Genomic DNA, 208,563 nt, shown 5'->3' with positions numbered 1-208,563 from the left:
ACCCTGTAACTCTGTTGAATTTATTAGCTCTAGTACTTATTTCTGTGGAATCTTTGAGACTTTCTATATATGTAGGAGCTGAACATCTGTGACTAGATATGGTTTTACTCCTCTCTTTCCAGTTGAGATGCCTTCTGTTTCTTTTCCTTGCCTGATTAGTCTGGCTGCAACCCCTAGTGCAGTGTCAAATGCGTGTGTGTGTACTCGGTTATGTCCAATTCATTGCCAACCCGGTGGACAGTAGCCTGCCACACTCCTCTGTTCATGGAATTTTCCAGGCAAGAATACGGAATTGGGTTTCCATTTCCCTCCTCCAGGGGATCTTCCGGACCCAGGGTTCAAACAAACCTGCATCTCCTATATCTCCTGAACTGGCAGGCAGATTTTTTACCACTGTGCCAATAGGGATGCCCCACAATATTGAACAGCAATGGTAAAAGTGGTGAAAAATCATAGCTTCAACTAAATGGACCTTTGTTGGCAAAGTGCTGTCTCTACTTTTTAATATGCTCTCTAGATTTGTCATAAATTTCCTTCCAAGGAGCAAGCATCTTTGAATTTCATTTGCAGTGATTTTAAAGCCCAAGAAAATAAAATCTGTCACTGTGTCGTGTCCACTTTTTCCCCTTCTGACTGCAATGAAATGATGGGACCCAATGCCGTGATCTTCATTTTTAGAATGTTGAGTTTTAAGTCAGCTTTTCAAAAAATTAATTAATTTATTCTAATTGGAGGGTAATTACTTAACCATATTGTAGTGGTTCTTGCCATACGTTGACATGAATCAGCCATGGGTGTACATGTTTCCCCCATCCTGACGCCCATCCCATCGCTCAGGGTTTTCCCATTGTGCCGGCTTTGAGTGCCCTGTTTCATGCATCGGACTTGGACTGGTGATCTGTTTCACATCTCTTTCTCCCTCATTGAAAGGATTCTTTAGTTCCTCTTCAGTTTCTGCCATTAGAATGGTGTCATCTGCATATCTGAGGTTGTTGATATTTCTCCTGGCAATCTTGATTGGAGCTTGTGATTCATCCAACCTGGCATTTCACATGATGTACTCTGCACATAAATAAGTAGGGTGACAAATAACAGCCTTGTTGTACTCCTTTCCCATAATTTGAACCAGTCCATTGTTCCAAGTCCAGTTCTAACTGTTCTTTCTTGGTCCAAATACAGGTTTCTCAGGAGACAGGTAAGGTGGTCTGGTACTCCTGTCTCTTTAAGAATTTTCCACAGTTTGTTGTGATCCACACAGTCAAAGGCTTTAGTGTAGTCAGTGAAACAGAAGTAAATATTTTTCTGGAACTCCCTTGCTTTCTCCATGATCCAGTGAATGTTGGCAGTTTGAGCTCTGGTTCTTCTACCTCTTCAAAACCCAGCTTGTACATCTGGAAGTTCTTGGTTCACGTACTGCTGAAACCTAGCTTGAAGGATTTTGAGCATAATCTTGCTAATGTGTGAAATGAGCACGATTGTATAGTAATTTGAACATTCTTTGGCATTGCCCTTTGGGATTGGAATGAAAACTAACCTTTTCAGTCCTGTGGCCACTCTTGAGTTTTCCAAATTTGCTGACATATAGAGTGCAGCACTTTAACAGCATCATCTTTAGGATTTTTAAATAGCTCATCTGAAATTCTGTTACCTTCACTAGCTTTGTTTGTAGTAATGCTTCCTAAGGCTCCTTTTTCACAGTCCAGGATGTAGTGAGTGAGCTCTTAGATGAGTGAGCACACCATCATGGTTATCTGGGTCATTAAGACCTTTTTTTGTATAGTTCTTCTGTGTATTCTTGCCTCTTCTTAGTCTCTTCTGCTTCTGTTAGGTCCTTACCATTTCTGTCCTTTATCCTGCCCATCTTTGCATGAAATGTCCCCTTGGTATCTCTAATTTTCTTAAAGAGATCTCTAATCTTTTCCATTCTGTTGTTTTCCTCTATTTCTTTGCATTGTTCATTTGAGAAGGCCTTCTTATCTCTCCTTGCTGTTCTTTGGAGCTCTGCATTCAGTTGAGTATATCTTTCCCTTTCTCTCTTGTCTTTCGCTTCTCTTTTTTCCTTGGCTATTTGTAAAGCCTCCTTAGACAGTCACTTTGCCTTCTTGCATTTGTTTTTCTTTGGAATGATTTTGGTCACGACCCCTGTACAGTGTTACTAACTTCCGTCCATAGTTCTTCAGGCACTCTGTCTACCAGATCTAATCCCTTGAATCTATTTGTCATCCTTACTGTATAATCATAAGGGATTTGATTTAGGTCATACCTGAATGGAAGGAAAGTTATGACCAACCTAGACAGCATACTAAAAAGCAGAGACATTACTTTGCCAACAAAGTTCCGTCTAGTCAAGGCTATGGTTTTTCCAGTAGTCATGTATGGATGTGAGAGTTGGGCTACAAAGAAAGCTGAGCACCGAAGAATTGATGTTTTTGAACTGTGGTGTTGGAGAAGACTCTTGAGAGCTCCTTGGACTGCAAGAGATCCAACCAGTCCATCCTAAAGGAGATCAGTCCTGGGTGTTCATTGGAAGGACTGATGTTGAAGCTGAAACTCTGATACTTTGGCCACCTGATGTGAAGAACTGACTCAACTGAAAAGACCCTGATGCTGGGAAAGATTGCAGGCGGGAGGAGAAAGGAATGACAGAGGATGAGATGGTTGGATGGTATCAATGGACTCAATGGACATGAGTTTGGGTGAACTCTGGGAATTGGGGGTGAACTCCGGGAGTTGGTGATGAACAGGGAGCCCTGGCGTGCTATGGTTCATGGGGTCGCAAAGAGTCAGACACGACTGAGTGACTGAACTGCATTGAACTGAATGACCAAAAAGTAGTGGTTTTCCCTACTTTCTTCAATTTAAGCCTGAAATTTGCAATAAGGAGTTCATCATATGAGCCACAGTCAGCTCCTCGTCTTGTTTTTGCTAATTGTATGGAGTTTCTCCATCTTCAGCTGCAAAAAATATAATCAGTCATTTCAGTACTATCTGGTGATATCCGTGTGTAGAGTCGTCTATTGTGTTGTTGGCAAAGGGTGTTTGCTATGACCAGCATGTTCTCTTGACAAAACTCTTTGTTAGCCTTTGCCCTGCTTCTTTGTCTAGTAAGTCCAGTGTCTGTGCCTCTTCAGGGGTAGTTTGTGTTAATTTCTTCTCGGAATGAATAATATTTCTTGTCCCTTTACATGCTTCATCATTTTTGTTGCAGTCTGGACATTTTGAATATTACAAAATATTCTGGAAGTCAGAGTTTTCCCTCACCTCAGGTTAATTTTTCTTGCTTGTTTTCAGCTGTACCTGTTTATTCAGTGACTTTTCTAAACTATATTTATAAAGTCAGTATTCTTTGTCATGTATAGTCCCTGGTGTGAGTTCAGCTCGTATTTTAATAAAGATTTCCTTTAGTTATCCCCTTCCCTGGTGAAGGATGGGGAAAGTTTGAAAAAGAGTGAAGAGAGAAAAAAAAATTTTTAAACACAAATATTTCCCAATCTTTGCAAATTACTTTGTGTTGGAGCACTCCGTTAATGTCTAGGCTATTTATAACACTTCTTTAGCCGTCACTGCCTCTTTAGTCAGCCTGGAGTTCAGCCAGAGGAGAAAGCCGAAGGTCTTCTTAGGTGTTGTCTGTGCATGTATTCTGCCTTGGGCATGCTTGTGGCATTCTAAATTTTTCCTCTTTGAATTCCCGGATTTCCCAAAGCTCTCTCCCCAGCTTTTCTACCTAAGCTTTGGGCCCTTTATGCTTGTGTCGTAATCTTTTGCCCCAAGTAGCTGCAGATGATTTTCCTTGCAATATTTTCAAGGACTGTCCACCACTTTTCTACCGTGAGTGAGTTCCAGGTTAGGCAAAAAACACAAACAGAACATCTGCATCAGTCCTTAACGTTACTCCTAGACAGGTTAGGGTAGAGAAACAATTCTTGCAAATAAGGGTTGTTTTGCTCCTTTCGGAACCAGAGTCCTACCTTGGGAACATGGACCACGGTCTTCAAGACCATTGATATGGTCTTGAAGGGGTTGGTGGGACAAGGGCACATAAAAACACCATAAAGCTTTTCTACCATGTTTAGGCTGCTTTTTCCTTGATATAGGGTTCACTCACCTGATGTTTTCCAGAGCTGACAAAGTTGGTTCTAAAAATTTTTGCTTAATTTTTTTGCTGTTGCTGTGGTGAGATGGGTCCTTGGAGCACTACCATTTTCACTGATATCTGGCAGATACAGTGTTGCCAGTCACTTTATTTGTAATCTCTATCATTAAAATTGTTTTTGGTTCATCCCTCAACACAGCATTTGGCTATGCAGCGCAACATGTGGTATCTTAGTTCCCTGACCGGGGATGGAGCCCACGCTCCCTGCAATGGGAGTATGTGACCACTGAATCACCACGAAAGTCCTGCATTGCTTTTAATAGATCATTTAAGCTCATTTACATGCTTTTTGTAAAAGAGATGTTTGTCTCAGTTCTTTTGCATTTTATGTTCAGTATTTGTGTGTGCGTGCATTTCGTCCTGTGATTGGCTTTCTTTGTTCATTTTTGTTGTTGCAGCCTTCTTTGTGTTAAGGAAGGCTTCCATTTTTTTATTTTTTATTTTTTGTTTTAGTGGTTTGCTTCTACTTGTTAATCTTTGTATAATTAATATTCTTAGTTCCTTCTTTCTTTAAACTACCTGTTGGTTGTTTAAACCTCTTGGTTCCCTGCCATGAATAACAATTCCATTAACTTAACGTAACTTGTTACTGTGGCTTTGTGTCTTCCTTTGCCTACTGCCCCTCTCTTCTGCAACATTCAATTTTAATCAATAAGAACTTTCTTTGTTTTCCCTTTGTATGCTAAAAGCACTTAAGCTAGCTTATATTACACCATAAATGATATCCTTCGATTGTCAGCTATTTCACAAGAGATTATCATTATTCCAGTTTTCTCTCCCAATTTTGTTAGTTTTATTATTTCATCATTGTTAGAACACATATTAACCACCTATTCCCACCTTTGTCTTAGTTACTATAGTTTTAGTAATTCTTAGTATCTAGTAATTTAAAGATGCTATTTTCTAACTAACTTTGGTTATTCTTGCAACTTTTCTTTCCATATGATTTTCAAAATATTTTATTTTATATTGGAGTATAGTTGATTAACAATGTTGTGTTAGTTTCAGGAGTACAGCAGAGTGATTCAGTTATAGATGTACCTATTCTCTTTCAAATTCTTTTTCCGTTTATTATAGAGTATTGAGCAGAGTTCCCTGTGCAATACAGTAGGTCCTTGGTTGGTTATCTGTTTTAAATATAGCAGTGTATACATGTCAATCCCAAACTCCCTAACTATCCTTCTCCCCCATCCTTCCCCATGGTAAACATGTTTGTTTTCTAGGTCAGTGAGGCAGTGTTTTATAAATAAGTTCATTTGTATCATTGTTTTTATATTCCACAGATAAGAGATATCATCCATATGAATTTTAGAATTAATTTCCTAGATTCTAAGAAAAACTATATAGGCAGTTTGCTTGGATCAGTATTGAATGGAATTTGCCCACAGTTTTGCATATTTGTTGTTAGCCTTACCCCAGGCATAGTTTTTGTTGCTCTTGTAAATTACCTGAAAAACCATGATTTCTTCATGAATCTATTGCTTGTCTTTTCCATAACACCAATGGATACCCTGACCTTTACTCCCTCCCCTTGCTCATGCATATACCTCCAAGGGGCTGCCTATCCCCTGCTCCTCCAGTGCACCTCAGTTTTGCTAATGGCGACAGACATCATCCATCTCATCACACTGACCACCTGTCCTTCAGTGCTGGCCAGTGGGCACAGTAACCAGTCTGTCGTCAGGGCCAAGGTTGTTATACGTTTCAGTCTTCTCCAATTCTTGCGTCTTAATCAACTCTACTCTTTAACAAGGAGGCTGTGGTTTTAATCTAGGAACCCCGAGCTGGCAGTGGGAGATGGAATCAAGACATGAGACCATATGGAATTAGGACTTCCAGGACTGGTAACATGTGGCAGTGACAAGGTGGTGACATGTGGCAAACAAGGAAGAAACAGGGTCTGTGACCCTCCTTCTCTTTCAGACTCTCAGGGTTGTGCGCCAGGGGCCTTTTACTTTCCACGCATACGCTCGAGGAAGGAAGACACAAACTCAGAAGTGAGTGCCCTCTCCCCCGATTCCTGTCCTTCCCACCGTTCTCCATTCTCTTCTTCATTCTGTGTCTACCATCCTGACACCCTTGGGCTCTCTGACTGTTGCTGCCTTCTGACAGCGAAGTCCTGCGCTTGATACATTGCCGACGCCCCATGAATCTATGTGAATAAATGAGGGGGAGCTATTGCCTAGGCTGTTGCCTTTGTAACCTGTGGGGCTGGTCAGGAAGGTAGAATCATGCCCAAAACGTACTTGACGCTAGTGAGACTAACAAATCCACATATCAGAGATCCATGTGTTGAATCCATGGCGGGCCAGGCGCGTTCTTGCCTCTGGGGCTCTGTGTACTCAAGCCCCTCAGCTAGAAATACTGTCTTCTACCCATACCCTCGTCTTGGGTTGCTGACATTTGCATTTCCACCAGGAAGCCTTCTCTTCTACGGAGGCAGATTCTCTTTACTTCTCTTTTACAACGCTTGCCCGTGAATTCATTTCATGGTGATCTCATCTGTCTCTAAGCTATTTAAGGGCAGGGGGGACCTCAGGTGCCTTCTGCAGCAGCACTTGGCACATATTAGGCACCAGAATATTACCCATTGGACTGAACCGAATTGGGTTGCTTGTACCATTGGGAACGAGAAGGTCGTTCTGTTTTTCAGGATAGTCCCTCTTCTGGAGTACATAGCACATTCTCTTTCCCATCTTAAGAAAACTCCCCCAGTTCACCAGAGGATGTGACTCAGGATTTCAGGTGATGTTCGCATGGAGGCTGGTGCTCCTCACTCTGCTGAACAAAGTGTGTGTGTACACAGATGGCCACCGACTGGGGTACCTCAGCCCCTGGACTTCTGCCAGGCCCCCCTTCCATGCATGCCCCCATCCCTGCCCTAGCCAGGCTGCCGGTGTTCCCGGTAGTGAGCCTCTGTCCTTGGCACAGGAGCCCTGGCCCCTTACCCCTCATCCCCATTAGCCGAGATGTGTTCCTGCAACTGACATAGGGCCAGGGCTCTTGGATCCAGCGCCAAGAAACCTTTTGTACTAATTTATAACCACAGTGCCCAAAAGTCTAACCTTGAGGGTATCTCTGAGTCACACACACTTCCTAGGGCTGGCAGCCTCACAGGAACATGCGGCCAGAGGGCTGCCCGGGAGCGGGCACTCAGCACAGTGAAATCCTTGCCTGTCTTCCACGTGCTTCTTTGCTGTCCCTTGTCTCTGCCACACCAGACTGTCCAGGGAACAGTGTCCGGGGCAGGAAAGATGAGCCGAGGGTCTTGGGTGGGCATTGACCCTCATTGGTCTACAGCTTCTGGGAAATGTGGCAGATTGCTTCTGGGCCTCATGGCTGTTACTGGGGTGCAGGAAATAAGGTAGATTTCTCTCTTGTTCACTCAAGAAATTGCTTGAATGTAAATTTTTTTCATCTATGTTAACATATACCTACCTACCTCACCACTCTTTCTCAGATGCCGTGGAGCATATGCCAACCTGCAGTAGGATGCATGTCTCCCTCCAAGAAGAGGAAGCACCGCCTCTCAGGGCATCCCGCTTTTGACTCAGGTTTTACGATTTTACTTCCAACCACGGGTAAGTATATAGGCCATCACTGTCCAGTAAAAACACGATGCAAGCCACCTCTGTACTTTTATTTATTTGGCTGCACCTGGTCTTAGCTGTGGCACACAGGATCTTCAGTCTTTGTTTAGGCATACAGGATCCTTATTTGTGGCATGTAAATTTAAATTACATTAAAAATGTGAAAGACAGGTGGAATGAATTTTAATAGTATATTTTATTCAAACCAATATATCCCAAATGTTAGCGTGTCAATATGTAGTCAATATAAAAATGATTAATGAGTTGTTTTGACACGATCTGTTTAATGAAGGCTGTTGTTATACTTTGTTGTTGCTGTTGAGTTGAGTCTTCCTTGCTGCCTGTCACCCATTCCTCTTTGATGTTCAGTTGCTGCGTCATGTCTGACTCTTTGCGACCTCATGGACTGCAGCATGCCAGGCTTCCCGGTCCTTCAGTGTCTCCCAGACTTTGTTCAACCTTGTGTCCATTGAGTCGATATTGCCATCCAACAATCTCATCCGCTGTCTCTCTCTCCTCCTACTGCCTTCAGTCTTTCCCAGCATCAGGGTTTTTTCCAGTGAGTCGGCTCCTCACATCAGGTAGCCAAAGTATTGGAAGTTCAGCTTCAGCATCAGTCCTTCCAATGATTATTCAGGGTTGTTTCCCTTTAGGACTGAGTGCTTTAATCTCATTGCTCTCCAAGGGACTCACAGGAGTCTTCTCCAGCACCACAGTTTGAAAGCATCAATTCTTTGGGGCTCAGCTCTCTTTATAGTCCAACTCTCACATCCATATATGACCACTGGAAAAACCATAGCTTTGACTGTACGGACCTTTGTCTGCAGAGTGATGTCTCTGCTTTCTAATATGCTGTCTAGGTTTGTCATAGCTTTTCTTCTAAGGAGCAAGCATCTTTTAAATTCATGGCTGCAGTCACCATCCACAGTGATTTTGAAACCCAAGAAAATAAAATCTTCCACTATTTCCATTTTTTCTCCCATCTATTTGCCACGAAGTAATGGGACTAGATGCCATGATCTTAGTTTTTTGAATGTTGAGTTTGAGAAACCGCAATAAAGACTCTTGCCCATGTTTTCTCCCTGTTCCCTCTGCCTCCTGACCCAACCCAGTGCTTGTGAATCGCCTCCCTGCATGCTGTAGCCTGGCTTCTCTTTCTAGGAAACTATGAGTTTAATAAACCTTCTTTCATGACTTTCAGCTCAGCTGTCTATGTGTCTTATTTCAAGCACCCTCAAACCACCCTCTTCTCAGGCTTATCTTCCTTTTCATCCACCACCTCCTCCTCCCCAGTCCTGGCATCCTCCTTCTTATCTCTTTGTCCTGAGCGTGATGCTCCTTTTTGGTGAAGCTCCTCTTTCCTGAGCAGTCCCACCATGTACAGTTGTGCAGGCTGTGTACAGCAACCAGTCAGGGCTGACAACCCAGCCTGTGCTTGGTCGGCCTGAGCAGGCTCCTCTTTCTGTGGGCTGGTGAGTCTATTCCTGGAAACCTCCTTCTACCCTCCTACCTCCCTAAATGCTACCCATCGTGGAGCCCTTCCAGCTTTTTGCAGACCTTGTGCTCCTGAAATAGAAGACGGGATCCTTCTCATGTAGCTGTTCTGTTACCGCACGGGAATGTAGCTTCCTCCCACAGGAAGTTCTGCAGGAAAGTGACCGAGCTGCCTGTGGAACCTCACTGCAAGGTCAGGAAAGATGCTCTTTTGCCTCCTCAGCTGCTCTGCTTTTGCTGCTTGGTGGAGTTCTCCTCATCACCCACCCCCCTTCCTCCCCACTTACACCTGGGAGAAAACGACTGAAAACAGCTTGAGACGGGGCCATCGCCCCTTGCCTCCTGCCTATAATTCAGTAGGGCTCAAGTTTTCCATGATTAGCTCTTGAGGGTCTAGACTAGATCAGTGCATCTCAAACTTCAAGGTGCCTCAGACTCACTGGAGGGCTCCTTAAGACACAGATGACTGGTCCTCACCCCCAGATTTTCAGACTCTAGGATAGACCCTGAATCTGCATCTCTACCATGACCCACATAGGCTGGTGCCCTTGGCCCTGGGGTCACACTTGGAAAACCACAGCTCCAGATGTGGTGTTCAGGCATCAGCCCTCATCTTTACTCCGCACACTCAGATCTCCTTGTTTTGTGAAACACAGTGCCTGAGCTTTCTGGGAAAAGAGTCTGTTCTAACATGGATCATTTGTTTCCCTTCAGCATGTCTTGCATATCCTCTCTGAAAGCTTATTGGCCAGAAACAAATACCTAATATTGTTCTGCAGACTCTGTGTTTGACACGTAGTGATGATGGGAAAGCTCCACATAAGTATTACATGGAACTCATCCACTCCCTTACCCTCAACTGAGTGACATCAGGGATCTGATTCCAGAACAAGAAAGGATTTTTTGGACTCATTAGTATGGGCTGTGAACATAACAGGGAGAAAAATCAAGAAAAGTCTTATTCTCAAGAAACTTCTCCCTCCCTGCCTTGCTCTCTTTTGCCATTTCATAAAAATGTTGGCTTTTCAGGAACCCCAGCTCAGCCTCTGAAAGCCACAGGCAGCATCAGATCAGTGGAATACTGAAAAGAAGAGTCCCCCCACCCACTTGGTACCCACTTTCCTTGGAGAGCGAGTGAGGAAGCCTCACTAAATGACAGCAAATTGAAAACTGTCGGCAAGAGAGGCATTGTGCGTGCAACACTGAAACCACTCTGCAGCCATCACTTCCAAGCTGTGACGGCCTGTCTGCAAGGACACCTTGGATGCCTCCCCAGACTGCCGCAGCCTCCAAAATTGGACCTGGTTTTATAAGCTGACGTCTGGATATGCTGTCTCCTGGGGAGGTGGGGGTGGAAGGGAGAGCAGGTTTTAAAGAGCTCCTTAAATTAAAACCCAAATTATCTCCAGTCTGCACAGTGAGAACTGCCTCCACCAGGCACGCGCTTTCTTCGCATAGTTAGTAAATCACACACAGAGATGGCCCCTGGGAAGCCTGTCACTTAACTCTTTCTGCTATGGTGGGCAAGGCAATCTCTTAAGAGCCAAACTCAGCAGCAGTGAGAAGCGCAGAGCTCATTTAAAATCAGAGGTTCTGAATGTTAGCATCACTTGGGGATTTTTTTTTTTAAATACCCATGCCTGAGCTCTTCCTCAGACCAATTAAATCAGAACTTCTGTGGTTGGAGCCTGGGCATCAGTAGTTTTCACCCCATCTCCACCCAGGAAACTGGAATGTGCAGCCAGCATTGAACAGTGTTGCTTTTGAACCTGTAGGCCACTTCCTGGCTGGGTGATACTGGAAGGCTTTTCAACTTTGGTTTCCCCAGTGATTCAATATGGTGGATGTGATTTGCCTCCCAGAATTATAGTGAGAAGCAGTGGATTAAATGGGCTTGGTACAGTGGAGGGACCACAGTAAGTGCTCGATAAATGATATCTTCTATTTTAAGCTGAGCAATTGAAGGCTATCAACTGTTCTAAGATCCTGGAGTGTGGAGATGGAATGAGAAATAAAATTCAAAACAAAATCCAAGGAAATGAAATGGCAAGCCATGAAATACTGTAAATGTTTTATCCTGATTTTATTTGATGAAGGACTAGTGCCAGGATATAAAAAGAATCTCTGCAGAGTAGTGATTTTAAAAAAAAACAACCCACTAACAAAGGATCAAAAGACTTCTGAAAGCCACAGGCAGACACCTCACAAAAAGAAGATGTAAGATTAGTCAATAAGTGCATGAAAACGTGTTCAGTGTCATCAGTCATTTTAGGGAAAATGCAGATTAAAATCACAAGAGATCACTTCATACCCACTGCAACAGCTGGAATTCAAAAGATTAATAATACCAAATGTTGGTAAGGATGTGAAGCAATTAGAATGCTCATATTGTGGATAGAAGTGTACTGCGATTTTATCACTTCACAAGTCTATTTAGTAGTTTCTCATAAAGTTAAGCATATATTTACAATACAACTCCAATCCTAGCCAAGGAGATTTAAAAACATACGTCTACGGAAAGACTTGTACAAGAACGTTTACAGTTGCTTCATTTACAGGCAAATATGACCAACCTAGATGACATATTCAAAAGCAGAGACATTACTTTGCTGACTAAGGTCCGTCTAGTCAAGGCTATGGTTTTTCCAGTGGTCATGTATGGATGTCAGAGTTGGACTGTGAAGAAAGCTGAGCACCAAAGAATTGATGCTTTTGAACTGTGGTGTTGGAAAAAACTCTTGAGAGTCCCTTGGACTGCAAGGAGATCCAACCAGTCCATTCTAAAGGAGATCAGCCCTGGGATTTCTTTGGAAGGACTGATGCTAAAGCTGAAAGTCCAATACTTTGGCCACCTCATGCGAAGAGTTGACTCATTGGAAAAGACTCTGATGGTGGGAGGGATTGGGGGCCAGAGGAGAAGGGGACGACAGAGGATGAGATGGCTGGATGGCATCACGGACTCGATGGGTGTGAGTCTGAGTGAACTCTGGGAGTTGGTGATGGACAGGGAGGCCTGGCATGCTGCGATTCATGGGGTCTCAAAGAGTTGGACACGACTGAGCGACTGAACTGAACTGAACTGAACTAGAAACAACCCCAAAGTCCATCAGTTGGTGAATGGACTGACAAATTAATTGGAGCATGCTACTAAGCATTGAAAATTAAAAACAGCACATGTGAATCCCAAAGCGTTATGTTATTGTGAGAAAGAAATGAAACACTGAAGCGTTTGTTCTGTATGATTCCCTTCATGTGAAGTCTAAAACAAGCAAACCTAATCTTCAGTGACAGAGAACAAATCAGTTCTCTGAGGTATATCTGAGTGGCTGGATGGGATTGACTAGAGAGAGGCATGAAAAACGTTTTGGGGGATGGAAATGTTCTATTTCTTGTTGGAAGTGACAGGTGCATGAAATTTCCATTGTAAACCCATCAACTTGTAAAAATTAAACCTGTACATTTTATTTTATGAAAATTATATGTTAATTAGAAAGAGTTTGTGGAGGCAATAAAATCTCATACCAGAGACTCTAAGTGTTTGGGTGCAAAGGATGAAAACTGGAAGACAGATGAATGTGTGGCTGCCAAGTTCACCACCAACTGTTTTGGGCCAAATAAGAGGGAGTACCTGCGCCTAAAAGGAGGTATAAATCCTATTTACATGTAATATTAATCAAGGATATATACCCTCCATGAAGAAGTATGATATGCTCTCTACTCACATAGTCCTCTTGTCCAGTTGAGAAGATTTCCATTCTCCAAGATTTGTACAAATGAAATCTTTTGACAGGACAAAATCATACCATGTGGATTTTCAACTTCAGTATTCAACAGACTGGTTCCAAATAGGAAAAGGAGTACGTCAAGGCTGTATATTGTCACCCTGCTTATTTAACTTACATGCAGAGTACATCATGAGAAATGCTTGGCTGGAAGAAGCACAAGTTGAAATCAAGATTGCCAGGAGAAATATCAGTAACCTCAGATATGCAGATGACACCACCCTTATGGCAGAAAGTGAAGAAGAACTAAAAAGCCTCCTGATGAAAGTGAAAGAGGAGAGTAAAAAAGTTGGCTTAAAGCTCCACATTCAGAACACGAAGATCATGGCATCTGGTCCCATCACTTCATGGAAAATAGATGGGGAAACAATGGAAACAGTGTCAGACTTTATTTTGGGGGGCTCCAAAATCACTGCAGATGGTGATTGCAGCCATGAAATTAAAAGACGCTTGCTCCTTGGAAGGGAAGTTAGGACCAACCTAGATAGCATGTTGAAAAGCAGAGACATTACTTTGCCAACAAAGGTCCGTCTAGTCAAGGCTATGGTTTTTCCAGTGGTCATGGATGGATGTCAGAGTTGGACTATGAAGAAGGCTGAGCATTAAAGAATTGATGCTTTTGAACTGTGGTGTTGGAGAAGACTCTTGAGAGTCCCTTGGACTGCAAGGAGATCCAACCAGTCCATCCTAAAGGAGATCAGTCCTTGAAGGACTGATGCTAAAGCTGAAAGTCCAATACTTTGGCCGCCTCATGAGAAGAGTTGACTCATTGGAAAAGACCCTGATGCTGGGAGGGATTGGGGGCAGGAGGAGAAGGGGACGACAGAGGATGAGATGGCTGGATGGCATCACAGACTCGATGGGTGTGAGTTTGAGTGAACTTGGGCATTGGTGATGGACAGGGAGGCCTGGCTGCAATTCATGGGGCCTCAAAGAGTCGGACACAACTGAGCGACTGAACTGAACTGAACCTCAAAATATTATGTTGTGATAGCTTGTCTTAACCCAGCCAATACTCTGGAGCAAACTTGAAGAAGTTCCAACTAGCCAAAGGTGGACAATGCGAACATCACTGAGGACGATGACTACAGTGGATCAAAGAATATCACATGTGTGGAAATGCATGAGTATATAATAGTATTAATATCAACAACCTCAGATATGCAGATGATACCACTCTAATGGCAGAAACCAGAGAGGAACTAAAGAGCCTTTTGATGAGGTGAAAGAGAGTGAAAAGCTGGCTTGAAAGTCAACATCCAAAAAAGTAAGTTCATGGCATCTGGTCCCATCACTTCATGTCAAATAGAAGGGGAAAAAGTGGAAGCAGTGACAGATTTTATTTTCTTGGTCTTCAGAATCAGTGTAGATGGTGACTGTAGCCATGAAATTAAAAGACCCTTGCTCCTTGGAAGGAAAGCCATGACAAGCCTAGACTGTGTATTAAAAAGCAGAGATATCATTTTGCCAACAAAGGTCCATCTAGTCAAAGGTCCATCTAGACTACTGGTTTTTCCAGTAGTCCTGTATGGATGTGAGAGTTGGACCAAAGAGAAGTCTAAGCACTGAAGAAGTGATGCTTTGGGATTGTGGTGCTGGAGAAGACTCTTGAGAGTCCCTTGGACTGCTAGGAGGTCAAACCCATGAATGCTAAAGGAAATCAACCCTGAATATTCATCTGAAGGACTGATGCTGAAGCTGAGGTTCCAATACTTTGGCTACCTGTTGTGAAGAGCCAACTCACTGGAAAAGAACCTAATACTGGGAAAGATGGAAGGCAGAAAGAGAAGGGGAAGACAGAGGATGAGATGGTTAGACAGCATCACTGACTCAATGGACATACATTTGAACAAATTCCAGGAGACAGTGGAGGGCAGAGGAGCCTGGCATACTGCAATCCATGGGGTCGCAGAGTCAAACACGACTTAACGACTGAACAACAAGCAACATAATAGTATTAAACCAGCAAGGACAACAAAGGTAAATCTAACTGGTCACTATTGGAGGATGCTAGGGAACCAAGCTTTCTTGTGAAAACAGTAAATAAAAGGAAAGAACTAAGTATTTGTTAATATCTTGACTTCTTTTTACTAACTGTGCAGGTAGAGCAATGGTACATAAGGTGGCGTTTATTTTAATGAAAGTATTCCTAATAAATAGTAGGTTTTGAATATCATAATTTTGGATCTTGGAGTGTTACCAGCTGTTAACATCCTGCAAAACAGCGACACATTGTGTGCCTCCTGATGGAAGCACACACCACCATCCAGCAAGTATTCTTATCAAAAGAACCCAGCGTGAATCTGTTCAAGCCTGTATCTGACTACCAGTGCAGAGAACAGAGGACTTGTTCAACACCCCATGAGATGCAGTCAGCAAAATCCCAAGTCGGGAAACTGTAGGATAAACTATCTTTTTTTCCCCCATCAAATTAATTGTAAGACAAGGAAAAAAAAAGGAATGGAAACCTATTTAAAAAAAAGGAATGAAAACCTATTGAGTAAAGAAAATGCAAACACATTTCAACCAATTACCATGTGTGGACTTCATTTGATTCCAATTCAAACAAGGTGTTAAAAAGAGAGAGAGAAAAGAAAGGAACAGTGAATGACATTTATGAAACAGAATTCTGGATACTTACTAGATAATTGATATTATTGGTTGATTTTCAGGTGTTATATTGTTATCATAGTTACATATTAAAAATGAGTCCTTATATTCTTTTGAGACATATTTAAAAATTTACAGGTGAAGTAATATGATATCTGGGATATGCTTCAAAATCGTATGGGAGGAGCAAGTGGATGAGATACAGATGAAATGAAATTCACCCTGAATTAGAACATAGTCCTCATGTTGAAGCTGCTGAGAGGTATAGAGGAATTCATTGCATTCTTTGGTCTGTTCTTTCCTGTATTTGAAATCATCCGTAGTGGATACTTTTAAAAAGCAGAACTGGGGTGAAATTTTGGTAATAGCATTACACTGTTTGAGTGTGGATATTGTGGATGCTGATTAATTTTCAACAATGACAGAAGATATATGCTTAAAAATCTTTTGTCAAAATGTAAATGTAACATCAGATAAATAGAAATAGAATACATAATTTTCAAATAACTAAGGCAGGGAAAATATATAAGATCCTTGAAAGTGAAAGTCAGAGGGAAATGAACAACAGAGTGCTGAGTGAATTCCCCAGTGATTCCATTAGTGTAAAGAAGACCCTCTGTGTTTCTAAATGCAAGCAAATGGGAATAAAGGCAGACTTTCATCTTATTTTATTTACTTGATATTATTCGAATTTTTAATATAAGTGTATGCATTTAGAGAACATCACTGAAAGCTCAAAAGGTGATGACAAGTTTCTGCCACACATAGGACCGGTTGGCCTTGAATTTCTGACTCAGTTTTCTGGGGCAGGGCCCGGACACCACCTGCTTGCCTCCACTCCAGGTGATTCTGTGGCGCAGGCCACCCTCTGATGTTTTTCCATGGTGAAAAACACAATTACTATTTTATTTTAAATAAATAAATTTATATTAAAAAAACCCCACAATTACTGTTCAGAATTACTGTTATGCATGGTGGGCCTGCCACACTCACCCCAATAAAAGCAATTCAAACCTTAAAAAACAAAAAGGAATTTACTGTTATAGTGTATCAGACATGCAGTACCCAGTGTTTATCGGTTCATTTATTTCATTATAATGAACTATTTTATAATAATTTTAGATTTACAGAAAACATGAGACAATACAGAGAGTTCCTGGATCCCCTATCATTGATACCTCATGTTACTATGGTAAGTTCCTCACAATAAGGGAGCCAATGTTGATACATGATTATTAACTAAAGTCAATAATTTATTCAGATTGTCTTGGTTTTTACCTAACGTTCCTTTTCTGTTTTCAGGATCCCACCCACGATACTGCTCTGTCATGGGTGGGGTCCTTGCGTACCCTCAGAGTCCTCTTGGCTATGACAGTTCCTCAGAGTTGTTTTATTTTTGTTGACCCCGACAGTTTTGAGAAGTATTAACCAAGAACTTTGTGATATGTCCCTCAATGTGAGACTGTTTGATTTTTTTTTCATGGTTAGTTTGGGCTGATGTTTTTGAGAGGCAGACCCCAGAGGTGAAGTTCCATTCCTACCCCGTCTTATTAGGGTGTCAGCCATCACCACGACTTATCAATGATGATGTCAAACTTTGTCTTCAGAGCAGTCTCATACCATAGGAAATAATTGTCCAGAATAAAGTTCTGGAAGAGATTCTTCAATGTGTTTACTAGTAGGGTATAATGTCTTAAAAAAAAAAAAGATAAAGTATATAACAAATATTCCATTATGCCTGGTAGTTACAAAGATTTGTGGGAGCGAGTGAGGCATGGGGTGCTCTGCGGTTTGTATGGGCATAGTATTCTTTTCTCACTTCTTCACAGCATCAGCATGCCAGTGTCTGACGGTGGTGTCCTCTGAGATCATTTATGTCCAACAGGGGAGCACCTGGCCTGGCTGTGAGAATCAGAAGAGCTTCTAAGAACACCGAGAACAGCCCTGAGCCTCAGACCAGATCTCAGGTATCAGGGGCCCCTCTCTTTCTAGATCACTCAGAGGCTGTTTTGTTTTTCTCTCTTCTAACAACTTTACATAAATTTTCTCTTTTAGTATTTACAGCCACCTCACAAGGAAGGCATTTGTCCTGGGGGTGCTCCCTGCATGCAGAGCCTGAGACCAGGATGTGTCTGAGCTTGTCTAGGGGAAAGTGATCCCAGGAGGCAGGAGGGAGGGAGAAGGGAGAGAGGGGTGGAGACAGGGAGACTCACTCCAGAGGATGTGAAGGAAGTCACTGCTGTGGCTGGACTCCCCAGGATATCTAAGGAGCACACAGAATGCCCCCAGATCTTCTGTCTCAAGCAGGTTAACTTGCCCCCTTGCTAGGCCACTGGCCCACTGGCTCCATTCTGCTTTCGGTTGAGAATCACGCTATGGGTGTGTCTGCTCAGTCGTGTCTGACTCTCTGTGACCTCAAGGATTATAGCCTGCCAGGCTCCTCTGTCCACGGAATTTTCCAGGCAAGAATACTGGAGTGGGTTGCCATTACCTACTCCAGTGAGAGTTTCTAATGGAGGCTTAAACTTCCCTGCATTTCCAAAGCAAGGCCAGCAGGCTGAGAAAGACCAGGTAGGCTCCTCAACAGCAAACCTCTGAGCGGGAGAGGGAATCCCACAGAATCCGCCCCCACCGCCCCCGCCCCAGCTACACCTGAACCCAGAGCTGCGGCTGGGACCAGACAGTGAGCGCCTGCATAGACTTCAGCATCATCCCGAACTTACCCGTGAGGAAACTGACAATGAGAGAGGTGGATTAACACATCCAAGGTCACACAGCTAGTAAGTTACAGAGCCGCGATTGTCACTCAGGTTCTAGGGAATTCATCTCACATCTTTTAACCGTTAAGCTTCTCTGTCCACTGTTTTGACTGTACTTAAAGCAGTGCTGTGTCTTGTGCGTGGATCGCATTCAATATCCTCATCTTGATGCCTTTCTTCCAGTCCTCACCCACCGTTTCTTACCTGGCTAGCCCCTCTGGGTTCCTGGGTTCCTGGGTTTCCCTTTCCCTCCTTCCTCTATGCCTCCTCATGGCAGGACCATGGGCCCAAGGCTCCTTTTCCACCATTCTCCTCAGCCAGTCCTGTCTCCTATCTAATGAGCAATTTCCGATAGTCTCACCTGAGCTCTGAGGTTTGCCTGGACTTGGGGAGGGGTGGTGGCGGGGGCTTATTGAGTCTGTGTTCAAGAGGAGCTCTCGACTTTCCTTCAGCTGAGCCAGGCTGCACGCAGAGCTCACAGGGCCTGACTTGTTGCTGGCCCAGAGACTGGCTCTCATGGTCCCTGCCCCCTCCCCAACACTTGCCGACCTGTCTGTGGTATCAGTCTTCCTCACTTGGCTTTGGTCTGATGGTTTTTATCCAACTCACCTTTATTCATCTTTCTGTGTTGGTGCTAAATTCCTAGAGGTCAATGGACCATCTCTGTGCATCTGTCCTGAGTCACGGGAAAGAGCCTTGCTGACTGCTCCTGTCACCAAGTCAGGTTTCCCAGGTCGGGTCAGAACTGTATGGACAGAGGCGCAGGTGAGGGGGCTGCGGCATCAGTGTGCACCCTGGCTGTGCCTTGTTTGGGTTTCCAAGGTGTGTCCACTTCATCAGTTCCTCAAGCCGAATGACCAGGTATCTGTTCTTTCCTTTCTGTCCCCTGAGGTATGACTGCCACTAGGAGGTGAGTCCGCATGGATCCGGGATGTGCGGCAGCCTCCTGTGTCCCAGTCACTGGCCAGAAAGGTGAACAGGGATGGGTTCTACCCACCACTGGGCTTGGACTCAGGCAGGTAGTTGGTAACCTGAACAATAAGGAGCTGCTGTCAGAAAGGCCAGAAGCTTAGAGAATGATGTAGAAGCTCTGTAGATCTCAGGACCTGAGTCCAGAATCTCAGATCAGGAAGGAGGCAACAGAAAATACCAAGGGTTGGAGCCGAAAGCTGGATTCAGAATCCAGGAGTGGTCTAGGGACCGCCAGCACAAGCAGCATGAAGGAATGGGGCTGGGTGCACAGGCAAGGCCCCTCACTAGGCTCCATCCTCTGCAGGGGTGGGGTCAGGCTGGCCAGCATGGGTCTGTGACCGGGGGATGTTCCTGACTCAGGCAGAGTGGAGGCTGGGCTGGGTCTGAGGCGCTGCAGGCCTTTTGGTCCTCTTGGCTTCTTTATCTCTTTGGTCACCTTGGTCTGACCTTCCCTCTGCAGTCGAAAGGAGCTCCCTGGATGCCCATGCCACTGTTGTCCAGAGGTGGGTAGAGTTCAAAAGGAAGCAGTAGGTAAGTGCAAGTGGCCAGTGGAAGCAGAGCCTGGGGGTCAGGAGATGGAAAGAACTGGGCACAGATGCCTGGCTGTGGCCAAAAAGAGAGTTTTTGCTGATCCTTTAGGGCTCAGATGTGCAATGTCCATTAGCGCTCAAAGCCAAAAACACATTGGCAGTTGCAGCAGGAATAATGGTATTGAAGAGGAAATGGGGTCAATGCAAGAAAGTAAAGTGCTGGCACACTTACCAGCACTCCAGTTAAAGAATTTGGAAAAGCCCAGGAGTTGCTGAAGCAGCATAAGACTTCGCAATAAATATTAAAGGAGGTGAGTGGGAGAGGGAAGCCTGGCACGGCTGCCCCAGGCAAGTGTGCAGGTCTTGTCTGCAGCTTACCCCTTCTCGCTGGGGCCTCACTCATTGTGCAGATCTCTCCCTCCCACTGCTGTCAGTGACGTCAGCAGCTGCGAACTGTGTGCACACTGTGTGCGCAACATATAGGCAGGCCCTGAAGACGCAAAGGAAGAAGTGAGCACGTCCAGGGGCTCACGCCGGGGCTGGGGAAGCATCTCTGCGGCTCTTCCAAGGGCGGTGGACCCTGGGAGACTGCAGCTGCCTGTCTGTTGTTCTCTGTGACGGATGGGACAGTGTTTTTTCTTGAATTTTAGTGTCATTCTTGACTGACAGCTCCGATGACGTGACTGCCTTTTCTGGCCTCAGCAGCACATGGGCCAGAATCCGTAGTATGGTCCACATTGTTTTTAGAGACATCGAATTAGGAATACTGGGCACTTTACTAGTCCTCTCTTACCTCCAGTTTCCTCATCTGTAAAGTGAGGCAGCTGGACTTTGGAGTGGACACTTGTCGAAGTCTTTTAAAAACTAGATAGAGCAGTGCCTCGTATATTCTAAATGCATTTGACTTCCTGGTGGATCTTGTTAAAATGCAGGTTCTGCATTCAACACATCTGAGTGAAGCCTGAGAGTCTGCATTTTGAACAAACCCTGAGGTGATGCTGATGCTGCCGGGCCATGGACTACACCTTGTGTATCAAGAGAAAAGATCACATCATATGATATGATCCAAGACTTTCCACCAAATAGCCCTGGGTTTGAAGTCCAGTGCTGCTACTGTGTGATCTTGAACAGGTTCCTTAATTTCTCTGAGCCTCAGTTTCCTCATCTGTAGATTGGGGCAATACCAGTAGTAATAACCGCCTCTTTCATTTATGATTTTAGTACTTTGAGCCTTCCCTTTGTTTTTCTTGGTCAGTCTAGGTAAAGGTTCACCAATTTTATCTTTTTGAAGAATCAACTATTTGTTGATTACATTGATTCTACTTTTCTGTTCTCAATTTTTAAAAAATCTCTATTCTAATCCTTATTACTTCTATCCTTCTGCCAAATTGAAGTTTAATTTCTCTCTGTCTCTCTTTTTTTACCCACTGTCTCAAGTTGGAATATTAGGTTATCAGTAGACTCCAGAACTTCAAAATTGCTTTATTGGGCAATTTCTGCTAGATAGTCATTCTCCAGGTGGGGGGACAGGTTTTTGGAGCTTCCTACTCTGCCATGACAGAGTTTTTTTTTTAGGCAAGACTAGTTTTTTAAGGCAATCTTTGAGGTTTGTTTAGACCCCCAGTTGGGCTATTTCTATCAGCGTCTTTCCATAGTTCTGTCTGGTGAACTAGTTAGGCTATGTTTAAGCTTATTGTTCTTAATTAAAAGGACCCATTATTTTCTATAGGGGGCTTCCCTGGTAGCTCAACTGGTTAAGAATCCACCTGCAGCACAGGAGACCCCGGTTTGATTCCTGAGTCGAGGAATCAAACTCCTGGAGAAGAGATAGGCTACCCATTCTAGTATTCTTGGGCTTCCCTGGTGGCTCAGCTGATAAAGAATCTGCCTGCAAGGAGACACCAGTTCGATCCTTGGATTGGGGAGATCCCTGGAGAAGGGAAAGGCTACCCACTCCAGTATTCTGGCCTGGAGAATTCCATGGACTGTATAGGGTTGCAAAGAGCTGGACATGACTGAGCAACTTTCACTTTCAATGTTTTCTACAGCACTCTTAAGCTTGAACTACTGCACACTCTGTTTTAAATAAAGTTAGTTCTTTGGTGAGAGCTTTGAAAGAAAGAAAGTGAAGTCGCTGACTCTGCTACCCCATGGACTATAGCCCACCAGGCTCCTCCATCCCTGGAATTTTCCAGGTGAGAGTCCTGGAATGGGTTGCCATTTCCTTCTCCAGGGGATCTTCCTGACCCAGGGCTGGAACCTGGGTCTCCTGCATTGCAAGCAGACGCTTTACCATCTGAGCCCCAGGGAAGCCCTGATGAGAGCTTTGGAGCTCTCTTTTCTTATGGACTGCCTTTCCCTTGGGTGAACTCCTGAGCCACAGCTCTGAGCAATGGCTGGTATGGTAGTCCCTAGTCTTCTTGGCTTGCTGCTACCCTACAAGTGAGCACTGGGATGGCGGTGAGTGAGGCCCCAATGTTCTTGGTTTGTCAAGCCTGAGATAGAACCTCCATACTAAGTGTTAAAGCTGGATGGTAGGAAAGCTTTCAAGAATCCAGCAGCTGTACCTGGAGTTGAATGGAATGAGAAATGTGGGAGAGTGGCTTGCCTCTCTCAGTGAAATACAATAGCCATTGATTGGGAGATGAGGGAAGAGGAAGTCCTGTCTTCTTGATCACACCTCTTTGGAGCAGAGCTTCCATCAAGCTGAGATGGGATAAAGAGAGCGAGGGCATATGTCGTGGCTCATGCCTTGGACATATGGAGTTTAATATGTTTTCTTGAATAAATGTTTATCCTATTGTTCTTATCAAGGTTCATATATTTTCTTGAATAAATGTTTCTTCATTTGTTGTATGCCCTTAGGACAATTTCCAAAGATTTCAAATGATTGTTTTAGAAATGATTTTCATGAGCTTTGCTTGTTTTACTAGGGACTAGATCTGCTAGCTCCTCGTGATACCATCCTGGAAGTGATATGCCCACCAACTGGTTTTATATCCCATTGATAAAGTATTTTCTTTGGGGCACTTTGATCGATATCATTACTTTGTTTAGAAACTTTCAGAATTCCTGTGCCAGAGACCACTAGTTGGCCTCTGATTTACTAGCCATTTTCTCCTTCCTCAAGCACATAATTCCAATGTTATTTTCAGCAGCAATGTACCCAGATAAAAGACTATATGGCAGTTAGGTGTGGCCAAGTGAGTTCTGATCTCTGAGTTGTAAGTAGGTGTATTGCCTGTGTCTTGAAGAAAACTGCTTAAAGGGAGTTGTTCAGTCAGGTTGTGAGCCTTCATCTTTCTTGTTGACTAGAATATGGTCTTGATGGCTGGAGTGCTAGCTGTCATCTTGGACAATGAGGCAGTTCTAGGGGTGGAGGTCACACAGTGAGGATGGCAGAGTAGAAACATAGGAAACATTTCACTTTCATTACTGAGTCCTTTGTCATTTCCCAGAGCCGCCATATCAGTCCTAGGTTGCTTTCTTACAGTAAGTATGAATCCTTGTGTGTTGAAGCCACTGTTTTCAAATATCTCTCAAATGTCACCTCCTCTAAGAAATTATACTTGATCCCTCCACATCTAGAAATGGTCTCTCTTTCCTTTAAATTCTCATTAACACTTACCTCTAACTCCCTGAGCCCTGATACCTAATATAAATTCCTCCTTGGATCAATACTACTTAGTTTTAGACTGAAAGGAATTAGATGGCTAGCCTAATAAAATCTAGTCCAGATCATCTAAGGCCAACTATAGGGGATGAACCAAGTGAGGGGGGCTAACTTGACCTTGAAGCCCGCATCCCCTCTCTGAGATCCACTTCTCTCCTGCAGGATTCTCACTGTTACCTATGGGCTGACTTCGGGGACCACTGCTTTACTTTTGAGGGTTCAACCCAAGTATGAGGTCATACAGCATGCAACCATTCCCTTAATTCCATCTGGCACAGCTGAGAACAGGCTAGAAGATATTCTTTGAAGATAATTGAAAGCTGAGAATAACAAAGGAGAAATAAACAAAGACAGTAAAATAACACTGCTGCTGCTGCTGCTGCTGCTGCTGCTAAGTGTCCAACTCTGTGCGACCCCGTAGAAGGCAGCCTACCAGGCTCCGCCGTCCCTGGGATTCTCCAGGCACTAGGTAATCTCGTTTACTCATCTTCAGCTTGGAGGCCCTGCTGCATACTTTGTGGCCTCCGGGTAGCAGATAACCTTGGTTCCTCGTCATCTTGATGTTCCAGTGGCCAAACTATCCAGATGCAGCCATTACAGTATCTTAAAACCTTTGGAATGTGAAGGTAATGGACGTCTGTATCTGGCATGCCCAAGCTGAGGCCTGGATCCTAATAGTTTTTGGAACTTGATAATGAAGAGGATGAAAAACAAACAACTTTTGTCATTTAAAATCTCCCTTGTAGAGGTAATGATTTTGGACCTAGAATTACATTCAAATGGAAATTTTATAAATGCAAATATACAGCAAAGATCCTCTTCTAAATGAAGGTGTTTGAGACTAGTTCCCAGGAGCTAAACTTAGAACTGAATATAGTAAAATGTCATCCTTGCTGGCTGCTGAGTGGTATCTATCACTGCAAATTTGGTCGCTTTGGGAGAAAATACCCTTAACTAAAAAGGGGCCAATAATGATAGGAGAGCTAGCACGGTGCCTGAGTCTTGGACTTGCACTGAACCCCTGTTTTAATCAAGAGATGGAGGTTAGGAGATCACAGGACTGTTTTCAAGGAAGGATTTGTGAGACTCAGGGCTGAAGGCAAAATTTCAGGGCAGGTGACAGCTGGCTAAGAGCTAATAATAAAAAATAAAAATAACAGCAAACACTTCTATACAGCTTATTCAGCCACACATTGCTCTAACACATAATACTTGATGTGCATTATTTTATTACTCCTCATAGTAACCTTTGAGGTAGTATGATTATCATCCCCATTTTATGGATGAGTAAATTGAGGCACAGGAGGTTCACTGTGTGATAAAGTGGAGTTGGAATTTAAACCCATGCAGTGCAGCTCCAGAGCTTGAGTCCTTCTCTATTGTTTACATAAGGCAAGTATCTATTTCTTTCCACCTTTACATGAAACCCTGAGCTCTTGTTCATGGCATTTCATCTTCCTTATGAAGCTAAATATTCCTGATGGACAGAAAAAAATGAGTGATTTCATCCACTTATTCTTCATCTGACCACTTTATTGAACTTGCATATTTGGTCTATTAGCTTTGTAGCTAACTCATTATTTGAAGGTGGTATTGGTAGTAATCACTTTTCCTGCAATTGTATATAACTTTGCTTTCCCTTTTTCTATAGTTGTGCCTCTCATTTTTGTATGTTGCCTTATGTATGTGTAATTTATGGAATAGTAAAAATGGAATTAATTTTAGAGTGGCTATTGGACAGATAAATGTGAGATCAGAGTATATGGTACAGGGTAAGTAGTTAAGCTCCTGCAGTAATTTAGGTGTGATGTCAAGAGAGCTTAGTCTAGGATAATTGCTAGGCACGTATAAGGAGGGACATACAGGAACAGTATTTAATTATTTATTGCTTCTATGCTTCATTTTATTTTTTTAGCTTTTTATTTTATATTGGGGTATGGTGAACGGTGAAGGGACATAGCCATATATTTACATTTTCTTCCCCAAATTCCCTTCCCATCCAGGCTGGCACACAACATTGAGCAGAGTTCTCTGTCCTATATAGTTGGACCTTGTTGGTTATCCATTTTAAATACAGCAATGTGTATATCTCCATCCCAAACTCCCTAACTATCCCTTCCTACCACCCTTTCCCCTGGCAACCATAAGATTGTCAGGAACGATATTTTGCACAAAGAATGTACTGGGCTTAGCGATGTGGGTGAACAATTAAAAACATCCTACCTGAAATCTGAAATCTAGTACTCTCCCTGATGGCGATGATTTGTAACAAATGCTAATATCAATTGAAAACATGTATGTCTGGTCATCTAAAAGGGGGTAAGAGGAAAAGAATGAATCCCAATTTTCAGCTTATGACAGCATTAGAGTTATAATAAATTCTATTAGATAGATTACAGATCAATATTCAGATATATTTATATACAGATAGATTCTGTCTCTTCTATCTTTATCCACCCACCCATTTATCCATGGATCTATCCACTTAACAATCTATCTAGTTGAATCTTCATGGTTCAGTCTTTGATCCCTGAACTATCCAGCCTCATTGCTTATCTACCTGCTCCAGAACCACAAGCTTCTCTTTTTAACTCAAAACTACAGGCATCCTTTCCCCTGTCACATCTACCTCAAATTCTATCCCCATCCTTCATCCCATCCTAGTTTAAATGGCACTTGCTCCAGCCAACACCCCCACGCACTCTGCACTTTTCTTTCCAAAGTATTGATACTTGCCACAATTGCAGTTCAATAGGTATTTGTGTAACTGTGGTGTCCATTGCCCTTACTAGACCATAAGCTCCATGAGACCATATTTGTTTTTGCTGAATCCCTAATGCCCACCACAGTGCCTGGAATGTAATTCCTAATCCACAGTCCTTCTTGCATGGATTTATGACTATCAAAACCAAATCTTAAATTATTAGCCCCTGGGCATAGCTCTTCTAGTTTCTAGAGTAACATTTTGTCTGTTGTGTGCCATCTGGTCTTCACATCAAACCTGTGAGATTTGGGACATGTAGCTGGCATCCTACAGGTGACTGTGTTTTCTCCTGCATCATCTCATTCCATGCTCACTGACGGCCTCATCAGTCACACGCCAGCACTATGCTCTGAACACAGCGTACTCACAGGTCCCTCTCTCTGCTGAGCATGTGCCTCCGTTGTGGATGCCCTGGTGCCCCACACATGCCCCCTTACCAGCTTGTGCTCCCCTCCCCTGGCGCTGGGAGCTCTCTAGAGCTCGTCTGTAGAGAGTTGGCCTGCTCGTAACCTGAGCGAGGACTCCACACATCCAGTGACTGACCAATACCCGGATACAAACGACTACCCCCTTCCTCATGGGGGTGTAATTATATGTCAGAGTCTCCTGTTGGGACCATTCCAGAGCCAGTCTCCTGTGGCCTCACCACACCTCACTCATCTGTTCCTTCACTCTTGAAGAAACCCCTGCCATGGGATGGCCCACCCTGGGCTCTGCTTCTGGGGAACTCTTCATCCTACCAAGCTTTTCCACCAGAGACAACCTTCTGCCTGGAGGTGGTAAGACTGGTGCGCAGGCAGCCTGGTCCTCGGAGAAGTGGCACCCAACGGTTGGGTGGTCCCTGCTGGCAGGTGTGGTGAGGTCTTTACAGAATTGGCATTTCTAGATGATGACAGAAGAGGTTGCTCCTTATCTCTCAGATCTGCCAGAGATACCACCTGTCACAGTTTTCTGTTAACCCTCATCACTCCCCACTTTTTAATTATGCCACTACTGGGGACTCTTCTCAGCGTCTGTTTCTGACTCTGATTCTTCCCCCATTTCAGTCTCCAACCCCCAATCATATCTCCATCTAGAAGCATCATTTTTGCTCCCAATATGCTATAGAGGTATTGGGAGGAAGCAGCCAGGAGTGACTTTCCCTGGGTGACTAAGGCACCTCCCTCCCTTCCTTGGTGAGCTGAACCCCCCTCCCCCAGAGGAAGAGAAGCAATACTCGCGCCTCGGCCTCCATTCTCTCACTCGTGACACGTGAACATGGAAGAAGGGGAGCTGTGGTTACACGCAGGAGTTTGCATTCATGCAGCCTGGCTATCTCAAGTCCCAGCACTACTGGCCCCCCTTGATGTCCAGGATTCCAAACAGGCAGCCCCGAGAGAAGCTGGAGACTTCTCCTACCTGCCTGAGGCCTGCTACCTCTTCCGGGGTCTGGCAGTGGGGACCCCACCTCTCTTCCACAAGGGCACGGCCTTGCTCTGTGCCCATGACAGGTCGACTCCTCTGAAACCCCAGATTCAGTTATGTTCCAGGTCTCTGTTTCTCCCCTAGACGGTAAACTCTAGGGGAGCAGGCGCCACGCCTTGCTTATCTTAGTGGCTGCTGTGGTAGCAAGAATATACATGTTATTTTTGAGTTGAAAGTTCTTAAAGCTGTGCGGTACAGTTTCCTATGGTGGAGTCTTACAATCAGTATAAATATTTTCCTTTGATTTGGATCTTCCAATAATTCACCCAGAATTATATTAAAGTAGAATTTCCCTGATGGCCCAGTGATTAAGATTCCTCGCTTCCACTGCAGGGGGTGTGGGCTTCCCTGGTAGGGAAAGTTCCACATGCATTGGTGGTGTGGCCAAAAAAAATATATATATATATATATATATATATATATATATATATATATATATGTAGATTTGTTCATCAGAGCCATTTTTTAATATTTATATTTTAGGGCAGGGAGGCCTATAGGTATCCTCAAACTTTTTTAAAATAGGAAGACACCTTTTGCTTTTTAAGACTCCTCAGGCTTACCTGACATTTAGAAGACAGGCAGAGAGTGGGCTGTGATGAGAGGCCTCCAGGCAGAACAGGAACCTTTCACGCAATTTGTTTTGTCCCACGCATGGAAAATTCCCAAACCATTTCTGTGTCTTTTTGAAATACATCGAGTCAGTCTCAAGACCCTTTTTGCTCCCTGATCCTGATCATCTTCACCTTCTGACCGCATTCTGCTCACAGATGGAGACTGCAGATGGGCGCAGGGCACACGACCCACTTTCAGATGAAAGAGGATGGAGTGTATTCATTTTTTCAACTTTACACATGCTTTTAATTGGTGTACAGTTGCTTTACAATGTTGGGTTAGTTTCTGCTCTACAGCAAAGTGACTCAGCTGTGCACATATATTTCCTCTTATTTTGGATCTCCTTCCCATTTAGGTCACCACAGAGAATTGAGTAGAGCTCCCTGTGATATACAGTAGGTTCTCATTCGTTATCAGTTTCATGCATGGTAGTGTGTATATGTCAGTCCCAAACACCTAATTCATACCACCCCTGCCTACACATATTTAAAAGTAAGCATCCCTCCCTCCTCCCCTCCCTTCCTCCCTGCTTCCTGTTTCCTTCCACCCTCCTCATGCTAGTAAACGGCCTCTGTGTGTCCACGCCATAGTCGACTTGGGCTGCCATAACCAAATGCCATAGGCTGGGGGGTTTAAACAACAGAAAATTATTTCCTCACAGTTCTGGAGGTGGAGTCTAAGATCAAGGTTCCGTCAGGGTCAGGTTGTGATGAGAGCTCTCTGGCTACAGAGGGTCACCTTCTCACTGTGCCTTCGCATGGTAGAGAGAGAGGAGGGTATTTCTCTCTTCCTCTTCTTTTTTTTTCACTTTCAGTTTTGTATTGGAGTACTTCTGATTAACAATGTTGTGATAGTTTCAGGTGGACAGCAAAGGGACCCAGCCACACATATACATGTACTCATTCTCCCCCACACTCCTCTCCCATCCAGGCTGCCACATAACATTGAGCAGAGTTCCATATGCTCTACAGTAGGTCCTTGTTGGTTATCCATTTTAAAGAGACCAGTGTCTACATGTCCATCCCAAACTCCCTAACTGTCTCTTCCTCCCATCCCCTCTTCCAACAACTATAAGTTTTCCAAGTCTGTGAGTCTCTTTCTGCTTTGTAAATAAGTTCATTTATATAATTTCTTTTTAGATTCCACATATAAGAGATGTCATACAATATTTCTTCTTCTCTGTCTGACATACTTCACTCAGTATGACAATCTCTAGGTCCTTCCATGTTGCTGCAAATGGCATTATTTCATTCTTTTTCATGGCTGAGTAATATTCTGTTGTATATATGTACTGTATCTTCTTTATCCGTTCCTCTGTCTATGGACATTTAGGTTGCTGGTAGAACTCATGAATGAATTTGGTAAAGTTGCAGGTTACAAAATTAATACACAGAAATCTGTTGCATTTCTATATACTAACAATGAAAGATCACAAAGAGAAATTCAAGAAACAATTCCATTTACAATTACATCTTCCTCTTCTTCTGAGGCCACAGTCTATCAGATTAAGACCTTACTCTTATGACCTTGTTTAACCTTAGTTACCTTTCCAAAGACTCCATCTCCAGAGATGGTCACATTAGGATTTCAACATATGAATTTGAGGGGGACACAATTCAATTCATATTTACAGCCTTGCACGGGGATTTTGCAGTTCTCTCTCACTCTGTCTTGGCCAATGTTAGCAAGTATGAGGCTAGTAGAGGCTTGAAAAGTACATGCTCATTTGTACCTAATCTTTTACATAGTTGGGCTTGCTCACTCTGCCTCACTGTGAGAACGTGCCTCGGCTTGTTTCCTGGGGTGGTGGAGAGACGTGGAGAGGAGACTGGACCGTCTTAGACTAACTGACAGCCAGCTGATCCCCTGAAATGTAAGAGAGTCCAGCCAGGTCAGCAGAACTGTGCAGTGAGTCATAGGCTGGCAAGAAATAATACACAGCTGTTGTTTCAGGCCACTGTGAGTGAGACCAAAAGGCTGAAGCCATCCATCTGACCCCCATTCCGTAGGAAGGGCTGTCTCTTCGGCTCTGCTGTACAGTGAAGCAAAAGCGGATCCATGGGATGAGAGAGTGATGAGTCTCTCCAGTTCTTTCCCTGGATTTGTATCTCATTGGTGTTGCTAACTGGACTTAGACCTCTTTTCTCACCTGGTCACTCCTCTCCTTAAAAACCTCCAGTGATTTCCCACTGTCAGCTGAATGCCACCCAGACATCACCACCTGTGGCCCAAGGCTCTCAGTAATTTGGCATAAATGCACTTTTCCAATTTTAATTCTCAGATGTCTCCTTTCAAGTTTGCACTTCTTGTTCCCTGAAGGTACAAATGCTTGCTTGCCTGGTATTTCTGTCACTTTCAGTAGGAAGTCTGCATCTGTACACATTTCAGGGTTTGATTTATGTTGCCCTCCCAGAAGAACTGTACATATCTCCCCTCCTATCAGTAGGGTGAGAGAAAGTTGCCTTCTTTGCGTTACAACATTGGCTGTTGCTACTCTTCATAATCTTTGCTGATTTAAAAGGCATTCCTTTTGTTAGTAATATGGCTGAATAGTTTTTCATGCATATAATTCTTTTGTTTACTGAGTGTTTATGCTCTGGCTATTTTTTTTCTGTTGTACATTACAACTGTCATGTTGATTAGCAAGCATCCTTTATTAATGATATCGACTGTTTGTCCTATGTGTTGCAATGCCTTCCTTAGCTGCTCATTTACTTGTTTGTTTGTTCATTTGTTTCTGGCTGTGCTGGGTCTTCACTGCCCTGTGTGTCCTTCGGTTGCGGTGCGTGGACTTCTCATTGCAATGGCCTCTCTTGTTGCAGGGCATGGACTCTAGAGTGCAGGCTCACTAGTTGTGGTGAAGTTGCCCCAAGGCAGGTGGGATCTAGTTCCCTGACCAAGGATTGAACCTGTGTACCCTGTATTGGCAGGTGGGTTCTTAACCACTGGACCACCAGGAAAGTCCCTGTGTATGATTTTTGATATATAGGATTTTATATTTTTATGAAGTTTAGTATATTTATTCCTTTGATAGGAGCCGTCTTAAGTTTTTTGTTGTTTAGAATGGCTGTTTCTCTTTTAATCTCTGTATATCTTGTCTCACGATTAGATTGAAGCTCTTTGAGTGAAAGGTCTGTTTCCAAAGTTGTACTTCTTAGGTCTACTTTCTGCCCTATTTCAATGCAAATGGGAGTGCACTAGACCTAGTGGTTTACATCTAATCAGGGAAGTACGGAAACATGATTGGATGAGATTAAGCTATGAAAGACTATGATTTTGGTCTTGTTTTCTCTCTCTCACTTGCTCTGATGATATCTACAGCTTTTGAGAGGCTCACTGGACAAAGAACAAAGGGTAGCCTCTGGCCAGCAACCAGAGAGGAATGGAATCCTGCCCCAAACCACAAGAATGAGCAGGGAATGGATCCTTCCCCAGTTTGAGCCTAGAGATGGTTGCCGCCATGGCTGCATGAAAGATGAAACCTGGGCCACAGCACTCAGCTAAGGGATGCCCAATTACTGACCCACTGTGAATGCCGTTTTAAGCCGCTAGCTGTTGGGGTAATTTGTTATGCAGCAGTAGGTAACTAATACCAGTGTTGAAGAAAAGGCTTCTCATCTTTGGGTACTTTCTCTGACCTCTGTTGAAGAAAACTATCTCATTTACTGTTTCAAAAAGTAAAGGAGAACCTCCATAGGGAACCACATCCATCTTGGAATTCTTGGTCTTTAACATATTTACAATGAGTTGATTTGCTGAGGGTGCTTCTATGTTTCTCCATTGTTGGTGATAGGAGATATGTTTATATTTATTCTTCTTTCTGATGGTGTCTGAGGAGGATGGGGCTGCTGACTAGAGAAGCCCCATGTATTTACTGAGCACACTGATGAGTCAGAGGCTGCAAGGCTGGAATGGAGCTGGAACACCACGGACTAGCTCTGCATCAGGGAAGAACGATGCAGGAAAAGTTGGGACCGGGAGAGAGGAGTCGGTCGCATGGGTGCTGGGATGAAAAGAGACCCTCCCTGGTGCACGATGGAGATGGAACTTTGGAGACATGAGTCTGATTTTTAAATAGTTCTCTGTGGCGTGTGCAATAGAAATCCCTAATCTGTGATTCCTGTTACATTTTCAGTAAAATTGAATTACTTCTAATGCTTTCCTGAGAGTGGATTTTTAGAGGAGCTAGCACTGTTGAACTCTGTCTCCAAGTAGGGACTGAAAGAAGTTAGATACAGTTGCTAAAAAATGAGGAAATTGCTGACATTCAGGTCACACTAGGATTGTGCTACCAGCCCGGAGAAGGGCAGGGGCACCATGCCCCTCACCTCCTGCATCTTGACTCCTAACTAGGCCTGGTGCCTGGTAGCCAGTATGCTGCACAGGTGGGTCCCTATCTCCACCCCCTAGGACATAAAAGAGTTTGGCTTTTCTCTCTCCTCTTCCTCTTTAGAGTCAATAGTTATCCATCTTATTCATCCAGTGCCCTGGATTTTTTTCTTTCTTTCTTTTTTTTTTTCTGCAGGAATTAATAGTAAAGGTTTAATCTAGTAAAATAAATCTCAGTTGATATGTCAACTCCTCTACAAGGAAACAGGCAAGAAAACGTGCTTTCTCTTTCAGATCAGCTAAAGTCATGATAAAAGGAAGTGAGTCTTTGCTTCTTCTCTGCAGAGCTGGGTTATCTGGACATCTTGAGGTGCTATAGTTTAAAAGATATCCTGATTTCCCATTCTGTGGAAATAACTTATTTTTTGTGCAAGTTTTAAAGGGATTTTAAACACTAAAAAACATCTCCACCTGTTCATTTGGTTTTTAATCTTCACTGGGGCCAGATATTTTTTGTACTTACAGGAATGGAGCCGGGCCCAGGCCATCAGAAATGATTAAACCCACATCAGAACCTGCAGACCCCAGGGTTTAAGTTAAATGACAATCCCAGTGACTGCCTAAGATGGGGAGCTGATGTGAAAATTGAAGCAATTACCTAGATCACTCAGGCAGAAGGATTTCTGAGGCTTTTTTTTTTCCTTGAACAATCCAGATAATTGCTTCAATTTGCACTTCTCACTGGCAGTGGAGACTGGGATAGAAACTGTTATCTAGGACTGAGCTGAATAGAGAAGCATAGTGTTCAGAAAATGACTCTGATCACTCCAGAGACAAGGGGGATTTGGGGGGGGGGGTGGGATTCACATGCCTTGATTTCTATCAGGCTAAAGTCACTCAAAGGGAGACTGTTCACTTTTTCCTAAATGATTCAGATAATTCCTTATTTATTTTCTGTCTCATCTCAACACTGAAGTTTTAAGGTCAAGCAGGTGTTACTGGTGGAGGTGTTGGAAGCAATAGTGGCTGGGGAACTTGGAATCTGTTTGAGGCCCTTTCCTTGTGCCTTTACCCTAATTCCTCAGTTCATTAACTGCCCTCAAAGGGCCTTTACATTCCAGCTTCAAGAAGGCTTTGCTGGGCCAGGAAGGATAGCAGTGGAGCAGGTGCTGTCCTGAAAGAGTATTGCACCTCTTAGCTATTTTTTTGGCTGCACCGGGTCTTAGTTGAGGCACTGTAATCTTCAATCTTCAAACTGCAGCATGCGAACTCTTAGTTGAGGCATGTGGGATCTAGTTCCCCTACTAGTGACTGAACCCAGGCCCCCAGCACTGGGAAGGCAGACTCTTAGCTACTAGACTACCAGGGAAGTCCTCATACCTCTTCACACAACCATGAGCAAAATTTAGGACAGCAAGACTTGACCCAGCCCTGAAGCAGATGATGCCTTTACTAGGACCCTCTAGGGATTCATTGCTGCCATGGGAAATTCACATTTGTTGAATAAATGCGTAAATAATGCATGAATGCATGAAAGGCATTTATTGAGTTGCCATTTTGAGTCTATTCTTATGCTGGGTGGGCCTTGGAATAATTCCCTTTGTATTAATACATACTTTTCCTTCTTCTTCTCATGTTTTCTTAGAGGCAGTGATTCTCCCAATCTCTTCACAACTTCTCCTGGACTTTATTTCCAAGCATTTGGGCACATACTTCTCTTTCAATTCTCACTTATCCAGAAGAGATGATATTTTCAGCACCATTTCAACAGATGGTATAAAAAAATCATTCAGTGAAGCTGAATATCTTTCCCAAAGTCACAGAACTCGTTAGCAGCAGAATGAATGAAAAATGCAGGTCCAAGAGCTTACCTGGTATCCAGTGGTAGGACTCTGTGTGTTCAGTGCAGGGGACTTGGGTTCAATCTCTGGTTGGGTAACAGATCCCACATGTTGTGGGGCCTGGCCAAAATAAATGCACAAAAGAAAGAAAAGAAGAGAAAATGAGCTTCAAAATTCTCTTTAAAAAATGTAGGTCCTAAGCCCAAGGCTCCACCTACAAGGCAAGATCATTATTTCCAGGTTCATGTATTCATTCGTTTGTCCTTGCCATTATTGTGATCACGTTGGGCATGGACTGATGATCCAGAAAATGTTCTTATAAAGCACATAAATACTGCATGATCTCCACAACATAGATAAGGGAGCAAGACATATTTAGCAGAAAGAAAAATACTATGTAGACAAAGGAACTAGAGGACAGAACCAGACCACAGAAGGAATATCACTGCAAGATAGTAGAGCTCAGGTACAAAATCAAAGGGACTGATAGCCTGAGAGAGCAGAGACTTCTGTGGGCTAGAGTGGTTCAAGAAGTTTTTCTAAAAATCAGTTTCTTTTTCCTTCACTGTTAAAATAGTTTTTAAAATTGAGATATAATTGACATATAGCATTATATTCATATATGCATGTATTGTGAAACCATAAGTTTATTTAACATCCATCTCCATACATAGTTAGAAATTTTTTTCATGATGAGAATTTTAAGATTTACTCTTAGCAACCTTCAAATATGCAATGCGGTATTGTTAACTATAGTCACCATGCTGTACATTATATCTCTAGGACTCATTTATCTTAAAAACATTTTTTAATTGGAGTATAGTTGCTTTACAATGTTGTATTAGTTTCTGCTGCACAGCAAAGTGAATCAGGTATTCATGAACGTATATCCCCTGTTTCTTAGATATCCTTCCGACTTAGGTCACTGCTAGTGGTAAAGATCCAACCAATCCATTCTGAAGGAGATCAGCCCTGGGATTTCTTTGGAGGGAATGATGCTAAAGCTGAAACTCCAGTACTTTGGCCACCTCATGCGAAGAGTTGACTCATTGGAAAAGACTCTGATGCTGGGAGGGATTGGGGGCAGGAGGAGAAGGGGATGACAGAGGATGAGATGGCTGGATGGCATCACTGACTCGATGGACCTGAGTCTGAGTGAACTCCGGGAGTTGGTGATGGACAGGGAGGCCTGGCGTGCTGCGATTCATGGGGTCGCAAAGAGTCGGACACGACTGAGCGACTGAACTGACTGACTGAGTGGTAAAGAACTTGCCTCCCAGTGCAGGAGACATAAGAAACACAGGTTTGATCCCTGGATTAAGAAGATTCCCTGGAGGAGGAAATGGCAACCCACTTCGGTATTCTTGCCTGGAAAATCTCATTGGCAGAGGAGCTTGGTGGGCCAGGGTCCGTAGGGTTACCGAGTCAGATACAACTGAAATGACTTAGCGTGCAGCACGGTTCGCGTGCAGTGCATAGGCACAGAGCATTGAGTAGAGTTCCCTGTGCTGAACAGTAGGTTCTCATAGTGATCTATTTTATACATAGTATCGAGAGTGTATATATATAGCTCATCCCAGCCTCCCAATTCATCCCACCTTTCCCTCCCTCTTTGGTATACCCATCAATTTTTTTCTAGAATTTATTTATCTTATAGCTAGAAGTTTGCACCTTTTAAAAAATACATTTATTTACTTATTTGACTATACTGGGTCATAGTTGTGTCATGTGGGATCTTTAGTTATCACAAGTGGGATCTAGTTCCCTGACCAGGGATCAAACCCCAGCCCCCTGCAGTGGGAGCTTGGAGTCTTAGCCACTGGACCACCAGGGAAGTCCCAGAAGTTTGTACCTTTTGACTTCCTTCACCCATTTCATCCCCCACTTTGGCAACCTACCAATCTGGTTTCGGTATCTATATGTTTGGTTTGTTTTTCTTAGATTCCACATATAAGTGAGAGCATGCAGTATTCCTTTCTCTGGCTTGTTTCACTTAGCCTCTTGACGTCACTGCTCATGAATTTCACTCTGGTCACATGGGGTTTTTCACTGTCTGGAGCATGTAAATTTAATCTGACCTTCAGACTGCCCTTGCTCACCTCTTCCCTGCATATCTTCCGGTATCAGATAATACCCTTTTGCTGCGAGTCACAGAAAGCTGACTTGAACAGGCAAATTTACTGGCTCAAGAAAGAACTCTAGAGAAGGGTGTGGTTTGGGTTGTTCAGTCTCAGTGGCTTGATCGTATAATCAAAGACCCAGGCGTTCTGATCAATTGGCTCTGTTGTCCAGAGCTTGGCTTCATCCTAAGCTTTGTTCTCCACACCGTCACAAAATGTTTCAGTAGCAATTGAATGTGGAATGTTATCCTCCAGACAGGGAGAGAAGTTTTAGGAAATAGAATGTCTTTCCAAAAATGTGGCAAACTTTTCTTCTATCTTCTTGGCTTCATCCTGCCCATCCCGGAGTATGGGATTTTAATGAGACTAACCAAAGCCATACGTGAACCGTGAACTTCCTGATGTTCAAGCTGGTTTTAGAAAAGGCAGAGGAACCAGAGATCAAATTGCCAACATCAGCTGGATCATGGAAAAAGCAAGACAGTTCCAGAAAAACATCTATTTCTGCTTTATTGACTATGCCAAAGCCTTTGACTGTGTGGATCACAATAAACTGTGGAAAATTCTGAAAGAGATGGGAATACCAGACCACCTGACCTGCCTGCTGAGAAATCTGTATGCAGGCCAGGAAGCAACAGTTAGAACTGGACATGGAACAACAGACTGGTTCCAAATAGGAAAAGGAGTACGTCAAGGTTGTATATTGTCACCCTGCTTATTTAACTTCTATGCAGAGTACATCATGAGAAACTCTGGGCTGGAAGAAACACAAGCTGGAATCAAGATTGCCAGGAGAAATATCAGTAACCTTAGATATGCAGATGACACCACCCTTATGGCAGAAAGTGAAGAGGAACTAAAAGCCTCTTGATGAAAGTAAAAGAAGAGAGTGAAAAAGTTAGCTTAAAGCTCAACATTCAGAAAATGAAGATCATGGCATCCGGTCCCATCACTCCATGGGAAATAGAAGGGGAAAGAGTGGAAACAGTGTCAGACTTTATTTTTCTCGGCTCCAAAATCACTGCAGATGGTGATTGCAGCCATGAAATTGAAAGACGGTTACTCTTTGGAAGAAAAGTTATGACCAACCTAGATCAGTTCAGTTCGGTTCAGTTCAGTCGCTTAGTTGTGTCCGACTCTTTGCAACCCCATGAATCGCAGCACGCCAGGCCTCCCTGTCCATCACCAACTCCCGGAGTTCACTCAGACTCACGTCCATTGAGTCCATGATGCCATCCAGCCATCTCATCTTCTGTTGTCCCTTCTCCTCCTGCCCCTATCCCTCCCAGCATCAGAGTCTTTTCCAATGAGTCAACTCTTCTCATGAGGTGGCCAAAGTACTGGAGTTTCAGCTTTAGCGTCATTCCTTCCAAAGAAATCCCAGGGCTGATCTCCTTCAGAATGGACTGGTTGGATCTCCTTGCAGTCCAAGGGACTCTCTAGAGTCTTCTCCAACACCACAGTTCAAAAGCATCAATTCTTCGGCGCTCAGCCTTCTTCACAGTCCAACTCTCACATCCATACATGACCACAGGAAAAACCATAGCCTTGACTAGACGGACCTTAGTTGGCAAAGTAATATCCCTGCTTTTGAATATGCTATCTAGGTTGGTCATAATTTCCTTCCAAGGAGTAAGCGTCTCTTAATTTCATGGCTGCAATCACCATCTGCAGTGATTTTGGAGCCCCCAAAAATAAAGTCTGACACTGTTTCCACTGTTAAGCAGAGACATTACTTTGCCCCCTAAGGTCCGTCTAGTCAAGGCTGTGGTTTTCCTGTGGTCATGTATGGATGTGAGAGTTGGACTGTGAAGAAGGCTGAGCGCCGAAGAATTGATGCTTTTGAACCGTGGTGTTGGAGAAGACTCTTGAGAGTCCCTTGGACTGCAAGGAGATCCAACCAGTCCATTCTGAAGGAGATCAGCCCTGGGATTTCTTTGGAAGGAATGATGCTAAAGCTGAAACTTCAATACTTTGGCCACCTCATGCGAAGAGCTGACTCATTGGAAAAGACTTTGATGCTGGGAGGGATTGGGGGCAGGAGGAGAAGGGGACGACCGAGGATGAGATGGCTGGATGGCATCACTGACTCGATGGATGTGAGTCTGAGTGAACTCCGGGAGTTGGTGATGGACAGGGCGGCCTGGCATGCTGCGGTTCATGGGGTCACAAAGAGTCGGACACGACTGAGCGACTGAACTGAAGTGAACACAAGCCATGCGCAGAGTTGGGGACATTTGTCCACAGTGTGTTCTAGCTTCTCAGTAGGGATGCGTGGGATGGATGTCAGGGAATTTACCAGTGACCTCAGTGCCTCCCCCTACCTTTTACTACTTCCCCTGGGGAAATCTATTACTAATTTGTTTCTCCAGCTTTACTGCAACATAATTGACTTATAATGTTGTGTAAGTTTAGCATATCTGCTGCTGTTGCTTAGTCATTTCAGTCATGTCCAACTCTGTGCCACCCTATGGACTATAGCCCCTCCAGGCTCCTCTGTCCATGGAATTCTCCAGGCAAGACTACTGGAGTGGGTTGCCATTCCCTTCTCAAGGGGAAATTCCCAACCCAGGACTTGAACACAGATCTCCTGCACTGTAGGCAGATTCTTTACCACTGAGCCACCAGGGAAGCTCGAGTTTAAGGTATATAGCCTATTAATTTGATACATTTATAATTTTCAAGAGGATTATCACTATAGTGATCTAAAACCTACATTGTCTGTGTGTGTTCAGTTGCTAAGTCTTTTCCGACTCTTTTCGACCCCAAGGACATAGCCTACCAAGCTCCTCTGTCCATGGTATTCTCCAGGCAAGAACATTAGAGTGGGTTTCCATGCCCTTCTCCAGGGGATCTTCCTGACCCAGGGATGGAATGCATGCCCTCTGCAGTGGAAACACTGAATCTTAACCACTGGACCAGGGAAGTCCCAAGTTCTCCTTTAGACTTAGTGGCTCTGGGTGGATTTCTATCACCTTCCATGGCAAGAGCCCTGCTGTACATACTTACTAATGGGCATGAATGCTTGACTTCCAGAGAGTCAATGCTTAAACAAAGTACAAGAAGCAAGCAGAGCAAGAGGTAAATTTAAATAGAAGAAGCCACAAGTAGCTTGGTGTTTATCAGAGTGTAAATGTCAAGACAAGAAGCAGTAAGAGATGAGGCTAATAAGTAGACAGAAATCTGATCGCGGGACCTGGATGTAGTTTGCAAAGAACTTTGGACTTGATAATATATCTGTTCATTCTACAGGATTATAAACAGGTGTTAGGGAGAGGGTCTGTAAGCTATACAACGTTTGTGTTAATTGCTTAGTTGTGTCCGACTCTTTGCCAGCCCATGAACTGGAGCCTGCCAAGCTCCTCTGTCCATGGGATTCTGCAGGCAAGAGTACTGGAGTGGGTTGCCATTTCCTGCTCCAAAACTATACAATAAATACTAGTAATTAAGAATTTCTTAACCTGGGTGTTAAAGGCAGGGTTCGATTGTCCCTGCTGCTGCGTCACTTCAGTCGTGTCCGACTCTGTGCGACCCCATAGATGGCAGCCCACCAGGCTCCCCCGTCCCTGGGATTCTCCAGGCAAGAACACTGGAGTGGGTTGCCATTTCCTTCTCCAACGCATGAAAGTGAAAAGTGAAAGTGAAGAAGCTCAGTCGTATCCAACTCTTAGCGACCCCATGGATTGCAGCCTACCAGGCTCCTCCATTTATGGGATTTTCCAAGCAAGAGTGACCCTCTGAAATAGCGTGAAAAAAATCTGTGGGTGTGTACGGGTTTATTTGTCTTTGTTTCCGTTATGGGAAAGGTCCCTAACTTTCATCACATATTAACGGAGTTCCTGACCCAAAAAATGTATGAACAAGCTTTTTCAGGAATTACTGGCTTCAAATATCCATGCAAATCTCATTTCCCTTCTAATTTCCTCACAACGCTTAATAACTGTTGAGCACAAAGAAAATGCTCCATAACTGTTTAGTTGGACACGGTCTTAAGAGGGGACTTTCCTGTGGGATCATGAAAAGATGTAAGGAGATAATATAGACCTTGTTAGTTATAGAGATTTTAACCGGGAATATTGGATGCGACATCCGTCGTTTTATTGACTTGGGCAGCCACCCAAGATCTGCAGGTTGTCGGATGCGTCACCCTAGGCACCGCCGCTATTCCCGAAAGCCAACTCCAAGCATCCAAGTCTTTTCACCCGCAGGTGCAGCGACTACAAGTCCCAGGATGCTTCGCTCTCGGAGCCTGAGCGAGGGCGGGGCGGATCCCCGCAGTGACGTAACCGACCAGGGCTGTGCCGAGGCAGGGCGGGGCGAAGGGGCGGGTCGGGGAGGCGACCGAGCGCGCTGGTGCTGATGCAGGATGGCTGAGCTCGCAGGAGCCCGGGAGGTCTGAGTAGGGAGAGGCTGGCTCCCTGCGCATCGCCTCGTCCGCCCGCCGCGTGGTCGTGGGCAGGTGGGCCTGGGGCGCAGCGCAGGGCCAGGAAAGGCAGGTCTGCAGCCGGCTGGGCCAAAGGTTAATAGGCTGCCCACCTACAAGGTGTCGGAGCGGCCGGAGCTGCCCAGCCAGCCGAGTTCGCGATGACCTGCTGAGAAGCGTCGTCTAGGCTGAGGGAGGCGGCCTTGTTGCGGGCGGTGCGGTTCTCAACCACTTTCCCTCGTTGTGCCGAACCGCGGCCCCCCACCCATCCTTGCGCCCCCTCCCTGCCGCCGGCCGAGATGGCGGATCCAGCCGAATGCAGCATCAAAGTGATGTGCCGGTTCCGGCCACTAAACGAAGCAGAGATCCTCCGCGGGGACAAATTCATCCCCAAATTTAAAGGCGAGGAGACCGTGGTGATCGGGGTAAGTGGCTGGGAAGTCTGGCCTCCCTGATGCTTCGCGCCCCAGCCCGGCGCCCCAATGCCCCAGGCCGGGCAGAGATGCTTTGGCAGCCCATTTGGACATCCCTTGGGGGCTGCCCTCTAGGGTGGACTTGACGAGAATCCCCCACCCTGCAGTTCCCTCCTGGGCGAGTTGAGGGTCGACTGGAGGCCTCGGGGCGGCCCCAGGTGGCGGGGGTGGGGGTAGGGGGCGAGCAAGGGTTCGGCGCCGCCATTGTTATTGGGGTGGGGGCCCGGGTGGGTCTATTGTTCCCCGCCCTGGCCACGTCGCGTGGGTAGTGTGTTCGCGTTATCCTCAAGCTCAGACTCCTCTTAAAGTATGAGCTCTGTAGCCCACAAATGATACCAGGGATCGTTTCGATTTATCGAGCACTTTGCCTCTTCTCACAGTTTTGGTAAAAGAAGGAAAAAAGCTACTGGAAAAATCCTAGCTTCTGCACCGAGCTCCAACAGCCGTGTCGAATTGGCTCCCCGCGGCGTTTCACCTTGCTCTGCACGCGGAAGGCGGGGGCTGGGGGAACACTGGTGGCCTCTCCCGGAGGCTTCGTATGTCTCCTCTTGCTTCCTCTCAACCCAGGCTGTCCTGACTTGGACCTCGAGTCTAACTCTTCCCGGTGGGGCGACCCCCACCTGGTGTCCGCAGACCCTCGGGTGTGTTTCATGCTGGACGGTGAGGAGGCTGTGCACCCGCCCGCATCTGTAGGACCAGGGGTCCCAAACGGAGCCAAATAGCCTCTGTACCCAAAGAACAAGTTACTTTGTGTGGCTGGGGCCCCCTCGCTTTTGATCTCCCTTCCCAAGTTTCCCCTCCCCAGACTTGGCTCCATTTCTGCAGCGCGGCTGCTGGTGCTGGGAGGGAATACCGTTGGGTTTTAGTTCTTAAAGGAATATGTCAAATGAAATAAGCCAGCTTTCCCTGCCCCCACCCCCACCCTTCCCCCTCCTCTGTCCCCAGCGTGTGTAGCTAACGGTACCCTCTTTGTATGCGAGTCGCGTGGGGAGGGACCGAGTTAATGGGAGCCTCCCGATCCCCGCTGACACGTTCCTGGCAGCCTGCTCGCGGCTGCTGATGCAGCCTTCCCGGCCTCAGCATTGATTAAATGATGTCATCCCGATTACTGAGCATGCTCAGACTACCTCCTCCCTCCTATTTTCCCCCAGTGGCTGGGGTATTTAGGTCAAGTGATTGACAGGTGACAATTTACTTAGGGTCTCTGCTGGAGTCAGGTCGACCCTTCTTAAGCACCAGAGGCAGACATTTGCCTGCCCAAGCAGTCCCAGCATCTTTGCCAAGGTTGTGCCGCAGTACCTGTGAAGGGCCCCAGGGACTAGCAGGTGCTGGTGGAAGCGGAAGGCAGGCTTTCTCCGCGGGAGACCAGAGGCAAGGCTCTGGCATTGCCAAAGGGCTTCATCGTGTACCTTCCTTAGAAAGGCATCTCCTCTTGAAGACCTCCTCTCCTCCTCATTTTCACAGTCATCAGAAAACCGTGACCCCCAAATGCTATGGGGGTGGTCGTTCATCCTGAGAGCTGGCCTGTGAGGCCAGGAAGGAGGGGTTTTCTATCTGCTTAGTGTTAAATTGAAGGAAGGATGTATGCTACAATTATTGATGAGGAAGAAAATTCTATACTTGATGGCTGACATTGGATAGTGATGTATCTATGGCCAGGACATGGGACGGATAGTAGCTTGTGGGTTACACATCTAAGCTGGGGTCACCCTACAGGCTGATTTGCTGTTTCCTGAGCCTGCTTGTGGTTTGGATAGAGTGGGAGTTACTGGGGACATCTAGCCCTGCCCCTTGTCTGGTGACAGTTTTTAACCAATAATTGTTCAGTCCTAGAACATGTTCTGGTGACCCTATTTTTTCAGAGGTTTTAAAGAGAGGCTCAAGCTGTTTCTTTTCTTTCTCCTCCTTCTCTCCCTCCTACTCCACCTTCTTCCTTTCCACGCTCTTCTTTCTCCATCTTCTAAGGGTGACATACCAGAACTAGTGAAGTGGAGTAATCGATTTTCCCTTTGATCTGTATGCAAGGCAGAGATCTTGAATTTTATGGTTATCCTTCCTTAATTTTATGACACTACTAAATTATATTAAACAAATGGTTGTGGATGTGAATACACATGTAGTTCTTCAACTGTAAATCTGGGGTAAATTGAAAATTTTTCGTCTTACTATAATCCTTTAATGAAACACTTTTCAGTTTTCTTTAAGATAAATTTTTCTTTGAAATAAAGCATTCATATAGAAAAGTGTTTTCATAAGTGTATATAGCTTTTCTTTTTTTATATAAACACTCCTATAACCACCTCTTAGGCTAGGAACCAGACATTTTCAGGACCCCAGAAGTCCCTCCCAGTCACTAAGTCCCTCTGCCTCAGAATAACTGCTATTCTGACTTTTAGGTTTTTTTTTTTAAGCTTTAGCTCCATAAAACCACACAGTATGTTCACCTCTTTGTGTGAGTTCTTATGTTCAACATTATGATTGTCAAATTGGTCCACACTGTGATGTGTGGCTGCAGTTGGTTCATCCTCATTGTTCTGTAGTATCTTATTATATGAATATGCCACAAATTATTTATCCAGTAACTGTTGGTAGTAACAGTTTGGGTAGTTTCCACTTTGAGGCTAATATAGGTGGAGCGGCTATGAACATTCTTTTATGCATCTGTCAGTGAGTTTGGTACAGAACAGAAGACTGCCAGATGCTGAAGGGTGTTGGGACTTGAGTTGGCATGTGCTAGGACCCTTCTCATTCCTACTTAGTAATGTGTAACTAAAGGAAGTGACCGTTCTCGAAGCCTGTATCACCCTTTGTCGACTGAGTAGAAGGCTCCCAGGTCAGTTCGGCTGGAACCAGCCCACCTGGCTCGGGTGCAGGTGGAGGCTCTCTTAGATGGGCTCTCCCCTCCTTCTTGCAGGGGCATAGATTGTGGGGAGGACCAAAGAAGCGCAGAGCCCAACAGAGATGAATGAAGAATGAATTTCTGCGCAGGTAACTGTGAGTCCAAATTCAGAATCTCAGAAATTCTTGTTTGTTTTTGAAACTGGAGTGATTGTTTTTCCTTTAAAGTCTTGTTCATTTCTTGTGGAGATGTATGCTGAGAGAAGATTTTGCAGGTGGGCTTCCTAGATTTCTCTTTTTTTAAGAAATGTCATCTTGAAGTGCGTGCTTAGTCACTCAGTCGTGTCTGACTCTTTGCGACACCATGGGTTGTAGCCCACCAGGCTCCTGTGTCCGTGGGATTCTCCAGGCAAGAGAACTGGAGTGGGTTGCCATACCCTTCTCCAGGGGATCTTCCTGACTCAGAGCTGGAACCCAGGTCTCCTACATTGCAGGCTGATGTTTAACCGCCTGAGCCACCAGGGGTAAAGCTTGAAGAGATTATCTCTATCATTCTTGCTTTTTTTCCCCCCTGCTCCTTTCTTTCCCTGACTGCCCCAGCCACAGTTTCTTCCCTTGTGAACTCTTGCAGATTCAGTCTGTATGTGATCTCGTACTTTTTTGCCTTAGATTATCATTTTTTAATTTTTAAGATTCTCATTTATTTTACAGATTTTTGTTTATTTTCGGCTGTGCTGGGTCTTTGTTGCTGTGTGTGGGTTTCCTCCGGTTGCAGAGAGTGGTAGCTTCTCTTGTTGCGTACAAGCTCTAGCACAGGAGCTCAGTAGTTGCGGTATATGGGCTTAGTTGCTCTGAGCATGTGGAACCTTCCCTGACCAGGGATTGAACACTTGTCCCCTGCATTGGCAGGCAGATCCTTATCCACTGTGCCTCTAGAGAAGTCCCTTAGATTATTATTAATTTTGATCCTGTGTCTAATGACATTGTAAAGCAGGTGTAGAGCCAAGACCCGTTCATGTTTTGCTTCTTGTACTTCTCAGGGTGTTACCCACAGAAGGCACTTAATAAATATTTATTGACCTCTTTGTTGAATCTAGAAATCTTTACCTTGGTGTATTTTAATGACTTTATGGACTTTTCATCGACTGTAAGCTGTGGGGAGTAGTTAAAAATAATTTTAAAGAGATGTGCTATGTGCTATCTTTTAAATGCCTTGGTAAAGAACTGTATTCAACCTTGTTAAAAATTAGGTCTGCTAATGACACTTGTGATGAGCTAGAAGTGGAGGGTGGGGGTGAGGGGCACCACATTAATTCTTTCAGAGAAAAATACTGGATTTAGAGCATTTCTCAGAACACGTCTTCATTAACTGCTAAAAATCCTGGCGAGTCCTCCATTACTTTGAGCTCTGCCTGTTGGTTTTGGTGTATCTACATTGATGGAACTCTGTCTTGAGAGAGTTCTCAGTAGGTTTCTTTGAAATGGACTTTCACATGTCAGTTTTCGGCTTTCCTCTTGTTTGCACTCCTGGGAAAGCAGGTCTTTTTAACCAAGGGTGCCTCCCCTGAGGCAGTGTAAGTTTTGACTTGTTTGAAAGCCAAAGCGAAATATTAGCCACAAACCCTGAGCTGGCCTGTGGCATGGAAAGTGGCCTTAGGCTCTAGGAGGTTAGATTAGTTCTGGTCAGTGGATGGGCAGGGAAGTCAGGGGTGGGGACAGAAACCAAATTCCAAGCCTGAGTTACTGTTGTGGAGATTATGGGCTGAAGATGTCAAGAAATATGGCTAGAACTTTTCTTTTTGTCCATAGTCATGATTCTTAAAAGCAAGAATATTTTAAAATTTATACAGAGTAAAATCACTATTTTTGGTTTATAGTTCTATTGTAGGGGATGTGAGAAATACATAGAATTGTGTAGCTCTGCTGTATTCATTTTCTGTTGCTGCTATAACAAATTATCACAAATTTGAAGGCTTAAAATGATACAAATTTATTATCACACAGTTTCCATACGTCATGTGGACAAAGAATGTCGCCTGCAGTTGGTGGTGCACCCTGAGGGGAATTCAGGACAGAGAGAAAAGGATACTGGTTCTAGATAGTTAAGATGCATATCAAAGGAATGTTTTCAATTAGTCCAGACTCTTTCATCTTCCCATACACAGAAAAGCACTAAAACCATTAACTTGAGATGCCTGTTTTTCGTGATTAGCAGTGATCTTTGATGTTCCATTACTTCCTTTCTTTTTTCTTTAACCTCCTTCAAAGTCTCCTGTATATCCTGGCTCCTTTCTTGCTCTTTAGAACAGTCCCTCAGAGCTATCTGACAGGCTGCCATCTCCTGCTCTAATCCTCAGTAAATGACTTATATAAAACATAATTCTCAACTTTTAGGTTGTGCTTTTTTTTTTTCAGTCGACGGAAGTCCATCAACTCAGCTGGTTTCTCTGCTTAGAGTCTTACAAGGTCAAGACCAAGGTGTTGACAGGGCCATGTTCTTTTCTGGAGGATCTGGAAGAAAATCCATTTCTTTGCTCATTCAGGTTTTGGCAGAATTTGGTCCTTGTGGTTGTAGGACTGAGGTCCCATCCCCTTGCTGGCTGTCAGCCTGGGGCTGTTCCTAGCTGCTAGAGGCCACTCTTAGGTCCTGGCCATATGGCCCCCTTCCTGTACCTTAAGAGCCAAGGGTGGGTTGATTCCCTCTCATGCTTCAAATCTCTTCTGCCTCTTCTTCCATGGCATATCTTTTTCACTGACTCCTCTGCCTCCCTATTCCACTTTTCAGGGCCCATCTGGTTACAGTGAGCCCCGCCAGATAATATGGGATGATGTCCCTATTATAAGGTCATCTGATCAGCAGTCAGTTCAATTTGCAAATTTCCTTTCATCCTGTAACTTTCATATATTCACAAGTTTAGTGTAGACATCTTTTGGACCATTATTGTACCTACCATATACAACCATACTCAAGATACAAAACAGTTTCATCACTCAAAAGAATAAAACCAAACCCCCAAAATCTCTCATGCCATCCCTCTGTAATCAAACCTTCTCCCCTCTCTTAACCTCTGGCAACCAGATTGTCATAAAAATGGAATCATAAATTTAAGTATCTTTTTGAGATTGAGTCCATTGAGGTTTAGGTTGTTGTTCCATGTATCAATAGTTTATTCCTTGAAAATAAAGTTCATTACTTTTTATTGCTTAGTAGTATTCCTTTATACAAGTATATCACGATTTGTTTATCCATTCACCTGTTGAAGGACATTTGGGTTGTTTCCAGTCTGAGATGATTATGAATAAAGCTGCTATAAACCTTTACATATGGGTTCTTGTGTGAGTATAAATTTTTATTTCTCTTGGGTAATCAGCCAGGAGTAGGATTACTAGATCGTACCATAACTGTATGTTTAACTCTAAGAAATGGCCAGTTTTCCAATGTGGCTTAAACTAAAAAGTGGTAATATTTTATGCCAGACTTTTTAAAGAGTATATTCATCACTGTGTCTAAGTGAATATTAACAGTAGTGTTTAATAGTGTGGAGATATGTTCTTCCTAAGTTCAGAAATGTTTACATCACCTGAAAATGAATTTGTGGTTTCCTCTAAACCTGCCCTCTGAAATCCTGGAATGAGTGAACACAAGAGAGTAATTATAATCTGGCCTGTGTCACTGGAGGCTACTCTTGTTTATGGTGAGCACGCGGTTGGTGCTACAATAAAGGATTGGGGTTGGTAGAGGCATTGGGGAGAGTCAGACAGAACTGCTTATGAATTCACTAGCTCACTGTGGGGCCTTTTTCAGGTTGCTTAACTTTCCTGGGGCTCAGTTTGGTCATATTTCAATTGGAGACAATTACTTAACTCACAGGATTGTTGGAATGAAATGAAATGAAGTGGTCAAAACAGGGTCTGGCACAGAGAAAATGCTCAGCATATGCTAATTATCTCTCACGTTTCCTCTTCCTCTGTAGGTTTCCTCATTTTCAGAATTAGCCTTGCCCCCGAAAATTACCACCCTTAATTCTGGCTAGCCGCTGAAAACGCTCCTTGCATCCTTGTTTCCTAGCCACTGGTTCACGCCATTCTTGTCCGTGGAATCCCTCGCCTTCGGAAGGCAGAGCTCGGTTTCCATCTCCTTGCTATGGCAGCTGTTCCTCTTGTCTGCCGTGATCACATATTGGGGTGTGCACGTGCACGTGTGCTTGCGTGAATATCCTCTTCATGTAAATGACCAGCTTCTTAGAAGCAGGAGCTGTTTTTTTTTTTTTTTTAACATCTTTTTGCCTTTTACTGTCGTAGTCAAGTTGCTTAGTAAGTGTATCTTGATTGACAGTTCTGTCTTCCCCTGTTTCCTTGCCTAGAATCAAGTCTCGCTAAATGCCAATTTCTGCATTTCCTTGAATAACTTGGGCATCACTGGGGATTTCCCTCTGCCTCCACCTGTGCTTCCCTGGCCTGACTCCCTGGTTTAATGACAGGGTTTTGCCTCCTTGACTTCTCTCCTCCCTTTAGAATAGGAAACTTCCCCCACCTTTGGGTTCCCTTTGGTACCTGTCTCAGATTTCTCACCTGTGTCTCCTTATTAAACAAGCGAAAACAAAACCACCTACTCCCTAATGGTTTCTCTTGAGTTAAAAAAGAATAGCTCCTTGACAGATCCAATTTCACCTGATTTCTCTCAGGTTTTCCATAAAGTCCTATCTTTGTGGCTGAGAAAGCTCCTCCTTTAACCTACTTGCTGCATATCCACCAAGGTCCTTTTATGAGGAAGAAAGCTGTTGAGTGTGTGGTTATTTGAAAATACTACAGAACTTGAGAGAAAATAGGGTTGTAAATTCATTCTACCATCCCCAACACCAAACTTGGATGCAAGGCAGACAGCCCAGGACCAACGCCCAGCTCTGTGACTTCTTTGCTTTATGTACTTGGACCCATGGCTGCACCACACTAAGTTCCAGTTTCCTGGCCTGTGAAATATGGATGATAACACTCTCCACCTTGTAGGATCCTTGTGATGGTTACATGAGCTGATGTGTATAGGTTGCCGTGTATGGTGCCAGGTTCAGAAAATGTACGCTGTGAGAAGACCCACAGTGGGTATTTCTCTGCACGCTTGTCAGGTTAACTAGGCTTTAGAAAGCTTAAGACCCTTCATAGGTTCCCTGGTATCTTTTGGTTGTGCTAAAGAAAAAATTATTCTCACATTTGTAAACACAGTAAGGAAGACTATTATAGTACAGGTTGGTACTGTTACAGTCGGGGAGAGAAATCAGGGTCAATTTCAAGTACAAGGGGAGCAGGTTGATGGGGCACATAGGTGGAAGGACAGTCACTAAGAGAGATGTGAAAAGTATGGGGGATTCTTGGTACAGGCAGGCCAGATATAAAGCTTTTAAGATACAAGCATTGAAGTATCTATGGTGAGTGGGGGGGATTCTCTCTAAACTGCTTTAGGAGGAGTCTTGCTCAAACTGGACTCTGCAAGGACAGACATGGAAGTCCAAGTTCAAGGCCCAGTTGAGAAGAGGGCTCAGAGGAGCCTGATTAAAATATGGTCAAGGAGAGAGTCTTGGTCGTTTGGAACCCAGATTCTTCAGAGGTGCATTCGAGACCTTCCATACTCTGGTCCCACGTACCTTCCTAGCCTCATCCTTTATCTTGTGTTCATCTGTGCTTCTATTCCCCTAGGTTTCTCAATGCCTGCCCTTCTCCACCAGAGCTGACCACACCTGGGATAACCATCCCTAAATTGTACCTGCGCGGCATTAGACTAAACCCCTTGCAGGGCAGGAAGACTTATTGCCATCAGTTCCTGAGCTGGCACTTGGGACAGAGTAGTTGCTTAGTATAAGATGTCTTTTGAACGAAGTGAAAGAATGCTGACCCTCCTAGGCTGTCAGATGTCCAGGCCTGGGTTTTCTTCTTGGATTTTTATCTTTGACCTCTGTCCAGTTCTGGTGACTTTTTCCCTACTTTGATCATCATCATGTTGTTGTTATTGTCTTGAAAGAATAGTTTTCTCTGGGGCTCATTGAAAAAAACCTCAGACCATACAGAAAAATATGAAGGATAAGGTAAAAAGCACTTTTAATTTTATGAACTAGAAAACATCATTTTTAACACCTTATTGTTTATTCCAGCTCTTTTCTACTTTATAGAAAACACACTTTGTTTTAAAATGAAGATACAGTTTTATAAAGTCTGCTTTGAAAGCCACCATTTTACTCAATGGTATACCTCAGACATCAGCATTTATAAAAGATTATATATAATTTCATTGTGTGTCTAAAGTGAAAGTGAAAGTCTCTCAGTCGTGTCCGACTCTTTGCAGTCCCATGGACTGTAGCCTGCCAGGCTCTTCTGTCCATAAAATTCTCCAGGTAAGAATACTGGAGTGGGTTGCCATGCCTTCCTCCAGGAGATATTCCCAACCCAGGAATTGAACCCAGGTCTCCTAAGTAATACTTTATTTTCCACTGATACTCATTTGATTTTCTGTTTTCTTTTTCTATTATAACCAAAGGTGTGATAAACATCGGTTTATCAGTACACATCTCTTTGTGTCCTTGCCCAGTTTTTTGTTAGAATACGTTCCTAGGATTGAGATTTCTGGCTAAAAGGATATAGCTGATTTTAAGGTATCCACAGTTTTTCAGAGGGAGCAACTTAGAGATGGTGAATTGTCTTCTATTTTATATCCTCACTTCTTTGCCCACCCTATGGAGTTGGTGCCAGTTTGTTTCATAAGGCATCCCTTCATACCGGAGCTAAATTAAATTCTCACCAAGAGCGTGTACTTTGTCATGCACTGTTAACCCACAGATCCAGGACATGGCAATGCCTTCAGACTTCTAATGTAAACCATAGGTTTTTGTAGGCTGTCTCTTGTCAGGTTCAATATCCTAAAGGATGTTGTTTCTTGGAGGTGATCAAAAGCTAACTCTCTCTTGAGACAGAGAGAGATAGAGGTCAAGATTGTAGTCTTAAAGAAAACTAGGATGGATGTGTGCTTTCTTCTCGGAGCTAACAGTGAATGGCCTGTGATACCTTCAGGCAACGGTAAGTTGAGAAGGGATATAATAGCCCCCAAAAAGCCCTGGAAAGAGCTTTTTACCCCCTTCTCCTTTGATTACTAGGTACTCAGAAAAAATATAAAATTTCAAGCATACACCAGAGTGGAAAGAATATAAAAATGTACCCCCATGAATCTATCAACCAGTTTCAGCTATCATCAACAAATGAGCTAATCTTATTTTGCTATACACCTCTAACCTTTTCTCCCCAAATTGCTCAATTATTTTAAAGTGAAATCTCACGTCATTATTTTATCGCTCAACTTTAGTATGTGTGCTGCCTAAGCGAGTACTATTTTATCCCTAAACTTTTGATACCTCTGAAAGATCAGGACTCTTAAAACTACAGTAACGTCATCTCAACTAAAATGTGCACAATTCTATAATGTCAAATACCCAGACAGATTCTCCCCATTGCCTCTTAAGTTTCTTCTACAGTTGTGTTTGCTCAAATCAGAATACTAGGTACCGTTGACTACAAGTGTGGAGAAAAAGAAATGCTTGTACATACTGACCCTGAAAGAAGAGGGAGGGAGGCTTCTGCTCTAGAATCATGTGTGGCGGTAGAGACACACACTGAGCATCAAGGCTAATCAAGATTTCCCGCCTGTCTTCCTTAACAGTGGTCACATCCTAGTTAGGCTTTTTAACAAACCAACTCCAGCATCGCAGTGTCACCCAGAAAAGCTGTTTCAAGAGCTGCATGCCTTTTAGCTCTCCCTCACCCCTGAGTCTTCCATTGCTTTTGTTGACTTGTATAAATGTCAGGAAAGCAGGCAGACGTGTTACTCGTTTGTCTTCCAAGCTCAGTACGCACCCTTATAAGATTGGGATGTGTGTGTGTGTGTTCAGTTCTGACTGACTCTTTGCGACCCCATGGACTGTAGCCTGCTAGGCTTCTCTGTCCATGGGATTCTCCAGGCAAGAGTACTGGAGTGAGTTGCCATTTCCTCCTCCAGGGGATCTTCCCGACCCAGGCATCAAACTTGAGACTCTTGTATCTCTTGCACTGGCAGGTGGATTCTTTACCAGTTAGCCACCTGGGAAACCCCATAAAATTGTGGCCAAGTACATTTAGAGCAGTTCTTTTAGGTGTGTCTTGGTATGTTACTATTTACTATCTTGTCAGTCAATGAACACTCATCCTTTATGTGAATTGGATACAGGAACATAAATCCAGAGAGGTGAAGGGAAAATGTGTAAAATTCAGTGCAACAGAGTACTTTAAGGGAAAAGGTTTGAAGTTCTCTTTTTATGTTTTTTTAAAAATTCCTTTTATTCCTTTATCCCCCTTTTCTTATTAAAGAAAATGGAGTTGGGTTGGAGAAAAAGTGCAAATAAAAACCAAATCCAATGATTGATACTTTAACTTCTCTGACTACAGAGTATGGTCATGAGAGCTGCTGATCAGTAATGTTATTTTAGATGCATTTTGTTTAAAGAGCTTGGTTACGCAATTCTCTGTTGGCAAATCTCAGGGACTCTCCAAGGCTCTCTGACAAGAGCCGTCTCTCCCACTTCTAGGTCTCATTTTGCCTCAAGGGGAAATGAAGAACAGCACGCTTCAGTCCTCTGAGGAGGTTACATCATAGTTTTTTTACTGAACGACCTGTCTGGTACCTCACTCCACTGAGGTTATTGACTTTCATCTGGGAACCTGGGTAAATAACAACCCCATATGACGTCAGAAACTTGGGGGAGTCTTGGGGAAAGGGACTTCTGTTCTCCTTTCATAGCACCCCCTGCTCCATAGAGAGGAACACATGCCCATTTGATTGGTCAGTGTCCAAACCTCTGTTGGTCCTGGTTACTGGTGGCAACATCCCGTGGGTAGCGTTCAGTTCCATCCTGTGTCTGCTTCTGGTAAGCTGACCCCTGCAGGGTCTGGCTTCCTGGGCTGGCTCCCAGGGACCGGCTGTTTTTCCATCTCAGCATCACCCACTGCTGAATGGATAAGTGGTCTGGACCCACAGATTCAGGCCCATGTGGGCTGGTCTCAAGGTTCAGAACAGGCTGGGCTGTGGGAGGCTGGGGTGATGGGGTGAGGAAAGTAGGAAGACCACATACGCCTTCTTGCTGGAGACTGGCCAGGTTTGACATTGGGTTGATGCATCCTACTACCCATCAGGTGGTACTTGGATACCTGCTCTGTTCCTGTTCCTGCGTGGAGCAAACTCACCCGCCCAGAAGGGAGAAGACTCCTAGGCAGAAGACTCTTAGGTGAGGCTTTTGGCATTCCAGGACCCCTGCTGTTAATGTCATCACGATAGCATTGAAACTATCTTCTAACTACTCAAATAGTTTGTTTATATAATATTTGTGAAAGTAGGCTTTAGAAGGGAAGTGCTTAGCTCTTTAGTAATAATTACTAAACAACACAGCCTACTAATTATCTGCTCAGACAAGTTGGGAAAAAAACACCGAAGTACTATATCCTAGAGCAACGCTTGCTCCTGTGTGTTGTTAAATTTTCCTTAATGAATATGGCTCTTGGAAAAGACTGGCTTGAGGATGTATTTTTTTTTCCATTGGCGTATAGTTGATTTACAATGTTATATTAATTTCTACTACACCAAAGTGATGTATATATTATCTGTATGCTCACCCTCTGTGATGGCCCACACTCTGTGGAGTGTGCTTCTCTCTGAATCTGAATAATCCACTTCTTACCTATCACTTTGTCTCTCACTGATTTCTTTCTGCGATGAGACATCAAGAACCTGAGCTTCATTAGGTCCTTAAACTAGATACCATGGGTTTTAGCTGGGCTTGAGTCCCACCCACGTGGGTTCAAGTCCCAAGCAGGGTTTTGGCTGGGTTTGAGTCCCAGCCACATGGGTTCGAATCCCAAACAAGGTTTTGGCTGGGTTCGAGTCCCAGCCACATGGGTTTGAGTCCCAAACTGGGTTTTGGCTGGGTTTGAGTCCCAGCACATGGGTTCAAGTCCCAATCTGAGGTAAATGGTTTCACTTTTAAAATGTTCTCTTTGTCTTTGTTTTCTCTAGATTACTGTGAAGAATTTAGATTTGGGGGAAGAGGGCTGTTTTATGGATATTCTTCGGTCTGTGGCTTCATTTTGGAATATTCTGAGATTTAGAATACTTCTATGTGAAGTATTTCTTCAAATACTGAATCTGTCTATTCTTCTCCCTCTCCTCTGGCACTACAATTACGTGTACGTTGGGATTTTAACTATGTCCTATATGTCTCACACATTTCCTACCCTTTTAGGGGGCACGTGAGGACTTCTCAGGTGGCGCTAGTGGTAAAGAATCTGCCTGCCAATGCAGGAGACGCTAGTTCAGTCCCTGCGTTGGGAAGATACTCTGTAGTAGGAAATGGCAACCTGCTCCAGTATCCTTAACCTGCAAAATTCCATACTCTGTACTGAGTTCACACTCACTGGAGAAGGAAATGGCAACCCGCTCCAGTATTCTTGCCTGGAAAATCCCATGGACAGAGGAACCTGGCAGGCTACAGTCCATGGGGTTGCAGAGAGTCAGACACGACGGAGCACACAGGATACACACACACACACACACACACACACACACACACACACACACATTCTTTTTTATATTCTTTTCCATATGGTTTATCACAGGATATTGAATATAGTTCCCTGTGGAGGATATATTTTAAACAATATTTTCTGATTTACACCATTATCCAAACAAGTTTGTAAAGGGGAAAATGTACATCTATCTTGCTTTCTTAGTTCTATTAAAAACAAATATAAAGAGGTAACATACAGGTTAATGTAAAACGTTAAATGAATTCTTTATTAGCATACTTCTCTTTATAAAGAGGCGTTTTTCTGCACTGTGGACTTTTTGGAGCTTCACTGCAATACTGTGCTGTCCATAATGGTAGCCACCAGGCTCATGTGACTATGAAGCCCTTGAGTGTGGGTTGTCCAAATTGGGGGGTGCAAGAGATGTAAAATATTTGTAAACTGGCTTTCAAAGTCTCTGTACAAAAAACGTAAAATATTAATTTACTCTTTTTTTTTTTGGTATTCATTACATGTTGAAGTAGTAACATTTTGGATGTATTGGGTTAAATAACATTAATGAAATAAATGTCCCCTATTCTTTTTACTTTTTAAAATGTGACTGCTAGAAAATTTAAAGGTGCATGTGTGGCTTGCATTTTTGGCTGGTGTTATCTTTCTATTGGTAATATATTTCTAGATCAGACGGCTGCGCTAACATTTAGATGCCAGCATCTTGATTGTCTTTTGTGTTTAGGAATTTTGGTTCCAGTCTGGCATATTGAGGGATTATTGTGTGCTAAGGTCAGTTGTGCTAAGCATTGTGAACTTGCTGTGATAAGTGAGAGGAGATCCCTGCCCCCACCCCACCCCCACCCCCGGGCCGCCAAAAAATTACTGTGCTGAGTGTCCAAAGAGAAGAGGAAACAGCGTTATTGGAGTTAGAAAAAGAAAGGACATCCCACCTCAAGCAGGGGATCCTTTGATCCTTACCTTGAGACTGGGTGGGAGTCTGCTCCGCAAATGTAACATTTGTTTCTTCATCTTCAGTTACTTTACAATTATGTGTAGACGCTTTACAGATTTCTGTTTTAAATATTGAGAAAAGACCTGAGTAGGAACCTGTGCTATAGCCAGGCCTCTCTCCTCTCTCCCCTCATGAGTACTGTGCCGCGGCTGCTCCCGGGACAACAGCCCACCCTGAACTCTGGAATTAAGTACCAGCCATTTACAGCTCGTGTGTGATGTGGATTTGTATGCGTATGTCGTGGGTGACGTGAGAACAACAAACGGTGAGAGGGTGCGGCGTCCTGGGAGAAAAATCGCCACCGTGCCCTCCTGCCGCCTGGCTCCCGCCGCAGGGCAGCCGCCCGGGGCGCGGGGAGCCCAGCCTCCGGCCTCGCCCTGCCCTCTGTGTGTTTTTAATTTCCGGCATGATGATCAATCTGCCGCGTACCCTGTCTCCATTCTGCCGCTAATGCTGGGAATGATGAAACCTCTTGTCCTGGAAGTGCGTTCCCCTTCAGCACAGGCACCCTCTGATGCGGTCCCTCCCCCCAGCTAAACAAAAGCGCCCGTGCCCATTAGGATGTCAGGGTGGGCAGCGCTGCGGAGGGAAGAAGGCGGGGGAACGCTGCCTTTGTCGCTCAAGGTGCGCCTCTTCTTTGTCCTGGTATCTGAGGGAGAGGTCGCCTTGCAGGAAGGCCACACAGCTCTTTGCAGAAGGAGCTGGAAACTCTTTTACACCCATTTATGTCCTTGTTCGTATGGGTTGGGACAGAACTGATTTTTCCTCCTTTGTCAGTGGCAGAACTGCCCTTCCACATGACGGTAACATGGAAGCAAGCACAGCAAAACCAGCCATGGTCTTAGCACCCTACATCATCCATGTTAATTTTCTAATATCCTCCTTTTCCTGCTCTTGGTTGATACTTAAACATTTTGGAAAATTAATGTATTTCCAACCATAGATATACAATTCTTCCTTTTAAAAAAAAAAAGAAAAGAAAAGAAGAACCAGAGCCTACTCCATAAGTGCTTTTCCGTGTTATCTTTATGGTTATAATGTTCAGTGGTGATGTAAGTGATAGATCACAGCTCGGTCATTCAGATCTCCTTTCCCCTTGCTCTGGGTGCTGGTGTAGTGATCGAATGCGTGATTTCTTTGGCCGAGTTATTTCTAGAGGATACCTTCTCCAGAAGTCAGTTTACTGGACGCAGTGCTGTGAACATGTGAATTGATGCTGTCCAGTATTATCCTGTTGCTTCTGTAAGGGTCTACCATCCCTATGGCCTCTGGGGATTTATGAGCTTCCCGTTTGGCAGGGAATTAATTTTTCAGGTAAAGGAGATAATCATTTGAGAGGGGGCTTACAACAGTACAGTGGTCTGGGATTCGTGTGTCTTGGGTTTTGTTCTGGTGTTTGCTCTGATTTATATGAATTTCAAACTAATATTGTAACTATTCAGTGGTCTGTTTTTTTTTTTTAAATTTTAAAATCTTTAATTCTTACATGTTTTAATGTGGAATATTGCTGTCAGTGGGCACTTCTGGGGTCAGGCTGGCGATTGAGGAGTCTCCTGGTCCTTATAGATGAAGGCAGGACTTGGAAGGGTAGCAGTACTCTACCTCCCAACATTCATCAGAAGAATTGTTTGGAGGTGGTGATTTATACTCATGTTTAACTCAGGGTACTTCTCACGTGCTCACAAATATAATTATTCAAATATGCTATAGCAGTGAATGAACCACAGACCTTCTCTAACCTAACGGCAGCACATGTAGGGATACATTTTGCTGGATGACTCGGGACATCTTGTAGGCATCCATCCTTCCAGGAGGTGTGGTGACACCTCACAGAAAGCATGACTTTATGCTTTGATGGTTCTGTATATCCAGGCACTGGCATGCTCTTCAGGTCTGTGGTAGCCCTCTAACCAGGCTCACCATCCTGTGGGCATCACTGACAAACCCAGCACTGGAACGTGAGAACCTAGGCAGGGTAAACGAAAAAGACCTTGATTGCTTCTTCCTTGCATTGTAATCCTCTTGGAAAACAATCTGTTTGTTCCTCACTCTATGCAGTCTTTTGAACACTTTAGCTAAAATCTTCGAGAAGTTCCGTTCAGCGTATGTCAGTCCTCTGCTCAAAACATTTAAGGACTCTCCTTTGCTAAAATAAATATGAATTCATCAACTTGTTCCTGAAATTTGGCAGAACTCTTCACAATACGTTCCTCCAGCCTTTCTCAACCCTAACTATGCTATATGTATCCCGAACTCAGTCTGAGCTTTCACTCTTTCAGGCATTTGTTGGTGAGGTTCCCATCTCGTGGAGTCCCGTTCTGATTTTTTTGTTCTCCTGAACTGCTTTCTCACCTTAGAAATTCACCAGGAGGCATTTCCTTGTCTCTAATCTTGGAATTACCACATTTAGATGTGAGCTCCTTTCCAGGTTGAGGTCTATTTGATTAATTTTCTTTCTTTTTTTAAAAACAGTTTTATTGAGGCATGATTGCTATACATTGCTTAATTTATTTTCATACTCTCAGCATATGATTCATAATGGGTGCGTAGTGTATGATGCTGTGTATGAATGACACTGAAAGAGTATTTCTTGTGGACTTATTGTTCATTTTTATGATTGTTTTTATTTCATTGTGCCCCTCTTCCTTTCTCTGTCAATCTGACCTGAGGACTAAATATGCCCACATGTTTCTTTTGTGAAAGTTTACCATAATTGGACCAAACAGTGAACAGGCATTCCTTTGGTACACGGTCCATTTGTCCAACCTCAACCAACTCACTGTCTAGTAGGAGATAAACAGAGACACACACAAATAATGGCAATGTGGCTAATAAGTGATTGAAGAGTGAGTGAGTGAGTGGAGTCACTCATTTGTGACCGACTCTTTGCGACCCCATAGACTGTAGCCTGCCAGGCTCCTCTGTCCATGGGATTTTCTAGGCAATGGTACTGGAGTGGATTGCCATTTCCTTCTCCAGGGGATCTTCCCAACCCAGAGCTTGAACCTGGGTCTCCCACATTGTAGACAGACGCTTTACCATCTGAGCCACCAGGGAAGTCATCAAGGTTTATTGAATATGAAACACCTTTAAGGTTGGGGCAAATTTTGCAAAGTGTTTCCATTTTCCAAAGGAAGAGATTGTTTTGTATCGAATATCCAAACTATTATGTTCTATTCAGCTAGTCAACTGTCAGAAGCAAAAAGGAAAGAAATTAGAGACTCATTAAGTACAGAAAATGATTGCTTTCAAACAATTTTCTCTTCTTCTAAAATGTAGAAACCACATGTAAAACACTCTTTTCTTGATTTGCAACTTACTAGTCTTACAAAGTTATTTTAATATGAACTGAAACCTGGTATCATAAAAGGGTCCAAGAAATTATAAATTGAAGACATTAACATAAATGAGCCATACTAAGAATTCTATTGATAGTCTTCAACCCTAGAAGGGAAGTATCTGTAATTTACCTAGATTGCCTGAAAGGAAAAGAAATAAGAGACTTCCTTCCTTAGATGCCTGTTTCCTGGCATTTTCCTAGTAACCAGGTTATGGAGTGATTGAATTATTATTATAATCCCATAGCTGTTATTTTCATTTCAAAAGAGTAGGGTTAATTCCAGCTGAAGCTTACCTTTCAAATAAGTTTATCCATAATACATTTAATAAATCAATACTGAGCCATATGGTCTGTGGCCCCTACATTGGGAGTACAGAGTCTTAGCCACTGTATCACTAGGGAAGTCCCTAAAATTGCTATTTTTAACTTAGGGTAACTCTGTGATGTGAATGTCTGACTTTGTTGTCCCATAAAACGAAGATCATGGCATCTGTCCCATCACTTCATGGAAAATAGATGGGGAAACAGTGGAAAACAGTGTCAGACTTTATTTTTTTGGGCTCCAAAATCACTGCAGATGGTGACTGCAGCCATGAAATTAAAAGACGCTTACTCCTTGGAAGAAAAGTTATGACCAACCTAGATAGCATATTGAAAAGCAGAGACATTACTTTGCCAACAAAGGTCTGTCTAGTCAAGGCTATGGTTTTTCCTGTGGTCACGTATAGATGTGAGAGTTGGACTGTGAAGAGAGCTGAGCACTGAAGAATTGATGCTTTTGAACTGTGGAGTTGGAGAAGACTCTTGAGAGTCCCTTGGACTGCAAGGAGATCCAACCAGTCCATTCTGAAGGAGATCAGCCCTGGGATTTCTTTGGAAGGAATGATGCTAAAGCTGAAATGCCAGTGCTTTGGCCACCTCATGAGAAGAGTTGACTCATTGGAAAAGCCTCTGATGCTGGGAGGGATTGGGGGCAGGAGGAGAAGGGGACAACAAAGGATGAGATGGCTGGATGAGATGGCATCACGGACTTGATGGACGTGAGTCTGAGTGAACTCCAGGAGTTGGTGATGGACAGGGAGGCCTGGCGTGCTGTGGTTCATGGGGTCGCAAAGAATTGGAGACTGAGCGACTGAACTGAACTGAACTGAAGTCACCCTGGGGCTGTGTGCTCTAGGGAGAGGTGTGACTGGTGGGGAAAGCCTAGGGTGTGGGTCAGTAGAGATGAATCAGGCCTTGACTTTATTGCTCTGAGGGCGTCATTTTGGGCAAATTGACCAATTTAACATGTCCACAGTGAAACAGAGATGCTGAGAAACCTGGTGGATGGGAGTGAAGGGAGAAACCTGGTGGATGGGAGTGAAGGTGAAATGATACCATATGTGAGAGGATTTTGCACTCTGTACCTGCGGCCCCCACTCCTAGCCCCCTCTGCATGTGGTCCATGGTGCGAAGCCCTACCTCTTTCCTAGACCTCTCTCCTACCAGACATCCTGTCCAGTCTGCACAGGAACAGAGACCTTCAGGGATCTACTTGATGAAAAGTCCTAGACTGAGCAGCTTTTTCCAGTCTGAAAAAGCCAGAGTTTGTTAATTCCCCTGCAGCTGAGTAGGCTGGTCCAGCTTCTATGTCCTTGTAACTTCAGTTTGTGTCATTAAGATCACCACCGCACCATTTATTAGATACACAAGGTCCCAGGACCCTGTGGAATGAGTATCTCCTGAGACAATCCCCATCCTCTCTGTGGAAGGCAGAATAGTAACCCCCAAGGATGTCCATTTCCTAATCCCTGGAGCCTATGTGTTATGTTATATATAACAAAGGAGAATAAGGTTGCAAATGGAACTGAGGGGGTTACTTAGTTGACCTTAAAATAAGGAGATTGTTCTGGATTTTCCCTATGAGCCCAGTGTAAACAAAGGTCCTTAAATGGGGAAGAAAGATACAGAAGAGTCAGAACCAGACAGATCACATCTTGAGAGAGACTGGAGTGGACTCAGCTGGTCGTGGCTGCTTTGAAGGTGAAAGGAGAGCATGAGCCAAAGTGTGCAGGAGGCCTCTGAGACCCGGAAAAGGCAAGAACACGGAGCCTTCAGGAAAGAAGTGCAGCAGTAACCTTGCCATTTGCCCAGAGAGCCCCCTGCAGACTTCTGACCCAGAGAGCTGTAAGATGATAAAGCTGTGTTGTTTTAAGCCACTAACTTTGTGGTAATTGGTACATCCCCAATAGGAAATGAATACAGCATCCCATTTTTAAGTTTTTTACAAACAAAATGCACATGTATTTGCCAGAAGTGAATGTAAGAAAAACAGTAATATTTGAAGGGCATATTTTCATATTGACAGTAAAATATTCAACATTCAGAAGGAAATTTTACCTGAAAGGGACTTGTGTACAATCCTTCTAAAGTAAAAGAATTATACTAGGTGCTTGCTGTATAGAATATTAATTAAATAGTATATTTTTCAGAATTCACAATTATTGACCTATATAATTCTTTTGACAGGGAAGCATTTTTAAAATTTTTTGAAAAAGGTTCAGTGGCAAAGCATATTCAGCTATAGCCTACCGTTTCCCTTTATTTATGTTTCAAGACTTGTTGCTGCTTTTATTGTTAAAAACTCTTGGCAGTTTCAGCTTGTGGATAATTAAAAATGGAAACCAGGTGAAGTAAAGCAAATTAAAAGGCATTTATTTTATTCTCTTGAATGAGAACATCGTGGACATGCATGTGCTTTGCATTGAAATGTTCGATAATTAATAGCCACTTACGTACAGGCTCCTTAAAAACTAGTTCAGTGTATTTCCTCAGCCAGGTCATGGGAATCTCTTCCTCCTGAATTCTTTGAGGTTGGGTCTCCCTATCTCCCCTGTAGCCTCATGTGTAGCTCCTGCTTTCATGGCTCAGTGTAGGATGCCCCCGGGGCACCGAGGCAGGAGGATGATCTCGTGGAAGAACAAGTGAGCTTTACAGCCACTTCATCCTGCCCTACTTCACGCTTGGCTCAAACCAACACAGAAACAATTAAGGTTGGTAGCTGCCCTAGAATCTGGCTGCACAGTCAGCTTTATTGAACCATTTTTCTACTCTTCAGGTACCTTGTTTGATTATTCCTTGGAAAGCTATTCTGCTGATTTTGTGGTTTTTCCCTTTTGCCTTCTCTGCAGCTCAATTTCCAGTATTCCCCAAAGATCTCTCTATTTTGACAACACCTACTTCTCAGACCTCAAAGCAGATGGTTTTCCTGATGATTTATCTCCCCTCATTCTTAAACCCACATCATTGTGGACACTCTTTGTCCGATACCCTGCCTAGATTCTCCGTTCTCCATTTAAAGTTTACAGTCCAGTGATCTAGTGATGCAGAGAGTGCCTTATCTGGAATGTTTCATGCTCATCCTGAGGAAAACCTCTGATTTGTTTTCAAAACCTTGGAAACCAATTTTGAAAATGTCCCTCATTTTTTCTTTCTTCAGCAAAGCAGGCAGCTGACACAGTGGCCCCTCCCTGTCTGCCAGCAGAATCCTGTGAGTGGCCCTTCCCCATCACAGGGCTGACCCACCTCTGCCTCTTTACAAGCTTCCTGCCTCCTCTCTGACAGTTACTTTAATTGTGAAGTTTGCATTCAGTCATTTCCATAGCAACAGTGATCAGGGAATTGATAGTTTTACTTTGTAATTACAACCTGCCTTGGGGAAAGGGTTGAACAGATATCTAGTTGGTGCTTTCTCAGTAGACACTGGCGAGACATTGGTGATAAAGAAGGGAGCTCATGCTTACAGACCAGGGGAGAAAGATCATTTCAGAGGCTGTGATGGTGCAGGGTTGGAGGGCAGGTACAGGTGTGGGAGCACAGAAGAATGAACTTAGCTCTTGAAATTCATCTCTTGTCTCGTAAGAGGAACACGGTATCTTATGATTGTTATGACATGAATGCAAAAACATTGTATCACAGTTACAGAAATCAAAACTGGTGGTTATGAGGTAGGGTTAACTAGAAAGGAACACAGTGCAGGTGACCTATTATTTTGTTTTAAGTGGTGGTTACACGAGGGTACATGATTGTCAGAATCAATTGGTGGAATGTTGGAATATTTCAGATCTATGCATTTATTATATGTGAATTAAGTTTGTTATAAGGCAGTGCTCTACGTACTAATATATGGAAAGATCTTCAAGATGTATTAGGTGAAAAAAGCAAGGTGGTCCCACTGTATTTCATGACACCTGGAGGGTATAAACATGCCCCAAATTAAAAAACAAAAGTGAGGTGGATACAGGTTTAGATCACACACCACCTTTTAAGGCATAAAGAGGGAAAACTGAGAATCCATGTTTGTCTGCTGCTTGATGAACAAGAACTCAGGAAGCCAGGTGGGGAGCTGGTAGCAGTGGCTGACTGAGAGGTGAGGAGGTGGAGAGCAGCTAGCATCTGGGGGGTGAAAGGCAGGGTCGTGAGGAAGATTTCTCACTGTACCATATACCCTTTTGTGCTTTTTGTTGTTGGAACCATGTAAACATTTTCCTTATTCAAAAAATTAAAAAGAAAATGCATTGAAACAGGACTGAGAAGGTTTTAAACTGAGAGATAAATGGTTTCATTGTTCTTTATAGCAGGTTATTTACCAACTGAATGTTTTTAAGCAACTTTCAGTGCTGCTTTGGCAGCTAGCCCGGGCATATGTCCCGCCCCCCTGCCAGGAGCCCTGTAGCAGGCCCCTTTCTGCATATTGCCCCATCCTAACTCCAGTCCTGAGAACCTCTCTCCATCATTCTCTTTGGCACCGAAGAGAAAACATTATTTGCCATCTGGATAATGACTTATGTGAGACATGGCCTCAGTTAGTCTTTTTTTTTAAAAAAAAAAAAAAACACACATTTACAAAGCCAGTATCTTCTACCGTATTGTATTTCTACTTGGAACAAATACAAGCTTTGCAGTCCCATGGACTGTAAGCCCGCCAGTCTCCTTTGCCTATGGAATTCTCCAGGCAAGAATACTGGAGTGGGTTGCCATGCCCTCCCTCCTCCAGGGGGTCTTCCCAACCCAGGGGTCAAACCCAGGTCTCCTGCATTGCAGGTAAATTCTTTACTGTCTGAGCCACCAGGGAAGCCCCCAGTTATAAACAAGGTATTCTTTTTAAACAAGATTTCTGGCTTGAATTAGGTAGGGTCTTCTTGCCTCTCCTGTGGGTGGGCTGGGCATGGAGGTGGCCTCTTTACTGAGCTCATTCTTTCTAACAGTCAGAATTGGGCCCGGACAAACAAATCCTGGCCCTCTTACATTTCAATGCCCCTGTCTTATATGAGGAGCCTGAGCAATACCTTCTCTGGTTGATAGGCCAGTGGGAGCGCCATTCACAGGCCTGGATTCCACCTCGGCTGGTTTGTTTCATTTCTTCTGGTTCTGAGTTTTCCTCCCAGTGGTCCTACAGGGGGCAAGACCGAGATAACTGCTAACTGCCAGAGTATCTTAATAAGAGCCTTGCGGTCTTTGTTCCTGTACATTTCTTACCTTTCAAATGAAGATGCTGTGAGTTTTTCTTCTGGAAGCCTGAAGGGAATGGAGATATTTTTGGAGTGCTTATGTATTCTGACGAAAGACCTTATGAGAAAGAACATCTCACATGGCTTCTATCTATCATTGTTTGGATGTTCTGAACCTTCTCCCCACAGATGAAATCTGTGTACTTAGCTGTTTAGATATAAATGTCTTATCAAAAGAACCTAAGTAAAAATAGTTGTTGGCCCCTGCTGAGTTTTAGTTCCATGCATCAGGCTTGGGTTTCCTGCTTATACTGTCATCGGCAAAAAGGCAACGCCTGTGGACTGGCAGTGGAGCGCTGGTTTGAGAATTGTGCTTGAGCTGTATTGAGCTCTGAGGGCAAGCATGCTGTGATTGATTAGTGATGTCTGTCATGGGAAAGAGATGGGACGTAGTTCAAGGGACAGGCATAGCTTGTTATTTGTGTTTTGCAATAAACCACTTCACATCGTTGCATTTTTTTTTGCAAATTGAAGGTCTGTGACAAACCTGTGTCAAGCAGGTCTATCAGTGCCATTTTTCCAATTTTCTCTGTCATGTTTTGGTAATTCTCCCAACATTTCAACCTTTTTCATCGTATTGTAATGTTTATGGTGACCTGTGATCAGTGATCTTTGATGTTACTATTGCAAAGAGATTATGGCTTACTCAAGGCTCAGATGATGGTTAGCATATTTTAGCAATATTTTAAAATTAAGGTATATACATTGTTTTTGTTTAGATCAATGTTATTGTACAGTTGGAAGACTTCGCTGTAGTATAAACATAACTTACAGGCACTGAGAGACCAAAACATTTGTGTGACTCAACTTAATTGTGATATTGCGGTTGCAGTAATTGTGACATTGCTTTTTTGCAGTGGTATGGAAATCCTATGGATCCTGTAGAATCCAACCCACAGTATCTCTGAGTATGCCTATATTTGCCAAGCTTGCCTTTGTTGGCCCTGCCCTAGTTTTTTTTTGTATCTTATATAGTGCCTAGTGCTTTTTACTAAGTGTGTGTTTGTGTTAGTTGCTCAGTCATGTCCTACTCTTTATGACTTTATGGACTATAGCCCGCCAGGCTCCTCTGTCCATGGGATTCTCCAGGTAAGAATACTGGAGTATTCATTCTGTTCCCCAAGGGGTCTTCCCAAACTAGGGATTGAACCTGGTCTCCTGCCTTGCAGGAAAATTCTTTACTGTCTGAGCCACTTAATGGGCCAGTTTACTAAGTATATATTCAATAAATATTTGCTCATGTTACTTTTTTCTTTTTGAGTTTGCTTTTCTAGAAATATGATTATCCAAATAAACAAGTGTATGCATGAGATCAGGGCGACTGACACTGATACTTACAGTGTTTAAGTAGCACAGTGCAAGGAACAAAGGTCTGGTTCTGTTCCCTTCTCCCTCCTTAAATGAACCTTGGCTAAACTCCTTTGGTTCATAGTTTGAGCTCTGTGTGGTAGATGTTGGCCATCTCCTCTAACAGCTCCTCAGCACATAATACATACTTATTACAGTTAGAACTGGACTTCGAACAACAGACTGGTTCCAAATAGGAAAAGGAGTACGTCAAGGCTGTATATTGTCACCCTGATTATTTAACTTCTATGCAGAGTACATCATGAGAAATGCTGGACTGGAAGAAACACAAGCTGGAATCAAGATTGCCGGGAGAAATATCAATAACCTCAGATATGCAGATGACACCACCCTTATGGCAGAAAGTGAAGAGGAGCTAAAAAGCCTCTTGATGAAAGTGAAAAGGAGAGTGAAAAAGTTGGCTTAAAGCTCAACATTCAGAAAATGAAGATCATGGCTTCCGGTCCCATCACTTCATGGGAAATAGACGGGAAACAGTGGAAACAGTGTCAGACTTTATTTTTTTGGGCTCCAAAATCACCGCAGATGGTGACTGCAGCCATGAAATTAAAAGATGCTTACTCCTTGGAAGAAAAGTTATGACCAACCTAGATAGAATATTCAAAAGCAGGGACATTACTTTGCCGACTAAGGTCCGACTAGTCAAGGCTATGGTTTTTCCAGTGGTCATGTATGGATGTGAGAGTTGGACTGTGAAGAAGGCTGAGCGCTGAAGAATTGATGCTTTTGAACTGTGGTGTTGGAGAAGACTCTTGAGAGTCCCTTGGACTGTAAGGAGATCCAACCAGTCCATTCTGAAGGAGATCAACCCTGGGATTTCTTTGGAGGGAATGATGCTGAAGCTGAAACTCCAGTACTTTGGCCACCTCATGTGAAGAGTTGACTCATTGCAAAAGACTCTGATGCTGGGAGGGATTGGGGGCAGTAGGAGAAAGGGACGACCGAGGATGAGATGGCTGGATGGCATCACGGACTCAGTGGACATGAGTCTGAGTGAACTCAGGAGATGGTGATGGACAGGGAGGCCTGGTGTGCTGCGATTCATGGGGTCGCAAAGAGTCGGACACGACTGAGCGACTGAATTGAACTGAACTGTTCATAGCATCCCCAATGAGTACTTTAAAATATTTCCAAGGCTTGTCAACCACATGTAGCTTGCTATTTAAAGTAGTAGTATAAATGGCTAAATGTGTTGACCAGATGTCATGTACCCAAGTAGCATTTCAAGCATTTCATGTATTAGCTCATTAAAAAAAAAAACAACACTTATCATTTTATATTGGAGTATAGCAGATTAACAGTGTTGTGATAATTTCCGGTGGACAGCAAATGGACTCAACCATATATATACATGTATCCGTTCTCTCCCAAGCTCCCTTCCCATCCGGTCTGCCATGTAACATTGAGCAGAATTCCCTGTGCTGTACAGTAGGTCCTTGTTGGTTATTCCTTTTAAATATAGCAGTGTGTACACTGCGGATCCCAAAATGCCTAACTATCCTTTCCTCTCATCCTTCCCCGCCGGCAACTATTAAATTTATTCTGTAAGTCTGTGAGTTAGTTTCTATTTGGTAAATAAGTTCATTTGTATCGTTCCTTTTTAGAATCTATAGGTAAGGGGTGGCATACAATATTTCTCCTTCTCTGACTTACTTCATTAAGTATGACAATCTCTAGGTCCATCATTGTTGCTGCAGATGGCATTATTTCCATATATTAGCTCACTTAATCCTCACAAAATCCTATGAAATAGTTATTCTTATCTTTCCAACTTGAACTCAGAGAAGTTAACTAGCTTGCCCAAGGTCCCACAACTGCTGAGTAGTATAGCCAGGTTTTCAGCTTTAGGCAGTCTGATATAAACCTGTCTAAACAGGGAGGTGTGCTGAGCACTTGAGCAGGAGGCAGAGACCTGCATGTTCTTGGGAAATTTCTTCTTTGGGCCCTGACTTCCCCATGTATAAAATGCCGGGTTGGATGGGGTGGCTAAGATCCCTCCACGCTCTACCTTATTTGATTCTGAGTTACATACCAGATATTGTTGAGCCATGCTGGTGCATGCATCTGTGCTCAGTTGGGTCCAACTCTTTGCGACCCCATGGACTGTAGCCCAGCAGGCTCCTCTGTTTATGGGATTTCCCAGGCAAGAATACTGGAGAGGCTTGCCATTTCCTTCTCCAGGGGATCTTCCCAACCCAGGGATCAAACCCACATCTCCTGCACATTCTTTACTGCTCAGCCATCTAGGAAGCCTCAAGCCACCCTAGTCAGTTCAGTCAGTCACTCAGTCGTGTCCGACTCTTTGCGACCCCATGAATCGCAGCACGCCAGGCCTCCCTGTCCATCACCATCTCCCGGAGTTCACTCAGACTCACGTCCATCGAGTTGGTGATGCCATCCAGCCATCTCATCCTCTGTTGTCCCCTTCTCCTCCTGCCCCAATCCCTCCCAGCATCAGAGTCTTTTCCAATGACTCAACTCTTCGCGTGAGGTGGTCAAAGTATTGGAGTTTCAGCTTCAGCATCAGTCGTTCGTGCTGATCTCCTTCAGAATGGACTGGTTGGACCTCCTTGCAGCCAAGGGACTCTCAAGAGTCTTCTCCAACACCACAGTTCAAAAGCATCAATTCTTTAGCGCTCAGCCTTCTTCATAGTCCAACTCTCACATCCATACATGACCACTGGAAAAACCATAGCCTTGACTAGATAGACATTTGTTGGCAAAGTAATGTCCCTGCTTTTGAATATGCTGTCTAGGTTGGTCATGACTTTCCTTCCAAGGAGTAAGTGTCTTTTAATTTCATGGCTGCAGTGATTTTGAAACCCCCAAAAATAAAGTCTGACACTGTTTCCACTGTTTCCCCATCTATTTCCCATGAAGTGATGGGACCAGATGCCATGATCTTCATTTTCTGAATGTTGAGCTTTAAGCCACCTTTTTCACTCTCCTCTTTCACTTTCATCAAGAGGCTCTTTAGTTCCTCTTCACTTTCTGCCATAAGGGTGGTGTCATCTGCATATCTAAGGTTATTGATATTTCTCCTGGCAATCTTCATTCCAGCTTGTGCTTCTTCCAGTCCAGTGTTTCTCATGATGTACTCTGCATAGAAGTTAAATAATCAGGGTGACAATATACAGCCTTGACGTACTCCTTTTCCTATTTGGAACCAGTCTGTTGTTCCATGTCCAGTTCTAACTGTTGCTTCCTGACCTGCATACAGGTTTCTCAAGAGGCAGGTCAGGTGGTCTGGTATTCCCATCTCTTTCAGAAGTTTCCACAGTTTGTTGTGATCCACACAGTCAAAGGCTTTGACATAGTCAATAAAGCAGAAATAGATGTTTATCTGGAACTCTCTTGCTTTTTCCATGATCCAGCGGATGTTGGCAATTTGATCTCTGGTTCCTCTATCTTTTCCAAAACTAGCTTGAACATCAGGAAGTTCACGGTTCACGTACTGCTGAAGCCTGGCTTGGAGAATTTTGAGCATTACTTTACTAGCGTGTGAGATGAGTGCAATTGTGTGGTAGTTTGAGCATTCTTTGGCATTGCCTTTCTTTGGGATTGGAATGAAAACTGACCTTTTCCAGTCCTGTGCCACTGCTGAATTTTCCAAATTTGCTGGCATATTGAGTGCAGCACTTTCACAGCACCATCTTTCAGGATTTGAAATAGCTCAACTGGAATTCCATCACCTCCACTAGCTTTGTTCAGAGTGATGCTTTCTAAGGCCCACTTGACTTCACATTCCAGGATGTCTGGCTCTAGGTGAGTGATCACACCATCGTGATTATCTGGGTCATGAAAATCTTCTTTGTAGAGTTCTTCTGTGTATTCTTGCCACCTCTTCTTAATATCTTCTGCTTCTGTTAGGTCCAGACCATTTCTGTCCTTTATCGAGCCCATCTTTTCATGAAATGTTCCCTTGATATCTCTAATTTTCTTGAAGAGATCTCTAGTCTTTCCCATTCTGTTGTTTTCCTCTATTTCTTTGCATTGATCGCTGAAGAAGGCTTTCTTATCTCTCCTTGCTATTCTTTGCAACTCTGCATTCAGATGCTTATATCTTTCCTTTTCTCCTTTGCTTTTTGCTTCTCTTCTTTTCACAGCTATTTGTAAGGCCTCCCTAGACGGCCATTGTGCTTTTTTGCATTTCTTTTCCATGGCTACTCACCCTGAAATCTGACCACTGTTCTCTGCTTGTGTTGGAGATTCACAGACTGAAGTGAAGACTCGAACATTCTCCCCGCACACACCAGAATTATAGCTTGTCAAGTGTGAGAGACTTATTTTCCCAAACAATTAGAGGACACCAGCAATTATGTTTAATTCTATACTGAACAGTTTTCCTGTTGTGTCAGCCCATTGTCTTAATTGTGCTTAAGAGCAGCAGGCTGTTATTTTGAGGTTTGTGAAGTTTAAAAATGGCCTTGTGTCTGAGCATCAGGGAAGCAGAAGAGTTAAGAGCTTGGGCTGTGGAGTCAGACACACTTGGTACAAAAGCTGGATCTGCCCCTTATTGGAAATCTTTAGCAAATTTCTTAACTTCTTTAAATGTTGGTTTCCTCACATTGGGGATAATAGTGGCATCAAACTCATAGGGGTGTTGTGAAGATCACAGAGCATATATATGAGGTGCGTGGTGTGGCATTTGGCATGTAAATTTTTCAGATGTTGGCTGTTGTAGGATTTCTTCTTGATTGATTAGATGCTGATGATGGGCAATCTCTGGACACATTCCAGCCTCCAACCCTGATGGATAGCCCCATCTGGGGTAGATCTGGGCTCCAGCCAGGATAGATTGCTGGTGTTCTGCACTAACTCTGACCTTTGAGGTGTTTGTTGCCTATCTTGTGTCAATTTTTTGTCTATAATTTCATTCTCTAAGGACAAGTAGAATGGAGCTAAGAAATATGGTCAACTATTGGAGAAGTCACAATTGTAAGTCCCTTGAAGAGAACCATGGGGGAGAAAGAGCTAATCCTAGCTTTGAGTAGGGGTGTTATCTCGGTAGCTGATAATTTTAAGCTGTACGCAGACATGACCTTAGAAGATATTGAATTACATAGTGAGAAAAGTTATTTCCTTTTCATTCCTCTTTCAATCCATCTGATTCTATCAAAGAGAAAGCCTCAGTGTTGTACTATCCTTTAATCTCGAATACTTTGGAGTTTCGCTTGTAGTGAAAGGAAAAAGCAGGTCTCAGGTTTGGAGCCCCTGGTGGGCAGTTGTATCTGGCTAGAATTCATTAATATGGCTTTACTTCCATTGTTTTTTTTTTTTTTTTTTACTGCTTTTTACTTATAGCACTTAATACTACTGTTTCACTTATAATAGTAGTATGAAAGTTTCATTGAAAGTGTATTTAAGGAAGGATGAATTGATTTAAAGAAAAATGCTAAATTAAAAGTGAATGGGAAATTCCCTGGCTGTCCAGTGGTTTAAGACTTCACGTGTTGGTGCAGGTTTGATCCCTGATCAGGGAGCTAAGATCCCATATGCCTCACAGCCAGAAAACGGAAACATAAAACAGAAGCAGTATTATAACAAATTCAATAAAGACTTTAAAAATGGTCCACATCAAAAAAAAAACTTAAAAAAAAAAGAGTGGATAGTACATGACTGCAGCAAAAATTGTGATGTGTGGATGCTCAGTCATTTTCAGCACTTTTTGACCCCATGAACTGCAGCCCCACCAGGCTCCTCTGTCCATGGAATTTTCCAGGCTAGAGTGGATTACCATTTCCTCCTGCAAAATATTGTGATGATGGCACTCAAAGCTCTGAGTTGGGGAATGATGCTTTAGAGAGGGAAGGGGGACAGAAACTTTATCCTAGGGCAGGCCAGCGTTTTGAAAGAAGTGAGAGGAACACCGAGAGAATGCAGAATTGCAGGGGAAATCCTGCGGGAAGCAGGAGGCGGACGCACGGGCAGACATTGCAGAGGGCGCTCAGCAGTGATGACAGAAGCAGTGTAGCTGGGTTTGCCTATGGCACAGTGGAGAGGCCTCTGCTGGTACCCGTTTAGCACAGGGATCAGCATTGCCCGAGGAATGAGTCAGAGGCAGGAAACAGGAAGTGTTTTCGGCTTTCTTCTAAGAAGCTTGGTATTTTGAGGTAGAGATAAAGGTGGATAGGAGTATTTGCTTTAGAATAGTAAGACATGGGCATGTTCTTAATGAATGGAAGAGGAGCTGGCAGAGACGCATGTGGGAGGGGATAGATGGAGCCAGGGCCAGGGATGCAGGAGGGTGGGTTTCCCTAGGATGGAGGGAGGCAGAGCAAGACTTCCCCTGGGCGGGAGGGAAGGGGAGAGACAGAGGAGAGAGGCGGGAAGTTGCTTCTCCTTTCAGTAAATTCTGCAAGTAAATGCTAGCCAAGTCTTGATGTTGAAACTATTCAGCAGGAGAGGAGGGAAGAGAGCAAACAAGAGTGCCTAGGGGCAAGCAGGTGGCTGTGGAAATGAAGACTGGGGAGATCTAGGCAAATACCCGCTCATTGATCTTTGGGAAGCACAGGGAGGAAGGGACTTTCCTGCAGGGAGTCTTGGTGCTTAGGGCATGATGTTGTTAGAAAACCGAGGGCAAAGCAAGTAGCAGCTGCTTTCCAGACCCGTCAAAGAGAGATTAATCCAAAAGCCAGCCCTTTGTGGCCCTCTGGTGCTGTCTTGTGAGGCTTCTTGAGTTGAGGAAGACCAGTAGAGAGGCCTGGGGTGTACATCCAACTGTAGCCTCTCAGCCCAACTGGGCCCTCTCCTCGAGCTCTTTTAGAGAAAAAGCAGTGATTTCCTGTCACTTGAGGGCATCTGGAGATCCAGCCTGTAGTCTCCAGGCCGGAAGTCCCCTGCCATGTCTCGGATCTTTCCAACCTACTCAAATGCTACTGCTTACCATTCACACTGAAAGTTTTGGTTGGCCTGGCTTTCCTTTTATTACAGCATTGCCCACGGTCCCAGGAATGGAATCGATGTGGTAAAGTCATTCTTGATTACCAGCATGAAGAGTAAAGCTTTCCAGGCAGCTCAGATGGTGACTTTGAGAATCACTATCCATTTGCGTTTTCCAGAGAAGTGCGTCAGAGACAGAGGAGATGGGGTAAGGCCTGGCTGCTTCCCTCCAGAGAGTTGCCTTTCAGTTGGAAGAGAAAACACACATTCTCAAAAGGGGAAGAAAATAAACAGAGAAAAATACTTCTCAGCAGGTGGGATATGAAATGGTCCTTGAAGAAAGAGTAGGATTAAGAGGAAGCATTTGCGGTTTGACAGACAATTAAAGGGACACCAGAGCTTGCCAGGGTCTATTGAGACCCCACTGTCTGGACATTTTTTATCTACTTCACCTATCAGGCTGAGGGTGAAAGTCTCTTCTTCTCCCCTCAAGGGAGACGGAGAGCAGCTGTCTCAATTTATTTGAAAAATATCCTAAATAAGCTATCATGAATCACTCTCTAGGATTTCTCTCCTCCAGACAAAATAAGGCTTGGTCCATCAATCCCTACTTTTATATTTCGAATCCCTTAGTCACTGTAGAGTCCCACCCTGGCCTTAACAGAATAGGAGATGGGTTAAGAGTATGGTCCTGGTTCCGTTCCACACTTACTCACTGGGCAGCCTTGCGCAGGTCATCTCCACTGTAAGCCTCGCTTTCTCTAGCTGTGAATCAGGCATTCGAATATTCTGGGGCCGTCCTGGGATTCACGGAGATGATTTCTGCCCGCCATGGTGCTGTGGTTCCAACAGCTGACAAGCGTCCTGTCTTTCTGCCCTTCCCAGCAGTGCTCTTAGGATCAGTCCCAACCGTCTGGAGAGGTGCTGCTCGCCCTGCAACCTTTTGAAGGCTGATTAAAATAGAAAGGGACTACTTTGTCTGAGACTTCACATTTTTTAAGCTGACACGTTTTTTTTTTTTTATTAGAACTCCTACAGAATAATAAAATGGAATGAATCTGTGAAGCTATCTACGTAATGAGGCCAGTATGACACCAAGTCCCTGAAAATATCAGCCAGATCTCTAGTATCACTTTAACTTTAGCATTCATGGAGTTTAAAGGACCTCAGAGAGGAAAACCACTTTACTTGCCAGCTGTTTTGCCTCCCCAGTCAGACGCTGGACTCTTGGTTCTTACAGACTGTGTCTGTCACTGTTGGGCTGCTAAGATTTGGCAGGTTGCTTGACACAAGAGAGCACCAACAGTGGTATGTTAAATAAATAAACAAAAGTATTTTTAAATTAGAAAATTTTGGAAAAAAGTGGAGGAAATAGAAGTCAAGGAGTAGAACCCAGAGTAGTTTCAGGAGTGAGTGTTACTAACTCACAGTCACTCCAGATGCTCTGAAGTTCATTCTCCCCACAGTGAAGTCTCTGGATTCTGTACCCAGAGAAGCATGGGCAGTGGGGTCAGGCAGCCCTGGGCCTGATTATGGATCTGCCATGTCTCAGTTGAGTGATGTTAGGGAATCTGCTGCCCCTGTCATGTGGGGCTCTGTGTGATAGCATTTCTTCCGTGGGATTGTTGTGGGCATGAGAGATGTTGACTTGAGGTACTTGGTACCTCGGGCTTTATTCTCACCTTGATTTCTGGACTGTTTGGATGATGACTTCAGTTAGCATGCTTGAACTTTGAGGCTGAAGGAGGAGAGGCAATGTCTGAAGGGTGTTCTGAGAATAAGGATGAATAAGGCCTTGCTGGCCTGGGCAGCCTTGATGTTGGGTTGACTTTAAGTGGCCTGAGGTCTCTGACTCTCGTGCCGAGATTATTGTATCCGACTCTTGGACATTTGCAAGAATCCATCCAGTTGGTCTTTGTCATCCATGCTTACAACATGCATTTCGCCCTTGCCCCCGGCCCACCTTCTTTCTTTCTCCATTGCCCACTCCACCAAGCTGTCCTCTTTCTTTGTGGACTTCTAAAAGACCTCTTAAGTGGTCTTCATGTTTCCTTTCCTTCTCGTTGCCTCCACAAACACCAAGTCCCTACAGAGCATACAAAGTCATATTTTTAAAGGAAAATGAAAGTGTTAGTTGCTCAGTTGTGTCTGACTCTTTGTGACCCCATGGTCTATAACCGTCCAGGCCCCTCTGTCCATGGAATTATCCAGGCAGGAATACTGGAGTGAGTTGTCATTCCCTTCTTCAATGATTCTTCCCGACCCAGGGATTGAACCCGAGTCTCACACATTGCCAGCAGATTGTTCACCATCTGAGCCATAAAAGCAGAAGTCAAATTAGGCCATTCCTTTGCTTAAGGGTGCATTAAAAGGTATGGTCATCCTTAGGTGCATCCATGTAATTACAAATGGCATGCTTTTGCTCTTTCTTTGTGGCTAAGTAGTATTCCAGTGTATATATATACCACATTTATGTTGCTTCATATCTTAGCTGTTGTGAATAGTGCTGCTATGAACATAGGAGTGCATGTACCTGTTTTGAATTAAACCATAATGGAAAAGAACATGAGCAGAGAATGTATATAGCTGAGTCACTTTGCTGTGTAGCAGAAATTAGCACAACATTGCAAATCAGCTATGTATGTGTGCTCAGTCATGTCTGACTTTTTAGGACCCCCTGGACTGTAGCCCCCAGGCTCCTCTGCCCATGGAATTTCCCAGGCAAGAATGCTGGAGTAGGTTGCCATTTCCTACTCCAGGGATCTTCCCATTGCAGGGATTGATCCCATGTCTCTTGCATCTCCTGCATTGGCAGATGGATTCTTTACCACTGCACCACCTGAGGAGTCCTTAACTGTATAGCAATTAAAAAAAAGAGTACATCACAAGGATGCATGACTGGACTTTCTAGCACCGACCCTCTTCATGGTCGGTGAAGACCATCACCTCATACCACCCTGCTCTTTGCTCTCCAAATACATCAGCCCACTTTCCAATAAGCCCAGTGCTTCCTAACTCAAGGCTGCACTGTCTTGGTTGCCTCTGCCTGGAGTACCCTGCCTGTTGCCCTTCCTATGGCTGGCAAGCCTTCAAGCCCCCATTCTCTGTCACATGCTCCATGCCACTGTCCTGACCCTCTGTATTTCCGTCGCATCAGAATACCAGCAGAATTGGTCTCTGTTATGATTTCACTGCTTATTGACTATTTCTTACCACTCTGTTTGAATAAAAGCTTCCCTGGTGGCTCACACGGTAAAGAATCTGCCAGCAGTGCAGGAGACCCGGGTTCAATCCCTGGGTCAGGAAGATCCCCTGGAGAAGGGAATGACTATCCACTCCAGTATTCTTGCCTGGAGAATTCCAGAGGAGTTCCAGAGGAGCCTGGCAGGCAACAGTTCATGGGGTTGCAAAGAGCTGGACATGACTGAGTAACTAACACTTTCAGAGGCAGGGAACCCATATCTCATCACCATTGAATTCCCAGTGTCTAGAACAGTGCCTGGCACATGAAGGAGTCTATTAATATTTGTTGAATAAAGTGGTGAGAAGAGAATCTAAGTTGGTGATACTATACAAAATGTATCCAGCTGTGTGATGCTATTGAGGGGAATCTGAGAGGGGAGTCTCAGTGCTTGTGGGTATTAGAGAAAATAATATTTCCATCCTCATAAGAGACAGGAACCATCTCTGATGCAGAAACACTGTTGGACTGTGATGGTGTGTAGGTGAATTAGGTGGATCTTTGTGGTCCTGAGTCTGGAATGGGGGAAAATCATGAGCTCTGAAATCCAACCCCCCTCCTTCTGCTCCTTACTAGCTGTGTGATTGTTCCCGATTATCTCTGGACTCTGATTTTCCCATCTATAACATGGGACAGTAATACCAACCTCCCTCCATTGCTGTGGAGATTAGACATGGTCTATGTCTGGCACATGCAGCTGCTCAATAAATGGCAGCTTTTATTTTGGGGGGAAATTTCAAAATTCTAGTAATTCAAGACATGACATCTGAAATCCAATTTAAATAGCTATTAAACACTTAATAATTATCATAAAAACTGCAGGGAATCCAAAAATGGGTAAGACAGAAAAATTGTCTTTTAATAACTAAAAAATATGTGAAAGGGTAATATTAGTCATTATGCTGATAACAAGTATGTGTACAATACTTTGCAATTGATAAAGTGGTTTTGTCTGCTTTTTATTAATTGCTTCTCACTGACACTATGTGAAGCAAATATAATACAGGCTTTGTGACCCTGTGCAAGGCAGGGACCTCTCTGAATCTGACCTTGTCACTTATAAAATTCAAAGAGTGATAGTTACTTTAGAGAGTAATTGTGCAAAATCTGTGATGACCCAGGCAAAACATAGGGTCTGGCAGGTGAGAATCACTCAAATAAATTTTCTCACCCTAATCTCTGACCTGGATCCTGTTTTCTTATAACATAGTGCTTCCAGGTGACTGATATGAAGGAGCTTGTGATCAGAGATCAGAGTCCTCCTGGAAACATATCAAAGTGTCATAGAAGTTCAAAGAAGGAATGAATGAGAGAGAGGGAGAGAGATGAAATAAGAGAGAGCAAGCATCTATTTGAGAGGCTCAAGAAAAGGCTTTATGTTGGGAGAGATTGCATTGGTATGAGGCTGAGAGAACAGGTTGTGCTTTGACAGATAAAAGGTGAAGGGTGTCAAGTTCCCCGTTAGAGGGAACAGTTACAGCAGTGAGGCATATGCAGGCAAGTTGCTGTGAGCGCATTGCTGGTGTGTGTGGAGTAGGGAAGGACCCACTGTGAGGTGGTTCTGCGTCGTAGACGGCATTAAACTAAGGGGCTCATGTACAGTAGGGCATCCTAGCAAGTGACTGTCAATTTTTTTAGGAGCAGGGCCAAAGGCTCATGCATTTGGCAAAGAACAGAGGAGGCAAGATAAGTGGACCACTGAGAAGGCTCTTGCACAAGGGTAGGCAAAAAGAAATGATGCTTGAGGTGCAAAGCAAGAGAGAACAAAGAAATGAATCAGCACTCTGTGGCAACTGACAGCGGCAGTGGTGAGGGAGAGCTGCGAGCGAGAAAGCTCTGAGTTTTCAGTTCAGATGCCTGGGGGCTGTGACTGCAAGGGGGAGGCAGCGGAGGAAGACCAGGAAGGAAACAATGTGTTCCCTTGTCAACATGCTTTGTCTAGGGTATTTGGAGCCAAGCAGCTGGAAGTTTTAATCAAACGGTGACATGGATTGTGGACTTGGGGTTAAGAATGGTCTCATATGAGTGTTGCACATAACTTACGGCTGAAACTATGAGAGTGAGCTCTTTCATGAGGGAGAGGACAGAGGAAGAGGATGCAAAAAAGAAGAGGTCCAATGGAAGAGCTGGGGACATTCTTTATGTGGAGGCAACAGCAGGGAGAACTAGCGATGGGAAGACAGGAAGGGGTACGAATGACCGAGTGCAGGGTCCAGGGAGACAGTGGATCGACTTCTACCGCAGCAGGGCTGGCGCACAGTTCTAAACGCTTTGTAAACTTTGAGGACACTGCAGGCTGACAGAAGGCTTAGGTATAATGACTAGGAGGCCACGGAGCCCTTTAAGAAAGCAGTTGAATGAGGACAAAAATTTGATGGCGGGATGTGAGGGGAAAGAATGAGGAAGTACTAGGAGCCAAATACCAACCTTTCTTCTAAATAGTTTGACTGAGAAAGAGGCCCAAGATGGGGCAATGGTTTGAGGGAGAACAAAGGAAAAAATTAATAAAAGAATAAAACATTGGCTCCTTCTTTTTCTTGAAGCATGCTAATGAAGAAGACGCTATATAAAGGGAACATGAGATGAGAATGGATGGACAAAGGGTCCATTCTCAAAGGAGAAGGCACCCACAAGCAGCCCTTCAGGTAACTGGGTAGCTATTAACAATTATAGCCCTAAACACAGTAGTTGAGCAAAAGCAGCTTGAAATAATAGGTTTAAGCTGTTTTCTTGCTGACCCATCCTAGGGTCGGTCGTGAAGAAGATGCACCGGCCTTCCCTGCCTTCTTCCTGTAGTCCTGTCTTTCCCTGTTTGGCCAGGAAACTCCTCTCCTCTCCTCTCCAACTATCTACTCAGAATAAATAGTTGATTTATCTTGGCTCTATAAAGTAATGATTCTGATAAGCTAATTGCTGCTCCTGGCAGAAGACTAGAAAGCTATTTCTGATTACAGCCTTCTGGAACCATGCTGGTTTCTCTTGTCTAATCCATTAATGGATCACATGGTAGAGCTTCAAGTCAGGAGGAGGGGCGTGGGCAGGCAGAATAAAGTGTTGGGAGACTTTGCTGTTTAAATCCTGCCTTGTTTGTGGCCAGCTAGCCCTTCCAGTGCCTTCAGTTCAGTTCAGTCGCTCAGTCGCTCTTTGCGACCCCATGAATCGCAGCACACCAGGCCTCCCTGTCCATCACCAACTCCTGGAGTTCACTCAGACTCGCGTCCATCGAGTCAGTGATGCCATCCAGCCATCTCATCCTCTGTCGTCCCCTTTTCCTCTTGCCCTCAATCCCTCCCAGCATCAGAGTCTTTTCCAGTGAGTCAACTCTTCACATGAGGTGGCCAAAGTACTGGAGTTTCAGCTTCAGCATCATTCCTTCCAAAGAAATCCCAGGGCTGATCTCCTTCAGAATGGACTGGTTGGATCTCCTTGCAGTCCAAGGGACTCTCAAGAGTCTTCTCCAACACCACAGTTCAAAAGCATCAATTCTTCGGCGCTCAGCCTTCTTCACAGTCCAACTCTCACATCCATACATGACCATTGGATAAACCGTAGCCTTGACTAGACGGACCTTAGTCGGCAAAGTAATGTCTCTGCTTTTGAATCAGCACTGACAAATATGGTGTCCTATCCTCCAAGCAAAATTTTAAAATCTTTTGAAAGATGCAAGGCTTCTGTGTCCTTTGCACTTAAAACAACTTCTCTTAGATTTACTGATTACAAAATCGTGGCTGAATTCAGCAACACTAAATCTTGAAAACAAGTACATTTTGGGGGCATGTCCCAAGAACCCCACTGGCTAACTGTCAGACTCCCCTTATCCTGGATGATGAGGATATGTTCTCATTGGACTGAGATGCATGAGCCTCATGCAGCCTGAGTTGTAGCCCATCTGTTCTAGACTTTGCTGGCTGTGGAAGAGCTATTAAAGTCTGCACAGAGCAGCTCACCTTTATAGTGATAGTGCTCAAATCACATGGGGCTGGCACCCTAGACTCAAACCGTGACATAGTTACCCTGAACTTAACAACTATTGCTGGTTTGAGTTAATGTGATTGTTCTATTTTCTGCCACATTTTTTTTCTCCTGTAATGTATGCGAGTCATTTTTTTCAGTACTATGTAAAAGAAGCCATTGCTTTTACATGTTGGGTTATACTGTGTCATGTCCTAAACCCAAATGTGTGGAATTCTTAGAAAATCTATAGTTGAAGGTTAAATATGTTCTTGGAGGATCAATGTCAGGATGCAATATGGTGTTATGGGTGGAAGGCTTGGCTGGGAACCAGACATTCTGGATCCTAGTCTCGGCTCAAACTGTTGCTTTGCACATGATCTTGGGAAGTTATTCTCCAGAAAGGGAAGCTAAGATTCCCATTCAGCCTCCAAAATCATGAGGAACAAATAGAGACAAGGGACCCGAACATACCATAAGAGCAAAATTGCCATCTAATACGTGGGAGAATCATAATTATATAAGCTGTTTCTGAAGAGTGAAAAATTAGTAGAATGCTAGTTAATTTCTAGTAAATATTTGCAGTGCCTATTTGTCAGAAGCCTCTGTATGCACTTTTAACCAAGGGAAGGTTTGGGGAAAAGTTTTGTTTCATTTTTTAGGAAAAAGGAAGAGAACATACGTGTGTTACCGTGTGGCTTCCATGTTGTTGGAGGTGTCACCTGGAGTCCTGGCCTCCCTGGGGGAGGGCTGCAGAGGGGCAGTTTGCCTGAATTGCCCAATGCTTTGCCCAGTAGGCTGCTCCCAGGGCAACATGCCCCAGTAAGAAGGCTCGCAGTCATCTTTACTCTCTTCCATTTGGCAAAATAATACCTTCAGTGGAATAGCTTTTCACCTCTTCTCCAGTGAGAAAGGCTTGGTTTTTCTTTTTTTTTTTTTTTCAGAATTGGCTTGTCAGAAAACCACATCTCCTAAAATAACCATAGCAACAGCTTTATTCATTTCTCCAAGTATGTAGAATGTTGAACTCAACTCCCAGTTTAAAGATTATGTTCTCTCATGCTGTATGTATCAAGACAGAAGCCACCCTTATGGGGGAAAATTCCAGAACCTCTGTGATCTTCATTATTATTACAATGTGTTAGAGGTGGAATGGGCCAGTCTTTTACTTTACAGAGAGGAGGAGACCCGGAAAATAGAGGCAGATTGTTTAAGGTGACAGAGTATGTTGGTGTGAGGTCTGCGAGTAAAACAAGTTCCTCTGACTCTCTCCTAAACTCTCTGTGTTGGTAGATGAGGGCACAGAACAGTTAATGAGTGGAGACTGAGGGGAGTTCATTGTATTTCGATATGAAATAAAAATCACATACAAATAAGCATCTTACTTTTGAAACACAGACTTCATTAATTTCTCTAACAAAAGTAACACTTCTGTCTTCATTTTTTTCCTTTAGCCAGACAATAATTCTGAATTTCTTCATTATCACTTGGGCAGTTTGCCTTCCCAGAGTGTGTTGTTTATTTTTTTCATAGCCGTCTGAAATCTTGACAGGGCTTGTGTGTCCACCCAGCAGGACTTTGGGTTGAAAGGAAATAACTAAGGCTGGTTTCCTGCAGGAGAAAGGCTTACAAGATTCATGCTTGTGTGTTGCCTTTGTTTGTTCTCAAGACTTGCAGAGGTTGGCATTGCCTTGGCAGCTCTGGTGGAAGCCGATTGCTGCTTGGTGGCTGCCAGTTTTATGGCAGCCTCTCCTGGGAACGGCCCTGGCTTTGGCCAGAACTGGCACCAGCCACCTTCCTTGGGGCACAGAGCCAGTGTGGGGCAGGAGACGAGAGTGTCTGGGCCCAGCTCGGGTTGAGCGTTTTACATTTGTTTTTTTTTTTTTTTAGTTTTTTTTTTTTTTTAATTTTAAAATCTTTAATTCTTACATGCGTTCCCATTTTAGACTCAGTCATGGAGCCCTCCCAGCACAGATAGGGCAGGCGATGGAGTGGTGGGGAGAAGATGCAGCTGGAGGGTTCAGCTGATAGGAGAAGTCCAACTGACTGGCTTCAGGGTCTCCCTGTGAGGCTACATTTACAGGTTAGTGGATCCAACTAATTTAACGGTGGTTATATAGGATTTATCGGTGATGGGAGAGAGCTGGTCACTGCTGGGTATGGTATGCTTCTGTGCGGTGGGGTTTCTTTCTGTTTTGGGAATTTGCTAGTTCCAGAGACTTAGGAAGGTCGGTGATGGGGTAAAGAGGAGTAAAGGGATGCTGAAAGAGGGTAACTCCATGACTGCTAAAACCGTGGCGGTCAGGGATGAGAAACGTTAGTAACAAGTAACATTTCTGATATGCTGGAGAGAGATTGGGTTGGCCAGGAAGTTTGAGTTTTTCTGTAAGACAGTGCAGGGAAAAAACCTGAACAAACTTTTTGGCATACCCAATACAATGAGTATAGATTGCCTCCCTCCCTCCAGCCCCCCAGCACCACAGGACATTTCACGATGTCCTGGCACCGTGGGTGCTCGCCTGCAGGTATTAATCATTGTCATCAGCAGCAGACTTTTACTGAGCGCCTACTTTATACCATTATGTGCAAGGCGCTCTGCTAGGTCAGGGCCTTTGGGAGCTTGGAGCCCTCCTTTGTGTAAGTGAGAAATTGGTAATCCTCCGGGCATCCTATGGGCCCAAGGTTTGGCAAGTGACCAGCACCCTTTGATGAAAAAGACTTTTTCTAGGATAGTGTCCCAAGCCCACGGCTTGTTAAATTTTGATAAGCATTTCAGTTTCCACTCACCCTCCTGTCTGGACATGAGCCGAATGTGATGGCTCCATATTTAACAGTGACTCAACAAACCCAGAATCTCTTAGGACACACTTAACTGAATGAAAGAGCAGAACGTCTGGGATTTCGCCTTACCTTCGGCCTTCCCAGAAGCAAACACAGAGAAGGGATTCGAGTGCACATTTCTATGGGAGGTGGCTCCTGGACACAGCGAAGAATGGAGAAGTAAGGCAAGGAAGAGAAAGAAACCAACAGAGAGCATGTCATCACGCAAGTTACACCATGGACGACGCGAGTTCCATCCCAGTGGGGACTCTGGGAGCCAGTTTGGAATACTTGCCTCAGAGTCACCCCACCTCCACTGGTACCTCTGGGTGAGGGAGCTGAGTCCCAACTCCTGTCAGTCAGTCATTGACTGAGGGCTGCTGGGCTGCTGCTGGGGAATCCTCTGGCCTGCCGCAGGTGACGGAGAGGGCCCTGAGCCAGAAAAGTCCTCAGGCAGAGACACAGGTGCTGGAGGCTGGGCCAGCGTGCGTGGAGATGATGAAGACTATGAGGATGCCGTCAGGACCCTGGATGCATCTGCTTTAGGTTTGCAGTTGGTAAAATCACAGACGTTTCCTGGAGGCTCCAGAGCTATGATCGCCAAGCTGGTATCTCCAAGTGCCTGCACCAGACACAGCTCCTCCCCTTCCCTGAACAGGCTCTGTAGCTGAACATGGAAATTCTATTTATTTTTAAAGAGTGTAGAGGGTGGCTTTAGAACAGAGTAATATTTTTGAGGGATATCCCCACCCTGGAAATTAAGGGGCCCCAGAGTTCTGCGGGTGCAGAGCTCATGAGTGGCAGACCTGGGGGATTGGGTGCCCAAGCTGTCATTTGGCACTTGGCTGGTAAGGGCACCAGCACGCCAAGTCTTGGAGTTGCTACATTGTGAGTGACTGTCACATATTGCCATCCCTCCCTTTAAAGGGTCATTGCTCAGTAATTTTGCAATGCAAGTGCCCAGTGTAAATTGACTCAGGTTTTTTTATTACGGGATAGCACTGCCCATGTCTTGAGCATCTGCTATAACAGCAGGCACAGCACTGGGTCCTTTCCTGCACGAGCATATCTAATCCTCACAGGAGGCCTGAATTGCGGATATTATTGGCTTTGTTTTACAGATGAGGAAACTGAGCTTCAGAGAAATGGGAGCTGCATTGAAGAGTATTTGGGTTCATGTCCACCTTTTGGCAGTCTGCTTTCTTTGGGCAACACTCAGCATAGGCTTCTGGAGTGAGAAGCAGAGAACCGCTATTCTAAATCCTTTTATAAAGCCCCTCCTCCTGGTCCACTGTTCCCTTTCTTAAAGCATGTGGATGTGTACAACTTATAGGTTTCATAAAATGATTCTTTCATCCTGGGTCATTGTATAAATGCTAAGATACCAGCAAAACAATGTGTTATAATGCCTGGGAACACCTCTGTATCCATAATACATATTGAAATCAATTTTGCGATGTGTCAATTTAAAAACTTCTCCTCGTGTTACTAAGAAACACCACTGCATGCCCGCTAGAATGGCTATAATAAAGAAAACAGATAATTACAAGTGTTGGCATGGCTGTGGAGAAATTGGAACCCTGATATGCTGCTGGTATGAATGTAAAATGATAAACAGTTTGGAAAAGAATTTGTCAGTTCTTCAAAAAGTTAAGCGTAGAGTTATTGTATCACTCAGAAATTCTACTCCTAGTTATATACCCAGGAGAAATCAAAATAAATGTACACATAAAAACCTCCCATGAATGTTTATAGTAGGACTCATAATAACCAAAAACTAGAAACAACTCAGTGTCCATCAATAGGTGAATGGATTCATAAAATGCATTCATAAAATGCATACAATGGAATTTTATTCAGTCTTGAAAGGGAATGAAGCGATTCATGTGACACATAGATGAACCTTGAAAACACTGTATTTGAAAGAAACTTGTCACAAAAAGCTACATATTATATAATTCCAGAACAGGCAAATCTGTAAGGACAGAAATAGGTTAGTGGTTGCTTAGCTGCTGTTGGTCAGTCCCTCACTGGTGTCCAACTCTTTGGAGCACGCCATGCTTCCCAGTCCATCACCATCTCTTGGAGCTTGCTCAAACTCATATACATTGAGTCGGTGATGCCATCCAATGATCTCATCCTCTGTCGTCTCCTTCTCCTCCCACCTTCAATCTTTCCTAGCATCAGGGTCTTTTCAAATGAGTTGGTTAGTATTGGAGCTTCAGCTTCAGCATCAGTCCTTTCAGTGAATATTCAGGACTGATTTCCTTTAGGATTGACTGGTTTGATCTCCTTGCAGTCCAAGGGACTCTCAAGAGTCTTCTCTAACACCACAGTTCAAAAGCAGCAGTTCTTCAGTGCTTAGCCTTCTTTATGATCCAACACTCACATCCATACATGACTAATGGAAAAACCATAGATTTGACTATACAGACCTTTGTCAGCAAAGTGATGTCTGTGTTTTAATATGCTGTCTAGGTTTGTCATAGGTTTTCTTCCAGGGAGCAAGCATCTTTTAATTTCATGACTGCAGTCACCATCTGCAGTGATTTTGGAGTCCAAGAAAATAAAATCTGTCGTCACTGTTTCCACTGTTTCCCCATCTATTTGCCATGAAGTGATGGGACTGGATGCCATGATCTTAGTGTTTTGAATGTTGAGTTTTAAGCCAGCTTTTCCACTCTTTTATTTTCAACCCTCATCAAGAGGCTCTTTAGTTCCTCTTCCCTTTCTGCCATAAGGGTGGTGTCATCTGCATATCTGAGGTTATTGATATTTTTCCCGGCAGTCTTCATTTCAGCTTGTGCTTCATCCAGCCCAGCATTTCACATGATGTACTCTGCATATAAGTTAAATAAACAGAGTGACAATATACAGACTTGACATACTCCTTTCCCAATTTTGAACCAGTCCATTGTTCCATGCCTGGTTCTAACTGTTGCTTTTTGACCTGCATACAGGTTTTGTCAGAGACAGGTAAGGTGGTCTGGTATTCCCATCTCTTTAAGAATTTTCCACAGTTTGTTGTGAGCCACATAGTCAAAAGCTTTAGCACAGTCATGAAGTGGAATTCTCTTGCTTTTTCTATGATCCAACGGATGTTGGCAATTTGCTCTTTGGTTCCTCCGCCTTTTCTAAATCCAGCTTGAACATTTGGAGATTCTCGGTTCATGTACTGTTGAAGCCTGGCTTGGAGAATTTTGAGCATTGCTTTGCTAGCCTGTGAAATGAGTGCAGTTGTGCATAGTTTGAACATTCTTTGGCACTGCCTGTCTTTGGGATTGGAATGAAATCTTAGCTTTTCCAGTCCTGTGGCCACTGCTGAGTTTTTCAAATTTGCTGGCATATTGAATGCAGCACTTTCACAGCATCATCTTTTAGGATTTGAAACAGCTCAGCTGGAATTACATCACTTCCATAGGCTTTGTTTCTAGAGATGCTTCCTAAGGCCCACTTGACTTCACACTCCAATATGGTGGCTTAGGGTTGGGGCAATTGAGAGGCTGTGGAGTGACTGCTGATGGGTACAGAGCTCCTTTTGGGGATGATGAAGATGCTCTGAAATTAGACAGTGGTGATAAGAGCACAACCTTGTGAATGTTCTGACAACCACTGATATGTACCTTCTTATTAAGGGGTGCATTTCATGGGATATGAATTGTATTTCAGTAAGCAACACAGAACTTCTTCTCCCAGAATACTTGTGTTGATTAAAAAAATAAATATCACCATTAACCCAAAGACTTCCTGCTTTTTAGCTAATGTTTTGGAAACATTCTTTCAGATTGTTTGCCTAGTCCTGGACAGTTTGGAAGTTTATGTTATTTGATTTATTCTTGTGCAAGCTAATATAATGTTTTACTGATGTCTTAACTTTGGATATCTTTGGAGTCCTTCAAGCAAGACAAATCCATACCCCTTTCATGAAGGGGGCGCATATGTCTTTCTCCAGAGAAAAAAATTTGGACTTTGAACACTCAGCTCCCAAAGTGAAACACAGCTACCGTGGTGTAGAAGGAGGCAGGTCTCTCAGCCTTAGTCTGTCTTGTTCTGATGCTTGGAGGATAGTGTCACAGCTAATGCTTCAGAGAGGCAGATTTTAAATCAACCCAAGGGGCTTCTCTGCTGGCACAGTGGATAAGAATCCACCTGTGCTCCACAAGAGAAGCCTCCACAATGAGAAGGCCTCGCACCACAACAGAGTAGCCCTGCTCCCTGCAACTAGAGAAAGCCTATGCCAAAAGCAGCAAAGAGCCAGCATAGCCAAAAATAATAAATAAAAAAATGTAAATAAATCGATACAAGAACAAACTTTGTAACAGTTAGAGCCAGCTGAGTTTCAAGCCGGTTCCCTGTTGCCTCTTAGACTGTGGAGATGAGTTGTGCTTAAGGGGATGGGACAGACTGACTCTCAAGTTCATGCTGACTCTGAGAGGTGGTGATTCTGTCGATGTTCCCTTGCTGTGCTGCTCCGGGTGTCGCAGCACGGACTCTTTATTTGGTGAACTAATCAGTTGTATATTTGGAAATAGTATAGAAATGATGGAAAGGAAAGCAGGGGAAGAAAGTTCCAGAGTCTCATGCTTGTTGTTTCTTTGATGTTCAGAGAGAATAATTGATTCTAAAGCCAGAACTCAGAACACAAGACAGGGAGCCAGGAGGTCTGTCCTCTAGACGGACCTGCCACCTACCCAATTAACTAGGTAACTTTCACAGATCGTCTACGCTCTCCCAATCCTGTTTATTTGTAAAAGACAGTGTTGGGTTTGGATGACCTGGAAGGACTGGCTCTGAAAAATTCTAAAAATTTTCTGAGTAAGTCCTTCTTATCATAACAAGTCTTAACATCTGCCTTTTCCTTGCCTCTGGTTGGCTTTTGTCTGTTTTTAATTCCTTCTTTTGCAGAGAAGGCTTACTGTGTGCTTGCCCAGCACCTTCTTGCCAGTCTTGACGTTCTTCCCCGGTCTTAGCCCTTCTCTATTCACTGGATTCCCGTCAGTCCCGTCTTAATGGTGAACACTGTCTTGACTGCTGCTGTGGTTTGGCTGTCTTTTGTTACCTCGTTAATCGCTTTGCTTCAGTCTTTCATGTCAGTCCTAACATCTTTTGTTTCGTGTGTCTCCTACTTTTCCAGTAACTAATCAGCAATTTAGGAGAGTGGCATAATATAAAGGAAGAATTCCTGAAACCAGAGACTTGAAGTTATTTCTCCAGACTGACAGAGCTGATGGTGGGCCTTGGCCTTAGTTTTCCAGTTTATAGAAGGCAGCTAATAATATCTAAGAAAGCCTTCCTCAGTGAGCAGTGCAAAGAAATAGAGGAAAACAATAGAATGGGAAAGACTAGAGAGCTCTTCAAGAAAATTAGAGATACCAAGGAAACATTTCATGCAAAGATCGGCATAATAAAGAACAGAAATGGTATGGACCTAACAGAAGCAGAAGATATTAAGAAGAGGTGGCAAGAATACACAGTTGAACTGTACAAAAAAGATCCTCACAACCCAGATAATCACAATGGTGTGATCACTCACCTAGAACCAGACATCCTGGAATGTGAAGTCAAGTGGGCCTCAGGAAGCATCACTATGAACAAAGCTAAGGGAGGTGTTGGAATTCCAGCTGAGCTGTTTCAAATCCTGAAAGATGATGCTGTGAAAGTGCTGCACTCAGTATGCCAGCAAATTTGGGAAACTCAACCATGGCCACAGGACTGGAGAAGGTCAGTTTTCATTCCAAACCCAAAGAAAGGAAATGCCAAAGAATGCACAAAGTGAAAGTGAAGTCGCTCAGTCGTGTCCGACTCTTTGTGACCCGTGGACTGTAGCCCACCCAGCTCCTCCGTCCATGGGATTCTCCCGGCAAGACTACTGGAGTGGGTTGCCATTTCCTTCTCCAGGAGATCTTCCCGACCCAGGGATCGAACCCAGGTCTCCCACATTGCAGGCAGACGCTTTAACCTCTGCACCACCAGGGAAGCCCTTAAATACAAGAATCCAAGTACTAACATCAAAGATTTCAAGGGAGGAAAGGAAGCCAGGTTGAAAGAAGAAGAGGGAGGAGGCGGGAGGGGGGTGCAAATGGGGTGGCCTTACAGACATCTCCTGCCACCTACAGATACCCAGGCATTATGGGACTTTTCCCTGGGCCTCCAGAGAAGTGAGGACTGGAACTCGGCCCTACCAGAAATCAGACCAGACCAGAACCAGAATTTGAGTTCTCTGCCAAGAGGAGGTGATCAGTCTCTAATCCTCAGCTCAGGCTGAGGGCCCTTCGACCAGATTCCTGCATCCAGGACCGGGGGACTAGAAAAACTAAAAAAAAGAATGCTCAAACTACCACACAATTGTACTCATCTCACTAGCAAAGTAATGGTCAAAATTCTCCAAGCCAGGCTTCAACAGTATGTGAACTGTGAACTTCAGATGTTCAAGCTGGATTTAGAAAAGCCAGAAGAACCAAAGATCAAATTGCTAACATCCGTTAGATAATCAAAAAAACAGCAAGAGAGTTCCAGAAAAACATCTATTTCTGCTTTATTGACTATGCCAAAGCCTTTGACTATGTGGATCACCACAAACTGTGGAGAATTCTGGAAGAGATGGGAATACCAGACCACCTGGCCTGCCTCTTGAGAAATCTGTATGCAGGTCAGGAAGCAACAGTTAGACCTGGACGTGGAACAACAGACTGGTTCCAAATAGGAAAAGGAGTACGTCAAGGCTGTATATTGTCACCCTGCTTATTCAACTTATATGCAGAGTACATCATGAGAAATGCTGGGCTGGAGGAAGCACAGGCTGGAATCAAGATTGCTGGGAGAAATATCAATAACCTCAGATATGCAGATGACACCACCCTTATGGCAGAAAGGGAAGAAGAACCAAAGAGCTTCTTGATGAAAGTGAAAGAGTGAAAAAGTTGGCTTAAAGCTCAGCATTCAAAAAACTAAGATCATGGCATCCAGTCCCATCACTTCATCGCAAATAGATGGGGAAACACTGGGAACAGTGAGAGACTATTTTTGGAGGGCTCTAAAATCACTGCATATGGTGACTGCAGCTATGAAATTAAAAGACACTCCTTGGAAGAAAAGTTATGACCAACCTAGACAGCATATTAAAAAGCAGAGACATTAGTTTGCCAACAAAGTTTCCTCTAGTCAAGGCTATGATTTTCCCAGTAGTCATGTATGGATGTGATAGTTGGACTATAAAGAAAGCTGAGCACCAAAGATTTGGTGCTTTTGAACTGTGATGTTGGAGAAGACTCTTGAGAGTCCCTTGGACTGCAAGAAGGTCCAACCAGTCCATCCTAAAGGAAATCAGTCCTGAATATTCATTGGAAAAACTGATGTTAAAGCTGAAACTCCAATACTTTGGCCACCTGATGCAAAGAACTGACTCATTTGAAAAGACTGATGCTGGAAATGATTGAAAGCGGGAGGAGAAGGGGACAACAGAGGATGAGATGGTTGGATGACATGACTGACTTAATGGACATGAGTTTGAGTAAACTCTGGGACTTGGTGATGGACAGGGAGGCCTGGCATGCTGCCGTCCATGGGGTTGCAGAGTTGGACATGACTGAGTGACTGAACTGAACTGAATAATACGTATCTCATGGAGTTGGTGTGAGAATTAAATGAGATAAAATATAAAAGCATTTGGATCCTAGTGTTTGGTGGTGGTGTTGGTGGACATTAATGAGAAGGTGGTCAGTGAAGGGAAAACTTCTCATCTTCTGTACTTTCAGGAATGAAGTTACACAAACACCTGAGACAGAGAGGGAGTGATTATTCTCTCTCTCTCTCTCTTTTTATAAATAGTTATTTGTTTGGCTGCATTGGGTCTTCATTGCATCATGTGGGATCTTTTAATGTGGTCCGTGGATTCTCTAGTCGTGGCATGTGGGCTTTTAATTCCCTGACCAGGAATTGAACCCACGTCCCTGACATTGCAAGGTGGATTCTTAACCACTAGGCCACCAGGAAGTCCCAGTGATTATTCTTAGTAATCACTTCCTCTACTCAGTGTCTGAAGATAATTCCACAGAGTGAGTTTTAATCTTGCTGGGGAAATTTTTTTTTCTTCCTTTTTCTTTCTTTCTTAAAGATAGAAGAAAAATCATGTAAGTCATTGCCACTGCCCCCCGCCCCCCAACTTTGGTCACTACTCTTGGTCTCAGAAAGACCAATAATCTTGTTATTAGATAATATGCTAATAAAAATGTTAATAATCTTGTTAGATTATCTCTTTTAAAAAATTAATTTCTTTGAAGTAAAGTAGAATTACAGTGTTTTGTCAATTACTGCTATATAGCAAAGTGACTCAGTTTTATGTATATATATATATACTTTTTTTCATATTCTTTTCCATTATGGCTCATCACAGGATATTGAATATAGTTCCTTGTGCTATATAGTAGGACCTTGCTGTTTAGCCATTCTGTATATACCAGTTTGCATCTGCTAATCCCAAACTCCCAGTCCTCCGCTCTCCTGCCCTCCTCCCTGCTGGCAGCTGCCAATCTATTCTCTATGTCCTTGGTTTTCTTTGTTTCATAGGCAGGTTCATTTGTGTCATCTTTTAGATTCTACATATATCATATGGTATTTGTCTTTCTGACTTACTACACGTAGTACAATAATCTCTAATTGTATCCATGTCACTGCAAATGGCATTATTTCATTCTTCTTAAATGACTGGGGAGTATGCCATTGTATGTATGTACTACGCATGCACGCACGCTAAGTCGCTGTAGTCATGTCTGACTCTGCGACACTATGGACTGTAGCTCTCCAGGCTGCTCTGTCTATGGGATTCTCCGGGCAAGAGTACTGGAGTGGATCGCCATATCCTTCTCCAGGGGATCTTCCTGACCCAGGGATGGAACTCACGTTTCTTACATCTCCTGCACTGGTAGACGGGTTCTTCACCACTAGCGCCACCTGGAAAGCCCAACGTATGTACCATATCTTCTTTATCCATTCTTCGTCCATGGGCATTAAGGTTGTTTCGATGTCAGTGAATAGTGCTGCTGTGAACACAGGAGTGCATGTATCTTTTTAAAAAATACCTGTTTATTTATTTAGGCTCTGCTGGGTCTCGGATTGCAGCACGCACAGTCTTCGATCTTCGTTGCAGCATTCGAGATCTTTGGTTGTGGCATGTGGGACCCGCCATGCTCCTCTGCGTTGGAAGCTCCGTCTTAGCCACTGGACCACCAGGGAGTCCCTCGTGTATCTTGTTGAATTATGGTTTTGTCTGGTTATATGCCCAGAACTGAAATTGCTGGATCTATTTTTAGTTTTCTGAGGAACCTCCAGACTGTTCTCCAGAGTAGCTGTACCAGCTTACATTCCCACCAGTAGTACAGGAGGGTTCCCTTTCCTCCACACCTTCTCCAGCATTGATTGTTTATAGCCCTTTTGATGATGGCCATTCTGAACAGTGTGAGGTGGCACCTCACTGTAGTTTTGATTTGCATTTCTCTAATAAGCAGCAACGCGGAACATCCTTTTATGTGCCTGTTTTCCATCTGTATTTCTTCTTTGGAGGAATGTCTCTTAGGTCTTCTGCCTATTTTTTAATTGGGTTGTTTGTTTGTTGTTGTTGTTGTCAAGGATTACCTCTTGATTATCTCTTCTTGGGGATAATTAATTTCAGTTTCCTTCACCTTCCTTCTGGTGCTGATTTTCTAAATCTTTAAAGGGGTCTTTGCTTTCCTCTGTCTCCAGTAGTAATATTCCTTCCAGGTTGGGGTATTAATAGACAGGCCATATGGTTCATAGACACTTTGCTCCCAACAACTTGATAGGAATTCTGGTGGCTTGATTTTTTTTTTTTAATTTCAACTATAAAAGTGTAAGAACCATCTGCTGTTATTTTTTTGTGTGTGATCTTGGTAAGTTATTTAGCTACACTGCTTCCATGCAGTTAGCACTGCTCCGCGAAAGGCTTTCATGGCAAAGCTGGGTTACTTCATTTTCAGTTGTAATGTATGTGGAGTATGAGTCCCACCCAGATTCCTTTCATATATTGCAGCAGCTTTGCATATCCTGCACTTAGGTTTTGGCATTTGTGTGGCTTCTGTGTTAGCTGGTTAGATGGTTTAATAGTAGGGGTCCATTTGATTGGTTGAAAATGGGTCACATAGTAATTGCTGTGGAGCAAACCAAATAGAGTAATGTGATAGAAACCGATGTCGGGGTCGGGTACAGTCGCTTTTGTTAGGGCCATGGAAGCCTTCAAAGGAGAATTTGGAGGTGACGTCTGGAAGGTGGTAAAGACAGTCAAATGAAGACCTGTGGTGAGCGCAGTGAAGATCTGCAGTGAGAGAATTCCAGGAAAAAGGAAGCGTTAAGAGCAAAGGCTCTGAGCTGAGGAATAAACAAGGTACAGAAGGAAGTCCAGCGGGCTACACTGTAGTAAGATGGAGGAGAGTGCAGGGAGCTAAGGGTCTAGTCTAATAGGAGCCACTGGGGAGTTTTAAGGGAGATGGGGTCATTTGGTTTATCGATTTCAAAAGCTCACTCTGACTGCTAAGTGAACATTGGATTGTTTGGAGCAAGAATGGAGGCAGGGAGACTGGTCAGGAGACTAAAGCTGTGGTCTTGATGAGAATGATAATGGCATGGCCTGGGGTTGTGCGGTCCAGATGGTGAGAAGTGATAGAATTTGGGTTGTATTTTGGATATGGAATCTGTGGGACATAATAAATGATTTTGACCTGAGTACTGGGTGATTAGTGGTGCAATTCTTATTCAGATATAGAGGGCTTGATGGTCCTTTTTTGGCCAGTTAAGCTTGAGATGGCTAATGGACATCAAATGGAAATGTCCAGCAGGCGACTGAGTGTATGAATCTGGAGCTTGGGCGAGATTTGAAGGCTGACATGTTCATTTGAATTATAGAGAGAAGGCTGAGGTCTGGGGCCAGACACACTGTCACTTAGAAGTCTAGAAGAGATGTCAGCAAAGGACACGGACAGAGTAGCCAGAGAAGTCTCAGAGGACCATGCGGTAAATAGATGCCTGGAAAGGAGTGTCTCTGGAAGGAGTAAATGGCAACCTAGTCATTCAGGCTCAAATGTTAGCACCCAGACCCATATTAAAATGTAAATGCAAAAATTTATTCTGCAGCTGCAAACAGTGACGGCTGAAGCAGGCTGGGCCCACTGCCTGCCCACTGAAACCCTCAGCTATTGTGGGAGACTCTGAAACAGGGAGACTCCCCCAGAAACAGGGAGACTCTGGTTTCCTAGGGGTCTTTGCTGCAGTCTCAACCAGGAATTGTGAGATTTTCATTCCTCTACTAAAATAACAATGATGAGTTAGTTGTTATTGTTGCTTAAATGTATACAGCTGGTACACTATGCCATAAATCAGTTCTTGAAAATAATCAGTAACTAAATTCTAATCCAGATTCTAGTTCCTCGACTTTAAGGTTCACCTAAAATAAAAGGCTATGACCGACTCAGTGTATGAAAAAGCACATAGAAGTGCTTACAATTTTAACTAATTTATGCTCTGATCCTGACAAGATAAGTTTCATAACAAATCATTTTCTAAATTTTATCTGTTCTCAAAGGCAGTTTCTATTTGGGAATTAACTTTTGCTTATGGAAAATCATTGTATTATATGTTTGTCACTTGATAAATGTGATATTATTGAAATGAGGAGTTAGAGATTTCTAACCACTTCAGTATTCTTGCCTTGAGAACCCCATGAACCATATGAAAAGGCAAAATGATAGGATACTGAAAGAGGAATTCCCCAGGTGAGTAGGTGCCCAATATGCTACTGGAGATCAGTGGAGAAATAACTCCAGAAAGAATGAAGGGATGGAGCCAAAGCAAAAACAATACCCAGCTGTGGATGTGACTGGTGATAGAAGTAAGGTCCAATGCTGTAAAGAGCAATATTGCATAGGAACCTGAAATGTCAGATCCATGAATCAAGGCAAATAGGAAGTGGTCAAACGAGATGGCAAGAGTGAACGTTGACATTCTGGGAATCAGCGAACTAAATTGGACTGGAATGGGTGAATTTAACTCAGATGACCATTATGTCTACTACTACGGGGAGGACTCCCTCAGAAGAAGTGGAGTAGCCATCATGGTCAACAAAAGAGTCCGAAATGCAGTACTTGGATGCAATCTCAAAAACGACAGAATGATCTCTGTTTGTTTCCAAGGCAAACCATTCAATATAACAATAATCCAAATCTGTGCCCCAACCAGTAACACTGAAGAAGCTGAAGTTGAATGGTTCTATGAAGACCTACAAGACCTTTTAGAACTAACACCCAAAAAAGATGTCCTTTTCATTATAGGGGACTGGAATGCAAAAGTAGGAAGTCAAGAAACACCTAGAGTAACAGGCAAATTTGGCTTTGGAATATGGAATGAAGGAGGTCAAAGGCTAATAGAGTTTTGCCAAGAAAATGCACTGGTCATAGTAAACACTCTCTTCCAACAACACAAGAGAGAACTCTACACATGGACATCACCAGATGGTCAACACCAAAATCAGATTGATTATGTTATTTGCAGCCAAAGATGGAGAAGCTTTGTACAGTCAGTAAAAACAAGACCGGGAGCTGACTGTGGCTCAGATCATGAGCTCCTTATTGCCAAATTCAGACTGAAATTGAAGAAAGTAGGGAAGACCACTAGACCATTCAGGTATGACCTAAATCAAATCCCTTATGATTATACAGTGGAAGTGAGAAATAGATTTAAGGGGCTAGATCTGATAGAGTGCCTGATGAACTATGGACGGAGGTTCGTGACATTGTACAGGAGACAGGGATCAAGACCATCCCCAAGAAAAAGAAATGCAAATAAGCAAAATGGGTGTCTGAGGAGGCCTTACAAACAGCTGTGAAAAGAGGAGAAGCAAAAAGCAAAGGAGAAAAGGAAAGATATACCCATTTGAATGCAGAGTTCCAAAAGAATAGCAAGGAGAGATAAGAAAGCCTTCTTCAGTGATCAATGCAAAGAAATAGAGGAAAACAACAGAATGGGAAAGACTAGAGATATCTTCAAGAAAATGAGAGATACCAAGGGAACATTTCATGAAAAGATGGGCTCGATAAAGGACAGAAATGGTCTGGACCTAACAGAAGCAGAAGATATTAAGAAGAGGTGGCAAGAATACACAGAAGAACTGTACAAAAAAGATCTTCATGGCCAAGATAGTCACAATGGTGTGATCACTCACCTAGAGCCAGACATCCTGGAATGTGAAGTCAAGTGGGCCTTAGAAAGCATCACTCTGAACAAAGCTAGTGGAGGTGATGGAATTCCAGTGGAGCTGTTTCAAATCCTGAAAGTGATGCTGTGAAAGTGCTGCACTCAATATGCCAGCAAATTTGGAAAACTCAGCAGTGGCCACAGGACTGGAAAAGGTTAGTTTTCATTCCAAACCCAAAGAAAGGCAATGCCAAAGAATGCTCAAACTGCCGCACAATTGCACTCATCTCTCATGCTACTAAAGTAATGCTCAGAATTCTCCAAGCCAGGCTTCAGGATTACGTGAACTGTGAACTTCCAGATATTCAAGCTGGTTTTGGAAAAGGCAGAGGAACCAGAGATCAAATTGCCAACGTCTGCTGGATCATGGAAAAAGCAAGAGAGTTCCAGATAAACATCTATTTCTGCTTTATTGACTATGCCAAAGCCTTTGACTGTGTGGATCACAATAAACTGTGGAAAATTCTGAAAGAGATGGGCATACAGACCACCTGACCTGCCTCTTGAGAAACCTCTATGCAGGTCAGGAAGCAACAGTTAGCACTGGACGTGGAACAACAGACTGGTTCCAAATAGGAAAATGAGTACGTCAAGGCTGTATATTGTCACCCTGCTTATTTAACTTATATGCAGAGTACATCATGAGAAATGCTGGGCTGGAGGAAGCACAGGCTGGAATCAAGATTGCTGGTAGAAATATCAATAACCTCAGATATGCAGATGACACCACCCTTATGGCAGAGAGTGAAGAGGAACTAAAAAGTCTGTTGATGAAAGTGAAAGAGGAGAGTTAAAAAGTTGGCTTACAGCTCAACATTCAGAAAACGAAGATCATGGCATCTGGTCCCATCACTTCATGGGGAATAGAAGGGGGAACAGTGGAAACAGTGTCAGACTTTATATTTTTGTGCTCCAAAATCACTGCAGATGGTGATTGCAGCCATGAAATTAAAAGACGCTTACTCCTTGGAAGGAAAGTTAGGACCAACCTAGATAGCATATTCAAAAGCAGAGACATTACTTTGCCAACAAAGGTCCATCTAGTCAAGGCTATGTTTTTTCCATTGGTCATGTACGGATGTGAGAGTTGGACTATGAAGAAAGCTGAGCGCTGAAAAATTGATGCTTTTGAACTGTGGTGTTGGAGAAGACTCTTGAGAGTCCCTTGGACTGCAAGGAGATCCAACCAGTCCATTCTGAAGGAGATCAACCCTGGTATTTCTTTGGAAGGACTGATGCTAAAGCTGAAACTCCAGTACTTTGGCCACCTCATGCGAAGAGTTGAGTCATTGGAAAAGACTCTGATGCTGGGAGGGATTGGGGGCAGTAGGAGAAGGGGACGACAGAGGATGAGATGGCTGGATGGCATCACTGACTCGATGGGTGTGAGTTTGAGTGAACTCTGGGAGTTGGTGATGGATAGGGCGGCCTGGCGTGCTGTGGTTCATGGGATCGCAAAGAGGTGGACACGACTGAGCGACTGAACTGAACCTCTCTTAAAGCGAATGCGCAATGTACGCAACCAGCATTTTAAAGGGCACACTTGGTGAGTCCTATTTTTGCACCATATACTATGATAGGTCCTTTTCCTTGCTGTGTCCAGTGCATTTTCTGTAAAACCTAAAACCGAATCATGCTGTAAAGAAGACAGTTTATTTTGGCTACTTTCATTAAGTTTGGAGGAATAATGGATTTGTTTTAGATTAAGCAGAGCTGCGTTTTCTTTCCAGGTTTAGTGGATGACACATACTTAGGCAAACTCTGTAAATGTTTATGCAAACATTCACCCTACTGACATTTAGTTGAATTTTACAAATAGGTAAATCTGTTAAGAATGTGGTAGGCTGATCACTGGCAATAGATTGTGGTGAGGAATATTCTCTTGATTATTAAGCCAAATACTTGGTTCACTGATCAAATGAGACTCACTGGGAACAAAGCATCAGGAAATAATCCCTTTGCATAATTTTAACAGAATGGCTGGCTCTGCTCTTTGTGAAGTGCAACCTTTGATGGTACCTCAAAATTCTCCATTTTCTTTTTCCCAAGACTAGGCTGGAAGTAGCTTGTCTACCTGGTTGGCACTGTCTTGTTGGCTGAAGCGCAAGCACGGCCGTAACACATAGGGCCTCACTGGTGTGTGGCTTCCCCAGTCATAAAGGAGTGAGAGAAAGGTTAAGCCAGTCTGACGCTTGCATGCCTCCTTTTGTGTGAAGGTTATAGGATATCACAAGCCTTGTCCTCGGATCCCTCATGAGCAGTTATCTTTTTGAGGTGTCAGACTGGCTTTGGGTGGTTCCTGGCATCCAGAGCCACGTGTGGAGATGCGGGGTGAGAGTGCAGGAGGCTCTGGGCTCTCTCCTTCTCTCCCTTCGCTGCTCCTGTCCTTGCTGCCGCACGTACTTGGGGAAAATGAAGGTGAAGGGCTGCCTGGGTGGAGCGGGCTGTGGGAAGGGAGGTATTGTTGGGTAAAGTGCTATGATGGGGGCTATCTGGGGAAAAGGTCCTGTCTGTCCTCCTCCCGCCTTCCCAGAGTGCAGTGCCTGGCACAGAAACTTCCAGTAGTTGCCTGCGGAATGCTGAGAGGCAGAGAATCGGGGCTTGGGGCTTACGTAGCAGCACCGCAGAACCTCTTCCCTTCCCTCTGACCCTTCTCAGTTGCACACAGCCCAGCACCGTGGGGCCAAATCCCAGAGCCCACAGCTGGGGAACGCACGTGACTCTCTTTATAGTGTATGTATCAGTAGCACTCTTCATGTCCAGCTCTTTGTGACCCCATGGACTGTGGCCCTCCAGATTCCTCTGTCCATGGCGTTCTCCAGGCAAGAATACTGGAGTGGGGTGCCATTTCCTTCTCTGAGGGGATCTTCCCAATCCAGGGATCAAACGTGGGTCTCCTGTGTTGGCAGGTGGATTTTTTACTATCTGAGCCACTATTGAAGCCCTTACTTTATAGATGCCCCCCTTTTCTCCAAAGCATCTGCACAGTTAAGGTACCACCTGTGCATGTGAAAAAAACACTAGAATAATCTGGGACAGAGAACAATAATATCTGGCTATTAAGAGCAGCTTCTTAAATCTGATCATGGCATCTTTCTAGTGAATAAAATCCAAGTGTGTTACAACCCTGGCTAGCTATCTGGCATGCACTGGCTCCCCGTTGCCTTTCCATCTCCTCTTGTCCACCCTTTAGGTCATGGGACCCCAACCTCTGGGATCTAATGCCTGATGATCTGAAGTGGAGCTGATGTAATAATAATAGAAATAGAATGCACGATAAATGTAATACATTTGAATCATCCCCAAACCATCCCCCACCCCCCTCCATGGTCCATGGAAAAACTGTCTTACACAAAACCAGTCCCTGGTGCCAAAAAAGTTGGAGACCCCTGTGCTAGTTCCTTGAGCACTCCAGGCCCTTGCTGTCTGCTCCACCCTTTGCCTCTGTTATTCCTCCCATGCCTCAGCCTTCCTGAGCCTTTCAAGATCCGCTTAAGCGGTGCTGCTTCACAGAGGCCTTCATGTCCCGTCTGTCCCATTAATTTATACCCAGGCATTTTGCATTTTCCTGTGTGTTTGTTTCCTTGCTTATTAGCTATCTGTCATGCTTAATTGATGCTCTCCAGGAAGGGCTGTTTTCTGATTTGGTTAGCATCTAGTCTATGCCTGGCTCAGAAGAAGCTCTCCGTAACTAAATATTTATTTAAATAATGAATGAATGTGTCAACCAGTCTTTCATCGGAAAAAGTGCTTCAAGTGAAAAAAAAAACAAAAAACATTTTCCTTTCTCCTCTCTGATCTCAGCATACAGTATACACACACACAATGAAGGTGTCGTTCATGCTATGAAATTTTCTCATCTTGGTAAGGAGTTGCCTTGACAAGTAGCATTGGTGATTTAGTGCCTATGGTCTAACTAATATTAGTGCTTTTTATTCATGAATGTCTAATGTGTTTTTTTCCACCTCTCTCTTTCTTTTGTCTTTCTTTTTTAGCAAGGAAAGCCGTATGTCTTCGACAGAGTGTTGCCTCCCAGCACGACTCAAGAGCAAGTTTACAATGCTTGTGCAAAGCAAATTGTCAAAGGTAAGTGCTATTTCTTTATTTTCTCCTGGGCCTTTCAAAATAATTGAAAATGTTAAGTGGTATTTGCAGCCTAGAAATCAATGTACCTTGACCGTAAGCAGAGGCCTGCTAATTGGAAACACTGAATTATAGCAAGCTCTGGCCCTGATTTGCTATGATGTCAGGATTTAACTCCTCGACACCTCCTTTCCAAGGAGATTTCTTTATTTCTTTTGCCACCTTTTGGGCAGAGTTATTCTGTCACTTAGAAGCTTAAAAGCAGGGTAATATATAGTCACACTATTTTTTGTAATGGCTTTAAAATATTGGTGAAGCTATAGTGCCTCAGGAGAAAAACATCTATTCTGATGCTCCAGTTGTATATTTTTTGGTTGATCTATTTTGTGCATCTGTCTCTTTAGAAAGAAGATTTTTTATTTTTGTTTTTAATTTTATTGGAGTATAATCGATTTGCAATACTGTGTTAGTTTCCGGTGTACAGTAAAGTGAATCTATTATATGTACGCATATTTCCATTCTTTTTAAGCTTCTTTTCCCATCTAGGCCATTGCAGAGTTTGGAGTAGAGTTCCCTGTGCTATACAATAGGTCTTGATTAGTTTTTTTCTATATAGTAGTGTGTATGTGACAGTAGAAAGGATTTCTGAAAGTATAGTCTTCAGAAAGAAGCTTTGAATGTGGAAAATTCTTGGGCATCAAGGAATTTTCTGCAGCCTCCTAAGATCGCACATTACCTTGCTGGTTAGTGAGTTGTTCTTACCACTCAGCATTCCTTAATAATACTTTCATCTAACCCACTTTCTATCGTCCCACCCAGACCCTGACATTTGTTCTTCCACATAGGTAGCCTAAAGCCTGAATTTGTGTCTTAGAGATCAATTCTTTTTTTCTGGGACTGGCCTTGGCCCTGAAGGATTTGTGTCAAAATAACAGCAGGGAGCCAAGCAATTAACACGTTTCTCTGCCTTGCCCTTTCAAATCAGGGGCAGGACAGAGCTTGCCCTTGGGGAGCTCACCATCTGGACAGAGCCGACAGAGCTGAAGGGGCACCTCCTGCTCCTCTGCTTTTCATCCTTGAGTCCTTGGTTTCAGATCTGAGTGCTGCAGTAAATGTGCTTTCAGATGTCTTGATGCTGCCGCTTTCATAGGTAGCGCTAGATTTAAAGAGTGAAAAATGGAAAAACAAAACCCCAAACTCCTTGTCCTATTAGATCCGCTTGTTTTTAGAAGCTGGGTTGACTAACCTAACTATTTGAAAGGCATGAAAATCAGCCCTGGTTACTTCTGTTAGATTCATTCTGACCTGGGACACCTGCGTGGGAGACGCCTGTCACTATGTACCATTTCTTGCTGAGGTGTATGGTTATTTATGTTCTTGTTGCAGACATCAATTCAGTTAGAAAGTCTTTACAGTAAGATTATTACAGAAAATTGAAGAGAAAAAAATATGCCAGCATGTGAGATTTTTTTGAATTAATAGTTTGGGCTTGTATCTGTGGTAATTTTTGTCTTCTTTCTACTTCTACTCTTTTGCTTCTCTGTCTAAACATATTTGCTCTTTCTGGAGTATATAGTTCTTGTTTGCTCCTAGTCAGCCCTCCTTCCCCTCTATTATCAGTCTCTTTTATATTTTTATTAAAGTAATCACATGCAAGCCAGAATTCCTTCTTTTTCTCTCCTCCTTCATTATCAGAACCAAACAGTGTTTACTGCTTGCTGTGCTAAGCACGAGGGCTATTTAAACACACACCCACCCTCTCTAAGTTGACATAGTAATTAGAGATGGATGCACTCCATTCTTAAAAAGTCCTGTGATTGACAAATAGTACTAATAACCCTTGAGTTTTTATTTACTAGATAAGTTTGGGCTGCTCTCAGTGTTTGGATTTTTTTATAATATGAAATGTCAGAAATGGACAGTCCCCAGGTCGGGGGGGTTCTTGTAGACTTTCTAACTGTGGATAACTTGAGTCTCCAATAGACAGTGAGTCACAAAGAAAACCATCTAAAATAAAATCAGGCTCTGACATGATATAGTAAACAGACATTGCTTGGGTACCATAAATATAGCATCAACATATGCATTTTGTAGCAATAGAGAGTATCTTATTCTCCCTTAAAAGGAAATTATTAGGGGCATAATGGAGACCAAATTTAACTTTTTTTTTAATATCCACTGAAGCTGCCATGAGGGGAAGTGGCTGTGTATTTCTGTATCAGCAAGATAAAATGTAGGTATATAAGAAAGAACTGATTGGCACAGATTACTCAGGTACAGCTGAGGTTTCTCTGGCCATGGTAAGCCTTGTTTACATCAGGAATGGAAGGTGGTGCAATGGGAATCTTTTTTTTCTAGAGGCCAAGATTTGAATCAAATGACTTCTAAAAGTCCCTGAAGTCTCTGCAATTCATGGTAATATAGTAGATTGGTGAGCTTTCCTTTCAAGTCTGTCTAAACCCTTAAATGTTTTTGAGATCAGAGAGACTCCTTTTAACTGCACCGCTTTATTCTCTCTTGGTCCTTGCATTCCCTTCAACTTCACTGGGTTTAAAAAAATATTTCGAACATTTGATTGTAGCATCCTGGCATCTCCTATGCTCTCATCTTTGCCTGGTATGTGTTTTTCAAAATGTCATCTGAAAGAGTGTAGAATTCTCTCCATTTCTTCTAGAAGAGGTGATAGGGTTTGTGGGTGCCAGCATGGTAAATAGGAAGGTTCCTATGGATGCCCTAGGATTTAAAAACTGTGGTCAGTGGGCACTATGACTCAGAGAAACTGTTTCCCTGTGCACAGAAGCCACCCCTGGCATTTGCCTTCCAGATTAACTGGATGTAGATCATCCAGTGCTACAGAAGATAGTTTCTTGTTTTCCAGTTCTAATTTCTTTAAATTGCATTCATTTGATTGTTTCTTTCATTTGTATTTCGATGTGAGTATACTAGGTATTTGGCATATGGTTAAGTATTGCTAGGGACTGAAGTCACTAAGACACCGAAGACTCTGCAGAAATCTTTGACTATAGAGAAGGAGCAGATGCTTGCATAGTTATTATTCATGTGGAGATTATGTGCTTTAAGATGGGTGTGAGCAAAATGCTATGGGAGCACAGAAGAAAGTCACTTGATACTGTTAATTTTGGTGAGTGGGGAGGAAGATTGGAGAATTAAGGAAGGCTTCTTGGAAAGGTTGGGATCTGAGGAGCATAGAATATGCAGGGCTGTACAAGCAGAAGGAACAGCAAAAAACCAAAGCCTAAAGCTTAGCGTGCAGAGTGATAAGCTCTAAAATGTTAGGCTGGGGACCTCCGTGGTGATTTAGTGGCTAAGACTCCACTCTCCCAGTGTAGGGGGTCTGGGTTTGATCCCTGGACAGGGAACTAGGTCCCACATGCCACAACTAAGAGTTCACATGCTGCAGATAAAAATCCTAAGTGCTCCAATGAAGACCCAAATAAACAATTAATAAATAGAAATAAATAGTAAAAAGTCAGGCAGGACCAGAGTTGGATAGAAATTGATGGACTTTATCCTGTAGGCGATGTGGACCCACTGAAGAGTTGTGGAATTTTTTTTTTTTTTTTGGCCTTGTTACACAGCATGCGGGACTTTATGAGGTGTGTGAGTATTATTATTTCCATTGTACTAAAGAGGAAATTGAGGTGAAGTAGCTTGACCAGGTAGTTTAGGGACTAGTGAGGCCGTGCGTTGAACCTGAGTTTGTCTGACTTGAATTTTTCTGTACTATCCTGCCCCCACGTTTCTTGTGGGCCCGTAATGAGCATTTGGTAATTATTTTATGAGTTATTCCTTTTCCGCCAGGCCATATGGACTACCTTGCAGAAAGGCAGGGGTAGGAATGGGAGTAGAGAAGGGAAAAAGGGAAAAAACAGAGACTGGGTTCCCGGGGCTGCTGGGTGACCCTGGCTGCTGCCGGTGAGGAGGCACGCTTCCATTCTGAAGACGCAGCATGCCCTTGCCTGGGCACAGTGGCGTGGGTGCCCCCAGGTTGGCGGGCCCAGCATTCAGGCTGGCCACTGGAGTTTGGCAGGATGGCCTCTGCAATCTCTGGGCACAGCCTGCTTGAGTAGTGTGGTCGGCTGGCAAGAGCCTTAGGAGTCCAAGCCAGGGGTGGCTTGTTAGCCACTATTGCCAGAGGCTCTGGTGCTACTTGTGTTTCCCTGGTAGCTTAGACAGGAAAGAACCTGCTTGCCAGTGCAGGAGACTTAAGAGACATGGGTTCTATCCCTGGGTTGGGAAGATCCCCTGGAGGGAGGGCATGGCAACCCACTCCAGTATTCTTGCCTGGAGAATTCCATGGATAGAGGAGCCTGGAGGGCTGCAGTCCATGGGGTTGCAAAAGAATTGGATACAACTGGGCAACTAAACAACAGCAATGACTGGAGCCACTGTTGGGCCACTGCTCCACCTGGAGAGATGACAGGAGGCCACGGCAGCCTCCTCAGGCACCCGACGTGTAGCTCTGATTCTGTCCTCCCCGAATTCTTACCTGCCAGTCAATGGAACTAACTCTTCTGCTTCAGCAAGACCTAGACTCAGAACTGGTAAAGCCTAGGGAGGGCAGCTTGACTCTGAGGCCGCACCAGGAGGCACAGAGTATTTTCAAGGACCCCACTCCCCTCCGGCTTCCTCCCGGGAGATGACAGGACTCTTCCCGTGCGCTATGGGCTCTCTTCTGGGTTTGCTTGGCTGCTGGATGGACCTGTGCTGTGTGGGGCCCGGCTGGCCCTGTGGTGTGAGCTGAGGTCACATCACGCCAGTCCCTGTCACAAAGAAAGGTTCTGTCCAGCTGGGCTGGTCTCTGGCTTTGTGGCTGGTGTACAGAAACAGTCATCTTGTTATGACAGAGACCCTGAAACAAATGCTTTCCTCGGGCCCAGGACCTGGCCTTCAGCATGATGAAAGTGCCTCTCTGTGGGCTCTTTCTGCAGAGGCGGGCGGGTGGTGATGTGGCTCAGTGGTGGCAAGCACAGGCCTGTTCCCCTCATCTTTCCGACCTTGGCGGCTGTCCTCCGTCTCCTCGCATTTGTGGTCCAGCCTCACGTGCATTTTGGTGCTGTGCCCCTCTCTCCGTCTGTCTTCTCCCCTCATAAGCAAATGTAGATGCAACAACAAGCAATGCCCCCCACCCCCAAACCCAGAGTTTGGAAGGAAATAGAGGACACCGGGTTAGAAGAGCTTGTTTTCTTTTTAAATCACCTTCTGATTCAGAACCCAGTTGATAGAGGGTGACATCAGCCCTCTTCAACCTTGAAGGTCGAGATAGGTTCTCCAACAATGAATTAATTGTTACATGATTCTGAACACTTTAAAGGCTAAGTGGAGTTTGTCCTAATGGGGTTTTATGTATTCTCCTTTTCTTTAAAAGAAAAAATAAAATAAAAAGCAATTGCCCACAGTGTTGCCATAGCAGCAACAAAGAATCAGGGATTCTCCAAGAGTCTCACGTGCCCTTAGCTCCCTACCCTAAACAAGCGACGCTGTCCACGAGCATTGTGTGTTTGCATGTGTGTGTCCCAGTCCTTAGCCTGAGGGAGTCTGGTGAACAGTGTGACTCACTAGTGTTTAGTGGGGGTGGATTAGATGGGGGGACTGGAAATGTCTGTGGGGCAGAATTCCGAAGCCCTCGTCCTGTCATTTCCTGGAAGAAGCAAGCACTGGCTTTTCTGCTGTCAGCAGAGCTGGACTCTGAGCTAAGGTTTCTTTAGGGGGGCAGCTGCCTGTGGGCAGCTGCTCAGGGCCACCTCTGGGTGCAGGTGGGCGTGTGGGGTGGCCAGCAGCTCTGAGGAGGAGCAGAGGGACTGGACCTTGGCCTTGGGTCCCTTCCTCCTGTCCTAATGCCTGAGCTAATGGGTCCCAGGGTGCTTCCTCCATAGGGACTTAAAATAAGGAAGCCCTTTCAGGGTGGGGGAGAGGTTTAATTTCTAATCAGTTAGGAGCTTAGGTGCTGTGATTGTGGCTGGCATTGAAATTGTCTGGAGGTGTTTGTGCCATGAACACAGAAAATTTTCAAACAACATCCAAGGATGGAGACCTCTTTCTCCAAGTCCCTGAAAATATGTCACATTTGTGGTTGTGTAGAAGCTCCCATTCTGACTACTGTTTTTGACCGGAGAAACCTTTTCTCTGAGCAGGTTGGCATTTTCAAGAAGACTGAAGCTTGAACCTCCAGCCCTTACATTGTAATCTTCAAGCTTTTGCTTCCCCTGTTACCAGGGAAACCATTACCAGAAGTCAGATACGTGTGAACATTTTTCCTCTCTCAATATAGCTTGACACAAACTCTTGAGAGCTGCTATGATTAAAAAAAAAAAAAAAATCCTGCTATTTAATTTTTCTTTTTTTTAGCTTCTCGAGGGAAAATCCTACTCTCTTTTCTGATCCCAGTTTACACTCCAAAGTCTCAGAGCAGTAAAACATGTATTAAACAATTTTTTTTAGGAGACTCAACAAAACAACAAAAACTAACCACCATCATGAAACTGAGAGAGACTGAAAGAGCAAACCAACCAACCTAATCAGGGCTTGAAATAGATGGAGCTGAATACCTGCCTTGATTTTTTTTTTCTTTGTACATGGCCTTGGAGAGGACACCCTCTTATAGGGCTCCTCTCCCCACCCCTCTGTGCTTTTAGGAATGAGGACTTCCTCCCTTATGTAAAGGTAGGGGGTCAGGGATATTAATCATGCATCATCCCGCTGTCAGTGCTGTTCATGTGGGGGAAGCAGATCGAGGGAAGTGAGCACTAAATATATTTTAATCACCTCTGCTGCTTTGAAAGAATTCCCACAGATAATCGCCAGCTCATAGCTATGTCTGTCTGCCTGTCCACACGCAACCCTCCCGCCACCTCCTCCCCCACAGTCATCTCTGTGTGAGACGGAAGCAGCCTACAGCGCGTGGGGTCAGCACAGTCTGCTCCTCCTGTTGCTGCTGTTGTTTGAGTCACTAAGTCATGTCTGACTCTTGTGACCCCATGCCCTGTAGCCCGCCAGGCTCCTCTGTCCATGGGATTCTCCAGGCAAGCATACTGGAGTGGTTGTCATTTCCTCCTCCAGGGGATCTTCCCGACCCAGGGATCAAACCCATGTCTTAGCATTGGCAGATGGATTCTTGACAGAGGAGGCACCAGGGAAGCCCCTGCACCTTGTGTAGTTAAAAGAAATTCCCAGTGCTCTTGGGCCGGGGCCATCTTCCTAGCACAATCACTGGAAAAAAGAGGCATTAAATCTGAGTCAGGACCCAGCTGGTTTCCAGGCTCACTGGATTGTCACTGTGTGTCTCAGTATATGGAGTGGGGCCCCGCCCAGCTCTGGACAAGCTCTGTTCCGAATGGGCTCCAGGCAGCTTCTCAAGAAACCTCCCCAAGGAACCCGCTGGGGCCAGGTTTAGCCCAATCCAAATCAGATCTTCAGGAGAGAAATTCTATGTGCATCTCGCTGCAGAGACTCAGGGCATGATAATATTTCCCCCCTCGACAGATCTCAAGAGATCAACATGGAGAAGAAAATTCAAATACCTTTCTACTAAAAATAAAATATAGTGCTCGATGTCTATTTTCATTTTGGTATAACCGGGAGAAAGGGTGTTCGCCTCTCCCTTTATTAATATATTCCATAGGCGTGTGAGTCCATTTATTTTTATTTTGTGGAGCTGTGGAGGCCCTCATTCCCGCTTTTATCTCACAATTCTACTTAAAATGCAAATGGAATTGAATACATCATTTGTGTGAAAAATGAGATGGGCCATTTGGAAAATGTAATTTTAAAACAGGCAACCGGCACTGGCATGCAATCAAAGTAATGAGTTACTTTTAATTTTTTTTCTTGCTTGCAGATGTCCTTGAGGGTTACAATGGGACGATTTTTGCGTATGGACAGACCTCGTCAGGAAAAACACACACCATGGAGGTAAGGCTTCAGTGTGCTGTTATGTGAGTCTCTGAAATGACTGAATGGAAGTGATGCTTCCTGCAAAATGTTAGGGGCATGTGACTTTTTGACTGAGCAATAGAGATGGTTAAGGGGATGTTATGTTTGTGGCACAATTTTTGTGTATCTTTGAGGTTTTTTAAAAATAGTGGTGAGTAATAAAGTCTCAGGAGTTCAGTATTAAAAAATCCTCTTTTGAAAGCTCTGTGAAAATATTAATAATAAATTCTGTTTACAACAAGCTAACCAGTGGCGTGAGTATCCCTATGGAGTGTCACCCCAATCTTGCTGAGAAAGTCTGTTGTAAAAATCATTTACTCTCTAAAGAGTTTCTGGGGAGGCGAGTCTCTTCTGAATAAATAAAAATTTGTAGGTCAGAGGTTGAAAAAAGCTGCCTTTTGGACCAAATTCAGCCCACAGACACATTTCTGTATGACCTGCAATGTTCTGTGGTTTTTTGGTTTTTATTTGTTTGCTTTTTTACAAATTGCAGGCAGTGTTTAAAATGGGAAAATTTCAAACAATCCTAAGTTGAAAATTCTTAGATTCTTGTACATTTTGGTTGAAAATTCTGATGATCTAGCAACTCTGGGTGCAATTTCACCATGATACGAATGTAAGTTTCACTGGAGCAAAGCTGTTCGTTGTCTCGTTCACCTCTTTACTCACATTGCTAGTGTGTGGGACCATGGCTGTCCCATAGGAGGGCTTCGATAGAATATTTGTGAAAATGGTACCCTTGTGGTGGTCCTGGCTGACCCATGAGTGTCGGGCCAGCCCTTGTGGTCCCCTGGTCCCCTGCATGCACATTGTGAGTGAATGTTTAGCATCCTTCCCCAGAAACATACACTTCTGGTCCCCCTGTGCCCTTGAGGCTGTGCCCCCAGCGCTAATTGTTGGACCTGGATTTCTGTGGCTCCAGGCAGTTTTCCAGACAGGGCATGCCTGCAGAAAAAATTGGCCCCTTTTACCTCTTCTTTTCCTGCTTTTTGCCATGGATTTGACTCCTAAACAACCTTTAGGGCTGGATAATTGTTCTAAAGACTGGGCCCACCTGACAGGTGAGGAGAGGTGAAGAGTGGTTATTATAAGCAACTACACAGAGGAGGTTTGGGGAATTCATCTTACAAGCAGCAGGGTAAGATGAATCCTTAATCCTTCAAGCTTAGGTTTTTCATTTACGGTCCCCTCTTGGGACTGTCACTGAGTTGGCTGCTGCAGACTCGGTTTAGCTTATGAATCATTCCTACTGAAGAAGAGATTTCAAAGGCACAAGGCTAATATCCTCAGGGCTCTGGTGTTCTGCTCACACCAACTTCCAAGTGTGGGGCATGACTCTGGGGAACCTCATTCCTGTTGTGTTGACTCACTTCCCTCTGTTCCGCTGAGACAGAGGGGTTCAGAGACTGCACGGATTCAAGGAAGCCCCAGGTTTATCTGCCACCTTGTCCAAGTGGAGCAGGAATGTGCTTGGATACCCGAGCCTTTTGGTCTCTCTTCCCTGCATCTTACGTCCTGTGGCAGTGCATCTCACATCCTTGGAAATGGGGTACAGGCATGGGTGTACCCCACGCTTCTGCTTTGGCCCCTCTCCTGCCTCTCTACCGGGGCCCAGACACTTAACCTGCTAGTCACTAGAAAAACTGCAGTGATCCATTGTCTGAGTTTCACCCACTCCAGTAGCCATGGGTAGAAACTCCTTCATAACACCTGAGAGAGAGAGAATAGGAGATGGCTTCTTATGAGGGAATCATTCCTTAGTTTTTTGGAAACTTGCCCAACCGTATACAATGCAAAAAAAAATGCAATATTTAAACCTTCCCCCCAAATCTTACAAAATGCTTACACTAGTGACCTTTTAAGCTTTGGGATTAATTAATCTTTGAGAAATAAATACAATGTATTTGCTAAATGGCAAAAATTTAAATTGTAAACCACCAGAGACCTGTCCCCAGAGTAGAATCTTTGTTTGTGTTGCGTGTGGGTGGCCAAGGATAGAGGTGGATGTGAGGAGATAGCAAAGAGGTGTGCCAGCCGCTTCACACTAAAATTGGAGGTGTTGCATTAAACGAGAGCCTCTCCAACTCTCTGTGACTCACTGCGTAAACCCCGCACCCTGGGAGTGGTACCTTAGGTCTGGAGGGACTCACGGGACCTAAAAGGAACAGGATGCTGTTCGGGGGGCTCTCACAGTTGCCTGAATTCTGTTGCTGTTCCTTCTTTGTCCGTTTCAAAAGGTTGCTGGGAATGAGCTGCTTTCCTTTACTGTGGCTCTGGAGGACCACATGCTTATATCTGCAGGAGGAAGGAGTGGGGTGGATGGGGGTCCTACCCTAGTGCCTTCCCACCCCCTCCATACTCTGCATCTGGCTCATTCTGAAGGGGGATGGTAGTTGGAGAAAAGGTAGGAAATATTTTAAACAGAGGAAAGGGGAAGCCCCACGCTGAAGTCTAGACATTGCAGGAGACCAGGAAACCCAGGGCCCTGAAATTAAAAAAAATAAAAACAAAAAAAACCCAACAAAACCCTGCAGGGCTCTCACCTTCTACAAGAAGGATTTTGTATATTCCGCATTACACATTGTGATCTTTTAAAAGCTCTGGGAAGGGACTGTTAATTCCGTGAATGGACAGAGCTGTCACATTTAAAAGCTGTTTTTCATTTTAATCCCCCCACCACCACCCCAGTTTGGGGTCTGGCATCCAGTGGTGATTCCATTACCTTCTATTGAGGGGAGCAAACAGATAAGCCCACATAAAATTGGAAAGATTAGCTTCTGAAGATGGTGCATTTCAGGCGGATTTTCAGCATAAATGGGAAACACTTGGCAGTGTTGGTGCTAAGCTGAGGGGACCCTTGGTGTGCTGGGACCTGGCTAGGCTCTGGTGGGCAGTGTTCAGGGGCTGATCGGAAGAGGGGTCCTGGGGTGCTGGCTGCACGAAAAGAGGGCTGGACCTTTGTTCAGAGCAGGAGGCTGGGGAGGGCTTCTCTCGCCCCGTGCCTTGCTTTTTGGCCTGCTTCTGCACACTGATTCAGATGGATGCAGACGCGCTGTGTTTTTCCTTCTGCCCAAAGGGACACCTGGAGGCCCTGCGAGGGCGCAGGCTGTCCTGCTGCGAGGAGCTGCCGAGTGGATTTTCATGAGCCTGTCTGCGTGCATTGGTGCTTGTGTGCTGACGGGCCCCCACTCTCCCTTCTTAAGTGTTTCAGGAAGCTCTGTCCTGCTTGGGAGGCTGAGGAGGCCACTGGGGCTGGAACAAAGGGAGTCTTGTTCCCTGGCCAATGGCCTGGGTCTGGTTTCTGCTTTCACACGTGCTCCAAGAAGGCCACCTTCAGAAGTGGGGAAATTATACAGGATTTGAGGAAGATTATACAGGACGCAAGAATTAAATTGTCTCTTTTGCTTTCTGGGAGAAACAAGATGATGGAGTGGTAATGTCCACTCGAGTTCATCCCTGATCCTCCAGCCGACTAAACTCGTCACGCTCTCCAAACAGCAGCGTGCTCTCTCAGTCTCTCCCCCGTTCTCTTTCTCCTGTTTCCTCTGCCCACAGTCTCACGTCTCCTCAATCTTACTCATCCCTCAAGATCTGGCGTCTTTCAAGGAAGCCATCCCATGTCACCCCAGCTGCAAGGGATGTTTCTGTTCTCTGAGTTTCTAGAGCTCATTGCCTCTTTATTACCTTTTTTGCCTGAGGTGACTATTTATTGTTTGTGTACATATACCTTTCATTTGCAACAGAGACGCAGTGAAGACCTCTGTGGAACGCCTGTCTCCTACACACACCACACAAATCCACCATCACTGCCCCCCACACACACCACACATGCCTCCACACCACACTCACCTCCATACCACACATGCCTCCATACCACACTCACCACACACACCACACACACCACACACACCACACACACCTCCACACCACACTCACCTCCACACCACACACACCTCCACACCACACACAACACACACACCACACACACCTCCACACCATACTCACCTCCACACCACACACGCCTCCATACCACACACACCACACACACCACACTCGCCTCCACACCACACTCGCCTCCACACCACACATGCCTCCACACCACACAAATCCATCATCACTGCCCCACCCACACACGCCTCCACACCACACCTGCCTCCACACCACACACACCATACCCACCTCCACACCACACACACCCCCGCACTACACACATCACACACGCCTCCACACCACACACACCACACCCGCCTCCACCCCACACACACCACACATGCCTCCAAACCACACACACCTCCGCACTACACACACCACACATATCCTCCACACCACACACACCTCCACACCAGACACCACACACACCTCCACACCACACACACCACACGTGCCTCCACACCACACATATCCTCCATACCACACACGCCTCCACACCACACACACCTCCACACCACACACACCACACGTGCCTCCACACCACACATATCCTCCATACCACACACGCCTCCACACCACACACACCTCCACACCACACACGCCTCCACACCACACATATCCTCCATACCACATACCTCCACACCACACACGCCCCCACACCATACACGTCTCCACACCACACACACCTCCACACCACATACCCACACATACCCCACACATACCCCACGTAGCTCCACACACCCCACACATACCCCACGTAGCTCCACACCACACACAAACACAGCTCCACACCATATACACCACACACTTTCATTCTCACCACACCACACATACCTCCACACTACACACATATCCCACACACCACACACACTACACACATTCATCCTCATCACACCTCACATTGATAGCCTTCCCCACACATCCTCATGCCTCTCACACCCACACACTGTGTACCCCACACACAACACAAATATACACACTACACAAACACACATCATACCTCACACACAACACACACTACACACCGTGTACATTGACACCACACATACCCACACACACACACAACCCTCCACACACAGATTATTTTGGCATCCTCAGTTTACTGAACATAAAGGCTCTCACCTCTTTTGGGCTTATGAGCTAGAAGAAGGCATCCTAGCCTTTAAACCTCTGGTAGCTTTGGGTATCACTGCGTCACTATGGGAATGGGGGGTATTACTAGGCCTTCTCCAAATGAACATGTGCTCCTTCTTGTATGATTTTTGGGTTGAGTCTTCAGGGAGACAAAATAGGGAGTGTCGAGACTCATCCTGATTCTGCCTTGGTTCACACCCTGACGAAGGCAAAAACGGGATGTCAAAACTTGTATGCACCCAGAATTAATTGGAAGATTAGTCTGTTGAAAGCAAAGGCATCTAGGGAAACAGACTTGAGTCAATTATAAATGATTTCTGGATTATCAATCATTCTCCTTTTGCTGTGGGCCACTGAGGAGAAGCTGAAGTGTTGTGATGGATTATTCAAGAGCTCCAGGTTGGGGATGGTGGAGGAGGATACTTTTCGGACTTTCTGAGTCAGATTGGCCCATTGGTGATATCTCTATTTGATAGAATAGAGATCTGTGTTTTCAGTGTAGGTACCATTTCTGCCAGCAGAGTCCACAGTCCAAAGCAGGTGGGGTCCAGTATTTTGATTTGTTACATGTTTATGACGGCCAATGAGAAGTGACGGCTCAGTAATTTGGCTTTGTTTTCATTAGATATATCTGGGGTAGTAACATGTTTTAAGACTCTTCAGGTCAAATAAACCCTAGAAACTGCTTAATGAGAATGTTATTATGAGCTGAATAATAACATTGATTGTCACTAAGCCCATTATATATACTTTTCAATTTAGATTCTATAGTAATTCTATGCAGTAGATATTGTACTGAGTCTCATAAGCCCTGGAAAGAAATACTAACTGGCCATCCTGCCAGTTAGTAACAAGAGAAATACATCAAATGATTTAGGATTCTTGGCAGATGAGGCATTCCATGAGAATACCTATTTTCCTGTTAAGAGAGCTTTGCCAGAGGCCAGAAGTGTCTGAATTCAGCTGTTCCCTTGCTTTGGACAGAGCGGACGGTCAGGAATCAGGTGCCTGAAGGACGGCTCAAAATGGAAAGCGTTCTGTGGCCTGTAGTTAGTGCCAGGGTTTGTGTGACTTCTTGCTTTTCATAACTCAAACATTGGCTTGAAAGTCATCTGAAAGAAAAAGAGGACTTGACTGAGGAAAGCAAAGCAGATCTTTCAGGTATTGGGCAGATTTGGAACAAAGATATGTGCGTCAAATTCATAAAGACTGTTGGGCATTCCTGGAAAACGAGAGAGCAAGTTGGCTTTTCTGCCAGCTCCATTTCTTCCTAGAAGTTTAGAACTTCTGAAACCCAGAGTGGTCTGGGTATGCTGTTACTGACAATTGCTTTGACATGCAATCCCTGTGTTTGTGAGCTGAAAGGTTGTTTAATGTGGAACTTAAGTGTTCCTTTGGTGTGTGTAGAGAAGGCTCTCTGGAAGTTGTATGCTGAGGTCCTTTGTAAGTCTGTTGCTTTAAACACTTCTAGAACTCCTCTTGAATTAGTTTCAGGTACTATGCTGTATCTTTTTGAAAGTCTTTGAAACAGCAAATTCTGGATTTTGAAAATGGATTTAGTGATAATTGAGATAACAGAAACATTCATCTATCCATCCATATATTAGGTAAAATGAATACAAGTGGGAAAAAGGGGAAAAAAAGGTGTATAAGCAGATCTGTATATTAGAAACAGTCAAAATACTTGAAACAATAAAACCTTGGACATATAGATTTTAAAAGAAATTGATAAAATGGGTTTTTTTGATTGGTTTTTAAAGTGCTACTGCAGATATTTGCAGAATCAGGTTCTTAGAAATGTTTAAGCAGTGATGATGTGAATGAAACTATGTCTATCAGCTCTTGATGTGATTTCATTAAGACAGATTAACTTGGATTTGTAGGTTCTGGTCAGTGTGTAAACATTCCAAACCAAAGCCCACAGTTAGTATGTTACAGTCACACATATAACCTCATTCATTCTCCGGCTACCTTTCTCTTCCTTCTACCCACAAGCTCACCTGCACACACACTGATCTGCTGCCCCCAGTGGCAGCAGGAGGGGATATTGTGGGCCTTCAGAGCCTGACAAAATGTGCTGTCCCGTGTGGGCTTGAGTTATCCTGCTAACTGTTGGTCTGTTGGCTTGTGGGGTGGATCTCCAGGGGAGCAGGCACCCTCTGTGTTCTGTTTAAGTGTCTCCCTGCTCCTGTTTAAGAAGCCCGAGTATGGTCCTTTCTCTCTCACACACGGTGCTCAGGTACCCAGCACCCTTTAGATACCTGTGTTGTGTTTTTTACTCACTAGGGGAAGCTACACGACCCTCAGCTCATGGGCATCATTCCAAGGATTGCGCATGACATCTTTGACCATATCTATTCCATGGATGAGAACCTGGAGTTCCACATCAAGGTAAGTGCAATTGATTGAGTCCCGAGAGAAGAAACCGAGCCCCAGATTGTGTTTCTTTGCTTTCCTCTTTTTTACATGCACATAGATGATTTTATTGATTTTAAGTGACATTTCTGTGGTCAGCAGAGCCACATTTATTATTTAATGGCTTAGGCCAATACCAAGGAAGTATTGAGATAAAGGCAAAGCCCCTTTTAGGATGGAATCATCCTGATTGTGGTCTGAGTTCTCCCCTTTACCCTGTGGATTTCTATAGATATGACTGGCGTGTGTCCGTAATTGGGCAAGGATAGCATTTCCCAAAGTGTGTCTGGGGAACCCAGTCCCTCATATCATTACTCAGTGGGCTGCCATGGAAAAGGCTTATGTGGCCAGATTAGCTGGGAAAATGCTCTTGTTGAACAATTTAAATTTACCCCATGCTTCAGCATGCCTTTGGTTAATGCACTTGTGCACAGTGGACGTGTGGTGTATCACATTTCCCAGCTTCTTTGACTGTGGACCTACTTTTCCCTCCTTGGAGGGCGACAGGCTAGCATCTGGAGGAGCGGGTTCTGAGAAGTGCTAAGAAAGGGGACTCTTTTCCTTCTTGTTTTTCATACCTATGTTCTGGCTTAAATTTGAACTGAAAAAGGGAGATTTCTACTCTCTTAACTATAGCTGTTAATTCTTAACATTTGGTATGAGGGGTATATTCATTGGAACGCCTTTGTTTGCAAGTGACTGAAAGTCACTTGTTTAAGCAAATAGCGGAAGTTGTTGTAGATAAAGCATCTGACAGCGGGTGTGGGGGCGGGGAGTTGTGGAGAAGTAAGAAATCCAGGCTCTGCTTTTCCTTAAGAAAATTGTGATATGGTTCACATACGATAAATTTAACCTTTTTACAGTGTACAATTCAATGGTTCTTAGTATATTTTCCAAATTGTACAACCATGACCGTTATCTATTACTCCAGTGAATACTAAGCAGATTTATTAAGTGTTTAGACAGTTACATGGAAAGTCTTACAACACATTTTAAATGAAAGAGGACTATATGATTTCCATAAAGAATTTTAGTAGCATCACCTCTGAAAGGTGAGACTACAGATGATTAGTTAAATCAAAGTTTTGTACATGTTTATCCTAGAAGGTGGCAAGAAAACTAGGCACTAAGAAGGGAAAATGCAAAATTAAACATGAATTTTCAAAAGTACATTCTATAAGACTTAGTGTAGTCTTTTACCAGTAAAAACATTCTGACACCTACTTTCCTTTCTACTTTCTACTTCAAAAATCTTTTGTGAAAAATATACCAACAATGAAGTACAAACTTCTATTGGAAACATCAGATTAGCTCTGTATGATGCTTTCAGGACCCCTGGTTAATTCCAGAGCATTTTTATTACCGCCAAAAGAAACTCCATCCCGGTTAGGGTCCCTGTCCCTGCCTTCTTGCTTTATTTCTTTCCCTTGTTCCAGACCATCTTTCTCTTTTGTTTGTGTGGGAAAGAGGGTGACATCGCAGCTTCTGCTCCACATCCCCTTATTTCCAATCCCTCATTCCCCTGGGAAGGAGCCCGTTGGCCCAGCCTTGGTCTGATGAGCTGTGTCCAGGATGCACATGGCTGGTGGGGTCCCTGCCACAGTAACTGTCACAGGGACAGGGTTGACAAGGGGATGGGGAGGAGAAGGGGGCATTTCTAAGATGACTTGGAGCTGAGCAGATCAACCAAGAGGCTGATGATCCTTGAAAACTGGGACCCAACTGCCTCAGTTCAGTTCAGTTCAGCCACTCAGTCGTGTCCGACTCTTTGCAACCCCCTGGACTGCAGCACGCCAGGCCTCCCTGTCCATCACCAACTCCCGGAGTTTACTCAGACTCATGTCCATTGAGTCGGTGATGCCATCCATCCCCTAGGCCTAAGGGAACTGAAGTTCAAAGATACAGAGCCCAATGGCCCAAGTGACATCAAGTCCTCAGCACAGTTGAAATTAGACTCCTGATCTGACCAACCCCACGTGTAGTACCTGTTCCATTATATTAAATTTCTCCTTCACTTATTTCTGTGGTGTGTGCATGCTAAGTCGCTTCCATCATGTCCGTCTCTTTGAAACCCTATGGACTGTAGCCCACCAGGCTCCTCTGTCCATGGGATTCTCCAGGCGAGGATACTGGAGTCGGTTGCCCTGCCCTCCTCCAGGGGATCTTTCCAACCCAGGGATCAAATCCTGCGTCTCTTCTATCTCTTGCATTGGCAGGCAGGTTCTTTACCACTAGAGCCACCTGGGAAGCCCATTTCTGTGGTACCTTCCCCAGATTATATAAAAACAAGGCAACAACTGTTTGCCCATTTGTAAAGTACATCTGGCAGATCTTTTTCCTTACAGCTCCCTTTGTTGGCTGAAGCCAGCTTCTCCTCCTTGCCAGAGTTCTTTATATCTGAGGATGCAGAAGCTTGTTGCTTTGATGGGATCAAGATTTAGGAGCTTAATGCATCTTTAAGGCTGTTTGCATTTAAATACCTTGAACCACTGCAGGGTTCTTATGGGATAATCCTGGAGTAAGATGTTAAACCAATTATTGCCCTCAAAATAGGGTCTCATATTAGAATCTTATTAGAATAAAAATAGCCCCAGCATGAAGGGAGGGAGGAAAGGAGGAATGGCACTCGTGTCGAGGGCAGAATTTCACAATCTAGGGTCCTGTCCTGCATTTGTTAGTTATATTCTCTTATTTCACAGACAATGATTGTTGAGTAGGCAAGTTTGCTATTGATTACTCCGCATTTTGAACTGAGTAGTGACAGGCTTAATCAAGAAAAAAAGGCGTGATTAAGACAGTATTGAATATCTGCTCCTTAAAGTGAGCCTCACAGAGGTTTTAAACATTGTTTCTGAACATGCTTTTAAATGCTTATTTATTTTTCTTCCATCTGGTCTTACAAAGTCTTTGAGGTGATAGAAATAACAAAATTTACCCCCTCCCAAGAAACCACTATCTGCTATGGTAAAAAATGAATAAATCAGAATTCTCTGTATACTTATATTAAATATGAACAAGATTCTAAGTGCCAGATTTGCTAATATCTACTTCACAAGTGGTCTTCGGGTGTCATTAATTTTCTCTGTAACCTGTGGAAATAAGGACACATGCTTAAGATCTCAGAGTTAACGGAAAAGTCTTAACGAAAACCAGACAATTCTGAAATACAGAGTGGGTTGGAGCCAGGGTTGAGTGGGCTGCAGAAGGACTGGGTTAGACATATCTAAGGTTTAGAGACCAAGCAGACCCTAGAATTGTGGCCTCAGGGAGAATTTTCGGGAGCAGTGGGTAAGCTAGGTGTGTCTGTGACAGAGAGAGCCAGTAACAGGGCCATTTGACCGGCATTCAAGCAGGCAGAGGTTGTTAGGGAGAGGATGCTCAGCTGTAGATTCCAGGATTTGAAGCCAGGACCCCAGATCTCAGAGAAACGAGGAGTCAGGAGGTTCCAGGCTGAGACAGACGAAAGATAATGAACCAGGACTGAGCTGGACTGGGACTAGTGCTGGGTTGGGGAGATTTTACTTTGCCTGGTCTAGAGCCAAGACTGGGGGTGCAGGGTGAGGTTTCACCTGTAGAGTTGTATCCCCACTTTACAACTATTTTTTCAGCTTTTTAGAAAACATCTTTTTGATTCAGTCCTCTGTTTAGATTTCCAAGGAGGGGGAACTGGAGGGGAACCATGAACTTGAGGGAAGGAAAAGTTGATCTGGCTGGCAGAAGGCAAGTGTAGGTAGAGTACAGAATCCTAGAGGGAATTTTTGGTATCAATGGCTTCATATGACAGATGGGAGCATTGAAGTCTAGGTTCTTGATTACTTGTGAATTAAATCTCCAAGATCACATATCTAGTTAGAGTTGTTCCCAGATGTCAGCCTGGGGTAAGGGTCACCTGGGGAGTTTAGAGGTGGATTCCCATATCCTATTCTTGGAGATTCTGATTGAGGAGGATTGCAGTAGGGTTCAGGGCAATTTAAACAAACGCTGAGTGAGATGCTGGTACAGGCAGTGCTGGGACTGAGGTTTGAGAATAATTCATTGGAAGGCTTCCTTTCCCTCTCACAGATTAACTGTCTTTTATTAAGTTACATTTTGTTCAAGTCCTTCCTGGACTCCCCAGAGCTGGCCACTGTCACCAGCTCTCTTCCTGTTACTGGTTCTGTGGTTCTAAGCAACTGCCCTTATCCCCCCTCCCCACCTCCTTCATTTGCATGTTTGGAGCATGCCCCTCCCTGGTCTGATGAGGCTCTCAGTGTCATGCCCAAGGTGAGGCCTACTGGTTTTTGACAGTTACTTGCAAAGGACATGTTCTGCTCTAGCTGTTGTCATACCTGAAGTTTGCTTGGTGCTCATCTAAGGTGAAAGGTAGAGTCTTCCATAAGACTAGCACAGGATGTCAGTAACACCTGGTTGGGAGCATGGGGACCTCTGATGTGGGGGTGGGGGTGGGGCCTGGGCTGCTGAGCAAGGACCCTTAGAGCAAGCTGACAAGCAGGAGGCAGGAGGCCGGTGAGAGGCGGGGGGTTGGCTGGAGCTCTCCCCTCTAGACTCTGAGTCTTCATTTTGTAGCCTTCTTCTTACTCTTCATACAGCATGACAGAAAAGCTTTTGGAAGTTCTAATAATGATGTTATTGAAATACAGGGTGGCATTTCTGTTTCAAAATCAATTTGTTTTTAATCAGGTTTCCTATTTTGAGATCTACCTGGACAAAATCAGGGACTTACTTGACGGTGAGTAACCCGAATTCTTGTCCTTTATTCTGTAACTACAGTCCAGGGAGGTTGAAATGTTTTACAGCCCTTCTGCTTCAGGAATTTATAGAGATGTTCTGTTGCCTTCAGGCTGTCTGCTTATTCTCAGCCTAAGCTTTAACTTGAGTTACTGCAGATTAGATCTGCCTATCTTCTGTAACAATTTCTATTTTTCCTCCAATACAGGGCCTTTAACTTTTCTTTTCTTCTTTGCATGTCATCATTATCGTCTCTGTAGTATCCAAGACAAACTTGGCTGTTCATGAAGATAAAAATAGAGTCCCGTACGTAAAGGTATGAGGAAATCTTGACTGATGATACAATTGATTTCCCTCCAATCACTGTCATAATTATTACCTAAGATGCCCAGAACAGTACCTAAAAAGTACATATCCATATTTAATCGTTTCTTATATTTAATATTCATCTGGTTAAAAAGTTGGCATTTAATTTCTTCAGTGTAAGTGTAAGAATGTAAGTGTATCCCAGATGCCAGATCACAGGAGGTAAGAACTAGAGAACTGAACAGACATTATTCACATTTAAAGAGACTTTGGGATTGAGTACAGTTGTTCATACTCGGCACTTAGAAGAAACCTATCGTAGCATTATGTGTACAGCTTCAGTATCTAATTAAAGCTGGTGGCTAGATTGAAAGGCAAAGCAAGATTTCATCCGTTTCTTTCTCTAGCATTGGTTTTCTTCTTTATTTTCTGTCTCCCCTGCTATTACGTGTGACTGTGTACTTAAAATCTGGCATTTCTTTTATGGTTAACTTCTGGGTTTCCCAGTGTTTCTTCTTTTGAATGTAGAATTCAAGCCCTTGGTGAGGAGGAAGAGTTTTGGGGTCGACACTGTATCCTTTCTCTGCAACTGCAGTTCCGGAAGTGGGAAGATGTTTAGCTGTTTCAAAGTCTTGCTGCTTCTCAGCTTTTCAGTGACCTGCTTGCTCTGGCTGTCTTGCAGGGCTGCACCGAGCGATTTGTGTCGAGCCCGGAGGAAGTCATGGATGTAATAGACGAAGGCAAAGCAAACCGCCACGTGGCTGTAACAAGTAAGCCTGCTGTGGTGTTTCCTCCCCTCTAACCCAGGACACAGACATCTGCCTACCAGCCAGGTCGGCTGCGGGTAATGAGGTCCAAACGGAATAATGCCCAAGAAGGCAGTTGTAAAGCAGTGACTGGCACTCAGACAGAGGGATGTGTGCAGTACCAGCGGGCCTGGGCAGGTCCTGGTACAGCGCCTGAAACAGCACCTCCTGCTGTCCAGGGCCTGTTGGAAATGTTGGGTGACTTTGGGCCTGGGTAACAGCCTGAGCCTGAACACTGGGGTAAGCAACCAGCCAGCCAACTAAAGGCGGGAGAAAGTACGCTTCTAAGCTCATTCGTTTTAACTCTATTATTGTTTAAAAAATCCAAACTGACAGATTCTATATGTTAGTCATACACATCAAAAGAAACAACGCTAGATTTACATCCTCCGTAAACAAGGAAAAGAAAGACGCGGAGGAACTCAGAAACTAGGGCCAGGTGCTTTCTTGTAAACTCTTTGCTGCCTTGTCCATAACAGACACAGGCAGGTCAGCTGGTTGACATTGTGGGGCCTTCCTCAGGGAAACAGGTCATGTGGTGTCAGAGCTGCAGGGGTTCCATGAGAAGCTGTCTGTCTTATTCAGAGGGGCAGGGACGAAATGAGAGTGACTTCTTGTGAAGATCTCCTGAAAGAACAAAGAATTTCTAGCTTTGAAGAGAGAAACTTATCTGGGCAGGGCATGTGGATATATCTTAACAAAGTCTTGATGTCTTCAAGGAGCTGACCTTCAGAGGGGCAGCTTGCTTTGTTTGGTCTGAATGAGTAGACCGTCCAGGACAGTTGATACTACAGAGAGGCAGATTTTGACCTACTGCAAGGAAAACCCTTGTCCTTATAGCTGCGTCACGTAAAGCCTACTACCTGGAGAGGTAGTGAGTCCTCGGCATGGTGTAGAAGAGATTCAAGCACTGCTTGGTTGTTGACTGGTTCTGTGATTTTTTGATCCAGAACTGTAATTCTCAGCTGTTTCTCTACTGCAGCGCATGTATCAGATGATATTCATCTATGTGGCAAGTTCCATACGTGAGCCTAGACTTGTAAACAGTATGGGTTAAACTCTGTTTCTTTCTCTTCTGCTTAGACACTTACAGAAAGAATGATACACTTACACTAACAGCCTCTCTTATAAAGAAGTTTCCACTCTGTTTCTCTAGTTATGAATTATTTGTGCTATACCTGATAGTCTGTCTTGGCCCTCTGCTTCAGAACTGTTGGTACAGAACATTGTACCATTTTTTCTTATTCTAGTAAGATGTTTTCTTTTTAAATTTTGTTATATTATGCATAACATGCAATACCATTTTAACCTCTTTTAAGTGTCCAGGTTAGTGGCATTAAGTACGTTCACAATATTTGCAACCATTACCATTTCCTATTTCCAGAATTTTTAATTATCCCAAAGTGAAACTCCATACCCATTGAATAATAACAGCCTGTACCATACTCCCTCCTCCCAACCCCTGTTAACCATTGTCCTACTTCCTGTCTCAATGAATTTGACAACTCTAGGTACTTCATATAAGTAGAATGATACAAGTCCTTTTGTGACATGCTTGTTTCACTTAACACAGTGTCCTCAAGATTCATTCATGCTGTAGCGTGTATCAGAGTCCCCTTCCTTTTTATCAGGCAGAGTAATGTTCCATTGTATGCATACACCAGATTTTGTTTATCCGTTCATCCATAGATAGACATTGTATTGCTTCTGCCTTTTGGCTGTTGTGAATAGTGTTGCTGTGAACGTGGGTGTTTAAACATCTGTTCAAGTTCTTGCTTTTAGTTGTTTTTTGGGTGTATACACCCAGAAGTAGGAGAAGGCAATGGCACCCCACTCCAGTACTCTTGCCTGGAAAATCCCATGGATGGAGGAGCCTGGTAGGCTGCAGTCCATGAGGTCGCTAAGAGTTGGACATGACTGAGCGACTTCACTTTCACTTTTCACTTTCATGCATTGGAGAAGGAAATGGCAACTCACTCCAGTGTTCTTGCCTGGAGAATCCCAGGGATGGGGAGCCTGGTGGGCTGCTGTCTCTGGGGTCGCACAGAGTCGGACACGACTGAAGCGACTTAGCAGCAGCACACCCAGAAGTAGAATTGCTGGATCACATGGTAATTCTACTTTTAATGTTTTAAGGAACAGCTATATTGTTTTCCATTGCAAGTGTACCATTTTGCATTCCCACTAACAGTGTGCAAGAATTTCAGTTTCTCACATCCTTGCTGACACTTCTTATTCTCTATTGTTGTTTTATTTTTAATAGTCATCTGTTGTGTAATGATGTAAAATGGTATCTATTGAGATTTTTGATTTGCATTTCCTGAATGATTAGTGATGTTGAGCATCTTTTCATATGCTTCTCGGCCATTATGCATCTTCTTTGGAGCAATGCTATTCAGGTCCTTTGCTCTGTTGTTAAAAATTAGGTTGTTTGGCTTTTGTTGTTGTTTATTTGTAGGAATTCTGTATATATTCTGGATCTCAACCCCTTATCAGGTATATGATTTGAGATATTTTCTGTCATTCTGTGGGTTGCCTTTTCACTCTTTTGACAGTGTCCTTTCATACACAGTGTTTTACATTTGATGAAGTTACATTATTTTTTGTTGCTGTTGTGGTTTGTTTTTTGGTCTCATATCCAAATCATTGCCAAATCCAGTGTCATGAACCTTTTCCCCTATGCCTTCTTCTAAGGTTTTATAGTTTTAACTTTTACATTCAGACTTTTTATCCTTTTTGAGTTAACTTTTATATATGACCTAAGGAAAGAGACCAACTTCATTCTTGCATGTGGATATCCAGTTTTTAGTTTGGTGAAGAGACTGTCCTTTCCCCACTGAATGGTCCTGACACGCTTGCCAAAAATTACTTGACTGTATCATGTGAGGTTTTATTTCTAGGCTTTCTATTGTGTCTTACTGGTCTATATGTCTGCCTTTATGACAATACCACACTGTTTTGATTACCATAGCTTTGTAGTAAGTTTTGAAATCATTAAGTGTGAGATCTTTAACTTTGTTCTTTTTAAGGATTGTTTTGGCTATCTAGTGTCCCTTGACATTCCATATGAATGTTAGAATAGACTTTCTGTTTCTATAAACAAGAACAAGGTTAGCTTTCCATTTACTTTTGTATTCTTTAATTTCTTTTGGCAGCATTTCATAGTTTTCATTATTTGCCTTTCATTTTCTTGGTTAAATTTATTCCTAAGTATCTTATTCCTTTTTCCTATTTTAAATGAAATTGTTAATTTCCTTTTTGGATTGTTCATTATCATAATATATAATGCAACTGATTTTTATGTATTGCTTTTGTATCCTGCCAAATTCATTAGTTCTAACATTTTTCTGGAAACTTTTAGGGTTTTTTTTCCCCCACATAATCTGGTTAGATGGTTTTGAGAACTGATTACCAATGTGGGTTGAATAAGACAGTCACTGGGATCCTTGTCTGCCTGGTGAACAAAGACCAAGATCCAAGAAGATTTTGATTTTTGTTACTTGGTTCTAATGAAGCATATTTCATCTCTGAGACTTTCTATGTTCCTAGCATGGGTTATAAAAGAAATGTATATCTTAATCCTTCTTTAATAAAGTCATAATTCTTCCTTAAGAAGGGTTGTGATATCACTGGTAAGTCAAGGCCTGCACACATGAAGAAGATGGAATACATCAGGTTCTAATCATGGTGATCAAGGCTGAGGGACTTACAGTAAGGCAGAGGAGGAAGCCTTGAGCTCTTCAAGGAGAGAGTCAGACTGGAATGTTGGAGGATGGACGCTTCAGGCAGAGCTTGAGAACCTGTTATCTTAAGCCACTGACCTCAAATTTTAGATTAATTTCTCTGCCACTTGAAGGTATTTTAAATCTTTCATTTCTAGAATGAGCATTGTTTTTTGGAAGAAGTGGTCTCAGATAATTTTTTAAAATTGAATGGACTTAAAAAGAAATGGAGCTATTAGGCATGATTTGTTGTATTTTTGATTGAGAGGCTTACTACTAAATTTATGTGTTCTCTGTAGAGCAGTAAACTCTTTTCCTTTTCAGACATGAATGAACACAGCTCTAGAAGTCACAGTATCTTCCTGATTAACATTAAGCAAGAAAATGTAGAGACTGAAAAAAAACTCAGTGGGAAGCTTTATCTAGTTGATTTGGCTGGGAGTGAAAAGGTAATTGGTTCTTTATTTGTATTATCCACAGTTTCCCCCTGCAATTTGCTTCAGTGTGCAATGGTATAATTTTTATGTCTTTCTAGTCCCTGGTTTTAAAGTTTCTGATGTTGTGCCAAGATGTTATTAAATTTAACCTTCCTTTCCCTGCTCTTTCTTTTCTGGTCCTGAAGTTCCCTATTCACGTCACAGGAGGTGCTTTGAATGCAAACCCTGATTTATGCCTAGTAGACTCTGATGATGACACGAGGCGAGTGTTTGGTGTGAACTTAGCCTGGTGAAGGCAGCTGTTCAAAGGTGGGAGGGACATGAACTTCAGAGGGCAGGAAAAATCTCTGTGTTGTAACGGATTCGAATAGGCCAGGAAGGGGCTTTGCCATTGGAATGTGGCAGGCTTGCCTCTGCAGGTTTGTTTGCTGACAAAAGATCTGGAACGTGGGGCTCTCCCTGCCTTCCTGGCTTCTCTCTCCAGCAGGCGTGAACTGCCCCAGTCCTGCATGGGCAGCCTCACTCCCTTCAGGTTGCAGGGCCTGAAGCCCATGTTTAGCCATAAGCCCTGACCGTTCTGTGATTTTGTCAGGATTTTCTTTTGGCATCTGGACCCTGTCAGTTCTCTTCCAGGCACACTCGGCCATACTCCAGATCCAATAGGCTTCCCAGCACCTGCCCCCTGCCCTCCCACCTCACCTCCCCAGCACCACTGGAAGCTCCTGTGGCCACACCCAAGTGGGGGCACTGCCCTCCTTGGGTGACGTCATAGAGCACGTCTCTGCACATAATACCCCGTGGCCTACCTCATCGCTGATGTCATGCAGACTGTGTCCCCATCAGGGCCAGCCCTGAAGCTCGGTCAGTCTCCTGAACCGTGTCATTGATCCCCACTTACCACTGAGTTGCCGAACACCAAGTTATGGCCACTGTCTTCTGTGTAAGTAATGGCTACTTGGGTGGTTCTCCTGTCCGCATTTGTACAGCTTGGAGCAGAAGATTGCCTGGATGGTCCTAACTGGGACTTGAAAATCGTTCTGGCCCAGCTTGAAACTGTAATTAAATAGACGCCCACCAGCACAGGAGCAGAGAGTAGCATTGCTTACCTCTAGACCGGCCATTAGCAGCCGGCATCTACTTTGCTGCCCCACCTGTCGTGTGGGTCCAGACAAAGCTCTTAGGGATCCTTTGCCTCATCCCGAGCCTCCCCTATTTCCCTTTAGAGAACAGAGATGAGTACTCAGGGCCTAAATGCAGTGGGAAAGTGCTTCATGCAGGCAGCTGAGAGTGGAGCCTGTGCAGCGTTGGCGGTTATTGCTTATGATATTTATGAGGTGTTTTAAAGGTGTGGACCTGCAAGTTGTTTCCTCTGCTCATATCTGTTCCTTGCCCGAGATGTATCCGCATGAATGTGTCAGGGTGACCTAGTAGAGCAGAGCTCTGGGGCTTAGTCCCATCTCCCCGAAATGTGTTCTTCTCTTGGGTGAGCAATTTGACATGCCCGGAGCTCAAATTTTTCTTGTCTGTTAGAGGAAGGTGATTGTACTTGTCTTGCATATTTCATGGAGCCGAGATGCTCAAATGTGAAAGCACCTTAAACACCATGAATAGACTGTTACTATTTGTGAGCCGGCAGCTCTGTGATTTCTCCATCTGTAAGTGGGGGACCCACACACAATTTCTGGAGAAATACTTGAATTTTTCTTTGAAAAAACCCGTCCCCTGCCCCCGGACATGCATTCATCTCTATCATTGGGAGTTCCTCCTTTATATGTAATTGAAATCCATCTTCGCACAATTTAAAATCTTTTCCCCACTGTTCTTTCTTTAGAGAGCAGCCGCTCCCCCTGTGTCTTTGGTCCAGTCAGCAGAGCTATGAGTCATGTTGAGTTCCCTTTTTTTTTCTTTAGCATCAGTGAACTGCTTTGTACCCAGAGCAAATGCTGTATATACGAAATTACCAGTAATAACAGAGCCGAGGAGGAATGGTGCATGGTTCCTCTAACTGTGGAGAAAAAAGACAGATTCACTATGTAATATACATTTTTTTGACTTTTCATGCATTGTCAAGTATTTTTCCCTTTGGCTGATTACTCCTGTTTTTCTTACTAAGGGAATAAGTAGGGAAGGGACAGAGAGTCTGGATAACCATCCCCAGCACCTCTTGACCTTTGCTTGAAGGTGGAGCTTGTAATGTCCATTCATTGTGGCCAGGACATCGTTTTCTCTTCGTGCATCCCCAGCATGGGGATGGTTCAGTCTCACAAGACCCCAGCCTTTCTGCAGTGACAGTGCTTTTGGAGCGTGGCATCCCCAGACTGATGTCCCCTGGGAAGTATCTGCAGCTCTACACGTGCTGTGTCCCAGCCATTCCCCTAAAACCTAATTGAGAGGAAAATGACAACAGGAGAGAACCAATCCCCTGCCTCGGGCACCGTGGTTCTTACTTACTTGTATTTTCCCCAGCACTCCAGGAGGGTTCACCTCGGCTCCCTCCTGCACACGTGCCCTCTTGTGAGTTGGAGTTTTCTCCTCTGCACCTGTGCACCTGTGTAGCTCACTGCTTTCTCTTCTCTCTGGTAGGTCAGCAAAACTGGTGCCGAGGGAGCTGTTCTCGATGAAGCTAAAAATATCAATAAGTCTTTGTCTGCTCTTGGAAACGTGATCTCTGCTTTGGCAGAAGGGACGGTAAGTGATCGTGTCCCCGTCTATTAAATGATATCTTGAGAAGTTGCCTCTTGGGTCCGTGTACTCTTGCCACACACCCCGGCTATTCATTTGTTTTTGTTTGGAAAGGGACAGGGGGAATCCTGGCTATGGACACCCTGCTTTCAGGGAAATCTTGCTCATTAAAGTGTGTGAATGGTGATGCTAATTTCATATGACCCAGGTCCCACGGCAAGATGCAAAGATCAGGCCACAGATTTTTATTTCACATGTTTCTAAGCGCAGTTCCCATCACTAACTTGCTGGCCTCTGTATTTTCTCTTTGAATGGGCTGTAGCAGACAGTGTTTTTTCTTTTCCTAAATAGAAAACACATGTGCCATACCGGGACAGCAAGATGACTCGGATTCTTCAGGACTCTCTGGGTGGGAACTGTAGAACCACCATCGTCATTTGCTGCTCTCCCTCAGTCTTCAATGAAGCTGAGACCAAGTCAACGCTCATGTTTGGACAAAGGTGGGCGTGACCTTCGTAACCTGTGCTCTGAGCTGGGTCTTAGGTGTTAGGGGTGAGTGGTGAGGCACTTGGGTCAGAGAGGAAGCAGAGGGAGGGGGCAAGCAGCCTGTTAGTAATTTGCATCTAGCAGGTAACCTATAAAACTTGAGGCATCATGTACTGAGGCCGAAAGAAAAATTATGTTTTAAAACAATAGGTATGAATATGTCTTATCAAAGGTATGATGTTAAAAAAAATCCAAGCATATTATAGATGTGATTGATGGTAATTCAGTGGAATTTTAGTTTTGTTTTCATGGAATTAATTCTAACTCGCAGGTTCTTCATGGAATTAAGTCTGACTCTCAGGTTCATGGAATTAAACTTTAACTCTCGGGTTCAAGCATATTCAACTCAAGACTGGTAACTACCAGTTACAAGTGGTAGTGCTGCTACTACCACCAGTAATTACTTCAATATTTGGAATCCATTGCGAATTTGCTGATAGACTAAATGTTAAAGAGCAGGGAGAAGAAGTCCCGATGCTCACCCTGGGGCAAGAAATACAGCTGTATGCTGCGGAAAGGAGAGGATGGCCTCATCTTCTCGTCTTCAGAAACGTCTAGGAAACGTCATTTCCTAGGTGTGTGGGGAGTGTTACTAGGTAGGCAGCAGGGACAGCCAATAATGCTCCAGCAGCATTCCCTGGTACGCGTTAGCTCATCCCTTCCTTTTTTTTGGCTCTGCTGGGTCTTCATTGCGGTGTGCAGGCTTCTCTGGCTCTGTGAGCAGGCTTAGTTGTCCTGCGGCATGGGAGATCTTAGTTCCCCACCAGGGGTCGAACCTGTGTCCCCTGCATCAGAAGGAGGATTCTTAATCACTGAACCCCCAGGGAAGTCCCATCCCTTCCTTTCTTGACCTTCAGTCATGGTCTATCAGCAAGTGGTGTTGAGCTCCATCCTCCTTGCATGGCTGCCTGAAGTGCTAGTCCCTAGAGTGCTTGCGTACTGTGGATGGGGTGATTCTGGGCATCTTCCGTGCTCAGTGGGCTGAGCCCAGAGCTGAGGTTGGGAGATTTACTGACATCATCCCCTTCATGCAACTGTGTTATCTTTGGACAAGTTACCAGTTCTCTTCAGGCTCTGCCTTATGCCCGGGGCACTCCCTTCTCCCAGGAATGTGTGGTTATGCCTGAGAAGTGGTTTAAGATGCCTAGAGAAAAGACAGATGGTGGTGGGCATTCTGTATGGGAGATTGTTATGGCTTGTTGAAACCACATTAAACCCCAGTTATTTCCTGAACCCTCACAGAACATAGAATTAACCAGTTATGGCACCTGTGGGATGTCTGAATAAATAATAATCACACTGAACTGTTGTAGAACTAATATATCTCTTAAATTGGATTTGGGTCCTTTATTTCCTCTGAAATCACTTCCTTAATTAGCCAAATGCTTAGGTCAGTAGGTTGCAGAAGGATAACACCTTCTTTTCTTAAGGGTCATGGGATACCTATAAACCAGTATCTGCTTGTGAGAAGCATAGAATACTGTGGTGATCATCCTGCCTTCCCCATCTCTCTTGGTTTCTTTTAAAAAAAAATTGTGGCCATGTCGTGCGGCATGTGGGATATCTGTTCCCCAGCCAGGGTGGGACCTGTACCGCCTGCCCTGGAAGCACGGAGTCTTACCCACTGGGCCGCCAGGGAAGCCCCTCTCCTGGTTTCTTAAACTTAAGCTTTGACAGTTTCCTCTGAAGACACTTTGGAGGAAACCAGCCCTGGATGCATTTATAAAGGGAACATCTCTTTAAAAAATATATTCCCACTCATAAAGCAAAGATACTTTACATCTTTGCAACCCAGAGTCTTCCTGGGGCACAGGCTCTGTCTCAAGGCTGTTGTTATTGGTGGGCATGTCGCAACTGTCTAGAGGAAGAGTTTTAGGCATCAGTGAAAATGATGATTTACTTTCTTCTAATCTCAGTGAGGCCATCATAGCATCTTCATTATCACTAGCACTCTTTTTAAGGAAGTAGCATGTGCCAGACATGTCAGAATCCTCATGGAAATTGTGTCAGGTAGGTGTCTCTCCCCTTTGTACAGAGGATGGGATTGGGATCTAGGCTCCAAGCCATCAGGTCCTGTCCCTGAGGCCACAAAGCTGGTAACCTGTGAGCTGTTACTGGGCTGAGACTGTATCACCGGACCCGCAGCCTCTTCCGTGTGGGCTGCCTGATCAGGGATCCAGATGAGCATGGGCCTCTGGGGCCGGTTACTCCAGCTTTGAACCTCAGCTCTGCTCCTGACTTTTTTCTCCCTTTTCCCTCTCTTGGAATCTCAGTCTCTTTGCCTGTAGGAAAAAAATGATAATATAATAACACCTACTTCTGAAAATTATTGGGAGGATTAGATGAGTTGCTTCAGTTTTTACTCAGCACAAGGGCTGGCATGGAATATGGTGTCCCATAATTGCAAGTTCCTCTTTCCTCTGTCTTTGAACAGGCTTGGGAAAGTCACAGTCATGCATGTGGCTGGGCCAAATGTGACATTAAGGTACAGGATGCAGCTTTAATGTAAGGATCAGGACTGAATGAAGCAGTAGAATTAGATTTCTGCAATGAATGATGAACGAAATCTGATAATCTGATAATTAAATGCTGATAATTTGGGATGCCAGGAAATAAATAGTAGGTCAGTTATATTTTCAAATGAAATAGGTTGGTTTGTAATCTTTTGTCAGAGTCATCTGAATACTGGGCTCCATGAGGATAAGAATTAATTTTTTACCAGCATCAGTGAGTGGCACCAACAAGCACCTAGGACAACTGGGACACAGTAGGTGGTCAGCAGACAAATGTCATCAAACGAATGAGCAGACGAATCTAGTGCTTATTATGTAGGAATCCCAGAACATTAGGGCAGCTGCTGTACTATGACACTACTATGTCCAAAAATTGGTTGAGGTTTAGATCTGATTTGTTTTCCTGCTTATAGTTAGAAATGTGTTATGTTTTGTTCCCTTTCCTCCATCTTCAAGTTAGTTAATGGATTCTTTAAGGACATCTAACTTCTCTACGGGGCCAATACTCTCTTTATTATTAAATACACACATTGAACCCAGTTACACAGCAGACATGAGTCTGAACCTCAGATTTGACATGGTACTGATAGCTAATGAGATTAAGCACTTTGAACTCAAAAAAGACTGCCGGGCACCTCCCAAATTCAGTGTAATGAGTGTTCATTATGTTCTTGCTGCCGGGTGGCCACACCTACGGGCAGCACGAAGTTCCCTAGTTATCACCACATGGTTCTTTCAAGAACACGAAGAAAGTCCATGTTTGTTGTTGAGCCATACTATATTGATGTTCTGAATAAAACAGTAGTGGGTCCTTTGAAGCAGTAGGAACATGACGGAGTGTACAGAGGCCTGAGGGCAGCTTCTGAGTCCGCACTCTGCAGGATTCGAGATGACGTCCTAGAATTGAAAGGAAAAGATTTCACTGTGTCTGTTTGATTTCCGTGATGGTGGCTCTTCTCGTGGGTCAGGCCTGTCGCTCTGTGTCCCCTGAATGCCCTGCATTGTGCTAGGAAAGGGGTACAACCATTTCCTGAGTTGTCATAGAGCTTTCAATCTGGTTGAGGAGGCAATACTTGAGTTTCCAGGCGATGGAGAGTCAAAGAGCTGTCCTCTGTCAGGAAGCTGAATACTTGGCAGCTGTAATGGTTGGGGACTCAAATTAAAGCAGTTTCATTGATTCTTCTTTTTCATCTGGCTTCTAGCGTTTCATTTTCTAGTCTTTAATTACTCTTCCAAAGTACTTTATAGCACCATTCGAAAAGGATATTTTGAAGTTTTAGAAGTATAAACTCAAATCCCAATTATCTCGGAAGCCTGTTTAGTGTACCTTGATTTGGGGCAATAATGAGGAAAAGGGGAGGCCCCTGGGGGCAGACCAGTTTAGAAATAGCCTGAATCAGCACATCATTGACACCAAGTGTTTTGATTGATCCAGCATGAATAATTCAGAGGCTTTGTTTTATGTGTTAAATGTGAAAGAAGAATGGATCGTTCAGGAAAAATAATATTCTTTTTTGTTTTTCCAGTATGCACTTTTCGGGAAAAAAAACCAAAACTGTGCCGTTTCATGCTCAGTTTGATGGTAGCTGATCAGGCAGAGCCTGAGAGGTGTATGTGCAACACGCATTTGTGCAGAGCTTGACAAGTTCCCTGCAGGACCAGAGCGAGAGCTTTGGCCAAGGGAGATGCTTGGCTACAGTTTTGACATACAATGGATTAAGACTCAAATCGGTTCCTGTTGGAGAGCCTGTTGCCAGAACACCCATAGGTTAATTTTTGCTCTTTGGAGGATGAGATATTGTGGATGACAGTTAATTTACCTGGATATCAAATCCTCATCCAGGTCCATCATTTCTTAATATTTCTTGAGAGACTAGAGTTTTTCAAAAGACCAGATTTAAAGCTCTTGGTTTCTGCTTCCCTACATCCCCCACTCACAAGCAGGGAAATGGCCTTACCGGGGAATGGGAAGGTGCTTTGTGGCAGGCACATTTCCAGAAGAACGTTAGGTGTCTTACGTGGAAACTAGGACCTAGAATAGAGTAGAAGGTGTGATGGTTTCATGTGGGAGCTTGATTAGGCTGTAGTAGCCCGTTATTTAATCTAACACTGACCTGGATGTTGTCATGAAAGTGTGGTATAGATGCGGTTACCCTCTAGCAGCAGTTGACGTTAAGTAAACACATTATTCTCCATAATAGAGGTGTGCGCTATCCAGTCAGATGGAGGCTATAAGAGCAAAAAATGAGTTTTTTTGGAGAAGAGGAAATTCTTCCTCAAGAATGCAGCAACAATTTCTGCATGAGTTTCCAGTGAGCCGATTTCTTTAAATAGATAGCTAGACAGATGGATGGAAGGTATATCTTATGTATATATCAGATAGGGTATCTACTCATCCATCCATCTATATGTCTGTTCTGTTGGTTCTGTTGCTCTGGAGAACCCTAACTGATAGAAAGGGATGCTAGACTACCCCATCTCCCAACCCACAGTGGGAGGACCTCAGTCTTTTTGTCTCTCGCATATACCAGTCACAGTGTGGAATCATACATTACAGATTTATTCTATACATTGGAGGTCTGGGTTTATCTAGAGCTCCCTGTCCAACTGCGAGAGGGAAGAAAAATGTTGAAAAACAAGAGATAAGAAGGTACCAAGAGTAAATATCTTCCTGGCCTTTCCAGGGAAGGCCAAGGTAATTTGAAGAAACTCCAATAGTATGTAGTTTCTATATCATTTAGAAGTGATCTTGGCCAGAAGTGATCTTGGCCAGAAAGATGAGTATAGGCAATTATTGAGGCATAGAAGTTTACTGTCTCTTAGTAGCTCTTATTTATTTCACAATCTGGAAATTCTTATCTGATTTGATTTCTTTATACATCAGTTTATTTTTCTTAACTTACTTATGTTGAGTATAACACGCATATAGTAAAGTAAATACAAGTATGCAACTCAGTAAAAATTTAACAAATGTATATACACATGTATCTGTCTTAGAAACCCAGCATCTTAGAAACCTCTGTTTCACACCCTCCCAGTCAGTACCCAACTCTCAGGGGTAGATGGCATCCTGATTTCTGTCAACATAGATAACTATTTGCTGTCCTTGAACTGTTTACAAATAAAGACATACAGTATTGTTTTGTATCTGGCTTCTTTTATGCAACATTGTTATCTTTGTTATCCCTACATTGTTAGATTATGAGCAGTTTATTTTTCATAGGTATACAGTATTTTGTTGTATCAATATAGTATGTATGCATGCATGCTGTTCTTGATGGATATTTGGATTGTGTTCATCTTGGGGCTATTATAAATGAAGTTGCTATGACATTGATTGCCATGTCATTAGGTGAACATAGATCTTCATTTCTGTTGGTTATACACCTATGAGTATTTAGTTTTAATCGATAGTACCAAAGAGTTTTCCAAAATGATTGGAATAGTTTACACTCTGTCTAGTAGCAGGTGAGTATTATAGTCATTGCACATCCTCACCAACACTTAGCATTATCAGTTTAAAAAATTTTAACTGTTCTATTAGGTGTGTAAATATGTCTTTTTGTTATTTTTTTCCCTAAAGGCTAGTGACATTTAGCACACTTTTCTGGGCACAATTTATTGGCACTTCTTCTGTGAAGTTCCTGTTCAAATCTTTACCTGGTGTTTTCACCAATTGTGTGCTTTTTTCTGATTGATTTATAGGGATTGTTCTGGATAAGTCCTTTGTCAGATACATGGATTGTTTGTATCTTTTCCCACTTTGTAGTTTATGTTTTAACTCCTTTAATGGTGACTTTTAATGAAGAGAGGTTTTTAATTTTAATGAAGTCAAGTTTATCTTTTCTTTCTGTTCTATTTGAGAAATGAAACTTTATCTACCCTAAGGTCTTAAAGACATTCTCCTGTTTTCTTCTAGCAGCTTTGTTGTTTCGCCTTTCACATTTATGCATGTGATTCATCTGTATAGAATTTTTTATGTGTTATTGGGGGAGTCAGTAAAGCACCAGGCATTGAAAGGACCGTCCTTCCCCTCGGTGCTAGATGCACACCTTTGTTGTATATCAGATGGCTACAGGGCCAAGTGTCTGTGGGTAATCTACTCTGTTTCTATTCTAAAGTTTCTGGACTCTTCAATCAGTTTTAGTTACTGTGGCTTTATAATGCATTGATATTTCATCCTCTTTGTCCTTCAAAATTGTCTTTGCTATTGTTGGCCTTCTTTATTTCTATTATAAATCTTAGAATCAGATTGTCAATTTCAACACATACATACAAATCCGGAGAAGGCAATGGCACCCCACTCCAGTCCTCTTGCCAGGAAAATCCTATGGACGGGGGAGCCGGGTAGGTTGCAGTCTATGGGGTCGCTAAGAGTCGGACACGACTGAGCGACTTCACTTTCACTTTTCACTTTCATGCATTGGAGAAGGAAATGGCAACCCACTCCAGTGTTCTTGCCTGGAGAAATCCCAGGGACGGGGGAGCCTGGTGGGCTGCCATGTGTGGGGTCGCACAGAGTCGGACACGACTGAAGCGGCTTAGCAGCAGCAGCAGCAGGCAAGTCTCCTGAGATTTTGTTTCAGATTATTTTAAATCTGTAGAATGCATCTGGGATAGTTAATATCTTTCTAATCAGTGCTGGCTGGTTTCTTCCTGTTCTCCATTTAGTAGACGGAGAGGCATGATGGTCTGCCTCATCAGTGACGGACTGGAGCCTGTTTAGGGCAGCAGCAGAGACATATTATTCTCGGTTCCAGATGGGAGTTGGGCTGTGTGTCCTCCGTCTGCTCCTCTGCATTGTTTCCGTGCTGTCTCTGCTCTCTCTGCTCTGCACCCTGGGACAGTGACCAGCTTGGACAACTACAGTGGGCTCCTTTGCCTCTGGCTTCCAGTTAGGTTCCACCAATGGGAGGGGAACATAGGCAGGTACTCAAAAGGAGAGAAGAGAGTGATGTCAGGGTATTAATTTCATGGCTTCTTCCATGAAGGGTCACTTCGGGTTGGCTGTGTTCCTAGACTAAAGGCTGTCAACAGCTTCGACAGGGCAGCATTTTTCTTTTAAGAGTTTAACAGTTTTTAAAATTTACTTTATTTTTTTAAATTGAAGCATAGCTGATATATGATATTGTCAATGTATAAGTTAGAGGTATACAATACAGTGATTCACAATTTTAAAAGGTTATTTTCTATTTGAAGTTATTATGAAATATTTATTATATTCCCTGTGCTACACAATATATCCTCGTAGCTTATTTATTGTATTTATAGTTTTTTGTCCCTCTTAATTCCCTACCCCTGCCTTGCCCTTCCCCTCTTCCCTCTCCCCACTGGTAACCGCTTGTTTGGTCTCTGTATCTGCGAGTCTAGACAGCTTTCCTCTTATAGTTCCCTTCCTCTGGGCCCCCTTCAGCCTAAGAGTGGTAACGGATCCCCCCATCACTATTGTGTGTGTGTGAGTGTGTGTGTGTGTGTGTGTGTGTTAGTCACTCAATCGTGTCTGACACTTGGTGACCTCATGGACTACAGCCCGCCAGGCTCCTCCGTCCATAAAATTCTCCAGGCAAGAATACTGGAGTGAGTTGCCATTTCCTTCTCCAGGGGATCTTCCCGACCCGGGGATTGAACCCAGGTCTCCTGCATTGCAGGCAGATGCTTTACCATCTGAGCTACACCTGTTATCCCTTGTTATTTCCCATCACCCTTACCATACCTTTGTTAAACTCTTCCCAATTTGAGAAGACTATTTCCTGCCAGGACTCTGATTACTGCAGAAGTGGGAGAAAAAGAATTTTCTCAACAACTTTAAGAGAACTTTGAGAATAAGGATCAGTGATACCAGTGATAACCTTGTTGGGTCTGCTCACAAAATTGTACTTCTGGCTAAACCTGCCAGATTACAGCATAAAGTTTGTATGCTTCTGCTTCTGGTATTGTTGGAAATCATCAAGAGACTCTGGTATGATGAGTAAGATTAGTAGCCTCAAAGTATATCCTTAAATGTCCATAAGCACTTCAGCCATAGGTTATTTTTCACTTTCTGACTTAACTCAGTTAAAGTGGATGCTGGAGTGTTTGTGCTTGTATCTGAGGAACATCTGGGACACTGCCTTAGGGTGTTGGGGGAGTGGTGAGGTGAGAGTGTCAGCTTGGCACAGACCTTAAAGTAGCAATAAAGTTGCTACTATTTGAAAACCATCAAAACACTTCTGGAGACAGCAGCCATAAGCTACAGTGAGACGGAGAATTATACCAATTCTTAAGTAGAGTCTTGCATAGAAATAGTTTTAACTCTTCTTTTGACAGTTGGGTTATTTAATTGTCTGCTTTAGAAATTAATTCATAGAGTGACATCTGCTGCACTGGTGAGGATCGCTGAATTTCTTTTACTGAAATAGAAATCGTGTCCAAAATGGCATTTCATGACCACAGCGTTTAACCCGAATCACACATCAGGTAGCGCTGGCAAATGTGGCAGGGCAAGAACTGGTGGGAGTGAAAAATGGAAGAGTCAGTAGCAAATAAAACAGGATAGCACGTAAGTGAAGTGTTCACTTCTTAAAAAGTATGTAATAAGTAGAGTTCTGCCATCATGAATTTGCTTTTCAACTGGACAAACCTTGTGTGTTCATTTCTGTGCATAGTTGGTGAGTCATGTATTTTGTTTTCATTACTGACTGGAGCTGGCACTGCCTTGATTTACTGTCTAGAGTTCCACTGGGGCATCACACCCCGCTCCAGGCCATCTGCCCTGGGTGGTCACTCTTTATACCCCAAGTGGCAAAATGGTAGCCATTAGACTTGTCTGTGTATCTCACACATCAGTTTGAAAAATTATATTGAACTGGGATATACAAAGAAAAATCTCAATTTCTGACTTGTCTTGAAAAAAATGGGATGATCTGAGAAAAGTGGGCCCTCCGCTCCTTCTTGGTGACGGGATGGTGGGAGAGGATGTGGTCAGCTCGGAGCCGTGGTTTCAGGCCGTGGTTTACCCTGAGTTGGTAAAGGGACCATCTGTCCCTGGAGGCATGTGTTGACATGTGTTCAGTACCTTAGGGATGATGCTAAGGTACCAAATGAGAGTAAGAGAAAGAATTGTTTTGTCTGTATGTATATTGTTATGAGAAACTGTAAATTCTAAGGCCAGAGACTTTGTCTTGTTTATCTTGATAAATCCCCAGTGTTTCATAGACGTTAATTGAATTGAAAGGAAGCTCTTCTTGGGCAGAGGAATCTGAAAGTGGCATGCAAGATGCTTAAAGAGGATGCTGAATGTCTGAAAAAGCTAGGCTATCGCCACAGGTGGGTTCTAAGAACATAGGCCAAAGAGGTAGCAGCGAGAATAGAAATGGTGGCAGAGGGAACCGAGAAAGACTCGAGACAAATTCGATGGAAATCCCATTGGGTCTAGAGATAGGCAGGAGGAAAAGGAGAGAAGAAAAGGAAAAGGTGAGTTTTGGAGCCTTAGGAATAGTGGGGCCATTAAAGAAGGGTGGTAGGAAAAGCTCTAGCATCCTTCTTGCTCCCTAAGACCTAATTTTCTGGTGTGAAAGTAATTTGGAGTTTAATTGTATTCATGATTTAGCAAATGCTAGTAACTCTGCTCAGAATTTTTCCCTTACGTTTTTCACACCAGGGCTAAGACCATCAAGAATACTGTCTCCGTGAATCTGGAACTGACAGCTGAAGAATGGAAGAAGAAATACGAAAAAGAGAAAGAGAAAAATAAGACTTTGAAGAATGTTATCCAGCATCTGGAGATGGAGCTAAACAGATGGAGAAATGGTAAGGACGAAGGAGGTGTGAGTGCGTGCTTTCTTCCCCCCCCTGACTATTGATGTCCTGGGACACTTGGGAAAGCGTGGATGATGGTGGAGCTTGGTCTGGCCTTTCGGCAAGCCGTGTGAACAAGCAGATGTTTTCCCTGGCACTGATCCCTGCCCCCACCCTGTCACTTGACTGACATCCATTCCTAGTGTGGGCAAGTGACTGTCTGCAAGCTTGCCTTAATCTGCTTCCATCGAGATGTGCCTCTATCCGTTACTGTAATTCACTCTCCGGTAGCCACATTTGAGGTATAGAGGGTGGTGGTTGAGATTTTGGGGTTTTGATTGCTTTTGATTAGATGAAAAATGTCATTCTCTCCTCTGTGAGTTTTATAATTGATTTGGAGTTAAAAGTCACCTCTGGCAAATGTTTGCTTTTTTTTTTTTGGCCCAACTCATCTTCATGATCTGCTTCTTCAGAGCTAGAAATAGAGGATTCCTGAAGAAGCTCGGTCCTAAAATGGAGTCTCAAAGGCTTGTTTCGTGACTCATTTCTCTTTTTCCCTAAAGCATTCTCTTTGGTGTGTTCTCCTCAAAGAAAATATCTTAGAGAGCTGACGTGCAGTGGTGGGTGGACTATGGGTGAGGTGTTGGAGAAGGGTTTCCACGTACAGACAGATCATTTCAGTGGTTTTTGCTTTGTGTTGGAGGTTAGCAGGCGCAAGTCCTTTTTCTATCTGCCACCCCCTCCTTTTTTCCCCGTGGAAACAAGGTAGCTTGGTGTGTGTGGTGGGAGATAGTGGATGGTTGGTGTTGGTATTTATTTCAGATGCTGCATCAGGTCTCAGTCTTGGGTGACTGTGGGAGCCCGGTGGCCGCTGTGCAAAATCCAAAAGTAACCTGCCTGCTTGGAAGTGCACAGTTAGCAGCAGATGTCTTATGATTATATGTTTGCCTCTGTTTTTGCTAGGAGGGGTGGGTGTCAGTGAGCTACTGTTCAATTGAAGAACAATTACGTGGCCAACCAGGATTCAAGAGAGGCTCAAGAAATGACCTAGTGGCCTAAATAACACGATTCTTTTCTTTGGGGGCGATTTTCTAGCTGCACATGTGTTCTGAAAGCTGCTAGAATAATTGAACAATTCAGCATCTGCGGCTGGTGGATGACTTCTTGCAATTTCGCAGTAGGAGAGTGGGGAGGGGTGCTTGGAAAGGCGGGGAGCGCCCTGTGAAATTTTGTTCTATTTCTGCGATCCTCTTGGGTCATTTCTCTGCTGGACACCTGGAACATTCAATGAAACCTTTTGGCAAAAGAGGGGCACTGGCCTTAGAAGCATCATGTTGTAGGCAACTAACCTTGTTCTCTTCTTTCCTGTCCTTTGCCAAGCACCAACCCAGCCCTGCAGTTTTCCATCCTTCGGTCACTGTCCTCTTGGGTCTGCCCACTGCCCTTTTTGCCTGGCCAATGCTTATCTCTTTATCTCTTTTGGTTACTCTGCCCTGCTCTTGAACTAGTCACTTGGCCTCATTTCATCCACTTTGCAAATCTACTCAGAAATCTACTGTTCTTCACATCCTGTGAAGTGAGATCCTACCTAAGCCCTTAACTTACATAATTCAGGAAAACTAACATGTGCTTTCTGACACATGATAGATTTTCGTAAGTGTATGTTAAGTAAACCTGTGTTAAAGGCAGTGCCGGGGATTAGAGGGTGAGCAGTCAGCCACAGTCTCTGCCCTCGCAGAGGTTTAGACTGGTGAGGGAGACAGTCTCCAAGCATGATCACTACATGTGCCAAGAAGGGAGAGGATAAAGTGTCAAGGGCAATTACAGAAGAAGGCCCTGAGCTTGACTCGAGTCAGCAAAGGTTTCCTTCAGTAAGTTCCAAGAGAAGCAGAGCAGTTGGTTGAGCAAACTAGGAGGTGAGGGTGGAAATGGGGGTGGGGTAGGGGAGCCAGGCTTACATGCCCTGAGGGGCGGGAGCATGAAGGCCAGGGTGGAGAGCTGGGGTGGGCCAGCTCCGAACTGCGATGGGCAAGAGCAGCAGGCAAGTCTGGGCAGTACTCGTTCAGGATTCTGGTCATTATCTCAGAAGCAGTGAAAAGCCATTCAAGGATATCAGATGATGAGATTTGCCTTGTTGAAGACCCATTGGTTGTGTTGGAGGGTGGACTGGAGGGCCTGGGAAGAGCGCTGGGACCTGCGGTGGCCCTCCAGGCCTGAGACTTAGTCGCTGAATTGAGAGACAGGGTGGTGGAAAGGGAGAGAGATGGGCAGACCAGAGAGGTATTTAGGAGGTGAAACCAGCCAGGCTTGGTGAGGCTGGTGGCTGTAGGGAGAGACAGCGTCAAGGTTTCTGGCTTGCCGAGTTGGATGGAGGGCAGAGCCACTCACTGAGACGACAAATGGGGGAGGAGAATTGGAAGTGAGAAGTGGGAGATGATGAGGGGAGTTTGAGGGGAGTCTGTGGAACATCCAGGTGAAAATGCCAGATAAGAAGTTATGTCAGAGTGTCTGGAGCTCCAGGGAGCTTCTTGAGTGATGAGGAAAAATATGTGGGTCGTGGATTTTTTTTTTAATGTATGCCTAGCATAATTTCCATGTACATTAAATGTGAGGCATTTTTAAAGTCTTTATTGAATTTTCTACAGTATTGTTTCAGTTTTATGTTTTGATTTTTTTGGCTGTAAGGCATGTGAGATCCTACCTCCGATCAGGGATCGAACCCACAACCTCTGAGTTGCAAGACAGAGTTTTAACCACTGGACTGCCAGGGAAGTCCCTGGGAGTCATGGATCTTTAGGACATAATTGAAGGTATAGGTAGGGATGAGGTCCTCTCTGGACTCTGAAGAGAGGAGAGGGAAGAGGAGAGGGAGGTTCTTGAGAGACCCCTCCATTCATCCCCATGTTAACATGTAATCACTGAGTGATTAAGAGAAGGGAGCTCTCTGGAGTTCTGTCCTGCAAGCTCACATTGTAAAGGATTTTTTTTTTTTTTTTCCTGGAAGTGAAAGTTTTCAAATATAGAGAACCTACTGAAGTGGTATAAAACTTTCAGACAGGAAGTGAGGCAGGTGGAAGCATGGGGAGGTGGTCCTTTGACTGGGTGTGAGTGAAGGATTATTTTAAGGATTAACTACTCATCCAACAAAAACCCAGAGGCTTTCTGTTCTGTTTGGAGACGATGTGTCTCTTTTAGGCAGGATATGAGACTTGCCCAAGCTGACTCCACAGGGTGCTCCTGAGTTCATTCTTTTCCTGTTGTGGCCGCATCCTGCATGCTGCCCTTGTGGTCTGTGTTTAGGCTGGGGAGATGAGTGTGAAAAGAAGGGACTGGAATTTCCCCCAGTGTGTCCTGTGCATTCTGATTCCTCATGGTCACGAGGGCACGGCTGGGTGGTGTCAACTAGAGAGCTGGAATTTTGAAGGTTCAATCCCTAGATTAGGAAGATCCCCTGAAGAAGGAAAGAGCAACCCACCCCAGTATTCCTGCCTGGAAAATCCCACAGACAGAGGAGCCTGGCGAGCTACAGCCCATGGGGCCACAAAGAGTCAGACATGACTCAAGTGATTTAGCACACACTTGGAGAGGGGCGGGAAAGGTAAAAGAATATGATGTCTCAGTGGCCAGTCTGGTCCAGGCAGATACTGTAAATAAGTGAAGGGAGGTACATCTGATACAGTTGCCGCAGGGGAGAGCATTCCCTGCCCAAAGTCATTCGAAAGCTGTGAAGTACTCTATTACATGCTGGTAGTCTGGTCCCTACCCCAGCCCACCCCACCTAAATGCTCCTAGCTTAATGGGTTACTTCAGATGCAAGCCTTGCCATTTTCTCCTCTGGGTATAATACAACATTGATCCTCAGCATATTGACCTGTGGCTCATAATGCATGTACTACACCAAGCCTTAATTCATTTCTGCCACTGCCATTCCAGCACTGTGGCCCGGGGCATGTGCTTGGGGGCTTAAGGTAGGGGGCACACCTTGTTTTTATAAATTAAGAGTGGGGAGAAACACCCACTCTCCTGGCTCCATTCCCCACTGGTCCAATGAGGGTTCCGAAGATAAAAAGAGAAAGGAGAAACTGTATTCTGTATCTTGCAATAATCCATAATGGAAAAGAATCTGAAAAGGAGTAGATATATATGTGTAACTGAATCACTTTGCTATATACCTAAAAATAACACAATGTTGTAAACTACCTATGCTCCAATTAAAAAAAAAAAAAAGCTATGAGAGACTCATAGAACTAAAAGAAGAGCTGAGGAACGGGGCTTCTGAGGGGCCACACCTCGAGTGAATCCTCTCTGGATGTGTTTCTGTCCTTGTCATGTATATTGGAGACCCAGAGCCCCAGGAGAGAAGGAGGAGATTGTGCTGGGTGGTGTGCTTGGGCTGGGGAAGGACAGGGCACCCTAATGTGTTGTCTGACCACAGCTGCACTCATACTGTGAGGGGGTGGGTAATTCTTCACAATGCAGTTGAGGTGCTGTTATGAGAATGGGTGTTGAGTGGCTAAAAAACAACGCATGTCCACCAGAATGTGCTAGTGACATCTTGTGGGCTGAAATCCACGGGCAGACTCTTCAAATCTGGAGGCTCTGTTGGCAACTTTTAGCCTCATGGAAATGCATTCAGCCTACATGCTTAAGGACAGATAGAGGGAGTGGGCAGCTGTCAGAAATAGGATCTTTCTTTTTTTTTTCCTACTCTGTTACTTGTTGATCATATGTATGGAAAGGACTCAAACCATCCTGTAAAGGAGTTGAATTCAGCTTCCAGTCCACCACTGCCTGGCCCCTGCTCCCATCTCTGGTCCCTGCTCAATCTACCAAGAAGACTCTGGACAGGAGGATGGGGAAGGAAGACTGAGGGCCCAGGGCCATGATGCTAGAGGAAAGTTGAGTCCATTGTTTCCTGTTGTTGCTAGGTCAGTCTTTACCCATGCCCTCTTCTCTGGTACGTCTTTGAATTTTGTCCTTTAAAGAAATGACCACTTTTTACAAGAGCTTAAGTCAGAGAAGGATCCCTGAAAATCTGAGGGTCAGACGTGCAGGGAAATAATCTGAGGATATGGTGTACCTATAGTGTGTCTTGCATAATTAAATATAATATTAATGAACAGAGTGGATACAGTCATGCAAAGAAACTATTTCATCACAGGCTGAGAAGGTGTGGGAAAATCAGCAATCTCTAAAGCAGATTGGTTCTCCAGATTTAAAACCTGCCAGGACAGTGGCCTTGGTTCCCTAAGTAGCTGAATCTGTAACCTTGAGGCTGGTGGGTGCTTTGTGGAACTGTGCGGGTTCTGCAGTTGGAACACAGTTTGCTCCTGGGGCAGTAAATATTTAGAAGATGTGCCGCTCCTTGGATTTCTGATTATTGTAGAAGCTCAGAAGTTAGCATTTCATTTGAGAGATCTAATTTGTTAGGCTCTCTTCCTTCTTTCGAGAGACAACCAAACACTCGTAGAAATGCTGACTGCTAGGAGAATCGTGTGGCCTGTGTAAGAAGAATGTAAAGCAGATGCTGACTCCTGGGTAACCAGTTTATTAGAAAATTACTGCAGAAGGGATGAGAGAATGTCTTAAGCTTCTTACAATATTTTGAGCAGCTAGGGTAAGAGATGCTACGTGTGTGCAAAATAATCCCATAAAGAAATGAGTTTTTTTTTTTTTTTTTAAACCTTCCATTTATATAATGACATCTTGTATCCTGCTGCTCTCACCCTTCTGGCAACTTAAAAGATTTCCTTTTTCCTTTCTTTGATATAGAAATTACCTGCCATTAGGTCTGCCACTGGGCCTGTTTAATTGGTATTAAAAGAAAGTACCTCCTTTGCCAGATCTGATCTGGTTTCTGGCGGAAGCTGTGAGTGACCAGCCAATATATGCCCTGGAGTTGCAGAGAGAAGGCAATTACCTTACTATATTCTCCGGAGGCTTTAGGGGCTTGACTTATGAAAAGGATAACTAGCTTGTTGCTATTTCATGTGTGAAATTTTAATGAATTACTGGCTGTCTAATGGTTTTCTTTCTTTTTTATTTTATTTTTTTAACAAAAACCCAAAAAACCTGTTTTAGAATTTTTTAACTAATAGTGCTAACAAGATTTTTTGATTAGTCTGTCATTCTTATTTATTGCAATTGATGGATTTCTATTTTTTGTGGAAATGTTATTTATGGCCTCTGGGGGTTTTGCTTTTATAATTAAAATGCTCTGTAAACCTTATAGGTGTGCTCCAACTAAACACTCCTGTGTACACACAAATCTCTTTAGTCCTTAAAGGTAATTACATCTGACAATAGGAAATGCCAGAATGCTTATGTAAAGAAGGAAGTCTTTTCTTGAGGTGGGGGTTGGGGGGGAACCTTTCATTCTGAAAAATAAGATGCTTTACAATATTACAAGCCCTTTCTCTATGGACAGCAAGTATAAATCCTCAAGGGATAAACTAAGAGAAATTTGCTTTTCACATAAAGGAGAGTAAAAATAAAAATAGATACTGGTCTTCGTTTGTGGTCCTTTCCCCTTCTCCTACCACCAGATTTCAGGGCATTATTTCTCCAGGATTTGTTTGCAGCTGTCTTCCACGTTATGATTGGTTATTCTGTAATCACCTGGTGGGGGCTTCTCTGGAGACCCGGTCTGCTGCAGTGCAGGGAATATTCTCCATTAATGCCGTGAGATTGCCATGGAGACAGATTGCCTGGTGTCGGGTCCTGCTGAGGGTTGGGAATTTACAATCCCCAGACGTGTTTGTGAGCTGGACAGTGTAGTTACCAGGGACGCTTCTGGAAGTCATTTTCTGGGTCCTTTGAAGGGCAGCAGTGTTTGGGAAAACTGGCTCTTGATTCCTCCCTGGGCAGGAGCTGTACTCTCCCCGGCAGACACCCGCTGCTTTTGTTGCTGCGTGTTGCTGCTTTGTTCTTCTCGGCCCGAAAGACTGCTGCAAAAAATAATCTTGACTGCCTGACCTTTAGAATAAAAACTGAGATGGGCTCGCTGTTCAGATGTAGCTTTGTGGGGGACATGTTGACGCTTTGATTGAGAGAGTTGTTCAAGGGAAACCAGAAGGCCTGGTATAGGTTTCAAATATTGTTTTCATAATAAAAATAAACCCGAAAGGCACTCTCACGGCTATACTCTATTTTATTTTGGGAACTGAGCTCTGACCACTAAAGGTATTGTCAGGACCCCAGAGACACTAATCTCAGAATAAGTAAAAATAATATTTTACGTACAAAACCTAAAACGTTGACACCTGGTCAAGGAGTGGAGGGGATAAGAAATGGATTTTTGTGTTTTTTACACACACTGTTTTAATTAATCTTTAGAATAATGCTGTGTTCAAAGCACTGGTATTTCCTTGCCTTTACAGAAAACAAAGCCAGAAGTTAAGTGGGAGACGGCTTGTGATTAGCTGAATCTGCGGAAGGTGCGGGTAGCTGAGTATCCCGCTATGGCCCTGACCGTGTTTATGTAGCATCTGTTGGTCACTTCAGGTGCCTCCCAGAGCAGTGCTGACTGGCTTGTTGAACCTTTCTAATCTGGAACAACCGTGGTCGTACTTTGTGATGCTACAATTTTTCAGTGCCAGAAGAGGGCAGCTTTAGGGGTAGTCAAGCCTGTGGCTTTTGGTTACAGCAGGTCACCCACTGCTAGGTTGTGGGGTTCATCCCTGACTCCTCCTCCCACCAAACAAATGAAAATATGCACTGGATAACTCCTTGGAAACAAAAAACCTGAAAGTCATTCAGTTGTGTCTGACTCTTTGTGACTCTGTGGACTGTAGCCCACCAGGATCCTTTGTTCATGAAATTCTCCAGGCAAGAATATTGGAGTGGGTAGTTATTCCCTTCTCTGGGGGATCTTCCTGAGCCAGGGATGGAAGCCGAGTCCCCTGCATTGCAGGCAGATTCTTGACCATCTAAGCCACCAGGCAAGCCCCAGGCAACTCCTTAGCTGACCCAGTCTCACGGTATCACTGCCTCTCTGGGCATTCGGAACCAAAGAGCACAGGGTTTCGGATGCCTCTTTCAGATGTTTTTATGTCATACCTCTGGACTTGGCCTGAACTGGCCGGTGGACAGTATGACTATGTTCTGCTTGCCTTCTGGTCCAGTGCAATTAAGAATTTCCTCTTTATAAGATTTAACTGGAAGATCAGTTCATACTGCTCTGGATTGCCCTGTTCATAAATTTCAGAAGCTAGAACTGAAAAATTAGATGTACAGTCATGATCCAAGTGGGAGAAGGACATTTACAAAGTGTTAATGGTGAAATTCTCTTAAGAAGGAACAGAATTGGGAGGTAGAGGTGAAAGAGGGCTTTCAAATTTTAGTATATACTATACAGTTAGAAAAAGACACATATATTTATATTTATAATTTTATATTTATAATGTTTTAAACAAACAGAAAAAAAAACTTGGAAACTAAATAGAACACTGTACAGCTTTTATAGCCCATGGACTTAGCAGGCTGTAGAGAATATAGGTGCTTTAATTGGATGAAATCCAGTTTGCACACTAAGATTGCTGGTAGATGCTTTAAACCAAGAATTGGAACTGAATGAAATATTGATTTGGTTCAGGTTCAGTTCAAAGGCTACTCTGATATTCTGGTTTTGTTTCAGGTCAATAATTTTAGAAAAAGGCTTAGGTACAGTACAGTCCGGTTGAGCTTTAGAAGGAAAAACAGTTGGCTCAGTTTTATATTCAGCAGAGTAATAATTTATTCCAGGTTTTGGCTCAAGTTGCTGCTTCAAATGGAACTGTGATATCAAGGTGAAATCACTGAGTGTTAGTTTTGTTTGAGCTGGAGGCCTATGGTACCATTTTGTGATTATCGAGTGAGATAACGGAGTCTTAAGCAATAAAGCTAACCCATCACAAAGTGCTTTGTTTATATTGAGATAAATGTACACGGTCAGTGTTCAGGGGGTTTCTCGAGATGTGATGCATACTGTTCATGAAGCCATGGATTAGGAGTTAAGTTCTGCCATTTGTCTTTGGGTGCCTTTTGTTGTTGTTTTTTCTTTGAGAAATTCCCTCTGGCTCCGGATAGTTTTCCTGGGGAATTTCCACAGAATACATTTTACGGGCTGAGAACTGGGTGAGGCCTGGAATGTTGCAGACACTCACTGATTGTAGCAAATTGAGTGTGAAGCTGATGGTAAACATTGTGATGGAAAAGTATGTTTGGTTTTGATTTGCTTTCCAAGTAGATATTTAAGCTGAGCTGAATGCTTTCCATAGACTCCGTTTTTGCAGTCTGTCTTTGCGAGGTGGTTTTCTTGTTGGGGATAGCCCTCGGCCGGTTTAAGAACTTCCCCTTTTCGCTCAGTTTGCACGGTCACATTTGGTACTGTTTCCTTCGAAGGCACCAACGATGCTCCTCTGCAGACTGAGAAGCAGGGAGGAGTCTGCATGGTATTCTCGGTGGGCTGCTTCTTCTTTCCTGGGACTACCTGATATCACAGGAAATTATTCTATTTGAACTCTCCAATCCGCCAATTAACTCTGACTTCCTGGGGGGGAGAGTGGTAGTGGAAATGTGTGTGTGTGTGTGTGTGTGTGTGTGTGTGTGTGTGTGTGTGTGTGTGTGTGTGTGTGTGTGTGTGTGTGTGTGTGTGTGTGTGTGTGTGTGTGTGTGTGTGTGTGTGTGTGTGTGTGTGTGTGTGTAATGTCAGTCAGAGTTCCTGGGTCCTGGGGCCACCCCAACTTCCTCCTTCAGAGTCAGGGATTCTCAAAGCGTGAATATTTGGGCCCTACAATGTTCTGTTAACAATGGTGAATTTGTTCCTTGACTTGGCTGTTGCTGTTAATGAAACAGTAACCTAATTAATTGTAACTAGAGTGCCTCAGAGGTCTGCTTCCCTTTGAATCCATCACCAAAGAGAACATGATTCTAGTAAAGCCCCAGCATATTCCTCAACAAAAGAAAAATGTTTGCAAAAAATTCTGGGTATCTCTGCAAAGTTGGATTAGTTGAGAGCTTGCATGGTTGATGGAGCCAGTTTACATCAGGAGCAAGGGGGTGTTACATAATCTTCCTCCTTATACTCATTTTGGTCAATTAACTACGACCTTTCTTGTCAAACGACAAACTATTAACTTTAAACAGCTCCTCATTGTGTCCTTTGTGTCTTTTTCATGGAGTGACTATTTCTGTAACTTTTTCTGGAGGGCTGCATGCTAAATTTCTTCAATGCCTAACTCCTCTTGGCTGTGCTTTGCAGGAGAAGCTGTGCCTGAGGATGAACAGATCAGTGCCAAGGACCAGAAGAGTCTAGAGCCCTGTGATAACACGCCCGTCATAGACAACATTGCTCCTGTGGTTGCTGGCATCTCTGCAGAGGAGAAGGAGAAGTACGATGAGGAGATCTCCAGTCTCTACCGACAACTGGATGATAAGGTCTGTGGTCAGAGTTTATAGACCTCACACTGGTACAAAAGCTAAAGGTAGCAGGTCCTAGACTTACTGGCTGGAAGTAGCTCAAGCCCCATGCAACCTGATGTAAGACTGAAGACTGATGTTTATGTCCGTTTTCCTAATGCTTACCCTAGCTCTTTATTGGGCTGTGTTGTGTGCTAAGTCGCCTCAGTCCTGTCTGACTCTTCGCGACCCCATGGACTGTAGCCCAGCAGGCTTCTCTGTCCCTGGGATTCTCCAGGCAAGAATACTAGAGTGGGGGATGCCAGGCCCTCCTCCAGGGGATCTTCTTGACCCAAGGATTGAACCAGCATCTCTTATGTCTCCTGCATTGGGCGACGGGTTCTTTACCACTAGCGCCACTGGGGGAACTGGATTCATGGGGGATGGAAACTTTCATGGAAATTTGATTGAAAGATTGGCCTCGGCAGACAGAATCTTCACATCTAGAAACTGGATGGGACCTTATCATAGCATGAGGGTGGAGGGTGAGTGAACTTTGTTTAATTCTCCTTTCTTTTCTTCTCTGGGCTTGTCTGTCACCTCTTGGAAATTCCAGCAGTGTCCCAGCTCTAGGGGCAAAGGTGGTGGCTCCCAAAACTCAAGTGTGCACTTTGATCATGTAGCTCTAAGGTCCTGGAATGAGGAGCCGGTAATAGCATCAGAAAGGGGCATCCTCTTGAATGAAGTCGTTTGGATATGCTGATTAGGGATGTCCAATTTCTTGACAGACTTTTGGGACTCAAAGAATCCTGTCAGTGCACAAATTGGAATAAAGGAAGAGAGATCTTGGAGGACACTGTCTCACTCATCCCCAGTGAAGGTCAGGTTAGGAATCCCAGAGGCAAAGGAAATTAAATTGATGTTTCACGTGACCTTGGCATATTGCCCTTGGAATGCTTAAATCCTTTCAGTTCATTTCATCCGGGTTGCTGGTATTTTTAATCTGATTTCATCTTTCCTGCTGTGGTTCAGCTCAGAGTGCTTGGGGACACCTCTGGCTTGGATAGAACAGCTTTGTTATGTTAACGTTGTCATTAATCTTACAAGCCTCTTTCTTCTGAGTAAAGCTCAGAGTCTGGTCTCACCTTTACAAGGGAAATGTGACTGCTTGCCCTAAGGAAGCTGGTTCTCTTTTTGCTTGTGGCTCTGGGAGTTTGCATTATACAGTGTTAAACTGGGGTCACCCTACCCGTTGGGTGACATATTTAATAAGATATTCATGCTGTGAGAGCTGGATTAATTACTTTTTAGGCTGTAGACATACTGTTACTCTTCTCTTTCTACCCAGGTATTTAATGTAAAACCTCAAACAAAGCGAGAGAAAAGGGAGATCAATAAGTAAGTGAGCAGTCTCTGTGGATTTTTTTGTTTCTCCAAAGAAATGTTACTGTTGAAGCATATTGCAATTATTTTTTCTCATTTAGAATTGAAGGGTTCATTTTTAGTATCCCCAAAGAATCCTGGATGTGGGGTCATAACCTGATTCTGCCCTCTGTTCTCTACAAATAGAAACCAAACATGGTCGGAATTGGGATCTTTTTACCCTGGTAGCATGAGGATTTTTCATGGATCTGAGAAAACTTTAGAGTCTTGAATTCGGCATCTGAAATGTAGGCAATGCCAGGCCTTGGCAGTTTTCAGTTGGTAGCTGGCAGAACTGACCCTGGAGCTCTGCCTCCTAATTCCTGGCCTAGGACATTTTCTGTCATATTCCTTTCCTTTAGTGTATGTTTTGAAAACCCTGGTAAGCATACATTTTGAGATCAGCATTTGTGGTCCATCACAGGGTGATGCTGAGAGATCTGGGAAAGGACTTGAGCCCCAAAGCCTCAGCTTGGCTGGGGGACACTGAAGCTTGTCATGCCATTTGTGTCTCTACCCATGGATGGCCTGGGTATGTCTTATCAGGTGTCATTTTTATTTGTCCGCCTTTTAAAGTTCTAGAAGCTATTTCATGCTTCTGATGATGCTGATGGTTTGGTACTTTTAAGAACACATGAGTTGGGACAGGGCACCTTCATAGATGATTAGTGGCAGTGCTGAAAGTATCTAGGTTTAGATAAGATGCTAGCCCAGGGTGCTTAGATGACTTACATTGCCTGGAGGTGGCAGAGCTACAATGAGCTTACACATCTTCTGACTCCCAGTCCAGTGCTCATCCTATTTTGGCTTCAGGCCTTGAAATGAGGAACTTGTCAGTCCTAATGAATTTGTCTTGAATGTGCTGGAAGAAAGATTCTATGTGTTCTTCTTCCCGCTGCCCCCTCTGTCCCTCTGTGCTGCCCCTCCGTGCTGCCCCTCCAGGGGTCGAAGGACAGGTGATTTTCTAAGGCAGTGCTGTGTGATGGAAAAGCAGGGACTTTAGAGTCAGTCCTGTGGCTTAACAATGTTGCGACCTGGGCTGATGACCCATCTGCTAAAGTTGTTTTTCTTATCTGTAACATGGAGCTCACATCTGTTACTTCAGAAGGTTGCATTGGGGAGTAAACGATTCTAGGACATAGCTGCTGCTGCTGCTGCTGCTGCTGCTTCTGCTGCTGCTAAGTCACTTCAGTCGTGTCCAACTCTGTGTGACCCCATAGACGGCAGCCCACCAGGCTCCCCCGTCCCTGGGATTCTCCAGGCAAGAACACTGGAGTGGGTTGCCATTTCCTTCTCCAGTGCATGAAAGTGAAAAGTGAAAGTGAAGTCGCTCAGTCACGTCCGACTCTTCGCGACCCCATGGACTACAGCCCACCAGGCTCCCCCGTCCATGGGATTTTCCAGGCAAGAGTACTGGAGTGGGGTGCCATTGCCTTCTGTGCTAGGACATAGCAGATGCCGCTAAATATTAGTTTCTTTCTTTTCTATCTCCTCCCTTTCTGTTTGTTTAAGGGAGAAGCCACATGATGGGGGTATCCGAGGGTGGTGGTGCAGAGGTGGGCTAAGAGCAGAGTTGTTAAGACAGGCAGTTTGGCACCGGCACTGTTTCTGATTTCCCATCACCTCTCCAGAGCTTCTGTACTGATGGAGATGTAAGAGCAGAGCTAAGTGTAAGTAGGAGTTGAACTGATGGTATTCATTGAATCATTTCACTGAGTACCATTGCAACAAACACATCTTTGTCATTAAGGGAGACCAGTAACCTATTGACAACTCACTTATTTCAAATACCAGAATGTTTTCTGAAAAGTGCCTGCTAATCCATTATCCACAGACCAGATCTTAACAATTGGCATCCGAGTGAGCATGTATAAACATATTCTAAAAGATGGGCTTGAATGTATAGATATTGACTGCACAGCACATCTTCCTCTGAAAAACTTGAAAATTAAGAAAAAAAAACACAACACAACAGACTATGCTAATTCCTTAGAGAAGTTTCCTTAAGAAAGGGTAAGTGTAGCTTTGGAAATGTCTCTGACATAAGCGATTCATGTTGTCATAATGTAGTCCTTGGTCGTCATCCTTTCCAGACAGGCTAAGGGCCCTTGATTTCTCATGGTGCCTCAAACATAACCGTCTCTCAGTCCATCACCCATCAGGAGCGAGCCCACGTCATCAGGCTTTGAAATGAACACAGTATAAGAACAAAGCGCTTGAGCTACTATTCTGCCTCTCGTGATTTATGTCACTTGTAGCCATTGCTTATACGTCCCGGGGAAGAGGTGGCAGCTCTTCCATGTTAAACTTCTTGAGTCTTTTATGTTAAGTTGTTTAATATTTGTGCACTGAGGAACATAAACACTAAAACCGTTCATAGTAGAAGAGAAAATATGTCCAACATAATAGTCTTCTAGTTGGGGAAATAACCTTTTTTTTTTGGAGAGATTTCAGTTACTGTGGTGTAATTTCCCTAATTCTCCTGCCAGAAATCTGACTTCAAGAGGAAAGCCATGAGTATTTTTTAGAACCATTAAAGAATTTTTAACTTGTAAAAAAATTTTCAAAACTTCAGGGTCAGATGTGCTATGGAGTCCAAATCTATACATTCAAGTGCATCTCTTAGAACCTGTTGACACAGGCCTGATGCCAGCTATTAAGATCTAGTCCATGGATAATAGATTTCTAAGCACTTTCCAGAAAACATTCTGGCATTTGACTTTTCCTATATATAAAATATAGTTGAGTTGGTGTTAGAAAGTTCAGTAGAAACATGATCTCCCTGAGCAGAGAAATAAGCCCCAAAGATGTTCTATACAAAGGAAAAGGAGACACAGATCTCATAATATTAATGCTAGAATTTTCTTGCGCTGTGGAAAGCATCAGGCTGTGATAGTGGTTAATCTGATTTAAGAGGATGAACTGACCCAACCGAACAGGCAGGAGAGTATCCTGGGGAAAACTGAGGACCTGCAACCCAGGCCCTTGACTTTCCCCTCGAGCCCCCACTCTGGAAAAGGAGGACAGTGCGGTACAGGTGGTTGTCTTAGGGGCTGCTGGTGGAAACACCTGGGCAGCTCCTGGTGCAAAGAGGAGCACAGGACTACTGAACTGGACTGAACTCTGCTCGAGGTTTAGACCCCAGAAGCGTCATCACACAGGATGTTCTCTTGTTCCTAAGGTAGAGGCACATGGGAAGCCGCGCTGTCTTTCTGCACAGGCTGCGCTTTACAATTTCCTTTGAACTCATGAAAACCTTTGTAACCAAGACTGAATCTCATGCAGTTAGGTGCTGGCCACCTGCCGTTGTGGACCACATCTAGGGAGGGGAGAGGTGGAGATGCTTACGCTGGGTCGTGGGAGGCGGCAGCTCCGGCTTTTGTGGCAGCAACACCTAGCGGCAGAAGCTGAGAGCGAGAAGAGCGAATTAGTCTGTGGGGAGATCCTTTCCCACTTCAGTGACACACCAGAAACGAAGCAATCGTATTTCTGCATGCCAGCTTCCTTGAGGTTTTTTCAGACTGGTAAGAAATTTAGCTCCTAATCAAAGGCAGCTCTCTAATGCCAAAGATGAATTCTCTAGTAAATGTTTCCTAGTCTAAGTAAGAGGTTTGAAGTGGAAATACTGGTCTCTTTCACCTGTCACATGGCAGTGTTCCCACTCACAGATGTGTTTGACAAGCTTCGGGACGTGTGCCTGTTCCAGTACAAGTGGTTAGAGATTCACTCCCTAATTTTTTGAGCTAGGAATTCACTGTTAACATCTTTGAGTTGGAAGGGATAACTCCAGAGTCCCTTTCAGTTTCCAAGCCCTACATCGCTGATTTCTGGATGAGAAGGAATTGAGTTGAATGTGGAGGATATTGATTTTCCCAGAATATCTAAATGTTTCATCAGCTGAAAAAGGTGGGTGAAGTGGTATTTGAACCAATCTCTCATCTGCGAGGAGGCACCACACCATTTGCTTCATCTTATTAGCAAGCTTACAGCTGGCATCCTGGTATCTGACTGCCGTCCATCGAGAAACCAGGCTATCAAAAATGACATAACTAACCACAAAAAATTAAACATGATGTTTCGTTTCAGGATGATGAAATTAACCAACAGAGCCAGCTGGCTGAAAAGCTAAAGCAACAGATGTTGGATCAGGATGAGGTAAAGAATGCAATAAAATTTTTCTTTTTGCAAAGTTCTTTTATGACTGTCTGTTGTGGCTATTCCAGAAATTTAATTTGCAAAGAGTTTTTTTTTAAAAAATCACTGAATCATGGAAATTTCTTGGTAGATTTCCTTTCAGTGGCTGCTAAAAGCTGATTTTAGCTGAATTTAGGAAATAAATGTCTGACTTGGTGGAGCTCTAGGGTTTTGAGAGTAACTGGTTGCTACACAATCTATGAAGAGCAGAGACAGAGGAGCTTGGTAGTGGGGCAAGGATGATCCTGCTTCCTCATACCCAGGGCCTAGCACGCCTGGTTCATTCCATTTCAGCCTTGTCTTAGCTTTGCAGATCAGGTAACTCAGGTCTTTGATATACACCATGTTCTTGTGCTGTCTTGTAGGGAAAAAAGTACTCAAAGAACAAATGTAGACTGTAGAGAAGAGGAAAGCAACAGAAGATAGGGGTCCAAGCTCTGTGTTAGTATATATGTGATACACTTACAAGGAGGCAAATTTTTTTCAGTCTCTCCCTGGATGGCACACAGTTCTCTAGTAGATGTCTTTATTACGTGGTATTTTTGCCAAGTATTTTACAAACAGGAACCTAAGCAAAGAACAGATAGCCAATCTATCAAATATAGATGGTTCGTAATTCCCTTGCTGAGGGCCTAAGTATGTTTCCTCTTTTGTGCTTTAGGGTGTTTCTTGCTTTGTTGCTAAAATGCGATGGATTGGCTCATATGATACAGTTACAGCAAGTGGCTATGGTTCATGGCCCCATTCCCACCCCTCTCATAGATGTAACACACTCTCTTACCATTTTCTTCTCTTCCTTTTTGTTGCCCGTCATCTCTTTAGGATAGTGATTATGCCCTCTGCGCAAACAGTCCTCTTGGCAGGAACCATATTTAATTGATTTTCCTCTTCACTGTAGTTGAGGCTTCCATTTGTTTAGTGCTGCCTGCCTTCTCCCTCCCATTCTGTGGCTGTGCATCTCCAGCTTGGTACAACTGCTGTGATAAGCTTTACTTTTTGTTACAGTGAAGACTCTTACTATTTTTCTATGCTGTCGAGACAATCTCTGTTCACTATAAGCAAATCAGAAAATACAGTAAGCACAAAAATAATGAAAGTATCCATAAAGTCAGTCATTCACTTTTTGACTAGTGTTAATGTGGAGGGCAAATTCTTCTGTAATCCATGATGAATATTAAGAAAAATTAGGGACTGCTCTTTTATACTGTTTTGATTGACTCTGAAATTGACCAGTTGACAATGTGAAAAAATGATAATAGTAAAAAGCCATGTAAGTATTATTATAGTCCTTGGAAATTACTCCTCCTCATCCTTTGTTCAACATGTGGAATAGCCAGTCAGCTAAAAAGTGTGATTCTTGATCTGTAATCAGTTCTTGGAATTAAGCTTATGCAGCTTTAAATACAAAAGAAACAGAAAGAAAGAGAAACATATTTTCAAGACAACATGCTGTTTTTTCATTTAGCATATGGTTATATAGTATGGTTTCTAGTTATCCTGAGCTTTTTCAACTTATTTTCTCTAATCTTTGCGTAGAGCACTGAACATAAACCTTTGAACATTAGCGTCACCAATTCCATGCCATCTAATTTCCCCAGCTTTTAGCTTCCACGAGAAGAGACTATGAGAAGATTCAGGAGGAGCTGACACGGCTCCAGATTGAAAATGAGGCAGCCAAAGACGAGGTGAAAGAAGTTCTCCAGGCTCTGGAGGAGCTGGCTGTCAATTACGACCAGAAGTCGCAGGAAGTGGAGGACAAGACCAGGGCCAATGAGCAGCTGACAGACGAGCTGGCCCAGAAAACGGTTGGAGCATTTGTGTGTGGGAGCGGGCCTTCCTCGGGTGCCATTCCTGTACTTCTGTTGATATTTACTGACAAGACACTACGTAGCATGGCAGTTGGCTGAGTGGTTTTTCAGTGTTAAGCACAGATGCATTCTGTGAATCCTCCAATGATTGAAGTAATTTGTGTGAGTGACTTGTCCACTTGCCCCAGATCTTCATATCAGGTCTGTTTTATATCTGGGGGATTTGTAACACCAGAAGTGATGCCTTATAGGATACTCAAGAAAGTGCAGACTTTGGAGCCACAAAAATCCTAGTTAGAAATCTGACTTTAACTGTTAAGCCTTAGTCGAGACATGAATACTTCAGTGTTCATTTCCTTATCTGTAAAAATGGTGATAGTAACATGTTCCTTTCAGGGTATGGGAATTAGTGACAGTTTACATAAAACACTTAGCGTGGACCTGTGCATCATGCTACAGTATTAGCAAATAACTCCCAAAACATTGTATTGACAGGGGAGCGTGCAAGGCATGGAGTCCACTCTTCCTATTTACACCTTCCTGAATGCAGCCCATTCCTTCCCCAGCGCTGCTTGTCCTCGCCTAGGACCTAGCTGTCCTGGTTTCTCTGTTGTCCTGTTTTTCAGCTAGTGCTTCGATCTGCACGCTTCCTAATTTTCAGATTCTCCCAGTGAGAGATACTGCTGGTTCTGCACAGGGAGCTAGTGGCAGAGGGCCAGTGAGCATTTGGTGAGGTGGCTGCTGGTGGAACGTGTCCATTTTTCCTTTTTCTACTTGGAAGATGGGCGGTGGGCAGCCGAGTGGCTGTAACCAGCTGCCCTTGGCACCTCAGTCCAATGGCCTGGTGTCATGGGATTGTGCCCAGTCTGCTTGGTGGAAAACCACCATCCTCCCAGCAAGGGGAAGTAGCAGATGGTGCACGAAAGCGCCGATCTGTTGACCGTAGATGCTGCAGATAGAAAACGCTGCTTATTCCATACATTCAGCTGCATGTAGGAAGGCTTTTCAATGTTTCCCAAGATAGGAACTACTGCTTCTGTGGATTTTGAAAACAAAATGAAATAAGCAGTGACAGTGCCTAAATAAAAACAAAAATGAAAAATAGAAAAACAAAGCAGAAGTTACATAGGAAATAAGGAGACTTAGATTTCTTGGGGCTTACTGTTTTCTGCAGGATTTTTTAACTAGTCTGTGGTGCTTCCCAAAACAATGAAACGTTTTCCATGATACAAGTTTTATCTTCTGTCAGACCAAAGTACTACTAGACTAGTTTAGGGTACTATTTTTAGTTTGATTATTAAGAAATACTCGAGTAAAATAGTTGCATATGGAAGAATTACATAAATGTCTTTGCATTAACCTTTACAATTCTATAATTTATGCAGATTATTTTCTCTTTTGGCTGAGTTAATACCAAGAAACCAAAAGATGGCAAATTTGTTGATGTTGAGAGTTTGTTAAATTAGGTAGTTAAAAATACATGCATATTGGTAGCATACATGAAGAATGGGAAAGGGATGAATTTGTTAATGTTTGGTAGTAAAATGGGGCTTCTGGTATGTATATTTAGAAGCTATGTATATTTAGAAGCCATCTCCTGTTGAACCAGACTAAATTTGAAATGTGATGAAGAGTGTCCAGTTCTGGTTCACTTGAAGATGGAAAGACTTTTTCTTGGTTGTTCTCTAAACTCATTAATGTCCCTTTGGGCCTTCCAGACCCATCTGTTATGAAGTCAGATGGGAATTTGGAAGTGGTCCCAGGGAGCAGGTTTGTTTGGAAGTGGAGGTGGAGACGTTTGCAGGTATGTTTGTATCCTGAAGAATGTGGACTGAAACAGAACATCTGGTAGGTCGGATTAGATGTGATTACACATTGTAAACATAAGGACTCCTTTTGAGCTTTATTTGTTTTTAATAACTTATTCCACTCACCTGGAAATTATCATCTGATATGCAGACAAATGACATATCAGGCCAAGACAACTTCCTCTTCTTATCAGAGAATGCAGAGCTATACCATAGTTTGGCTTAAAAGGACTCCTGTCGAAATTACCTGAAAGGATAAAAGAACTCCACCCTACATGATATTATTCTTGATGACACTGTGTGTATGAAATTGACGGGTGGCCTTTTAAATCTGTTGTTAAAATGTGTATTTCAGACTACGCTGACAACCACGCAGAGAGAACTGAGCCAGCTGCAGGAGCTTAGCAATCATCAGAAGAAAAGGGCCACCGAGATCCTGAATCTGCTGTTGAAGGATTTGGGGGAGATAGGAGGAATCATTGGTACCAACGACGTGAAGACTGTAAGCCAGCCCCTCTTTTATCTTGTCTACCTTGTCTTATAATGGCACAAGTCTGAGCAAGCAGAGTCTGCGTTTATTCTCCTAAGTATCCAGTGCTTAGCACGGTGTCTTGCATCTGCTGTGTGCTTGATCATATTTGAATGAATGAACGAAAAGCTGATTGAGTGACTAAGTAAATGATTATTTTGGTTAAGGAGGAGAAAAGAAAAATTACCTTTCAATTATAGGAAATGTCCTCAAATCTTGGTTGGCCTTCTGTGAGTTGGTTTAGTCCTCAGGATTACATGCCAGTGTCACAGAGCTTTGGGACTGGATAGGTTAAACAAAAGTTCTACTCAGAAATGTTTCTCCTTTTTTTTCTTTTTAAGTTATCTATTTATTTTTGGCTGTACTGGGTCTTTTTTGCTGTGCGTGGGTTTTCTCTAGTTGCAGTGAGTGGGGGTTACTTTCTGGTTGTAGTCCACAGACTCTAGGTGCATAGGCTTCAGGAGTTGTGGCCCACAGGCTTAGCTGCCCTGCAGCATGCGGGATCTTCCCGGACCAGGACTGAACCCGTGTTCCTGAATTGCAAAGTGGTCTCAAGCAGTGGACCACCACGGAAGCCCTCTCCTTTTCTATGAAAATACAACAGAATGAAGGTCCCCAATCAATCAGTATGAGTTAGGAAAGATTTCAGCTGGAAATAAGAGGATTCTAACGGTGGCTTAATAAAATAAAGCCATGTTTATTATTCACAGTATAAGAAGTCTAGAATCTTGTTATTCAAGTTGTGGTCTGCATCACCCGGGAACTTGTTCTAACTAGAGACTCTTAGGCCCACCTCAGGCCTACTGAATTAGAAGCTGCATTTTAACAAGAGTCCCCAGGTCATTCCTATGCTTCTTGAAGTTTTAGAAGCAACTTTAGGTGCAGGATCTCAACAACGTCAAGGATCCAGGTCTTTATTTTCTTTCTGTTTTCCTCAGCCTCATCTGTAGATTTTTGTCTCTTGGTAGCAAGATAGCTTCTGTAGCACCAATCATCATGTCTGAAGCAGGACAGGCTGTAAAGCCAGACAGCTTTCATCCAGGAGAGAACTATATCCCAGAAATCCCCAAAGGCATCCCCTTATACTTCATAGAGGCCAGAATTGGGTCACATGGTCACCCCAAGCTGCAAGGGAAGCTGGGAGAGCAAAGAGAAATAGTTTTACTACAATGGGCTTAAACCAACCATGATTAACCCCGGGAGTGGTGTACATTAGTGCCATCGATAGCAAAGTTATAAGGGACGTGGCATAAAGTTGTCTATGAGTTTAGGAGTACAGGGAAATGAGAGTAAATACTGCCATCAGTCAGGAACAGTTTGCCACAAAATAGACAGGGCATTGGAAAAATGAGTGACATCAAACAAAATAGCTCTCTTGAGGTATAATTGACATAAAATAAGCTGCATGTATTTATTTATTTGGCTGTGGTAGGTCTTAGTCGCCACAGGCAGGATCTCAGTTTTGGCATGCAGGGTCTCGTTCCCAGCCAGGACCCCCTGCATTGGGAATGTGGAGTCTTACCCACGGGGCTACCGGGGAAGTCCCAGGTGCACATGACGTATACAGTTTGAGAAGTTTTGACATATGTGTACATTCATGAAACCATCATCCCCACAATAAGATAATGAGCATGTCTGCCACCTTCAAAAGTATGCGGGGCTATTTCTGGTCTCTAGTCTATTTCAGTGATCTGATCTTGATACCAGTACCATACTATTTTGATGATTGTTGTTGTTGTTCAGTTAATCACTGTAGGTTTATATGAACTCAAGACCTTCTGTGGAGTAGCCATTGATAAACATATGTGTATTTTATCAAGCCAGGGACTAGTACTATAGTATTAAACTTCTACCTCAAAGGTTAAAACCAAATTCTTGGAGTTTAGCCTGTTAGCCTTTTTTTTTTTTTTTAAATTTATTTATTTATTTATTTTTTTTTACTAAACCATGATTATTTAGTTTTTATTTTAGCCTTTAAAAGGCCGAATTATACTTCAGACTGCTTTGGAGGAACACTCAGGTTTTGAGTTGGGATTGTTAAATACTAGACAGGCCTCCCGAAATTACTTTTGTTTATAGACATTGCTGGGAACCAGTGAAAGCTCTTCTTAGGTGGTATAACAGATCGAGGTTTAGAGCATATGACCTCTTATAAACCCAATCATTCTTTCATAGAACCTCTATTGTAACTGAATATTTAATGAATCTTTGCAAACGAATCTAATTTTAACATAGAATTCTCCGGTACTATAAGATTAACCCTATTAAGTTCCAGTTCGGTGATTTTATATTTGAGGATTTATTTTTAGACGCATATGTTGGTGTTGAGCTATAAACTTCTAAGTTTGGGGTGATTAAATGGTCCTTGCAATATGAAGGTGCAGTTGATTTATGGGAAGTTGGTGCCTGCTGCTGATAATGATAAAGGAAGATATTTTTATGCCAAGTTCTAAAATAGAGCTGATGAAAAATGCTAATGAAATCAAGGAGTGTCTGGGTACTTTGGAATTTAAAAAGAAAGAGTCCTTACCTTTGGGAATATGAAGTATGATTGAGATTATTTTTAAGTACTTTGAATATTTTTAAGATATCTTTGAATTCCAGACATTGGATGCCCTAATTAATTTCATTGATAACTTTCACTTAGATAGCATCATATTCTTAATCACTCTGGTTTTTTCTTACAATTATGATTTAGTTTGTAATTATAAGGAAAAAAATTCATCATGGCAATGAGCATTAAAGGAGAGGAATTATGTGACTTTGGGCAAGTTACTTTATTTATCTGGGTTTCATATTCCTAATTTGTAAAATGATAAGATGAGTTCAGACTATCTTGAAGATGGTCAGCTCAGGAACTGCATGAGCTATGCATCTGTTTCTTAAATCTATCATTGTGGGTACAGATGCTTTTCTTATTGGCAATGAGTATTCAGTTGATATAATTCTTTTGATCTAAAAAATGAGATCAAGGAAATCTTTTTTGGTGATCTTGTGTTTTTATTCCTAAAAATCCTATTCAGTCCCCCTGGTAGTGTTCTGGGGCTAGAGGGAAAGATGGCTGCTGGAGTCTCTCTCAGCCATCAGTTCTAGGATACAGCAGGCCTGAACAGCAAAGAAACAGAAGAACTCATATTTCTCCAGCTCGGTCATGTCTGGGGGCATTTTCAGAGTCCAGGCAATACGTAAGTCAACAAAGCAAGATGAGAGCAGCAAATGACAAGATGAGCCTGTGTTGGCTTCATCCAGGCTTATTAGTGAGCCTCCTCTTTTCATGTTCCAACGTCACCGGTCTTTCCTTAAGGCAGAGGTTTCCAGATTTCTAGCCACAAGCAGAATAACAAGTTGAGGTTGAGTAAACAAAATGGATTGGGTTAGCTGCCTAGTTTTCTTCAGACCTCAGGTCTAGCTGAGATGCAGGTGAAGAAATTCAAGCAGGTGACAGAGACCCTGGGCCCCGCCTCCATGAGGGACCTGGCTGTGGCTGGACCAGAGATGCAGATAAAACCGTTCCGGATCCTGGGCCTGAAGTCAGCCTTCATCACCGATAGCTCCCTTCTCATCAACTTCTTCAGCACAGCCTGGGGTCTGCTGGGGCTAGGGTGTGAGTTCCAGTCCCCACAGAATGGTGGCTGGGGTCCTCACCTCCAAGAGGGCTTGCTTCTTCATTCCCCTCCTGCTCCTCAGCCTCTTGGAAGCAACTTTATCATACCTTGGCTCTGTGCTGCACTTGTAAATAAAACTGACATTTCTAGACGCCTTTTCTTTTTTTTTAAACTGGGCTCCATCCCCTGGCCTGATTGGCTGCTGCTTGACAACCGACCCTCACAACAAAACCTCCGGCTCGGAGCCCGTAGCTGCTTTTTCTAATAGGGATTTTTTAAGTCCCGTTATGACTTTGTAGGGCTTCACTGGTGGCTCAAGCAGTAAAGAATCTCCCCGTGATGCAGGAGACACGGGAGACGGGGGCTTGATCCCTGAACTGGGAAGATCCTCTGGAGAAGGAAATTGCAACCCACTCCTGTATCCTTGCCTGAAGAATCCCATGGAAGAGGAGCCAGGCGGGCTGCAGTCCATGAGGTCACAAAAGAGTTGGCCACAACTGAGTGACTAAACAGCAACAACAAGTGACTTTCTAGGTCTTAGAATGTGAGCAGTCACTTCACTTACCTTTTACTTGGCCTAGAAATGGCTCCTTGGATGACTGCAGTATGCTCTAGAGACGTGGATGAGGGTGATTCCTATACAGGCAAGACGGAAGGGGGAGGCAGTCTCTTCTGCTGAATTAGCCATCCACACTGGGCCTCATGGTCTAGTACATACATTCCAGTCACTGTCAGACCCAGAGGAGAGTTATTAAATAAGCCTACAGCAGCAAACTCTGATTCTTCTTTTTAAAATAAGAGTATACTGGAATTACTGAAAACTCTGAAGTTATATGACTACATATATGAGCTTGTAAGTGGTAAGAAACCTTGCAGTTAATATTTGCCTGGAGTACTGTGTGTTTGTTTTTTTTTCCCCCATCAGGTGTAGATTCAAAATCTCCTTTTTGACCTCCTAGAATAAGTATAGGCTTCAGAAGTTATGGTTCTGGTTTGAGGGAAGAAATACCCAGTTCTCACTTTAGAGAATGCCCATTTTTGTGATTTATTTTTTTTCTACTCATCTCCAATTCAGATGTCACCTGGGCATAGAACACAATGTGCCCTCAGCTGAAGAACGTCTTAGAGGAGGAGGTGTTTGCTTCCTTCCCACGACACCCTAACTCGGTTCAGCAATGTTCTAACCCCCAGGAGGGTATAGGTTGTGAATTCCACACAAAAGAGATGGATGTCTCCTTACCTTTATACAGAAAGACAATACACAGGGCACACTTGGTCAGGCTAAAGAATGAGTTTCTCATCTCTGTACCATGTTGGACCGATCACCAAGGCACAAGGAGAAAACTGAACTTAAAGATTGTGGGGTTTTCTCATCTGTTATCTCCATGATACTGGATTATGAAAGAAGTGTAATGAGTGGATTTGGTAGGCAAATCGCTGGCAAACGGAAGTGTAACTGATTAGGAAGAACCTCCATTAAAGTAAGGGGCTTCCCTGGTGGCTTAGCTGGTAAAGAATCTGCCTGCAATGCGGGAGACCTGGGTTTGATCCCTGGGTTGGGAAGATCCCCTGGAGAAGGGAATGGCTACCCACTCCAGGACTCTGACCGGGAGAGTTCCTTGGACTGTATTGTCCATGGGGTCGCAGAGGGTCGGAAGGGACTGAGAGACTTTCACTTTCGCTTCTGTTCAAGTAAGATGGAGTCAGATGTTGATAATTGTGGATTTTCTTGCTGTGAACCTGAACTCTGTGTTGTGTTGATTGACCCTGAGATGTTTAGCAACATTGTTGGGGAATTTTTAGGGGAAGGTTGACACCAGATTTCAGGCACTCAGCACTGTCCTGTGTACTTTTTACCTGCTGCCAATTTTCAGGGTTGATAGACCACTCTGGGTTCATAGCTCTTAAATGTTTACTGAAAAAAATAGTCATACGATGAGCTAATGACAGCAATAATGACAAAAGTGGGCAGACGGAGTGTATTGTGAAACATCAAAAAAACAGAGTTGGAATCACTGTCTTAAACTGAAGCCTCTGTTCGTGGGATGGGTACTGGAGAGGGCTCTTGTTTTCTCCTGAGGTGCTAGGGTGCCCTCTGGTGGTTAAACAAAATATTCGCAGTTACTTTGCTCCTCAAGGCTATCTCTGCATCTCAGCAAGTGGGTTTCTATCCCAAGTATCTTGCTGCATTATTTGTATCCTGTAGAGCTCTGAAAATTAGACAACAAATATGAGATAGTAGAAGAATTCTTATTGTCAGAATCTTTTCTTCTAAAGGTGAATTTAAACTGTTATTCTCAGGTGATCTTAACTAAGCGAGATCCCTGTGTGCAGGCAGGTAGGGGCAAGGAAACATTGGTCATAATGAGAAGTCATGCAGGAAAACTTTCATCCAGAGCTGTTTCTGGTGATAACATGTTCTTTTTCATTAGATTCTTTAATTGAGAACTATATAGAGAATCCTCTGTATTTCAACCTTTGCTTATAGAAACATGTTCAAGCTCTTAGACTGCTTGTTTCTCTGGATAACAGACTGTAGAGAACATAATTGAAGTTTTGAATGATTTCTTTTGGGACTCCGGATCACCTTTAGGAACACTGGGTTTTGCTGCCCTTCCAGAAATGTAAGGAACACCTCTTCCGAGTTATCTCTTTTTAAAATTTCAATATTTTTTTCTACTGATATCATCTCTTTCATTCTAGAAAATCAATTGTAATGAAAAACCTGGTTAATTGAAGATTATATTAATTGAGGTTTTTCACTGGAAGTTTTATCTGAGGTTTCAGAGAACGTCAGGTGGAACCTATAGTTCAACTTGTGGTTCTCAGCTTGTGGTCCTGTGATTAGGGATTCTTAACCCAGAAATCCACAGACATCCCCATGGACAGGTTTCAGGGCCCTGTGAACCTCTGGCAGTCTTAGGCGTCATTGAGTGGTTCCCTCCTGTGCTCAGTTGGCAGATGTGAACGGAGTCATTGAAGAGGAATTCACCATGGCCCGGCTGTACATCAGCAAGATGAAGTCGGAGGTCAAATCTCTGGTGAACCGCAGCAAACAGCTCGAGAGCGCCCAGATGGACTCCAACAGGAAGATGAATGCCAGCGAGCGGGAGCTGGCAGCCTGCCAGCTGCTCATCTCCCAGGTAGGCCACGCCTTTGTTCATTATGTCACACCCTTGTGCTCTGGAAATCTGGTTCCTCCACGCTCCTGCTAAGGCTGTTGGTACCTAATATGGACTTATCCATGGCCTCCCAGGCAGTGACCGGCCAGGCTTATTCTTAAGGCTAGGTTTAGTTGTACAAATTACATGAATTACCTTCAGTCTTTTTTTTAAGGGATGTATCTACATATCTTTATCTAGCTATTTATAAATAAGTAGGTAGGTAGATAGGTAGGATAGATAGTGATGTATAATGAATGGAAAAGATTCAGTTCAGTTCAGTGGTACCCGACTCTTTGCCACCCCATGGACTGCTGCATGCCAGGCTTCCCTGGAAAAGTGGAAAAGATTGGGTGGCACCTAAAACACGTCTCAGCTAAGGCCGCATTCTTTGATCTTCTAATCTCTACCACGGATCCAGTTTAATATGGGACAATAGAAACTGCCGCCACCACCAGTATGGCAGTAGCAGGAAACGTTTTACTGAGTGCTTACAGTGCCCTGTATACTGTGTTAAGCACTTTGCATGCAACCTCTCACTTGATCTTTAGAAAAATTCTGATAGGCAGGTGTTATGATTGTCCTTGCTTTTTAGATAAGGAGAATGAGACTTGAAAGATTAAATATACTGTCCAGACTCAGATAGCCAGTGAAAGGCAGAGCTGGCACTCAAACCTTTGTGTGGAAACTCAAAGCCTTGCAGGGATTTTCGAGCCCTAGTGATAAGGTAACTCTTCTGTCCATTAGAAAGAATTTTCATTTTAGCATGGTGGTTTCAGAAGACAGCAGCCTTGTTTCTGGTCTGCCACTGCACCTGAGGCTGGTGTTTGGGTTTGAGGCTTCTGTGAGTGGTCCAGTGTGTGCTGCTCACTGCCTCAGTCCAGGCATTGAAATAGCTAAAGTCGTTTGGGGAGAGCAGATACCAGCGTGTAATGGCACATCTGACAGTGCTGAGAAGCAGACGAAAGCATACTTCATCCTGTATGCTTTTAAACAGAGGAATGTGTCATCATACAACCATCTCCAGCCTCCTCTCCTACTGTAATCATTTAAGAGATGCAAATTAAAGCATAAAGTTTCCATTTGATAAATAACATAGTAAGCAAAGAAGTGTTTAAGAGATTAGTCAGTGCTGGTATGTAATAGTGAAATTTATATACATTGTTGAAAAAAGTATAATTTAGTCAGTCCCTTTGGAAAGCACCCTGGGAATCAAAAGCATAAGTATACTTTGGCCAGTAATTTCACTTATAGCATTTTTCATTGGTAATGAAAGTGAAAATTTTTCATTTCATATAGTATCATTCCCTGATTTAAAATATTAGCACTTATATGGATGATGTGGATTGCAGTATTACTTTTATTTTAATAAAATAAAATAGTCAACTATTTATTGAGAGACTAATAACATAAAGTTACATGGGAGAATATTATGCAGCTCTTACCAAAAATGTATGCAGCCTAGTCATTTGGAAAGTATAATTATATCAAGTTAAATAAAAATGGAAATGTCGAGTGACAGATCTATGCTATACCTTGCAACTTGGTAAAATATGCATTTGTTTAGATAAGACTAGGAATATAGGGGTGAAATAGTTGATAGAGTGGTTTATGGGTGAAATTTATACTACTTTTCTGGGTTTGCTGGACTCTTTGACATTTTTATAATTTATGAAAATTGAGAAGAAGAACAATAAACATTAGGGCATAGTACACTTCAAGTCTAATTTCCAGGTCACCTGTTACTCTGAGAGCATGTGCTTCTGAAGCACTCTGTCCCTAAGATTTGAAGGCCAACGCAAATGCACAGACAGAGGCCCTGCGGCCCAAAGCCCACTGTCTTTCCTTCCATCTGGACACATCAGCCTTCACGTCCAAGCCAGGCCCCTTCCGCACGTTCTGTGAGCTGATGGGGCTGTGCAACTGTGTCAGCTGTAATCTATGTAAATGGATGATGGAAGCTGCACTGCTGCTCCTGGGGGTGACCTTAGGGTCATTAGAGTAAGGAGTTTCTAGTTTTCCAGACTCACTGTGATCTAGAAGAGGATGTGGGTTCCGAGTGGGCATGCTCCTTTGGCATAGAACTTTGCTCGGTAGACTGGGGTACAGCCAGAGGACTGCCCAAGTGGGGTGCCCTGAAGTGTCAGGCCCAGGACTGGGGCCCCAGTTGCCCAGATCTTAAGAGTGACACACACTCAGGGTGTATGAGATTGGAGTCAAGAATATTAGGATGGTTTGGGGTTAAAGAATAACTGTGTTGGTTAGACAGTGCTTTCTGCATTAGCAACAAATGCAGTTTTCCCTTAGGTGCTGTTTTGTACTCTGCCACAGTTTACACAAAACCAAAGATTTAGTCATTGTTGCCTGGGGTTCAAAAGTAAGAAGAACCTTGTTTCTTTATTTTCTGACATGATCTAAGGAACCTGACAAAATATTTCCAGCTAAAATGCTATTATCTCCTTTGTTTATACTCATCCTTGTCACCAAAAGCTGTGCTTATAAAATATCTGCTCCAACAAAGTCCCATTTCCCAGAGGTTATTTCATTACATTAGAGCTCCATCTCCAGGGTCCTCCTGCCTAAATATGATCCGTGCAGATATGGGGGAGGAGGTGTCTGCATATTTCCATCTGCCTCGAGGTGACTGCTGTTCCTGTTCAGTCACAAGCTCTCATTCATTCATTTATTCCTTCACTCCATTATTATTGATTAATTCTATACTTTCATGGAGCTAACAAGTAGAAAAAAATAGATGAATCAAATAGAACTTAGGTGCTATAAGAAAATGTTGGGGCCCAAGTAAGAAGGATCCAGCCAGGCCCATGTCTGGCAGGGTGTTGGGGAGAGCTTCCTAGGGAGAGAAAAATGGAAACCAGGTCTCTGAAATAGGAATTGTTGTGCTTGAAAGGCAGAAAGTGTAAAGACATAATACTTGAGTTCCAAAGAAGAAATCCGAAGGTGCAGGTTCAAAGAATGAAGCCCACAGCCTTGACACTCTTCCAGCCCCTTTCTTTCCAGCAGACTCTGTTTTTTACAAAGAGGAAAACCAGCTTGGGCTTTGGTATTTCAGTTTAATAGATGGTAAGGAAGGACATGGTAAGGAAAGCCATGAGCAGGGGAATGAGGCAGAGAAGCACATGGGAGAAAGAAGACTGTCTTAGCCTGTGATCCCAGATCCCAAGCCAAGGGCAGAATAGGCACTTGGCTGTTGGGACTCAAACAGAGGAGTCAAGAACTCCTCTTCTGTTGCGTTTTCCTGTTGGACAGTCCTGGGCAAGCCAGGATAATCACTTGCTAGTCATTCACAGCCCCCTTTCTGTTTGCTTGTTTAAAGCACGAAGCCAAGATCAAATCCCTGACGGACTACATGCAGAACATGGAGCAGAAGAGGAGACAGCTTGAAGAGTCCCAGGACTCGCTCAGTGAAGAGCTGGCCAAGCTCCGAGCCCAAGGTGAGCAATCGACCACTTTGCAGGTGTCCAGCGGTTGGCCTGAATCAGACACACTGTAGTTGGCTGGACTCTTGCTGTTTAATTTTGCCCAATTAAACCATTTGTATGTCTGCTGAAAACAGTGGCATAATTGGGAGTGGGGTAGGGGGTAGAGAACTATCTAGAAGACTGCCCCCACCCCGTATTGGCTTCTGTTTGCATTTCCCCTCAGTCCACCCTGCTGCCCAAGTCAGAATCCTCTCTCTTCTTCACCTCCTGCCTCCACTCTGTCACCGAGGCCCGTCCATTCAGCCTGCCAGATGCTCCTCTGGTTCTGTGCGTCTCCAGCTTCCTTGTCACTGTCCTTCATCCTAATTAAGAAATGGCTCCGTTCATTGACCGAGGGGCGAAACCGGACCATGTTTGAGGCTGGCCACTGTGCTGCATCCCAAGGGAGGATTCCAAAATCAAGTTCTACCTTACGTCCAGCCCCAGACCTCCAGCCTTTCCCTGCTGTTCTGTTGCTCTAAATTTCAACTCTGAACTTGCAGCCATAGTTCCCCTGCATCTTGCATCCTTTGAGCACACTCTGCCTTTTCCAGGCAGTCTCCTGACCTGTTTGTGGAAGAATGTGCTCAGCACATAGGAAGCACTCAATAAATATGAATAAATAGAAGAGATTCGAGAGAAGTGACTGGGAATGTAGAAACCAGGACAGAATTAATGATGTATGTGTTGTGGTGAAACGGGAACACACAGATCTTATGAGTTGCAAAGAAAGCTGGTAAAATCCCTTTGGGAAGCATTTTGAAAATACATATTAATCATGCTAACACTTTTCATACCTTTTACTCCTCAAATCTCAAATATTCGTTGCAGAATTCTCAAGAATTCATTGTTTATATTAGTGGAAAAAAAGGAAATCACCTAAATGTCCAACAGTTAAGTGAACTATGGTATGTGGTTTAAAAGAATAGGGTTTTTTTCATCTTGGAGATGAAATACATGAAGACCAAGCAACAGTGTTTACAATGCATTAGATTAAACATCATAATATGTAATTTTATCTTTACTGTGGTTATGACATTTAAAAATCAGTGGATACTTAGGTTTGAAGGCCTATAAAATTAATATTTGAAGGGAACATGGTTTTAGTAGGGTAACAGGATTGGTGACAATGTTATCCTTTTTTATTTATTGTTGTATTGTCTGTTTGCTCAGTAAATACATTTTGCTTCAAATGGCAATGTAAATTAACAAAAAAGGAGAAAACACCCACCCCCGCTATGACCTTGTAAGGTTTTCTTTATGAGATAAGGGATGTTGGGAATAGAATGCTCTACCCAAAAGCTGACATGGAAAAGAAGCTTTCCCTCTGGTCAGTGGCTTCTGCAGTGGTGTCACTGAGTGGAAACAAAATCAAAGCAAGAATAGCTGATGTCCACTAAAAAAGATGCATAACGTGAAAGTTGCGAGTTAAGTTTTATCTGGGGCAAAATGAGGACTGTAGCCCAGGAGACAGCACCTCAGACAGCTCTGAGAAAGTGCTCCAACAAGGTAGTGTGGGAAGGTCAGTATATATGGTTTTGGTGAAGGGGGAGTTCACACAGTCAGGCACTTATCTTACATAAGGTTTTCTGCTAGCCATGAGGAGCTCAATTTCACCATGAAGATATTTAGTGCTTTTCTAGATGTGAGGAGATGCAAGGATTGGGACCATGAAATCACTTCCTGAGAATATCTTTCTAAAACCCCCTTCCACCAGTATCCCTGGAGCACAGAATGCCTCATTTCTCCACCCTGAGCCCCCTTCAGGGCGTGTGGAAGGCCAACAGCTCCAGCAGCACAGGGTTCAGTCTCTGCAGAGGCAGGTGGCAAACGCCCTTGGCAAGTGCCAATTTGTAGTTGACACTGGAGTAAAGTGAAACAGAGTGGAGAGAATACTTAATGACTTGAATGTCACTGTTGGAAACCCTTTTGGTCCCTCCACCTGAGGCTGCTCGTGGTCCACTGGGCTCGGCGAGACCTCTGACCGAGAGGAGGGTGGGGTTGATGCCCCCTCCCCAGAGGTGTATCATTGCACCATGCCCCAGCACACAGCGTGGGCTCCCTGCTTAGTCTGGAGAGAGTTATTTTATGTTTCTTTTTGCTTTGTGCTTGTCCCTAGATTATTTTCCTGCTCCAGATTCTTAGAGAATACCCATGGGAGGTAAATTAGCTCTTTCCGAAACTCTAATAGTGGCAGGAATCCAAATACCACTAATATTTGCAGAGAGCATTGTTGGTGACGATGCATGTTTATGCACACTGGCAGGAGTGGCTCACCAGGCCTGGGGGGGCGCAGTCCTCTGAGGGCACGGAGTGGCAGCCCCGTCAGGTCCAGCATGACCGCTCCCGGATCACATGTCCCCTCCAATCACCCTTCTCCCCGGAGGACTTCCACAGTCTCCCTGGAGAGATCAGCCTTGATTTAACAAGCTGGAAGTTCTGAGGTGTGGAGGGTATCTGAGAGTGACATTCAAGAAGTCCCCCTTCAGAGGCATGCTCCTTTATTCCACGGTGGTACCTTGATGAGATAAGCTGATGTTTCACCATATTCCTTTCTGTTGTGTGTGTTTTTTTTTAAATTTTTTACTTTTGGATGGAAATCCTGCCAGTTAAATCTTTTACATCATCCTTTAAAATTCAAAACAGAAAAAATGCATGAAGTCAGCTTCCAGGATAAGGAAAAGGAGCATCTGACCCGGTTACAGGATGCCGAGGAAATGAAGGTATGTATGCAGCCCTTTCCAGGAGCCCCGCACGCCCTGGGACTAGATCTCCTTCATCTGGGAAAATCCAGATCCTTTCCAAGATGTGTGAGGTGAGGTAGGAAGGAGGGGGGCGGGACTGGGGCTGGGCCGCAGAGCTGCTCTCAGAGGGTGGCTGGACTTAGAGGTGAGATGGAGATGGATGTGCAGGTGTCCAGGCCCACTGAGATGTCTGCAGACAATAGTTACGTTGCTTCAGCACATTTCTCTTCCCGCTCATGAGCAAGAGGGAGAGAGTGCACCAGAAACAGTCACCCCTCTTTTGAATGGAAGGAAGCACCTCCTTCCTATCTTTTAAAGAAATACCCCCAATTTGAATTTTCATCTCAAACACAGGGGTCTTTATTTTGGTCACATTTTAAACAGAAATGGAAATGTGGGAAAGAAGATTGGGAAATAAGGGTTTTAGGTGGATAAAATGAGACAGGAGAAAATATAGAACTTTTGATTGTGTGTGTGTGCATGTGTGCGCACGCATAGTTGCTCAGTCATGTCCAACTCTTTGTGACCCCATGGACTATAGCCTGCCAGGCTCCTCTGCCCATGGAATTTTCCAGGCAAGGATACTGAAGTGGGTTGCCATTTCCTTCTCCAGGGGATCTTTCCGACCATTGGCAGGTGGGTTCTTTGCCACTAGAGCCACCTGGAATAGTTTTAGACAAGCCCCAAGCTCCACTGGGTGTGAGTCCCATAGTTAAAGTGATGCCATGCTGTTCAGCCAACAACCCTGCCTCACCTGGCTGGGCCTCTCCTGGGTTCACATCACTTTGGTGGAAAGGTCTGCTTGGAGCATCATCATAAATCCATGCAGTGGACTGGGCTGGGAGATTATTGACATTTTACTGGTGGGGAAGTGCAGCTCAGAGAGGTGCCATGACCTGAGGTCAACCAGGTAGTAAGAGGTCAGTGACCTCAGGGTGACCTGGCGAGAGAAGTTGTGTGGCTCAGGTGAGCTGTGGAAGGTCAGAGGCAAACCCTTTCCTCATGAAATATGGTCATTTGTCCATGGGAACCACTCAGTTTTCTAACAGATCCTTGGATATTGTTGTCCCTATAAAGCAGGGTAGGTCCTGGGCCCTCGTGTGGGGATCTGGCAGCTGAGGGAGGTGGGACAGGAGGTAGCGACCGGTCTTGGCACCGCGTGGGCTGAGAGCCGACAGCGGCTGACACATTTCTGCTGGCCTGGGCTGCAGAAGGCGCTGGAGCAGCAGATGGAGAGCCACCGGGAAGCCCATCAGAAGCAGCTGTCCAGACTCCGGGATGAAATCGAGGAGAAGCAGAGAATCATCGATGAGATTCGGGAGTGAGTTGCCCCGGGGGACTCGCAGGGCATGGAGGCAGGCACAGGCCCTGTGCCAGTCTGGAGGGATGTGGCATCTAGCCCAGGTCTCTGCTTTTCCTGCCCTGTGGGCGCTGGGCTCCGCCCTGGTGTCACAGGGAGCTGGGTTGTGATGCTTCTGAGGTCTGTTCCCCATCTGGAGTCCAACCTCTGAGGGCTCTGGTGGGCAGGTGGCAGGTTGGCCCAGCTGCCCTGCCTTGGTGCCCTGCAGAGCAGGACACATTGATGACTCACATGGACAGACACGTGCCCCTGTAGGTGGGGATGAGTTCCTGTTGAGGGTGTGAAAAAAGCTGAGTTGGTCCTGACTCGGGGCTTCTGCTGGGTTAATAAATGCTCCAGAGGAGACCGTCAGCTCCTGCTGCCTCCTCGCCCAACACATACCTGTGTCTCTACAACCTGGAGCCACCAGGTCACACACGTGGACTCTTAGGGACCCATGCTGTTGGGTGTCTGTCTGCGCTCGAGGACATCATTGCAGCTGGGCTCCAGTGACACCTTCTCAAGGCCATTCTGTTGCAGCTGCTGCTGAACAGCCCCCCTGCTCAGTAACGACCCCTCCCCACTCCTCTCACCTTCCCACATCATCAACACAAGTCCCCAGACTGGGAGGCACCTTTAGGATCCTCTCCTGGGGATTCTTAACATTTTTGCACAGTGAGTCCCTTTGCAGAACAATGTGTTTACATGGCCCAAATAAAAGAGAAAAACAAAGAAAACCAGTTATATTGAAATATGCTGAAATACAGTTCATTCCATGCCCCCATGTCCCCCACCCCAGTCTAGACTAAAGGTTCCCTCCTTTCTGTTTCTATAGATGAAGAAACAAGATTTCTATACAGAATCAAAGCTAAATGATTTCCTTAAGGTCATACTGTTAAACAGGAATCAAACTAGAGTTGAAGTTATTCTCCAGACTACTGATCCAAATCTCTTTGCTTGTACCGCACATTTGCATTTTAAAAGCAAAAGTGTAAATGATGCCATGGGTAGACTTTGTGCACAGTCTACCTAGGAAAGCACTTAGCATCGTCTTTCTCCCTTGGGGCCACCCCATGCTGCCTCTCAGGTTGTGCTTTCGGCCTTTAAGCATGGCTTTTATTTGTTATTCTGATGAATCACCCACAAATCATTCAACTGGGAGGAAAGGGAAGGGAGGGAATGGAGGTGAGAGAGATGGAGGGTCTCTGAATGAGTTGACAGGTGGGGGGAGTTTCCTTGGCCTATGCCTTTCATCTGGCCTCTTGGGTTTTCCTTCAGATAGTGTGTAAGCTATTCAGTATGGTCATGCGGGCATGGGAATACAAAACGTTTTATGAGGATAGCACATATGCTAAGTCATGTCCAACTCTTTGAAACCCTATGGACTGTAGCCCACCAGGCTCCTCTGTCCATGGTATTCTCCAGGCAAGAATACTGGAGTGGGTTGCCATGCCCTCCTCCAGGAGATCTCCCCAACCCAGGGATCAAGTCTGCGCCTCTTATATCTCCTGCATTGGCAAGTGGGTTCTTTACCACCAGCACCACCTGGCAAGGACTGGGGTACATAAAATGACCCAGTGTTCCCATCCAGGTGGTGAGTTTCTTTCTTGCAGCAAGCCCAGACTTTCTTTGTGTTTCCTCTCTCTGACCACTGCCTCGCTTCCCCCTCCTCCCCCACCCAAAGACCTGACAGAGCAGAATGGTCCCTATGTCAGCCAGGGAGTTGGACTTGGGAGATGTTTTCAGAGCATCGGACCAGAGAGGAGGGGAAGGTCAGAGTGGCCAGATAAGGTTCCGGGAGTGCATGCGCACCATCTGTGGGGCAGAAAAAGAATTCTTACTGGGCTCTCTTTCCCTGTTTTAAAATATTGGCCCCTTTCCCATCTCATTTTTTTTTTTTCCCTTCCAGAGCTCTTGCATAAGCCAGCTATAAATACATTCTTAAAGCCTTATGTTTCATGCCTCTTAGATGTTCCCAGAAATTAGTTTTCACTTGGGCAGGGAGGAAGCTGTGAGGTTGTTCTCTGATCTCTCAAAATCTTCCAGAATTGTCGCCTTTATTGCACAGAGCTAATGGGCTTGGAACAGAATTATGTCTTCAGTCGCATGACTCAGAATCTCAGGGTGATGTGGAATGCGTTGCTGTTTCCTCTCATTTCAGTTTGAATCAGAAACTGCAACTAGAACAGGAGAAGCTCAGTTCTGATTATAACAAGCTGAAAATAGAGGACCAAGAGAGAGAAATGAAACTGGAAAAGCTCTTGTGAGTACGCTTTAAATATTTCCTCTGTTTTCTCTCATCCCCATGAAATCTCCGCCAGTCCACACTGGAGATTCAGGTACCAAGATATTCAGGTTAGGTCGGGCCAATTTAAAAACAGACCCTGAGCTGGTGAGTTGGTTTGTTTTGCTGATTTATCTGCAGATGCATGGTGTCTGTGAGAATCTCTGATGCCCCTTCGGTGGTTCATGGTTCCTTTCTGTTTTATAGATTGCTCAATGATAAAAGGGAGCAAGCCAGAGAGGACCTCAAAGGGCTGGAGGAGACAGTGGTATGTTGATGTGTTTCCCAACTCATTTTAGTCTCAAAGACCAGATTAGTTTATGATCTTTTGAATTTGTTTCTTCTAAAATTTTATCTGTGCATGCCTTTCTTGAGTATAATTTTAAACATAAAGCTTCTTACGGAAGCATGAGAGCTGTAGAATTTATTCCCTAGGTCTTGACACAGTGACTAACCATCCAGCCATCCTTAGGAGTATAACCCTGGAGTCCTGATGAGATTTAAACTCAACTCAGTGTCTGGAATTTTGCCGCCTCCTGCACATTGTGCTTACTTCCATTCAACAATCAGTGGGTATTTGTTGAGCACCTGCTAAGGACTGTTTCTTTTAGGTGCTTGGGTTGCATCAATACACAAGAGAAGAGGGTGGCCTTGTGAAGCTGTCCTTCACTTGGGGAAGACAGTGAACAGTAAGGAAGTAGATCGTGGTCTCCATTAGTTGGTTATAGAAGAGGCACAGGATACTGGCTGGGGGAGGCCCCACTGGGAAGTAACATTTGAGCAGGAGCTTAAATAGGAAAACGAAGGAGCCGTGGGGATATCTGGAGGAGGAGCCTGTGCCAAGGCCCTGAGGTCAGCCCACGACCCACATTTGGGGAACAGCAGGGAGATCAGTCTGTCTGTGGCCAAGAGGAGAGGCGGGGTAGGAGGCAGGCACAGAGAGGTCAAGGCAGAAGGGGGGCCAGGCCAGATTCGGCCTTGAGACCTGCAGGGTTTGTGGCAGGTCCACTTCCCTTTGGAAGAAGGGCTCGCCATGTGAGACCCTGGTTGCTTTGCTCTGTCCTGCATCTGAATTCACTGGGCTTGTCTCCTGGCCTGCTTCTGTTTTATTTGCCCTTGTGGATGGCTGCCTGGTGCCAAGGGCTCTCAAGAGCCCTTCAGAGTACCATACAGCCTGTGTTTGAAGACAGACATCCCGACATAGTTTCTAAATCTGGTGAAAACACATCCAGTCATTGCACATGACATGTTGTTTAGATGTAGGCGAGCATACTGGTTCCATCCATACGTCATGTGAACTATTGAGGGACCGAACCTGAATCCAGGAATTCGGTGACCCTACACTGGAAGCAGGTGGTTGATCAGGGCTGGACCTGAGGCTGTGCGTGGGCCCCTGGGTGAGAGCTGGCTACTCCTCAAGGCTGGATGGGGGCTATGAGGGCACAAACCAGTCAGGACAGAAGTAGAATGACTGTTGAGAGAGTTGGGCCTCTTGAGCCTGGTGGAGAAGACAGTGGGCAGAGCGGCTGGAGGGGAAACTGAAATGAAGCCATGAAGTTGCTTTATCTATGTCTGTTTTCCTGGAGAAGTGATATTCATAATCATAAATTGTATATAACAATTCAGAAAAATATTGACCATTAAAATGTTCCTATATTCCCACCAGCCGGAGGTCAGTATTTCAGTATCTTCCTTTACACTCACGCACTCTCTCTCTCTCTAGTCTGTCACCTAGCACACCTTCCATGCTCACACCCAGAAACTCACTGTTTACCTCTCTCCCTCGCATGGTCTCACCCACACTTGCGCATAATTACTTGTTCTCACTCACTCACATGTCTTCACATACACTCCCACCCACAGGTCCCCACTATCACGTGCTCATGCCTGGATTCATCCACTCACAAGCTCTTACACACTCAGCACATCCCCATCACATGCTGACACACACATGCACAGACCCCCGTGGCCACCCACACACTCTCACTGGCATACTCTCACTTCTGCTCATTCACTCTCACAACCCCCCTCACGTCCACTCACACTCACCCCACGTACTCTCGCTCCCAGACTCACAAGATTTCTCTCTTTCATACTTACTTGTGAGCATGTTACTTTGCTCTGTTGACTACATTTCTTTTTTTTCTGTGTGTGTGTGTGTGTGTGTGTGTGTGTGTGTGTGTGCGCGCGCGCGCGCACTCAGCTTGTGGAATCTTAGTTCCCCAACTGAGGATCGAACCTGTGCCCCTGCAATGGAAGCGTGCTGTCCTAACCACTGGGCCACCAGGGAATTTGCTTGAATATGTTTTTAACAACACATTTTCCTCACTAGCCTCCTCAGATACACTGGTTCTCCCTGCCACACCTACATTCCTACCCTTGCATCCATTCCCCACCCCACCCCCCACACCATACACACACTCAGACACTCAGTCCCTCACACGTGGACAGACCCACCAATACAGCCCCCCACGAGCCCTCGCTCTCCGTCCACATACATGCACACGCATCACACACGAACGTTTCAGTCCCCACACTGGAGCCCTGCAGTCTGTGCCAGTCTAGACACGGGTGTTACCACGTATCCTTCCATCGCATCCTCCCCACGCTGTCAGTGTTCCTCAGAGGTGGCTCACTGTCTTTGGCTGACCCTTCCTGATCCTTCCTCAGCTCAAGCTGCTCTGCCTCCTGGAGTGTCTGGGAAAGGTCAGGGTGGGACCTGCCACGAGGGACCAAGGTCTATAAAGCCCCCTCCAGGGGCGACATTTGGGAAGGCCAGCCGGCCAGTGGGGACGTCTCTGGGACCCCAGGCAGCCCTCTGGCTTTACCAGGACACTTCGTGTGGACTCTGGGGCTAGACCCCTCTTCCCTCTGCGTTGGTGAACCTTGTGTCTCCACCGCTGTGGTCCCACCCTCACTGTGACAGGAAGCTGAGCCCTGACTTTTACATGGAGGGGCAGCACCTGTGCTAGGAGAGACCTGAAGGAAAGCAGTTGGGGTGGAGGAAGAAATAATGCACGTGATGGAGGAAAATTCATGGCCCCAGGAAGCCAAATGGGAGTTGCCTAAGCATACACGTGTGGGCTATCAACCATCTCCAAGGTCTGAACTGCCTGTGTTAAACTGTTTATAGAAAACCAAACAAGAATGAGAGAAAGTCACCAAGCTCAGGTCTCTGGATTGTTTGGTGTTTGCCCCCGAAGAATCGCCTGGCCTTTTGACAAGGCGCCTAGGTCTTCTCTTCTCATTTCCCTGTGGGGTGCTGGTATTTTTCATGGAAAGTATTTTCTGTGGTTATAGTTCAGTCATTAATCAACTACCTGAAGCAGGAAGGAGGCTCGCAGAGCAGAGGGCCAGGATGGAGCTCCCTGGGACAGAGGCGCAGACAGCGTGGCTGTGTCGCTGACAGCGTGGAGCTGTGCCCCCCACCGCCCCCACCTGCCAGCTGGTGGCTCCGCCCCAGACATGCACTGTGTCCACGGCGTTCCCAACAGCAGGCCCGCTGGGCCTCCTGCAGAAAGCAATTTGCCTCATCTGAGGAGGCAATTGACTTTAGGTGCTTTTTATCTCAGCACTATTATGGAATTGGACCCAGTAATAAGACCTAAAATTAACATAGAACCTTTATTCCCAGAAGCTTATTGTTTCCACGGCTTTGGAGCCTGTTTTGTCCTTTTTTCTGTGAGCTTCTGTTAGTTCCATCCCTTGATGTTCTGTGTGAGAGTAGATCAATTTTAACAAATTGAAAAATACAAATGCGAGGGTATTTCTCTCCTCATAGGAAAATATTTTTCACGGAACTGGTTGTAGGTCTTGTGATGAATACATGGAGACTTAAATGGAAGGAAACATTTAGGTTTTCTGACTTTGTTAACAGAGGGCACCAGGTTTGACTCAGACCTTTGTCTTAGCAATCTAATTCCTAAGTGTTCATTAGTAGAAAATAATCCAAAATTAAGGGGGAAGAAAATGCTCCCAAGAAGTTAACTATAGGAAAGTTATAGCAACAGCAAAAGCCTAATGAAGAAATAGCTGCCAACTATGATGCATCAATAAAGTAATACTAGCTAATATTTACTGAACACTTACTATGTGCCAGAAACTGTTGTAAGAGTTTTATAAGAATAATCTCATTTAATCTTGATAACAACAACTATAAAGCAACTACTGTTTTTATCCTCATGTTATAAATAAGAAAGCACAGGAAGGTTAGATACTTTGCCCAGGGTCACCAGGTGGAATGTCCCATTAGCTCAGTGATGTGAGGCAAAAAAAGTCTACAGACCAGGGCCAGAGGGGTGTGGGAACATGAAAAATGTTGGTCAGCTCCGGTGGGAGAAATTGAGGGTAACTTTCCATTAAAATTTGTTGGCATTTTGTGTACACCAATAAATTAGAGTGAAAAGAGAGTCCATTCTGTTATAACATAACTCACTAGGAATTTTTATGAGAAAGCTTTCAAGTTTTCGTGGTTAAAAGGGAGGAAAAAGGTTCTATTTAAAACAGAGCAAACGAGCAGGCTTCAATTTAGTTTCCGTATCTTTGTTTGAGTTCCCAGGCTCTGTGCCTTGGGGTAGCCCTGGGAAGATGCCGGGTGGAGGGGGAGAGCACGAGGGTGGGCAGGTCACAGGAAGCGGAGGGTCCCATGGCCTTGACAGACAGCTTGCAGAGCTTTGTGGAGGCAGCTGGGGTTGATGGTCTGGTGCCAATGGTGTCATAAGTTGTGTGCCCTCACTTAAGTGGTGTTTTAACGATCTTCTCTTCCAGTCTCGAGAACTCCAGACTCTACATAACCTCCGTAAACTCTTTGTCCAGGATCTGACTGCACGGGTTAAAAAAGTGAGTTCTAATTCATATGAATGGGATTGAGGAGAAACGAAAAGCTGGCCAGAAAGAATCATTTTCAGTTGCTTAAATCATTATCACTTGCTTAAATCCTAGCTGGTGATGCTTAAAAATTACTTCATACCAGAGAATATGATTAAAAGAATGTGCCAGAGGGGGGAAAAATACTTGGGAACATTTTTCCATCTGACTTTTTGTTCTTAGTGAAAGGAAGCTATCATCCTTTCCTTGGCCTTTATTTCAAAGGAACACATATTTATCTGGTTGCAGTGTGAAAACCTCTGAGTGACGCAGGGAAAACCCAGAGGGCTCTCAATAGACAGCGTGGCCCTTAGCCTGGTGAATGATGCCAGGAACCTGGAAACACCAGGGGCTAGACCCTGCTGTTTCCCTGTTAGGAGGCTGTGAGGGGCCAGGCCAGAGTGTATGAAGCACTTTAACTTCACGTGTCTTGCCTCCTGTCCCCAGCAGCCACGTAATTGGTCCTTTGTGTTCTGTTTTACGGTTGTGGGAATGGGCTCCGCTGACCTGAGATGACAGAGCTGGGGAGAGCCAGAGATAGGACTGAAATCCAGGTCGGTGTGACTTCTGAGTCTGAGCATTTTGTGCCACACGCAGTGGTGATCTTGGGGAATTCCGAATGGTGAACCCCCAGAGCAGTTAGCAGAGGTCTTAGGAGTGAGGAGGGAGAAGCAGCAAGGAGGCTTTTGAAAAAGTGATGGATGAGGAGCAGTGAGCATACCCAGAGGTAATAGGATGGACAGAGGTGTATTTAAGTGTGTGCATGGGGGTCTGTGTGCAGGAGCCAGGGAAAAGAGATGAAGTATATTATTTGAGGGAAAAAAAAAGAGGAGGTGATTGATAGGGTCAGATCTGAGAGGATAGAATTGATAGCATAGAAGAGTATATATGGCTTGGTAAATGGAAGGGACATACTTTCTCAGAGAGGAGAAGTGGAGAAACCAGACATTAGCAAGGAGATATATGACAGGGGAAGAGATACATTCAACGACTCTGACTTTCTCAGTTAATATGGAGAAGGAGGAAGAGAATGGGGAGCCCACAGAGGCTGGAGGAGGCTCGGGCAGCTGTGAGGGATTTTCTGGAGATAAGCAAAAGGATGCTGAGCAGTGGAGGGAGTGTCCAGATGAGGTTCAGAGCATGGATTTGCCTTGGCACTTGGCAGCATGATTCTAGTGAGTTTGGAGGGCTGGAAATCAAAATAAGGAAAGAGGGTGGAGGATGATGGGAGATTTCAAGGCTTGAGTGGCAGGGATCAGGAAGGTAGGTAGTGACCACAATCAACAACATAGAAATGATCAGAGGACCTGGATCGGGGAGCAAAGAGGGGCCAGAGCAGAGGTGATGAAGACAGAGACGAGAGAGATTATGATAAGAATTGAAAAGACTCAGCTGGGGGGAGGAAGTATTCCAAGGAGGATGCAGAGCTTGGGACCAGATTTCATGATGTAAGACTCTCTGGGGAGGATCTGCTCTTAGACCAGTGGTTCTCAAAGTGTGGTCACCTGGCCAGCAGCACTCGCATCACATAAGAACTTGCTGGGTGTGCAGATTCTCAGACCCACCCTGGATCCACTGACTCAGAGACTGGGTGAAGGTCGCTCATCGGGTCTGACTCTGTGACCCCGTGGGCTATACAGTCCATGGAATTCTCCAGGCCAGGATACAGAAATGGGTAGCCTATCCCTTCTCCAGCGGATCTTCCTGACCCAGGAATCGAACCAGGGTCTCCTGCATTGCAGGCAGATTCTTTACCAACTGAGCTATCAGGGAAGGCCCTAGAGCTTGGGACCAGACCAAAGACTAGGGTGGGGCGCAGCAATCTGAGTTTAAACAAACCTTCTGGGTTTAAGAGCCCTGGATTTAGACCCAGGAGACAGGTCTGAGATGCTCGTGTGGCCACCACCTCTCAGAAAGAGTGATGATATCTTTTGTAATCAGACAAAATAAGCATGCTTTGCCGTTTTTAGACTCCAGGATGGGTTTGTACATGTATTTCCGAACTTATGTGGCCACTCAGCATGGAAGTGTTGGGAGAACAATGCTTTTGTTAATCTTAAGATCTGATAAATTTCGAGTGTCAGTCCAGCACAGCACACAGATGCCTCGACTGGTCTGGGATGGATTCATTAAATAATCTCATGTAATTGAAAGCTGAAGGGACAAGCAGAGACCATGGAGACTGCCCAGTGGGACCACAGACACTTTCCCGCAGCTTGATGACTCATTATCTCACTTGTGATGTTTTGAAATGAAATTTAGGTCTTGGGCTTATGTTTTCCCATTAGTTCTTCTTAATGAGTTTTGACACACTTCCTTTTGAAAAGAAAAGTGTCTGTTCACCTACCTGCAAAGGAGAGGTATATTCACAAAGAGAACTGTATCTAATCTGTATCTTTCAAAAGTAGATTGCAATATTTTTGGTCAGCTATCTAAAAAATAGCATGTTTGATACCGATCAAGGGAATTAATTGGGAAGACTGTTGAGTCTCAACTTCTAGAAGGTCTATTTTCATTTTCAGAATAAACCTTTAGTAGGATTGGGGATTTCTCCCCAAAGATATTTAGAATGGCTCTTCCGCATGATGCTGGGGCTGCGGCTGGGCAGTTTGGAGGCTGATTCTGCTGACCCCTTGTGTTGATGCAGAGTGTAGAGCTGGACAGTGACGATGGAGGAGGCAGTGCTGCCCAGAAGCAGAAAATTTCCTTCCTGGAGAATAATCTGGAGCAGCTCACCAAGGTTCACAAACAGGTAGGAGGGTTGTGCCAGCTTGCCCCTCCTTCTCCTCTCCTGGAAAGGAGAGTCGCTGCATTTGGCTCCACTGAAGGAGGAGCTCTGATACGGAGGGTAAAAGGACTACAGCGTCACCAGAGAACATCAGCGTCAGAAGGGACCTTGAACTCTTAGTCTTCAGTGGCTCCCTTTGTATATAAAATACTTTCTTTGAAGGAAGCCAAATATAAAGAATTGAGTGTGAGCTCTCTGGGGCTTGGGGAGCAGGGTGTTTAGTCGTGTCTTTTCATTCTGCCTCCCTTTCCAGCCTCTGCACCCAGCTGGCCTCGGTGTGTCCCATGATGCTTTTGAGGACACTCTGTAGACCCAAAGACTCCACAGAACACAAAGCAGAGGACACTGAGTTGGTTCAGGCTTCCTGTTTCTAGAGACGAGAAACAGACTAGGAGGGGAAGCCATGGGCTTCATCCCACAAGTGGGAGAACTGGGGCCGGCACCAGACCCCTTTCTGCTTGCTCTGTTTCTTGGGCATCCTCTCAGGTTCCCGCGACACCCTGGAGTTTGTTTAGAGTGACAGAGAGCAATAACCATGTCCAAACCCACTGATGACTCAGGCAGGTTGTTTGTCTCCTTTCTGCTTATTTTTTAAAATTTGCTTTTAATTGAAAGATAATTGCTTCACAGTATCATGCTGGTTTCTGTCATACATCAACATGAATGAGCCATAGGTATACACATGTCCCCTTCCTCTTGGCCCTCTCCTCTCTGTTTAAATGCGGAAATGTTCATGATGGTTTCCCGTAAATCCTCAAGATTTGGGATCTGAAAAAAATGGTTCAGCTTTGCAATGGACCACATACTCTAGGGGATGTCATTTCTCTTTGACTTGTTACATGCTCTTCAACATTACTGATGACGGCACTTTTGCCCAAAGGGAGGATGACAGATTCAACGTGGTTGAAGTCATTCAAGCAAACTGTTGAAGACAAACAGAAAAGCGGAAACTGCTGGGGACTTGAAATTGAGTCCTGAGATTCGTTAATTATTTTATTTATTCGTTAATTATTTATTAAAAACCTACTCTGTACCGGGCACTGGGGCTGGGACTAGGTGGGGAGATAGGGGTAAAGAAAACAGGTGTGGGCCTAGCAATAGTTCAATCCATATAGCACTCCTGATTTTCAAATATTTCCTGACCTACTTGCATTCCCACAATGGTCCTTTTATGTAGTATGTGGACTTAATAGTGGTTGAATGACTCATACCTGGTCAGATGACCAGGAAATAACAGAACTGGCTTTTGGCCCATCCTTAACCTCGGGTGAGTCTGTTCCTTCTGAATTGAGAGTCTTGGATCATAAAGAATGAGCAGTATTCCTGGGTTACTTAGACCCTGGCTACACTCCAAACCTTGTGCTGCTGTGGACAACGTGTCCTCTCTGAAGGAGGCCTTCAGAGAGCTCAAGAACATGAACGCCTTTCGAGAGCATGTCCGAGCGGGCCTCGCGTTTCTTAGCTTTCACATGCCAGCGTCGGAGTAGTCAATTTTCTCCCGCAAGTTCCCCCTCCCCCCTCAAACAAAAGAAGAAGCAAATCCCACCCAAGCCTGAATGTTTCCCACAGTTGGAAATGGCTTCTAATTCTAGCCTACTCCCCTCTCCACTTTCTCCAAACTGTGAATACTGTGTTTGGCAAATCTGAGTCTCGGGGTGTGGGGTTTTTATTCCCCTTGGGTGCTCCCAGAGTTTATGGTCTTATGCACTTTCCAGAACAGCCTGGCAGGGGGTGGCGGTTCTAACTGCTCCTCTGTGGTCTTCTCAGCCCCCCAGCGCGGGGTCTGCTGCTCCTGCCTCCCCTTCCGCTAACTCTCCAGCTCTCCCTTCCCTGCAGCTGGTCCGAGACAATGCAGACCTGCGCTGTGAGCTGCCCAAGCTGGAGAAGCGCCTGCGCGCCACGGCCGAGCGCGTGAAGGCGCTGGAGAGCGCGCTGAAGGAGGCCAAGGAGAACGCCATGCGGGACCGCAAGCGCTACCAGCAGGAGGTGGACCGCATCAAGGAGGCCGTGCGGGCCAAGAACATGGCCAGGAGAGCTCACTCGGCCCAGATCGGTACGTGCGCCTGTACCCGGGCCGTTGATATAAGGCGAGGGCTCCATGGGCCAGATGCCCTGTGCAGGCCAGCCGGGGCCTCCCAGTACCCGGCGTCCATCCTGGGAAGATGGGATCGCCAGACACGCGCTTCCTTGAGATTCCAGAGGACATGGTGATCTTCAAAATTACCGAGCTGAACAAAGAAGCCAGCCAGCCCTGGCTGCCGGCAGAGGGGTTTGGCTGTAAACAGAGGTACACTCTCCCAGAGATACCAGATTATAGGTTGCTCAGCAAAGCCTGCAGGCCCCTCGTGGTTTGCACCTGGCAGAACCATGAAGGAGCTGCATGTAGCTAGAAGCCTCAGGGAGAGTCTCTTGCAAGTACAGGTCTGGAAATACCCTGGAGAGAGCCAGGCCTGGCATCAGTGAGTGCATGGGGGGTTGGACATCTAGCCCCTTCCATGCCTGGATTTGGATGTTCTACCTGCAAAGACTGAGAGTATAGCTGTTGAGTCATAGTTCCTGGGATAGAGCCATAGGAGGAAAAGAGATTTAGGGATGTCTCTAGAGAGCATTTTTTTCTTCTTCTTAGATGGAAATATCTCCAATAACATGTAATAATATTTCTTATCAGATACTGCTCTGCAGATGTTTGGGAAACCAGCAATTCCTTGTTTCTAGTTTTAAGATCATAGATTAGTGCTTCACTGCATTTATTGGATTTTTATACCCTTGGAAAATCTCCTGAAACCTGTGGACCTCTTCCCCTAAAAATGCATCATAGACAGAATTCTGCATCCAGTTATAGGGAGATGCTGTTGGAACTCATCGGGACCTACAGATCTGCCTCAGATGAAACTGAAAGTCTATTGTCTCTAATTTTCATTAATCAGAATTGAAGTAATTGATAAATAAGGTCTCTTTGTCCCCTGATAATTGGGTGGCTTGGGTTAGCTAAGTGTGCTAATAGAAGGGCAAACTTCCTGTCTTCAGAAAAGTCTGGTGACCGATAAGAATTGCAACGTTGATGAGAAGATTGTGCCTCTTGGTTTTTGCATGTGACCAGGAGGTATCTGGATGCAGCTGTGTAAGCCCCTTCTGAATGTCTCTTCTCTCTTTTCTGTCGGTTGGACACAGCCAAGCCTATCCGCCCTGGACACTACCCTGCATCATCTCCAACGGCGGTCCACGCCATCCGAGGGGGAGGAGGCAGCTCTTCAAACTCCACTCACCACCAGAAATAAATATGAAGTGAGTCCCTGGTGTCGGGTGGCTTCTGTCCAGGGCAACACCAGGGGCTCTCCTCGCGTCTTCCAGGAGCTCGGCTCCATGTGTGTAGACAGCTAAGCTCCACCCAGCACACGCCCTGGGGCTTCAGGTTATTGGGGGCCTGCGTTTACCCCCAACTCAGTCTAGAGCCTTTGGGTCTTCCAGCTCAGGCCACCTGATGCTGGGACCCTCTGGGGGTGCCAAGGGCGTGGTGAATGAGTCATGCCAGTCTCCTTTTGTCTGTGGGACTCCCCTCTGTAGCTGGCATCCTCAATGGCATTACCTGTTTGTCAGGTGCTTTTGCCCAGAGCAGGTAGACATGGGTGGTTGCTCTAAGTCTCAGGAACTGAACCTAAGAAAGAGCCAGATAATTGAAAGTCACATGTTTATAATTACTATCTGAACTCAACAAATAGGGTTTTAAAGAATTGTGCAAATTTTCATCTAGCTAAGTCTGGACCACTTTTTTTCTTTGAGATGCTGGTCTGAAAACTGCTCTTCCCACAGTCCACATGCCTGACTTTGCTGTACCATGTCAGCACAAAGGAAAAAGTGGTGTGCTTGAGAAAAGAGGGGGCAGTACAAGCCTGTCCTCTTGTGCTTGAGGGAAAGAGTTTACTGGTTGGGCAGGGCAGAGAGACAGCTTGGTGGCCGGAAAACTCTGTTTAGAGAAACTGACTTCATGCCAGTAACCTATAGATGGGAGGAGGTGGCTCCTAATGCTGACCGTGGAGTCTGAGCCCTCACTAGGAAAGCTTGCAAAATGGATGAGCTTGGCGACAAAACTGCAGTGATCAGGGCAAGTCAAGAAAGAGTGGGTCCGTATCTAGCCTTCCCTGATAGCTCAGTTGGTACAGAATCCACCTGAAATGCAGGAGGCCCTGGTTCCATCCCTGGGTTGGGAAGATCCCCTGGAGAAGGGAAAGGCTACCCACTCCAGTATTCTGACCTGGAAAATTCTATAGAATAGCAGAGTTGGACCAAGTGACTTTCACTCTCACTTCAAGGCAAGTGAAGATGAAGGGCTGGAGCCCCCACTCACAGGCTACGACAGTACTGTTAAGGCTCAGACAAAACTTCCAAAGAGGAAGCTTTCGCATCCCCTGCCCCAGGAGCATGTCAAGGAGCAGGACACACCATGCCCATGGCAGGCAGGGTGACCCCATCTTCTGCTGTATCCTGGAAGGGTGGATGGGAAATTATCTTAGTGATGGGTCACCCTATTCAGATGTGATCTCTGCTTTTAATCAGAAGTGAAGGCAACCCACTCCAGTGTTCTTGCCTGGAAAATCCCGGGGCAGAGGAGCCTGGCAGGCTACACTCCCTGGGTTGCAGAGTCGCACATGACTCAGTGGCTAAACAACAAAGTAAGACTGGACGTTAAAAAATTGGTTTTGACTGCATCTTATGGGTGTTAGGGTTGACACTTGAAGGGAGCTGTAAGCGCAAATTGGGCAACTTAGTACAGAAAGCCTAACAGGGCTTCTCGACCTTTGGTGAGTGTCAGCAGCACCTAGCACCCAGAGACACAGGCTCCTTGAAGTAGCATAGGGTTTGGACTGTCGTGTTTTCACCAAGTACCCCAGGTGACTTTGCTGCCTGGATGCTGTCACTTCAGTCGTGTCCGACTCCTTGCAACCCCATGGACTATAGCCGGCCAGGCTCCTCTGTCCATGGGATTCTCCAGGCAAGAATACTGGAGTGGGTTGCCGTTTCCTCCTCCAGGGGATCTTCCCGACCCAGGGATCAAACCCTTGTCTCTTGTGTCCCCTGCATTGGCAGGAGGGTTCATTCCCACTCACACCACCTGGGAAGCCTTTGAGACCTGGTAGCCTAAAGTATCTGAAAGTGGCTTATATGGGATGCATGTTTATTTCTCTGTCTCATGAAGGACATTTGAGGGTGGTCTGTCAATGGCTGGGGGAACCGTACAGTGACAAACTTCGGCTCCCTGTCCTCGGCAGGTGCCTCCCTTCCTCAGGGTCACCTAAATGACTTCTGCAGTCCTCACGGTAGTACCTGTGCTCCATGTTAATGTATGATATTTGTTTTTCTCTTTCTGACTTACTTTGCTCTGCACGACAGACTCCAGGCCGATCCATGTCTCTATAAATGGCCAAGTTTCGTCCCTTTTTATGGCTGAGTAATATTCCACTGTATGTGCGTACCATATCTTCTTTATCCGTTCCTCTGTGGATGGACATTTAGCCTGTATGCTGTGCTGAGCAAGCAGAGAGAGCAGCTGGGGAGAGGCAGAAGCAGCTCGTGCTGTTGAGTCAGCTTCCTTTAAGTTGCCCTTTCAGAGGTGCCATCCCGCTCCAATGCCTGCACCCCTCTGACACAACTGAGACACACGTGATCACAGCTGCTTCAGGGGAGGCTGGAGAAGGTGGTCTTTGGCTGGGCCCATCACTGCCCCAGATAAGAGTAGTGTTCTCTTGCCTGGAACGATGAGATGGATGTTGGATAGGCAGCCAGCACTCTGGTTGTTCTTTTATTAAAATTTTGTTTGGCTGTGCTGGGTCTTAATTGTGGTGTGTGGGATCTTAGTTCTCTGACCAGAGATCAATCCCTGGCCCCCTGAATTGGGAATGTGGGGTCTTAACCATGGAGCCGCCAGCACAGTGCCCCCAGCACTCTGCTTATTGAACACACTCTGCAGCAGCTCTGTGCAAGATGCAATCTCTGTTACCCACTTGGTGGAAGCGCCGTGTTCACGTGTGTGCTTGGCTCCAGCAAGCTCCTAAGGAGTACACCAGCCCAGGGATTCCAGCTTCAGAGACTGCTCAGTGGAAGGCCCCCCTCCTCGGGCACTCCCAGAAAGGCCCGTGAGCCCCACTTTAATGTAAGATACGTACAGCCATACGGCGGCCCGCCATCACCCCAGCCTGAAAGTCTCAAAGTCCTGAGACTTTCAAGACCTTCAAAGTGTAGACGCACCCTCACCCAGCATGGTGATTCGTTTCTTTTGTTTCTAACTCAAAGTGCTCAGAGTGGTTTTGATGATTTTATCTGAAATTGGAACCTTCTCCACCCACCTTATTACCTGTTCCTATGACTCCATGGCTGACTGTTCTCACAGCGTCACCAAACAGACCCCATGCAAGTGTCAGGGTGGCGGAGGGGTTAAGGGGCTTGACTTTGGACAGAGACCTGGGTCAGGTGTCAGGCCTTTCACGTTCTTAATCTCAGAGTCAGTCTTCTCTTCTGTGAGATGGGGAGAGTCCTTTCCCTGGGCACTGCAGTGATTTGAGGGCTAAATGAGGTCATGCTTCTGAGCAGCTTGGCACATAGCAAGTGCTCAACAAAATGGCAGCTGTGGGAGAGGTGAGCAGTGCAAGCTTGGCACAAGGTGGGTGGTCAGTGAATGCTGGTTTATGTTATCTTCTAATTCTCATAGTTGTTGCAAAACAGTTTTTAGTCTCTGTAGCAATAGATTATAACTGCTAAGTGGAGAAGGCTAATGTCTGAGTACCCTGTTTGGTGCTATGACCAGATATAAGGGGTTTAAAATATACTAGAGTGTATTTATCCTAATATTATAAACAACAACAACATTGACTATTTTTATGAAAATAATTGAGCATTGATTAGTGAGTTGGAAAAAAAAGGATGATAACCAATGGAGCAAGGAATTATAATTGGAGCTGAGGAAATGCTGATTAAAAATAAGCTTATTTAAAAAAATAATTGGAGGAAATTCCCTGGCGATCCAGTGGGTAGGACTCTGCTCACTCTCTGCTGAGGGCCTGGATTTAGTCCTTGGTCGGGGAACTGAGATCCCACAAGCCTCACAGCATGGCTTAAAAAATAGAAATATGGAATTCATTTATTAGGTGGATCAAAACCTTTTTGAGATGATCTTTTTTGGGTTTTCCTGGTGGCATTGCAGGTAGAGAATCCGCCGGCAATGCAAGAGATGTGGAATCTATCCGAAGGTTAGGAAGATCCCCTGGAGAAGGGAATGGCTACCCACTCCAGTATTCTTGCCTGGAGAATCCCATGGACAGATGAATCTGTTGGGCTACAGTCTGTGGAGTTGCAGAGAGTTGGACATGACTGAATGACTGACACTTTCTGCTCTTTGGATGCTTGTTCTGAAGTGTGTCTGTCCTGTAGCAATGGTCTCAGCTGCCGATCTTCCCAGCCCTCCTGTTGGAGCCAGAATGGCACCTTCATACTCAGGCAGCATCTGGGTCCCTTTGGGATTTCTTTCCGCTTCATTTCAGGATGCAGAGAATATAGTCACAATGCATCTCTGGGTTTATGCTCAAAGTTTCAGAGCCACTGAAGAGGCCAGCGTGTGGAAATAAAAAAAAACCCAGGACAGTGCCAGCTTTGATCTCATATTAAAATCTGGGGGCCAGGGCTGCCTCAGCGGGATGGGGACCATCTCTTTCAAGCTCCAAAGCCGGACGGGGGCAGCATGGTGCGGCAGACTGAGGACACGGGGTATGGAACTGGCCACGTGTGGGTTCCAGCCCTGGCCTTGGCTCTGTTCTTTTGTGACAGTCGGCAAGTTGCTTGATTTCTTTTAACCTCAATTTCTTTATCTGCCAAATGGGATCAGGCATTTTATACTTGCTCCGTACTTGGTTTAACAGTAGAGAGACAAAGACTCTGTTCTTGTGTGCTGACATACTTGTCAGGGAGAGATAGCAGATAAAGAAGGTGACTGCAAATAGTGGTCAGTGTTCTAAAGAAAATGAGAACAGCTTAATGAAATAGAGATTAGGGAGACTTATTTAGAAATGGGGGTGACCTTTGAGCTGAGAACTAAATGATGAGAAATGCCAGCCCCATGGTGATGTGTGCACAGACACTTGCTGGAAGGTGGGTCCAGATTGCAGCACGTTTGAGGAACCACAGGAAGGCCGATAAGGCTGGAGCACAGAGAACAGAGGAGAGTATCATAATTTGGGGAGGGAGATGGAACCAGATAAATTGAGATTGAGGTGAGCAGTTTAGAGTGTAAGCTAAGCCTTGGGTTCACTGGGGCCTTTGGGCCTGGGAGTGATGGGACGGGTTCATGACTAGGAAAGGTCTGCGAGAGCTGGACTTTGTGAAGAGGATAGGGATGGGGTGAGAGGAAGTGCAGGGGACTCCCCGGGGGGTACTGTTGTGGATGTCCGCTTGGGGGGTGGCAGGGGGAGTAGCCCTGAGCTAGGTGGCAGTAGCAAGTGGTCAGAGCTGGCCTGTGTTGGAGAGCTGAGGGTGGAAGGGTGAGGAGGAGGGGTAGATGGGAATCAAAGGTGGTTCCTGGGCCCTAGCAACCAGGTAAATATTGGTACCTTTTAGCAGTGATTTGGAAAATTGAGCAATGCAGGTTTTATGGAAAAGAGAGCTTGGTGGATCATGAGATTCCTCTTAGACAGCTCAGCCTAGCTCACCATCAGGCAGGTATGCTGAGTAGGCAGAAACCTGCAAGCTCAGGCGAGAGGTCAGGGCTGAGGTCATAGAGAGTTATGGCCTGTGGATTGTGTTTAAGACCACATGTCCAGGAGGTCACCTGGAGAAAGGGTGGACAGAGGCAGAGAGTGAGGAGGGTTTGACCAGATCTGGGGACTGGCCAACGGAAAGGGCAGAGAAAGGAGGTAGCAGCGATGAAGGGGCCTGAGGAGGAAAATGTTAGGTTCAGGGAGTGAAGCCCTGGCTCCTAAGGGAAGGTGGTCAGCTGCGCTGAAGGCTGCTCAGAGCTCCAGGGAGATGACCACAGAGACTGATGGTTGTTGGAGGCCTGAGGGCAGAAACCTCAGCTTTAGCACAAGGGGGCAGCATGGAGCAGAGTGTGGAGGTGGGGAAATAAAGTCAGTACCTGCTTGCCGCTTGGAGTTTTGTTTGAAGCAGCAGAGAAATGGAGGGATGTGAGATTAAGATGGGGTTTGCATTTTTAAAATTATTTTTGGCCGAACTCCACAGCATGTGGGATCTTAGCTCCCTGACCAGGCATCGAACCTGTGTGCCCCCAGAAATGAACGTGTGGAGTCTTAACCACTGGACCAGGAAATCCCTGCTTTTCTTTTTTAAGATGGAAGCTATTACAGCTTATTTATACGCTGATGGTAATAGTCCAACTAAGAAGGGAAATTGATAACTTTGGAGCCGGGAGAATTACAGTAGAGAGTATTGGCTTCCGGTGAGGTGCTTTGATCTGAACGTAAACGAAGGCAACGCTGTATCCAAGGCAGAATAGAAAGTTCTGGTAAATGGGACACGCAGGGAGGTGAAAACGGAGCTCATCTTAGTGCTTGTTTTCCTGTGCAAGTAAGGCAAGTTATCTGCTGAGAAACACAGGGTTGCAGGCTGAAGAGAGGTGTGAAATAGGCCGCTTGGGTAGTGCTGAGTGCTTATTCGAGGCCCTGCATTTAATTAAGGTAGACACCATTTCAATAATTGTCCAGCTGCCTGGTATCGAGGGCGCTGGAGCTGGGATTGCTTCCTTTGCTGTGCAGTGGGCACTGGTTCCAGTATGTCCACCAGATGGCGCACGTGGGGCATTACTGAAAGTTCGGTCGTTTTCTGAAAGGCTTTTTGAGGCAGAATCCATCGTCTTTTGGTTTTCCTCTCTTATTTCTCAAATTTGAGTAGTAAATAGAGTACTTTTAAGGAAATAAAATTCTCATAGATTCATATAGTTAATTCAAATTATTTTATTATAGTTTTTATTTTATTTATTATTTATTATAGTGCAAATTTTAAGAAGTGTTCACTCCTTAAACTGGTAGATGTTCTACAACTATCAAGTTGAAAAAGATTTACAAAGTAGATTTAAAGAGTCGAAAATCCAAATCACCAACCTTTACTAAGCTTTACTAACTTAACAATGATAGTCTTTTGCTGAAAATAAAGAGCAACATGCAATGTGGCTGTAGTATGTATTGCATTCAGTGGGGTTCATCACGCGTGTCAAGACATGACGATTCTTTCACCTTCTTTTCCTGTTAAAAATCACTGCAGGATCACCCATTGCTTTCAGGTCATTCTGTCTTTTCATGGCTGGAATGCCTCATCTTCCCATTGTCTGGATTTTACCTAAAGAGGATAAAAGCTGTGACAAGAAGCACCAACTTGGTTTTGGCATAAAGGGGGTGTGGGGCCTAAGTTGGTTACAAGGTGGGCAGCTAGATAATCTAGAGTATGCACATGTTAATGCTTCAGAGTTTCTCGACAAGGAAAGCATACAGTCGAAAATATAGTGGGAATGAGCCAAAGACCTCGGATGCCTTTCAGTGTTGATGTAGCTGAACACTGTTATTTTGGCGACTGTACACATATTGCATGCTGTTCATGGGGTTCTCAAGGCAGGATACTGAAGTGGTTTGCCATTCCCTTCTCCAGGGGACCACATTCTGTCAGACCTCTCCACCATGACCCACCGTCTTGGGTGGCCCCCTCACGGCATCGCTTAGTTTCACTGAGTTAGATAAGGCTGTGGTCCGTGTGATCAGATTGGCTAGTTTTCTGTGATTATGGTTTCAGTGTGTCTGCCCTCTGATGCCCTTTTGCAACACCTACCGTCTTACTTGGGTTTCTCTTACGTTGGACGTGGGGTATCTCTTCACGCTGCTCCAGCAAAGCACAGCCGCTGCTCCTTACCTTGGACGAGGGGTATCTCCTCACTGCCGCCCCTCCTGACCTTGAACGTAGAGTAGCTCCTCTCGGCCCTCCTGTGCCAGCGTGGCCACCGCACCTTGGATGTGGGGTTGCTCCTCTCAGCCCCCGCCCCTGACCTCAGGCGTGTGGTAGCTCCTCTCAGCCACTGCCCCTGACCTCGGACGTAGGGTAGCTCCTCTAGGCTGCTCCTGTGCCGTTGCAGCCTGGCACTCTCCGTCACTATGATGCTGTGAAAGTGCTGCACTCAACATGCCAGCAAATTTGGAAAATTCAGCAGTGGCCACAGGACTGGAAAAGGTCAGTTTTCATCCCAGTGCCAAAGAAAGACAATGCCAAAGAATGCTCAAACTACCGCACAACTGCACTCATCTCACATGCTAGTAAAGTAATGCTCAAAATTCTCCAAGCCAGGCTTCAGCAATATGTGAACTATGAACTTCCAGATGTTCAAGCTGGTTTTAGAAAACGCAGAGGAACCAGAGATCAAATTGCCAACATCTACTGGATCATGGAAAAAGCAAGAGAGTTCCAGACAAACATCTATTTCTGCTTTATTGACTATGCCAAAGCCTTTGACTGTGTAGATCACAATAACTTGTGGAAAATTCTGAAAGAGATGGGAATACCAGACCACCTGACATGCCTCTATATGCAGATCAGGAAGCAACAGTTAGAACTGAACATGGAACAACAGACGTTCCAAATAGGAAAAGGAGTATGTCAAGGCTGTATATTGTCACCCTGCTTATTTAACTTATATGCAGGGTACATCATGAGAAATGCTGGGCTGGAAGAAGCACAAGCTGGAATCAAGATTGCCAGGAGAAATATCAATAACTTCAGATATGCAGATGACACCACCCTTATGGCAGAAAATGAAGAGGAACTAAAAAGCCTCTTGATGAAAGTGAAAGAGAAGAATGAAAAAGTTGGCTTAAAGCTCAACATTCAGAAAATGAAGATCATAGCGTCTGGTCCCATCAGTTCATGGGAAACAGATGGGGAAACAGTGTAAACAGTGTCAGAATTTATTTTGGGGGGCTTCAAAATCACTGCAGATGGTGACTGCAGCCATGAAATTAAAAGACGCTTTCTCCTTGGAAGGAAAGTTATGGCCAACCTAGATAGCATATTGAAAAGCAGAGACATTACTTTGCCAACAAAGGTCCATCTAGTCAAGGCTTTGGTTTTTCCAGTGGTCATGTATGGATGTGAGAGTTGGACTGTGAAGAAAGCTGAGCGCTGAAGAATTGATGCTTTTGAACTATGGCGTTGGAGAAGACTCTTGAGAGTCCCTTGGACTATGAGGAGGTCCAACCAGTCCATCCTAGAGGAGATCAGTCCAGGGTGTTCATTGGAAGGACTGATGCTAAAGCTGAAGCTCCAATATTTTGGCCACCTCATGCGAAGAGTTGAGTCATTGGAAAAAGACTCTGATACTGCGAGGGATTCTGGGCAGGAGGAGAAGGGGATGACAAAGGATGAGATGGCTGGATGGCATCAGTGACTCGATGGACATGAGTCTGTGTGAACTCTGGGAGTTGGTGATGGACAGGGAGGCCTGGCGTGCTGTGATTCATAGGGTGGCAAAGAGTCGGACACGACTGAGCGACTGAACTGAACTGTACTCATATTAAAAACTATATCAGGCCTAGAAATTATATCCTGTTTAATAAAGTTTTGATACACTTTGATAAAATATTAGGCAAAATCGTGGTAGTAGAGCCAGAAGGCACAAACTGGGCTCTTGAAGTGCATTTGAGGACACTTGTTTTTATTAACCCCTGTGATTTCATGTTTTGAGGCATAAAGAAAACAGCTCTGGCAAAGCACTTCTGCAGTTTATAGCAGGGTCAGCCAGGTGAATGTAACTAGAGAAAGCCATTGAAGAGCTCAGGAGTCTGTCCTGACCCCTGGGTCTCTGATTTATGTGACATTCCCTGGATCACTGACAGTGGTTGCAGGGTAGTGCTACCTCTTTCTGGTTTTACTACTTCAGGATTTTATTGTGAGTTTATTTGTTAATTGTTTTTCTTTCTTCTTTTTATAAAAGTTTCTAAGTGTTTTATTTATTTTTTAATTTAGTTTTTATTTTATTTTGGAGTATATAGTTGCTTCCCTGGTGGCTCAGATGAAAAAAGTATCTGATTACAATGCAAGAGACCTGGGTTCGATCCCTGGTCCCAGAATATCCTCTGGAGAAGAGAATAGCTACCTACTCCAGTATTCTTGCCTGGAGAATCCCACAGACAGAGGAACCTGACGGGATACAATCTATGGGGTTGCAAAGAATTGGATATGACCTAGTGACTAGCACTCGCACTTGTCATAGTTGATTACAGTGGTGTGGTAGTCCTCAGTGAATCCTGCGTCCAGCTTCATTCGACATCCTGCAGAGAGGCAGAGTGACCCGTCAAGATCTTGACAACTTGTTAGTAGGGCATCCTGGTCTGAGAGCTCTGATCTGCTCTGCAGAAGTTCTCAAGGTTCCTGACCTTAGGACCTTTGACATTCCTAAAAAGCTTGGTGAACTCAAAGAGCTTTTATATTAATATTTCTGAGTTGGATCTGCTGATTGATAGTATATTAAAAATGGAAAGATTTAAAATGGTACTTTTATTAACAAATGCCATTTTTAATGAAAAGTAATAACTTTTCAAAACAAAAAACTTAGAATGGCACTTTTTTTTTTTTTTTACAGTTTTTTGCAGATCTCTTACTAAGCTTAAAAGACAACAGCTGGTCTCTCATAGCTCGGCAGGCCTTCTGTCTGCTGCCGTTGGGTTGCTTCAGTTGAAGTATATGAAGCAAATCCAGCCTTGTCCCTCCAGACAGGGTTCCTGTCCGTTTAACAGCTAAAAGATCCATGGTATGAAGTTATGACCAGAGTGCCTTTATCACGGGCTTGTGCTGGGAATTAAATGAGATCATGTGAAAGCAGAGTGAAAAGTCAATAGAATATCTGGAAAAAATGAGACCCTGACAAGTGAGACCATGAATGTTATGGCCGTGGGGACAGGCGTAAAAGGAGTAGGGGCAGCAGGACCTGGGGGAGAAAGGAAAGAAGTGACTGTAGGACAGCACTGGTGTAACATGGGACTTTGAAACTAGCATTGTGCCTTCCGAGGGAGGGATCATGGAGGAACCAAGGGAAAGAATTCCTTCCTTCATCTCCAGCACAGTCACTGGACTTGACTCTCCTCAGTGGTACGCTTCTCAGAGTTACGAATTCAGAGCAAGAAAAACCCGCTCTCAACAGCAGGTTGCACGAGTGCCCCCGTGGGACAAATTTGGTTCTGTTCAGCAGTGGTATGTCCGATACAACTGGTAATTTTTACAGTGTGGGGACTGAATTGTAGAAAGGCAAAAGGAAAGATAAAATTATGTATTATTTGGATTAAGCATAAATCCATTGCAAGCAATTGCAAAAGCCAACGTTGGTCGGGGGGAGTCTCTAACTGCTTCTTGCAAAACCCATATATAATTAGTTTCCTTCTTCAACCTTCCCCATCTCTTCTAAAGGAAGGCAGTTTTAGTTCTTGCTCAATCTGGTCACACATTGCCACTCTGAGTTACTATCTCCAGTTGTGCAGAGGCCTACGGACAGTCCAGTAGCAGGATGCTTGGTCCAGTATGCTTTTAGGTGAGTGAGTGGCTCCTCCGAACCATCTAAGAAGGGTCAACAGTGCTGGGTTCTCAAGATTCACCAAGCTGGATGGCCAGTCTCTGTTCAGGACACTCAGAAATGGTTTTTTGGGGGCTAACCCACTGGCCTCTATATGTTATATCTGTCTTCTCCCTGGAGTTTGTCAGAGGAGGTGAACATCCAGATAGTTAGGGGATGGATGGAAGTATCCAGGTCCATCCTTGGACCTGGGGAAAAGACTACTTTGGCATACATGCCCATGAAGGTCTTTAACTCCGGATGAAAAAGGTGGACCTCTAAGTAATAAAAGTTGTTTTCTGGGTAGAATTGCTGTGTTTCCTTTCAGAACCCCTCACAATCTCAGTTTCCTCTTGCCCTCCTAGAGGCGGTTAAACTAAGCAGATTGGGCCTCCTTTGCGGCCCCCCGTTTCTTCCAGACTGTTAGCCAAAACGTGCAGCAGCTTGTACATTGAGGGGAGTTGGAGGATTTGAATGAAAGGCCTTCTATGGAAATTGTGTCGCTTCATGGTCCGCTGAAGTTATTGAGGCCGCCCCGTAGAGTTTGTGTGTCTAACGCTCGGCTCTGTCAACACGGGTAGGCTGCAGTCATCACGTTAAGCCGTAATCCTACATGTAAAGTATGTGCTCAGTCCCTCCTGCAGGCTCGCAGGACAGCCACCTCAGGGTGGCCCATGAATGATTCTGAGATCACTTGGAAAAATGAACCTGTAAGGAAAGTGAAACGGGCATTTCAAAGGGACTATTTAGAAAGCATTCTTGAGCCTATTGGTTTTCAGCTCAAAATAGATTTAAATGATGACTATGACTATGCTTTTAGGTTTTTCATTTCTGGTGCTAATAATAAGCACACAGTCTCACCAGAGAGTCTCCTCTGGTAAAGATGCTCTTTCCAAAAACAGATCTCTCTCCCTCTATCTGACTTCTAAAAATGACGGGAATATAAGATAGCTTTATGTTTTTAATTTAGCAGCTTTGTAATTGTGAGCAGTTGCACTATTGGGAGCAAGAAATGGTAGTTATCGTATGATCTCCCTGACTATTTATTTTTTGAGTGGGGAAGAGGTAATATTCTAAAAAGGAATGTGTTCTTTTTTTTTCTACTCAATTTTTATTCTTTGTTCCCTTTCCCCCACCACCTACTTTGCTCTTATCTACTTTTAAAATCCCTTTTCCACACTCTGAATTTTTTCCTATTTCCTTGTAATTTATATCCTACTTATTTATACAAAATATGTGAGGTTGCTTACAATATTATAACACACAAATCAGGACAGTGAAGACAAAAAAATTAGGGAGAGAGCGTTGTAGTAGGAAGCTGAGATATTTATCACAGTTGAGCACCAAGTTTGAATGTAAGGCTCCTCGGGGCAAAAACAGATGTGTGTCCACTCGAAGTACCCTCTTTTTTTTTTTTTCAGGTATAATTGCTTTATGATCTTATATTAGTTTCAGGTGTTCAACATAGTGATTTAAATTTTTTATAGATTATACTCCATTTACTGTTGTTATAAAATAGTGGCTATTATTTCCTGTGCTTTGCAATATATCCTTGTAGCTTACTTATTTTTTGCATGGTGATTTGTACCTCTTAATCCCCTACTTCTGTCTTGCCCCTGCCCCTTCCCTCCCTCCACTGATGATCACTAATTTGTTCTCTGTATCTGTGAGTGTGTCTCTTTTCTGTTGTATTCACTAGCGTATGTTTTTAGGCTCCACGTATAAGTGACAGCATACAATGTGTGTCTTTCTGTCCGACTTACTTGACTTAGCATAATGCTCCCCCAGTCTATCATCCATGTTGTTGTAAATGGCAAAGCTTCATTCTTGTTGATGGCCAAGTAGCATTCCATTATATATCTACATGAAGTTTTTAGAATCAGAAGAGCAGCTGGGTTTTTCTCAGTGTCTGTCACATTTCCTGTGCCTGGCACTACCCGTGTATTCTTTAAGGATGAGGCTGTACCAGGCTCTCCTGTCACCCACTCCCCACCCCACAAACAGCATGATCTCTGCACAAAACCCACAGGCAGGACCCGAGACAGACCACAGCTTCCAGCTGGTGTGAGGAGGCTGAGCCTTTCTGTTTCTTGCTGAAAGTAGAGTTCCTTGGAGTTGGTCCAAAGGCTGACGAAGGGCTGGCCTCTGAGTCAGAACTGGTCACATTTCATCCTGGAGACTCGACAGTGATCAGATGAACATCTGTTGGGACATGGAGTGACATCAGAGAAGGCCTACTATGTAACTTCATCACCCTGGGGAGGCAAAAGAGTGCCTTTCAGGACTGGGAGTCTCTGCCTTGAGAGAGCTTGGTTTGAGGGGTTGTGTCTGACCTGCCTGGACGTCTTCAAGTGCTGGCAAGTGAGAACTGGTGTTTGAGTTCCCCCAAAAATGAGAAAATGAATTCTGTTTCTCCAGATATCTGTCATTTCAATAGGCACTGACTTTTGGAAGACACTGTGAAAAGTGAAAGTGTTAGTCGCTCAATCATGTCCAACTCTTTGTGACCCCGTAGACTATAGCCCACCAGGCTCCTCTGTCCATGAAATTCTCCGGGCAAGAATACTGGAATGGGTAGCCCATTCCCTTCTCCAGAAGAGCTTCCTGACCTAGGGATTGAACCTGGGTCTTCCATACTACAGGCAGATTCTTTAGCATCTGAGTCTTAGGGAAGAAACTATTGTCAGGGCTAAATACTTGGAGCAAAATCATGAAGTAGGAGGCTGTGCTGTCCGTAGGCTCACTGCTCACCACACAGATGACTTCTGAGCCCTTGACTTGTGGCCAAGTCCACACCAAGATGTACGGAAAGTGCAAAAACCCACCAGTTGACAAACACTGGCAAAAAAGACTGAACTATCTCAGTAGTAACGTTTTAATGTAAAACATCTCAATCTCTAATAATTACTTATGTGGCCACCTGAACATTTACTGATAAAGTTAAATGTGTGGGTCACATGGTATTTCTGTTAGGACAGCTCTGGTCTAAATATCTAAAATTAAAGCTTTTTTTCCCCCTAAAGAGTGAATTTCTATTGTGTTCTCTAACTCCTATGTTCTTTCTCTCTTTGATTCTCTTTCAACAGATATGACTCTCCACGTAGCATGTCAAGGACCACATTAATCACCAGTTCCGTTATTTTTCTCCCTCCTACACTTTCCATTTTCTTTTACACTTGCTTACCCCAGCCATCTGCAGTACACCAGTTTCAGATATTTGAGCTGTATAGAGTTTCTGTGTACAGATGCGTGCTTGGACTTTTCTCAAGAAATCTGAAGGGAACGCTGACAGAAGACCCACTTACTCCTGGGACCCGTTGCTCTGGCCTTGGGCCTGGGGCACTGGGTGGTCCCTGGGTGGTTCTTAGAGACTCGTTTCTCGGCAGCCACGTCCCAGCAAACACCACTCCCTGAGGGGGAACAACCAAGTGCCGTGGTGGTGGGGACACCCGCTCCACTACCACAACTGTCTGGTTTCCTGTAAAATAAACACATTACTTTATATTTTTAGGGGACACAAAAATGCTGCTATAGCGTTTAAATTTTTCATTCTGAACACTTTTCCAAAACAAGTCACCCCAAAGATGCATTTTGAATACCCTGGTCACATCTTTGGATCTGTAAAATACACCTTTTGGTATGGCACCCTTTAAAATGCAAAGCATATTTGTTCAAGGCAGAAAAACAATCTGACAGTAGCAATGTAGACAGGGTTCATTCAGACACATCTATGTAAATGCGAAAAGTCGTAGCATTCACCTCTGAGCTGCTTGTGACTGAACCTGCAGTGACTAGTCTCAGCCAGCCCAGGTAAAACATCATTCCTTCAGACGTGTTGAAAATATTGCAAAGTTGGATGAGTGGAAATGGGGCTGCCTCCCTCCTCACTTCCTCCTCCCTGAACAAGGAGCTCGCTTCCGGGATGGCCTCTTCTCTAGGGAACCATCGTAAGCTTGGTGAGGATACTGCTGATGAAATCCAGGATCGTTGCAGCAGTTGAAAAGGAAGCCCTAGAGGGAAAGTGACATATTTTTGTGCCTATGAATAAGTTGTTGTATTAATCCATCCTTACTGACTGTTTAGGTGAGTTCTCTCTTTGGCGGCAAATAGATAGGTTTCTCTTAGGCAGAATTAGAAGAAATCAGTGTGGGTGGATTTTTCAGTTCAGCTGTTGTTGCATTCAAATACATGACTCTAAAGCTGATTCAACTTTTATTTCTAGTTGTGCATATTAAAATGATCGATGTCCAAGTAGTAAAGTTTCCAGGGAAACTGACAAGGATTCAATTCAGTTAGTCTCACGTGCTGCTACTTGTTTGGGTAAATCTGAGGGTTAAGTCAACGATGACCAAACCCATCTTGTTGAAAGAACTCATCCTATGCTTGGCTGACCTGGGATGAGTGAGCTGGTTCTAGCCCTGCTGTTTTCACCATTGGAATGAAATTATGCCAGGAGAGACATGGCGCTTTCTCATTGCTGGTGGGTGGGAGATAGTTCGTGCGTGTATGTGTGTGCGCATGCGTGTGTATAAAAAGCTTAGTGCCGAATTGATTTCCAAACTCTTGTGTAAAATTTCCCTAACCAAGCAAAGCTGCTCTGACTTAATTTATTTGTTAAATGTTGCACTTTATGTGTGTTTTGTTTTGAGGGGCAGGTAGTAAGGCAAGAGAAGAGGATGAATTCCACTGAAGTATTTATTTCATAAGAATGACACGTTTGCATTCATTTACATTTTTAAAGCTTCTTGTGTTTGATTTTTTTTTAACATTGTTGATAGTGCTCAGTGCTATTTGCCATCTGACAGAAAGATCCTTGTAGAGCAGGTTTGACAAACCTTATCAGATAATAAATAACATATGCCATAGATTATAACCTTGCTGTTAATATGGTTGCCTCTGATTTTAGAAGCTAAAATTGGTCCTTAAGAGGATTGCCAGTTAATAAATTGTCATAACCACTGTTGTGGTTATGCTGTCTTATGCAACTGTGTAACTCTGTGTTTGGAAATTGAACAAAGGTGAGGAATTCTTCCTTTTGGATTTTCTTGGTAATAGATTATTTTAGATTCTTTACAAAGTCATTTTTCCCTGGGCACCCCCTTTCTAATTCTAAAGGGGTCTTTGACCTGTTCATGTTTCTAAAAGAAACGTTCACTTGTAGTTCCATATTTCTTGACCTCTGTTAGGGATTCACGAAGTTCAGTTCACTTTTATTCACAGAGAAAGTTGGCTTTGATGTCTCTTGAAGATGATTCTGCTAGTTGCTGATCAGCCAGTCAGTTCACCTAGCTTTAGTCTTTACAGGACCGCTAAGCTAACTTTCCTACACTGTGACTATAAGGCAGATCATTGGAATGGATTATGCAGCGTAGTCAAATGAATCCCTAAATGTTCCTTTGCTTAATAAGGTAATATCAGGACCATACACTTTAGAGAGTCACTTTTGTTAAAAGCCATATTTATGCAATTTTCAGTTTCCTAGACTACCATTCTTTACATTTGTACTCCAGATGTGAAAACTACGTTTGTGAAAGGCTGAGCCTGTGATGATGTTTTTTGGTTGTACGCTGCTTTTTGCTAGAGTGTGTATGTATGTATGTGTGTGTGTGTTTCTCCTCTATGAATAATTTTATATTTCAAGCCACTTCTTGAAAGTTTACTCTTTGATGCTAAAAGGGAATAACCAGATGATTTCTACAGATAATCTCTCCCTGCAGGATGGTGGATTGTTGAATTAGAGGAATGCTGTTTGGGATATCAACATTTATGGTTGGAGACAAAATATATTAATGCCAAGTCGGTTTTTGTCAGTTACTGGAGAATTCTGTATAAATGCATCATCTCTTACAATGCTGTACAATTTGCCTTGTGGAATGGCAGGTAGTGGGGAAAACAATAAGTGTGGATTAAGACTTTAAAGGAAGTAGTATTATATGATTAAGAAAATTAGAATTTTTAGAAATATTGGGATAAATGAAGTAAAAAGGACCGTCTAGAATGTAGCATCCATCTAGAGAGTTTCTGAAGCCCTACTTTCACAGGGGGAAGTGATTTTCCTGTCCAAAGGCCAGACTAAGCCATCCCCAAGACTCATGGGGAGATTATCACTTCTTTTTTCCTGGAGGAATAACTGAAAGCAAATAAAAATTCTCAACAGTCTCCTTTTGAAGTGTATTTTTTAAGCCGGGCAGAAGACATTTAGACTCTGCCTTTATGACCCAGTAGGGAAGTTGTTTGTTGGCAGGGGGTAGGAGGTAGGGGACTGGGGTAGATTTCACTTCTAAGTTGTCTCACGCTGCATACCTTCAGCGAGCTACAGGAACCGTCATAGTCTAAAATGTCTTCACTGAACAGTAACAGTTTAGACTTTTTAGAAAATCTTGAATAAGGTCAAGGTAACAGCTGAGGGAAGCACCATTCTGTGACGTCTGCTTACATATTTACAAATCTGTTCATCAGTTTAAATCCTTTTCACTGTGTGTGGATGTAAGGGGAATAGGGCAATTCTGTAGAATTATCCGTGTCTAGTTTGTAAAGTATGTTGTGTGTACTGCAGATGTGTGTTCTCTGGGCTTTATGTATTTGTACAGTAGCTTTCATTAAAAAAAAAAACAACAACTTGTGGATGAATTTGTTTTGGTGGTGTGAGGGGGAGAATGGCAGTTTGTATCGAGTTATGATGCTGTAATATAGTACATGTAACAAAAGAGCTGGAAGTAACCCTCCCCTGGCCCATGGACAATTTTGGTTATCTTCTAGGTTCTAAAATGAAGGTCTATGGATACTCTGGCAGACTGCATGTTGTATAATTTGAAAAATACTAAAAGTGGAAAATAAAATTGAATTAAACTTTGGCTGGTCTGTTTTTTCTTATCTGAGTCATCTTAAAGGCACTCTCTCCTTGCAGTCCTCAATACCAGTGTGAGGATGGACCATTTTCTGGCCTCGAAGGAGTTCATTTCAGGGAGCAGTGGCTCAAATTCAAAGCCTGAGCAAAGTCAACCTTTACCTCTTTGTCCTTTGCTTTGCTTGAATGTCTGTTTTTAACTTTTTCCTTCATTGAGGATCCAAGAAAACCTGACCTTTGTTTCTTCGGCACTGAAAAGATGGCCACTGATGTCAGTAAGTATCTTAACTTTTTAAAAAGTATGATTGAGTTAGTGCGATAGACCAATGTAGTAGCTGAATTTCTGAATTTCTTCTTGTCCAAGAAAGGATTTGTTCTAATAATATGTCTTACTTCATGGACATTCTTCAACTAATGCTTTGGAGCTCTGCATATGTTGAAAGGTTATTGGGATCTTCTGACAATTGTTGGGGTGTTTGAATTCCTGTTTTATCCTACTGATTATTACTGTTTTGTTTATTTGGCTCTGCTGGGTCTTAGTTGTAACATGTGGGATCTAATTCTCTCATTGGGAATCAAACTCAGGTCCCCAGCTTTGGGAGCATTGAGTAGTAGCCGCTGGAACATAAGGGAAGTCCTGAGTGGAATCTTGCAACGTGTGAGGTATTTTAATTGCAGCATGCAAGATCTTTAGTTGTGGTCTAAGCGATCTAGTTCCCTAACCAGGGGTTCAACCTGGGCCCCTTGCATTGGGAACATGGAGACTTAGCCACTGGACCACCAGGGACATCCCTAAACTTTCTGATTATTACAATTAATGTACAGCTCTGAGATCTTCTGAGAGGATGCGAGTATGAAGCCACTGGGAAATAACAACTGGCCGGACACAGGATTATTTCTATCTGCTCTCTCAGCAAGGAGACTGCCCTACTTTGGGTCACTGACCTGTGGCCATGCATAGCCTTGTGTATGTAAAAACCCTCATTCGATCTTTGTTTGGTTAATGTTGCCTGAGAGCCAGACAGTAAACTGCTTTTGTCAACTGAAAGTGGAAAGGTGGATGTCAAATAAAGGGTTCGTTGTAGAATTCAGGGCACTGCAAATGACATGCTTTTACGATGTCTTATCCATCTCCTTGAATTTGTCATTCTCCAAAGAACTTGAAAGAGGCAGTTACTAGACTGTTAAAGGTAACTTAAGTAGTAAAACTTCAAATGTGGTGGATGAATATTTAGGCTGAAGCCCATTTATTTTAGATGGGAAAGCGGGCCCCCAAAAGGACCTGATTTATACAGCACATTTCAGTACCACTGGGAGGCGACCTCTAGGTTCCAAGACCAGCGGCTTTGCAATACAGTAGGTCTGCATGAACCTCATCTGTTCCCTGGGCTCCCGCAACCCATCCTCAAGGTTTCCTGTTGCATCGAGCTCTGAGCAGTGTTCAGGCTGTGCCTTGGAAATACTACAGAGCTGGAGCGTCTGTGGGAGAATGTGGAACGGAAGCTATCTGCCGAGGCAATTACTGGTGACGTGTGTATTGGCAGGTTTAATTCCAGCATTTGTGACAGGTTACATCTTGTGATTTGTCTTATGTACATAATAGATTGAACAGGAGTGGGAGGCATCTCTCGGATGACACATCAGATGAAAAAATGCAGGCTCACTTGACAAAAGGCAGCCTGAGCCATGGGATTTTCACTTTCCCTTTGGTGTTTGGTGGTTCTTTAGCCAATCTGCAGAGCAAACCGATTTCTGTGTGGTTAGTTGGGCTCAAAGTAATAAAAGACTTGCAGGTAACCCCTGTGGGTCTTTCTACTTGGCAATGCACCGTGGATGCAAAGGTTGGAATCTTCCGCCTGCTTCGCTTCCCCAGTGCTGAAGGAGGTTCTGTTTGAAGCCCCCTCTGTTTCTGTGTGTGCTTGGTCACGTCTGCCTCTTTGCAACCCCATGGATTGTAGCCCACCATGCTTTCCGGTCCATGGGATTTCCCAGGCAAGAATACTGGGGTGGGTTGCCGTTTCCTCCTCCAGGGGATCTTCCCGGCCCAGGGATTGAACCCGCGTCTCTTGCATCTCCTGCACTGTCAGGTGGATTCTTTACCAATTGGGAAGAACCGGTCTTTCTGGGACCCTCTAAACCTTCAGCCCCACCCATGACCAGACTGCAAATCATTCTTGTAGGACAGCTTTTCAAAAAATTGACCTAAAATGATACTTGACTCCTTCAGAATGTATACCTGAGATGAAAGAGATTGGCAAGCTTGCCAATAATGCGTGCCAGTCCCAGAAACTCACAGTGCTTGGAAAGCCGCTGTTGGTAGTGGATTAAGGTGAGAGACTCTCCTGGTGATGTGCCAGATACTGTTTTAAGTGCTTTACTTGTATTAATCCATCTAATCCCCCTAATAACCCCATGAGGTAGGCACCATTGTCTCCAGTGGGGAGGGCATGGGCACAGAGAGGTTAATTAACTTGCCCAAGGTCTCACAGCTGGGAGGAGAAGCAAGGATTGCGACCCAGGTGGACTGACCCTAAGGAGTACACTCTCCACAGCTGATAATACTGCGTCTCAGAGCAGTGCTCTGTGTGTGTGTGTGTGTGTGTGTGTGTGTAGTGAAAATCAGCAACCAGCCTCCGAAATCATCTTGTCAAGAACTTATATAAGGTTTTCTTACTTGGCAACTTTCTGTGCTTTCTCCTTTCATGGGAATCTGAGATCTTACTGTTGTTTGAATTACTTCAAGCAATCTAAAACATCTAGAAAAGGATTGTTGTTGTCGTCTGGTCACTAAGTTGTGTCTGACTCTTTTCTAACCCATGAACTGTAGCCCGCCAGGCTCTTCTGTCCATGGGATTTCCCAGGCAGGAATCCTGGAGTGGGGTGCCATTTCCTTCTCCAGGGAATCTTCCTGACTCAGGGATTTAACCCACATCTCCTACGTTGGCAGGTGGCTTCTTTGTCACTGAGCCACTAAGCAGTCGAAATAACAGAGAGGCCTCACTTGGAAGTGCAACTGTCACTTGGGTCACGGTTTTCAAACTGTAGGTAGGAAGAATTTCACTTACCCATGTTGACTTCTTTTTCTCTTTAGGACGCGATCTCTGGTTGCATTTAAAAATATACGATCTATATCCCTTGACTTCTCAAGCTAAAAGAAGAGCAGGGTTCTCTTGTCCCAGCTAAGCCAGCTCTAGCAGAAGGCCTCAGGGGCCCCTGGGTGGGTTCCCTCATCCATAGATCTGTGTGAGGCCTCGAAGAAGGCTCTC

At 44.2% G+C, this 208,563-nt stretch overlaps 1 protein-coding gene across 1 annotated transcript; it reads left to right on the top strand.

The window, feature by feature from the left end:
• Nucleotides 1–41,027: 41,027 nt before the first annotated feature.
• Nucleotides 41,028–205,304, top strand: KIF5C (kinesin family member 5C). Its single transcript, XM_012137979.4, has 26 exons — nt 41,028–41,544; nt 100,430–100,520; nt 108,376–108,449; nt 115,821–115,925; nt 120,630–120,678; nt 120,938–120,993; nt 121,666–121,753; nt 125,836–125,960; nt 128,532–128,636; nt 128,982–129,130; nt 139,329–139,477; nt 149,706–149,881; nt 155,351–155,419; nt 157,057–157,263; nt 159,430–159,576; nt 166,163–166,351; nt 169,704–169,821; nt 172,495–172,571; nt 173,804–173,913; nt 176,093–176,194; nt 176,423–176,483; nt 180,983–181,054; nt 183,729–183,833; nt 185,706–185,922; nt 187,041–187,154; nt 201,537–205,304. The coding sequence occupies exons 1-25, from the start codon at nt 41,419–41,421 to the stop codon at nt 187,145–187,147; spliced, it is 2,874 nt and encodes a 957-aa protein (XP_011993369.2). The 5' UTR covers nt 41,028–41,418; the 3' UTR covers nt 187,148–187,154; nt 201,537–205,304.
• Nucleotides 205,305–208,563: the final 3,259 nt, after the last annotated feature.

Source organism: Ovis aries, chromosome 2, assembly GCF_016772045.2.
Source record: "Ovis aries strain OAR_USU_Benz2616 breed Rambouillet chromosome 2, ARS-UI_Ramb_v3.0, whole genome shotgun sequence".
NCBI lineage: Eukaryota > Metazoa > Chordata > Mammalia > Artiodactyla > Bovidae > Ovis > Ovis aries.
This window is presented reverse-complemented; position numbering and strand designations above follow the sequence as displayed.

Coding starts and splice junctions, on each gene's coding strand:
- KIF5C (XM_012137979.4), top strand. CDS start 41,419: ATGGCGGATCCAGCCGAATGCAGCATCAAAGTGATGTGCCGGTTCCGG. Junction 120,679..120,937: donor AATCAGGGACTTACTTGACG/GTGAGTAACCCG, acceptor TCGTCTCTGTAG/TATCCAAGACAAACTTGGCT. Junction 185,923..187,040: donor AGCTCACTCGGCCCAGATCG/GTACGTGCGCCT, acceptor GGTTGGACACAG/CCAAGCCTATCCGCCCTGGA.